The sequence below is a fragment of the Candoia aspera genome, chromosome 1 (assembly GCF_035149785.1).
Source record: "Candoia aspera isolate rCanAsp1 chromosome 1, rCanAsp1.hap2, whole genome shotgun sequence".
In the NCBI taxonomy this organism is placed as follows: domain Eukaryota; kingdom Metazoa; phylum Chordata; class Lepidosauria; order Squamata; family Boidae; genus Candoia; species Candoia aspera.
The window spans coordinates 96,922,665-97,211,022 of record NC_086153.1 but is presented as its reverse complement, the minus strand read 5'-3'; the positions used below and the strand labels follow the sequence as shown (position 1 = coordinate 97,211,022).

Sequence of the window (288,358 nt, the reverse complement as noted above, 5' to 3'; positions counted from 1 at the left end):
TTTAGAGGACTGGAAGGAATTGAAAATATCATTACAGCATAGGGTAAAAGACTGAATCAATTTCGTTGGAGACAGTTCCATTCCAAAATGATAATTATTTCCAGAGTGAGATATCTTTATGGGCCCTAGAAAATCTCCATGATAGGAATATATATTTGCTCAAAAAAAGTAGCATTTGATGGCTAAGCAAACATACTATCAGAAAGCCCACTGTGTCAAATGAAAAAAATAACCTGGCTGAAAGAAAAAAAAACATATCCCAGATTTTGATACCGAGGCAAATGTGTGGAATTCAAAAGGAACAGAATATAGCAATATCAATCTGAAAGCAAAATGACTTATAATTTTGTGTAGAAAAGTAGTGAAAGATCACAGAACTCTGTGTTAGCAATGTGCAGAGAGCTACAAGGGCAAACAATTGGAAGGCACTTGAGAGTAAATTGACATAGCGCAAATCTGCCTAAAAGTACAGTTATGAGCACTCCACTACCAGTGGGCTGATATGCATACTAAAAAGAGAAGTGTTGATGAGACAAGAGGTTCATAGTCAAGCACATTCCCTCTTGAGTAGCTAGAAAGATGCCTTTGACATCTTTGCAGTCAACATGTATAATTTGCTCTATGCCAGAAATCTGTTTAATTGCAGTTATCAGCAGTATTTTAAAAGGTCTTTGTACTTTCAAAGACTAAAAATCTCAGTTGTGCCAATCAGTATGTGTCTGCTTGAAATCTACTCTGCCATAAATGTACCTGCTAGTTTTAGGGTCAAGTCACATGGGATGACAAAGATTTGTGATTAATTTTTATGGTTGAATGACAGGGAAATGCAGAGGATACCTCAATGAAATTACAAGTTCTGATCTCTAATATTCCCCAATGTTCCACTAACTCTAGGCTGACCATACGTCCTGTTTTGAATGGGACAGTCCCGTTTTTTTTTAACATTTCCAGACCGTCCCGTTGTTTTAATATAAATGTCCATTTTGTCCCGTTTTCTTAAAAACCTTACTTAAAAATCTGAAAGTTTCCATGAACTAGTCAGAATGCAGTCTGACTCTGAGTGGAAGGAGGGGGAGCTCAGCAGAAATGGCAGGAAAAAAAGCCGCAGAGCTCAACCCAGTGGGAAACCTAAAAAGAAAAATAGGATCAGCTGATAGGCGGTGATCAAAGGGTGAGCCGATTGGCTTCTGCCTTGAAATGGCAGGAAGGAAAGAACGTAAAAGCACAGCCAGAGGAGGAACGGCTTGTGGGGGACAACCGTTCACTAGACTCTCCAGCCCAGCCTTGCCTCTCACAAACGAAGGAATCTGAAGATCCCCAGCCCGAGAAAACTGGAGAAGTACCTGCCTGCCGATCCAGCCCGTCGCCTAGCCCTGCCCCATTTTGCCATCCCAATGTCCTGTTTTTGTCTCAAGGAAATATGGTCAGCTTAACCAACTCATGCCTTCTAAAGCCATCTCATCTTCTCAAGACAATATAAAAGGGCATCAGAAAAATAGGAGAAAGGACAATGTGCGTATGTATATATGTATGTGTGCATGTATATATGTGTGTGCACAGAGACACAGAGACACACACCCCACTGCAATATTTCAAATGTGATCAGAACACTGGCCCTGGAAGAAAATGTACGAACTCTTTCCCGATCTAATTCTACCCCTCTTCAGCATTTGCCTCATGGGGAGGATAAGGTGTGCCAGTGCAATTATTTATAATAAGTATTCATCATAACTAAAAGGTAGGTTTTAAATTGTGGTGCTGAACAAAACTGTTGAGCATACCTTGAACCAAAAGGCAACCAAATCATTCAATGCTAAATGTAGTAAAACCAGATTGCTTACCAGAAGCGCTAATAATAAAGTTAACTCTTATTTTGGACAGATGATGGGAGCCCAGAATGATTGAATAAGTACCTGATGTATGGAAAGATTGAAGGTAATCAAAGAAAGGTTGACAGAAGACGTGTTGATCTGATACCATCACTGATGACACAAGTATGAGTTTATGAGAATGAGCTTAAAATTGTTACCGAGACAATCCAGGGTCATGAAGAAACAAAAGTGACTTAATGATAACAATATGTTAATTGTGGGGAAAGGAAAGGTAGAGTCTTGAAGATACTGTACAGTTAAACATTCTGGGAGTCTTCATGCCACAATTTAGAATGAGAATTTAAATACTCACTTGTCCTTATAAAGGCTTAGCTACTTTAGAAGTGCAATTTTGATTCAAAAAGCAGTGTTGGGAAGAAAGGCAAAATTTCTCTAGCCCTGCTAGTCTCTTCAATTTCATAGAATCCTGTTCTCGAGCTAAAAAGAAAATATGAATACTAGCTCTTCCTTATCAATGTGTGGTTTGGCCCTTAAATGAAACACTAATCTTCAGTCTCTGCCCTCTATCTCCAAAATAGGATTAAACAGTAAAAATGACTGACCTTTACATTGATCATGTAAAAATACTTTGAATTCTTGAAATATGCTGTATAATGTAAAATATTGTTATTATTCTTGGAGTGGTGTTGACACTGGATTACCCAAAGCCATATAAATTTTCCAAACTCAGTCTGCCTGCGTATGTCAACAAATCATTGTATGATGCCAATTTAGCCTAGACCATTTTTTCCAAATTTTACACCTTCCAAATGTTTGTGCAGATTGTGGGAGTTGCTGTCCCAGTACAACTAAAGGGTGCAAGGTTGGGGAACAGCTAGCCTAGAAGTTAGATAAATCAAGCAATACTAGCAACCTAAAGCTGAACTTGTAACTTGTCAAATAATAAACTATGAGATCAAACATAATCTCTGAAATCAGCAGTTTGCTACATTGCTATTCTTTGATGATGGAGCTTCTTAAACAAATTTAAAATAAGAAAATTGGATATATCTTGGCAACAATGTAATTATTACATTTATATAAAGTTGAGTTTATATAAATGTAATAATTGAATATCTGAGTTATAACATCAGTCTACTGAAACTTCCAAGATGGCGACCGCAGCGAAGAAGACACTGACCGCGGCTTTCTAGGAGGGTGAATTAGCCTCTGCGAGCCCCATAAACCCTGCCTTTGGCTTTTTGGCTCCTAGGCCAGCTGAGGGGGCTGAGGGGGGGATTGGTAGGTCCCCCAATTTAAACCGGGTTGGAATTGGAGACAAGTGGAATCCCCCCTGAATGATGCAGCGGGCTGTGGCAGCGGAGGTCTCCAGCGGCAGCAGCACACCTGGGTGGGCTTGCGCAGGCCTCCCATGGACCCTGGAGGACCCTGGTGGATCCCGGCAACCCCCTGTGATCCCCCAGTGGCCCCTGGATACCCCTGGATGGGCCAGGCGGCGGCCTGCAACGGACTGGGCAGCCCCTGTGATAGACTGGTGGCTGATGGCTTCAGTGAGGTGGTGGAGGACGGGCCTCGTGGACAGAGCCTCCAGGTTGGAGCTTGTGCTGGTGATGATGAGGGTAACTTTACAGCTGCGGAGATTCTGGGCAACCTCAGGGTCATCAAGGAGTCAGCGGAGAGACGGAGAGCACCAGGCTTGGGGTGACAATGGGCTCTGGAAGGCTCCCAGTGGTCCTCAGTGAGGGGCAGTGCCCTTTGAGGCTGTCATGCCTTTTGCTTGAGGCGGAGGGCCTGGGAGAAAAGAAGGAATACCAGCCAGACGCAACGGACTGAGGCCTAGTGGGGTGACAAACTTGGGGGGAAGTGTGAAGGACTGGGGGGTGAAGTGGCTTTGGGAGAAATCCCCTGGTTTTTAAGATCTTAGGAGATTCGGGGGGGAGAAGGGAATGGGAGGATTGCCCATTCCCATTATATTAGTCCCCTTTTCGGGAGAGATGGGCAGTGATAGAAATTTGAAATATAAATAAATAAATAAATATTAGGCTGCAGAGGGTTGGGGTCCCTTGGTGTGAGTGTGAGTGTGCTACTCCCCCGATGGGTGAGAGGCTCAGGAGCAGGTTAGGATTGGCTCTTGGTGTGGAAGTCTACCCACCCCTGAGTGAGAGACAGGTGGTGGCTAGGAACTGGTGCGCTGGGGTGATTTGCCACTGCCCAAGGCAGATGTTGTGGGAGAAGCTGGATGTGTGGGGAAAGGGACCCTTGGTTAAGCCCAGGAGTTCCGGAGGTCCAGGAGTGGAGGCTACTGGACTAGGAAACTCTGGGGGCTGTGGGGCGGGCTATTCGATCGAGGTGGTGATGGGCCAGGGATGTTATGATGGGACCCGGAGGGCAGGCCATCTTCAGGGAAGACACCTCTGGTGTTTATTACTGGTAGTGTGTTCTGGCCCTCCGTGGTCATACCCAGGCCCTGGACAGCAGATCCTCGCGAGCCCTGGTCTTCGGCTGCTGCTCCTTAATGCCAGGTCAGTGAACAACAAGTCCCACCTCATATGTGATTTAATCACAGAGGAGGGGGCAGACCTGGCATGTATCACCAAGACCTGGCTCGGCTCAGAAGGGGGAGTAGCCCTCTCTGAGTTGTGCCCAGCCGGGTTTCAAGTGTGGCACCAGCTGAGACACCAGGGCAGGGGAGGAGGGGTGGCAGTTGTCATCAGAGAATCTTTAGAGGCCTTCAGGGGCCCTGCTCCACAAGTGGCCAGTTGTGACACCCTGATTTTCAAACTGGGATCCCAAGAACAGTTGGGGGTGTTGCTACTGTACCAGCCTCCCTGCTGCGTAGCAACCTCCCTGCCCGAGCTGCTGGAGGCCGTCTTGGGGTTGGCAGTGGAGTTCCCCAGGCTTATGGTTCTGGGGGACTTCAATCTGCCATCCCTGGGATGTGCCTTGGAGATGGCTCAGGAGTTCATGGCTACCGTTGCAGCCATGGGCCTGTCCCAGATTATTCGTGATCCGACTTGAGACCGTGGTCACACCCCGGACTTGGTTTTCTTGTCGGAGCAGTGGCAATGTGATCTGAGGGGAGAGTTAGATCTGTCCCCATTGTCATGGTCAGACCACGCCCTGGTGACCCTGAGGTTCTATTGTGCCACCCCGCTCCGCAGGGAGGCAGGACCCATTCGATTGGTGCGCCCCCAGCAACTGATGGACCCAGTAGGGTTTCAGAAGGTGCTGGGGGTTGTTGCCGAGGACCTGCTGCATGGTCCAGCAGAGGTCCTAGCCACAGCCTGGAATAAGGCCACGGCCGGGGACTTGGACAGGATTGCGCCTGTGCAACCTCTCTTGCCTCGTTCGACCCATCACTCCCTGTGGTTTATGGAGGAGTTGAGGGTTTTGATGAGGGTTAAGAGATGTCTGGAGCACAGCTGGAAGAAGACGAAGACTGAATCTGACTGAACACAAGCTAGAGCCACTATTAAGGCCTACCTTGTGGCAGTAAGAGCGGCGAAACCTGAGTATTTCTCCACTCTTATTGCATCTGCAGAATGCCGCCCGACGGCCCTGTTTAAAATTGCTCAATCTCTTCTGGGTCAGGTAGATTCAGGGACCCACTTACAGGGCTGTTCAGAAGAGTTTTCACAGAATCTGCAGGATAAAATCGCTCAGATCCATTCTACACTGGACTCTAAGCATGAAGCGGAGTCTGGGGAAATGCCAGGGGAATGTACTTACCCTGTTATCTGGGAACAGCTTGATCCTGCTGGGCCTGAGGAAGTGGACAGGATTCTCCAGACTGTGAATGCAACCACGTCAGCTTGACCCATGCCCTTCCTGGCTGATAAAATCAGCCTGGGAAGTGACTTGTAGTTGGGTCCAGGCAATGGTTAATGCATCCTTGAGGGAGGGGGTATTTCCCGCTGCCTTTAAGGAGGCGCTGGTATACCCCCTCCTCAAGAAGCCATCCCTGGACCCTACTATACTGGGCAATTTTTGCCCTATCTCCCATCTTCCCTTTTTGAGAAAGGTGGTTGAGAAAGTGGTTGCGTTGCAGCTCCAGAGAATTCTGGAGGAAACGGATTATCTGGACCCCTTTCAGTCAGGTTTCAGGTCAGGATATGGGATGGAGACCGCATTGGTCGCACTTATGGATGAACTCTGGCAGGAGTGGGATGGAGGCAGTGCATCCATCCTTGCTCTCCTTGATCTCTCAGCGGCTTTCGATACCGTCAACCATGGTATCCTTTTGGGTCGGCTCAGGGAGTTGGGGTTGGGTGGCGTAGTCTTGCACTGGTTCACCTCTTTCCTCCAGGGCTGGTCCCAGTCGGTGGTGATAGAAGAGGAGAGATCTGGCCCTCGACCCCTCCATTGTGGGGTGCCGCAGGGTTCGGTACTCTCTTCTCTCGTATTCAACATCTACATGAAACTGCTTGGTGAGATCATCCATCACCATGGGATGAGGTATCATCAATATGCTGATGACACTCAGTTATATATCTCCACCCCAGATGAAGTAAGTGATGCAGTCTCCACCCTCTCCAAGTGCCTGGGGGCTGTGTGGGTCTGGATGGGGAACAACAGGCTTCAGCTGAACCCTGGTAAGACAGAGTCGCTGTGGATTGACGGCCCCTCGGGTTCCAGGAAGTTGTCTTCTTTGGTTATAGATGGGGTGGCACTTCCCCACTCGGAACCAGTGCGGAACCTGGGGGTCCTCCTGGACTCGCGACTCCTGCTCAAAGAGCAGGTGGCAGTTGCGGCCAGGAGGGCCTTTGCACATCTTCGGGTGGTGTGCCAGCTACACCCATTCCTGGACCAAGATGCCCTCCGAACAGTCACTCATGCCCTTGTCATCTCCCATATAGACTACTGCAATGCGCTCTACATGGGGTTACCCTTGAAGAGTATTCGGAAGCTTCAGCTGGTCCAGAATGTGGCTGCGTGGACAGTTACCGGTGCTGTAAAATCAGCCCATGTGACACCACTGTTACGCGAACTGCATTGGGTACCAGTTTGCTTCCGGGTCCAATTCAAGCTGTTGGTTATTACCTTTAAAGCCCTACATGGCATGGGATCAGGGTACCTGAGGGACTGTCTCATCCCCATAACATCGACCCGCCCCAGCCAGTCAGGCAGGGAGGGCATGCTACAGACCCCATCAGCAAAGGAATTTCATCTAGTGGGGTCCAGGAGGCGAGCCTTCTCTGCAGTGGCACCCTCCCTTTGGAATATCTTGCCCCCGGAGTTGAGACAGGTCTCCTCGCTCTTGGACTTCCGGAAGAAACCTAAGACCTGGTTCTGCCACCTTGCTTGGGAGTGGGAGAGCGACAGCTCCACCTGGGGATGGCTGGCACAATAGCACCCCTTAGTGATTGTGTTCCATCTCCATTTGGATTTTATATTCATTTTCTATTTATATTTTAATGGTAAATTAGGTGGATATGTTTTTAGTGTCATTTTATTGTAAACCGTCCAGAGTCCCCCATTGGGGGAGATGGGCGGTGACATAAATTTAATAAATAAATAAATAAAATTATAATGGATGATGTTAAATCTTCAAGCAGGAATAAACAGGGAAGAAGCAGGTTGAAATAAACTGGGAGATTTTCAGACCATGCAAATTATCTTATGACATCAAACAATCTAACACAAAATATGACGGTCAATTTATAGCAGCATAAAACATGAATCCTTCAGAACCAATGTATCCATGAAATCTCAGAATGACTTTGTAAAAATATATTTATTGTACAATTTGAGATTACAAAAGAAAGGTAGAACTGCATTCTAGTATAAACTGGATTATTCCAAAGATAAATTGATGCCAACCCACTCTGAGCCAATACAGTACATTGCATTTCCAATAAACGTTTCATTTTGGTATAAGTGGCAAGCCACTGGAGGTTTCAGTGCCTGAATTTCTTAATTAAGCAAATTAAATTTGCTTCTTAATTAAGCAAACTTCATTTGCTTAAATTTATCACTGCTTCTAATTATTATATAAGAAATTCGCTCTGTGGAACACATGCCATGGCACTTGCTCATATCATGAGTATGCTGACCTTAACATAATTATTCAACTAATTGTATATTTGCAGCAATATGCAACAGCTTTACTTACCTGGACCACATGGTAAAATTCTAATCATGGATGGATAATGACAATATTACATTGATATTATACTGATAAAGAAAATTAACACACACACACACACACATGCAAGTGAGTACCTGCATTTACAAAAGTAGTCCTAACTTTAGTCCTCATTTAGCAAACACAATTGGGACCGGCAACTTGGTCATTAAGCAAAGCGGTCACTAAGTAAAAATGCAACTGTGCTTATGATCTCACTTTAGCTTTCCTTTGCTTTACAGACTGCAAAGATTGTAAATACAAGGATTGGTAAATACAAGGATTTGATGAAAAAGTTACTTTTTCATCAGCGTCATAATTGCAAACAGTCACTGCACGAGGCAGTCACTAAACAGGAACTACTTGTATACTTTTATAAGAACACTTAATCATTGGGTCTAGGTTGGGAAAAGGTGAGAAAGGAAAGAGGACAAACTGTATTTAACTTGGTTTGTGAAATCAAATGACATTTTTGATTCTGAATATGACTATTCACATTTCCATGCTGCTTTGTGTTGTGATATTTAAATAAGTGTTTAGTTGGTGCTCCTGGCAAAACTCTATACAAAATTGTTTTCACTGGATTTTTTTTGGGGGGAGGGCTGTTTGGGAATATTCAGTGGCTGAAATACTAACATAACGACTACTGCATTCATATTTAAAATAATTAAATATAAAGGACACATTTTAAGAGATGCTGCCATCTCTCAACTTCCTATCATCAATTGTCTATCATCATTCAACAAAATTCAGTGAAACAATTTCATGTGGTTATTCAGAGTAATCAAAGATGGATTTCCAATTTGGTTAACTCTGGGGGCCTTCTCTACGCTAGGGAATTGTAATTAAATGTTGCAGCAACTGGATTTTAAATCACCTCTAAAACACATTTTCATCCTGATTTAAAATTAAGCTAAGGAACCACCCAGAGTCATTGTCATACAAGATGAGCAGGGAATAAATATGATAAATAAATAAATAAATAAACAATAGTGATTCTTTTAAAGTTAACTGGTATATGCCTCCATTCCATGCTTGCTATTTCCTTTTTTTTTTCTCCCAGGGAGGGCTACTGTAATTCTAGCATTTAAAATACAATTAACATGCAAGGCAGTATCAAGAACAGTATCTAGACACCAAGTTCACATACATTACAATGCAGATGCTTCTTTCATTTTGCTCCATGTAGTTTGTACCAACGCAGCATCAAGATGGAGATTCATAATCACTTCATCAACAAGGTTCATTCTTGTCACTGTGTGCTCCATTAACTTCATTTTGTTGCTCCATTTTCTTTCTTTTTTAAAGAGCTTTATTATTTTTCAAAATATAGTTAAAATACAAAATAGAAAGTATAGAAAAGATAGAGAATAGAACTAAAGAAAAAAGAACCTATAAAAGTGTCAATAGACAGAAAACAGAAACGGAAAGTGACTTCCGACTTTCTCCAATACAGATATAGATAAATTTACAAATATAATCTCTTATCATTAGTTAAACATTAGTAACATTATTTCTAATAAGACAAACCATTTAATCACTAAAACCCAAGAACAAAATTTCATTTTCTGTGCTTGCTATTTCTAATACATACAAAGCTTCTGTCTCAAAAGGCTGTTTTTCATCTTTTTCAGGTACAAGTCAGATCCTAAGTAAAATGGGTTATGTTTGCCAATCTGCCCACTCAGAACAAAAGTAGATGTAAAGTTAACTATCTGACTGGTCCTTGCCAGCCTGTTCTTTGTTATTAAATATCCCTGATAGGGATCTACAGCATCTACAGGGCTGTGCTGAGGAGTTTTCGGAGCATCTGCAGGATAAAATCGCTCGGATTCACTCTAAATTAGACTCCAAGCGTGAGACAGGGTCTGTGGAGATGCCTGGGGAATGTACTTACCCAGTTATCTGGGAACAATTTGATCCTGTTGGACCTGAGGAAGTGAACAAGATCCTCCAGACTGTAAATGCCACCACCTGTCAATTGGATCCATGCCCCTCCTGGCTGGTGAAGACAGCTCGGGAGGTGACGTGTGGTTGGGTCGTTGATGGTAAATACATCCTTGCAGGAGGGGGTGTTTCCAACGGTCACTAAGGAGGCGCTGGTGCGCCCCCTCCTCAAGAAGCCATCACTGGATCCTACTGTGCTGGATAATTTTCATCCAGTCTCCCACCTTCCTTTTATGGGGAAGGTGGTTGAGAAGGTGGTGGCACTGCAGCTCCAGAGGATCCTGGAGGAAGCGGATTATCTAGACCCCTTTCAGTCAGGTTTCAGGCCCAAATCCCAGCACTGGTCGCACTTATGATCTCTGGTGGCAGCGGGATGGAGGCAGTGCATCCGTCCTTGCTCTCCTTGACCTTTCAGCAGCTTTCGATACCATAGACCATGGTATCCTTTGGGGGCAGCTCAGGGAGTTGGGGGCGGGCAGCGTAGTGTCACCTCCTTCCTCCAGGGCCGGTCCCAGCTGGTGTTAATAGGGGAGGAGAGATTGGCCACACAGCCCCTCCTTTGTGGGGTGCCGCAGGGATCGGTACTCTCCCCACTCCTTTTTAATATCTACGTGAAACCGCTGGGTGAGATCATCCATCTCCATGGGATGAGGTATCATCAATATGCTGATGATACTCAGCTATACATCTCTATCCCAGGAGAAGTAAGTGATACTGGGACTGCCCTTTCCAGGTGCCTGGGGGCTGTTGAGGTCTGGATGGGGAACAACAGGCTTCAGCTGAACCCTGGTAAGACGGAGTGGCTGTGGGTTAATGGCCCCTCGGCTCCTAAGAATTTTCCATCTTTGGTTCTGGATGGGGTTGTACTGCCCCAGACAAGACCCAATGCATAACTTAGGGGTCCTCTTGGACTCACTACTCCTGCTTGAAGAGCAGATGGTAGTCGTGGCCAGGAGGGCCTTTGCGCAACTTCGTGTTATGCGCCAGTTATGCCCCTTCCTGGAGCGAGAGGCCCTTCGAACAGTCACTCACACCCTGGTCATCTCCCATATAGACAACTGTAATGCGCTGTACATGGGGCTACCCTTGAAGAGTATCCAGAAGCTACAGCTGGTCCAAAATGCAGCCACGCGGGCAGTTTTTGGTGCCTCAAAATCAGCACACATTACTCCCTTGCTCTGTGAGCTGCATTGGGTGCCAGTTTGCTTCCGGGTCCAATTCAAGGTGTTGGTTATCACCTTTAAAGCCCTACATGGCTTGAGGCCAGGTTACTCAAGGGACCATCTCATCCCCGTTACATCAACCTGTCCCACCCGGTCATGCAGAAAGGGCATGCTATGGACCCCGTCTGCAAGAGAATTCCATCTGGCGGGGTCCAGGAGGTGGGTCTTCTCTGCAGCAGCTCCCGCCCTTTGGAACATCCTTCCCCTGGAAGTGAGGTTGGCCTCCTCTCTTCTGGACTTCAGGAAACGGCTGAAGACCTGGTTTTGTCACCATGCCTGGAGTGCGGAGAGGAAGAGCCACTCTTGGGGCTGGTTGGTTCCCTAGTCCTGCCAGGACCGGTTCCGTTCCCCTTTGGGTGGAATTAGATCTGCCATCACTTGGATTTTATTATATTTTATATGTATATTTATTGATATTATTCTGATTTTGTTGTATTTTATATTGTTTTATTGTGAACCGCCCAGGGTCCCCCGAGTGGGGAAGATGGGGGGTAATAAAAATATGACATAAATAGATAGATAGATAGCTGATGCAAGAGGTTCACAATCACAGCAATGCCAGAAGAAAATTTTAAAACATTTCCTTCTCCTGTTGTTGTTGTTTATTCGTTTAGTCGCTTCCGACTCTTCGTGACTTCATGGACCAGCCCACGCCAGAGCTTCCTGTCGGTCGTCAACACCCCCAGCTCCCCCAGGGACGAGTCTGTCACCTCTAGAATATCATCCATCCATCTTGCCCTTGGTCGGCCCCTCTTCCTTTTGCCTTCCACTCTCCCTAGCATCAGCATCTTCTCCTACTGAGTGGAAATCCTCCTCCTCCTCCTCTTGCTATCTTTTTCAAATTTCAAATATCAAAAAAGAAAAGTTCAAACTAGGGTTTTGAATGCAGTTGGGCTAAAAAGTTGGAAATGAGGCTTTATGAATTATTTGCTGGGGTCCACCCAATCTGGTCTTTGCCTCTTTGTCCATTACAACTTCCACCTTGACTCTCATTTACAGCTTTATGCCTTTGGACAATTTCTTTCACTCTGGGACTCTGATCTTCCTTTACACAGCTAGGCTGGCTATTTTTAGGTTTTGTTTTTTTTTTAGGAAATTCCACAATGGTTTTCATGGTATCACCAGCCCTCAACTACTTCATTGTAACATTTTCTGCTCAACATACAGTATATCAAACTATATTCTCTGAAGATAAATCATTCCCTCTCAGGTTATTTGATGGTGTCATGGAGTTGACCTTTAGTAGGTTAGTGCTTCACAAGTTCACAAGCTTGTGTTCAGTCACATATGGCTCCTTTTTAGTTCTAATGAAAAAAAAATCCTTATAGGCATTTTAATTGAACTGAAAAGTACAAATATCTCTCTTGTTTACCATCAACCATATAAAGAATAATTTAACCCACTTTTTAATCTTATAAGACCACAAGGTGACTGACAAAACATAATAATAATGAAGAAAGTACCCTGTAAAAACCAAGATCAGATTAAAAAGTCATGTTACCCACCAAGAGAAAATAAAAAAATCAACAAAGATTCTCAACAAAATGTCTATTTATCAAATATTATCGCAGGTTTCCCCTGAAGTTAAATTGAACATCCACAGAATAATAGGGAGTGTGACAGATCATTCTAAGATGAGAAGTAATTACAGTTATTATTTTTAGTGGTAGTATGGGTGTTCATAGTACAATCAGAACAATAAATAAAAACAATAAAAATCACAACACAGCAGAGTTTAAACTGATATCAAAGGCATAATAATATAATAATCAATAGAAAAACATTTCAGGCTAGTAACCAGGCGACCATGAGTTCTAGTCCTCCCTTGGGCACAAAGCCAGCTGGGTGACCCTGGGCCAGTTACTTTATCTCAGCCCTAGGAAGAAGGCAATGGCAAACCACTTCTGAAAAACCTTGCCAAGAAAACTGCAGGCAGTCTCCAAGAATCAGACATGATTGAACGGATAAAAAAAGAAAAGAAAAAAGAAAAACATGTAATCCCAGCAGAACCTGAGTATTTTATACTCCCCCGAAAATAAAACTTTTTCCAGCTTTATACTTATAACACTCCCATTTCTTCCACTGCATTTTTCTTTATTTTTTTTCTTGCAAACAAAATTCTGTTAAAATAAATAAATAGATAACCATACTGTGCATTCTTATGGGAAGCAATAAAAGTCTTCCATCTCCAGAAATACCATGTATGATTTCTTGAGGAAAACTGCAAACATTATGCCATAAAAGACTAAACTATAGAATATGACAAATATACTGCACTAAACACTATGCAACTCTAACAATAGCATTATAGCTGATCTCAAAATGACATGTTCTATCAATTTTCCCTCCAGAACTTGATTTCAGCACTCTCTTCATGCATTCATTCATAGATCACTTCCTTCTGTCACTATACTGATTCACATCTTCATCTCATCCGATGAAGTGAGCAGCAGCTCACAAAAGCTTATACCTTATAATAAAATTTGTTAGTCTTCAAAGGTGTTACCAGACTCTTTCCGATTTTTGTCTATTATTGAGTAACACAGTTTTCCTCCTACAATGTCTACACTGATATACATTCTTCTGTAGAAGCAAAGATTTCCTGTCCATTTCTACATTGTTATACAAACATTTCAGATGGAAATAATTCCTTTTGGAATGCTGAAATCAGTTTGTATCACACACATTTGCATGGGGTTTATTTTAGTTTCTTACTCACGTTGATCTCCAATTATGGCAAGTAGATAATGTTTCTGAAATTCTACTTATAGAATTTCGTATGTTCTCAAGATTATACTAACTCCAATCTTATTTAAACTGTGGGCATAAAGATGAGTTATAGGTCAGCTACGGATATCATATCAGTCCTTACTTCTGTAGCTTAAATGTCAAGAGCCCACTTAAACCTAAAGATGATAGGGAGCAGAATCCTGTAGCAGTCCCTAGCAGTGACTTGGAAACTCCCTTTCTCCTCAGCATTGACAGATGACCATGAAACTGAATACTGGCAATTCTGTGCTCAGTCAGGCCTGTTATGATTCATTTCTCTAAATCACATGGGAATTTACAGTATTTATAGATCCATCATGCAATTCATATGCTATGTTTTATTATTTTGTATTGTTTCATTTTATTATACTGCTGTATTTTAACACTATCCCCCCTCACTGTGACAAGGGGTGTTCCTGGGAGAGATCAGCAAAGAACACTTAAGAGTATATGCCAAGAATATATTGTCCCCACAGGGTCACCCACGGCATGAAGGTCATCCCAGCCACCCAGCTAAAGCAAGCAGGCTCTTCTAATTGGGCAGCAGCTACAGGTTATAGGAATAATAGAAGAGAGTATCTATAGCTCAGGGTTGAACTGTGCAGTTCTTGATGCTCTCTGAGCTTGATGGTTTGCTTACAGACATTTCATTACCTGGCTAGGTAACATCATCTATGTGAGTGGGGGATTTGCTGCCTGTGTATATATAGTAGCTTGCCCTGCCAGTTTTGGTGGGGGTGTGGTTTCCTCCTTGGTGGTTCCTTGAGTAGAGTATTGTTTTCTGCCCAGTTGTTTGTCTGGTGCTGATCTGAATGTGGGCTGCTGGAGATGTGTTGTAGTCCTTTTGTTTCCTTCCTAGGTTTTATTGTCTATTTTGAATGGTGTGTAAATGTGGTTTATCTCTACAGTATATGTCTATTGATGGCTGATTTGTCTGAATGCCAAGCTTCCAGGAATTCCCTAGCATTTTGGGATTTAGCTTGGTCTAGGATGCTCACAGTTTCTCAGTTGAAACTATGATTGAGTCTGTCCATGTGTTGTGAGATTAAATTTTCATCATGTCTTCTGACTGCTAGTTGGTATTTGTGGACGTGCTCTGTTAGTCTTCTGCCTGTTTATCCTACATAGTGGCTGTTATAGTCTTTGCACTGTATGTTGTAGATGACTCCTGTTTTTTTCTTTTTGGGCTACTGGGTATTCTGGTTGGCTTAAGATGTTTTGGAGGGCTTTAGTTGTTTGTGTGCTACAGTGATACCAAGTGGTTGTTGTAGTCAGTTGGTTGCTTTGAGATGTTTTTGATGTATGGGATAATACATCCTTTCCATAGGTGGTACCAGTTATGCTGTAGCGAGTTGTGTGGAAGGCCAAAATGAGGAAACAGACCAAACCAACTAAAAATCCGAAGCTGCAAAAACTGAATTACAGTGGGAACATGGAATCTAAGAGGCATAAACATGGGAAGGCTTAACAAGATGAAATGAATTAATTACACAGTGACATCTTAGGCATCAACAAATGGTGTTGCTGTCATAGTCAAGAAGGATATAGCAAGAAGAGTACCTGGATAAAATGCAATCAATGACTGAATAATATCAGTTAGACTTTGCTGATAAACCTTTAATATGATGACTATCCAATTATTCAAGTTTATACTCCAATCACTGATGCAGAAAAAGAGGTGGTTGATGAGTTTTATGGTCAAGGTCAAGTTGTAATCAACAGAACATGCAAGCAAGATGCACTGCTTCTGGTTGGAGACTGGAATGCAAAACTTGGATATATTAAGGAGGGAAAAGTAGTTGGATTCTATGGCCCAGAAAATCAAAATGACACAGGAGAACAACAACAATTGCTGCCTATCCAATCACTTCTTCATTGCTAACTTAGCAACCAAAATGACACCATCACCAGATGGAATACAGTTTAGAAATCAAATTGACTATAGTATTTATACAAGTAGAAGAGCTCACTTATAACAGCAAATAAGAGCTCACCTGTAACAGGATTCATGATCATGAACACATCATGAACTGCTCATGTGCAAATGCCAAGTAGCAAAAATGAAAGAAGAAAGCCAACCAGTTTCCATGATATAATATTGAGCATATACCCACAATTTTTAAGGACAACATGAGGAATCACTCTGAAGTCCTGATCCTCATAGATAGGGAACCAAAGGACCTGTGGAATGAAATCAAAGATGTTAAGGATGAGTGTGAACAGAGATTGCCAGAGAGTAAGCAACAGATGAAAGCAAACTGGATGTCAGAATATACAATAGAAATAGTCAAGAAGAGAAGAGAAGCCAAAGCCCAGAAAGACAAAGATCTCAGGACAAAACTTAACGAAGAATTTCAGAGAGCTGTTAGAAGAGACAAGAAACAGTATTACAACAACATCTATAAAGTTATTCAGGATGTAAACAGATGTGGAAAAACACGAAAAGTCTTCTAAAAGATCTCTGAACTCAGAAGGAGTTTCCAGCCTTGAATAGGCATGCTATAGAACTACAGTGGACATATAGAAACTGATTCAAAGAAGATCAAATAAAGATGGAATATACTGAAATTCTGTACAGTAGAGATATCACAGAAGATATTCCCTACTTACAAGAACCTCTAATACTAGAAGATGAACTTAGATCAGCATTCTGGTGCTGATTATTCCTAAATCAGAAGGCTACAGAAATTGGAATATCTACAGCAACATGACAAGCACCAGAAGAATCTGCAAAGGTTGTAACCAAACTATGCCAGCAAAGCTGGAAAATTACAGAGGCCAACAGATTGGAAGAGGTCAGTCTACAGACCAATACCAAAGATAGGAGATTTAACAGTGTGTGCAAATTAATGCACAATATCCTTAATTTCACATGCTTGCAAAATAACGCTTAGGAACATCCAGTTGTCATGTTCACTGTTTCAATGTGCACTGTACATCGTAACGTTTCACATGCCATGGCGCTGATGCACGTTTCTGTTTGGGAGGGAGCTGCTGTGAAACCTTGTGCCAAGCTCTGTATCTATGTTCATTTCAATGGAATGTGTTTGGGTTATGTGCTCTGCTCAAGGACTTTTCCCGCGGACCATCAGAAGCCATTAGGAGCACCTGGGATTGTGAGCTTGGGAAGATTCCACGGGGGGAGGGATCTCATTTGTACCAAGGGTTTTTAGTTTGCATTTGGCGTGCTTTTTTCATTCTCAGATTTCTTTGTGACTCTGCATACTATTCTTTAATAAATCAGATATCTTTGTGATCCTGCTCATGAGTCTGATGGTGTTCTAGAATAGGCAATCATTACACCAGTGCAGATTAGAGCCCTGCATGGAAAGAGATGACATGTTCAAACTGGCTTTTAAAAAAAGCCAAGGAACAAGAGACATAAATGCCGATGCATGCTGGATAACTGAGAAAGCCAAAGTATACTAAAAATAAGTCAATATATGCTTCATTGATTTTAGAAAGGCCTCTGATTGCTTCAGTGATGTCAAGCTGTGGAATGTGGTTAGGAAAATGGAAATCTCAGAACATCTCATTGTTCTTATTCAAAATCTATAGACAGGTCAGGAAGCCACAGTCGGAAGAAACTGACTAGATGAAGGCTGACAAAGTAGCAAGACAATATATTTAGGGAATCTGGATTGAAAGAAGATGAGCATGGTTTTCAAACTGGAGGAAGAAACACAATAATCTGTGCAAAGTTGATGATGCTACTCTGATAGATGAAAATACAAATGAGCTGCTTCTCACCACTGCAGTCATGATGTTCAGATATAAACATTCAGTGTCAGCCCTTAAACAGCACACCAAGGATTTGAAACTCAATCGGACCTGGCTGCCATACCCAAAGATGTGTTCTTGGGTAGTCACTCACCCTTTTTTCAAGCCAGCTAGTTAATTAAGCCAAATGAGGCATCTCAAATTAAGAAGAACCCTGGCAAGATTTAATGTCCAACAGCTATTTTTGAAGGGAAATTATAGGGTATCCCATCTGAACAAAGACTTTGCCCCTGTAGTGAAGGAGTTCCTTAAACAATGTTGATACATTATCCTTATAAAAATTCCCGGTTGCAGGTAATTATCTCCCCATCTAGTCAGATTTCCAGATCCTATTTATTTATTTCTTCAACAAAGCATCATTACCTTGTCATGGTGCTGGAGCTTGAGCACCTCAATGATGCCATTAGCTAAACCGTGAAGGGCCACCCAAGACGGGAAGGTCATGACAGAGAGGTCAGACTAAATGCAATCCCTGGGGAAGGTAACGGCAACCCACCCCAGTATTCTTGCCGTGAAAACTAAATGGATGCTCGCTGGAGGGAATGATATTAAAGGCAAAACTGAAATACTTTGGCCACATAATGAGAAGACAGGACACCCTGGAGAAGATGCTGATGCTAGGGAGAGTGGAAGGCAAAAGGAAGAGGGGCCGACCAAGGGCAAGGTAGATGGATGATATTCTAGAGGTGACGGACCCGTCCCTGGGGGAGCCGGGGGTGTTGACGACCGACAGGAAGCTCTGGCGTGGGCTGGTCCATGAAGTCACAAAGAGTCAGAAGCGACTAAACGAATAAACAACAACAAAAGTTATTTATTTATCAAATTTAGCCACCACCCATCTCACTCAGAGAGCGACTCTGGGCGGTTTACATAAAACAGGAATAAAGTATTAGTTAAAATACAATAAAACACAATAAAGCAATACAATAAAAACAGTCTTCTTAATAAATAATATATTCCAAGAGCTGGATGGTAAAAAGTTCTTAATTAATTTATATTTGTTACTCTGATCAATTTCTCTAAATGCGACATTTTGTTTTGTTATTCGGAAAATGTGCTATACTTGGATCATATCAAATTTACAATTTTTAAGTTTTACTGTTTTTTACTTGTTGCCTTAGAATTTGTTCCCTTTTTGTTTTGGAATTGGTCAATGATCGTAATAAAGTTTATTGCTACTACTAGAAATGATATGCAAGCTCTGCTAATAGAAATAAAGGAGCACAATGAAAAAAATGGGACTAAGATTAAATATATTAAAGACCAAACTAATGACTACAGGTACAGCAACTAGCCTTAGAACTGACAGTGAACAAACTGAAGTAGTAGAGAACTTCTGCTTTTTAGGATCGATTTTCAAAAGTAAAAGTAAAAGATATTCAGATGCTGTAATGTGTCTATACCTACTGTAGAGAGTAAGGAAGATGACCTTGATGGAGATATGCAAGATCCATTGCTAGGGTGATGAGGGGTGAAAAATATTTTAAGTCCACAACAGAGAATATTAGGAAGTGGTTCAGACAGGTACCTCCCTAATTCACTGAACTGTAAGTAGCAGGAGGAAGTTCAGCATGATCAGGTTTACAGGACTGATGTCAGCCCCATTAATTTATTTATTTGAATTTATTAGCCACCCAACTCTCCACTAGGTAGACCAGACCAAGAAATCAACTCCACAGGAAGAATCTACCTCACTTGTGGACAGAAAACTATCTCTAGGCTTCCAGGCCAGTTATGTGAAATACTTACCTTGAAAGATCCAAGGTACGTGGCCATTGCTCCTAAATCACCACACATCATCTGCAACTTGAGGTAACCTCCACCGATTACTTTTGATTCTGCTTAGTTCCCTTTTAAGTATGAAGCATTTATCTGAACTGTGGCACACCATACTGTGCATGTTGAAAATGACTGGGAAGAAGTGCTTTAGACTTTGTAGAAGCACAGTACCCAACTGCTGAGCAGATTCTCTTTTTTCGGACTTCTCTGTAAGCCTGATAAAACAGTGTTTCTGCTTTATGGAACCAAATAGGTGTGATTCTTAAAACAGCAGCATCTTTGTTTTCAGCCCTGTGACGATGCCTGAAATAAAAGTAGCCTGCTTGTCAGAACAGCCAACACATGCCATGCTTGCACGAAATCAAAAGCACTTCTGAATCACTTTTGAAGCATGCACTCAGCCTTATAATTAGGTACCAATCGAAGCAAATTATAATTAGGTATCAGGGACAAGGAATTCTAATCTTACTTTCTCTTTGATAACAAGATACATTCTCAGATATATTTCGCATCAAAGAAGTATCACTCTAAGTCCCTGGCATTTCAGCTTGCTGGAGAAAATTAGTAAAAGACTAGATAGACCAATAATCCAACTAGTTTAAAGACAGCTTCATACATTCATATAAACTATGCCACCATTGGCATGTCTTCCATCATTATGTACCCACTACCTATTTCCACATAGATTTCACAAAATAGTTTTCAAATCAGCATAATCCTCAGGAATATTTTAAAACAGAATTACTGTTTATTATAAGATAAGGTAACTTTTTAGAAATAATAAAACTTTTCTTCCTTTTAATTGCATAATTTTTAGGCATTAGGCCTATCACAGATCTTTATTGACCTAACTTAAAATCTTAGGCAGAAGTTAATTATGACCGAACAGAAACTGGAACCAAGCAAGAAAACATAATAGATTCTGTCTAAAAGTTTGCACATGACATATTCCTATGAAATATCTGCTGCTCCATCTCCAGCACATGTTTACTTCATCTTCCCTCCTCTTGGGATATAAAATGGCTCAAATCCAAGTATTTAGGTTTTTGAATAAAGTCTACAATTAGGCTGCCATTCACAAGCACTCATTTTCCATTAATTTTAGTGGAATTTAAAGCCAAATCTTCACCATTTATATGAAAGTAGTTACCGTTTATTATAGTTTCCAAGTATATGTGTTTATTCTATGGCATTCTTCTTCTAAATCAGTAATGTACACCACATAACTCAATCCTAACCATGTTTTATTTACAAGCAATGTCCATTATTTCAGTGCCAAATAGAAGGGCTTAAGCATCTGGCCTTGATTCTTATATTCACAAAATGACAATAAACAAAAGTGACAAATCATTTAATCATTTATAATCAATAAAATCTAGTCTTAGAAATATTTCATAGGGTTAGTACAGTTTAGACAGTTTTAATATAAAGATGCTGTTTTGAAAATAAGCCAAACAATCAGGGAGATGATGGATAGGTGAAAAAAAAACTTGTTACAGTCTGAGAAGTATTGTCACTATGGCTTCTTCATGATATATAGTGCCTTCAGGAGTTCCTAACATCTCAAAGCTGTGTTATCACTAAGCATGGTTTTGAGATTTTCGGAACTCCAGAACACAACCACTGTTGCTAATCATTACTTTCCACTACAGGAATAGTAAAAATATTTTACTATTTTTTAGCTTGTTAACCCTCTCAAGTATGGACCAATAAACAATGTCACAGTAAATAGAGAAGAAATTAAAGTTGTCAACGATTTCATTCTACTCAGATCAACAATCAATGCCAAGGGAAGTAGTAATCAAGAAATCAAACAATGTATCATGCTGGGAAAATCTGCCATCAAGGACCTATCTGAAGTTTTCAGAAGACGTCAGTTTAAAAACAAAGGTGCATCTGACTCATGCCATGGTCTTCTCAATTGCCACATGTGCCTGTGAAAGTTGGACATTAAAAAAGGAAGACAGAAGAAGAATTGATGCATTCGAATTGTGGCATTGGTGAAGATTATTGAAAATACCATGGACTGCCAGAAGAACAGACAAACCAGTTTTAGAAGAAATACAACCAGAATGTTCCCTGGAGGCAAATATAACTAGGCTTAGACTGTCATACTTTGGGCACATCATCAGGAAAAACCAATCACTTGAAAAGGACATCATGTTTGGCAAAGTCGAGGCCCAGCGGAAAAGAGGAAGACCTTCAATGCGATGGATTGATATAATTACAGCAACAACGGATGCAAACATTGGAACGGTCAGGCATATGGCGCAAGACCGAACAGCATTTCATTCTGTTAAACACAGGGTCGCCAAGAGTTGTAAATGACTCCACGGCAACTAACAACAACAACAACAACCAAAACCCTCTCAGTAGCCTACTCAAGACAGGTCAAGACAGACACTATTCAGGTAAGGTGATAAAGGTGACAAATAATAACTGAACCAGTCTATTAATGGCAAGTAACAAATAGCTGTGGCAAAAATGATATCTGAATCTTAATCCTCCAGTTCTATTATATGTGCTTGAAATTAATCATTACAGAAATTAATAGGATTGGATTTCTAAATAAATTAATGATTAACATATTTTTAAAAAGGAAATCAGACTGCTTGTGCTATTTTGAACTTTTCAATCTTTAAAAGATTCCAAACAGCACAGTTAATTTTATTAATTTGAAGACATACTCAATTTGCTTTGAACAATCTACAAACTACAATAGAGAGAATATTATAGCAGTCAAAACAGTCTAAGGTAATGCACCTTTATAATATAATCCTACTAGTCCAGGCATCACCAGGAGTAAACAATGACTCAAAGGCATTATTTTTACACACACACACACCTGAACTTTATTTTGCAGAAGTCCCTCTGAATTGCTTACTCCTGAGTAAATCTGTTTGGGATGATAATAAAGCTTTAATAAACATTTTACACCTACTGGAATTCCAAAGGAAAAGAGAAGACTTTTAAAATGGGCCTTTGATTTATATTTCATTCTTTCAATGTCATTCTTTCTCTATAAATTCCCACCATATGTCCCAGAAAGGAAAAAAAAAAAAAGCAATGCTGTAGGAGAGTGTATATCCAGTTGCTAAACCAGCCCATTGTGGAGGATGTTTTGAAAAACCCTGAGAACTACTGCTTGTTTTTGCGGGGGGCGGGGCGGGGGTGGAGAGGGCTGCTTTTGTTGTGTCTGAGCAGAGGTGCACTTTTTAGTAACTCTGCAAACATCTGCATGAAAAGGATGTTCCTGTAGAGGCAATGAAGCATGAAATCCCACAGTGCCTTTACACAGTAACAACAGCCACATGAAAGAGCGACATGCAACATGTCACTATATATAATTACACAGCCCGGGGCGTTGATGAAAAAGAAACTTAGTAAGGCTTTATTTTCTAAAGTATAAGGGCACGCACTCGCACCCCTCCCCGATACGTTTCTCTCATTTAATTTATTGCACGCAAGCGCATTTTTTCAGGTTTTAATATTTTCGCAAGCGGTGTTTCTCACTTTTAATCACTTACACGCGCCGCCGCGAAGGCACATGAATTCTTAATTCATCCACCCAAAATTTCTCCTTGGAACCGTCGCGCTCCCTGCTATCGCCTGGTTCTTCCACATCAGCCTTACGGGACTTCTCACTTTACGCAGCTGGCAAATATGCAGCACCAGGCGCCCAATTCGCTCCTTCAAAAACGTATTCTCTAGCTCTTAAGCGTTGCTATTTTAAAAATGCTTTGTCTCACTCATTCCCACGCGCCCTAACCTCGATTTTAACTTTTTGCCCGCCTCCATGTACCTCCGGTTCCCTTTATTCAGATACATTTAGAATTGTTTCTTCTGGCTTCCCCGCGGGGTTCCTCCCGGCACGCGCCCCCATGCAAACACGGATGGGATTTGATCTGTTACCCTTTAAAGCTATTGCCGGCGTTGCCTCGCGCAGCCCCACCCCGCACCGTCCCAGAAGCCGCGGCGAGACCTCTTCCTTGCGCGACCGCTGCCCGAAAGGCGCTGAGAAGCGAGGCGTTTGTTTCGCCTCATTGCCTTTCGTCCCCGGAGGAATTCGTCCGTTCTCAGTTCTTTTTAGCAGTTGGGAAAGTTACTCCCAATTGGGGAAACTCTATGCAAGTTCCTACTGTGGGATCCAGTTTCCTGAAACACTTTTCATTTCCTTTGAATGAGATTTAATTTGGATTCAACTACCAAACTTTTCATTGTGAGTCTTTTGAGCTAATAGGACGTTTAAAAACGCTGATTTACATCCCATTCTCTAAAGCTAAAATGTGAATTACAGCAGATTGTTTGTAGATCCTATTTATGTTCTCTCTTCATCTTCCATCATCCAGGGAGGGGAATAGGTGGTAATTACATTTTATATTCTTACCGACTTTATAGGTAAGGTAAGAGGTAGGTTATGCTCGTGGACCAACAGACTATCTTACCAAATTTGGAAATGTTGGACTTAGTGCTAGTGAAATTTGATTGGACAACTAAAGTTTGATCCAGATTACCAGAACGTGGTGCCTATTTGAGCACGGAGTACCCCACTCCGTTACATTTTTAAAAATGATGTTCATCATATCTATACACTATATATAGTGCATATATATGTACGTGTGTGTAGGTATGTGTGTGAGTGTATAAAACATTTCAATCTATGCAATATATTTCAACTTTCTTATCAGCTTTGTGGAAAGGTGGAAAAAATGAATTTCCTACCAGCTCCCCAATTTCACTTAAAACACGTTTGATGTTTGCAGTGACTAATGGAGAAAGGCGAAGAATTCACCTGGGAGTCAAGTGGAAGGTGGCACTTTCCCCCCACACCACAGCCTTACGTCTAGCTGCTCTGGGGGCAAAAGACTTGAACAAAAGGCAGATTTTTCCATCCATTCAGTAGAAGGTTCGGGGCCTGTTCAGAAATGGTGGCCAAAGCTTGCGGTACGTTCCTGCCGCTTCTCCCTCCCAACTATGAGGCCTTCCAGCTTTCAAAGCTGCCGGCTTCTCAACGCCTTCATAAAGCCGGCTGCGCAACGCCTCTCAGGGCATCCAGGATCTCTTCACTGGTTATGCGTGAAAGCCGAGCAAGTGACATTGCCAGGGCTAGACGTTAGCGTGCAAAAAGAAGGTGGAGGAATCGACGCACAGGGCGAGAGGGGGATCGCCCCTTCGGAGGATAGGCCTGCTGGAAGACAGGCAGGCCGCCGAGCGGTAGTGCGGCGCAGGCTGCATTTCCAAAGCCAGCCAAACTGAGACGGGTCGGGTTTCTATTCACGCGGGGAGGCCGTCCTAGTGCCGAAAACGCGGACGAGAGATCCGCAACAAGCCCGGTGTCTCCCGCTTTTCCCAGCATGGGCTCTTCTCTTCACAGCGCCTGCATTTGGGTGCATTTCCCCGTCGCTCTTACTATTCCGTTTCACCTCTCCATTTAATCAACACCCGGGGCCCTTGACTTTCTTCCCTAGACGCAACCAGGGCCGCAACTAGGGTCTGTGTCACCCGGGGCAAACATGGATTCCACGCCCATTTTGGCGCCCCCCCAGCGCGGCGCCCCGACCACATGACCCGCTTGCCGCCGCCCCCCCCCCCAGTTGCGGCCCTGGACGCAACGTGTCCGTCCACTTCCTGCTTACTCTTTCGGGTCTTCTTTGCTCCTTTCTACTGTTGTTCCCTACCCGCCCTTCCTTCATTTGTTTTCTTCTTTTTTCCCTTGCCTCCTTTTCAAACGTACCTTTTAAAGCACCTTTTTCCCGTCTTCTCTCCGAAGAGCTCAAGGCGGGCGACCTCACCACTCATTTAAACAAGGAAAAGCATGGCCACCCAGTAGTCAGCTGTGATGGCGGTGAGCAACGGCACGAAATAATAGTACCCTGTCCATCCCCTTTGTTCTTCCTCCCCATGGCTTATCTCTGGCTTGCTCGTGTGAACGACTGCTACTTTGGGGGGGACCCACCTGACAGTGGTACCCAACCAGATCCCAGTTCAAAGCAGCCCGATTCCCAGCAGACATAGTGCCATTGACCGGATGAGGTGATCTTAAATGCAATTGGGATGAGCGTTACCCACCAAAAAGGAGTGCAAGCTGTGAGAAAGAATAGAAAGACGTCAGCAAGGTGACAAATGCTTCGGATGAAAGAAAGATCTGAAAAAAGTCACAGAGCCCAAGCATCTTTAAAGAAAGACGCGGGACTTAGGCGGAAATATTTTAAAACGCGGAAAGAATAAGCTAACACAGCTTGGCTTTCCTTACGTGATCCCTTTACTGTTTCTTAAGCACGCCTGCAAATAGACCCTACTTGTTTGGAAGAGGCAACTATATTATTTCTAGGTATTTACATCTGTCCGCTGGAGTGTTTTCTTTAGATAGCCATTCCCACTGCAAGATCCTGTAGAATCTTTCAAAGCCTCCGCACATTCCGAATTAAGTACTCCAAAAGTGACCTCACTGTTGCCTTCTCGCTGTAAGTTTTTTTCTGCTTCTGAGAAAGAATGGCCTTGAGGTTTTTTAAAAGTCACGCCATTCTCTTCTCTTTTCATACTTTGAGATGTGTGGTGCTTAGAATTCAGTGGGGGAAAGAAACGGTTGACCGAAATCACTCTGTAAAAGTCAAAAAGGGATGAGGAAGGGTAGACAAGCCAATCCCGTGTAGGGGGGGGTGTTCAGTGCCTCTCCGGAAATTTTGATTGCCATTTCTTGCTTTATGCTGTGCCTCCTGTGTAGAAAAAGATGTTCGCATATGAAAAGCTAGCTAGGTATTAAATGGTTCCTAGCCGGGCCACAGTTTATTTCCCATGCCACTTTTTTTTTCCTGGGGTTAGAGCTTAAAAGGTGCAGGCAGACATGCCAACCGTCTGCGCGGAACGACTTTTTAAAAATCTGTTTGCATTTTGCTTCGCCGAGTGCACGCTTCCTCTTTGCGCGTACGGGATCCGCGAGGCAGCCAGCAGGCACAATCACTTGGAGCAGTTCCTGCCCAAGCTGTCCCCGTCCAGCCAGGCTCTGCAGACCTGAAGGTGCCTCCCAGCCAGCGCCAGCCCGCCGTCCTCCCACCCCCTCTTCCCTCCCGTCTCCCTTGTGCGCGAGAGACGCTCGGGGCTTTCCCACGCTTCCAAGACACCCGGGAGAGCTTGGCGCTGCCACCGCTTCGGCGCATTCAGCCAATGAAGAAGGGAACAGAAGCGCTTGGCAAGGAGGCCTGTCACTCACTCCTCCGCTTCCTCAGTCCAGTGGCTCGCCCGGAGAGAGGGGGAGTGACTTCGCCGGCTGGGCGGGGCCTGGAGCTTGAGGCTGAGCTGCAGCGTGGGAAAGAGCTTCAGAAATCCGTTCTGTTTCTTGGCGCCGGCTTGGGGTGGGTGGGGGGTGGGGATAGGCGGGCTCAATCCAGAGACTGTCCAAAAAGGGGAAAAAAAGCCTATTCACAACCTCAAGTTCTTGCTATTTATCTCCTGATTTGGAAGCTGGACCGTCTCCTTTGGCTACGATGAAGCGACCTTGCGAGGACACTACCTCAGATAGTGATATGGACGAGACTATAGACGTAGGGAGCGAAAATAATTATTCTGGGTAAGGAAAGGATTTTTCTCTAAACATTAAGCCTGTGCCTCTTCTTTCCTGCAGCTCAAGAGGGAGGGGATTTAGGAATGCCAGTGCCTCAGGCTCAGCGTCATGGACCCTGGCTGTTCCCTGGAGCCCTGGATATTTGGGGCAGTAACCAAGAGCCATTCTTGCCTTCATCCCTTGGGCTGTATGTTGCTGTATCCTGACTTAATGGTTCCTAGATTAAGATATCCACTTTCCTCTTTATCCTTTGACTGACATTCTCACTTACTTTCTGGCCGCATGTTTCAGCTGGACTTCCAAATGCAGATGTTCATGAATACCTTGTGTAAGACTGTTGTTTGGGCAGAGGAAGAAGACGTGAGGTAGCAACCGGAGTTTTATCATAGCCAGCTCTATAATTATTAGAAAAAGAGGAAGATTTAGAATCTACTTGGGAGCATATTGAAGGGGAAAAGCAACAGGAAGAGGTAGCACTGGAAGGCAGTTAACATGTTCAGTAGTAGCAAGGGAAGAAGTAGATTCTACTGAAATGTGAAACTGCAAGATCCTGTAGTAAAGAGCAAGACTGTTCTTTCATGCAGTTAATAGATGATGTCAAAAAAAAAACCCTTTGCATTTGAATTTTTGTCTTCCAAACCTTAAGTGATGTGTATTGCTGGAATTTCTAGAAGTGGACTTGAGAAGTGAGAGGATGTATTAGAAACCACATTGCCAGGAGATGAAGATGCTTTCGAAGCAGGCTGTCTGGTTCATATAATGCTTCATGCAGTCCAGACTTTTATCTTCCATTTTTTAAGGCTCTTGTGTTTTTCAACTGCCTTTTCCATCTTTTTTTTGTGATGTATGTATCTTATCTATAAAGGATCCAGTGGATTGCTCCACAGTGCCTTTTGACTGAGAGAAGTTGGAGCCATATGCCTGGAAGCACTCTGGGTTCCTCTGCTAGAAAGGATGGGTGGTAAGACATTCAAGAGAAAAAAAGAGGTTCAGTTATTAGAGTGAGTTAGAATCTCAGTCTGATTCCATTTTGCTTCCAATGAGAGGGACGCTGTTTAGATAAGTGGAACAAGGCATGCTTCAGCTCATTTATCGCTGCGTGATGTTCTAGTGCTTGTCTAACAGTCCTTAGACTCTGAGAGATGTCTGTGATCCAGTGGTTGAAGAAAGGCACCCATTAAGGCACAGCAAGATATATTCACAAGAGTGCTGTCAGTCAACTTAAGAATTTTAGTTGGTTATTCAGCTGCAGACATTTAACTGTTACCAGTTCCCAGAAAAGAAAATGGGGTTATATGACCTTTATTTTCTGTTGAAGATAGTACAATTAAAAAGTATTGTACTTTGTGCAGGCAGTGCTGTAGAGTTTTTTTTTTCATATATTGTAATTAATAGAGAACTTCTGGGAACATATAGTAGCAAAATTACTTTTACAGTCAATTTATGAAATCAGCTATTTTTCTTTAACTGTCTTTTTTTCTTTAAATGTCTTTTTTCTGAGTTTGCTGAAATAGTAATGTTTCTTTCCACTTCTAGATCACTGTCTAACATTATATAGTTAATACAATTACCTTTAATAATGCATTTGAAATCAGTCTTTATTGATACCTTACTTCAAGGCATGTGGCATTTAATGTTAGCCGGTATAATTATATTTGCTGCACAGGTTGGTAACTCACACCTGATCACTTCAAACTAGCTAGTGCAGATTAACTGGACAATGACTGTAATCTTAATTAAGTTAACTTTGTGAAAGTCTTAAACCCACTTTAGAGTAGTCTTAAAGTCAGAAGGTAAATGTAAATGGATTAAGGAACTTTGTCCTAAGGGAAAATTTAATTCCAGTCAACATAACTGTTTGAATAAAGCCCAAAAAGGAGCTGTGCTAAATGTATGGGAGACAAATAATAAAGTGTGTATGTGTGACAAAGGCAGGCACAGCAGCCTGTACTATTCTCTAAATAGATAAGTTAAAAAAAGTTTACTGTTTGTCCATATTATATGCTTGTCATGCGTATGGTTATTGCCTCTTTACATTTTTCACTTTAAAAGTAAAATGTACTGTATTATCCATTCAAAGTGCTAACTTGCGTCCCAGCAGTCAGCCAGATAGATTGGAGATAGATGAATCAGTGTGGCTTACAAGTGAGTTCAGACAGACTGCATTAGATTCAATGCAGTGTACTCATATTAGTTGTTATTGGCTAAAAGAAGCAGTGCTCAAAATGGCGTTATTGACATTGATGGAGACAGCATCAAAAATGCCAGGTAGGTTGGATTTTTTTTTTTTTAAAAGGAATCATTTTGCTAAATGATGGGCATCAACAGTTCCTCAAACTACTATCTTCATCAATACAATGCAAAATTTATGCCTGAACATCTGTAAATTGAAAAGCAAGTTCCACAGATTTTCCTGAAATTCACACTTCTAAGTGAAGTCCTATTCTTAACCTTTTCATGAATATATGTGATTTCTGTCAAAAAAATGCCTTGTATTGATTATGTATTTATGTACTTAAAATGCTCAGTAAAATATACAGACTAGTACTCTTATCTTTTTGAGATCACAATTTCTGTATGTTTTGTAAATAATCATTATTTTTATTATTTCTGCCATACATGTGCCATTCATGAATGAAAGAAGGCACATGCATTTTGTATTCAAGTAATTGTATCCTAATACAAAAAGTATTGTCAGCAGCAGCCTTGAGTACTCTTATGATCAGAATTCTAATAGTAGTGTTATTTTGAAGATATGAGCATCAGTTTAATTATTATTTGAGGATATCTCCTAATCTTTGCCTGAAACAATTTATTTTTAAAAATACACTTTGTCGCTTGCTAGTCTAAAAGAAATGGTGAGGGGGAATTAGTTTTGTTTATATTGTTTTCAGCTTGGGTTAAAGGATCCATTTGAAGGGTGGGGAGAGATTAACTCTCTGTAAGAAACAATGCACCAATGGGATCCAGCACCTGACATACCTTTTCAATTGTTTCTTAGGCCCAGTGCCAGTTCTGTGATCCGGTCAAATTCTCCTACTACTACATCTCAGATTATGGCCAGGAAAAAAAGAAGAGGGGTAAGGAATTCCCTTCACTATGTTTGTAATGTAACATTTGCAGTTGTTGTGTTAATATTCGCTCTTCCTGTAGCTTTAGAGCTTATATGCATATGCTTTTTGTTTTTATTGGAAATAGATTATAGAGAAAAGGCGCCGTGATCGTATAAATAACAGCTTATCCGAACTGAGGCGACTTGTACCGACTGCCTTTGAAAAACAAGTAAGCATAATAAATAAACTATTCTGTATGTCATCTGGTCATGTTGGGTCTTTCACAGAGTTCATAAAAGACTGGATGTGCCCTGATCTGGCAGGGCAGGCATTTAAATAAAATGCTTTGTTGTGGCAAAACTATGAAAAGCAAAATCCTCCGCAAAGCTGAAAAATAGAGGAGTGTTTTTCCATTAATTTGCCAAGCTCAAGTAGCCCAATTAGTATTTTAAGAGAGTAATTATAATTGGCTGGATTTTTTAAAAAGGGCATAGAAAAAGAGTTCTGATGCAATATGTGTTACTCATTATAATTCTTTGAAATGACCCAGGAAACCAATATTTTAAATGGAAGTTTTTCAAAATGATCACATGAGGGAAAACTAGTATTCTACTTGCAGAATTGTCCCATCAGTAAAACGAAGGAAATATTTTGTTGTATTATATGAATTATGTGCTGTATTATGTGAATATGTTGATTTTAAAGACTCATAGCAGGATGGAAAATGTTAAAATGTTTAACTTATTTTGCATAGTTTTATCCCTACCTTTAACCATAAAAAACCCTAAAAACAATTAGTCCAGGGCATCTCACAGAAACTGATGCAGTCTGTAGAATCTCATTTTTAGCTATTAATTTCTGAACACCAATGAAATTGCATGTACTTTTCTTCAGAAATATTGCTAAATACACAATAAAAAATTATAACCATTCAGAATAAAGATTTTTACTAAATTCATAGGGTCATCATAAAAAAGGGATAAAATAACTGCATTTGCACAACTTTTATTCTCCCCCACCCCGCCATCCCACCCATTCACCACATAATTGGCCATTGGCCTACAAACAAACCCTACAAGCATGAAGAGGTGAGCAGCTGTTGTAGGGGTAGATGTGGAATCAGCTTAGGCAGTAGAAGCAATTTGTGCTACATATAGAAGAAAAAATAAAGAATTATTTCTTAAATATGGTAATCTTCAACAATAGCATAGGTTTTAGGATGTCTTTAGTACTTCATCCACTTCTGGTTATGTCTGAGGCCTCAGAAAATAGAGGTCTCTACATTCTTAGAGAAAAAGTTTTTCCTTCATCCTTAAGATGTAATAAATCAGCAGCTTCAACTTTGAGAGTTCTATCACTAGACAGTTTACAACACAAATGTCTGTAAATGTTTTTGAGTACATGTTTAATAATAGATTTGCTGCCTTTGCCCACAAAAAAGAAATGCTATGTCATACACAGTGATCAGCCTGCATGCAATCAACATCTGTTTGTTTGTTTATTTAATTTCTATAGCCACTCATCTCAACAAGTGACTCTGGGCGGCTTAATGGGTTTTTTTGGAACTGCAAAAAAATTGTTTGAAGGCATACTTCCCTTAGTTGGTGTTGTCCAGGTGTTTCATCTGCTATGCTAGGTAGAGATTATAGACTAGTATTCTGAGATATCTAGAAGGCAGTAGATTAGGGAAGGATATTCTAGGCTTTTATACCTTACCCTTTAAAGTTGCCAGGGTGTCTAGGAAAATATAAACTACCATTAGAAATATTTGTGTTTCAGTTCAGAACACTTACTTTAGTTTATTTCACTTAGTGGGTAAATATGAAGCTTAAGTCTATTAAGAAAATAGGAGGAGGAAGGAGTATTAGGTATGTTCGCCACCTTGAGTTATTTATAAAAAATTATTAAGGTGGGATAAAAATAAAATAAATTTTTAAAAAAGTCACTGAGTAACTCAGTATAAATAAGTTCTTATATCCTGCTTTTATGACAGTCAGTTCAGCCATGTGTTCAATATGCTCCATTCAGTTTCACCCCAACTCTGGTTTCCTAATTTTCTTTACCAATTAACTTTTAACATTTTGTACCTAATGAGCATCCTTTGTACTCGTTGTTCTTGGGCAGTTACATTTTCTTTTAGATTAGTGTTTATATCTGTTTTCATCGTACCTCTGGAAAGATTACAACCATTGTGAGACCTCCCCATTATTTTTCCAGTTTAGTTCAGTTACTGTTGGCATTCACCACCTCACTTTGTAAGGGAAATGATGCCCCATTAACAAAGTTGTACTGTTAAAAAATACAATAAATATTGTGGCTTAGGCCTCAGACCACTTACTCTCCATTCTTTAACCCAAGTAGAAAATGATGGCTTATTTTATGTTTAAAGAACAGATTATACACAGAACGTAGATGTAAGGTAGTATACTAATTATACAGTGATGTAAAAAAATAACAAATATGTAGAAATACATTCTTGGTGGCCACACTGTACCTTGAGCAATTTGCAAAGGGATCTGTTTTGCAGCCTTTGGCAGCAGGAGAAAATGGAGGTGTTTTTGGCCAGTCAAAGAAACTAGGACAAGTGTCAACAGTTGTTTGTCCCATTGCATTATTTACTTTTTGAAAACCACAAACTTTGTAAAACAAGCCTTCCAGAGCCCTTGGTAACTACTCAGGGACAAGTAACTATAATTCTGCACTATATGAAAAAGGTTAATACTGAGGACAGGACAAACTGTAGTTTGAGGGATATGGAGGAAAATAAATTTTAGAAAACAATTTAAGATAATTAAATACCAGCGTGTGCGCGCGCGCACACACACACAACTTTATAAAAGTACAGCTTAATGTAAAGAAGACCCTTTTGAAATCAATTTTCAGTTTCAAATAGCCATTTTTGGGGCTGGCTGGTTCCCTAGTCCTACCCGGGACCAGCCTTGCTGGCTTATGGACTGAATTAGATCTGCCATTACTTGGATTTGACTATATTTTATACACTTATTGATTATTGGTGGTATTTATGATTTTTATTGAATTTTAAATTGTTTTTGCTGTGAACTGCCCAGGGCCCCTCCTTGCAGGGGAGATGGGCAGTGATAAAAAATATGACAAATAAATAAATACATTTTCAAATAACTTGAAGCCAGGACATTATAACTGCTTCATCTTGGTCTAAAATGGCTGTTCTTAATTATTTTAACTGTATCACTGGAAAGTTGATATAATCTCACCCAAAGAAAAGTTGCATGTCCATTCTCTACTGGAGGTACTCCCTGAATATTCATTAGCAAACTTGTATGATTACATTTAGAAAAGAAAGTTACTAGTTCAGCTCAAACTTCGTGAAGTTGAACAGTAAAAGGAGACAACAAACGATATTGGATACTTAAGCAGAAAGAAAAAACTTTAAATGGCATCCTCGGCTCCATCACTAATGAGAATGAGTTATTCGGAACCAGTTCGTTAACTAATTTTACTACATTATTAATAATGTCCAAAACATTTCAGGTTAGAAAGTTCTTCAGTTATTGGTTCATTTAAGCAGGGAGGAAATGGTGATCTAAAGGCCTTTCCCATCTTGCACATGACCTCCAGAAAAACAGGACCTGACATCATCTTTCTTTCTGTCATTTTGTCCTATGAATGAGACTGGCTTAATTATGTTCCAGTGTTAAAATTGTGCCCCCTCCCCCATATTCCAACACTGTCTAAGGGCAGCCCAAGTATATAAAGCCTGTTCAGTTTTGTCACTTGTTAGCCATTATGGCAATGATTTTACTGGGAATGGGAATTGCGGTTTTCCCACCAATGTAGTTTTCTGCTGGCTCAGGGATAGGTGGATAACACTTCATATCAGCAGTGGGGAAAAGCCCAAAGATTATTCCCAAAAAATTGTTTCAGAGTATGGCTTTGACCTTGGCCTTTTCATCTCAGTACAGTATCCTACCTATTGCACTTTCACAGTTCATCATGATCTCTGTTTTCAGGGGGTGTTCTGCACTGATCATTTAATTGTGGACCAGATGCACTGTATGCTTAAAGTTCCAAATTCATTCTGTGACATTCCTAATTAAAAATATCAAATCACTGATGATTTGAAAGATAACTGCTACCAGGCAACCTAAGATGAATAAATAGCATTACTTCGTCCAAGGGAGCTTTTTGTATGATTAGATGTTTTGTAGCCATTAGTTAAATAATACATTCTTTTGCTTATATATCCCTGAATAGGAAGCAAGTATTAATAACCATGTGAATACATAAGTAATATAGATAAGTATTTTTAAGATTTTCAGCCAAACCTTCAAAGTCTTTTCCATCAACCTGAACCTTTTTATTTGAAGCAAACTTTGGTAGTGTTAGTAGAATTGAAACATCATGTAAGAAGTTCAGATTAGAACCGGGGGTTCTCCTTTGACTCATGGATGTGGCACAGATGAATATGTAAAGTAGCTACAGTACTTTTAAGTGAAGTGAGTTTAAATCAAAATCCTTTTTAAACTGCAAATGCAGGACCTTTTTCAAACTGAGGGCTACAACTCAGCCTATGAGTATATAATGCCAGGATCACACTCCAAAACTAGCAGTAGGAAAAACACAAATTTTAATTATCAAAAAGAAAATCAAGGATGATAGCCACAACTATGCAATCAGAGCCCCGCCCCTTTTTGTGTCTATTGCATGCAAAAAAAGTGCAGGACTTCAACCACACATGCCACTGTTAATCTGCCTTCACTCTTTCTCCCAGGGATGGTCGGCTAATATGGAAACAGGCTAAACAGAACTTTGGCCTGATTCTTTGCTCAAAAGGAAAACAGGACTATGCTAGAACTAAAACATGTAGTTTCACCTTAATATAGATTCATACGAATAGGCTTCCAATTCCTAAATTGCAAATACATTTTAAAAATAATAATGAATCAATAAAACTAGCCTTGGTATTGCTTTTCATAGAGCTGATGATCATCAAAGCTGATAGTTGGGCACTCTTTGGTATGGTGTTTTCCTGTACCAGGAAAGGTTGCCATGGTTTTCTGCAGTTTCCATTTGTTTTATTTGGTCACATGAAGAACCTTGTAGTGGATTTTGCAAATGTTTTCAGTGGGGTTGTATGCTGATTCTGCTGAGTTTGACGTTGAGCTATATAGCTCTACTCTATGTATTATCATTGTCTATGCTTTTCCATGCTCCGTGGAAGTGTAAGCATTGTTTATGTCACGTTATGCAGCATGATCTATAGTCCTTGTGTGTAATAGTAAAGTCTGGACTACAGATGCTCCGTAGAAGATTTAAACTGAGAATGCTCTAATGGTTGGGAAAATTGAAACCATAAGATGGAGCTCAAAAGGGAGGATACCAAATCAAAGCACACAGTACTTTTAAGCCTTTATTGTTTGTGCCTCTTATCTCAAAGGGATCTGCCAAATTGGAAAAAGCAGAAATCCTGCAAATGACAGTGGATCATTTGAAGATGCTCCAGGCGACTGGCGGGAAAGGTAAGGAACTGATTTTGATATGGCTTCTAATGTTAGCAAGGGAAACCTTTGCAAACCCTCCTGGCAGTTCTAGATTAAAGGAGTGGAAATTGGTGCTCAAGGCAGGGTTGAACTCGTGGGAAAGAACTCCTCAGACAAAAGGCGCCCTTGACCCTGGGCTTGTGTTGGCTTTCATAACACTGTGGGAAAGTAAAGACTCCATTCAGAGGCAGTCCAGGCCGAGATCTGTTTGGGGTTTCCAAAGAGCACTGAAATCGGCACAAGAGAGACAAAACAAATACCCCAAACATAAACACAGAGGGCTGCGGCCACTATTGTGAGGCATGAAACAAAACCAAATTTAAAATTCATTATGCAGTTGCTATACCACGGGAAGTGGATCCAGAGGAAACTTTCCGTATTGTTTATGCATTGCCCTTTGTTCTAGAAAGAATGTTTTCCATGCAGAATTAGACTGCGCTGTTCATAACCAGAACAACATCTAAGCTTGGATCTTCTGGGTGTGGGTGAGCTAAAGAGGAAACCCAATATTACTGGGAAAAAGGAAAAAAAGGTCCACCATAGGTGCTTATTTTGTGGGCTGACATGTTCCTCTTGTGGAATTGGGAATGTAGTATAGAATGTGGCTTAATAAGAGAATAAAGTAGGTGGCTTTCCTTGATTTAGAGAAGAGTTTTGGAAATGTTTTAAAAATTCCTAAAATTAAATATGTGAAGTGTTTTGAACACTCCACACAACATATTAATTATTATTATTTTTATTATTATTCATGGGTCAGCTTGTCCTCGTTAGCTAGGAAAGCACCAGCTTTTAGCTTTGATTGTTGCAATTTTGTCATATCTCTCTACCATGCAATCCTGTCTTGTTTTTGATTAAGAGTTAATCAAATCTTATGAAGAGTGAAAGCAAAACTATTACACAGAAAGGAGATATGCATAGTATATCCTTTTACAATTTGCATAAGGTACACAGTGTGAAGAATGTATCATCTCTATGCAATGTTTACTGTACTTCTAAAAATGGGTATTTTCAAGCTTATTGTATTTTCTTATGTAGCTTGTCTGTGAGGGAAGGGGATTTATGAATTTGATCAGTCTGAGCAGCAATCATTTTCATTGGGAATGACATTCTGGAAAATATGGCTGTTTGTCAACTGTTCATGTGGTTTCCATTCTTGCTAACATAAATGGTTGCAAAGATTTGTATTACTAGTTTCCATTTGCCATTTATGATCATATTTTCCCATGTTGGAAAAGGATAGCATGTGATAAGTATATTTGAAATTCCATTGGTCTTACTCCTGTGCAAGCTGCAAAGGACTGCATGTTTAGAATATAAAAACAGGAACATTTAAAAACAAGACATGAAAGTGCTGTATAATTGTGTACAAGTAAGAAATTGATTTGTTTTATTTATTTTTCTTTGTTGGTATTTCTGGGGAAACAAGCCTAAGGCTACAATTCTGTTTGGGGGTGGGGGGGGGGAATCTGTGATCTTCCAGACCATGTAAGTAAATTGAACACATAGTTCTAATCCAGGATAGTACATTGATTGCTGCTTTACATAAAAGGTGACTAGTAGCTAGTATAGAAAAATAGTATAGCTTGACAAAGGAAGGCAACTCAATTCATTTTCAGGAGTTTATATTTTGTTTAAAGGAAGCAATTGGGAACCATTTAAGTCCCAGTCTTTTAACATCAGGAATGTGTAATCACCTTTTTCAGAATTACTTGTTTTGCAGAACCATTGTAGTTTGAGATCTACCTCTCAATTTTATTGCTGTAATAAAAAATGTTGCTTTGCTTGGTTTTCTTCTTTTTTAATTTTTATTAGAAATTTTTTAAACAGTAAAAGACAAACATGAAAATAGAAAATGAAGTTAAGAAAGAGAAAAGATAAAGAAAAAAATGCAGTAAATAAGAGAAGAAAAAGAAATATTTAAAGAAATGACTTCCAATATTCCTTGAAGCAGTTACAAACAAACTTATTGTCACTCCTCCCCCATCAAGGTTACATCACATAGTTCACTTTTTTCCCATGTTCAGCCCTTTTCAGTTAGCAAATCTAGAAATCATCAAGTCATTTTTATCCATTTTCAGCAAAAAGTCCTTAAAGGGTTTCCAGTCTTTTATAAAAGTACTTATTGTTTTATCCTTGATCAAGCAGTTTGCTTTGCTTGTTTTGTTTTGATATTACCAAATCAATAATATTGCCCATGAGAATATTTTAGGTTGGGAAAGATACACTTATGAACATAAGAGCCATGCTAAATCAGATTAAAGACCTATATAGTTTCTAGGAGTTGGCATAGGTAAAGTTTTTGCAATTGTAAATGATTGCATTGTTTACTCTGAACTTTAAACTTCTTAGTGGGGAAGGTAAGCCACTCTCAGAGTCCTTTGGGGTTGGAGCAGCATACAAGCCCTTGTAAGTAAGCAAATAAATAAATATCATCGCCAGCAACCATTTGCTTCCTCATCCTTGAGTTTATCTTACCCCATTTTAAAGCCATCTGAGGTAGCTATCTCATCATGCTGTCCTATCAAATTCTAAAGCTATGAAAGTGGTCACCAAGACTGGGTTTACAACTGTATTTCCCCACAATTGCATAAATGAACAAATAATATGTTATGTGACCTTCAGTGAAGCAATTTCAATTAAAGTTGTTACATAACACATAAATGCCTTTTAGATGACAGTGATGATGATTGCAAAAATTGTATAATTGTAATATTAATATAATTTGTTATAGATTCAGTGCAAACATTTAATGCAAGGCCAATTAAAATGAGTAGAACTTGTGTAAAAGCGTTGATGTCTTCTGTTATGCTTTTCTAGAGGAATGTTCATTGAGGGAAGAGATAGAACCCCTAAAAGTCTATTACTTCTACTGGTGGTAGCATCAGCTTTGTATTTGCTGCTGATGCTATTATTATTATCAACATCATCATCATCATCATCATCATTAAACTTAAAGCCCAATGTTTCTTCAAGAGCACAAGGTACCATACTTAGCACTCCTCCCGCTATTTTCCCCAGTAACAACAATCCTGTGAGAATGGTCGTGTGACTCATCCAGTAGACTTCCAGGGCTACGGCCAAACCTGAACCTGGGTCGTCTTAGTCCTAGTCCAGCACCTTAACCAGTACAACTCAGTGCCTTCTAAATAGCCCAGTGACTTGAGTAGTATATCTGAACTATAGCTGAGTAAGCGTGGAGGGTTTGTTTTGTTTTTTGTATTTATTGCCTTTACATTCCACCTTTTCTCTGAGCACCCAAGGCAGCATACTAGGGATCTCCCCTCATTTGATCTTTAGAACAGCCCTGTGATATAAGGAGCAGGATTCTACAGCCAAACTTCTCAGTATTCAACTTAATAGTGTTCCTAAGTATTTGATGCAGACATAGGCTTTTGTCAGTAACAGGGTCAAAAGCATCATAGTAGAAGTTCAATTTTAAATAATCAAATAACTGTAAAGATTTTTTTAACACCTATCAGTGTGATGACAACTTTACCGAGTTAATTTACAAACCATCTTCACCAACTCGTTTCAAAGCTAAAATACGTATTCCAGGCTGTGCTTTACGAGAGAGACCAAAGAAGCATCCGATAGTTAAGGGTATTTTTCCTCTGTGTTCCAGGTTATTTTGACGCTCATGCTCTGGCCATGGACTTCATTAGCATTGGGTTTCGAGAATGTTTAACCGAAGTTGCAAGATACCTGAGCTCTGTGGAAGGTCTGGACACGGCGGACCCTCTACGGGTTAGACTCGTCTCCCATCTCAGCTCGTGTGCTTCTCAGAGGGAAGCGGCTGCAATGACCTCCTCCATGGCACATCATCACCATGCTCTGCACCCTCACCATTGGGCGGCTGCTTTCCATCATCTCCCCACAGCTTTATTGCAGCAGAATGGATTACATCCCTCTGACATCTCCCCCTGCAGACTCTCCACAGCCTCCGAAGTGCCTTCCCATGGCTCGGCTCTTCTCACCGCCACTTTCGCTCATGCTGATTCCACCCTTAGAGTGCCCTCGGTGGGCAGCATCGCTCCTTGCGTCCCACCACTTTCTACCTCTCTCCTCTCACTTTCCGCCACTGTGCATGCCGCAGCGGCGGCGGCAGCCCAGAGCTTCCCTCTATCTTTTGCTGGAGCGTTCCCGATGCTTCCCCCTAGTGCAGCAGCAGCAGCAGTGGCAGCTGCAACAGCAATTAGTCCCCCTTTGTCTGTTTCGGCAGCTGCTAACTCTCAGCAACCCAGCGGTAATGGAAACACGAAACCCTACCGGCCTTGGGGTACTGAAGTTGGAGCTTTCTAGCCTTTCCCTTCCCAAGACATTTCTGCAGGTAGAACTGAAAGTTCTTGTGCACAGCATAGGTGGTTAACAGCTCAAGGAGCCGGATGGATTCTCAAGACACAGAAGGGGAAGAGCAAGCAAATCTGCCATAAGATTGGTCAGAAGGGAGGTGTGTTTTTCTACTTTGTTTGAATCAGACCTCATCCTGGATGACGGTGGTCTTCAAATGATGTCCTGTGTGGCCATTAATCCTCTTGCTGTGCATTTTTGTTTGCCAGGGAGGTGATGGATTATAGCTCAGAAGGTCTTCCTGAAAGACAAACCCTGTCCAAAATGCTTAAGTGCCTGTCCTCTTCTGAATAGGCTGTGTATTTATATGTGTCTCTTTGCATCTTTTCTAAGCAAAACCACCATGCAAGCATGAAAATGATGCTGGAGGGAAAGAATAGAGATTTGGAATCACATAATGGGATCCAGAATAGGGATAAAATTTCTGAATAAACTGCACACAGTAAGGTGGTAGTGCTCTAGCATCAGTGGGGCCCCACCAAACTCTGTGCAGGGTTGAATTTTAAGAATGAAAGGTTGCTGAGGTTGTATATACTTAATCTCATCTCATTTACTTTCACTGTGCAGATCTATCAAATGTTTGTAATGTAATCTTGATAAAAGTGCTAAACTTTCAGTGTGGTTTAAGAAATTAGAAGCCTCCTGGCACTTTCTGTAAAACTGTTGGTGTCAAATTATACTCAAGTGAGCATAAGTTGACCATCAATTTTATACCAACACATTTTGTTAAAGTTACAGCTGATTTGTCTGATTCATCTTTGCAAGCTAGAAAACAGCTTCCTTCAGACAAGATGAAGTCCTTTTTTTTTGGTCACAGAAAGAGGTATGATTAAATAGCTATAATACTTTACCCTTCAGTCATACTTACCTGAAAAAATAGGGCAATTGTAGTCCAAGAGATCTGCAGGGAACCAGATTGCAACAGGCTGAGCTGTAATATCAGCAACAGGAACCTTTGGGTTGGTTTTTGTCACTGCCCTTTGTTTTTCTTTTTCTTTTTTTCTTTTTTGTACGGGTTCACTTCCCAACCCAGAGGATATAAGTTATGTTTTTTTAACTACCCATACAAGCAGTACTATAAAAATGTTTTGCTTTGTTGTTGTTATTATTATTACAGCAACATGAAATAACATAAGTATTTTAATTCATTGACTCAAGAGCTAGAGTTAATGTTGGGGGAGGGCAAGTTAAAAGCACAGCATGTATTATGCACTTCATTTCTCTGCTGTGTGGAGAAAGCAATAAACATTGAGAATGTTAAACATTATACAAATGTACTTTAAAAATATTTGTTTTAAAAATACTGTTCCTAGTTGGGAGGAGGGGCAAATTGTTCATTATTTTGTTAACCCTTTTTTCTATGCAAAAGTTTTTATGTATCACTAATTAAATGAAGTCCTTTTTTGACTGACTTCCAGATAACTGTTTTGATGTGACCACTGGAAGGGAAGAAATTGATTGTGTTAAAAGTTATTGCAAGCCCAAATGGTGGTAGCTTCCTGCAGAGGTTGGCACTGTGTTGCACAACTAAAAGTGTGCACAGTGTATTGTCTCATTTAAGGTTCTGTTCAATTTAGTTTCTTAAGTGTGTGGTGAAATTATGCTAAATACAAGTCAGTGTCCAAATCAAGACTAGCTTGGGGATAAATAAGCACACAGTCACCCACTGCATGTTTGCTGAATTGCTGATGTACGTGGAAGCTACGGTGATGCTGATCTGGACTGGGAAAGTCATGGTGTTGGGCTGTAACTTTTGTTCCTGTAATAGTCTACCCCAAGACTGCTTTTTGCCTCTTCTGAAGGAAAGCTGCTCTCACTGATAATAACAGTTTTCTTCTCCGAGCACATAGCAGCCGCCAGGTGCCTCATCTGGATTAAGGGTCTGGGAGGATTAGATCCAGTTTCCCTCTGCTACATAGTCCCTTGTCCTCATCTTCACTCCAGGGCTGCCCCACGATGAACATTTGATTTAGATCTTCTGCTTTTAAGCATCACTTCCAGTTTCTCTCTATATGGATTGAAATTGTTTGCTGATACTTACTTTTCATAGCTCAGTGGGGCAATCGCAGCTGCTCAGAATCTCTACATCAACATTACTACATCTGTGCCCAAAGGAGTAGCCATGCAAGGCAAAAACAAGTTTGTAGTGTTCACATTTGTGGTTCTCAATGGATGAGCCAATCAAAAAAGGAAAAAAAATCTTCCAATAGCCCAGGGCAGGGTTCTCAAGGAGTCTGAAAGCTATTAAAAAATGCTTCCTGCAACCTATAGGTATAAAAAATGTTACCTCCAACGTTAAGGGATTTTACTTGAAGTGATGGACTATATTTTTGCTTTTTAAGTCAGTTAAGGAACCCTGAGAGGGATCGGAGAAGAACTTCATTACACTGGGAAATCTTTATTTCATGGCTTTTTTGTGTTTGTCTTTTTCTGTCTTACTGTAGATAACATTAGGCATTTGCATCTTACTCTCATCTCAGTACTTTGCTGGTCAGTGACAGTAATAAAATCTGTCTATACTTTAAGTACAATAACAAAGTTCATCAAGAGACTATAATTTCAGTTATAGTTCATCCTGACTCCCAAACTACCTAACTTCACAGGAGCATGTGGGAAACTGCTGAATTTTAGGTCCCGGAATTGTTTACGATTGGTCATGCAGGTTGGAACTGTTGGGAATTGTTCTGGAACATATGAATGTACACATACATACGTGCACATTCTCCCCAAGGACTATTTGAGGTGGCTGGATGTGTGTTACGTTTGTGTCGAATCTGTGTGTTCTTGTGCACTGGGAAGTACAGGGTGGGCTGCGCGTGCTCCATATGACCAGGAAGGACGAGGAAAGGCGGCTTATAATGGAGGAGTTGGCAGCACTCTGAGCAGCTGCCCAATTCCCTCTCCCATAGGGATGCATTGGAATTCCATCTTCCTTTTGTTGGCTTCTCCCACCACACCAAATTTGCTGCTTGTTTATTTTTGGAGTTATCCTGCTGATGAATGGATGGACAGAGTCCAAGCCCTAAACATAATTTCTTTCCAACATATCATTTCCTAACATATCAATGTTAGGAAAAGCATGAAGAATGTGACTTCTGGAATTCTTTCAATCCCTTCAGCTGTGTCCATAGGAGGAGTCCATATTTTCTCCTGTGAAATGCACTGTGTGTGTGTGTGCGCGCACGTGCGCACACGTGCATTGGGAAGCACAGGGTGAGCTGCATATGCTCCATTCTGGGTCATATGGTGAGAGGGAGCTCAGAATGGAACAGTTCCAAGCTGCTGTTCAGTTGCCTGCCCATAGAGATGCATCGGAGGGGATTCTTTTGCTCTGCAGACTGGTCAGATTTGGACCATTTTCAAACTCAATCCTCCTCCTGATAGTTTCTTCACTCAGACCAAATGTTTTTCCATCCTGTTCAATTTTCAAAGTTTTATCCTGCTAACAGTTGGATGGTCTTGGGCCTGCTTGCATACTTCCTGACGTTCTGCTGGATTGGAACCAATAAAAATGGAAGATGTAATGATACCCAATACCAGCAATTCTTCTTAGGCCTTGTAGATAAATTATCCTATGCCAGCAAGAATTCAGTGTGTGTATATATTGATAAGAAAATTGTGAAAATTTGACTTGCATGATGAGGCTTGAACTTTTTTTGCAACACTCCAAAATTAAACAAACGGCCACAAATCCATCCCTCTCCCACACATAAAGGCTAGTTCTGTTGTTTGGTTACTTGTATTTCACCTGTATTGGAAGCAGTCCATAAAGCAGTCCATGGAGTTCTGGAACAAAGATGGCCAAGGTAACTGGGAATTTGGGAAGTTGTCCAACACAACTAAGCCACTAGAATGGAGAAGGCTAATTGATGATCACTACAATATTGAACTATTCATCACAATATGATCTATAAAAGAAAAAAAATTGTTTAGTTCCTTCTGTCCAGCAAATGCTGCATAGAAATCAGAAGCTAAAAATGTGTGCAAGCTTGTTAGATCCATATATTTTAATTGACTTTTACAACAGTTATATTGTAATTGTTTAACTGTTGTTAAGCCGTAATGAGTGAAAAAAAAACATTTTCATTTAAACATCTGTTTAAAAAAGAGCACAAATAAGATATGAATAAGATACCTTCTAAAAAAAATAAAATTGCAAACAAAATACTGCAGGCTGCAGCAAGCATGGAGGAAAAATATATTTGTTTACTCCAATTAACATGACCTTTAAATGTTTCTGTATTCCCTGCCAGGATCTGGTCAACCATACATGGATGAGTCATCTTAGTAAATCACTATTCACCCACAATGTACTTTTCTGAGAATATGAGGATTATGACACTCATTGCTTGGTGGCCGCTGACAATTATTTGAAGCAACCTTAGCAATAAACCCAAGCATTATCTTGCTCAACAATGACCAGTTCTCACATGATGTTGAAATCTAAGGATACCCAAAAACAAGTAGGAACTGTAAGAGGAAAAAATTTAATACTACTCTAGCAGAACAATGGAAAGCTTATTTTCCAAGCAATGCATTTTTATGGTGCAGACCATTTTATTTTGTATAAAAGAATTTACAGATTGAATGTCAGAAATATCGGTATTATCTAAGACTTGAACAAACATTAACTACTGTGCTGTAAAGTCCTCATAGTGAGAGAGATTTAAGCCCATGCTTAACTCAAACTTTGGGAAAAGGAAAAACACAACATGCTTAACTGTCTCTGGAAAAATACACAATGGGACTTGAAGGAGTTTGAATCAACTGGACATTGCCCAACATTCATCTGTAATATAAACACACTACAGCTTTGTTGATTTTGCATCTCCACTTTTCATGCCTACGCACAGTTAAAGACAAATGTGTGTTCATTTCTCAATACGCCTCTACATAGTTGAGCTTCTCACAAAAGAAAAGCAAATTAAAAAATCCTTGCAAGGGGATTTTCAAACTACTGCCAAGTCAGGTGATCTGGATTTGTAGATATCTAAGCAAATGGACATCAGGGAATCCTCCTAGGTAGCTAGGCTTCTCCATAGGCCCTCTTATGTGGTAACAGCACACAGTACAGAGCTGTTCAGAATTCAGAGTACATAGTAGAATTGCATCTGAATTTCCTACCAATATGTGAATTTTAGCAAGAAAGGAGCATTAACAAATGTACGGATGTATAGGTTGAAGGTTCCTCCATGCTACTGCATCCTGCAGAATACATCTGGCACCTGAAGGACCTTCTTCAGAGTGATGCTGAGCACTTGGCTGGAGGTAACAGCGTATCCTCCTTCACATATACAGTGAGCATGGAAGAATATTAATAAGAACAGTCTTTGTATTTTTGCTATATAAAAATATAGGTTATATAGATTTTTTTAAAGTGATATATTAAGAAGTTGATGGACATTTTTATAGCTAGACAATATGCTATGAAATAAGAACTAATGTATTACGATGACAGGTGGCTACCAGCTAAAAGTTCTCTGACTCCTATGGTGAAGGTTATAGTGATTGGATTTGGAATATAGGTGAAAAATGAAATGGAAATCTACATTTCTGCAGCTATATATAAGAAGAGGTTTGCAAGCATGAGAGATCCTATCATTGGATTGAGGGAGTAAAAGCAGTAATATTTGGTTTGAGGAGAAGTGATCATATTTTTCAAGCTAGCTTCATACTTAAACTTGCTCCTAGATAAACAGATAGTGCAAGGAGTCCGTGTCTCCAGTCCTAACTTTCCAAAGGAATATGTTCCAAGTGAAGAGCTCCAAGCCACAACAGTAGACAGAGCCATGTTGGCAGGACAGAAAGCCATCTCTGAAATCTATCCCAAAAGGTTCCACAGCATTTCCCAACAATGTATAAAATGCTAACGTTAAGCAGTTGTTACAACTATAAAAGGTACACCTTGATTACAATGGTAGGTATTTATAAAATATATAAAGGGTTTCATTAAAAATGTAGGGAGCTACTTTATAATAGCCTGGTCTACTTGTTCACTTAAAGTAGGATCCTCTACTAAGAACTTGTTAAGTGTATTCTAGTGACATCCAAGTACTGTTGTGCTGAAATAACAACGCAGACAGGTTTGCATCACCTCAACTATAGCTGCTGTAAATCATTTATCGGGGCACTTGCCCTAGTCTAGTATTGTTTACTGCAGCTGACTCCACAGTCCAGAACACTTTCTTATTGTCAGCCAACTGATCCCTTTAACTGGAGATGCCTGGATCAAGCCTATGATGTATTGCAATGAAATGTGGGCTCTAACCTTGAGCTCTGTTCCTAAAGCTTCAAAGTGATAATTTCCAAACATTCTTTCTGAGAAGAAAATTCCAACACAGAAAGAGATTGCCTTAACCTCTCAAATAGTGTTTAAGCAAATGAAGAAGCTTAGACTCATCAAAATACTCATCCTGGGGTTTCCAGTTGCATTTTTGCATCTTCTTAGATTTCCCGCTGCGCTGCTGAGCTTGCCGATCAGAAGGTCGGCGGTTCGAATCCGCGCGATGGGGTGAGCTCCCGTTGCTAGTCCCAGCTCCTGCTCACCTAGCAGTTCAAAAACATGCAAATGTGAGTAGATCAATAGGTACCGCTTCGGCGGGAAGGTAACGGCGTTCCGTGTCATCATGCTGGCCACATGACCATGGACGAGTCTACGGACAACGCTGGCTCTAACGGCTTAGAAACGGAGATGAGCACCGCCCCCTAGAGTCGGACATGACTGGACTTTACGTCAAGGGAAACCTTTACCTTTTACCTAGATTTCCAAAAGAGCTGGGACTAAGAATCTACCACTTTATTAACATGAAAATCTGCACCCATACTTCATTTGTAAAATGCAAGATTCTGTGGCACAAATCTATCTTAAAAGTTGTGTTATTTAAAAACCTCTTTCCCTGCCATGATTCTGGATATACAGAGACTAGTTGAGACTTTTTCCCATGTTTAAATGTAGTCCCTATTATTAATAAGTTCCAGACTTGGATTTGTGCCATATATAGCTTGAAATGTACCATCAATGCTTTGAATTGCCCTCTGAAATGCACTGGTACCTAGTTAAGTTCTCAAGCAGTGGCGTATGTTCAAGATTATCCATCACTGTAATTTAAAGAACCAGTTTTTATCTGACCAACTGTATTTTTTGAATAATTTTCAAAGTGGCAATTGTGTTAGTCTTTTACAGGAAAAAAAAAAACCCAAATGGCACCTTGAAGACTACTTTTCTGTTGAATTGTTACAATTCTCTTTATAGTTTTTAATAGTCTTCAGAGGGAGCTCTTATGGATCAAACCTATTCTTGATCTTACCAGGCATAGATAACTAATTGGTGAAGACATGATCTGCTTATTTCTAACCAGAGGTCTTTCTTTGTGCTGCACAGCAGCTGATCTCCAAGAAATCAGGATAAGATGGCCCTATTACTTTTAATAACCCCAGCTTGTGTACTGTTAATAAAATAGAGAGGTTCACTCTTCCTCACTGGAGGGATGGGAAGAGAATATATCTTAGGACCACTGCAGCCAAGCCAACATTTCCCTTACAGTTCATTAAAAAAAATACGTTCATTAATCACACAAATGTCTCATTGTTTTTATACAATATTTATTTTATAAAATGTTTTAAACATGAGTCAGGTAGGAAACTTGACTCCCTCCAAACCAAACCATTATTATGACGAATCCATGTGATTTGAAAGAAAAAATGAACAGATTTCTTTGAGGAGGCAACAGATCACAAGCTTGCAGTATGGGACTGGTGTGCCCCCTTCTGGAATATTCCAGTAATTTTTAACAGAGGCCCAGCAAATTGTTCCAAGAATACTGCCTTTGTGCTATCAAAGAAGAGAACAGGGAAAGAGCTCTGCCCCGGGCTTTGAAAGTAAAGTTATTATTGGTATAGTAAGAGCCATCATTGTTCATAATACTGTACAGCATACATGGTAACCAGGGATCTTAGAATCTAGCCTTTGCCAATCTAGCCTGTGTTATCAGGCCCTAAAAACTTCTGAGATTACTTTAATGTGCTCTGCAATGTGCACTTTTGAAAACAGTTTGAAAACCTCGGCTGGAACAAAAAGTGGTCATGGTGTGCTTATGAGTAAGTTAGCTCACTCCTGCTGCATGTGTATGAATGTACATTTGTGGGTGACTTGGACAAGTCAATTTCCTAATTCAAGTTGTTCTATAAATTTATTATTTATAAAGCTCTTAACAGCATGGACTCAGGAAACACAAAGGATAGGTGAGCATCATGACCTGCTAAAGATGCCAAACGTTTTCAGAGGCAGGATTGGGTGGACTGTGCATTTTCAAAAGGCTGCCCCTCTCTATTGCATTATTATGATACATACAGGTGAAGGCCTTTTAACGTCAAGTTTATTGGTGTTTTACTACTATATGCTGTGTATTTAATTTTTGTCTTGCTTACATACACTTTTTATTGCAATATATATATATGTTTAAAGTACACATAAATACAATAAAAACTTGAAAGCATGATGTTTCAGTTGTAAGCACTAGGGATGCCAATGTACTGAATGGCAGTGTGTGACTTACAGCTTAGCACAGAGAATAAAAATGGGAAAGCATAAAAGAGCAGGCATTGATTAAAAAAAAGTGTTACTTTTCTATCCGAATTAGCCCCATGCATATTTGACTCTAATCACCAACAACCACTGGCTTTTGCTGGTTCTCAGCTATAGTGCACTGTACATACAAAAGGTGCATCAATTCACAAAGGTAGGTTTTAATTCAATATCCATATGAAAACATGAAATAAAATATGTTGTCTGAACCATAACAATTACGTTCCAGTGAATCCAATAAGGATCTCTACTTCTCGTTCACAACTTTTGTCCCCTGGAAGCATAACAAATCTGGAGATTTTCTGATTAACCCCATGGAGAAAGTCATCATCTAGGATCTGATCATGGTTTCTGTTGGATATCATGCAAAAATCATGCAACATCAAGATGATGAAGATTTCACAGATAAGACTTTTATCCAGAATACTGTGTTTCAGGGTGTGGTTGTACATTGAAAGCTTTTTTGGGACTTAGAACTGGAGACAGAACTGCAGGTATTGTAATACAGCATTGCATTGCATTGCATGCATGCATGTATGCATGCATTCTAATCTTTATTTCTGCCTTTCTACAGCTACTTACGATAAAATATTGAACACACTTTTCCTGTGATGACTCTTGCACAAACTGCAGAATTTTGGCTGCAACGTTTTTGCTTGCTATTCCATTACTGAATAGGGAGGCTTAAAAATAAAAGTGAGCAGGCTGAAGACATAGTACCTTGCCTAGTTGTTAAGTTTCATGGCGGTGCTGAGAATAAACACAACAGAAACAAAAGGTGTGTTCTTTTCAAGAACTACAGGGGACTTTGAGCAGGAGGTAGTAAATTAACCCCAAAGGAAGACAGTCATGAATTTAAGACAAGATAGAAGATAGAAAAGGCCCATTTACCTTTCAATTATATTCTCAAAATGGGGGGACCCCTCCCAAAGATAACTCTTCCATTTTAAAAATTATATTGAGTGGGAACAGTAGTCTTCCTTTCAGTTAAATATAGTAGACATATAAATAAAAATATGATGCAACTTAATTTTCATCCCTTTTTCACTTTGTAAGAAAAAAAACCCATGCTACACATTATACACTACTGCCCAGAAAAGAAGGAAAAGAGGCATTTTTGTTTTCACTTTTATTAAGGAAGTTCTAAATTTAAAAACTTTATTTCCTGACCGGGAATCGAACCCGGGCCGCGGCGGTGAGAGCGCCGAATCCTAACCACTAGACCACCAGGGATCTTTGCGTCATAGTTCTTTTTTTTTCTTTAAATTAAGGTCCACTTAATTTGAATTCCTGAGTCAACCCAGAAGTTTTGTCTTGTTTTCTTATATAAGGACAGCTCTTAGTATAGTTTCCCGAACCTAATGACTTTCCAGTCGAAAAGGCCGTTTTGCATCAAGCTGACGAGGCTAATTCCGGCAACTGAACAACACATACTTGCTTTTGTTATTGGCTTGCCCATAAAAACGATCCGTCTAGAAAGACGACTTTGGGGACGGGGGGGGGGGGGGACCATCTATTTTTTCCGTCCTCTATCTGCTCTCGCTCATCTCCCGGGAATTGCATCTTGCCTTTAAAAAAAAGAAGAGGAGGACGGAGCCCATTCCTTGGCTGAGTTAAGGCTCAAACGGGAAACTGCGAAAAAATCTGCAATTCTGCTGAACTGACTGCGCTGCAGCCCAGAGAAATGCAAGTTTACCGGTCGGCGCTTCCCATCCACACCTGTTCCTCCAGTAGTACAGCCCTTGTTCGTTCAAGCTCAGCCCATGACTATTTTTAAAAAGACTTCAATCATTTTCAGAAAAAATCACCCTGCCAAGGGCTTCTGCAACTGTTAATATAGACTGTAACCCTAGAAAGCGAAAGTATTCATCTGCAGCAATGTAAATGAGGAAGCAGCTTATGGCATCTTCAAGCCTAAAATATGTAGAATTAATATGGCACAAACCTTTGTAGATTCCACCATAAATTTCTTGGAAGCCTCTTGTTTTCAATACAAATATATAATTTGAACTGTGCCTTTGAACTGCAAGTTGTAACTGGGCAACAGTGACTGCTCTGTAACTGTATATTAACACCCAAAACTTTATTCTGGTCATTAACACCCTAAAATAAGAACGAAGGAAACACCACTTGTCGGCAAGATCCAGTTAAAGCTCAGGCAGGCCTTAATAAGTTGCCACCAACCCAATTTCTGAAGAGTTATTTGACAGACACGAGAAGCATGACATTTGGCCACCAGGCAGAGTAAATAGTACATTAAAAAGGATATATGAAATGTGGAAGACGGAGCTGATTTATTAGTCAAAACTGAGGGACATGAATAGCAGAAATACTTGGAAACTGAGCTCAGAGGTTAAGGCCACAAGGACAACTATCCCAGGTGGGCTCTCATGGATATCACAAAATCACCACTAATTCCAGAAAACATTAAGGCATGGAAGCATGAAGAGCCTCTACGGTGGTTACATCAGCAAGAGATTCAAACCTCCTCCAGGAAAATGGAGGCTTTATGCCACATTTCAAATGCCACAAGACTGTTTACCCAGAAAGTTGTGCTCCACTGACTTGCACATTGTATCTGAATGCTTTCTGCATCTCTTAATCAGTTATGGAATTTCCTACAGTAGAGACTTTACATAAAGTCCTGTTTCTGCTAATCATTTTATGGAGGGTAAAGCACAATGCCACAACCTCCGTCTCAGGCAGGACAGGGAGGGAGAACATTTGGAACAAAAGTTTAGCCTGACAGTCTCTCTCTCTCCTCACAAAAAGATGAGGAACTGGGACTTAGCCAGGGCTCCCAGGGTATCTGGGCGCCTCCATGCGCTGAACAAGAGTATGACAAAATGCGAGCTTTTCTCAGCTGGATGGTTTTTGCCTGTATTCAGAGAGGAATTGGATGAACTGCTTAAGTGATGTTTTGGGTCCTGAATGTGCAGAGTGGGACACTTTGTGTAATAGTGAGAAGCCTTCCGTTACAAAGATAAGTTGAAGCAAGCAAGGAGGCAAGAAAGAACTGTGACTTTATTCCTTGCTGGGAACAAGCCACAGAGATCAACCTATGCAAATATATACAGTAAGTGCAAGGCCAGGTTTAGGCTGACACCGAGCAGGCACTGGCCTAGGGCACGGAAGCTTAGGGGGAGCCAACACCACCTCTTTTTCTGAATCATTTAAAAATGCACATCTTTGCATAGGTAGCACCATCAGTCAGTGTAGCCAAGGGACGCCATATACCCTTCAGCTGGCACTGTATATGTGCATATACAGACACCCATCACCCCAGACTATACGTGGCCCCTTCCTGAGGAACATGGGTGTGCTGAATGCCATCATGAAGTATCACACTGACTGGGCTCAAATTGAATAATATCTGCCCAGCCAATCTGATCTGGCAGGGTTGGCGCACTCCTAGCTCCTTCAGTTAAACAAAGCCACCTACTGGGATCCTAGAAGCGTGCCTTCTCTGTCGCAGTGCCAGCCCTCTGGAATGAGCCCCACCAAAGATCTGAACGGTACCCACCCTCCTGGTGTTTCGAAGGGTCCTGAAGATGTGGCTCTTTGTCCAGGCCTTTGGCAAGCATGATTTTCTTATTTTTCTTTGTCTACATCTGGGTTTGTTATCTCTGCCAACTTTGTTCTTTGTTTTGTATTGTTTTGCATTTTTTTTAATGTTTTTAACAATTTGTAAATCACCCAGAGTTGCTGGGGATCGGGCAGCATACAAATTTAATAAATTAGTATTGTTATTGTTGCTGTTATTATTATTATACCAGCTCATGATCAAGATGTCCTACGTGGGCATGATGGGAGTTGTAGTCCCATGTATCTGGACAGCATCATGTTGGGGAAGCCAGGCCTTGAAATTCAGTTTCTAGAATCATTGCCCTGTTGAGAATTTATTTCATCAGTCTTTGATATCATCCTGACTTTAGCACTGTCATGCAGTATCAGACAAAGGGAGCTTTTTATTTATTTTTTTTACTTATTCCCATTCTGGGCTAAGAGGTTGCTGTTGTTAAGGGGAATGAGTGGCCAAAATTGTTCCCTTATCTGGAATTATGTCTCATTATTATTATTAATTCAACCAGAGATGTTGGTATACCATCGGAAGATGAGACTCCCAGGTCAGAAGATGGTCAAAATGCTACTGGGGAGGAACAGAGGATGAGTTTAACTGGCCCCAGACGTGATGACGCAGCTAGCTCAAAGCCGAAAGGACGGCTAGCGGCCGACGGTGCTGGTGGTGAACGGTGAATCCGATGTTCTAAGGATCAACACACCATTGGAACCTGGAATGTAAGATCTATGAGCCAGGGCAAATGGGATGTGGTTATTGGTGAGATGTCAAGATTAAAGATAGACATTTTGGGCGTCAGTGAACTGAAATGGACTGGAATGGGCCACTTCACATCAAATGACCACCAGATCTACTACTGTGGACAAGAGGACCACAGAAGAAATGGAGTAGCCTTCATAATTAATAGTAAAGTGGCTAAAGCAGTGCTTGGATACAATCCAAAAAACGATAGAATGATCTCAATTTGAATTCAGGGCAAGCCATCTAACATCACAGTGATCCAAATATACGCCCCAACCACAGATGCTGAAGAAGCTGAAGTAGAGCAGTTCTATGAGGATCTGCAGCACCTACTGGACAACACGCCTAAAAGAGACGTTATTTTTATCACAGCAGACTGGAATGCTAAGGTGGGCAGTCAAATGACACCTGGAATTACAGGTAAGCATGGCCTGGGAGAACAGAATGAAGCAGGACATAGGCTGATAGAATTTTGCCAAGACAACTCACTCTGCATAACAAACACTCTCTTCCAACAACCTAAGAGACGGCTTTATACATGGACTTCACCAGATGGACAACACTGAAATCAGATTGACTACATCCTTTGCAGCCAAAGGTGGCGGACATCTATACAGTCGGTAAAAACAAGACCTGGAGCTGACTGTAGTTCAGATCACGAAGTTATTGCACAATTTAGGATCAGACTAAAGAGATTAGGGAAGACCCACAGATCAGCTAGATATGAGCTCACTAATATTCCTAAGGAATATGCCGTGGAGGTGAAGAATAGATTTAAGGGACTGGACTTAGTAGATAGGGTCCCGGAAGAACTATGGACAGAAGTTCACAACATTGTTCAGGAAGTGGCAACAAAATACATCCCAAAGAAAGAGAAAACCAAGAAGGCAAAATGGCTGTCTGCTGAGACACTAGAAGCAGCCCAAGAAAGAAGGAAAGCAAAAGGCAACAGTGATAGGGGGAGATATGCCCAATTAAATGCAGAATTCCAGAGGTTACCGAGAAGAGATAAGGAATTATTTTTAAACAAGCAATGCGCAGAAGTGGAAGAAGACAATAGAACAGGAAGGACAAGAGACCTCTTCCAGAAAATTAGAAACATTGGAGGTAAATTCTAGGCCAAAATGGGTATGATCAAAAACAAAGATGGCAAGGACCTAACAGAAGAAGAGATCAAGAAAAGGTGGCAAGAATATATGGAAGACCTGTATAGGAAGGATAACAATATCGGGGATAGCTTTGATGATGTGGTCAGTGAGTTAGAGCCAGACATCCCGAAGAGTGAGGTTGAATGGGCCTTGAGAAGCATTGCTAATAACAAGGCAGCAGGAGATGATGGTATCCCAGCTGAATTGCTCAAAATCTTGCGAGATGATGCTGTAAAGGTAATACATGCTATATGCCAGCAAATTTGGAAAACACAAGAATGGCCATCAGATTGGAAAAAATCAACTTATATCCCCATACCAAAAAAGGGAAACACTAAAGAATGTTCAAACTATCGAACAGTGGCACTCATTTCACATGCCAATAAGGTAATGCTCAAGATCCTGCAAGGTAGACTTCAGCAATTCATGGAGCGAGAATTGCCAGATGTACAAGCTGGGTTTAGAAAAGGCAGAGGAACTAGGGACCAAATTGCCAATATCCACTGGATAATGGAAAAAGCCAGGGAGTTTCAGAAAAACATCTATTTCTGTTTTATTGACTATTCTAAAGCCTTTGACTGTGTGGACCATAACAAATTGTGGCAAGTTCTTAGCAGTATGGGGATACCAAGTCACCTTGTATGCCTCCTGAAGAATCAGTATAACGACCAAGTAGCAACAGTAAGAACAGACCACAGAACTACAGACTGGTTTAAGATTGGGAAAGGAGTACGGCAGGGCTGTATACTCTCACCCTACTTATTCAACTTGTACGCAGAACACATCATGCGACATGCTGGGCTTGAGGAATCCAAGGCTGGAGTTAAAATCTCTGGAAGAAACATTAACAATCTCAGATACGCAGATGATACCACTTTGATGGCTGAAAGCGAAGAGGAACTGAGGAGCCTTATGATGAAGATGAAAGAAGAAAGTGCAAAAGCTGGCTTGCAGCTAAACCTCAAAAAACCCCACGATTATGGCAACCACCTTGATTGATAACTGGCAAATAGAGGGAGAAAACGTAGAGGCAGTGAAAGACTTTGTATTTCTAGATGCGAAGATTACTGCAGATGCTGACTGCAGTCAGGAAGTCAGAAGACGCTTAATCCTTGGGAGAAGAGCAATGACAAATCTCAATAAAATAGTTAAGAGCAGAGACATCACACTGACAACAAAGGTCCGCATAGTTAAAGCAATGGTGTTCCCCGTAGTAACATATGGCTGCGAGAGCTGGACCATAAGGAAGACTGAGAGAAGGAAGATCGATGCTTTCGAACTGTGGTGTTGGAGGAAAATTCTGAGAGTGCCTTGGACTGCAAGAAGATCAAACCAGTCCATACTCCAGGAAATCAAGCCAGACTGCTCATTTGAGGGAATGATATTAAAGGCAAAACTGAAATACTTTGGCCACATAATGAGAAGACAGGACACCCTGGAGAAGATGCTGATGCTAGGGAGAGTGGAGGGCAAAAGGAAGAGGGGCCGACCAAGGATGAGGTGGATGGATGATATTCTAGAGGTGACGGACTCGTCCCTGGGGGAGCTGGGGGTGTTGACGACCGACAGGAAGCTCTGGCGTGGGCTGGTCCATGAAGTCACGAAGAGTCGGAAGCGACTAAACGAATAAACAACAACAACAATTATTATTAGTTAGATTTATTACAGCCACCTACTGCAAAAGGCAGTCATTAAATTTAGTAGGATTTCCTTCGGTGCACATAGATAATGTACACATGAACCTACAGTTCTTTAAAAAGGCAAAAATATCCTATAGTATAAAATTTAAGGATTATATCATCATTATGGATTATAATGAGCCCTGAAGATCAATAAAAATGAAAATTGTTGCCTCATCTGTAATCCCCAATCTGATTTTTTCTACAGCTAAACTATAACAGGATAGTTTATACAACCAGAGGGTTTTTTTTTAAATTCTGCATTGCAAATACCAACTCATTTGTTAAATTTAAATTTAGTTGTTTTCCCCTAGCTGTGCTGCAAGCTGAGGAAAAATTAACGATGCTTTAAAGCAGTGTTTCTCTACCGCAACTTTAAGATGTGTGGACTTCAACTCCCAGAATTCCCCAGCCAGCAATGCTACTATAAACTATACTCCAACTAAAAAAGGAACGAATGACGGGCTTTGTTTGCAGAAAATAAATTGCAATGCTGGCTGGGGAATTCTGGGAGTTGAAGTCCACACATCTTAAAGTTGCTGAGGCTGAGAAACATTGCTTTTAGTAACAGAGACCCCTAAGGTAATATTGTTCTATAGTACTACTGAAAGGGAAATATAAAACAATTTTACGTGAACTCAGAATTTAGGGTGGTGGTTGTTTCCTGTTTATCAAAACAGACTTCTTAAGGCAGTTTGCAGTCCTCTGTATAAACCTTAAAATCTTAAACATGTCTAATAAATATCTAATAAATCTCATGGAGTTAATTATTTATTCTGGAAAACTGTAAAAGACTGTATTCCGGCAAGAGTTTGAAATCCAAACCTGAGGAGGACAAATTCATTCTTGAAAGTCTAGAGAACAGATTTGCAGGTAATAATGAAAATAACGTTGCAGGACAGAGATTGTTCATGTAGCCACTAATGAAACCGAGTTTGCATTACAATGAAACCTTACTTGTGTCACCAAGGAAAAATGAAAACAAAGCTTCCTCTCCTTGTTTTAAAAGACAAGGAGAACATCTTCAAACACCTTTCAGCGATTAGCTGGATTGATTGTGGATAGCCGGGGGGAAATAAAAAGCCTTTCCCTGACCGGGAATCGAACCCGGGCCGCGGCGGTGAGAGCGCCGAATCCTAACCACTAGACCACCAGGGAAGTTACGAAAGTTTCTCTTATATTTGTTATATGGCTCCAGATTTTTTTTTTAAAATTACAAGTCTGAAGATTCAGTAACCCTTTCTAAGTTCTAATGTAAGACTAGTTGCTCCTACTTTTTAATATATATATTTTGATTTATTCTGAAGAGGGAGCTCTATATACACCACCAGGAACTTTTGCATGAATGAAAGCTGGAATGCAAATCAATCAAATAAACAAGAATTGTATAGTAAAAGACTCTAATAAATTCACAATGCAAAGATTTATAACAGAAAAGTCCCTATAAAAATATAGGCTATTACCTTATTTATTAATTAGATGTATATTCTGCTTTTTGTCCAGGAGCTCAAGCTCCTCCCATTTTTCCCCACGATATCCACGTTGTGAATTAGGCTGAGTGGAGAGAAAGGAATGATCCAAAGTCACCTGTTGAGTTTCCGGAGAGGAGACGAGAGCCTGCCTTCCTGCATTCTACTCCAACCCTTTCACCACCCGCTCTTGGGGCTAAGTTACGCCCCTTCGACTACAAAAAGAACAACCTTTTACACCTAGTTTTAGTTTTGACCAGATCTTGCCATGTCTGTGTGTTTCTCCCCCTTCACATGGTGCTTCGGTGCCTAGAACCTACTCAACACCCCACTCAACCTAATACAAACGTAGGCTGCAGTCTAAACCAGTGTTTCTCAATTCAGTCACTTCAAGTCCCAGAATTCCTCAGCCAGCATTGCAATTTATATTCTACAAACTGGTGCCCATCATTCGTTCTTTTTTAGTTGAAGGAGTGTAACTTATAGTAGCATTGCTGGCCGAGGAATTCTGGGAGTTGAAGTCCACACATCTTAAAGTTGCTGAAGTTGAGAAACAAACGCTGGTCTAAACCCATACGTCATAAAATAAATTGCACTGATCCCAGTAGGGTTCTGTCTGTTTCTATCCATAGGACTGTATTGCTGGTTTAGAAAATCCCATCACTTTGGATAGAACTGACTTCAATGTCTTTGTCTCAATAATGCACTGGGAAAGCATAGGGGATTTTACAATGCAGGGCAAGGGATGTCATACTGTCTGACTTCACTGTGACTGCAGCCCATACCCTTGGTGCCTGTTAGGTCCCCCACCACCACCACCATCTTTCCTGACTGTTTGTTAAAACTGTAGCTTTAGGAATTTATTGGGTAATTCTCAGATAATTCTCAGCCCTAAATATCTCTGTAGACATTTTTAGAAAATAAAAAGGGCATGACTGAAGCCTGGTGGTTTTTTGCAACTGTGTCCCCCTACTTAAGGGGGGGGGGAAGTAAATCAGGGTGCTTAAAAGTGTTCTGGGAAGCTAGAGGCTGTGAGAGTTTCCTTTCTGAATATAAAACTTTTGTGACCAGCCTTGTCTCCCATTTATGAAGATTTGTAAGTTACTACCCCCAGAGTAGCCACAACATGCTTTCAAAATTCAAAAGATTCCTCTTCTGGAGTTACAAACATTATCAAAACCCCTTTAGTTCCTCTACAAGAGAGGCAGTGTGATAGTAGTTAAGGTGGAGGACTGAAATTACTATAGAGAAATTCAGGTTCAAGCCTTCCTTTGGCCATCATGCTTCACTGGGGGATTGGGGCCAGTCATTTTCTGTCAGCCCAACCTACTCCACAGAGTTATTTTTGGAAAAATGGGAGGAAGGAGGTGATGTTTTGAGTACCCGAATGGAAAGGTGGAATATAAATCTAATGAATAAATGTTAAGACAGATTTTTTTTCGAAGTGCCCATGAAACGGGAAGAAACATCCCAGCAAAATTACACCTGGTCAGTTATGGAATCAGTAAGGCTTACTCTGAAGTACTGATTTTATTTATTTATTTTCTATGCTGCCTTTATTATTTTTATAAATAACTCAAGATGGGGAACATACCTATTACTCCTTCCTCCTCCTATTTTCTCCACAACAACAACCCTGTGAGGTGAGTTGGGCTGAAAGAGAATGACTGGCCCAAGGTCACCCAGTTGACTTTCATGCCTAAGGCGGAACTAGAACTCACAGTCTCCTGGTTTCTAGCTATGCTGATGGACAATATAACTCTGCAGGAATTAATGTCAGTAGCTTCTCTACTATCCATAAGCTGTTTTCTTAAGAATTAGGTGTGAATGCTATACATCATTGCTTAATGTTGATATACCAAAAAGACACATACAAAAACAATACAAATCATTTGTCTTGAAACTACACTGCTTAACAATAATGCTAAGGTTTTGTGCTTTCTGCAGGTTGAAACTCACACTCACAGACAAAATACATACAGATGATGTGTGCTGGGATGATTTCTTCAGTCAGAGCCTCCAGACCAGGGAAAAATCATCTATGTAATTCTGCTTCTTCTTGTAATATATTGCTTTTAATTGTGTGTGTGTATCTCTGTAAACCATCTAGAAAACTTCTGTTATCCACAGATTAAAAATATAATACATAGTGCTAGAAGTATATTAATTAAAAACTTCATTATCACAGTTGTACAATGCTGGTTTACTCAGAAGTAAGTTTCAATGAATTCAGAACATCTTTCAACTAAGTAAGTTGGGATAACTTGCAGTTTAGTTTATAGAAACCTATTTCAGCCATGTAAGGAATGATAAGAGAGGAAGGTAAAACAATTGTATAATGGCTGAATTTGCACAATGGTGTATAGAATTTCTAGCAGGTGTGTTGAAGTGTAGTTCTAGTTTCATAGTTTTTGTTTCCTGTCTCAAAGATAAGCTGTACTTCCCAACCACATTCCTCATTCAGTTCTCTCTGAGGGAAAGATGAGGAAAATTGTTCTTGTTTCTGCCTGTTGGCCTGATTTTTTATTTTTTTTCCCCCAGGAGACAATTTAATGTATAAAAACAATACTTGTTGCAATGCTCAGTAAAGGAATGAAGCAAGGATGTCTAGAAAAAAAAACTGCAGTCTTCCTAAATTCTTGGCCTACTTTCTCAAGGTTTCTGATAAATCATCTGTCTTGTGGCTTACTATGACTGTTTCCTCTGATCCTGAATGGTGAATTAGGGTTTTTTTTTTTTTTTTAAGTACTGCTGTGCTTTGCAACAGAATATAAATGATTCCAGGTGTGGACCCGATTTTCAAGGCCAAGCCTCAGCTTTAGGGCATGTAAAAGACAGCTCCCCTGAGCATGTTGAGATACAACATCCCTAATTTTTCTCTGAACTCCCCACAACTGAGAATCTGCACTATTAATAACTAAACAAGCAGAAATCCAACAGATATCTTTTCTCCAGCAAAGTGATGGTGAAGAAAGCTACACCAATTGAATTCTTGCTCTTTTTTAAAAATTGCATTCCTTTAATATATGAAAAAGGAAATCACAATCATAATATTAGTATTGTGAATTTGGCATGCATGCTAGACTCAGATGTTTGACTTTGTCATGTACATACTCATGGTCAGATTACCCCAGCCCCTCCCTCTGCTGGACAGAGAAAAGTGTTTGTTATTTTAAAACAAAGGGTAGAGCTAAACAGAAGTTCATTGTGAGAGCCTGGGAAAGAATGGGATTTTCCATCTTCCGGGCAGCCTCCAATGAACATGATGGAAATTCCAAGAAACTGGAGAAGTTACAAGAATTGAAGCAGAAGAACATTTGCTTTAGGGGGTCTTCTATTTTTATAGAAATAAATAAAACATATAGCTAAGAATTTGCACTAGGATGTCATGCCCTAAGAGACAGAATCAGCCTCTGAGGAGGAGACACCAGGGGAATATGGTGTGGAGAACATTTAAGATGACCTGCTAGGTACCCTGAGCTTCCACAGGTTTAGGGGTAGCATTGCTGGGATCATCTTCCAGTACTATGGATGGTCCTGCAGCAGGCATTAATGCCAAGCTGTGTGGCAGACCACCCACCTTGGCAGAAAGACACCATGCCAAGCAGAGGCTGGTAACTCACAAGGCTAGAAGTACTTCCAGGACCTGACAGAGTTAACAGCCTCATTAGCAGCAACAGATTGGGTAGATTGTACAGCTGTGTGACTCTAGCTGGAATCAAGCCCCAGTTGATGGGAACAACTCTGGCATCCAGCTCCTAACCTAGAACAATTCTTGTTTGTTCCAGCCCTTGTTGTAGAGAACACCGCATCCAGTGCTCCACTGACTTTGGACTACATTACCACACTTCACTGCTCCCCCTTGACTCTAGAAGAACGTGGTATGCAAAGATACACACAATGGTCTTCCATCTTTCACTTGCTGTGCTGGCAATTCAGTGTGCAAGCACATATGCAACACTCACCTTAGTCCTGCTCTTTGTGCTGGCAACGTGCTGCACAAACAACCCCCATCCCCATTCTCACACCTTCATTGCTGGGCATTTCAACACCTTCTACAGTTTCCTGTGGCTGGACCATGAAAGCTTGCTTCTAGCTCCCCAAGGCCAGTTTAGTTACTCAGAATAGAGGTGTTGAACCACTAAAACTGACTAATGTGCAGACACAAATAAGCAGATTGGGAGCATCAATCTCACAATGACAAAAATGCTGAGTTCCTGTTTCAAAAAAGTCTGATGGGTATTCCAACCTATTCCCTGTATTTTTGGCTCAGTGCAACTTGTATATCAACCTACAATTGGAGGCTTTTCCTCAGACATCATAATAAGCCTTGTGACAAGTCCCACAGCCAAACGGCAGCTCCATATCTTGGGATGACTTTGTGGAGGAGTTTTGATGCGGAGTTGAAAACCTTACTAAAGTAGAAATTGCCAACAGGCAAATATGATTTCTGCACCAAGGGAAGAGCCCAATGGTGCAGTATGTGACCATCTCATACTCTGTCTTGAATATGGCATTTTCTTTTGGATTTTTTTTCTTTTTTAACCAATTTGTAAGCAGCTGTACAACTGTGATCTGGCAGCTCCATAATTATCTTCTTTCATATTGAATGTCTGCATTTTAATACTTAATAAAGAGGGTTTGTTTACATAATCTCATCATTTTTTAAAAAAAGTTTTTTTGCTTATCTGCCATGAGATTGGCTTAGCTCCTTGAAAGGGGCAAGAAAGGGCTGAATCTTCTAGTCACCCCACCTCTATATGGGCAGCAGATGGCATTGTAGAGATTATTTCAACTTTTGTATTTTGATGTTTAATCACCAGAATGGTAGCGCAGGGTTTGAGACCCCTATGTCTTTCACACACTAGGGGGAGGGTGGATATTATACAAGGTGCTCCCAGTAAGATGCCTTGTGGCATTTGCTATTCTATGTCGGGAGGTAGCACCAGGGTGTGAAGACCCAGACGACTTCTGGAAGTTTGTAGCCTCTAGCCTTTCACCTGCAGGCCTCAGTAATCTGCTACGATTACGTATCATAATGTTATATGGGAACAACTTCAGGAGACGGGGCAAAGAGACGCAGCCAAGGGAACAGTCAGATAAAAGGCAGCTTAGCCTGCAGCAGGAATAAGGGTGGGGCAAGCAGCTCAGGAGGGACTCTCCCTAGTTTTGTGGTCTGTAAAGGGAAGTGGGGAGTGGGAAATGTACTTTCACACTTGTAAGATTTTGTTAACGTAACTGTTGGCATTTCTTTGTTTTTGCTCAGACCAAGCCACTAGGTTACCATGGTAATTGAGCACTTTCTTAAGTATCGGCAGGGTGAAGAGGTAAAACTTAATTGTCCTCAGTTGGGGTGTTAATAGATGCATTGTCTGGGGGAGGGCAGCTTGCTGGGGCTTGTTTAGTTTCGCTTTTGCAGCCTCTCAGCTCAGTCCTCTCTGAGCACGTGTGAATGCATAAGCTTGTAAAATATGTGTTTGTGCTTTCTGTAAATATATTTGTTTTTATAGAAATGCCTGGTGTGTGATTTTTCTGATCTCTTGGGCCAAATGCTTTCCAGCACTCTGACAGGTTATGAGCCCAGTAAGCAGCCCAGTGAACCCCCAGAGAGAGCAGAGAAATCGGCTCCACACCTCATGCACATTTTAAAGGCAGGTAGCAAAGACCTGTGAACATTTTCTTTAGAGCCCCCTGGAGATTTTCCAGCTACTGCCAGTCTGCAGGACAAAGAAGCCAGCTGAGGTGACTTGCAAAAGAAGGAAGAAGCCATGGCTGCCTCCCAGCCCTCAGAGATGCCTCTTGAGCGTCTATCAGAGACCAACTGCTTGAATTGGGCCCTGAAGATGGAAATGTATCTTCGCAGACAGAATCTTTGGATGACAATTGGTGAGGAAACCCCCCAAAATCCCAGTGCTGAATGGCTTAGATAGGATGAGCAGGCTAGAACCACCATTATCCTGGGAGTTGAGGACAATCAGCTAGTGCACGTGCATGGGATGCAGTCTGCAAAGCAACTTCGGGACGCTTTAAGAGACTTGTACATAAAGGCAACAGCAGGGAGTAAAGTTACCCTGACAAAAAAGCCATACAAAGCCTACCTTGCAGAGGGAGATAGCCTTCCTGGGCACCTGCATCATATTCAGCAGCTGTTTGTTGAGTTGCAGGAGAGAGGAATGGAATTTATACCTCTCCCAAAATTGTATATCCTGCTGTCCTCATTGAATGAAATGTGGGACACGCTAATTTGTACTCTAGAGGCTATGCCTGAAGCAGACCTCACCCCATCGTGTGTAACACAGTGCTTACTCGCTGAATGGGAGAAGAGAGAGGAAAGATTGCCCCCCCCCATCCCTTCTGGAAAGCTGCAGCACCAGAAAACAAGAGGGAAAAAGGGAAAAGAAGCTGAGGCTACAGCACTAGCCAGCCAGCAATGCTTCAATTGTGGTTCAGCTGGACATTTGCAGAAAGACTGTGCCTTGAGACCCAAGAGTAGAAAGACAGAGAAGAAGAACACAAGGGCAACACAGAAGAAGGCTCTTCAGACAACCCAAATTGCACAGGTTGCTGAGAAGGGTAATTCTGATGTAAGGGTGTTAGATTCTGGGGCCAATTGTCATTTATGTAATTATAAAAGCTCTTTTGTGTCACTGTCAAAAACAGACAAAGTGTGTCTTTGGCTGATGGGTCTGTGACCAAAATTGTGGGACAAGGTGACATGTATTTATCCTGCTTGGGAGAAACTGTAAAAGGTGTGTTGTATGTGCCAAATTTACAGTCAAACCTTTTATCTGTGGCACAATTGGCTGCAACAGGGTATGTCATAACATTTAAGAAAAATGGTTGTGAGATACGTAAAAATGGGAAATTGTATGCTACTGGTATGTTAAAACACTCCTTGTACATTGTGCAAAATGCAAGGAAGCCAAGTTGCAAGGCTGCAATTGGCAACACTCCATATCATGACCAATGTGTACACCTGATGCACAGGAGATTTGGTCATGCTAATTTCAAGTATATAGCCCAAATGCCACAGCTGTGTGCTGACTTAAAGATAAAACCCTGTGACAAATACTTAGACTGTGTAGTTTGCAAAGAGTGCAAAACACAGAAAGCTCCTGTGAGTAAGCACAGTGACAGAGTTACAACTAGACCTCTAGAAATTGTTCACTCTTGACATTATTGGCCCTTTTGCTCCAAGTTTTAGACAAGCAAGGTATGCAATGACCATCACTAATGATTTCTCAAGATACACATTTATCTACATCTTAAAACATAGAGAGGAGGCATTTGAGAAATTTAAAAGTTTTGTGACATGGGCAAATGGAAAATTTCCAAGGCCTGTATCTGCACTCCAATGTGATAGAGGAGGAGAGTACCTTTCTCACAAATTCAAAAGGTTCCTAGCAGAAAAAGGGATAGAACAAATTCTTTCTAACCCTTACACCCCTCAGCAAAATGGTGTTGCTGAAAGAAAGGGCAGAACTTTGCAAGAATCAATGGAATGCATGCTTAAAGATTCGAAATTACCATTTAAATATTGGGCAGAAGGGATATCCACTGCCTGTTATGTGCAAAACAGATTATTATATAACTGTGATTCAGGACACTCCATTCCATTTGGAGATTAAATTCTAGCTCTCTAGTTGATCTAACTACAAGAGAACAGCAAGGGCTTGCTGAGAGTGATCTTTTTCCTGATGAGGACATTAAGGCAGAAAAGCAAACTGAAGATCTGTCTGATGAGGATGCTTCTCATGAAAGTGATAGGAGTCAAAATTTAAGCCCTGTATTACCTCACAGATCTCAAAGGAGTAATAAAGGCGTTCCTCTGTCACGTTTTCAGGCTGAAACAGTAAAGGCTTTTCACATCTTCACAGAACCTGAGTCCTTAGAACAAGTGAATGCTTTACCACCTGAGATTGCACAGAATTGGCATTCTGCCATGCAACAGGAGTTAGCATCCGTGAAAGAAAATAAAACATGGAAACTGGTAAATCTACCTCCCAATGAACGCTGTCTAGGTTGTAGGTGGGTTTTCAAACTGAAAAGGGATGCTGATGGCAAAATCCAAAAATATAAAGCACGGTTGGTTGCAAAAGGGTTCACTCAAAGGAAAGATTTAGACTTTGACAAGACTTTTGCACCAGTTACTAAAGGTGAATCAATTAGATTACTGTTAAAAATTGCTGCACTCAAAGGAGTGTCAGTTCACCACTATGACATTCAAACTGCATTTCTCTATGGTGATTTAGACCACAAATTATATATGCAGCAACCCCCTGGCTACGGAAAAGGGGAGAATCTGGTCTGTGAACTGCAGAAGTCAATCTATGGGTTAAAACAGGCTGCTAGATCCTGGAACCAAAAACTAGATGAAAAACTGCAGAATTTTGGTTTTGAAAAAGGAAAAGCAGATCCATGTGTACATGTGAAGAAAGACAAACAAGGCTGTATGTATCTGTGCATTTATGTTGATGAGTTACTACTGTTCACATCATCAGAAAAACAAAGGCCTGATTTAGAAGCCTGCATGAAAAGCCATTTCACATTAAAAAGCCTTGGAACAGTAACAAATTACCTAGGCTTAGAAATACAGAGAGAGAAGGATGGTAGCTTTCTGTTAAGCCAACGTAGTAAAATTCAAAAGCTCCTAGAGGACTTTAACATACAGAGTTGACAAAGAACATTGGTTTGTGTCTTACTCCTTAGCAAAACAAAGGGGAGTGTTGGCATTTCTTTGTTTTTGCTTGGACCAAGCCACTAGGTTACCATGGTAATTGAGTACTTTCTTAAGTATCGGCAGGGTGAAGAGGTCAAACTTAATTGTCCTCAGTTGGGGTGTTAATAGCTGCATTGCCTGGGGGAGGGCAGCTTGCCTGGGCTTGTTTAGTTTTGCTTTTGCAGTCTCTCAGCTCAGTCCTCTCTGAGCGCGTGTGAATGCACAACTTGTAAAATGTTTTTGTGCTTTCTGTAAATACATTTATTTTTACAGAAATGCCTGGTGTGTGATTTTTCTGATCTCTTGGGCCAAACGCTTTCCAGCACTCTGACAGTAACTTTACAATAAAGTCGAATTAGGTCATCTGGCTGTGTTTCCTGTCTGATCTACCTCACAAGGCTGACACATATAGGAAAGCATTCAACCTGTTTTTTTAAATACATCATTAAATCTTGACTACCACCCACTGTTGCTGGGAGTAAGAACTTACACTGATATAGGTTCTCTGTTGTTAAGGGGGAAGCTTCTGATGAGGAAATGGCAAACTGATGTCCTGCGGAGCAATGGGAGACATTACGGCCAAAAACGGTGGCTGGATGCTGGATCCAGGCTGCAGAAACGTCTCTGGAGAAAGGAAGGATCTTTGAGATCACCCATATCTACTCCAGAGAAGCTGTTTTGTGGGAATAGATGGCAGGAACTGAAGTTTTTGCAGCCACTTGCAATCAGCTGGGAGTTGTGGGATTTCACTGACCTCATAGCCATTAATGTAGCCTTCCACGGACCCAAGGTTTAACCAAATGTCACTTCTTAATCACTTTGGATTTTACTTTTTAAAGATTGCTTTTTAAAGATGGAGAACCTTCAGAATCACAAGTTTTATTGTATTCACTGAGGTTTTTTTTTCCTTCAATCTTTTAAGAAAGAAAATTACAAGTTTAAGGTTTTGTAAAAATTTTCTTTTTTGGAATATACAGCAAAAAAACATACGGTGTTGGTTTTAGAAAGTCGTAAAATAGATTAAAGGTTTAGATGGACTTTGAAGTTAATTAAAAGGATCTTCCTGTCCGGAAACTATGTTTACATTTGAAATCAAGTAACTGAAAAGATGACTTTGAAGGCTGGTCATTAGAGGGCACCAGAAGGAAATGAATATATCAGTGGATTCGTTGAGAGAGAGATATGACTTTTGGGCGCAAAAAATAATGTTAAATTTGTCTGCCATGATAGATAAACTGGATGGTGTTATGGAAGAGAAACAAGTTTTACTGAAGAAAGTTGAAATTGATCTAAATGCGAATTTAATGTATAAGCAGATCAAAAAGATGAAACAGTGGATACACAACAAGATGAGCTGTTGGATATACAAGTGAAACCAGCAGAAGTTTTAACAATTTAAAAAGACATACAAATACTAAACCAGAAGAGTGATGTGGGTAACCTTTTTATACGGGATTTACAAAAGGGATTTATTAAAGTTGTCAACGATTTTGTGAGAAGAAACAGTGAGAACATGAAGAGTGATGTGAATAACCTCTTTATACGGGATCTACAAAAGGGGCTTGTGAAAGTTGTCAACGATTTTGAGAAGAGACAAAGAGAGCATAAAAAGAAAACAGATGTTTGGGCATTATCTGAAGGGACTAAAGATTGTTATGAGAAAGGGGAAAGAATAGAGAGTCGGTTTATTCAATCAAGGTTAAAATAGATGGATTGTTATTTCCAGTAATGTTTAAAGGACTTATGTGGACTAGGACTGGATGACGATGTTTTAAAAGTTTCGTTGATTTGAAGAAATGAGATGGGATTTGTTTAAATAGAAAATTAGAAATAAAAAAATAGAAATAAATCCAACCTTAATTTTGTTTAACATAACATGGGACAGAGAGAAATTTGGATAGGCTTTCAAGATTCTGTTATTATACCCTATGCTAATAAAGTAGCATTCCTAGAATCTCTACAATGGCTGTTTCTTGACCTGGCCTACCTTGAAAGGCTGACAGTTGGTGATTCAAGATTGTAAATCTGGTGTTGCATTCTCTTTCCAAAAATGATGTAATTGTTTTTGCTGTTTTGCTGGATTGGTGAATCTATAATTCTTCATGAGGCAATACAAGCAGTCCTCACTTAACAACCATTCGTTTAGTGATGGTTCAGACTTACAACCAGTTCTCATACTTACGACCATTGCAGCATCCCTGCAGTCATGTGATCATGATTTGGGTGCTTGGCAACCGGTTCGCATTTATGACCATTGCAGCATCCTGTGGTCATGTGATCGCCATTTTTGACCTTCCTGCCTGGCTTCTGGCAAGCAAAATCAATGGGGAACCATGTGATTCATTTAATGACTACATGGTTCACTTAATGCCCACAGCGATCTGCTTAAGAACCACTGCAAAAAAGGGTGTAAAATCGGGTCAGTTTCGCTTAATGACTGCTTTGCTTAGCAACTAAAATTCCAGTCTCAATTGTGGTTGTTAAGTGAGGACTGCCTGTACATTCCAAGTTTCTGCTATACAGTACAGGTAGTCCTCGCTTACTGACCATTCATTCAGTGACCAAAGTTCTGATGGTTGATGGTACTGAATGACTACTTACAACTGCTCCTTGAAGTTCCAGCCTTTGCACCACCCCCGTGGTCATGTGACTGCAATTCAAGTTTGCATGTATGACAGTTGCAGTGCCCCATGGTCACATGATCACCATTTGCGACCTTCCCTGCCAGCTTCCCACAAGCTAAGTCAATGGGGAAGCCAGCAAGGAAGGTCGCAAATTGCTCTGGTAAGTCCCCTGGCCTCCCTGCACTCGCACAGCACTCTGCTTCCTCCAGCCTCCCTGTGCTCACATACAGCCTGCACCAGGCCTCCCAGGGCTTCCCCAACCCATCATGCTCCCCGATCAAATGTTCCCAGAACATCTGATTGGACTTGCAAACATGAATGAAGTCAACACGTGTCAGCCCTTGCGAGTCAGTAGAAGGGAAGGGGAACAGGCAGGAGTGAGAAGATATTATGTTTGGACTATCTTTCATGCCCAAGGCCAGCTGGCTGAGCCGCTGCAGACACCTGCAAGAGACTGGCATGAATTGAGGGAAAGGGGGGCTGCATACCAAAGAGAGGGAGGGGAATCTTGTACTCATTGGGCTGTTTAAGTTAGACAAAGCAAGGAAATATCCATTCGCAACTTTTTCGTTACACTGTATACTTCTTCCATTAAAAGTTTTCTACTGTATTTTCTTAGTGGTATAGGGATACCAAGTCATCTTGTATGCCTCCTGAAGAATCTGTATAACGACCAAGTAGCAACAGTAAGAACAGACCACGGAACAACGGACTGGTTTAAGATTGGGAAAGGAGTACGGCAGGGCTGTATCCTCTCACCCTACTTATTCAACTTGTATGCAGAACACATCATGCGACATGCTGGGCTTGAGGAATCCAAGGCTGGAGTTAAAATCGCTGGAAGAAACATTAACAATCTCAGATATGCAGATGATACCACTTTGATGGCTGAAAGCGAAGAGGAACTGAGGAGCCTTAGGATGAAGGTGAAAGAAGAAAGTGCAAAAGCTGGCTTGCAGCTAAACCTCAAAAAAACCCAAGATTATGGCAACCAGCTTGATTGATAACTGGCAAATAGAGGGAGAAAATGTAGAAGCAGTGAAAGACTTTGTATTTCTAGGTGCGAAGATTACTGCAGATGCTGACTGCAGTCAGGAAATCAGAAGACGTTTAATCCTTGGAAGAAGAGCAATGACAAATCTCGATAAAATAGTTAAGAGCAGAGACATCACACTGACAACAAAGGTCCGCATAGTTAAAGCAATGGTATTCCCAGTAGTAACATATGACTGCGAGAGCTGGACCATAAGGAAGGCTGAGAGAAGGAGGATAGATGCTTTGGAACTGTGGTGTTGGAGGAAAATTCTGAGAGTGCCTTGGACTGCAAGAAGATCAAACCAGTCCATCCTCCAGGAAATCAAGCCAGACTGCTCACTTGAGGGAATGATATTAAAGGCAAAACTGAAATACTTTGGCCACATAATGAGAAGACAGGACACCCTGGAGAAGGTGCTGATGCTAGGGAGAGTGGAGGGCAAAAGAAAGAGGGGCCAACCAAGGGCAAGGTGGATGGATATTCTAGAGGTGACGGACTCGTCCCTGGGGGAGCTGGGGGTGTTGACGACCGACAGGAAGCTCTGGCGTGGGCTGGTCCATGAAGTCACGAAGAGTCGGAAGCAACTGAACGAATGAACAACAACAACTGTATTTACATATGAATTGGATTTAAGGGTAATAGAGTGTTGCAGTCATCACAACCCCCCCAGCATGTCCACACTCCCTACCTGGGACTCCCACTGCTTCCTGCTTAATGATCCACATGTTTTAGGGTTACAGTGGCAACCCAGGCTGCCGGGATTGTCATCACTAAGCAATACGGTCACGTGATGTTGTGCTTTATGACTATATTGCTTAGTGACGGAAATCCATCCCAATTACCATCTTAACTTGAGGACTACCTGTATAACTGAAAGGTGCCTTCACATATTTAAACAGTACTGATCTTTGCAGCACTGTATGAATAAACCTGTATGTTTTACACCTACATGAGATAATAGTGTGACAAGGCAATAGTTTATAAGTGTTCCCTTATGTATGCTACACTTCCAATGTACAGTACTAAGGATCACAGTAAAGCTCTTTTAAACATTCTCTGTGATGTGTAGCAAAAGTGAAAAATAATATTTTATTGAGTTAAACTTAAGATCATACAAGAATGCATGAAGAATATTAAGTCCTCAACCTTTGATTTGTTAATATGGAGTATTCCAACTCTATTCCAAATATTTTGCAAATAACTAAGAACCATCTTAGTGATACTCTGTAACTGCTCATAAAAATAGTATTTTTTTTAATCTCAAACATTCTAGTACTGATAGTTTAGGTTTAGATACTGCAAATGCATCTAGTCCAGATTGTGAAATCAAGATTCAACTGATTACTGAATTTAACCCATTTTGCAATTTTAAGCAATTCTTGCAATAACAGATCTAAAATATCAATGCCCCTATTTCCTACACCTTTTCCCACCTCCACAAACCCCTTCAATTTTCAAATTGAGATTATACCAGGAGTCAGAATCTAAGTTTATCATATGAATAAATGTGAAAATCATACTTAAATTCTTGCACTATAATGAAAGGGGTGTGTATATTTCCCTGGGAACAATTTATAAAGTTATTAAATGAAATAAAGCGTTTGCTGCTTAAAAAAAATTATTCACCTAAGCTGCTACAATTACCGTGGTTAAGTCATGTGGCAGAGTTAAACATAAACAAGCCAATAATATTTTAGCTTAGTGATGATGGTGCAGTATCCACAAAATCGAGTTAGTTGAGTAAACCGTGAGGGTAACACAGGTGGCTATGTTACAGGAACAGCCATCTTAATTGCGAACAGCGTCTTGGGATCAGCACTTTGTGAAGCGAATTGTCAAGAGAATATCTCTCGTTATTTATCGGGTTAAACCAGCACCAAACAAACCTCGCTGAAAGCACTGCTTACGCCGAAAAGCATATTTGAAACAAACGAAAAGCAAGGCCACCGTTTTGGTTAAAACCTGTTGATAAGCTGCTAAGCCGTTGTCATTAATTCTCCAGACAATATTCTCTCTCCCGGTTCAGAGAGCAGAATCAGAACTGGTTGCCGCAGGGTGACAAAGGAAGGAAAGTTAGCGAGCGCATTCCTGCGGGTGAGGAAACGACTCCACGCTTCCTTCCCGAAAAATTTACATTTCTGTTTGCGAACAAGTCACACGGCCGCGCTGTAGGCGGAGCTCGGCTAAGAGGGAGGAAAGCAGAAGGGCAGTGCTGGCTCTCGCGAAGCGGATTCTGTGGGGACTTCTCGGCGGAACCAACCGCGGAAGGGAAGGGAGTGGAGTGTGCTGGGCTGGGTGCGCGCGCGCGCGCAGAGCAGCCGCCGGGGAGTTGCGTCTGCGTTCGCCGAGGGAACATGCTGCTGCAGTGGCTGCTGGCCTCGCGTTGCCAAACGGCGCCTGGAAGCCACACGCGGTGGACGGCTGGCTAAACCACAGCCCTTGGCGGCTGCTGGCCAGGGACCTTAGCGAGCGTTTCTCCTTTGGCGTAGCTTCCTTTCCTCCCTCCTCCCGCGGATGCTGTAGCTTCTCCGCCTCTTCCTGGGGATCATGGAGGGATCTCTCTTTGGCATCCTTGCGGAGAACCTGCCAAGCGGCAGCGGCGGCCAGGAACGTCCGATCCTGGGCTGAGGAGACGAAAGCTACCCTCCCACCTTCTAGCGGTGGGTATTTGCTACAGATGAGCCAGAGGCGCGCGCCTGTTTCCAGTGTGGGTGCATGAAGCAGTAAGGGGCGGGGGGAGAAGAGCGAAGCAGCCTCTCGGCTCATAGAAATGCTGCATCCATTCCTACTCCTTTTCCTTCCCCCCATTGGCATGGGGGGAGTGGGCACATACTCTAGAGTACGTCGGCGGGGGCAGGCAGAGCGCTTGAGGAGCACGCGCATTTGTTTGGCTGGCTTCAGCAAGCTCGTTTCCTCCGGCTTGGCGATCCGAGGCGACCAAGCCAGAGTTCAGGCAGGCGTTGAGGGTGCTGATTCAGGTAGGGGGTGTGGCCACTGCCCGTTCCTTACCGGGGCCGCTTAGTTCACTTCCCCGCCTGATGTGCTGACTCGCTAATTCTGTGCTTCACTAGCAAATCATACCTGCAAGAGGGTGTTTCAAGAGGTCACAGTCCTTTCCGGGGTCTGGCTAAAAGAGGAAGTTGGAATTGCCTGTACATTGCGTGTATTGGAGGAAAAGGTTCATCAATTACAGTGTACAGTTTGAACTGTCACCCCCCCCTTTTCAGGGTTTCTTTACATCTGTGTCCATGTGTTCTTGTAACACATTTATGACTGTCCTTTTTGGAACGAGTTTTGGAATTGTGAACTGTTAAAAATGGTTTCTGCTAGTGTTACTGCACTGGTGCATATGTTGTCTCTGTAGGTAGGAAATACTGTAGTATATTCACCAGAACTCAAGTCATTTAAAATTTAAAAGGGAAGACTGATTATTTCCATATCTGGCTATACACACACACACAGACTCTTCATGTCTACTTAGTGCATACGGATTTTCAGGTCTTAAAGAACAAATGGATAATTTTTGGATATTTTTAAAATTAGGATCTGTGAGGTTCTGTGCTCTGCTCTCTCCATTTATCATGTTAAAATGCACTATTGCTGACATGCACTATATTATGCATATAAATAGAAAGTGTTTGCATTACACTGGATTTTTCTACTTCCAGTTTAGAATCTCCATCTTTGGAGCTTCAGTAGGCATATTTGCAAGAGTTTGAATGAAAGGATGTATCTTTAATTAGTGCAAGTTTTTTTTCAAACAATATTTATTTATTTTCTATCCCACCTTTATTATTTTTATAAATAGCAATATTGTCCACTTTGAGCTAAATGTACAAATATGAAAAGCAGTGGAATGCATTACTCTTTTCTGTCTAAAGAAAATATACAATTCTTTCACTTTGGGAATAGTTATAGGTGCTGGTTATCACCTTTAAAGCCCTACATGGCTTGGGGCTAGGGTATTTGAAGGACTGCCTTTTCCCAGTTATATCTACCCGACCCACCAGATTGGGGAGGGGGGTATATGTTATAGTTGCCCCCCATTAAGGAGGTCCATCTGATGGGACAGAGAAGAAGGGCCTTTTCCGTGGTGGCTCCCTCCCTGTGGAACATCATCCCCGCAGATATAAGATTGGCCCCCACCTTAATACTCTTCTGAAAGGCCCTGAAGACATGGTTTTGCCAGCGGGCCTGGGGATCCCAGGTTGATGCAGAGCCCATCAAGTGGTTGTTTGAATGTATTGTTGCAGCCAGGGGCACGGGGTATGGTGAGTTTTGTATTTTTGGTTTTATTTTTATAGGCTGCCCAGAGTCACCATGAGTTGGGCGGCCATATAAATGTCTTTAATAAACACACACACACACACACACACACACCCATACCCATATATATGCGCACACACACACACCTAGTCCTGGTTCATCAGGGTGCTGATCATGTCAGACTTAATGGATCTAGTTCCAAAACAATGGGATAATTATATAACCTTTCCAGATGTTGTTGAACTACAATTCCTAGTTGCTTTAGCCAGCATGGCCAGCGGTGAAGACTTACTAGTTCATGAACGTCTGGAGGACAACTTTAACTGAAATACAGAGAGTTAAGGTTCAGCATTATATCTATTCCTCTCACACCAATCTTCATTACAAAATTATTAAGAGTCCACAGGTATTATTCAGCTAGCTCTACTATTTTTCTTCTAAATGATTTAATTAGTCCTACAGGGTTAAATCAAGTTCTGGTATGATTAGCTTATTCCAATTTTACCTACAGTATTACATTTTATTTTTGTTTCGGGTTTGCATTTTTTTCAGGGAAAGTGAAAAACAGGAATGGATAATAATAAGGGACAAAATGGATTACAAATATCAGAGATGTAATACTGGTTTAAAGTTACAACTCTGATATCCCTTTCTGTATTCCATTGATTTTAAAACTCTTAATCTTTTTTACCTTGATTTGATGCATATATCAGTGAGACTTCAGTGGGGCTTACCTGAAAACTGCTATGTGTAAGACTGTACCCTTAAGAAATTGCCATGTTTATTAGGACATTTTGGGGATAAGCTAGTATAATGCTAATCACCAACATTGGGAAACAGGTTGACATGTTCTTTATGATATATGTTGATAAATAATCACAGAACAAAAATATTTCAGCTAGCCTGTACCTGCACAGATTAATTTCATGTCCACTGCTTTTTAAATTTTTTCCTGCAACGTTCTATTGTGATTACAGAATTTGACATCTTTAGTGAAATTATAGATTTGATTGCTTGTGGTCTTATTCTTTCATTTTTTATTTTCTATTTGAGAAAATAGAGAGCTTTTTGAACTGTAGTAGTATTTATATCCAGCAATTAACTGTGATTTGGTTATATCTGTGTAATAGTTTTAAATAGCACATCTTTGTCAATAAATTGCTTTTTATTTGCTTTAAGTGTTTATGTTTATAGAGTTCAATAATACTTAAAGACATTTTGAGGTGGATCTTTTTGACTGTAAAGCAAGAGTAATATTCACATACTTTAAAATCAGCATGTGCAAAAAGACAACTCTAAATTGATTAGAAAATGAAACACACATTCATTTAAGGAAGCACACAGATGTGAGATTGAAATTAAATCAAAGTAAATATTTTCATGGATTTCAAAGTACTCTTATTCTTTCTTATAAGTTTTGAATGTGAAAAATCTTTGTAAAAATGTTGCTAAGAACTATGTGTGTAACCATGTTGACCTGGTGAGATAAGCAATAGCTAAAGTTAGTTCTAACCAAAGTTTATTGCCTTAATTCTTAATAATCCAACATGTACTTGGAAATATATTTTTTTTGGCTGGGGGCGGTGTGTGTTTCCCAAGTGGTATGTAAATATCCAATGACATTAGTAAAGAAGGAATCTATAGGAATACAGTACTAGGCACACTTGGAAATTTGAGAGTATAGTTATGAGCGCTTTCACAAAATGGTTACTATGATGGGTCACATACACCCACATACCAGAAAGGGAACAAAACGTTGGATTGTATCACCCATTGTATTCAACATAGCTGAAGAATACCAGATTGAAAAGACTGTATTTTGGGATGGGAGAAGATTAGGATTAGGGGAGCAGTGAAGAACCTGCCTTCTTTAAGATTACTATATGAGAGAATAATAATAAAAAGAGAATACCTCCTTTCTGTTCCACCACATAGCAATAAAGCACTTAATTTCTGGGCTGATAGCCAACAGCAGCACTGAGCTTTTAGCATTATAAGACAAAGACTCAGAATGGTGGAATAAGAAAACAAAATTAACACCACCCCCCTTCCTGAAACCTTCCTCAACTCCTCCATTATCCAAACAGTAGCCAGGTCCAATCATGCTTACTTTTTTCCAGGATTAGCTAGATGCTATAATCCATTCCTATTTCTAGCTGCAAAATGGTAAGTGGGTTCCAGCAGTGGCTGTGAGGTAAGAGGAAAAGGCATCTGTACGTGCCATGAAAAATAAACTAAAAGGTGGAAGTTGGTATATAGTTTTATTCATTTATATATCTCGTCATTTGGTTGCCTTCAACCCCCTATGCTTCATCTGTGAAATATGGATAATAACTTCTATATTAGTGATTTGTGGGGAAATGAATGAAGCAAAGCTGCTTTATAGGATCAATATGGGCAGTAGTTTTTGGGTGATTGAGTATGCAGTGGAGGAAAGAAGTAATAGCTTGGCATGTTTTTTGGAGGTGAATCTCTACTAGTCTATTAGATTTTCAGAGCTTACAGAAAAGAAAGGAGGATACAAGCATAGAAATGCTGCTGCAAATCAGTATCATCCTGGTCTTTGCTTTGTCATTTCTAGAATATGTTGGCCTGTGCTTCTCTAGCAAGTGCTTCATTAATCAAGTGGTAGTGACCTTGAGCCAGAAAGCAATTATGCTGCCATAAGGAAATTGACCTCATATCCTGGAAAAGCTCATAGTCAAAATGCTGAAGTGCTTAGACACTGGTTTTATCCTTTGAGGTTAGTGTTAGGCCATATTTCAATCTTCCATCTACTGAAGGCATGCATATATTACAGCTTTAATATTACTAAGGGCTAGTGAGATGAAGCTAAATGAACTATTTCCTGCTCTGGTGCTAGAAATAATACTACATGTGGCTCAGTAACATTTTCAGATGGGTTGAAATAGAATTGTGGCTAACCTATACATGCAAGATTGTCTTGCAGTATGCTGTATTTATATTATACCACACTATTTTATAGGTCTGTGCAGTGCTTCAGATTCAACTTGGACGAAGTGTTTCAGAACATTCAGAATAGTGCTGCGGCCATGCAATCATGAAAACTGATATGGCTGCTTTAATGAGTCAAAGATAAATGCTGTGTTGGTACTCCCTGCATATTTCAATTTTTTTCCCCAATCTGAATCTAAAGCAAACCACAGCCCTACTCTGTTACTTCCCCCCAACAACTATGACTAAACTCTTTTGTTAATAAGCCTGAAAAACACTCATCCTGTTGATTATCTCATTGTCAACCTTAATTTTTGAACTTTTTTCCCTACATAGTTTTAAAAAATTCATTAGTGGCTTGATATGAAATTGCTTGATATTTAGTTCATCAGGTTTACCCTACTGCTGTCCGTATATTGTGGATCTGTCTTCCACTCAGCCAGCAAAGGCAGTAGTCAAGGAAGTTGTGAACTGTGGTTGGAACAACACAGTTCAGGGCCACTGATCTAGTCCAACACTATCAATTTTGATAGGCACCTCTTCTGAGAATTCAGGATTGAGTTTTGGATTTTGATCATTTAAGGAATGTGTATGGTCTTTGTGCTATGGGCACTTCAAGACAAGATAACTAGTAACAGGATAGTGGGAAGGCACTGAAGAAAAAAGAAAGAAACTGGTCTGTTTAAACTCCTAGTTCAGCTTTTCCACTGTCATAATTTTGACAGTCCAGATGGGTTTGGAAATTCTGAGATTTGTAGCTGCAGTTCATCTGAAAGACAAAGGGCTGGAAGATTGGAATTGAGGACCCCATTTTCTGACTAACTCTATTATGTAAGGGCACAGCTGTAATTGTCATAGTAAGAACAAAGCCAGATAGTTACAGGCTCTTCCATGCTTCACTCCTTTGCCAAATCATGATTCATCAAACAGCTTTAATTTGTCATTATTTTAATTCTGTCACATGTATCTTTTGTATATGTTTTATATTTGTCTTACACTTTTTTGTGGTTTTTCAGTAATTAGTTATTTCATTTACCTTGAGAAATAGGAATTTCTTGGTGGAATGGATCTGGGAGAAAAGAACTTGCTTTTGTTGGTCCTTTAACTTTGGATAAAAGAGAAAAAGCAACAGTTAGGTTTGCACAACACACTAACAAAATCTGATCTGTTTCTAGCTTAGAATGTCATATGAATCCATTCACTGTGTTTGTAAATGGCAGTTCACTTATTAACCTAAGTGGATCCACTGGCATGTGGAAAGGAATTGGGAACTCATCTGTTCTATCTGGAGTTTGACTTGATGACTCTTCCCAATTCCATAATCCATGTGCTTAAGGAGAACTGTTCACAAAGCTGGGTTCACATCTCTTGCAAAGCCGTAACATCGCTTGCTTAACTTATTGTGTAAACCGAGGTCATGATTTGTAAATGGTGGCTTATAGCTTAGTGTATTATGCTGGTACAACTGGTTGTGGTTTATTTTATAACCATGGTTAAACCAATAATAGCTGGCTTCATATTACGCTAGACTGATGCTTCAGTCCAACTAGGGGCAGGGTCTATTTTGAAATGGTAATGCAGGTTTGGATTGTCAGGTAGATTGCTACTATCATGTGGAGGTATTCTTCAGGGCATGCCACAGTTATGCAGAATGATTGTGTAGTGCTAGCGATCATGCAAGAAAGTGCTGCAAGGGTTGCCGCTGTAGCTTAGACCCTTTGTGGCTCTGAGACTCTTTCCAGTGGCATGTGCAGGATGTGCTGGGTACAGTCTCCTTCAATGTTTGGCCTGTTCCTAATTCTTTTTTTCTAGCATTCCCTGATGCCAGGCTGAGGTTTGTGCCAAACAAAGCTGCATTGCAACAGCAGTGTGTAGTACAATAAGCGATTGTGAGTATCCTTTACAGTTATTGCCTTTATAAACTGAATGAGCTGAACCAAACATTGCCTTTCCTCTTGGGACCCAATTAGAACTAAAAGAAGGCCATACATAATTCTGGCCTAAACAATTTCTGTGCTTTCTTGATATGGTGCATTTTGGTAAGGAGGCACCCCATGTGTTTCCCTGTCCTCCAATTTATCTGTATTTAACTTACACCTATAATTGGGACAAGTTAATGTTACATGGATTTTGCACTGATGTGGTATCAACATAGTTGTGCTCATCCAAGGTGGTCTTCCTTGGACTGTTGGGCCAATCCTCTTTGGACTCATCCGCAGTGCAGCTTACTTTGCAAAACTTCTGTAGGGAGTGGAGATTCTTGCTCTTAGACATCTCCCATTGCCCTGCTTTCTCTAGTAGTTTTCACAGGCACTCCTTTCAGAAAACCTGATCTTATTCCATCAAGTCAATTTCACAATCCCAGTGAAAAACAAAACAGAACTACTATACCAAGCTTGATTTTCCCTGTTTGCATAAACAGCCTGTACCATACTCTTGCCTCATCCCACCGGCCAGCCTCTGGGGGTTAAGTGAGCTATCATTTTCCCCTTCCGGACACAGACAGGACCTACCCTGCATCCTACAATCATGGATTGAGCACCTGTTCACAAAACTGTGGTGACATGCCATCATCACAGCTTTCATTTGGAATTTGTGTGCAGCCAGATTGAAGTCTTGACAGCCTGGTGGCTTTTCTTTCATTCCAACTGTTCAGATTTTTTTAAATAGCCTGATAAACGCAAACAGCATATCCAGAAAATGGATTGCGTTTATGCAGCTATCTCCTTTTCACCTTCTCTGTGCAGAGTGAAGGCAAGGAGATTTTTCTTACTTCTGAAGCTGCTGTAGCTTGGAAAGTTGGGAGGGCTGATTTTTCCATTTCTGTTGGTCACCTGGAAGGAGCATTGATTGCCTTCTCATGTCTATAGGAGTGAAAACGATCACACAGCTGATGTCAAGACCCTTTGGAGAGATTGGATCAGTGGAAACAATGCCATCTGGAAGTGCTGTTACACAAAAAATGTTTTGAGAAATAGATTCTGAGAACTGCTTTCTATTCAGTGGGTTGCCAGTGGATAGCTCTGTGCTGATAAGCTGACAAAGATAACTTTTTACTTATGAAAATATTTATTGGCTTCTTTCTGGTTCTGAAATAACAAGATAATAATATAGAAAAGAATAAGATAAAACATTAAAGCAGCAAGAACAAGCAAGCTAAAAGCTTGTTCAAGTAAAAAAAAAACTCTGAAAAGAATGTCTAAAGTTTATGGATGGAATCTGTTAAATGTACCTAGGAAGGAATTTCTAGAAATGATGAGTCTCAACAAAACAGCCTGCTTGCTGCTGAATCCTGTGTTGTGTTATTTCTACTTGCCTTGAACAGAGTTGAGGGATCATCCACCATTCAAGAGCATCTTAGAGAGTAATGTTCCAAACTAGAACAAGTGCAATTGGCACAAACTGGAATAATTGAATCAATATAGCCTACATTTTGCGCCAACTGACTTCTTTTACTCTTTTCAAAAGCAGTGTCCAGTATTACAGTAATCAGATTTGAGTATGTGTGTTAGTGGCTGGATCTGCTTTATCTAGGGACAGTACAGGTGCAAAAGCTGAATGGAAAGAGAACTGTCTGGTGGATTTATTTGTTTTTTAACTTTTACTTTTGTTGCCTTCCTTAGTCCAGAGACTCTGGGTGGCATATGTCACAGTAAAAACATTAAGAACCCCCTCCCAAGATATCCAGGTTGAAAGCCCAGTGAAAAGAAGAGGAATAAGGTTATTTTTATTGATTAGGCAGAAGAATGTCAAACTCAAATCGAAATGTCACATCAAAAAGAATAAAACACGATCGATACAATTATTTCACCACATTAAAATACGTTTAACTAAGTTTATCACTTCTTCAAGCAATCCAATCTGTTCTAAAAAATGACCTCTCACTTGAGCAGCTTTAACAAGAAACTTGGTGGTGCTGCTAACTACATTTACATTTACGTCTTGAAGGAGGTAAGGCAATCTAATATGTCATGTTCACTGTTTCAATGTACAGTATACATCGTAACGTTTCACATGCCGTGGCGCTGACGCGTGTTTCTGTTGGGAGGGAGCTGCTGTGAGATCTTGTACCAAGCTCTGTATCTGTGTTCATTACAGTGGAATGTGTTTGGGTTATGTGCTCTGTTCAAGGACTTTTCCCACAGACCATCAGAAGCCGTTAGGAGCACCTGGGATTGTGAACTTGGGAAGATTCTACAGGGGGAGGGATCTCATTTGCACCGAGGGTTTTTAGTTTGCATTTGGTGCGCTTTTATCATTCTCAGCTTTCTCTGTGATCCTGCATACTATTCTTTAATAAATCAGATATCTTTGAATTCCTGCTCATGAGTCTGATAGTGTTTTAGAATAGGCACTCATTACATAAAGCTGAGAATCACCAAAGTTGTACTGTTAGCTCCTACCAAGATTAGTTTCTTGTGAGGGAAAATAGTTAACGATGGCCGAGTCCAAGCTCACGACCGGGGGACTTGAGGAGACGGCTAGCTTGATGCCCAAGTCGACAGTCAAGAGCAGAGAACTGAGCCTCACCCCAGAACCTTCAGATTTCCGGGAGGAATCAAGCTCCAGCCCTGAGGTGGAGGAATCTGACGATGGGGGAGAACCAGAGCAACCGGCACCCAGCGAATCGCCCTCAGAGTTGATCACCTGGGATGAAATGGGAGAACCCCAGCCAGGGACGTCCCAGGCGTCCTGGAAGTATCGGTTCCCGCTGACCCCAGACGTAGAATCTACCACGGTATCAACAGAGAGACAGCCTAACACGCGAGGGAGGGAGGAATCTCAAACTCCTGAAAGGCTAAGAGTGGTAGAGGCCAAAATAGAATTGATGGAGTACATGTTAAGAAACCTGTCTCTGTCATTGGGGGGACAGGGGAGGCACGGAGGGGATCCCAGCTTCACGCAACCATCCCCCATCCTCCCATCCGGACCGCCGGCGGAGCGGGGCCAGAGACGGCTCCGGGATGAATCTCCACCTCACAGGGCTCGACCACCAGTGTCCCCACCCCGAAGAGGGAGAACTACTGTAACCTGGGGCCCAACCACTCAGGCAGCCACCGATTCTGCTCCAACAGGAGTGGGGGTGAGAGACTTTTCTGTTAAGTTTGATGGGGATCCAACCAAGTTATCTTTCTTTCTAACTAATGCTAAAAGTTACATGAGGCAGTTTGGAGCATACTTCCCTTCTGAAGAGGCTAAGATAACTGCCATTGCCACCAAGTTGAAGGGTCGAGCGGCTGACTGGTATGTTCAATTAAGTGAGTCTGACTCCCCTGAACTTGAATATTTCGAGGACTTCATGTGGGCATTAAAGCCACATTTTGAGGATCCTCTGGCCAAGGCAAGAGCTAAGAAGGCGCTGAAGGATCTTACCCAGGGCCAACTGTCTGTAGCTGATTATGCCCTGGAGTTTAAGGCTTTAGCTGGGAAAATCCCTGACTGGTCTGAGTCAACCTTAATAGAACGGTTTAAAGAGGGACTCAACCGGGACGTCCTATGGTGGGCGTTGTGTAGGGACGACCCAGAGTCATTGTATGAATGGATCTGTCTAGCCGGCAAGGCTGAGCACACCCAGCATACCTTCATGCAAACCAGAAGACCTGAAAAACCACCAGCCACCATGAGGGGACCCCAAAGTGCTGCAACTGCTGCCTGGCCAGGCTATAGAGCCTGGGAAGGGGAGAGAGATCGGCGCTATGCGAGGGGTCAGTGTCTCCGATGTGGAAAGGAAGGGCATCGAGCAGCTGATTGCCCAAAAGCCAAGGCTGGAGATCGAGCGGGCAAGCTGCCGACCAAATTGCCCCCCCTCGCGGTGGATGACAGCAGCCAAGGGCGCAGCCGACACTGAGGAAGTATTCTACTTCTCGGGAGAGGCTGAAGATGACTCTAAGGAGCCGGCGGGAAACGCCAGCCACCTGCCATGAAGAGTGCCTGTGGGCAGGTGGAGGAGGATTGGCACGAGGATGCTATGGTGAGTGCTGACTGTCCCACTTTAGCAGTAACAGTGAAATTGGGCTCCCTCACAAAGACTATAGAAGTCTGGGCTTTAGTTGACTCTGGGTGTTCCAGGTGTCTAATTCACCCTGATCTGGTTGCTGCTTTGGACCTGCCTAGCTTCCCCCTCCAGCAGCCTTTGATCTTCACACAGTTGGATGGTTCAACAGCGGGGGGAGGGGGGCAGCAACCCATTTCACTGGAACTGTTGCAATGCAAATGGGCAGCCTCCGTGAGACTTTAAAATTCATAGTAGCACCTGTTGGCAATCCCTTGGTAATTCTGGGGATCCCCTGGTTGACCTATCAAAGCCCATATATAAACTGGAAACACAGAACTGTGACTTTTAAAGATGGGTTTTACCAAGCCCTTACAGTGGAGAGAGCTGCACGTGCGGGGGTTGGAAGGGCTGAGACCGCCACGCCACGCCCTATCTTGGCACATTTAGAAGGCCTGCCTGATTGATACCAAGACTTTGCAGACATTTTTGGGGAAATGGAAGCAGATCAGCTACCCTCCCATCGTAAAACTGACTGTGCAATAGAGTTGGTTCCCAATGCTCAATTGCCCAAGCCAAAAATTTATCCAATGACTCAGAAGGAACTTGAGGCATTATGGGACTTTATTGACAAAAATCTGTCAAGGGGATTTATTGAACCTGCAAATTCCCCAGTTGGGGCCCCTGTGCTATTCCGGGAAAAGAAAGATGGCACGCTTCGACTCTGTATGGACTATCGAGGGTTAAATTCCATCTCAATTTGCAACAAGTACCCTCTTCCGCTCATGAAGGACATGTTAGCTCATTTGTCTAAGGGCAAGATTTTCTCCAAGCTCCATCTTCGTGAAGCCTATTTCCACATCCGCATACGAGCTGGAGATGAGTGGAAAACCGCTTTTAATTGCCCACTGGGTTCATTTCAGTACAAAGTCCTCCGTTTTGGGTAGGCTGGGGTGCCTGGAGTCTTCATGCAATTGATTAATGAAGTATTACATGATCATTTGTTTAAAGGGGTCCTGGTTTATTTAGATGATGATCTCATTTACACTGAAACCGAGGAGGAACACGAACGCCTCCTCAAACAGGTGTTAAGCAAGCTTAGAAATGCCAAACTCTATGCCAGACTTTCCAAATGTGAGTTTCACAAAACCCAACTTGACTATCTGGGTGTCTGACAAGGGCATTGAAATGGACCCTGCAAAAATTCAGGCGATTTTAAGTTGGGAACGTCCCCGCACCCGGAGGCAATTGCAAAGTTTCCTCGGGTTCAGTAATTTCTATTGACAATTTATCCAGGGGTTCACTGAGATTGCTCTGCCCCTCACTGATTTACTCCGTACCAAGAGCTTGGGGGAGACACGCAAAGTAAAAAACCCTGGGGCAGTGCTGAATTGGACGCCTGAATGCCAGGCAGCATTTGAGAAGTTAAAAACCCTCTTCACTGCTGAGCCTATTCTACAGCACCCCGATCCTGAACGCCCCTTTGTGGTCCAAGTTGATGCTTCTGACTCCTCAGTTGGGGCTATATTGTTACAGAGAGATTCTGAAAATCACTTAAGACCCTGCACTTATCTGTCCAGAAAATTTTCTGAAACCGAACGCCAGTGGCATGTTTGGGAAAAGGAGGTGTTTGCTGTAAAAGCTGCTTTGGAAGCCTGGCGTCACCTCCTGGAAGGCGCTAAATGCCCTTTCGAGGTTTGGACCAATCACAGGAATTTGGAAGCCCTCCGCACCCCCCGGCGTCTCAGTCCTAAACAAATTCGCTGGGCTCAATTTTTCAGTCGCTTTAACTTCCAGTTAAAATTTATTCTGGGAAAGAAAAACTTTCTGGCCAATGCTTTGTCACGTTTACCTCAGGATCTTGACCAGGTGGCAGATGTGGTTGGGACTGTTCTCACTGAACCACAACTGGGCTTGGTTGCTATCACTCGGAGCCAGACCCGTGCGCAGGCAACCCCGCCCCCAGCCCAGTCTGGGAAGCAGAAAGTGCAAGTTCCTTGTCAGTTACAGAAAGACTTTCTCCAGGTGCTGAAATCTGACACTTGGTTGCTAGCTAATAGAGACAATGTTTCTTTTGAAGACGGTCTTGCTTGGGTGGAACACCGCCTTTATGTACCCGAAACTTTAAGAGCTGATGTTTTACAGCGTTCCCATGATGATAAACTTGCTGGGCATTTTGGTTTTGTTAAAACATTACATTTGGTTCATCGTCAATTCTGGTGGCCTACCTTGAGACGCGATGTAAAAGACTATGTGGCTTCCTGTCCTGTTTGTGCCATGTCCAAACATAAAGGGGGGAAATCACAAGGGCTTCTACAGCCAGTGGCCAGACCGTCCCGTCCCTGGGACAAGATTTCTATGGATTTTATTGTGGATCTTCCTCCCAGTCAGAAGAAAACTCATTTGGGTTGTAAAAGATTTTTTTTTTCCAAACAGGCACATTTCATTCCATGTGCATCCATCCCGTCCGCTCCGCAATTGGCGCACCTATTTCTCATCCACATCTACCGTCTCCATAGTAGCCCCTCCCGTTTGGTCAGCGACCGCGGGACACAATTTACTTCCCAGTTTTAGAAATCATTTTTAAAATTGATTGGCACCAAACAAGCACTGTCCACCTCTTCCCATCCTGAGACTGATGGATCTACTGAGATTTTAAACTCCACTCTTGAACAATTTCTTAGAGTGTACATTAACTACCATCAGGACAATTGGGTAGAGTTACTGCCTTTTGCTGACGTGGCTTACAACAATGCTGTCCATCAAAGTACCGGGCAAACCCCTTTTCGTGTGGTTTCTGGTCACGACTTTGTTCCCATCCCTGAACTGCCACAACCCCCTTCCCAAACATGTTCTGCCTCTGACTGGGCTGTTAAGCTGGCTGATTCCTGGCTGGTGATTCAACAGGCTTTGGCTGATGCCCAGACTGCTTATAAGTTTCAAGCCGATAAGCATCGTTCCTTGCAACACAGCTTCAAGATTGGGGATCAGGTGTATCTATCTACTAAATTTATCAAATCACCACAGCCCTCTAAAAAACTTGCTCCCAAGTTCATTGGTCCTTTCTCTATTGTTGGTCTTATCAATCCAGTTACTGTTAAACTGGACCTGCCTCACAATTTGAAACGCTTGCACCCTGTTTTCCATTGTAGCTTGCTCAAGCCTGTCCACCACTCCTCCCGCTGGCATCCCCAACCTCCTCCTCCTACTCCGATCATGATTGACGGCCAACAGCACTTTGAGGTCAAGGAGGTCGTTGATTCTCACAAGCTTCAAGGCACCCTCCAGTATCTGGTCCGATGGAAATACTTTCCTCATCCTGAATGGGTGTCTGCTCACCACGTTAATGCTCCTGATTTAGTTCACCATTTCCACTTGGCTTACCCTTTGAAGCCTGCTGCTTAGTGTTTTCTTTTTTGGGGGGGGGGCAATATGTCATGTTCACTGTTTCAATGTACAGTATACATCGTAACGTTTCACATGCCATGGCGCTGACGCGTGTTTCTGTTGGGAGGGAGCTGCTGTGAAACCTTGTACCAAGCTCTGTATCTGTGTTCATTACAGTGGAATGTGTTCGGGTTATGTTCTCTGTTCAAGGACTTTTCCCACAGACATCAGAAGCCGTTAGGAGCACCTGGGATTGTGAACTTGGGAAGATTCTACAGGGGGAGGGATCTCATTTGCACCGAGGGTTTTTAGTTTGCATTTGGCACGCTTTTATCATTCTCAGCTTTCTCTGTGATCCTGCATACTATTCTTTAATAAATCAGATATCTTTGAATTCCTGCTCATGAGTCTGATAGTGTTTTAGAATAGGCACTCATTACAAATATTAGGGTCCCAATGAACTGTTTTAAGTTGTAATGAATATAGATACCAGGCCTTTGCTAAGACATAAATATATGTGCAATCTCTTTAATAGCTGGTGTGCCACATATGTACTTCCTTTCCCATTATGGTATTTTCTAGAATTGCCTGTATTTTACCATGGAGTCCAGCAGTTTGAATCTTGCCCTGGAAAAGGCCATTCTTTGTCCCTGTATCAGGCCAATAATCAAGTACTTTTCTGTTTGAAATAACCTTTTGTTCTGGGCCAATAGTTTTAGAGATTTAGTGCTTATAAATGACTCTTTGTCAGTTCGAGCACTGACATCCAGGACTCTCGGCTTGAAGATTTGCTTGGCTTGTTGTCCAACTGAAAATACATGTGATAGACCATGCAGCTGGTTTGGTCAGAAACATGCTTAGCTATTCTTTTAGGCAAAGTTGGGGTAACCTACAAGGATCCATTTGTAGGGTCTTCCACCAATAATGAAAGGCTTTGAATAGACTGCATGCCTAATTCAGCTCTGACCACAGAGGCTGAAGTGTTCTTATCAGTCCCCAAGATAGGTCTTAAGAAATAGCTCTGTATGAGTAGGAAGGGGTTTAGTAGGCCCCACAGTTCTGCCCCATAGGTTAGTACTGGATGATTTTGGCCTTATGTGCCTTTAGTACAGGAGTTGGAATGCCAGGATGTTTATACTTGAGCATTTTCAATAGCATATTAGAGTTTACTTTAGCCCTGGCTGCACATCTTTTGAAGCGGTCTACCACTTTGGCCTTATTAATTTTCAACAAATTCAAAACACAATAGATAGTTTTCAGAGAAGAATTCTCATGCCAACTTGAGAATATGTCATCAGAACAATGTTATCAATGTATTAAAAGAATTAATAGGTTTGTTAGAAATCTTAGGCATATATACATCAGGGGAAAAATGAAATCCTAGCATGTCATTGACATAGAGATTGAAGAACATTGGTGCCAAGATGCATCCTTGTCTTATGACTTTGTGGGTGGGTATATTCTGTGTTAGGGCACCATCTGTCTGTCTCTGTACACTCTTTTAGGTAGGAGTTTGTATAAAGGGCCTTAACCAGATATAGGAGTCTAGACTTCATGTTTAGCCTGGTCAATTTCTTCCAGAGGATCATTTATTGAATCAAATGCGAAATTGATATCAATGAAGGATGCAAAGCGTTGTTGGTCTTTAGATTCATACTTGGTTATAAGATGATATAGTGTGAAACCATTATCTGTAGTCAAACATGCAGGCCTGACCCAGCATGTTCTTTCACTAATAAGCTTCTTCTCAATGAACCAGTCCTCTAACTTGTTTGGGAGTTGTTTGGTATACATCTTGGCCACTAAGTCAATGCAGCTTATGGGCTTATAGTTTTGGAGATCCTCCTTGTTGCCTTTTTTTATATATTTGCACTATGATGGAGAGTTTCCATCCTGCTGGAGTACAACCAGCAGAGTGTCTCACCAAGTCCCTAAAGAGTTCTGTTGGGAGAAGATCTTCCCTAGGGGCCTTGTTCAGTTTCAGAGTCTGGATGATACATTTAATTTCCACTACAGAAACTGGTGACCAGCAAGGGAGATAGTCAGAAGTCTGGACCTCAGTGGTCTGCAGCATGGTGATCTCTGGTTGGGATTCAGTGGAATGAAGATGTTTTGGCCATCTAGGGTTATATGATGATAACTGATGTGATTTTGCAGCCAACAGATCAAGGTGGAACCAACTTTCCTCTGGTGGTAATCTGGTGGGTACAGCATACCAGTGGTGGAACCACTAAGTCTGGAACTTAGTGGGCAGAGCTGAACCAGAAGGGAGGAGGATTGTCTGACTGCTGTGTATGACACCCTCTTATTCCCTCCTTATGCCCCTTCTCTATCTCCCCCCCTCGTCTTCACCCAGCAGGCTTTCTGGGAAGTAAAAGATTGTTTTTACCAGATGTCTGAATTGATCGTTTGCAGATGGCTTTTGAAATTTGGCTGAGAGCCGCATGTGGCCATCCTTGGTACGCTTCCTGATGTCACCCTGTCCCAGGATAAATGGTTAAAGTTCAACATTACTAGTCATGCATTAGGCTTTGTTGTTCAACTGTTTTTTGATTAGAGCCAGTGGGATTAGATTCCTGCAATTCAAGCTGAATGTTGGCAACTGTTGCTTGATGCTTTTTTGTTATAGGCAGTTTTTAAGCTGCAGTTTTTTCTGTAGCTGCAAGTGAATCATGTAGCCAGGGTTGAATGCCAGTGTTCCTGGAGGCTGGAGTGCTGTTTAAATGCTGGTCAGAGTCCTGTTCTGCTATTCTTCTTGGATGCTTATTTCAGAAGTGTGCATGTTTTGAGTTATCTGGTTGTTAGAAGTTTGTTATAATTCAGCATTAAGTTGCTATACATTTTGCTCTTCCTTCTCAAGCCAAATAGGCTTCAAAACACATCACAAATATTGGTTTGTTAAACAAGCTACAGTAATTGAGTTAAAACCTGATGCTAAGCCATAACCTAAAGTATGGCTGAATTTGCATGTCACAGTAAGCCACAGGTTGGTTTGCATGAGATGGAAGGCCAAAAAAACTCCTGCTTAATGATTACATGCTGCACTTAATCACAAATCTTGGGTCCTTATTAAGGCTGAAAAACTGTATGTGATTGGTGATAAGATACCTCAATGTGCTTATTAAATGGCCTTTTTAGACTTACTTTGTTATGACTTAAGAGTATGCTATGAACTCAGCTCGTATAGATTGTAAACCATGGTTTATGTTTTGGCATTTTTTATGAGCATAGCTAATTGTGGTTTATTCAACAATGAATGGTTGAGCAATCTATGATTTACCACATCAGAAGAAACTGATGATTTTTTCTTTTAAAATTGGAGCATTTTAATCAGCCTTCCTCAGTCTGTGCTTGTTTCATATGCTGTCACTAACTCCCACAGTCACCAACCAGCATGGCTTGATAACAAATAAAATATCACTTCTTTTCAAAACATTAAACAGGTTGAGATGTGCAGTATAGAAGCTTGTGGGATTTTGAAGATAGATGTCTGGAACCCATAAAGCATCTGGTATGTTAAGATTATATTGACAAGGCTGGGTGCCCAGCAGTGGCAGTTTGGCTAAGGAGTGTAATCAAGAAAACAAATGAATCAACTGGAGTTCATTTGACTTGTCAATAATTCTTTCTGCTATTAAAAATAAGATTAGGCTAGAGTACAATTGATTGTGGAATTCACTTGTACTGTGTGTGGTTCATCTGGAATGTAAACAAGGCCTTGTGTGTATATCAAGGGCAGAGGCTGTTGGCCTGAGAGAAGCTATCTCCTCTGACACAGGATTTCAAGAATTTCAGCTGAATTCCTTTGCTGTAATGCATGGCACGAGGCAAGCCTTTTTAGTGTTCTCCAATGTGCTGGAAAGGTGGAATTGCAGAGGAAGGATGGTAGGAATCACAAGACAGCTGACAGGATATTTGAACTATGCCTTAACCAGCCTTAACCATTTTGCTGTCCTCTAAATATGTTGAACTTCAAGTCTCCAAGTTTATCAGCCAATATGGCCAAATTATGGGAGGTGAGATCCGATACATCTGCAGAGCACTAGGCTGGAGAAAGCAACCTAGAGACTCTCTTCTTGCATGACCTTGTAAACCTGTTTTGCTCATTTGCTGTGTTGTGATAACTTAAAAAAGGAGTGCTGCTCATGCTGAATTTCTTATATTTATTGAATTGCCTTTTGCCTTGTAAGGTTATTGATCTTACTGAGGGAAGTGTATGTAATAGCAACATATTGTATGCTATTTTATGCTTTTTTCTCTTAGGGGAATTCAGTTTCTGCCTTGGGAAGCTTACTTATGTCTATAAAAGTTTTCTCTCAGAATGAAAAGTCTGATAGATAGGGTTCCTAATTTTTGGGGGCCAGTGGCTACATTTGAAAAGTTGAGTCCATGATATAGGCACTATCACAGTTGTCATGTATTGCTCACGATTTTACTCTCCCAGGATGGTGTTTTTTTTACCTTTAGCTTTTTCTTGGTAGATAGTCATATTTCCAAACAAAGTGCTGACCTGCAACCAGCCAACCATATTCTTTTCTAAGAATGCTTCTTGGTCTACTTGGATTGAAGTGGTATTATTAGTGATGTAGATTAGGCTTGAAGCTGGTGCTTTGCTTTGTACCATGGTAATTTTTCATTTTTTTAATTAGAAGAATCATAAAAAATTAGAATCAGATGGGGCAAGAAACCTGTTGGGCACCAGGGGAGGTCTTTGCTGGTACTGTGGTGCCCAAATTAGAGATCCAAGTTGTATGGGCCTCATAGAGCTAACAGTTGTCTATCTCCTAAAAACAGTGGGAAGGCTTGAAAAAAGATAAATAATGGCCCAGCTAGACAGTGATCCAAACTAGGGGTTTTCAAACTTTCAGGCTGCAGAATCTGTAGTTAAAAAAAAAATTCCTGGAAGTCTAATCAAGAGGCAAAGCTCTAGTAATAAAAATTGGTTGCATTTGAGTGAATAACCCCATGAAGCTTGAAAATCCCTGATCTAAACAGCAGTTCCAGATGTTACTAGACTACAGTTCTGTCTAACCATACCTGAGGGATAATGATTGTAAATTGTGAAATAGTGTTGTTGCAAGGAGGGTGACAGTTGCATATTAAATGAGCTACAGTAGTGTGTGTGCTCCTAGAGCTGAATAAAGCTACCTACACAAAACTACAGATTAGTGCATTGAGGAGGTTGTAAGGAACTTATTATTAGAAATGCAAAATGAGTATTTTTGTAGCTATCCTGAACTTTCTCAAGTTCCACTATATTTAGTATTTTGTTTTGTCTTCATATTGGGTTTCAGTACACTGTGCACAATATGTTGCAGTTAAAGTTGCTATAGAAACTGTACCTTTGGCTTTATAAGTTTATAATCTTTGTGATTATAGCTTTTTCTGTGCACTGCTTCTTTTCTCTTCCCCCTTCTTTTTGGCATACATATTGCCCCATGTGGTAGATACCTTTGTGATATTTTATTGTCAAGTATTGTAGGTGTTCTTGCAATTTTTTTCTTTTGAAATTCATTCAAAACTCCCTAAAGTTTTCACAGAGGTATATAAGAATTATTTGAAAATGGCTTGGTGTCACTTCCTCTCAGAGTTCATAACACTGACAAGGGATGCATTTCAGATTAAATGGTTTTCCTATAGCCCCATCGTATGCTGTGGGTTATGTAGAGTTGAGTTTTAAGAAATGTGTACCATATACAAAAAAATCATTTGGAGTAGAGGGGTTCTTATCTAGTTGCTTTTTTTAAAAAAAAGATAGGATGTTATAAAATCATTAGTGATTATTATTTTTTAAAAAACTTAGATTTATATCAAAATCATGCTTCTCCATCTTTTTAAACAAAACACTTTAAAAAAACATTTTGTCTTGCCAATGTGGCTCAAAGTTAATATATACTGACATCCTCAAGTCAATAAATATTGCTGCTGCCAAAAGCTTAGCTTGGGTCTCATCTTTTTCTCTGATGTTTTAAATTTTAGTTAGGAAGTTATACGGTAACACTATTATGTTTCAAGTTTTTCAACATAAGCAACAGTCAACTTCATTGTAAAATATATGAAATATGGCTAGATTAGCTTCTGTGGGAAAAAGAAATTTCCATATTGCAAACAGTATTTGGTTTTGATAAGTATTAGCGGAGAGAGACAGATCTGGCTGTGATTTACCTTTGGTGTCTTGGAATGAATTCTTGCATTTTGACCGGAACCAAAAGAACCGATATGAAGCTAATTACACGCACTCAGAGAGGACTGAGCTGAGAGACTGCAAAAGCAAAACTAAACAAGCCCAGGCAAGCTGCCCTCCCCCAGGCAATGCAGCTATTAACACCCCAACTGAGGACAATTAAGTTTGACCTCTTCACCCTGCCGATACTTAAGAAAGTACTCAATTACCATGGTAACCTAGTGGCTTGGTCCAAGCAAAAACAAAGAAATGCCAACACTCCCCTTTGTTTTGCTAAGGAGTAAGACACAAATCAATTTTCTTTGTCAACTCTGTATGTTAAAATCCTCTAGGAGCTTTTGAATTTTACTACGTTGGCTTAACAGAAAGCTACCATCCTTCTCTTTCTGTATTTCTAAGCCTAGGTAATTTGTTACTGTTCCAAGGCTTTTTAATGTGAAATGGCTTTTCATTCAGGCTTCTAAATCAAGCCTTTGTTTTTCTGTTGATGTGAACGGTAGTAAATCATCAACATAAATGCACAGATACATACAGCCTTGTTTGTCTTTCTTCACATGTACACATGGATCTGCTTTTCCTTTTTCAAAACCAAAATTCTGCAGTTTTTCATCTAGTTTTTGGTTCCAGGATCTAGCAGCCTGTTTTAACCCATAGATTGACTTCTGCAGTTCACAGACCAGATTCTCCCCTTTTCCATAGCCAGGGGGTCGCTGCATATATAATTTGTGGTCTAAATCACCATAGAGAAATGCAGTTTGAATGTCATAGTGGTGAACTGACACTCCTTTGAGTGCAGCAATTTTTAACAGTAATCTAATTGATTCACCTTTAGTAACTGGTGCAAAAGTCTTGTCAAAGTCTAAATCTTTCCTTTGAGTGAACCCTTTTGCAACCAACCGTGCTTTATATTTTTGGATTTTGCCATCAGCATCCCTTTTCAGTTTGAAAACCCACCTACAACCTAGACAGCGTTCATTGGGAGGTAGATTTACCAGTTTCCATGTTTTATTTTCTTTCACGGATGCTAACTCCTGTTGCATGGCAGAATGCCAATTCTGTGCAATCTCAGGTGGTAAAGCATTCACTTGTTCTAAGGACTCAGGTTCTGTGAAGATGTGAAAAGCCTTTACTGTTTCAGCCTGAAAACGTGACAGAGGAACGCCTTTATTACTCCTTTGAGATCTGTGAGGTAATACAGGGCTTAAATTTTGACTCCTATCACTTTCATGAGAAGCATCCTCATCAGACAGATCTTCAGTTTGCTTTTCTGCCTTAATGTCCTCATCAGGAAAAAGATCACTCTCAGCAAGCCCTTGCTGTTCTCTTGTAGTTAGATCAACTGGAGAGCTAGAATTTAATCTCCCCCAGTTTTGCTCAGCAAAAGAAGCGCTTTTGCTAATTATTAATTTCTCTCCCACTATGAACCTGTAGCTCCTTTGGCTTTGTTCATAGCCAACAAAGATGGCTTTCTTTGTTGTGGGGCCTCTTTACCTTCTCTGCTGTTTTGGAATATGAATCCATGCAGTGCTACCAAACACTCTGAGATGGTTTACCTTTGGTTTCACACCATAAAACAAATGGAATGGAGTGTCCTGAATCACAGTTATATAATCTGTTTTGCACATAACAGGCAGTGGATATCCCTTCTGCCCAATATTTAAATGGTAATTTTGAATCTTTAAGCATGCATTCCATTGATTCTTGCAAAGTTCTGTCCTTTCTTTCAGCAACACCATTTTGCTGAGGGGTGTAAGGGTTAGAAAGAATTTGTTCTATCCCATTTTCTGCTAGGAACCTTTTGAATTTGTGAGAAAGGTATTCTCCTCCTCTATCACATTGGAGTGCAGATACAGGCCTTGGAAATTTTCCATTTGCCCATGTCACAAAACTTTTAAATTTCTCAAATGCCTCCTGTCTATGTTTTAAGATGTGATAAATGTGTATCTTGAGAAATCATCAGTGATGGTCATTGCATACCTTGCTTGTCTAAAACTTGGAGCAAAAGCACCAATAATGTCTGAGTGAACAATTTCTAGGTCTAGTTGTAACTCTGTCACTGTGCTTACTCACAGGAGCTTTAACACACCAGTAGCATACAATTTCCCATTTTTACGTATCTCACAACCATTTTTCTTAAATGTTATGACATACCCTGTTGCAGCTAATTCTGCCACAGATAAAAGGTTTGACTGTAGATTTGGCACATACAACACACCTTTTACAGTTTCTCCCAAGCAGGATAAATACATGTCACCTTGTCCCACAATTTTGGTCACAGATCCATCAGCTAAAGATACACTTTGTCAGTTTTAGACAGTGACACAAAAGAGCTTTTACAATTACATAAATGACAATTGGCCCCAGAATCTAACACCCATACATTCTCAGCAACCTGTGCAATTTGGGTTGTCTGAAGAGCCTTCTTCTGTGTTGTCCTTGTGTTGTTCTTCTCTGTCTTTCTACTCTTGGGTCTCAAGGCACAGTCTTTCTGCAAATGTCCAGCTGAACCATAATTGAAGCATCGCTGGCTGGCTAGTGCTGTTGCCTCAGCTTCTTTTCCCTTCCCCCCCTTGTTTTCTGATGCTGTAGCTTTCCAGAAGAGATGGGGGGGGGAATCTTTCTTCACTCTTCTCCCATTCAGCAAGTAAGCACGGTGTTACATACGATGGGGCAAGTCCTGCTTCAGGCATAGCCTCTAGGGTACAAATCAGCGTGTCCCATGTTTCATTTAATGAGGACAGCAGGATATAGGATTTTGTGAGAGGTGTAAATTCCATACCTCTCTCCTGCAACTCAACAAACAGCTGCTGAATATAATGTAGGTGCTCAGGAAGGATATCTCCTTCTGCAAGGTAGGCTTTGTACAGCTTTTTTGTCAGGGTAACTTTACTCCATGCTGTTGCCTTTACATACAAGTCTCTCAAAGCACCCCAAAGTTACTTTGCAGACTGCATCCCATGCACGTGCACTAGCTGATTGTCCTCAACTCCCAGGATAATGGTGGTTCTAGCCTGCTCATCCTGTCTAAGCCATTCAGCACTGGGATTTTGGGGGGTTTCCTCACCAGTTGGCATCCAAAGATTCTGTCTGCGAAGATACATTTCCATCTTCAGGGCCCAATTCAAGTAGTTGGTCTCTGATAGACACTCAAGAGGCATCTCTGAGGGCTGGGAGGCAGCCATGGCTTCTTCCTTCTTTTGCAGGTCACCTCAGCTGGCTTCTTTGTCCTGCAGACCGGCAGTGGCTGGAAAATCTCCAGGTGGCTCCAAAGAAAATGTTCACAGGTGTTTGTTACCTGCCTTTAAAATGTCCATGAGATGTGGAGCTGATCTCTCTGCTCTCTCTGCGGGTTTACTGGGCTCATAACCTGTCAGAGATTGCTGGAAATGGTTTGGCCCAAGAGATCAGAAAAATCACACACCAGGCATTTCTATAAAAATAAATGTATTTACAGAAAGCACAAAAACATATTTTATAAGCTTATGCATTCACATGCGCTCAGAGAGGACTGGGAAGAAGGCAGGTAGAAAGGAAACTGAAACTAGTCCAGGCAAGCTTCCTCTAGGCAAATCAGGAGCTTTACCTTATATGGTCATGCCTTTTTACCCCCAAAACTGAGGATACTTAAGTCTGACCTGTTCACCCTGCCAGAGTGATTTGTTACCATAGTAACATAGTGGCTTGGTCCTTGCAAAACAATCAAGGAAATGCCTACAATCTGTATATCAGTGCAAATGTGATAGATGTGATATTACTATTTATAGTGATATGCACTATAGTGATATAGTGATAACGTGGATGCTTGCTTTTCATGCCACATTCTGCCTACTAACTACAAGTGATTGTGTTTAGAAAATACAGAAAGTACAGCCTAGGGGTATTTCATTGTCCAAGGAAATAGGGATTGCTTAACAATACACAGTTATGACATTATAAACCAGTGTCACCTTCTTGAAGATCTGTAATGGTTTAACTTGTGTGTCTGCTATTCACCTTGTGTGAAGCCACTGATTTAAGCTTTAGGTCTATAAAACACCCAAGGATATCTGTAATGCATCTGGAGGCAGGAGAGGATGAGCTGTGCAGTTATGCCAGTGATAGGTTTGGAAGAGAAATAGGGATGAAAAGAGTAAGACAGCTTGCCACAATCTGATGTATTCTGGGTGCAATGGACTAAAACTCCATTGTCAGCAGAGAGCAGAATTTCAGTCCCATTTGGTAGCAGAACCTATATTTGGCTAATGATAAGAGATATCTCTCTTTCACATACACACACACGCGCACATCACACATACATGTACACACCCACTCACACCCACACACACCCACACAGAAAATAAAAAAAACAGTATGACAATGAGTTAGTTACCTTTTGGCCTGAAAGCAGATGCTTCCTTGATCATTCCCCAACCTGATGTCCTCCAGGTACCTATTTTTGTCCTGCCTTTTTGTCCTTTGGTGTAATTGTACTGTATCTTCACTGGGAAAAGAGAAGGTAGTTCTTGTTTCCCATGGCCTGACATCTTGGAAGGGTAAAAGCAAATGCATGCTTCCTCTCAGTAGATAGATTTTTAAATTTGGAAGTACTTTTTCTGTTAAAAAGAAAAAGAAGGAAACTGTACTATGGATCATGCCTTCCTGCTTAGTTATTTTAACAAAATTGTTGTTATATCCCCTTTATGGTTGATTTAGAATGATGTTAATTTGTTTCCATGTTATTTTTTGTGGCCATGCTTTGTAAATTTAAGTTAATGTTGGTGAGGAAAAGGCAGCGTATTAGTTTTTAAAACTAAAAATAAAGAAGAAAAAATAAATAATAGAACATAAAACCTAGAACATAAAACTGTTTTGTTTACATATATGAATTGTGCACACTTAATTGAATTAGGATTTACCCACCAAGACTTACTGCAAAAAAAATGCTAGCAGGAGAACAGATTCCTGCTTTGTATAGGTTGACTTTTTAGATAAGCTAATCAAGTATGCTCAGGGGAGCTCTTTAATTGGGGTGGGGGCTCAGTCTAGTAATTTCTTTTGTGGCTCTGTCTGTTTATAGAAGCTGTTTGTATCCTTGAGTTTTTCTTACCTTCAAGACAAATTATCTTAATTGTAGCATTGAGAAATAGCACCATTCTTGTCTTTTCTCAAAGTAGTTGTCTAACAAACACATTGTAAGGTGTCCAGGCTATTCTTACTCCTTGACTTCTCATTAGCCTAGCAGTTTCTCATGAGCATCCAGTCTTAGTTAGGTGATTGCATTCTGTGTGAAGGAAGAAATCAGCCAGCTATGGCATACTCTGTTGCTGGTGACTGAGCATTTCTCTTCTTCTTTCATTTGGAGACAACTATTACATTTTTCTTAAACTGCAGGCTAATAACAACATAGATTTGCTCAGTTGAAACTGATGTCATTACTTTTCTGATTGGGTGAATCACAAGGGACCGTAAGAATTTATGCAGTTTATGCAGTCAGCTACTGAATTTGCAGAAGTAGAATTGAAATGTTTGGGGATGCTAATACAAGTATTTAACAGATACTGCAATGTATTTTCATGCTGCTACCAGAACCATCAGTCACTGGGGTGCAGTGTCTGAGGGTCCTTCCTTGTGAAGTTAATGCTTGTTCTTCAACTACATATGTGGGATTTGGGGCAGAAACCAGCTGTGTCCCAGTTTTCAGAATCTGAAGTTCTATTTGAAATAAAGGCCTGTTTTTCTGTATTCCAGCTTTGGAAATAATAATACTGAGATTAGTCTTCTAGTCTATTTTTAATTGTTCTTCTACCAATCCTGCAGCTTCCAGATATCAAACCTTCAAATCTGCATTTTGGGCTACCAGGAACCTGCGCTAGTTGTAGCCAAGAAAGTAAAGCCACAAGCGTACCTGTGCTTTTTATTTTTTAAATCTGAATGTATACCCACGTGTGTTAAACCTACATACTTCCCAATGTATCTGCCTTTGACTCCCATCCCAATGTGGCAGTTTTACAGTGTTCAGACATCCCTGGAAATGCAGAAGTAAATCCATAATGAGGAAATACTTCTATTAAGCCAGCAGAGGGTTTATAAAGTAGTGTGTGAGTTTGCTGAGCTTCTGAGAATTCTCCATTCGGCAAGGTGGTTAAGTATAGTTGAAACACTTTACGATGTTTAAGCTATTTTGTAAAATAGCAGTTGGTCTAATGAAGATAGTGCCTTAAAATAAATGTTGGATCCTTTCCTTCCAGTCAATGTAGCAGCTCTTGCTTTTTCAGATTGAGGGAGTTACATCCTGTTTTTGTTTTTGTTTTTTAGTTTAGTGTGATAATGACTGGAATCACAAAGGATCCAGCAGGAAGAGCAGACCTTTTCCATTACAACATTTAATAGAAAAATTGTTTCTATCCCATGGAAAGAAGTGTATTTGAATTCAGAAGTTTTGAATGCTTTGTGTCTATTCATTTTTTTTTTTTGGCAAGTGTCGAAATACAATAGGCAGACAAAAACTTCAAAATCCCACAACTCTTTGCAAGCATTTGCTCTTTCCAGACCTCTTGTCTTACACAAGTTGTCAGACTGACAGATTATACTGTATGAATTTAAGACTAAACTCCATTTAGTGTTGGTTACATGTTCCTGAGAACGATTAGCTGTAGAGTACCTAATAAATTGTCAAGATAAATAAGCTTAAAGAATAACCATGCTGTGTATTCAGGTAATTGTAGTGGGACTTGGAATGAATCCCTTGTAAAGTAACTTTAGTTTATAAGCCTTTCAATCATTTGATAGCAGATTTGCTTTCATAAAACCAACTCCCAGGTATCACTTGTGCTTATAAGGAACTGAGACAGAACATTTGTTTCCATACAGTGAATTGAGCCCTGACAGCTGTTTTTCTTCTACTTTTTTCTTTTTTTGTTTTGGGTACAATAAGCTCTTTGACATGTGACTGGCTTTCCCGAGTTAAAATGTACTGGTTGTGAGACTGTGTGCTGTAACTTTGCAAATAAAGTCAGATGTTGCCAACAGATTAGTTTATGGACTTTTCCTTTTTCTTCCCCTCAATCATATGTGCAGGGACTCTGTACGGAGATGAGGCACTAACTGGAAGGCTTTGCCCCTTTGCCTTGTACTTTTTACTGGTTGCTATGGAGACCAAGGAAGAAAAAAAAGAACGAAAGCAAAGCTACTTTGCCCGGTAAGGACACAATATTATTTCAGTTGACTATAAGTGCAAATGTGCATTTTTTCCCTTCTGCTGTCATGACATTTTAACTTGGGTTGCTGGAGAAAATCTCATGGTAGGCTCAGTCTGTGATTCCTTTTGTCTATACAGTATAAAGCACGCTGAAGTTTCTTGCCTTTAATGTATCTGGCCTATAGGGATCTCCCACTGAACGTAGATTCAATTTGCTCTGAATTTATTTTATTTTACTAGAAGCATGATGCATCTGCTAATAACCCCGATCGATTCAAAACTGCATTAACAGTATATTCTATCACTTCTCTGAAGTTCCATTAGGTTCACTGAGGTTTACTCTCAGGTAAGTGGGCATGTAATTGCAGCCTAGTAGTACAAAGCACAGATCGTCTGTACAATTTTTTAAAATTGTGCAACACACAAGGCAAATTATTGTTTAGTTCCAAAACCCTTTATCAGTGACTAACATGATTTTGAAAGAGATATATATCTGTTTTATCAACAGAAATGGTCACGCTTGAAGTAAAATATTTTAATCCTATAAGTTCTATTTTAGAGTAACTCAGATACTATATTATTATAATCACTATTATTATTACTACTACTATTGTTATTACTCCATATTAAAACATTCAGAAACTAAAATCACTGTCTTTGTGGATAATATTTTCACAAGATTTAGAATATTCATAGAATATTAATTTGCATCATTAGAGATGCAAAATTAGCTGAGTAAGAAAAGCCTTTATTATTCATATCAGTGGGTGAAATATTTTATTAAAACATTAGTTTCTATGCCTGCATGCTTATCATTGTGATTTTGCTAAATATGCTTAGAACTGCACTGCTGTGTACACAGTAAACATCCTATATCAAATTCCATTTGGAGGAAATATGAATGCTTGAATTTTCATTGTTTTTAACCCACTTTTGTAATTCATGAACAATGAGTTCCAGTGTTACTTTTTCCTTCAGAAATACCAAAAAGTGATATTCAGAAATTTGGTACATTAAACTATATTTATGTTTAGATATGATTAATAAGCAAAAATGTATTAGTTGAAGAATATCAACAGATAGCTCTGACAACTATGGTTCATTCTGCTTTCTCAGTGGCCATGTTGTAGAATGAATTGCCACTGGGGTTAAAAAGTTCCCTTCTTATTACAGTTTAGGAAAAAACTCAAACATCCCTGTTTTTCAAGGCCTTTTAATTGGTTCAGTTGTTTTACCTGTTTTGGGATTTTAGTTGTTCTAAAATATATTGGCTTGTTGTTTTAATGATTGTTTTAATTGTATTTCTGCTTTTTTATTAGAAAAAAGCAAAAATTTATTAGATTTCATTAGATCTCTATAGGCTGTCCAAAGGTGTTAAAGGAATGGGTGCCATACAAATACCCTATGTATATAATAAAAATCTGCTTTTCCCTTTAAACAGATTGTTTTCTTTTCAATTGCTTTAGCATAAATAGGAAAGATATGCAATAGAGATCTGCACCATCTTCAGGTTATATGTCATGTATTTCTGCAAGCTATTTAATTGCAGGATATTGGTAGAAACGGTAGGGAAATCTATGGTTAATCTTCCTGAAAGGAAATAATGGCATTGCATGTAAAACACAAAATAATACATACATTGAAAGGGAACAGTAGTGATGAACATTAAAAAAACTTATCCTTGAAAAATTTAAAATACAAAATACTTATAGATGTGGCAGGAGTTTTAGACATAATGAGCAGTAAATAATGGACTCCATCCTCTTCCTTCTATCCTTCTTCCCCCATGCAGACTGCAAATATGGTCTGAGGACTGGGAAGATCCTCTGGAGCACCTGGTAGAATGCAGGAAGATGAAAGTGAGAGGTGGTCACACAACATGAAGTCCACTGGAATAACACTAAATGTAGCCCATTGCAAATTAAGAAATTATTTTCATGTAACTATATCAGTTAGTTTCAACAGTAGTCTTATGGAGACTTACTTGGCAGGTTGCTAATTTTCCAGAATTAGTCAAGTATTACTAAGACATCAGGATCTACCTCTATATTAAGCTGTTATATTAAGCTATATTAAGTTGTTATATTAAGCTATATTAAGCTCATGGTGCTCCAGAATGTAGTCTGAGATACAACCTTTTAAACAGTAACTCATAAATGCAGTGTTAATCTTCATTATGAATGGAAGCATATATAAATAAACAAGGACTGGAAAAACTTTGATTTGAAACTACATTTATTTCTTTTAATGCATTTGTCCTGGAGGCCACGGTTCACTTTACCTCCACAGTAGGGAGTTCCTACAGATTTTATCTGTCATCCAGTACTCTGTCACCAGATGGGCCATATTCAGAATGCCCTTACATAAATCTGTATGTTTTGCTTTATTGCATGACGTTAATTTCTGTCCTACCACCAATTAAAGACTTTTGGTGGCATATAACAACAATGCAAAAAAAAAATCTGTAGTATATGCATAAAAACATTCATGATGTTGATGATCATAATAATATTCAGAATAAAATCATCCCTAAAATCAACCAGTGGTAACAACCAGTGCTTGTGATAGTGCCTACACATCAAAGTAAAAAGACTGTCTGGAACAGCTCTGTCTTTAACCTCTTCCAAAAGATAATTTAAGTTGTGACAAGTCTAATCTCTAAGGGAAGGCTGTTCCATACCATGGAAATAACTGCTGGAAACTCCACCTCAGCTCCCTTACTTTGTGCATGTAGGGGATCACTTATTTATAAGTGACTATACTTTGAATTTGGGCCGACCAAGGGAAAGGTGGATGGATGATATTCTAGAGGTGACGGACTCGTCCCTGGGGGAGCTGGGGGTGTTGATGACCGACAGGAAGCTCTGGCGTGGGCTGGTCCATGAAGTCACGAAGAGTTGGAAGCGACTAAACAAATAAACAACAACAACAATACTTTGAATACTGTGTGCACTTCTGATTATTGTCCTTAAAACAAACAAACAAACAAAATACTGTAGAGCTGGAGTGATGCAGTGCTTCAGAAAAGGTGTTTTGGAACATGTAGGAGTACGAGTGCATTCTTGCTGAAAGTTAATGCAAATAGCTACATCTTTTTTTCCAGATTTGTGTGGGCTGCTTTGGGGTGGTGGTGGTCCTGTTACAGCAGTCATGGAAACAGATGTAGCTGCTTTAATGAGTCACAGTCAGGTATCCTCATGCATTTTGAAATACCTCTTCCACTGTGAATCCAATCCATTACACAGCTGCAGTAAAATAATACCAGGGATAGGATACTAATATTCTTATCCTTGCTATTTTACAGTTTCTGGAATGAGTGATGCTGGCATAAGAATCACATGGTAGGGCCTCAAATGTGAAGTAGTTTTTCGGTATTATCAAGTATAAGGAAGGAGGACATACAGCAGAACAATTAGAAGATGTGAGAACCAATTAGGGATGGAATTGCATCATCAAGAGCTATGTTTATGTAATAATGGATAATCTACAAGAATTAAGTTGTAATTATTCAACTGTTACCTTTATCCCACTGTTCTTTCTTGCATGCTAAGTGCCTGTATTTCTTCCTTTTTTTCTCTAGTTTGAAAAAGAAGAAGCTTGGTAAACAAAATGCAGATATGCCACCTCCAAACACCTGTGGAATTCATACGTGTAAAACTCAGACTGGAAAAGGTGATGGGGGCAAAATCATTTTAGAACAAACAAACAGTTCTCAAGAAAACTACAAGCATTCTGCAGAAAAGGAGGATCATGAGAAAAAAAAGAAAAAGAGCAGTCAACCAAAAGATATTAGGCGCACTGATCTTAAACGATACTACAGCATTGGTGAGTTTAATGGAAGAACTGTGGGCTCATCTGCACTGCTGCTTTGCCATGATTTCCTGCTGTCTCAGAGCAGGGAGGAAATTGTATTGGCATTAATTGAGCTGGCCCCCAGCATGACCTTAATGCATCTCCAGAACAGGGCTATGCAGCTTATTTATTTATTTGTCATATTTTTATCACTGCCCATCTCCCCCACAAGGAGGGACCCTGTGCGGTTCACAATAAAAGCAATTTAAAATTCAATAAAAATAATAAATAATACCAATAATCAATTAATATATAAAACATAGTCAAATCCAAGTAACGGCAGATCTAATTCAGCCCATAAGCTGGTAAGGCCACTCCTGGAGAGGACTAGGGAACCAGCCATCCCCAAGAATGGCATTCTTCTCTCCACTCCAGGCATGATGGCAAAACTAGGTCTTCAATTTTTTTCTGAAGTCCAGGAGAGAGGGGGCTAACCTCACTTCTGGGGGAAGGATACTCCAAAGGGCGGGAGCTGCTGCAGAGAAGGCTCTTTTCCTCCTTTGTTATTTGTAAGGGTAATGATTGGCATTTTTACTGGCTGAAATTCAAATGTCACCAACTGTGGGAAAAGCCACCCCAGTTGCCATAAAGAATGGGGTGATGTTTGTAAGGACCAAACATTTTTTTCCTATTTTTTCTCCAACAGACAGTCTACCTAATGACCACTAGATGGCAGCAAATAGTCTCTCTCTCCCCCCTGCCCATATGGTCACCTGGTTTTGTGCAGCCCAGATGCAAATATCTCATAAGTGTTCTTGAAGCCAGACTTGAAAAAAGAGGAGTCTTGAAATCTGTGAGAGACTCGTTCAGCTCTGGGGTGCTCTTTGGTAGATCCACATATAGACCAGTCAGCCTACCGATATATTAACTAGTATGCGGCAGTGGCGAGTACTAGTTTTGTCCCTCTTGGCTGCCATCGAGTGGTCCTCTGAATTTGTGTGGCCAAGGTGCAGCCACTGGATAACTGTTGTTGAGCTGGAATCTGGAGAATAATTTTACTGATTCTTGTGTCCAAAAGGGTAGAAGAGGAAAAAACATAGATAAAGGTTGAAGCCATAGCTGTACCAGATTGCATTCTATTAGGGAGGGGAGTTTTTAAAAGAACCTCCCTTAAGAAGAGGAACTGAGGCATCAAGGCTTCTCCAAGAGCAGGGCTGCTGAGATACAAGTTTTCTGCTGCAGTGCAAGAGCTGAATCCCTCAGTTACTGTACATGCATTAAGCTGGAGACAGGCTAGTCAATTTCAGGGTGGCTGGGGAAGGCAGGGTTCCAGTCTCCCTCAGAGTCCAAACAGCAAAACTATGAAATGGGCACAAAGGCCAGGGACCAAACAGAAGTGGTGGTCCCACAGCAGACCTGCCAGGCCAGTTGTAAACAAGCCGAGCACCACTCTTGACTGCATCACTTCAGGCTGCCTTCTCCATGTGCCATGGATCGTTTGGATGGGAGGTGGCCATTACTTTCTTGCCAGAACACCTTAGAGGGCTGCCTATGGAATGAGGCTTGGCTGTGAGGACATGTCTTCAAAAAATGGAAGGGGAGGTGTCTTCGTGCCAAGTAAGCAGGCTGTGTGGATGAGCCCTATGTCCCTTTTAAATACCCTTTGACTCTTGTGACCTGAACTTCGTGGTTATTGTTTTGCTTTCATCTAGATTTATAAGCTTCTCTTTATGTTTCAATAATGTTAAAAAGGTTTATTACTATACTGATCTTGACAAGGACTGTTTGAGGACATGAACTCTAATTTGTGGGTGTACATTTGTTTTAAAGTATTGGATATGTTTATACACATAGATTCATACACACATACTTGTGTAGCGTTAACAAATTACCCTGCTTTTGTAATAGATGCTACATTTCTTTTATGAATGTAATAGCAGTTCAGAAAGCTCTAAGCCTGTTTTGTCCAATGGTCCCTTCTTAGAGTGGCGTCTAATTGCCTAGAAGAAACTCACTAGCATGACATGTGTTTAATAGCATTTTACCTGATTGTATTCTCCCGCAGCTGGTTTTCAGAGGTACAGTGCTTTCAATCCTGCAGCAAATATCTTGCCAACATGACCAATAATCAGCCCTCCATGAGTTTACCTAATGCCCTTTTAAAACCATCCAAGCTAAATTTTGTGATATTGAATTCCACAAGTTATTGAAGTGCTGTGTGAAAAAAAAACAATTCCCTTTTGTCTATCCTAAATCCATTATCATTCAATTTCATTGGGTGACTGTGAACTCTACTATTATATAAGAAGGAGGATGACCCCCCATTTCTAATATTTTGGTTTGTTCTCTATTTAAGACTTCCTTGTGATCAATTTGACAGCTCTACATTTTATAAGATTACCATTATGGCTTGTGAATAATGCATAGAACACATAAATAAAATCAGTTTCTGAGAATAGCACTTGGGAATTTTAATACAGTAAATCATAAGAGGGAACATTGTTTGTCATAGTATATATTACTGTTTTTGAGAATATTCTGTTATTCATATAAATGTTTTATATAAAAATATGCACTATTAAGAGATCCAGAGCTAGTAAATGGATGTTTTTGAACGTGGGCCTAAGTACATGAATGTTAAGACCCTAAGAAGACCCTGCTAGGCTAATTAGGTACTACAGCAAGCCTACCAAACAGTCCTTGAGGATGTAGGCTTTTTCTCCTTTTGTATACCAGCTGATGCTGTTCCATGGCTGAAGGTAGACTTCAATCTGGGTCTCCCCAGTCCTAACTCAGAATGTTAACCATTACACAATAGTGGCTCTCCTCATATATATCTGTCTTTCATATCTGACATACTGTTCATTCCCTCAGCCAGCCCAGCTAGAAAGCCACACTTTCCCTTTTTTTTGCAGACTAGCATATGTAGTCATTTTACTGATGTCCTGAGCTTAGCTAGGTGATAGCATGTAGCTGACCTTAGCTAGTCTCGAAGAGCTAAGTGAGATCAGTCCTGGTTATTAGGTAAAGGTAAAGGTTTCCCTTGACATTAAGTCTAGTTGTGTCTGACTCTAGGGGGCGGTGCTCATCTCCATTTCAAAGCCGAAGAGCCGGCGTTTGTCCATAAACACTTCTGTGATCATGTGGCTGGTATGACTAAATGGAACTATGTTACCTGCCTGCCGAAGCGGTACCCATTAATCTACTCAATTTGCATGTTTTCAAACTGCTAGGTTGGCAGGAGCTGGGACTAGCAACGGGAGCTCACCCTGTCACGTGGATTCAAACCGCCGACCTTCCGATCGGCAAGCTCAGAAGCTCAGTGGTTTAACCTGCAGCGCCACCACGTCCCAGTGTCCTGGTTATTAGTTGTCTGAAAAAACACCAGGAAATCCTGGTTTGACTGAGAAGTCAGATCCATCCATCCATTCATCCCAAAATAACAGAATGGCATTTTGTTGCCAAGAAAATGGCACCAAGAGTCAAGCTCAACGTGAAGAAAAATTTTACTTACTTCTAAAGGGCAAAGAGACTTTGTAAGGATAACTCCATCTTTTGGCCAGGCATCAACAAGGACAATGGGTTTGGAGATGGCTGTCTGAGTTGTTTGGAGAAGTTTCAAAAGAATGTAATTTAGACCATGTAATTTGCTACTGGAATTATATAGCAGTTTGCTAGCATGATTAATATGCTGCAGCACTACTGTTTGAACCTTCAAAAGCCTCCTGTATCTGTGATACAAGCAGGTTGAATGTGATGATGCAGATGATGATATTTCTGCATATGACCTCACAGGGTTGTTATTGTGGGGAACATAGGAGGAGGAAGGAGTATTAGGTATGTTCGCTGCCTGGAGTTATTTATAAAAATAATAAAGGCAGGACAGAAAATAAATAAAATAAAAATAAATAACTGTGAGCAGCTGACAGAAAAACAGTAAATTTATGAATGTTATTTTTATATTTTTATTTTTTAAAAAAATGATGTTTACGTTTGTGACTAAAGCAACAGAGGTCTGTTGTTGGAACAGAGAAACATGTAATGTTTTGTGGATTAGATGCTGCTTGATGGATATCTGTTTTATCCATAGCTGGTCTCTTATCAGATGCACTGATCTTCTGCATGGGCAAGAATCTGGAGTAGATGAGTTGTAGTAGATAGAAATTGAATCCAGACAAGTCTGAGGATTTGGGGGAGCCTTCCAACAATCTGAGGAGGCATTTCCTATCCCAGATGGATGTATTCTCCTCAGGTCTGCACTTTAGTGGGTGCTTCTAGAACCTGTACTGTCCCTGAGTGTTTAGGTGTAATGATTGCCTACTCTAATAGACTCAGACTCACAAGCAGGAACTTAATGATATCTGATTTATTGAAGAATAGTATGCAAATACAGAGAAAGCTGAGAATGAGCAAGAGCGCGCCAGATACAAACTAAAAACCCTCAGCTCAAACGTAATCCCTCCCCTCGCCCTGCCGTTGCAAACTCCCCCCCCCCCCCCCAGGTGCTGGTAACCTGGGACATTCTGCTGATGTCCTGGGAAAGGAACCTTGAACACACAGGATAACCCAAACACACTCCAATCCAGCTGCTAACATATAACAATCCCACGAGATGGAATCCTCCTCCCCTCCCAGACGAAACACGCATCAGCCAAATGACATGCGAAACGTTACGATGTAATGGTAACATTGGAACGGTGAAGATGACATTAGGTCAGCATGGAGGCTAGGCATGCTTGCTTCCATCTGTGGATAATTTACCGACTGCACCCTGTCTTGATGAAAGCTGATCTGGCTACTGTTATGCATGTACTGTAATCTCCCAGTTGGACTGTTGTAATGAGCTCTATGTGGTATTCCCTTAAAGGCTGTCCAAAAATTGCAGGGTGTCTAAAGTGTAGCAGTCAGCCTTCTCCCATGGTTGCATATAACAACTGGTTAAGCTGCACTGGTTCCCAGTTGCCTTCCAAACCAAATTCCATCAGAAGCCTTTTTTGCATCAAGAAAGGTCATAGCTGTTTTCTTGTTCTAATTTACCTTGTCAATAACATTCAAAATACAGTATGTCTGATATTCTTTCTCATGTATTTCTTTGGAACAAATCCCGTCTGATCAGAATGTAACATTTCAGTTAAAAATATTATTTTCTTTGCAAGTGTAATCCACGTTCAGTAAAGATATAGGTTAGTATAGGCAAGTTGAATCTTTCCCTTTTTTGTAAATTAAAGAAATACAGGCTTCTTTCCATGATGAAGGAAATTCTTTGCATTCCTGAATCTCATTCATTATTTGAGTTAAAGGTTAACTAGAATTTCTTGGAATGGCTTAACGTTGTTTTTGTGTGTGTGTGTGTGTGTGTGTATCAGAAGCATCTACCAAGGTGCTTCTGTATTGAAAGGATTTGCTGGTGATGTCACTGTTGCCTGGGGGATGCCAGAGGGGGCTCCTTTCATGTCCCTGTTATTTTCCCACCAAAGTGGAACCTATTAATCTACTTGCATTTTGCATGCTGGGACAAATTGACGGGAGCTCACTCTGCCATGCGGCTCACGCTCTCGGATTTTGAACTGCCAAGCTGCCGACCTTAATGCTCCTCTGACTCAGCATCTTAACCACTGAGCCACTGCAGCCCCTTTTGCTTCAAGTATTGAAGAAATAACATTAGGTCTTGGAGTTTTATTCAATTTCATTTTTTCATTGCCTGTTTAGTTATGTCTTCCGGTATAGGTTGATTAAAAACTTATTTTTGTTGATCTGCAAATTTTGCAATGAATATTTTATTCAAACATTTGTCAGTCTTTTCCTGATCAGATGTCTGTTTACTATATAACCCAGAATAATAGTTAACAAATCGCTATATCATTTCTTTCGTCATAGAAACATGTTTGGTTCCCTCACGAATAGAAATAATAGTTATTTTATCCTGTTCCATATGCAATTGATAGTCAGCAATTGATCTGATTTATTGGCTTTTTCAAACTATGTTTGGTAAAATTCAACTTCTTGTAGGTCCAGTAAATGTAGTTGATTCCACATTGCTTTTATCCTTTGTTCTAAATCTGAAATTGGGTTAAGTTTATGCCTTGATTCTAATTGTTTCAGATCATTCAGTAACATATCCTTCTGTTTTTGTGTGGCTTTATTTCTGTTTGATGCAAGTGAGATAAAACTTTCATAAATGCTTTAGTAGCATCCCACAGGGAGACTTTTTTTAAAATATCAATTTTATTGAAGAAAATTTCTTACAAAGTTAAAAGCTGCAGAAAAATAGAATATAGAAAAGCAAAAAGATATAAAAAGAAAGATAAAGATAGAAGAAAAAGTGAACGAAAATATAGATCCAGAAAAAAGAAACAAAAAAATAAGAAAGAAATATTTAATATTCTGATCTTTTCAGCAGTTACAAACATAGTTAATACTGTTTCCACCCTCCCAAATTACATAATAGATAAGGAGACATTAGAGGTTAAGTTGATTTGGAAAAAGCTCTTTAATTCCTAGCAATACTTCAGTTTAATAGTTATAATAGTATTATAACGTAGTAGTGATGTACTCCTGGAGTATATCATTGTTGTGCTAATTTAACAATGGCTGCAGAGCAGGTTTCTGCTGAGTCTGTTAGATTTTGTACTAATTTAGTACTGGGTGATCTAGAATTAAGAAAAGGCTTGGCTGCAGTCATTCTCAAAAGATACCAAAAGCTTAGAGCAGCAGGTGGAGAATAAATAGCTGCACCACCATCTGATGTTGCTGAAAGAGCTGATTGTGATCTATTCCAGCTTGCAAACTGTTCAAATGCAGTCAGTCCTAAAATAAACAAATATGCAGCATAAGTGAAATCCAGCTTTTACAGATGACTTTTGGTGCTGCTTGTTGTAGAGCTTGGCATTATTTGGGCACACAGGTCTTTCCAGTAATAGGCAAAGCTTGAAGATAGGGTTTTGTAAAGCCTAACCAGATGTCTCCTATTGTTTCAGTGATTTACAAAGTAATAGTATACGGATAATATAGATAATATAGTATGTAGATAATATAGATAATATATATGAATTTGTGTTTTTTTCCCTCTGGACTCTAAAATATTGAAGTGATTATGTTCTTCTACTGCTGCCTCAGCAGAAGAAAATAGGGAAGGGATAGGTTTACATCTCTTTCTCTCTCCTAAATTTCTCACATTTGGATAAAATGAGCCAGTTTTATTCTGAAAAGTTCAATTCTACTTTTATAAGGCTTATTTTAATTTTTCTGTGAATCTGGCTTGCTTTGACTCAGGCCAGGACGACCTGGCAAGAGACTTGGCAAAAATCTAGTTGAAAGCTATCCTATCCTATCCTATCCTATCCTATCCTATCCTATCCTATCCTATCCTATCCTATCCTATCCTATCCTATCCTATCCTATGCATTATTATTATGGGTGGTTGCATAGTCAGCCAGATGTTTAGATTGGATTTCGCATTTTTGTCCACCTATCAAGTCCTTCCCAAGGACCAGGATGGGCAGATGTTGTTTAATAATATTAAAGGTCTCGTCGCAGGATGTAAGCTGTTCCAGATAAAGCTGCCTTTTGCAAGTGACTGATGGTGATTTTGTCAGTGGCAGTGGTGTTCAAGTGGTGCTCCAGATGTTTTGGGATTGCACCCAAGGCGCCTGTTACTATTGGTACTATCTTTGCTTTCTTTTGCCACAGTCGTTCTATTTCTAGTTGCAGGTCTTTGTATTTTCTGATTTTCTCCAGTTCTTTCTCTTTTATTCTGTTCTCTCCAGGTATTGCAATGTCCACTATCCAGACTTTTTTGTCTTTCTTATCACCAATTGTTAAGTCTGGGGTGTTCTGTGCCAGATGTGTGTCTGTCTGAATTCTAAAGTCCCACAGCACTTTAGCTTCTTTTCTTTTTCTTTTTCTCTTTCATTTTCTATTATTGTCCTGTCCTGTCCTGTCCTGTCCTGTCCTGTCCTGTCCTGTCCTGTCATTATTTACCTATAGTGTGCTGGCATTCCTCTGCCTACAAATCATGTTTCTGTGGAGTGCAAGAATTCTGCAAGAGCTGTCTGTATCCGCTGACACAGATCTGTGGAATGGGTGGAATCACTGTTGTCTTAAGCTTCAGCCCTTACTATGACTCTCTGCTAGAAGCTGCAACTAGTGATTGCAGCAGCATTATAATGGCAAAGAAGCTACTCAAGGCTATGCACAACTTTTCAGCTGCATAACAGTTCTCCTGATCATTGGATTACAGGCAGCCTTACCAGGTGTTAGGTATGCAACAATCACCCAAATTCCTGTCTTCTGTTTATTGCACAGGGCAAATACAGTGTGACACTGGGAGAGTAGATTGGAAAACCTGCAGACTGGACAGAGTAAAGGGGATTTGGAAGTCTTTTGATGATTTAGTGAAAGATTTCTGTACATAATATTTTGAACAGAAAAACAATTCTTGCGTGCAGTATATAATACAATTGTTGTTGTTTATTCGTTCAGTCGCTTCCGACTCTTCGTGACTTCATGGATCTCCCCACGCCAGAGCTTCCTATCAGTTGTCGCCACCCCCAGCTCCCCCAAGGTCGAATCCATCACCTATTAATACAACACCATTTAATATAAATACCCTCTGCTGATTTTGAAATGTATGTTTCAAATAGGAAGGGAAATTATTGGGAATTATTGGGAATTATTGGAAAGTTAACCTTAGAATTGGATTGCTTAATAAAAGACAAGGCTTTTATCATATACTCATTCTGCTTGATGGGGTTTTTTAATCTGTCTTCCATTTATAATTCTCCCCTGGCTTACCATCTCTTCTTTCATCTTTTCTTACCACAGAAAGTCTGTTAAAAAGACAGAACAGACAGTATATTTTGATTAGTGGTATTATAAACCTTCCACTTGGATAGAAATTCAACAACAGTGCTCTGTTGTTCAGTATTTATTTATTTATTTATTTATTTGATTTATCAAATTTTTATCACCGCCCATCTCCCCCAGGCGGGAGATGTACAGCCATATACTGAGGGGCCTCCTGGGAGCCATGCTACAAAGAGTATGTGAGGCCAGGACAAAATGTTTGATTTCATTCCGTTCCATTTCAGTTCAATTGAATTAAAATGAATGTATATTTATTTCTTCCTTCTGTACCATTAAAAATTAGAATTCAGCAGCAATTTTGGGCCACACCCAAGACTTCTAGGGGCCTTAGATGGATGCCTCTATCCTAGCCTCTTCACTGATTCTTCGGAAGGAATCCTGTCTGAAACTCCAGAAACTTACTGCCAGGGAAGACCAATAATACTGAGCAAGATGAATCAAGAAGTCTGAGCAACTTTCCTATGGACATAACTGCACAGATATTTTATGTCTTTCTTTCTCCTCCCCCTTCCCCTAGTCCTCCTCCTTTGCCTGGAATAAATGTTATATCCCATCCTTTATCCTGCTGCTTTTACCTCAGTGCAGTTTATGATACGCAGAGAAGATAGACTGATATGTCCTTTGGTCTTGGCTGTGGTAGAAATAGCTGGGTAAAGATTATATGGTACCTGCCTAAAATATTCAGAGGAAGAAACTTTGCTACACAGGATATGCTTTGTGTATAGGTTTAGAATAGGGGTGGGTCTGTGGCTCACACAGGCAGCCTGAGTTCCACCCAACCCATTTTTGCGACTGCTAGATTGTTGTAACTTCAGCAGTACTTTTTCCTCCCCTGCTTTTGGAAGACAAAATAAGGGGCAAAATAGATATGTAAAGATTCTGCAAAACTCACTGTCTCTTAACTTCACCAAACCCACCTTCTTTCCAAAGGATCACTGGCTACACACCCAGCAACCATTAATCAAAATAATTTAAAAATGCAGTGCAGTCCTTGGGTCAAAAAGATAGTATGCTTCTTCACTAAGTCTTCAGGAAGCAGGATTGGAAAACACTTTTACCAAGAGCTAAACCAGTCAGCATAAACAATAGTTGTGGTCTGGCTTAGTATAATCAGTTTCTCCACCTATTTATTCTCATATCTCTATCTTAGCAGGGATTTTCTTACCGCTGACATTATTGTTAGGATGATTTTATTTATGCCTTTTCTACCTCATATGAAATGAGTTTAACAATTCCAGATTATAGTGGTGTAGAATTAACTGAGCATGTATCTGCCTTCAGAAAGCTTCCAGCATAAAGGAGCAAGTAGCATGTAATTTTTTTTAAAAAAATAAATATTGTTGAGGATCAGTTTCTACTTGAATGTTTCTGATTTTGCAGAAATCAGAATGTCTGCTCATGAATGACTGGTTGAGTGTCATAGCCCAAGGCAAAACAAAAATTCTAGGAGACAGGAAAGTGTATATGAGACATGCTGACATCATTGGAAAGCAGTATGCAGTGAATCCTTGTTTAACTTGCAAATGTTTGTCTAATTTTCTTTGCCATGTTGTTAGTTGTATCTCTGATTTCTATCACACTATGATGGCCTCAAATGGGGAGAGATTTTTTTCCATAGTGGACTATGACCTTTTCTGACCTAGGACTTTTAATGTTAACTTACGCAAATAAATCTTCTTGTATTTTTATTTTTATTTTTTTCTTTCTTAGGGCATGATCAATTTGTTGGTACCAATAAATTTGTGGAAGGCCAATGATAAACCGCAAAATGCTTACATGTCATTTGTTGCAGAAAATGTCACAAGGATATCTGGTCTTAAATTGTACCATTCTGGATTGTCACTGCTCTGATTACATTTAGAACTGGAGTTTTATATTCCATTTTTAATTGAGGAAAAACATTCAGAGTGGACCCTGCTAAAACTCTTATTAAGTGTCCAATATTGTAGGAGTTCTTCAGGTGGCTTAATTTGCTCAATTGTTCCATTTTATTTTGATTTTCAAAAAATTGACTTGTAGCTATACAGTTTCTTCACACATGTATAAATAGTATAGCCTCATACATAAATATGGTTTATTGAAGAAGTATGCTTTACGATAAAGATCTTTATTCAAAAAACATTAAGTACATAGGAATGACTGGTGCTTCCTTGTTCTTTCTCTAAAAAGATGTGCTAAAAAATAAATATGCTGGCCTACCTGATAGATAAGTAGCCTTTCTACAGCTGAGGTTCTTCCAATCAAAACTCTCCAATGTGTCCATTGGGTTACAACAAATTAATCCAGCTTGCCAATGCACCAAATGCATATTGGTGTACCTTATTGAAAGCCATTCTTACCTATACTGTCCAAGAGGCAATCCTTTTCATGGGAGAGTAGGCAAGTAGATTTTAAAATCCTGATTTAATTACATTGAACAAAAATATGTGTGAAATGCTTCAAGGCTTCTAGAAATAGTTGTGGAGGTGCCACTCTGAACTGAAGGCAGATTTGATGAAAAGTATGGCTGTAGTTGGGCTTCCTCTTTCAATGGATTAATGAATGTATGAAAGGGAGACAGGGCTGTGTTTGTCAACCTCACCCCCACCTTCCATTTCTTTCAGTTCCGTTTCTGAGGAGGTTTATCTGAAGAGAGGAAGCTGTTCTATGTGTGTTGGTCCCCTAGCTGTTTAAGACCATGATCGGGCAGGCTTCAAAATCACAGGAGCATGTCTGTACTTCTAGTCCCTCCCCTACAGATATATTCCCCCCATCCCATTCCGTGTATTCTTGGCAGAATAAGAGGCCTCAAAAGTACAATTCAACCCAGGTAGCTTCAATTACATGAGGCAATAACCAGGCAGTACACTTCTACTTTTATTATTTTATTTGTATCTTGAGTGTCTTCAAAAGCGCTCAAGCCTGAATAGAAACATTTGTGGTGCTTTTATGCCACAGTGTTATGAAGGGTTTAGGGATCACCTGTTGCTCACTAGTAGAACAGAGGCTCTTTGTGCAACAGGTCTTGGGTTCAATCCCTTGCATCTAGAAGGCTGGACATATTCCTGTCAGAGCCACTGCCAGCTACTGTCAACAGTACCAGGCTCAATGGAGCCAATATACTGACTTCGTATGAGGCATTCTTGTGGCCCTGTCATGGTGATCCTAGGGGGAAAAAAAGGAAGAAATTAGAGCCTTCTCCACATCACTATTTTGCTGGGCTTCTGTCCTGTTGCAGAGCTGGCAGGAAATACACTTCTCTAAATCTTGCTGTCCTTGCAGCATACCTTTACAGTGCATCTAGGACAGCTCTGTGCAGTACTGCTGTCCATGCAGCATTAACATGCAACGTTCTAGGGGCCATGATTGATGGTTTCCTGGGCTGAAATTTAAAACCTGCCCAACATCATCCATCACATTAAACACCTCCTCCAGTTGGCATGCATAACACACTGGTTACTCCATCCACTACAATGCTTTATTTTTTTCTTTTCCTTCCCACTGTGAATTGCTTGAACTCTATTATTACTATTGTTTGACCTACCAACCATTAGGTTGCAGCAAAGACACTTTCTTCTATCTCTTGTCTGTCATCTAGTGGTTGTCTGTTTTCGAGCGGTTGTTGGATAAGTGCTGTGGAAGAGCTGGCATTTGAGAAAGGAGTTTAGCTATAGGGATTGTGTGGATGCTGTAAACTATCCTAAGAACATTATGTGAGGAGAGGAAATGAGGGCCCAGACTCCTAGGAGCAGCTGTCACTGGGAAGAGAATTCCCTGCCAGGCAGGCTATAGAAATGCAAGATACAAACTCTTTCAAGTATATTTCTAATTACATAGATTAAGGCAGAGTCAGGCTAATCTCCACCAATTGACTGGTTGACCAGGGTGATGGAATGTGAGGGTGACCTTGGAGAGCAGAGGGAAGAGATGCTGCCTAGGGAACGATCAGATAAAAGGAAAGGAAGTCCAAGAGAGGGTAGTAGTCTAAAGAAGAAACTTAGGAAAGCCCTGACCTGACTACTGAAGCAATAAATAGGGAGGGCGGGAGATTTGTACCTTCAGACTTGCAAGATTCTGTTAATGTAGCCTTACAATAAAGTAGAATTAGTTCATCTAGTTGGGTTTCCTGTCTGGTTTACCTGGAATGGCTGACAACCAGCCAGCCCATTAAAAAAGACAAAGGAGTAGCTGCAGAAGCTGGAGTTCTTCTCTTCTGCATAACCAAAAGAGGATTGAAGGACAGGAGGATAGGTCAGGAGTGGATGAAAGGGGATATTTGCACAAGAAACTGGCAGAACCAATTGGAGCCACAAGTTTGCTGATTTCAGATCACCTTCCCCATGTGCATCAATGCATCCTACATTGTCTATATATCTGGTTAAGAGGGAAAATATTATTTCCATAGTGCAGCACCCAAGGCCATCCTGTGTGAGCTGTGGTGGACGATGAGATACAAGCAGTGGCATATGGACATGACCACTGGAAATGACTAGTGGGCTGTCCTTGTTCAGGGCCAAGGAAGCTGTATAGATCTGCCCTAAGTAAAAATCCATCTCGGTTAGAAGATAGACACACAATTCAATTTGCAGAACTCATTACTCAAGGAAGTGAGAATGTACCTTCTACATTTTCCAGCTACATAACACATGGGCTTTTGATTGTTTGGGATAAGCCTGATTTAATTGTTTGGAATAAGCCCAATTATGCTAGTAACATATTGAATATTTAGATGTAGATAGTACATTTGCAGGGATAGCGGACAATTACAATGACTCACATAGTCAGGATTTCTATTCATCCATTGTTTTTGCTATACGGTGTAATTGCTGTATGTGAATTAATTTCAGGTAGTGCTGATAGTGATATATGTACTGTAGATTTGTTTTAGAACAAAAATGCCAAATATTTCTCCAAAAGCATATGTATTATAAGAATTATAATAATGATTCGCACCCCACCTTTCCTCCAAAAGATCAAGTTGATATATATTATGTTCCTTCCACTAGTTTTATTTACACAATAATACCATTGTAAAACATTTGGGCTGGAACAGAGCTGTCTGACCTAGTTTCTATATAACAAACAAGAAAGGCCTTTTCTCAGTGTGTTAACCTACACTTTCCAGTTTAAAATTCATGGTTAGGACTTGTGTTGTCATATAAGGCCAATTTGTCACCAAAAAATGTGGTACAACATTGGTAACTGTTGTCCTGGTTTCTGTTTCAGATGATAATCAAACCAAAACCAATGAGAAGAAAGAAAAAAAAAAGGTCTCTCAGAAACCCCATGGTACAATTGAATACACGGTAAGACTTGATTGGGAATTTTTGGACGTGGGAGTTGTAGGAATGCCCACTCCTTCACTAATCTGTATACCTGAAATGTCACTAAATTGCTTACAGGTAGTCCCATTTAACAACCACAATTGGGACCAGAATTTTGGTAGCTAAGCGAAGTGGTCATTAAGCAGTCTTATGACTTTTTTTGTGGTGGCCGTTAAGCAAATCACTGCAGGCATTAGGCAAACCATGCGGTTTCCCATTGATTTTGCTTGCCAGAAGCCAGCTGAGAGGGTCAAAAATGGTGATCATATGACCATGGGATGCTGTGATGGTCATAAATGTGAACTGGTTGCCAAGCACCCAAATTGTGAACTCATGACCATGGGGATGCTGTGATGTTAGTAAGCGTGAGGACTGGTCGTAAGTTGGTTTTTTCAGCACCATCATAAGTCTGAACCATCACTAAATGAGTGGTTGTTAAGTGAGGACTGCCTGTACGTAATAGCTTCACCTTAACTGCTTATCAGGTTATATGCTAATAAGAGGACAAAATCTTTTTCTCTCACTGTAACTGGAGCATCTGAAAGCAAAGGAACTTAGCATCTGATGCGTCATTTCTTGAGTACGCAAATCCATGTGTGATTTCCCCTGACAGGTTTTAGCCTCTGTAAAGAGGTCTAGCTTTTTTTCTATTTGTGCCATTTTCCTACTAGAAATCTCCACTTTGCCAACTCCTGCTTGCTATTCCAGTTTAGTGGCACTTTCTGGGCCAAATAACAACTGAAGGAGAGCATTTTTCATGGGAGACTTAACATATTTTTTCATGTATTGGCCCTTCAGGGTCATTGATGATCTTCCCCAAATACCATCCATGGTGTTTTGGCAATAGTTCGTAATGCTGTGCTTTGGTCTTCTTTAAATGGGTTGATTTAATCCCTCTTTAAAATGCAGGTTGATGTATTTGGGTCAGTATTAAAATCCTGATGATTCCATTCCATGGGTCATATGGATGCACTGAGAAATCTTGGGGATAAGCCTATGTCCATTCATACCTCATTTTTCTATGTTCTCTGAACATGGACACATTTTGATAGATCTGTTCTCATGTGATGAATTAAAAATACTGTTGCCTTGGGCTAGCTGTAGATCCTTCCTTTAGAAGCTAAGAGAAATTTCTTGGAAGGTATTTCTAGGAAGAGTATTCTGCTTGTTATTGGCAATGGCTGAAAGGCTGGATAATCTAACCATGCAGTGGCTCTTTTTTCACATTTTTCTTTAGAATGGGGGTGGATGGGAGTTCCTGCTAGTGGGAAACCACCTGTCCTGTATCCCCAGAGGAAATGCTGCAAAACAGGAAGTTACTCAGCTTGCAGAGGTCCCCGTTAGTCCCACAGGGTCATAGAAACACAGGAGTATGGCAGTTGGTGAATCTTTGTGTGTAGGCTGAATTTGCAAATGAGGTGCTGTAGCTATCTTATGTGATGGCTGTTTTGAAGGGGAGAGGCTATCCTATTCAAGCTCACAAATATTTTCCATAAATAATTTTTGAATTGGGGGTGTCTCTGTGTCTTAACCCCCTCTGATTGTTAGCATAATACTTATTTATTTACTTACAAGGATTGTTCTTTTGTTATCCCCCAAAATTTCATTGTAAAAATATATCTTTGTTTATGTATTTATCTAGAGATAAGGAGGATAATAATAAAGTTCATTGTATCTAGTTCTAGTGGGACTGTGTAGCAGATGTGCTTTGTCTTTTACAGTGTTTGTTTGTTTGTTTATTTATATCTCAAACTTGTACTACTGCCCATCTCCCCCCGAGGAGGGACTCTGAGGCATTTACAATAAATTAATCAATTAAAACATCAAAACAATAATCATAATGTAACATAAAATATAATACAGTACAACATAAAATTAAAAAATAGAATAGAAATCCAGATGGCTGTAAAAGATCATAAATATGAGGGGAGCACTCTAAGATGCCAGCCACCCCCAAGAATGACTCCCCCGCTCCCCATCCCAACTATGGTGGCAAAGCCAAGTCTTCAGGGACTTCCTGAAGGTCAAAAGGAATGGGGCTTGCCTGACCTCCGGTGGCAGGATGTTCCAGAGGGCGGGTGCCACTGCAGAGAAGGCTTGTTTCCTGGACCCCGCCAGATGGAATTCTCTTACATACAGGGTCTGCAACATGCCCTCTCTGCATGACTGGGTGGGTCATTATTTAAACGGTTAAATAGTTGATTTTGTGATACAGAGCACTAAAAAAAAAAATCCCCACTTTAATTTAGATTTTTTAAACATTAGAATTATTTTTTCCACTAAGTACTACAGAGATTAGATACATTTACAGTATGTGCCAGTATACCAGAACTATTCTTGGCAGTTTTGAAAGGACAAATATAAGACTAGAGAATATTATCTATGAGATTTCAGGATTGCTGGATTAGAATGGGTGTTAGATTATTCACAGTTGTTTTTTCATCTCTTTATGATACTGGTGCATATAACCCAGTACTGGATCAAATCTGCATTGAACTAGAAAGCCACTGAGTCCTGCAGCTTCACCAACACTGTTCAACATCTGTTTCTAGAGGGATAGCCACATTAGTCTATTGCACCACAACATAGTAAGAATCCCACTGTATCTCAGGGATTAAGGTTTAGAGTATAAATTTGTTATTTTGGGCCATAAATGTAACTCGGAAGGTGTTTTTGGCTATACATGGGCACACATACATTTCCACACAAAAACCTTTCCTCAGCAAGGATTTCCCTAGTGTGATCAAGTTTCTGTGGTTTGACCAATCTGCTCCTGGTTGGTTGTGGAGCAGCATCCTCAGTTGAAAGTGAGGCATAAGGAGTCATTCTCATGTTGACAATTCAAAATGATTGCCTCTTCATACAGTCTGCTAATCAGTAATTGTTGGGACCAGGACAGAGGGGACCAAAGGTCATCCACCAGTGACCACACAGATAACCAGTCACTGGGTTGTGGGTTGGAAATTTCTGATGTCATTATTTTGTGGACTCAACATCAGAAATAATAAGTTGTTATTCTGTGTCCCAAGACATTTGTGCAGTAGTTTCTAAATCTAGACCAATTTTTTGTTTTAAAGAGGCATGATTGATTAAAATATATTCTGAAATTTAAACTTACTTTTTTCTTCCCATCTCAGGCTGGAATCCAAGACACCTTAAACAGTATAGCCCTGAAGTTTAACATCACTCCAAATAAACTTGTGGAACTCAATAAGCTTTTCACACACACAATTGTTCCAGGCCAGGTAATTGTGACAAATCTCACTTTAAAAGATTTGAATTGTGCTAAAGAACTTTTGATGATATAAGTGATAAGCTTAAATATATGGCTGGTGGAGGGCAACAGCTTTCAGTTTACCTCTACTATGAAAACTCTGATTTGTCATTATGGTCTCCGTGATTTCCTCTGACTTGCTTTATATGCCTGCTCTGAATTTGCTTGGAGCCTTCTAAAGCTTAAGGAATTTCTTAACAGGATCCTCCCTGTGAATAGCACACATGATTAAGCATGCATCCTGTTTGTTTTTGGCCACTTCAGTGATAGCATGCTTGTTTGGGGACTCATCATGTTTTCCTTCTTGCCTACTTTACTCTTGTCCCTTTCCTTTCCTTTCCTTTCTTTTCCTTTCCTTTCCTTTCCTTTCCTTTCCTTTCCTTTCCTTTCCTTTCCTTTCCTTTCCTTTCCTTTCCTTTCCTTTCCTTTCCTTTCCCTGTTTCCTTTCCCTTCCCTGTTTTGCATATGAAGGATTTTAGAATTTATTTATTTTATTTATTATTCAAATTTCTATTACCACCCATCTCCCCACAAAGACGGGAGGAAGAAAGAAAGATGCTCCCCCCCCCCCCCATTCATGTGTCTTCTGGCCTTAGAGACCCAATTCTGCAAGTGCCATTTTTGCAGCAGCAAACATCTCCCCATGCATGGACACAACCTTTGTCTAGTGTACCTTGGGAAAAGCCAAACATAATCACTGGTAATGCTTACAGATTAGGGACAACACAATTACTCCTCCTATTTGTGGTCTGCTCTTTGGAGTTAAAGGACCTCTCATGCTCATAAAAACGTTTGAGCTTTCCATCATTTTTTGGGAATCTTCAAGATTCTGACATTCTACGGCTGGCACGGGGAAGATCACTTGGTAAGTGACCAAAATCTTACGAAAGATCTATCCTGGTCAGTGCTGAGTGGCTCAATGAACTTCTTAAGGTCTGTCTCAGGAATTAAGGGGAGCCACACCTAGTCATGCATGCTATGCACAAGGTAGGGATCCCACCAAAACATTCTTTAAGCTCTAGAAGAAACTCTCATAACCCATCTGTGAACTCACAGATGACTCCTTGAAAATTTTTAGCGACACGTAAGTAACTAGTTCTTTTCTGATAAACACTGGTACATCTAGCCTCTGCTTGTGTTAATATATAATTTTAAAATACACAGGTTAATACACACACCCTAGCTTATTCCTGCTTGCATTTGGATGACTGAGGAAATCAATCAAATAGCCATAGAGTCCTACTGCTTCCCATTATCTGTGAATGTTGGTAAAGCTACACCCTGATTTTATGCATGCTGTTTCTAATCATTATAGTAATGCTTGCATGTGTGGCCTTTTAAGTTAAAAAAATCCCTTAGTGTGAATAGACATCAAATTTGTGTTGGTTCATCATTTTGAACATTCTGTCTGTTTCTTACATCTGGTAGCCTTGAAAGATAAGTAACCATCTTGATACTCGAACTGCTCAAAAGTTTTATATTCCTGTTATTCTGAAGCAGTTGGATTTATGGAGAGTGCTTCCAGATGAATAGCATCTACCATAAGCAAGAAAAGGCATTCTGCATTTACTGTTTTTCCCTTTTTAATAGATTTTTTTGTGATAACAAATGACATAGCAAATGAGACAGGGCAATTTCACAATAGAAATCTTATTTGCAAGCACAAATTTTGGCTGTTTCCATAAAAGGAAGAAGTGCCAGATCACACCAAGTTCACTGAATATATACTGTATACTGAGAGACCACATTGGAGTTTTGAAGGAATTATCTCAACAGAACGTAATTATTTACCCTGAGAAAGTGATCGGGTTCTGAAAATTTTTAGCAAGCTTGCTAGGTAGTACTCTCCATTTGAGCCTTCCTGTCACTCTGCATCAGTTGAAGGCACCCTGTATGATATAGCCAAATTCCTCTAATAACTTGGAATAGTAGGAATAGCAGTGGTAGGGAAAGAATGTCCCTGTGGCTCTCACTTTCCCTGACAAGTCCTGAATTACTTTTTAAATAATTTCATAGTTCACTGGAACACAATTTAACAAGTGTTGTTTTGCATCATAAAACAAATGAGAGCCAGAAATGTCCATTTCCATGTTTCAGTTCTTTGTGATTTAAACTGCAGGGAATTTCCTCGTCATGTTCATTTTATTGAAAGCTGTAGGCTTTTTCATATTTTGTGTGAATATTTTTAAAACTGAAATTAAATCATTCTCTGTGTCTGGTGTATCTTGTTCCAAGGCCATCTTTTATCATATGTAAAGGCTAAGAATCTGTGCTTATGCAGAATACAGTAGTTAATGCACAGATTGGTTAAATAGGTGATGGTTTCAGAAATTATATTTAATTTATGGTGTATATCTCACCTTAGGCACAATTGGTTTTTTAAATAGGAAATATTTCTCTACTGTTAATCAGCTGTGAACACTGACAAAAAAATCAATTAATTTGGACCTTGCAGAAGTTGGAAAAGTCCTTCCCTTTTAGAAAGATATTTGTTGTGTGACTTTACTTTGTTATTTTTACAATGTCTCTTTAAATATTTTGATTATAATTGTATTGTTTTTTGCTGCTGCTCATTTATATTTAGCAATTAAAATGGTGCTTTTAGTTGCCATTTTTAAATTTATCGTTGTAGTTGTTGGCCACTGTGAGATATCAGGAGAACCCTTTTCAATAAATACGTAAGTGACCTGACCTTACCTGATCAGGACCAGGCAAGCAAGCAAGACATGGATGCCAACTTCTTTGGGCAGATAAAATCTTTACCCTAATAATCTAAACATGGTTATGCTTGCAATTTGTTCAAGGACCAGATAATTTATATTCTAGGAGCGTCTTCTATCTAGCAACTCACTAGCTATCAGAAGAAGCAATTGTTGCTTCTTCTGTTTTGATTAGACCAAAAGTATAGTATTCTTCTCTGGGATGAATGTAAGAGATTGGAAGCTTCTATGAGCCCATCAGTATTTGAGGTATCTCTATGCTTGTCAGTTCATACTAGACCTGCTAGAGGTTTGGAATGGGTATATCCATCACAGATAAAATCGTTCGACACTGAAGAGCCTGTTTCTCCTAAAATACGGAGTGACATCACCAGAGATGGATCTTATCCTAAGGTGATGTGGGATCATGCTATTGCTTAAGTCATTAGATTGGTATCAGCATTAGGAATACAGACTTCTCAGAATAGGATTTTAAACTGCCAGGAGTCTTTGGATTCTGGCAGTATATAATGAAATAAATCAAATGAACAAACAAATATCTAACCACAATTAAAATAACGATCTAGAATAGTGTAGAAATTTACTAAAACAAATCAGAGACCAGAGCCAACAAACTTTTATCAAGACTATATTTTAGTTTAAGAGATGTTTAACAGTACAGAGCTGCCTCTTGGGATATCAACGTCATTGTGGCTCAGAGTAATTGTTTTAATGTCATTTGGGTTTTTTTATTGTTTGTCTTTCATCTGAGGATGTTTGTCAAGGAAAAGAAAAACCACAATCAGTACGAAATTGTCTCCATAAACTTTACAAGGCTTGACAAGCTATATAAACATTTATTTTTAACTCTTAAAAAAACTTATTCTGCAATAATTTCCACATAAAAATGAAGCTTAGTTATGGTGTGGCTTGGAAGGGTGAAGTTAAGTTGGTCAACTAATCCTTTGAGACTTTCAAGTTTAAAAAGCAACATATAATTTATATTTTTCAATAGAAGAGAATATCTATAGCTCAAGGTTGAACTGTGGAGTCCTTTGTGCTCTCTGAGCTTGGATGTTTGCTTGCAGACATTTCATTACCCAACTGGGCAATGTGTATTGATGTAGATAGAACTGTGTTATAATCCTATGTCCAATTATTTAAGATCAAGGAGATAATCCTATACAGTATTCAAGTTTTAGTGAACAACCCTGAAAATAAACAGAACTTATTTCTAAATAAATATAGAAAAAAGTTCCTGTAATTCCCATGCTAGTTATGGATTGAAGTCTAATGCATCTGGAGAAAACTAGATTGCGGGTGGCTGAAGAGAATGATAAAATACAGTAACAAATTATTTGTAGATGGTGCTTTGAAATAACTCCCTACTATTTTTATTTAATCTTAATAGTTGTCATTATAAGTACAGTGATAATGTTCCACTTTTTTTTTTCTTTGCCTAGGTGCTGTATGTGCCAGGTACTACAAAAGTAACTTCCTCAACTTCTGGTACTCCTGTTTCACCTTCATCATCAGATGCAGAATATGATAAGCTTCTGGTAAGATTTCCAGAAGGTTTGAATTGAGGTTAACTTTTAGAGTCAAAATACGTTGCAGTAAAACTTTCGTAGTTGTGTGCCTCTTTGTGTGTGTGCATGTGCATATATGAATGATACAAGCCTTTGTGAAAGGAAACTCTATGAAAGCTTATGCTATAATATATATGTTAGCATGATATGATGTTTCTCCAGAAAGACTTAATGGGGTTTTAAGAGATTTACTAAAATTGATTAAGCACATAAGCTGCCTTTGGAAACTGTCCATTTTACTGTTTCCTAAAAGTAGTGGAGTTCATTAACAAAATTGCAGTGGCATTGGGATTACTTTACGTTGAGGCATACATTCTTTTCTGGCTAGATGGCCTGTCAGGGCCTGCATATATGGTACACATCTGGGCATGCACATGTGTACAAAATTTCTCCCCCAAGCAGTCCTGGCTATATTGAGATTGATGCCTTTCCTCAATACAGTGATTTGATACAGCTATGATCTCTGGGGAGGGAAAACTAAAGCTATACCACCACTCTGCTCTCTTGTTCTTTCTTAATTTCCCTGTGCAGTTGCCACTTCCATCACCATCAGTTTTCTGAAAGGTCAGTACAGAAACTAAGGTGTCATCATAATCATTATAATTTTCTGCTAGCATTGTGCCAGTTCCCAAGAGTGACAATGCTGGAATTAAAAAAAAAAAGGTGCAGTTCCTCCGTAGCCTTAGCTTTCCAATGTTATCCAGCAGTAGAGGGAAAAAAGCCACGCTGCAGTGGTGTCCTTCTATGTAAAGGCAAAGTTGATATAAAAACAAGTTTATAGATATCATGCTGTTGGTCTGTTTCTGGCAATGACTAATGCACTTTCAAGTTGCACAACAAACAGAAGATGAGTTCTGTGTCATTGGAGGACTGTATTTTCAGAAAGTATACATAATATAACAGTAATAACTATTATGGATACTGGTTTGGAACCTAATTTTCCTTGCATGGAGAGAACAGGCTTCTGTTTAGGGAGTGGGGCTTTTTTACAACCCCCTCAATGGTGGAAACTCTCTACTCAAGCATTTTCTCAGGCCTTGGAAATGGTATCAAATATGTGATGAGCATTCATGATTTTTGCAGAGGGACGGATTAGTAAAGATTGCATTCACCTGCACGAATGAAAGTGTAACTTAAGATCCAAGCCATTTCTTTGACTAATTTTATTTTTGAAGGATGCTGATTTAGCAAGAAGGGCTTGCAGGCCACTTCAGAGAGTTATGTCGTCCACCTCAGAGGAAGATGAACCGATGTATAAGTTTTTAAAAATGAACTGTCGTTACTTCACAGATGGCAAGGTAAAGAATTTGGATAATTTATTTTCCAACAGATTTGCTTCCTTTGTGAAAGACCAATTACAAGGTATAATACCAAATGGTATACTAATCTGGAAATATGATCACCAGATGGTAAAAGGGACCAGACCTTTAATGAGGTAAACAGGCATCTTAGTAATGCATCTGTCTTGCAAAAAGATTCAAAAGATTATCATGGTAACCAAGTCAGGCTATGCTATAGGTCCCTAATATAAATAGCACTAACTGGTAATCTAGTTTGATTGCACCATTAAAATTGTTCATTGAATAATTTAGGAAACCCCACTCACTTGCTTCTTATTTTATCAGCAAGGAATAGCTCATTTCAGATAGGGTAGGTTGGATTACAGAATTCATATTCTAATCCTAACATCTTGATTGAGATGGGAAAGCAAAGGCTTAACTGGTCTCCTGAATCCCAGGAGGGAGGGATGCTCCAAAGCATAGAGTCAAGAAACAAATGCTTGTTTCCTAGGTCCTGTTAGATGGCATTCTCAAGTAAATGGGGCCTGGAGAGAGTTGACCTTATTCAGTGTGATTGCATGGGCAGAAGAGATGCCTTTGGAAGGCAAGCTACTGTCATTCTCATTTTTACCACCCCCACCCCAGCCCATAATTTGCTCCAAAATGGCAATTTTGGAGCTATTTGGAGTGAGTTTTAAGGGTTGAGATGACAGTAAAAGGCCTCTCTGTTTATGTACTAGTTGGTGTTGACCCTTAGTGACCATGTAGCTAGATTTTCTCCCTGGTGGTCTGTTCCCCAACCTTGTCCTTAAGGTCTTCCAGTGGTACACCCATCAACACTGTACTTGTTGATTCATCACCGTACTGATGGTGGCCCTCTTCTTCTCTTTCCTTCTACCTTTCCCAGCATTAGAGCCTTCTCCAGGGAGGTAGGTCTTCACATAATGTGTCTGAAGTAGGATAATCTGAGCCTGATCATTTGTGCCTCAAGTGAGAATTCTGGGTTGATTTGTTTGATGATCCATTTATTTGCTCTCTTTGCTGTCCATGGTATTCTCAGGAGTGTTCTCCAATGCCGAATTTCAAAATTGTCAATACTCTTTCTATTCTGCTTCTTCAGAGTCCAAGTTTCACTTCCATAGTTTGTTACAGGGAAAACCATTGCCTGCATGATTCTGATCTTTGTAGGTATAGGCACAGCCCTGTATCTGAACATCCTTTCCAAGGCCTTCATGGTTACTCTACCAAGTGCTACTCTGTGGTGTATTTCTTAAATGCTGATTCCTTTACTTTATAATTGATCCTAAAAAGCAGAAACTATCCACCACTTTACTATCTTAATTGTCAATTTTAAGACTGGTTGGTGTACTTGTTGTCATTAGTTTGGTTGTGTTTATATTTAATCTTAGTCCCATTTTTTCACTGTGCTCCTTGACTTCCATCATTAGAGCTTGCAGATCATTTGCATTTTCAGCTGTCAGAGTAGTGTCATTAGTAGTGCAGGTTACTGATGTTTCTTCCTCCAGTTTTCAAACCATGGTCATCATCTTCCAATCCAGTTTCCCTTAGTATATATTCAGCATATAAGTTGAATAAATAAGGGGAGTATGTACAATGTTGTCTCACTCCTTTGCCAACCAGGGGCCAGTCTGTTTCACCATGTTCTGTCCATACTATGGCTTCCTGACCTGGGAGTAGGTTTCGCACAAGGACGAGATGTTCTTGGATTCCCATTTTTCTAAGTAGATTCCACAGCTTGACGTGATCAACGCAGTGGAAGGCCCTTCTGTAATCAGTGAAGCACATACTGACTTCTTTTTGGTATTCTTTGGCTTTCTCAATCAATATTAATAATTAATACTCTTAGTACCCCCCCCCAAAAAAGGGCCAAAATATTTCAATCTTTCCTCTTGGGGTGATGCTACCACTTTACCATCTCTTGCAGCCCTTTGGAAATCAGGAGCTGAACTGTGGCCTCCGGTGTTGCTGTTTTAATAGATTCTTACTAATTAATTGAAGTCTTTATATAATAAATGTAGCATTTTAATTGATATCATTGATTTAATCTTTATAGAAAACTTGTATTCCAAGCCTTCTGTGACTATTCTGAGCTTCGTTGGTAAAATTGTTGATAAAGAACAGCTAGGCTGAAATTGTTTTGGGAGAGGAACCTTCAAATATTTTCTTTGAGGTGATTAAGATTCCTAAAAGTATTTGCCATCTTGGTTATCTCAACCCATTCTTTGTATATGCATGTAAACGAAGGGAAACCTAAGTGTTCTGAAAGCTGCTGTGAAGAGAAGAGAGTGTTCAGTTTTCTCGTAATCTGTTCCATCTATATTCTCACACTGTACTCTAAACACATTCTCTATGGCTTTTTTCTCTCTGAGTATATATGTGATTTGTAGTTAAGCTCTACAATAGAACCATTTAAATTGCTTCTCTATCCTAGAACCATTCAAATTTCCTGTTGGGAATTCTAGGTTTTAGAACTAAAGTCAATTAAAGCTGGGGCTTGCAGCCAAAATCAGAAAATGTTTTGGGCTGTCTTGTGAATCTCCCTTTTGACTCTAGTTAATTAACAAGCTGTAGCTCCTCTTTCACTGCAACCAAGGATGAAAGTTAAATACCTTGATCCCTTTTTATAACTCAGTCCTTGTCTGCTGAAGATAGATATGTTTTGAAAATCTTTTATCTTGGCTCAATTTCAATGAGATTTTTTTCCCTAAAAAAAGCACTAGAGAAGAAAACAGGATTCCATTAGAGAGGAAAGGGAGTATAAAAAGCCACAGAGGGTACATTGTGTCAAGATGTTGTGACACTTTTAAGTACTAACTGTTCACTTATTTTTATTTTGTTTTTCAAGGGAGTAGTTGGAGGGGTCATGTTAGTCACTCCCAACACCATCATGTTTGACCCTCATAAGTCAGACCCTGTCGTCATTGAGAACGGCTGTGAAGAGTATGGGCTCACATGTCCCATGGAGGAGGTAGTTTCAATTGCCCTGTACAACGACATCTCTCACATGAAGATTAAAGATGCCCTTCCATCGTAAGAAGTGTTTTCTTTGTTGATTGTGTTTGATCATTATCAGGTGGATAATAGAGTTCAACCAGCTGGCAAGGGAAAGGAGAACCTTGAAGAATTGTGTAGCAAAACACCATCTGACAAGAAAAGAGTGTCGACTGACAATGCAAACCTAGGTCCAAATATTATTTTTTGACAGATAACTTTATAAAATGAGTGTTTATGCTTTGTGAACGGCATAATTGTTCCCTAATAAGTTGTTTATGTTTTGCTAATGGTGTACCTGTTGACTTGTTTTACGAAATACTTTATCTGTGTAAAACCAGGAGGTAAAATATCCTGTGTCAGAACTTTATTACTCCCCCAAAAGGACATGAAAACTGAGCAATTAAGAGTTCTAAAGAGAATCAAAGCTGCAAAATAGCAGGAAACCAAGAAATGACAAAGACATTCCAAAGTTCTAGCAAGCTGATGGCACAGAATATAGATTTAGTAGGCTAATTTCTGCATGTTATTGTATCTTGAGTGACCCATAGTATTAATTAAACTGCAGGTTCTTTGTTAAGGGCTGTGAGGAGATGTATGATGGATCCTCCGGTCAGAAAGCAGATCCTGAAATCACTTCCTATGAACGGGAGTAGTTTCCTGCTATTGCTTCATTGGAAATACACTGATAAGCAGAAACAAGGAATCCAGGATATCTTTATGACCTGCAGTGCTAGGAATAAATTGTTTTGAAATTCTGGGAAATAAGCACGACCACCCCCCAAAACCCCCGTGCTCTTTGAATAGGTCTTCCTATTTGCACTTCCTAGTTCTTGCATATGAAAATTATATAAAAAGGTGATTTTAATTATTCCCTTACCTTTCCCCTTAATGATTCTTTTAATTATCTTTTTGGTGTGATTCCTTAAATAGAAGCACCAACCTGTCTTCATTAATTGCTTCATCCCACTAAATTTTTAGCATAAGACAACAGGAAATAAACAGACAAATCAGCCATCTAAATTTTTTTCCTTTGCTATTGCAGAAGTTAACTTCTAGCACTGGAGGTAGAGAAGGGACATCAAGAAAGAGCTATAATCAAGTAATTATTTCCACTAGAGAAAAAGTTCATAACTTTTTAGAACATTTACCAAGAAGCATGGCTGTTGAGGAAGCAGAAGGGTTTTCCCTCTGGTTGAAGTTTTTATCGTTATTAATTCTTAGGTGGCTTTGATTATTTGATTCTAGTAAAATTGGGCAGTTAACCTGATTTAAAATTCCAGACTTTTTAATAAAACTTATTTATATGTGCTTACTGTAGTAGTTGCTACATTTCAGATTTTATGATTGGGTCACATATCAATTCTGCTGCCATATAAATCGATAATTAAATTTTAGTTTTAATTATTTTATTACAATTGTAAACATTTGGATCTTTTATGCCTGCTGCTGATTTTCTCCAGTGTTGTGAACTAAGTAAAAGATTCAGCTGATGAGATGAAGATTGTTTGCTTCCCTTGCTCCTCTTGTCTTTTGTCCCTTCTTCTTTTAAAGTATCTATAAGCTACCTCAGGATAGGTTGATTTCCCTACTTCTACAACGTACCCTTCATCAAAGTTATTTCAACTTTATAATTACTTTATTTCAGTTGGCTTGCATTTTATTTTGAAGGAAGTCATTGGCTTAATTCATGTTATTTCCAAGTTGTTTTGGTGCATTTCAGTTGATGTCTTCTTTGTTGCCATATTTGAATTTATTTAATTATTTTAAATATTTAAGTTTATTTAAGTGTTTTTTACATTCTCATTTGTTTTCATTTTGTTCCCCATTTTTAATATTCCATATACATTCTACCATCTGTCCTGGCAGCGACATTCCAAAGGATCTTTGTCCTTTGTACAGGCCTGGTGAATGGGAAGATCTTGCTTCTGAGAAGGACATCAATCCTTTCAGTAAATTTAAGAACAAAGAAAAGAAGCAACAGAAAATAGACAGCTTTGTTGCTCTGAATTCCAGACCAATAAAATACACAGACAAAGAGAAGTCTTCAGATTTTGAAGTCCTGAAGTCTTCAGCAAGTCCTTCCCTAGTGACATCCAGATCAGTAGAAACATCAAAGGACTCTGTTACGCCTGAATCTTTAGAACAGATAACTTTGAAAACTTATACTGCAGAAAGTTCTGTAGCAAATGTGGACTTAACCAAAGACAATTCTCTTCTGGAGGAAGATGGCTTTATTGAGCTAGACAAGGCTTCATTGCAGATTGATAGCAAAATAGATTGTAGAGATGCCAGATCAGTTGATCTTCACAGGGATCACTGCAAAATAAAAAAGGAGGTTCAGTTGCAAGCAAGTAACAAAGACAATTATAAGCAACCAGTGTTAGATTCATCTGGGGCAAAGCATAACGTTTCTGTGGATGATCTCGATCTAGAGTCCTGTGAGAAGCTAGATGCGATGCCTGAAATGAACAAGGGTGGAAGTTCACCAACCAATAAGATAAAGATGACCTTGGATGCAAACAAAGAGTTGAATAAAGACAAGCTTATTGAATTTTATTTCAGTAATGATAAAGATGAATCACAGTCTATTGATTACTTGCCTAAGGATGAAATCAAGGAAGAAAAGAACAATGTGCCTGTGGGCTTAGACATCACACTTAGCTCTTCAAAATCCCAATCCACTGAAGTTCTTGCTGTCAAAAAGGCAGGACTTGAATCCTGCTCTGTTGCAAGAAATGAGCCTTTGCTGGAAGCTGGCTCAGTAGCAGCAGAGAAAAAATCATGTGAAGGATCAGATACTCCTTTTCTGACATCTCATCTAGATAAGAACTCTGAAATCAGACTGTGGCTGCTGCAGAGAATCCAAGTGCCCATTGAAGGTAAGCCTGTTTGCCATACCTAATTTTTTTTAACCTAACTCCCCGTTTTAACCTTGTCCACCTTCCTTCTAAAGTGAATCATTTCCAATTCAGCCTGGGATCCATCCCGTACATGTAAATCTTGTGCTGCATTAGTAATTGATTATAATTGGGCCTGGGGAAGATTCAACACAGAACTTGTTTAGCTTCTAAACAATAGGGGGAATACAACTTCCATCTTCTGATTAAGTTTTTCCTAGGTTAACCTCTAGTCCTCTCTGTTGCTAAGAACTGACCAGACACCCAAAAGTAAAGGTAACCTTTCAGTCACTCAGGCTTGTACATGTTTCTTCTGTTCCACTGTTGGTTGATATCATACCTTTCTTGTTAGACCTATTGATAATGACCAAGATAGTTGCTGAATGTGTTAAGTCTGTGTGTGGTGGTACTGTACTTCTTGCTGACTTCACTGTCTCTGGCAGTTGTATGCAGAGCAGGTAGCCCTCACTTAATAGCCATTCGTTTAATGATGGTTCAGACTTATGACGGTGCTGGAAGAACCAATTTGCGACAGGTCCTCACATGACCATCACAGTGTCCCCGTGGTCACGTGATCACAATTTGGGCACTTGGCAACTAGTTCACATTTATGACCGTCACAGCATCCCATGGTCATGTGTTCACCATTTTCAACCTTCCCTGGCCAGCTTCTGGCAAGCAAAACCAACAGGGAACCGTGTGATTCACTTATTGACCACATGGTTCACTTAACAACCATGGTGATTCGTTTAACAACTGCTGCAAAAAAGGTTGTAGAATCAGGTCAGATTAGTTTAATGACCACTTCGTTTAACAACCAAAATTCCGGTCCCAATTGTGGTCGTTAAGCAAGGACTACCCGTATTAGCAACTATTCTACCATGATGAGTTCTTAGTGCTGTAATTTCTAGGATTGTCATGACAATAGCTTTTTCCAAGGTCTTGCTGGGAACCGATAGATAGATAGACAGACAGACTGACCGACCGACCAAAAGACGGACAGGATAAAAATCTAATAATAATAAGTTTTGCTGGGAGTGTGTGTGTGTTGTGTGTTTGTGTTTGTGTAGGTGGCATAAAAATCTAATAATAATTGTTCAGATAGAATTGCTGAAGAAAAAACACCAACCTCTGACATGCATCAAGATGCAGGCATAACCTTTGCAACAGGTGTAATGTTTGTGAACTATTTGTAAAGCTTGAGTTTCAAGGAAGATGTCTAATTAAATTCTGCAGCTGTCTGGAAGCCCATGGAATGAGTGCTTCAGCACTTGCTCATTATTTTTTCTCAGAAAACTCAGCTTTCCTGGCTGAGCAACCACTATCTACTTAGAACATTTCCCATTCTTTTGCTTATGCTATAGATGAATTGATATGCTAAATTTGTGTTTGTGTTATAAAGTAATTAATTTCATTGATTTTGTAAGGCCTGTGTCATAGAAAAGCAGTAGCATTTTGTTTTAAGGTGCTGTTTTGTTTTTTTAACTTATTTGATTATTGAAATAATGGAATTATTTAATTCTTGAAATAATAGAATCACAGGCTGACCAAACGTTGCTGTCAAAGTCCTGACCCAGTGCCTGGAGGCTGTGTGGGCCTGGATGGGGAGGAATGGACTCAGGCCCAGTCCTGACAAGACCAGGTGGCTTTGTTTCACCCCTCTGGTTCCAGGGATGCTCCATCTTTAGTCTTCAGTGGGTTGCACCTCCCCATGCAAGACTGGTGCACAATCTGGGGATCCTCTTGGACTTACAGCTCCTGCTTGAAGAGAAGGGAGCAGATGTGGCTAAGAGGGCCTTTGCGCAAGCTCACATTATGCACCAATTGCGCCTGTTCCTGGACCAGGAGCGTCTTCACAGTCACATCTTGGTCATGTCTCAATTGTATTACTGTAATGTGCTGGACATGAGCCTTGAAGACCACTCAGAAGCTACAGCTGGTTCAGAATGCAGCAGTGTAGTAGTGATGGGTGTGTGATGGTATGTGCACATGTCCCTGCTGCTTTGTGAGCTGCATTGGTTGCCAGTTGGCTTCTGGCAATTCCAGGTGCTGGTTATCACCTATAAAGCCATGCATAGCATAGGGCGTGGTTACTTGAGGGACTGCCTGTCTCCTTGTTTTTGCCTGTCTGATCAGTCAGCTAGAGTGGGCATGCTCCAGGTCCCGTCAATTATGCAGTGTCATCTAGTGGGCCCTAGGAAATGTGCCTTCTTGGTGATGGCTCCCACCCTGTGGAACATTATCCTCCCGGAGATTCACGCTGCTCCCACCCCTCTGACTGTCTGCAAATTACTGGTTGTTCTCCCAGGCCCTGGGCTAGAATGGAGGTTTAGTTCCTTTGGCTGGTTTTTTTTGCTGCTTAGCATTTTGGATTTTCGTCTCCAGTCAGCTGTCTTCTTCTAACTTTTTAAACAATAGAATGACAACCACATTAAAAGTTGTAAAATAAAACATGATCAGTAAGAAATAAAAAGTAGCATACAGCAGATTAAAGCTTAACAAATTAATCTAACTGGCACAAAAGTTTGTTTAAATATAAGAAGCTTTGATAATGAAAGGATAATAGAGATGGAGCTCAACAGATGTTTCTTAACTGGGGGAGTCTAAAACTTAAGAAGTAGCTATTGATATAGGCATCTCCCATTTTTCACCAAAATTCCTCCAGTTGCTGTGGAGCAAAGAGAAGAATCCATTTATATTTTCTATGATTTTTTTAATTTTAAAAGTTCTGCAATTTTTATTGATTAGTGACATAATAATTACAATAAATGAACTAGGTGAGATGAACTATCAAATTTATAGATACAGTATGTCTGTGTAAGTGTTTGTTACATTATTAATCTGTTGTGTTGGTTATTTGGTGACCGGATGATCTCTTGAATTCAGATATGCTTCCTTCAAAAGAGGAAAAAAGCAAGACCCCACCAATGTTTCTGTGCATTAAAGTGGGCACACCTATGAGGAAGACTTTCATTTCCCAGCCAGCTGTGATGGATCAACATTATCATAAAAGACAGAAGCAACCAGAGTACTGGTTTGCTGTCCCTCGAGAAAGGTAAGTTCCAGGTCTTCGTGAAATGTTTCTTGGGTGTTTTCCGAAGTAAGTGTGTACGCGCTTGTGTTTTCCCAAAATCTCAGTGGCCATCTATCAAAAGGAATGCTTCTGTTGAAAGGGTACTTACTGTCAGCTAAAATGAACTTGAAGAATAGTCATTTGTCCCTGAAAAAATGTGATGATTTTTCCCTTCTTGAGAGCATTCAGTTTATTAAAATTTTCTGTATGGATTGTACAAGTTTATTTGTACTTGATGATTTCACAAGTATCGTCAGGTAATGTTGACTGTTGCCTATTTTTTATTGATGTCTCATTGGTTTTCTCCATTTTTCCCTTCTCTTAATCTCTCTTAATACATTTTCATTTTTATATTATTATTATTATTATTAATCTGCTGCCCAACTCCCAGTGATATTGCGTGGTTATATTGCAGAATCAATTACTAAACTAAAACTGAAACCCACAGTTTGGTCTAGTGGTTAAGGTGCTGGGCTAGAAACCAGGAGACTGTGAGTTCTAGTCCCGCCTTAGGCATGAAAGCCGGCTGGGTGACCTTGGACCAGTCCCTCTCTCTCAGCCCAACTCACCTCACAGGATTGTTGTTGTGGGGAAAATAGGAGGAGGAAGGAGTATTAGGTATGCTCACCGCCTTGAGTTATTTATAAAAATAATAAAGGCGGGATAAAAATTAATTAATTAAATAAATAATACAATTTTTAAAAACAATTTCTTTCTGTTTTATTTTAGAGTAGGAATATGGTAATTTAATTTAATTTAATTATTTCATTTGTATTCAGCCAAATAGTTCAAGGGGATATTTGGTATATCAAGTATAGGGGATATTTCTTCTCCCATCTTAATCTTGTAGTCCTGTAAGGCAGGTTACGCTGACAGCGGTAACTAACCCAAAGTGACTGGTGAGCCTCACGGTTATATCAAGATTTGAATCTTAATATTTACCGCCAAGTAGATACTGATGAATTCTGGAGAAGATTCTGGATATTTCACAGTCATTTGCTACTCTGATTGCAGTAATATGTTTAGTATTGTGACTAATTTGGGCTTAAAACAGGTTGACAGCGCTGTTATAAGTAAACAGGCCTCAGTCAACAAATGGCAAAGATGATGCCAAAGTTAAATCAGAAAAGGTGAGACTTGCTTGCCAATCAGCTCAATCAATTTGGGTATAATAGTTGGAGGCTTTTCGGTGGTAGCTCCGTAAATATTTTAGAATATCGCTTCCAATTGGTCTCTCTCTTGTAATGGGCATTAAGAATGAAGATGCTGATGCTGCTTATACATTGTGCTCCAAATTCTATATTTAACCCTTTATATTCATCATTAATATTTTTATTTTAATGCTGCTGGTATTTTAGTTAAGTGCGTGTGTATGTGGTATTAGTAATGTTATGTGTATGCATATATAATGGTATTGTAATCCATGTTGAAAAGATGTTATTTTCCTTTAAAGGCAGTATAAAAATACTTCAAAGAAAATAAATACATCCAGAAAAAACTTTCGCAGAAAAAAGGACAGTATTTAAGAAATAACTGACTGATACAGCAGCAAAGTATTTATAAAGAGCCCCAGCTGTAGCTCCTCCAGCATTTCCATTGATGTGTGTGTGTTTCATATTTCATTTGTCATCTTAGAATTGTTCAAAAATGTTCTTTATTATTATATGTCATCTCTCAACATGTGTTATATTTTCTATTTCTTGTGTTACATGTCAGATCTCTCATTATTACAGTTTAATGTTAAAGAGATTTTAAGAATCCTTACAAAAGAATGATGCCACTGGATGAAATCTTGCAAGTGGACTCTGCTCAATGAAAGTTTGGCTAAAGTTTGTTAATCTTTAACAAACTTGTTTTGTTAAATAAGTTTGTTAAAGACAAATTCCTGAGTGTTGTTATTTTCTGCTTCAAAATAACATGCACTCTGGAAATGATATCAAGTAGCTGACAGGTTTGCTGACTGATCACATAGTTGTTTAGATGACTTACTTTGCAATAACGTGTAATATGTCCTAACTGCAGTTGTTGACTTCTGCTGGACCTTTTTGCCCTCTCTGTGACTTTAGACATGTAGCAGAAGGCTCCCAAATTGTACTACATCAGCTCAGACAATATGGATTAATCAGTGGCTTGACTACTCTTGTCTTGTGATTGAGAAATAGGTATCCTCCTTAAGGAATGCTCCTTATCTTTTGCACGTACCTTAAGGAGCAGTACTCATTAAAGGCTTGTGCTTTATAAGGATTTTTGTTCAAATGTTCCTGTTGACAATTGTATCCGGTTATACAATTGCTTCTGACCTAGCTGACTGAAGGTCCTTCTTTGTGTTTCTTGCAATGGGGAATGTTAATAATATTGCAGAGTAAGTATAAATATATTGCTTTATGTTACATTTATATAGGCTTGCTGTAAAGGAAGGTGGGTGGTTTATAGCTGTGTTTAGTTATCACTCTTTATGAAGCTTTAAGAATATTGAAACATAGGTACTGCTACAAAGGATTTTAAGGCTGAAGTAATATTTATTTTTGTGCCTTCAAGCCAGTCTTGACACCTGGTGACTGCCTAGACAAGTACCTGCAGTTTCCTTGGCAATATTTCAGAAGTGGTTTGCTATTGCCTGCTTCTTCCTAGGGCTGAGAGAGAGAGACTGGCCCAAGGTCACCCAACTGACTTTGTGCCTAAGGTGGGACTAGAACTCAGGGTCTTCCGGTTTCTAGCCTGGTGCCTTTACCACCACACCAAACTGGGCCCTGAAGTAAAATTAGGGAGCCTGGAATGAAGAACTGGACATGGATTAATGGCATAAATTTTATTTCAGAGATGACCTGAAGTGCTACAATTCATTTAAAAGTTGCAGTTTTCAGCCTTTGCCAATTTGCTGTCCATCCATGCAGTTCATATATCTGCCAGGATACTCTGCAAGAATAACAGTCTTTCCTTCCTCTTAAGCTTCTGGTTCAGCTTTAGAACATTCAGTCCAAGTGGGGGGACAATGTGCATAGATGTAACCTTTGGTAAGAATACTATGGAACAGCGCAGGCTAAACTGCACGATTCCTTTAATGTAATGCTCTGTGAGGACCTGATATGGTTTAATTTGCAGGTTCTTTTAAAGTCATTGATAATATCAGGGCATTTTTAAAGTACACATGTGCAGTTGTGCATTAAACATGAGTCTAGGAGAAAAGATTTATCAGAACACCCTTAGTCTGATCAATTTTTATTATTTTCTTTATAGCCTCTCAACAATTACAACAGCTAATGGGAATTAAAACAACTATAAAATACAATAAAACTCTGATAACTAGTTACAGAAACCGCACAACAAAAACAGAGGCATCTGTCAAAATAAAAGGCTGCCAGTTCAGCAAAACACCATAATAGAAAAGAGCAGTAGTTAATAAGATAATATTGAGGAATGGCTTAGTAGCAGTACTATAAGCTGCATTCTTATCCTCCTCATCCTTCTGGCTATTACCTGCAGAAGTCAGACTAACTTCTCCTAAACATTGAAACTCAATCCATATTTTTGGGAGATGACTCCTTGCTGACAGTTTCATGCAAGGGTGATACCCTGCTGTGCTTCAGTTGGCTACCTTGTGTTGCTGGGCAAAACAGAGATTTGTGTTTTGGGGCCCTGTGCTTTTTTTTTTTACATTTTTTTATCCCGCCTTTATTATTTTTATAAATTATTCAAGGCGGGGAACATACCTAATACTCCTTCCTCTTACTATTTTCCCCTCAACAACACTATGAGGTGAGTTGGGCTTTGTCATTGCCCAGGATAAGCCTTGGTGTAGCTTATTTGTACAAATATTAGTGTTAGGAGACGGACTGTGTAAAGGTTGGCAGTCCAGGTCATTTGGTTGTTTTGATTGGTGTTGCCTCTGTGTGCTTAGCATTTCAAACCTGAAAGCCCTCGATCATGGTAACAGGTTAAGCTTTGGAAACAGACAATAAGAGATAAGGCTTCATAATGGGCCAATATAAACCACCCTGTCATTCCGTTATAAAGCTTTAATATAAGGAGAAACTGGCATTTGTATTTCTATTTGCCCTCATGTAGGATTTCATCTCTTCCTGTTCACTGCTATCAAATGTAGTCAGAAGTGCAGGTAGGGCTGCATAGACTTACAATATTTGTACTTTGTCAACTTTTATGGGCTCTTTCCCACAGTCTCTGTAGGCTGGTAGCCTTCTTCTTCTGAGATCTGTCCTTTAACAGGCTGATCACTGTCTGCCAAATTTAACAAGTTATTCATTCTTTATATAATATAGTGGTCTTTCTGCAGAGTTGGCTCAGCAGAACTGAGTGGCTTTAGCTGATGAAGAAGTTAGTAGGTCCACACTGTCAGACTACATTGGTCTACTTGTGATACACTAATATGACACTCTACTACTGTTGTTTCTGTAGAAGATATATTCTGCTCTTTATGACAGTTCATAAGTGGTTGTTCTAATTCACACCAACACATATGCACAACTCCCAGCCTTGAGTAACCACTAGTTACTGTTGATAGCAGAGACCAAAGTGTGCTTGGAGGAGGGAAGAGAAAGGTGCTTGCTTGTTGGCTGACAGCTGGGACTAGGATAATCTTTCCTTGGCATGATCTCATCTTGTGCTGCAAGAAAGGAGGGGTGCCATTTCCTAGCAGCTTTTGGTCCCCAGCCAATAGCAAAGATCAGCTCTAAAGGTCCTGGATAAAATGCCACAATGATGGCTCTGCTGGTACAGTATACTTGAGCAAACCCTTCTTTACACAGATGCTAAACTTTATTAGCAATTGAGTGAATTTGCATCTTCCAATTTATTGTTCTTAGAGCTCTTAACATTTTTGTTTGTTTGATTGACAGGGTAGATCATCTGTATACCTTTTTTGTACAATGGTCACCAGATGTATATGGCAAAGATGCTAAGGAACAAGGTTTTGTGGTGGTAGAAAAGGAGGAGCTTGACATGATAGACAATTTCTTCAGTGAACCCTCAACAAAAAGCTGGGAGGTGAGTGTTTTGTGTTTTGAAATTGGAATTATCTGAGGCTGTATAGTAGACTGTAATGAACAGTTTTCTGCTTCATGTTCTTAGCCTCTGGATTGTTTCTTTTCTGTCCAGTTTATAGTTCTTGTGTTTGCCAACTGGCAACTTAAAAACAAAGGACAGTGTCAAGCATAGGGGTAGAGACCATACAAATGGATCTGACTTTCAGCTTCTCTATGCTGCTTGACTATTGACTCTTAAACTACTTTCTTGCAATTGTGCATCTCAGAGATTATGTTTAAATAAGACTAATAAGTACCTTCTTAACCGAGTTTTATACCAAGTACCATCCAACTAGCTGTAAGTCAATTAAAGCCACTTCTCTGTTGCAATGATCAAAATGTTAATTAATATTCATCTTATAAGATTTAGGATCACTGAAGCATATTTTTGCTTAGTGAACGAACACTCCCAGAGCCAAAAATAAAGTTCCCTATCACATATTGTTCAATTTCAAGATAGAAGTTTAATCAAATAAATTTCAGTCAAATTAGTATTGATTTTCAGTTGGGAAAATGCCCCCTCCCCAAAATTTGATCAATTTCCTTTCAATTTTATTCTTCTTCTTTGATCAGTTACATTTCAGTCTCATTCTTAATATGTTTTTGTAGCTCCAAGACTATTATTTGGTTCACTTTTTATTATATAAATCTGTAAGTCAGTATATTGAAAAACCAAACAAATTCCTGTATCCTAGTCATATAGCATAGGTATATCTAAGGCTGGAAACCTAGTCCCCTCTTTCCTTTCCTTATTAAAAAGCTTTATATGAAAGCTTTCATTGACCAAAGCATGATAGATGGCAGAGGAAAATATCTATGAGCACATCTGGTGATAGCAATGCTGTATGAAAGACTGTAACTTATGAATAGTAGACAGCATAAATTAACAAATGAAAGAAAAATAGGTATCTCTTGAACTGGTGAACATAAGAGTAAGGGAAAAGATATAATAGATCTCAGTGAAGGTTTCCTGATTTGTGGAGTGAAGATGATCAGTACATGTATGGAAGTGAAGGTGTAGGTTTAATTATGAGTAATGGGGCTAGAATGCATGTCAGAAAGTGTGAATTGGTGTTACCTAGATTGCTGTATATGCTTATGAAAATAGCATAGTTAGTTATAGTTGCATGCTATGCTCCAATGAATGGTAATATCGGGGGGGAAAAACAGGGATGAGTTTTGGAAAAAAAATGTGCAACTTTCTTAATAAATGTGATCTGAGAGAGAAAAAAAATTGTTAGATGACATGAATTGATGGGTGAGAAAGAGATGAGAGAGTACAGAAAAAGTTACTGGGCCATTCAGAAACTGAAAAATGAATGCAAATGGTGATTATTTTCAGTTATCTGTTTGAAAAAGAGATTGCTTTAACTGTGTGGTATATCCACAAGCCTATTCATGTGACACTTGGCAAAGGAATGAATATAAATGTACAAGACCAGTTTTGGGAATGTCAAGAATGGATCTGGGGAAAAACGGACATGGAAGAAAAAGTTGTGGAAGAAATGACAGTGAAGTAGAACAATTGTAGGAAGAGAAGGTACAGGTCTTCTCGGAAAAAGTAGTAGAAGATAATCTACCAACTAAATTAATGAAAAATGAAGATAAGGAAATTGTATATGAAAGCTGCTTGGAACAAAGTGAAGCAAATTATATTACAGAATGCCACAGAAGTGCTGTGAAGTTACTTTAACAGATACGAAAAAGGATGCTTGGTAGAATGATGAAGTGAAAGAGACTCTGTATGAGAAAAAATGTTTGCAGGAGAGTGCTGCAAAAAAGAAGATAAGAGATAAGTACTGTATAATGTGTATTGTAAGGAAAAAATATCTGCAAATGGAGTACCTAGCCGAAGAGAACAGGGAACAGTTAATATCTTTGTTTTAAAAGGCAGAGAAAATGCTGAGCAATTTTAATGGAAGGTGGTTAAAAAGGACTAAACAAGGAACTTCCAGTAGAATGAATGGAATTTAGAATTATAGAGTTTAAATTATTTGGGATAAAACTGAAGTGAGGAATAGCTGAAAAGAGTATTTTAGAGATTTGCATGGGAATGATGGTAGCACAGTGAAGAGTGAAATTAGAATTTATGCTATAAATGTTGGTGTCCAAAAAATGATGAAAAGGAAGTCATAAATGTGACAGTATTTAAACATAATAACACTGTTGGTGTAGGTTGTGTAACTGGTGAAATGTTAAAATATGAAATAGCTGTGTTAGTTGTTTCATATATGAGTGGCGACTGCATCTATGCTTGATGATTATAATAATGTTATTGTTCCCTTACACAATGAAGAAAAATAGGAAGTACAGTACATCTTTATGCTAGGCAGGGGATGTGCAGATAAGATAGTTGCTGTTCAGCAGGTAATCGACAGATGAATGAATGTGAGAAAGTTTATTCCATATGTGTTCATTTAAAAAGCATATAATAAGGCTTGAATTAGGGAATGTTTGCCCAGATATGGAATTAAAGGTTTGTTGATGAATGCTATAAGAGCAATATATTGGGAAAATTAAGCACACATGAAAATAAATGGAATGCTTGGCAAATGCTTATGGCAACATTACAGGTGTGTTGGATGGTCATGTGAATGTAATTGTTATATGCAGATGATGCCTTCTTGTTAGTTGAGAATCTGAATGATTGCAGTGAACATTAGATTGCATGATGCAGTAGGGAGAATGGATCTGAAAATTAATGTATCAACCAAGGTAGTTGTTTTTGAGGTAATGATATGAATGATTGCAAATCAGATATAAATGGCAAAACCTGTCCTGTTCAGACTATGCAACTAGGCGGAGTAATATCAAAATACTCTTTATGAAATAACTATTTACAGTAATTAAGTCCTTGAAGCACAAATAACTGGATTCAATCAAGCCCAACTGGGCCACAATAAGACAGCGGAGCAGGACTCTCTAATGGGAACCGGAAGGCTGGAAGAGACTGGAACACAAGATGCTACTGAAGCTGAGGACCACAGGTCTCGAACTGGAACAGTACTTGAGTTGCTCTGGTGCTGGAACACTGGGCAGGGCTGATGATCCCTGCTGGACTGGAAGCCAGTAACTGGAGTATTGAAGCAAGACTAAGAACTGGAGACAAGGCTGGACTCAACTAGAAGCTCTGGACTAGGCTGGAGTCTCTGAAGTGGAGACTTGGAGCAAGACTGGAACTCGGAGCGGGGCTAGACTCGTCTGGAAACCGTGGACTAGGCTGGATTCTCTGGACTGGAGACTTGGAGCAAGGCTGGAAACAAGGAGCAAGACTAGACTCGGCTGGAAGCCCTGGACTGGTTGGGATCCTCTGGACTGGAGACTTGGAGCAAAACTGGAAACTCAGAGCAAGACTAGATATGGGTTCACAACAAGATAGGTGTGAAATTCCTATCTTGGCTGAGCAAGGCTGAGCACCCCGAGCACGGTTGGACTGAACCAAAGGCACTCTGCGGGACTGAGAATCAAAGGCTCAAAGAAGCTGGTGGATTATCGCGGAGTTCCGAGGCTGGATGCAAGGCTGAGTTCTCTGGGCACGGCGGATACAGAATCCTCAATGGCAGCAGAGGCAGGATTTGAGTCCTCTTCAGTTTGGAGCAAAGACGCTGATTCCTCTTCAGCAACAGACGCTGACTCTGATGCAGGTAGGGACTCTTCCGCTGAAGCTGCAGGCTGGGAGGATCGGTTGTCTCCGGCAGCTCGCTCTTCACATGTCTGCCTTTTATCTCGACCCTTTGTGCGCCTGGACCCTTCTGCAGCCAATCGGGCTGCCTTCTCTTTCGCACGTTTTTCTGCCCATTGTTGGTGCGTGCTGATTGGAGGATTCGAATCCTCCCCCGAATCCTGGCCAATCAGTGCCTTGGACTCTTCCCGCGCTGCTGGCTCATCCTCTGGTTTCGTTTTCCCAATTTCAGCCTGGTAAGTTTCCATTTCCTCCTCTGACTCAGAAAGAGTTTCACTTTCTGAGTCAGTGGCAGGCTTGACTCTGACACACCTAGAGCAAATAGATTAGTTTGTGTATCTTGATAGAATGGTTGCTGAAAATGAATAATATATGGTCTGTTGCAAGGAATGAAAGTTTGCAAGAAAAATGACATTTTTTTTAAAAGAGTGGCTGACTTTATTATATGAAAGTGAGTGTTGCTTACATTAGGAGAAACATAGATAGGGTGAGTGAACTGGGAATGAGGTATTTAAGGAAAAATTATGGTTGAAACAGGAATTGATAGAGTTAAGAGTTAATGGGTATTGGATTAATATAAACTGAATGATCAGTATGAAAGAAGTACATTGAAGTGATTAGGTTATATGGAGTGAATGAGTGTGTATTGAATTACAAAACAAATGTGTAATTGAAAAGTGAAAAAGTTGATAAGAGAGGAAGGAGATAAAAGTCACTCCAGTGACTTGCTTAAATAAATGTAAGCAACTTCCTGTAATTTCAGAATAACCTTTAAAAGAATGAGTTAATACATTAATAAAGATGATTGACTTTGTTTTTTTTAAAAAAAGTTGAAGAAATCACACTAATAAATATATTAGATTTATAAACAGTCTGTTTTATGTCTTCAGAATATTTTCTTATGCATTTACATGTTGTTTTTTCTGGCTTCAAGGGAAGCAGGCTTTAGACAACAGTAATTTTTTTTTTCTTGAAAAGTTGCTAAGCCATCTCCTCTGCTCATTCTGTTGGATAAAGTTAAGTCATCTGTTGGTAGCACAACTTCGATCTGTCATTCTGTGTTTGCATAAATCATTACCAGAGTCCAGGCAGACTCTATTTTTTCATGGTGTATAATTCTCCTCTGACTTGGTGTTGTTTTAGCCTAAGTTATTAGAACTTACTTCCTTTTCCTAAGAATAGATGGGGTTAGTTTTGCCTGGGGATGCTCTGGGCAAGAGTCATAGTAGTTACAGAAGATGGGCAAGTGCCAGTAACTGTGAAAAGCAGAACCTTTTCAAGTGCCCTCCAGATGTGTTGGACTACAACCCCCAACCAGCATCTCCAACCAGCAAATATATTTTAAGGTAGATGGTATAACTGTCAACAAGTGTAAAAAGCTGAGACTTACAACAAGTTTCTCCTTCACCTTCCAGACTCATAAAAGAAAGCATAGAGGGTTTTTCTCTCAATAAACTATTACAAACAAACAAGGTATAATGCACCTCTCACCAAGATGGAGCCCAACAATCAAAGTTAGCAAATACAAAATAAACAGTTAAAATTACACAAAGCAATATATGCCGTAATATATTTACAGTTACAACAAACATAACACCTACAGAGTTATACAATCCTAAACCTGGAAACTTGATATCCCTGCTATCTAACTTTGCTAATAAGATTTATGATAAAACAACCATTGTCTTTTAACTTTACTATCTGCCATTCTAAACATCTGCTCACAACCACTTCTGTTATTGTTGCCAAGGAAAGCATGTAGATTTATCCATGAAGTTACCCAAAGTTGAGCTTGACTCAAAGGAAAATTGACTAAAAAAAAAAAATTACTCAAATGGGTTGTTCTCATGTAAGAGCTCCAACTGATCACCTGTGTCTTAGGTATGATGGGAAGAAGATTTTAGAAGGTCTTCAGCCTTATAAAATCTGTAACTTCCTGATAAATGTTTGAGCCGGATACTGATTGTTGGATTATTGATCACAACTACAATGAGAAGACAGGACACCCTGGAGAAGATGATGATACTAGGGAAAGTGGAAGGCAAAAGGAACAGACCAAGGGCAAGATGGGTAGATGATATTCTAGAGGTGACTGTCTCATCCTTGGGGGAGCTGAGGGTGGTGATGACCAACAGGAAGCTCTGGCGTGGGCTGGTCCATGAAGTCACAAAGAGTCCGAAGCGACTGAATGAATAAACAACAACACCGTTTGCTGGAACAAGGCCAGTTCTTGAAAAAACCCTGACGTAATGTATATGAGAGACAAATGTTGAGAACTTAGTACAATCTCTATTATTGTTTCATATTATTTTATTATTGTTTCATATAGAAGTTGTTGCTTAAAGGTAGCAGAGAAGTGCCATCTGATTTTACATTAGTTAATTTAAAGCCAGATATTTTACCCAGAATAAAGTTTGTGGAATAATTTTCCACCTTTCCCACGTGGGCGCCATTTAGTACATCTTTGAGCAGTTTAAACAAGCCTGAAGATAGCATGATTTGTGAACCAGAAACGTTGGTTTGATTCTCTCCAAACAAGCCCGTCTCAGCTGAAGAAACCATGGCTTCTAATTCTGGCCTGTTAAATAACAAATTAGTGTATTCATAATAATAAATCACAGATGGGGCTGTTCAGGATTGATTAACTGCGGTTTGTAGGAAAGAGCCAAGTAAAACAATTGAGCAGCTTATAGCAGCATGCTGTTTGTTTATAATTAAGTTTATTTACTTTGATGCCTGAATACAACCTACAATTTGGTAGGCATTTTTATAATTGTGTGTTGTTTTCTTTCCTAAATGAGATCAGGAACATTTCTGTAGGTGTCAGGAAAATAATTTCTCTTAAATAATGCAAAGTTTCCTTGAAGGTAGCTAAATTTTGTTATACTGTAACATTAGGCAGACTTTTATTATCCACTGACGAACCCACCACCAATTGTAATATTTTAAAAATAAAATAAAATAATATTTCATTTTTATTTTTAATGTATTTTTGTTTGCAATTCTGGTCAGTGAGCATAGTAAAAATATTCATATTCAATAATGCTAATTAATGCCTGTTCTATCAGTTGGGTTGGAGTAATACCAGTAATAAGTCAATGAGACAGAATCATATTACATGTTCTCATTACAGCTTCCTGGAATGGGAATAAGTAAGCCTGGTCCTCACAAATCAGCGAATGAGAATTAATTCAAAATGATAACCAGGATATGATCTGTAAATTAGCTGCTGCAGCTGCTTAAGTACATTTCTGTGGCAGTTGCTCTGATTTGTTTAATGTTGCTAGGCTAGTCTTTGTCATATAAAATGAAAGTGCAGTCTTCAAGGAAGCAGAGACTATATGCTTTGACTGCTTAAAACGAAAGTGAATTCTTCAAGGAAGCAGAGACTATATGCTTTGACTGCTTGTCTAGGCAGCAGCAGATTCTTTTTGTGAGTAAACTGGCAGAAAAACATGAAGTTGGGAAAGGAACAAGGCTAAAAGATGAGAGTTAAGCAAATGGCCTTGAATTTTCAAATCCTGTACTGTGCTAGGTCTGTGGAGGAACAGGAACCTTTTGTGCAGGTATGGAAAGCTGTTGAAATCTCTTGACTTTTCCCCCAGTTCTTTTGTTCTTTAGCAACGAACAAAACACCCAACCGAACAGTGTGTATTATAAAAGGCACGTGGAAGAGTTGATAGACCACATGCAGAAGGGAAATGCAGCTTTAGAAGAAACTGAAGTTCTTAAATCTGTTTAGCATGTAAATGAGAATGTAAGCTGAATTGTTAAGATAATTTGCATGTCCATTTTTTTCAGGAAAGGCAGGTTATTTGGGATCATGCTACTGATTCTGTATTTATTCTTTTGTATGGCTGATTTCAAATCAGTCCTCTTGGGATTAGTAGGACTTACAGTTAGGTCACTGAGTATATACAACTGCAGCCTCAAATATATTCCTGATCCTGATTATTTTCATTCTCTTTTGTTTTCCTATTTTTTCTATTAGGGAGTATTTTTCATGTATGTTCTTTTGATTGTTATGAAGGTTTTATTTTTAGTTGAGGGCTAGAATTACCTTTAACCCAAAATCTATTCTGTATTTGAAATGCGATTCCTTAAAATTGGTTTATATTTTCTTTCCAAATCAGAAAATATATTGGCCTTCTCTTTGTTCTTACATCCTGCTTTTCTGATTATTTTATATTAATGTTTGGATTAATAACTTTATTATTCATGTAACTTATCTTGAACACTTTACAGAAATTGAAAGTCCACTAAATAATTAAATACACTACAATTCTCTAATGTTGAGAAACGTTAATGGTAAACTAAATCAATTGATTTAAAAAATGCCAATTTATGTTTCAAACATGAAATGAAATTTAGATGTAGGATTACAGCAGGGTTTCTCAACCAGGGTTCTGTGTAGGGTTCCATGAGAGGTCAGTAGGGGTTCCTTGGGAAATCACGATTTATTTAAAAAATTACTTCAAATTTGGGCAACTTCACATTAAAGATGTATGTTTCATTCTTTATTTTTAGTTTAAAAACACTGTTACTGCATATATACAGGCCTACACATGAAACAAATATAATGATTTTGTAACTTCTGGGCTATATTTGAGCCTGACGTACAGGGTTCCCCAAGGCCTGAAAAATATTTTAAGGATTCCTCCAGGGTCAAAAGGTTGAGAAAGGCTGGATTACAATATAAAATGTAGGATTACAGTATAAAATAAATTAGCACCTGATGTAATTATATGAATGGCCATTTTGAAGAATAGATACTAGTATTGTATGAAAAAAATGGTAGAAAATAAATTCTGGTCATAATAATAATCACTCTCAAACAAAAGTCTTATTATAGAACATTTCCATGGAATACATATTTACAAATACCACAGTTTTAACTTTTAAGGCATCTTATTCTAGTAGTGAATTAGTCTCATCTAGTAGTTCAAAGAAGCTTTATAGGTTTAAGTCAAAATGCCAGTCAAATGCTCACTTATCAATTGATTGACAATATTTGGTGATGTTATAGAGTGTCATTATTTAGAACACAGCCTACCTTTTGTAATCTTATCATTGTATTCAGTGGCAAGAATTGTCCTAGGCTAATAATGATTTGCTTAAATGTTCTTAATTCAGGAATGGCGCCTGAATGTTCTGTTCCGCAGCCACATTTGAAATTAAGTATTTTAAATGGCATGTGCATAATCTTATCAATGTAGATTTATATTATATTATATTATATTATATTATATTATATTATATTATATTATATTATATTATATTATATTATATTATATTATATTATATTATATTATATTCAGATATAAAAAGGAATCTGTCATAGTTTTGTAGAAGACATATTTTTCTATTTATATAGAATACATGTAAAGGTACTTGACTTTTTGTTAATAGTATAAAACTTTCTCTTTGCTAGAGTTAAAACTTTTCTATTTAAGTTGTAAGTAAATTGTCATTTAATGCCTGTTGTCAGTAAATAGAACAAGTAAATTGTCATTTAAACAGTTATTTAAGTTATAAGATAACTCATTTCCCCCATTCACAGGATTACTTGTGTCACTCTTCACATGATTGGTTATTTCAAATAGCATTTTAATGCTGCTGTTGCTTAAAAAAAAAAAGTCTAAGAAGTCTTAGAAGAGCAATTTAATTTAAATGATTTTATAGAAGATTTGTTATGTTTAATTCTATCATATGAGCAGATTTAAAGACGTGAAAATTCAGTTATTTCCTTCCCTTAGCTCAAAGCTTTTGAAATTTGCAGGCTTCCTGACCTCCTTTATATCTTTATACAACTACTTTGTAGTGCAATGCGGTTGGCGAGCCATTGTGCAAACTGCTTGCCAATTTGTTACAGCTTCATTAAAGTCTGCCACACTTTATTTGCACAAGTTTGTTATGAGCTCTGTCAGCACCTCTACAACAAAACAATCCCTTGTGTTTCTGTTAGTGGCACATTTGAGGTTACTTATTATTGTTATGCTTCCTTAACCCTGTATAGGGTACATTTTCCCATTAAAAAGATTATCAACTTTTCATCTACTATTATGAAAGATACAAAGACATTTTTATCTGTCTAGATTATAACTGTGGAAGAGGCAAAACGCCGACAGAGCATCTGCAGCTACTGTGAAGATGATGGTGATGATGATGCTTTGCCTACCTTAAAAAACCAAAGTGCGCTTTTAGAAAACATGCATGTGGAGCAGGTAAATGCTGATATGATTTCTTTTTAACTTACTGCTCATACTTGAGGACTTGCCACTATCTTTCTCACAGTTCTTCCAAATTCAGGATGGGTAGCTATGTTAGTTTGTTGCTACAAGAGTCTTCTGGTACTTTAAAAACAACTCATTTATTATGGCACATGCTTTTGAGGAATATGGCCTTCAATAAAGTGGAATATAGCCCACAAATAACACATTTGTTAGCCTTAAAATGCCACCAGGTTCTTTGTTTCAAAGTAGAGCTTGCACACTATAATTTTTGCTGGCCCAACACTGTCCCTGTAATTCTGCTTTGAATCCAGGGTGCACATCCAGGTCACCTCAAGAGATAAAAAAAGTCATTTTATTCACAGGAAGACAGCCAAACCCACACAGCAACTAAGACACAGAAAATAACAATAACCATCTCTGAAAGGGATACCATCAATATATAACAAATTACATTAATTATGGGTAGCTATCTAACGGATATCTGCTAACTAACCGCTCCCCTTAAAGGTAAAAAACAACAACAATATTCCACATCCTCCCCTCAGTGCCTTACTGTACAGGAACTAGATGAGCTGTCTGATCTTGAAATGGACTTTTTACATGCTGTGTGCCTTAGCCCAAATTTTGGAGGACTTCTGTTCTAATTTCAGGAGATGTAACCATCTCTGTAATCTTAGTCACTGCTGTAGCCCTATCTCACCTAAGATTCCTCCAGGTTTTTCTGCCCTGTTGAGACTCTACTGCATAAGACCAAGGTTCCTTTCTGTTTTGAATAACAGCGACTGGCATTCTGTTCCAAGGATAATGGGATAGCCAGTTTTTCTAAATTCATGATTACCTTTTGTTTGAAAATGCAGAATCAAATCCAAGGAGCCACACTTTAAATGAAAAGAATTGGACTTTCTATCTCCAGTAGGAAAACCATACAGGTAGCCCTTGCTTACTGACTGCCTCATTCAGTGACCATTCGAAGTTACATCGATGCTGTCCCTCAGTCTTGTGATTGCCATTATAGTCAGCACACATTGTCCTGTGCCTGACTTGTTGGTGTTCTTTTTTTCCCCCCTTGCAGAGTGTAGAGATTGGAGAAAAAGGGATTACAAGAGAGTAAGCAGGCACACAATGGGGAATACACATCAAAAGTAATGTGTTGGCAGCCGTTAGCGAGCTATACAGGCAGCCCAGTGTATTTCCCATTGTGTGCCTGCTTACTCTCCTGTAATCCCTTCTTCTCCATTGAATGTAAATACAAACATCAATTCCCTTCTTGTTAATTATACCAGCACCAGGATGAGCGTTCCAAAGGGTGAGGGAGTGGTTAGGAGGCAAACAAAAGCCAAAGATGTGAAACTGATTAGTCTTGACAGTGTTGAGACAGAAAGCACAGTTGCAGTCACGTGATTTCCCACTTAACAACTGTTTTGCTTAGCAGCAGAGTTGCCAGTCCCAATTGTCACTAAATGAGGACCACATGTACATGGTAGATTAATGCTAGTTATAAGTGTGGGGGCTCAGCTTGTGGATCTCTGTCCATTCTGTGCTGCCTTAGACATCCAAGGGTGAAAAATGCTTTCTTCATTAGCTTTTTCATCCTCATCACTTTTGCCTTTTATGCTGTAAATTATACTTTATAAGTGATCAGTAATAAATCCAGCTTTTTATACTACAACATTGCTTACAGATTGATGCTCTGTTGTACAAAAATGAATCTTGAGGTGAGACAGTTCAAGTCTCTTAATAAACAATATATTTTCTTTGCCCAAAAGTAATTTGTCTCTGAATTTAAGATGAGAGTAGACAAAGAGTAGACAGAAATAGATTAACTTAGACAAAAATCCTATGCAATGCCTAGTTTTAACCTAAATGTGCCAACTCTAGTTAAAATTGGTGTTGGAGTTTTTCTCCTTCCCAATATATGTGCTAATGTTTTCACTTGTACTTGCATATATTTCTATATGCATATACATTTGCCAATAGCACCCTTAAAAATGAGCAGAAAAACATATACAAATTAAATTAATAAGCACTGATTATGTTAATTGTCTCTAAAGAAAGTCTATTTATAAAATTAACTCACTCCCATATGTATGTGCTAACTAATCTTTTCTACAGAAACATTTTCCTTTTCCAAGCACAAATAGCAAAAAATAAGAAAACAGGAGTGAGATGGGATGAGTGGCTCTCCTGGGAAGGGAAGGGAAAGACAAGAGAAATGGCAAGGAACAAAACCACATAGAAATGAAACCAGAGAAAGAGCTAGCAGGACAGGGAAGAAAGAAAGAAAAGAAAGAAAGAAAGAAAGAAAAAGAAAGAAAGAAAGAAAAGAGAGGTATTTGAAATGGGTTAAATTCACTAGGCAAGCAGCACTGTTAATCTTCAGAGGCATCCATGCTTTTCAGCAGTGACATCTACAGTCATTAGCATTTTCTGCCCTTTTTTAAGTTACTTCATACCAGTGAATATAAGACAAACCTCTTCAACTGTTGAGTAAATACTGCAAATTTACTCATAACACCTGTCAAAAGGAACACGTTGCCTTTTCAAGAACAGCATCCTCTTTTCTCTTCTAGCTTGCTCAGTCCCTGCCAGCACGAGTGCAGGGATATCCATGGAAACTTATCTACAGTACACAAGAACATGGAACCAGCTTGAAAACTCTGTATCGTAAATCAGCTTCTCTTGATAGTCCAGTTTTATTAGTCATCAAAGACATGGAGAATCAGGTTTGCTCCCTTTCCCTCTCCCCAGAATTTTCTTTTGTATCTGTGCATCTCTTTCTCTCTAGTTTTAGGTATGTCAGATTTTGAATTTTTTTTAAAAAAAAGATTTAGGTTAATAGAAGGCTGGATCAGATACTTTCTTATGTACAAATGTTCTGAGTTTCTCACTGTAAAAACTATTTACAGTACATTGGTTTAGGCTTCTTTTACTACAGCCTTCTCCAACCTGGTACCATACTCCTATGCTGATTGGGAATGATCGAGTGCAAAAAGTTGCCAAGTCCTCATGTACAAGATGGCATGAAAAACTCTTAATATATTTGGCTTGTTTTATATATGAATATGGGGAGATGAAGCTGAGGAATTACAAGCTCTTGTTTCCTGATAATTCAGTATTCATATCTCCACCTCCACCTGTAAACTACAGTCAGGTTATATACAGAACATTTTTCATTTGTACACTTAGTAGATTGGCCATAAATATGTTTTTATCTCAACATTAAAATTATATCTGTTTTACATACTATTTTGACAGATATTTGGGGCATATGCAACTCATGCTTTCAGACTTAGTGACCACTATTATGGCACTGGAGAAACTTTTCTGTACACATTCAATCCTATTTTCAAGGTATGTTTCTGGATATAATTCAAAACTTTTATATGGAGAACAATGTGATTTTTGAAAGTTTTTGAAAAATGCCTTGAAGGTGGTTTTTTTTTTAGTTTTGGTTTTGGTTTAGCATGCTGTTTGAATGTAATGATACTAATTTGTGAGCCATGAGTGATGGGATAATTCAGGATTAGTCAAACTTTTGGATTAGAGTCACAAAGATAGTGCATGAGAGATGCATTCAAAAAATCTTGCCTCTTCACAAAATGATTGCCATGAAATGTATTACAGGGAATAAAACAACTATTTATCAAAACATGAAGTAGCTTTCGAGAGGAACCTTTGTGGGCCCAAATATATTTTTTTCTAAATAAATATTTTCTGCTTTGCAGCATGCCTGATTTCTATTTACTTTTCTATTAAAAGAACCTTTTAAAAATGTCATCAAATGAAACCAGATGGCAGGAGAAACAACCAGTAAGATTGCAAAATGTTAGTATATTAAAAACAATTCCTAGGAGCATAAAGATACAAGATGGGATCAATAAAAGCTGTAGAAACTCCAGGAACAAAGCAGAAAGTCAGTGGCTCAAAAGGAAGCACTAGTTTCTCTTGCTACAGGTTTTTTAAAACTAGGATTAATTAAGTGACCTGAAGTACAAATATTGTGCCAAGCATTTTAGTCAGAAGCATCACATTAAATACTTATTTGATCAACATTTTGTCTGAAACACATTTAGAACCATGTTATTATGCAGCCATCTTTTTGTTTCCTTTTCATTTCAACATGAACTGACTTGTCTCCAGTCAAAGGCAGGTGGCTAAAAGTGTACAGGTAGCCCACAGGGTACAATGGCAATTGGGACCAGAATTTCTGTTGCCAAGTGATATGGTTGTAAAGCACGATGTCATGTGACTGCATTGCTTAGTAACAGCGATCCCTGCAGTCCCAGATGCCGTCGTAACCCCAGGACCACATGGGTCGTTAAGTGGGAAGAGGCAGGAGTCCCAGGCAAGGCGTGCAGGGGTGTGTGCAGGTGTCATGGACAGGCGCTATGGTGCTCAGGTGGGCCAGTGGAGGCTATGAGTGGGTGCTAGGGAGTGAGGAGGGTCAGTGATGGGCAGGGGCTGTGGGTGGGCATTATGGAGCATGGATGGATTGGCAGGGGCTGCGGGCAGGCGCTACGGAATATGAGCAAGCTGGGTTGGGTTGGCGTGGGCTGTGGTGGGTGGGGAGTGCACATGCTACAGAGTGCAGGTGGGTGGGGGAGTGCTATAGAATAAGAGATCCCTGGGATCTCGTACTCCATTGTGGGGCTTCTTTGGAGAAAATGCAGTGGGAGCGATTTATGGGAGTGACTTGTAACCTTCCCTTCCCTATTGACTTTGCTTCTGAGAAGCCGGCAGGGTAGGTTGCAAATGATGATTGTGAGCCGCCCAGGGTCCCCTGTGTGAGGGAGATGGGTGGTGATAAAAATCTGATAAATAAATACATAAATGATCATGTGACCATGGGATGCTGCAACTGTCGTGTGAGCTGGTTGCCAAGCAGTCAAATTTCATTCGTGACTGCAGGGGTGCTGTAATAGCTGGAAATTTGATAGGACTAGTTGTAAGTACCCCTTGTTCAGCACTGTCGTAACTTTGAGTGGTCACCAAACAAGTGGTCATAACCTGAGGACTATGTGTAGCTCTCTAGTTTACTAGTATATATCTTTTGTTTCTCCTAACAAATTACTATATAATGATACACACACACACTGATTATATATATATATATATATATGAGAGAGAGACAATGTGCATGTAGCTTTGCTAGCATGATATCTTTCTTATTAATGTTAATGCCTTATTTCCCATAGGTTTTTAAGTGGAGCGGAGAAAACACCTACTTTATTAATGGAGATGTTACCTCCTTAGAACTTGGTGGTGGTGGGTAAGTTAGTTACATTTCTGAAATTATTAATTGTATTGGTGAGAACTGTGTACTTCCAGCCTACCATGCTTCAAAAGAACGTTTCTCTCTTAACTCTCTAGAACCACCACAGTGAGTAAAGCTTTGATTGGGTGTTTACAGGTAGTCCTTGGTTAACAATGGTAATTGGGACTGGAATTTCTGTTGCTAAGCAATGCGGCCATAAAGCACGATCTCACATGATCGCATCGCTTAGCGATGGCAATCCTGGCAGTCCCTGTTGCCATTGTTAACCAAATTCCACCAGTTGTTAGACGAGGACTCACCCTGATCCAAGACATTCCTGGCTTGGTCCCTCCCAGCCCCGAGCCTCAGTAAGGTAAGGGATGCCCCCTCTGCCTCCTCTTGAACTCCCCCCACCTGCCTATCTACCCTCCCCACATTTCTGCTCTTTTGGCCCTGCACAGCGGCACTCCTCGGTGGTGGTGCTGGGGCTGAAGTAGAGGCCTGGGGCTTTCAGCGGTCTTAGGTGGCTACCACCACCACCACCAAGCCTCTACTTCAGCCTCAGCGCCGCTGCCACCAAGGAGTGCCGCCTCAAGCCCCATGTCACAGCCAGCCATCCTAGCACAAAGCCCCAGCTACCCCCACTGCCCTGCACTCTGCAGGCCTTGCTGTGCCCAGTTAACCTTCACCTTCTTCCTCTTGCTGCTGACGAGGCACGCCTGGCCAGGCCCTATGCGAAGCAGCTGCTAGCTACACCAGGCCTTCTTCCTGAGGCTGTGCCCGCTGTTCTCACGATGCTTTGGAAAGGCTTAAGAAAGCCTTCGGAAAGCTGCTGAGGCCTTCTGAAGCATCGTGAGTGGGAAGAAGATGGCAAAGGTTAGCTGAGCGCGGCAGGGCCTGCGGAGTGCAGGGCAGTAGAGGCTGGTGGGGCTTTGCACTGGGGTGGCTGGCTGCGGAGCAGGGCTTGAAGTGACACTCCACAGCAGCAGTGCTGGGGCTGAAATAGAGCCTCGTGGCAGTGGTGGCTGGTTGAGACTGATGAAGGCCCTGAGGCCTCTACTTCAGCTCCAGTGCTACCGCCAAGTGCTGCTACTGTGCAGGGCGGACAAAAAACCAGAGATGGGGGGAAAGGGGGGGAGTTGAAGTGCCCCTGCAGTTGTAACTGTGGGCAGGCTGCCAAGCACCCAGAATTTGACCATGTGACCGTGGGAGTGCTGCAACAGCCGTAACTTTGGGGAACTGGTGAGTACCGTTTGTTCAGCACTGCTGTAACTTTGAATGGTCACTAAACATATGGTTGTTAAGCGAGGACTACCTGTAGTTCCTGGTTTTCATGGACATGTAAATGCACCATGGATAAAGAAACTGTACTTTTGATTAAATAGTCCAGACCATTAAATAAAGAAATCGAATGTTGCCTCATTCTGTTGACATTAGAAGCCTATACGGCTTATTGGTATGGTTCCATATATTTATTTTATTTTTATTTATTTTATTTTCTATCCCGCCTTTATTATTTTTATAAATAACTCAAGGCGGCGATCATACCTAACACTCCTTCCTTCTCCTATTTTCCCCACAACAACAACCCTGTAAGGTGGGTTGGGCTGAGAGAGAGAGACTGGCCCAAGGTCACCCAGCCGGCTTTCAGGCCTAAGGTGGACTGGAATTTAAATACAGAACCATATTTTAAAGTGTACATATTCTTCCTTTTTTTAAAACAATGATTGCTATAGGGAATACTTGTTTCTGGTTATAACTTAACAGCAGAATTCATCCAATTGTATTAAGTTGTATTTATTCCACTTGAACAAAAGTGTTTATTGATCTTCCTATTGAAATAAATAGAATACTAAAATGCAAAAAAACCCCATTTTGCTGGATTTTCAAACATTTTTGCTTACAACTGAACAAATGAAACCTTCTACATAATTTTCTTTTCTTGGCAGTGGCAAGTTTGGTTTATGGTTAGATGCTGATTTGTATCATGGTCGGAGCAACTCTTGCAGCACATTCAACAATGATATCCTCTCCAAAAAAGAAGACTTTGTTGTACAGGATGTGGAAGTATGGACTTTTGAGTGATGTCCTTGTTGCCTTAAACAAATGGACTTTGGTTTACTGAGCACTCAGTGGATGTTGAAAATTGCAATGTAATTGCTTCACAGTAGAATAGCCCTGGAAGACAGGCTGTTCCATGGTTTCACAGGATTTTAAGGCAAAAATGGGAAAGACTGGTTTATATTTAAAAAAAAAGGCAACTTAGTTAATACCTTACTCTTGTCCTGCCATCATTCCTGCAATATGAATGCAAGATGTTTATGGAAGACAGTTGTGATGTGTGTGTGTGTATGTATGTATATATATATACATATATATAAGCTTGTTTAAAACAGTATCATTTTTTGTAATTGTGAAAGAATACTGTGGAAAAACATAGAGCTGTATAGTACATTCTCTGCGTATTTTTATTCAGTGAAAGTGAAAACCAAAAAGAGGGAGTAGTTGCATTACCAAATTCTACAGCTTAAAGTGGTAGTTTACTTGACAAAGTAGTAATTATGTATACAGCACTTAAAGAGATTTTTTTAAGTATATTTATTGTTTGTAAAGTATATTACTAGGCTGGTTTTCCTTTTAATATTTCAGATGTCAGAATTTCCTAGGAAGATTTATCATTTGAAGTAATATCTTAAACAGTGGTGAAAAATAATTTGATTTCTTAAGAGTTTTTATATTTTGTTTTTTAATTTTGTAAAAACATTTAGTCATTTGTTCCAATTAGTTCTGGGATCTTGTTTTTCGGCAGAACACATTCTGGATTATTTCATACAGGTGCATAGCTAGTGCCCTTTATTATTTGTTCAGTTGGATGATATGCTCAGAGAGAGAGATCCTGTTTTTAATCGGTTATCAAGGTAGAAATGCCTTTGGAAAGAGAAGCTATGTAGTTTGAAGCAGAAAATGGACTTTTAAAGTAATTCCCTATAAAAACCTTTGCTAGAAAAAAAATATTAGCATCATGTTAAATACCTGTAGCCCTTTCTTTTCTTACCTTTTCAAATAAAAAGTTGGATTACCTGAATAAGATTTTCAACCAGGTGTTAATTCTTACTTCTTTAGCAAAATACTTCTTTCGGAGGTAATAAAAAACTATTTGAATAACATTTACATGTAGCCAAAGATTTAGTGGGAGCTGTAATTGAGAATATTTGTTCATTTGGTATGAATAGGGCTACAAATTAATTTAAGCCAAAATGTTTTTTTCTGTTTTTTGCTTCTCTCTGTGATAAACTCTATTCCTAATGTTTATATCAAAATATTTGGGGCCCTTGACATTTCTTTTAAAAAAATCAAATTAAATTGACATGTGAGTAGTGATTTTTTAAAGTGTACTTCTGTGCAAGTGTTGATCCTACTCTTTGTCTGCCATGTTTTAGGTACCTTCACTAAGCATCTGTGCAAAATCCACCTAGTCGGTGAGCTAGTTATATAAGCATGGTTCTTTTCAGCAATGTGTCCCATTCATGATGACATTTTCAGCTAACAAGGGAATAATCAGGAGTAGACATAATACATTAGGATCAGTCTAATGTTGATGAAATTGTGTTTTCATTCTTTCACTCCATATGGACTGGTTAGATTGCAAAATTAATTGTACTTTTCAATTACCTTTTATGTGCAGAAATAAAAGGGAATTTAACAGTTGTATCTTAACTTCATCATGTAAGTTACTACTTGATACAGTGAAGTGTTTACAAAACTTTGTGTACACAATCTTATAGGGCAAACACACATGTTTTGGGATATGTACTTGCAATGGGAAATATGGTGGTAATTGAAGCTTGCTGCAGCATGTACATAAAACAAAGTAAAATGTATCTATCCCATGTACTGTACAAACTTAATTCCAGCACAGAAGTAATAGTCTTGGTCTTTAGCCTTAAGGTACCTGCTAAGACCTGGGACATTAGCTTTTTGCATTTCTTTCCAATAGGTATTCTGACCATCTGTGCTACTCTGATAGATCGCAACTGTCACAATGAGCTGCTATTACCTAACACACTGAAACACTTTGGGGACTCTGAGAGATAGTTTTACTGAATGATGGGACATTTGCAAATTTCAAGCAAAAGATTTTTAGTATCTGAAATGTATCAGTCCTGTTACCTGCAATTGATTCATTATAGTTGTCAGAAACATGTGTTATATATTCCAAACAGTGTTGTCCTATCAAAATTCTACGATCCTTCAAAAACTGTGGATATTGAATATATGTAATGCAGTGCTACCGCAACATTTTCAAATAAAGGAATTAAGCATTCCTGTGTATTATCTTGAATTTCTTTTTTCTCCTCTCCCTACATATTTAAAATTTTTCACAAAGTCCCACATTCTGTCTTGTTTCCTCCAAGAGACAGATTGGGGGTGTTTTGTGGATGTAAGCTGCAAGGAATGTGAGAGTTGGGGGTGGAATAGTTTCTTTCCATGACTTATTCATAAGCATTGCAGCGATGTAGAGCTTAGGCTTCCGGGGATCCAGGGGATCTTTGGTGCGCCAGCATTTGTGACCAGGCTACAGCAGTTGATTCAGTGCGGCTGTGTGGCTTCCATCTGGCAAGACAGGTCTGGCACTGCTCCTGTGTGAGATTGCCAGGCTGTGTGCGGGTGACTTCAGTTTGACACTGGTAATGGATGGTAAAGTGGCCTTATCAATACAGGTCTGTGTGTATGTAGCATATGAATTACATCAAAGTTAGTTTTGGTGGATCTGGAGGTACACTTTTGACTGTTTAGGATCTTACAAGCTATCGCTTTCCTTGACCCTCCTTGGTACCCTAGCTGGCTGACTAAATCCTGGTCTACATGTTATAATGAGTGGTTAATTTGAGGGTGCTGACTGGCTGATAAATAAGCTAAGAACATGTATTTCCCAAGATAAAGCCATTTCTCTTATGTCAAAGTCACTTGGGTGCAGATATTTACCAATGATGATCAAGGCTACAGTGATATGGTCACTTGAACATACCAAGACCTTGTATTCTTTTCTTACATTTCTCCTCAGAGCAAAAGTGGGAAAAGTCCATTTAAATCTTGGACTGGAGAGGATGCGAATGGGAGGATGCAATGAAACTCGTATTACAAGGTTACAATATTGTATTCAGCTATTTCTGTAAATCGCAAATGAGAACAGGCGATTCCCGGAACTGCCTCTCCAGCTTTTTACTTTCCTCATATTGTTCGATATGTTTAAATCCGAACCCTGGAATATTTACTAACCCAGGTATCAGCATTCGAGGATCAGACCCCCTTTCATCAGCTGCGGGAAGCGTTAGCCCAATGAAAATAAAACGTCATTGAGAATCGTCATGGGAGTACTCGAGGTACTTGATCGCTTTTGCAGCGGCTGCACCAGGTAGCAAAATATAAATCGAGGCCAGGAAGTTGGGTGCGGAAGAATTATGGACTGTTTCCGCCCATTTGGAAATGAAGATGAAATCCTGCACGCACCTTCCTTCTTCGCCCAACTCCAATGGACTTGGGAAGAAGTCAGACGGGGGGCTGTTTTTGATCGGTTCTATCAAAGTGGAGCTCCCCGCTTGAGCTCCAGTCGCCGCGTTTTCTCTACTTAAGCGAAGCGTGGCGTTTGATCGCCACCTGGCTGCCAGGTCCAATCAAGCGCCGCCTCGAGAGGCCGCCTCTTTGCCTTCACTCCATAGGCCAGCGAGCTGAGCGCGGTGAGAAAGGGCGGAGGCAGGGAGCTGGGTTTGCTGCTGACCGGCGGCGGGCTCTGCCAGGCCCTCCCGCTTCCTGGGCCGCTGAGCGAGCGGGGGGCCTGCTCGAAATAAGGGCCCCGATGGCCGGCAAGCAAGGAGGGAGCTCGGGCTCATCCCCCGCTGTGACCCCAATAGCCAGCGCTGGCGGGGCGGGAGAAGAGGACGGCGGCTACGACAGCAAGTGCATTTTCTGCCGAATCACTCACGGGGAGGAGACGGGCACTGAGCTGCTGCCTTGTGAGGTGAGGAGAACCAGCCCAGCCGTCCGAGGAAGCGGCTCGAAGCCCCTTTGCCCGGCTTGAGCCAGGCTCATGCCCCCAGCCCGTATCTCCCCTTGGTGTTCACAGGACGAGTGGTTTTGGGGATCGGCTCCCTTTTGACTGCCTGATGCCGAAAGGTCACCTTGTCCTAAGGAGGGGCGGTGAGGGGGCTCTTAATGCCGCCGGCTCTCTTTGGAAAGCAAAACCCCACCCAGGAGGAGCAGCCGAATAGGGCATCCTGATGTCCCTCTTGGCTTTGCCCTGCAACAGAGGCTGAAAAAAGGCAGGGGAGAGTGATAGCCTCCCCACCACCCCCGACACACACACAAATTAGGAAACCGCTGGAAAACCCTTCTCCCTGCAGTAGCACTCCCGGTGGAAAACTCCTCTTTGCAGGAGATAAGACAATGGATGCGTCTGCCATCGCCTCCTGGGCTGGATGCCGTGGTGGGAAATTGGGTAGTCTTGAGCGGAGTTAAGATGGAATTCGCTGCCTGCAGTTGTGGCATTGGCAGCTAGGCTGAATGGTTTTAAAAGGGACTAGGGAGGGTTAAACTATCAGTGGCTACTACTATGATGCCTGTTGGCTATTCCCTGATCCATAGGAAGCATGCCTTAAATCCTAGCTGGTGGGAAACAGCAGCAGAAGAGGGTGCTGCCTTCCAGCCTGAGCATTTGTGAGCTTCCCAAATGTGTCCTGCTGATTACTGTGGGACACCGAAGATTGAACCAGATGGACCAGTGGCCTGATCCAGTTGGGAGTTTTGCTCTGCTCTGCCTGCTTGCTCTCTCTTGCTGGATAGTGCAGCAATTAGAGAATTAGTCATAGAAAGCACATTACATTCTCTCCTTGCTCCAGACATAAACACTTTTTAGGGCAGAGGGATACTTATTTGATAGCATGTCATTGATGCTCTCACAAAATAATTATCAGCATAGGCATGGCCAGTCAAAAAACATTTGTTTTCCAGAAGACAAAACTCTTAAGGCTGCTCCTTGCTGCTAGGATTCTCCCTCCCTTCTTACCCGTTGTCTTTTTTTCTGGCAAGTGGGCAGACTGCTGAGCAAAGCATCTTGTAGGGCCAAAGCGAGGCTTAGGGTTTCTGGAATAGAAAAGAAGATAGTGAACGGTAGTCACTTCTCCAGTCAAGCTCAATTCCTGGTATCCTCATTGTCAGCACCTGATCATTCGAGCATTCACACAATCACAGTCAGGAGGCTGGAATTTCTTTAACTGTTTTAATGAAGCGCAATGAATGGTACAGAAGGCAAGCTGTGAATAAAGATTTCCCGCTCAAACCTAACTTAAAAACTACATTCACTTAGTTAGTCCCCTTTCCCATGAAACCATGTCACTCCCCCTCCTATCCAGATGGTATTCCTGGCATATCTCAACCCCGTGTCCTTGATGTCCTCCATAGCCATAATAAACCACTTCACACTCCAACTTCACACCCCCTCCCACCTGGCAACATGGATTCCGTTCCTTGGAGAAGGAAATGATGGGAGATGCTCCGATAAGGGTTTCTGTGAAACCTTTGATCGGGGGTATCTGACGCTCATGGATATTCATATGGTGTTATCTGCACCCCGTGGCCAGATCCGACCCATTTCTGAACTCGATTTTTGCTGTAGTTAGCTTCTCCTATTATACTTCATTTGCTCTTGTTCTGTTTTTAAAGAGTTATTTTATTTATTTGTTCAATTTATATTGCTGCCCAGCTGCAATTAGTGACTCTGGGTGCCTAACAACAATAAAAACAGTCATAATATAAAACAATAGAAACAGTAACAAAAATTAAATATAAATATAAATACAGCAGAGCGATCTAAAAGCCATGGTGTTAACCATGAAACGGGGCCCTTCCCACACTTGGGACCCCAGGCCTGGGCACATAGCCAGGTCTTCAAGGCCTTCCGAAAAGCCAACAGGGTCAGGGCCATTCTAATATCAGGAGGGAGGATGTTCCAGAGGGCAGGTGCCACAGCAGAAAAGGCACACTTACTGGTGATGGGCAGACAATATTCCAAGCTTCTTTACAAACATTATTTTCAGTGTTCTGTTGGGTTGGAAAGAATAAAAAGTACTTCTGTAGAAAGTCTGGTAGAGCAGAGAGCATGATTTTCAGATATTACTTATTATAAGGCCTGCCTCATTCCTAGCAGCTACTTCTAAACTGAGATTCCGTTGAACACTTGTGGCTGATAAACCACCACTCTAAGTGCATGTGCAAATTTGACCCCTTTTAATGCCATCAGAGATTATTTTCTTAGCGAATGGAATTCTACAATGTAGACCTGTGTATCCTCCTCACTACAACATTCAACTATGTTAGTGAGGTTTATTCCTATGTAAGAGTAAGTAACACTCCCTCCTCCAGTTTTTCCCCACATGATCATCCTGCAAAGTAGGTTGGGCTGCGAAATTAACTAGTTGAAAGTCCCTCCCTAGAAGTGAATATAGGAGGTTTATGAAGATGCTGTTGTTTGAATCCCAACAAAATTCCACAAAGGAGCAGGATGATTATACAATAAAAGCCTAATTTGGAAGCACCCAGCATCTCTTAGCTTTCATCAATAGCCCAAATCCAGCTGTGGATTTTACATTTTTCTATCGCAGTACATACATATGTACTATATATGTATATATAGAGAGACAGAGATTAATAGCACTGAATGTTAGTGCTTATTTATATTACAGTTTCACACAGTATCTGGTATATAGTAGTTAATGTCCTCAAAGAGGTGAAATTTAGGAGTGAAAACATGATTCATTTGTGCTAACAAATTTCTGCCTCTGTCTTATCATTTCTTCCTATTTTTTCACATCAGCTGACTCACAATTTAAGAATGCGTTGTCCTCATTCCCTTAAATTTCTTAATGCGGCCAACTGTCAATCATTTTGACTTCTGCCTTTTTTGCCTGTCTGCTGATCTAGGGTGAATGGATATTAATGACCAAGTCAGACTTGTGGATGCTGTTGAAACATGTCATGATGCAGCTCAAAATATAAGCCTTTAGTGGAGGTTTTGATGCTCTCTGAGCTTGTTTGCTTGCAGACATCTCATTACCCAACTAGGTAGCATCATCAGTTCCTCCTTGCAAGTTGTGGATGAAATTACACCCCCACCAAGATGTTGTGGATGAAATTACACCCCCACCAAAACTGGCAGGGCAAGCTACTGCATATAAACTGGCAGCAAACCCCACACTCACTCACACTGACTAGATGTTATCTAGTTGGGTAATTGAGTTCAACCCTGTGCTATAGATACTCTCTTCTATATGTTGTCAGTTGTTGCTGTGCTGTTGATACAGTTTAAATTATAAAACAGTTGTATCCAAATAGGAGTGCCAGTGCTATGCTAAAACCCTAGCCGTCTGTTTGCTTGAGAACCAATTTAAGGAAAAATATTTCATGAATATTGCAAATGGGAAATAGGACAAAGTATATATTTGATCAACATCTGCAGCTTCTCAGGAGCAACGATATCTTGACTTCTGGTGGGAACATGGCAGATTGTACAGCTGTGCCCGTGGGCTCAGTGGGCGGAGCTAACAACACCACAGTTTTTTCAGGCTCAGGCAGGTTTTCCTGAAGTCCAGGAGTGTTCTCCGGAAAAAGGAAAACACCCGGAATCACCCCATCTGTCCTCTGGATGGCTGCTTGTAGCCAGAAGATCACAAACAGCGTTCACATTTGACTGGCAAGAGCTAGCTGGGAGGCGAGGACGTCACCATTTTCCAAGCTGCGCTGTGGCCTTAAAGGGTAACTAAGACTGGCCACCCCATTTCTAAATCACCCAATTTATATATTTATATTTATATTTATTTATTTATTTATATATATATATATATATATATATATATATATATACATACATACATACATACATACATACATACATACATATTTTAAGTATGCATATCCTAAGAGAGGCTTTCTATAGCAAGGGGCTCTCTTGGTGCTTATTGTTATCTCTGGGATTTTTAAAAAATTCTTTTTCAGTTTTGGACTTCATTCTCCTTCCAAATATAAAGGAGGATTGAAAATAAATAATGGTCTCCCTGTTATTATTTTTGTACTAAATTTGAAGATATTAGCATTTTCCTATACATTGAATCAGTTGTTTTCACCTTTCAGTTTTCTGCTTCTACTTTCCCTGGGGAACAGTCTCTTATCTCACTTTTACTTGTGTAAACACATTCTAAATTATTTCATATCTTCGACTTTCCCTGGTTAAGCTCCTAGGGGGCATCATAATCTACTGCTTGAGACCTGGAGGAGCTTAAGCAGACTTTTTTTTGACTTTCACCGAGATTTTAAACAGATTCTTTCTGACTCCTACCAAGTTTTTATGCAAGACATTCAGGACATTGTGGAAAATATGAAGTCCAAAATGTGTCATCTGGTTGGGGATGTTGGGGATGAAATTGAGGAATTCAACAGTGATTTGTGGAAAATAGGAAGTCCAAAATGTGTCATCTGGTTGGGGATGTTGTGGATGAAACTGAGGAATTCAACAGTGATAGAAAAGTTTCTTCTAAGTGAGATCGGGATTTCTATTGAGATGCTGGATGAAGATCGTATAGTAGCATTGGAGAAATTTAAGGAAGAGAGAAATTTGCAAGCCACAAGTGAAATTTATCTTCTGGAGGAATGCCATGGGAAAAAAAGGGGTTATTATGTATGAGAGGTTTTCTGAAGAGAAGTTGGAGTTTTTGAAGGGGGCAGCTGGGCTGTTTGATCTTTTTTTTAAAAAAGCTGTGTACATTGTGGGAATATGTAAATGCTCTGGTTTATTCTGAAGTGGGATAAGTGTTAAAGAATATTTATCTGAATTACTTTTAAGGTTTGGCTGATTTCATTTATCTTTAATGATCTGGATTAAGATTAATAAAGTATAAAGAAAAGTCTACTTGGATGGTTTTGGGATTATTAAGATCATTAAAATTGTCGTATTAAGTACAATGGCAGACAATTTATGTGCTTTTTAGTTTGATTTTTATTATAGTAGACAGTAATGTATAGAATAGTATGAAGGGAATAATTAAATAGATGTTATCTTTGGGGAGGGGGAAGTTGTTTAGAAGGTTTATATGTATTTTTCTTTTCTTTTTTTTCTTTTAATATAAGAGGAGGGAGTAACTGTACTTAGTGATTTTTATAATGTGCCAGTGTGGAGTGATTTATAGAAATAATGTGGTTTTGGTCTAACGTAGAGTAAGGGATTATGGAAATTTTTTGTATATCCTTGCTGTTAAAAGTCAGAAGTCACATCTTTCTGTAACTTTGAAAAAATTTTCTCTTGTGTTTTCACACCTTGGTTTTTTTCTTTTTGTAGTTTTTTGTTTTTTCGTAGCTTTTATCTTTGCTTGAAATTTAATAAAATTCTTATTTAAAAAAAAGGAGCAATGATATCTCCAATAGCTGCCAATGAAGCTGTTTCTTTCATGACTTGCCGTTTGTCAGTAAGGCAATTTCAATAACACATTCTTTTTCAAATATTCCATTAGCATGAAGACTTGGTATGCTTCCGAGATATCAGACCAGGAGCTCCTCATCATTATTTAGTGGTACCAAAGAACCACATTGGAAATTGCAAGACTCTTAAGAGTGAGCATATACCATTAGGTAAGTGGACAGTTGCCTCTCTTAATATTGGCATGGAGGAAGGAGAAAATCGATGTGGTAGCTAAGAATCAACACTGGTGTAAGGATTGCCTATTCTAATGGATATCAGACTCATAAGCAGGGTTTCAAAGATATCTGATTTACTGAAGAATAGTATGCAGGATCGCAAAGAAAGCTGAGAATGATGAAAGCGCGGCAAATTCAAACTAAAAACCCTCGGTGCAAACGAAATCCCTCCCCCCTTAGAATCTTCCCAAGTCCACAATCCCAGGTGCTTCTAACGGTTTCTGATGGTCTGCGGGAAAAGGCCTTGAACAGATAACATAACCCAAACACATTCCATTGTCTTGATTTCACATACAGAGCTTGGTACAAGGTCTCACAGCAGCTCCCTCCCAAACAGAAACGCACGTCAGCGCCATGGCATGTGAAACATTACGATGTATAAACTACATTGAAACAGTGAACATGACAACTGGCTTGATAGTACATAACCAGTCTAAAACTGTTGTTATTGGTTTATAGCTCTGTACATATATGGATGGGTTAAGGACAAGATTAAGTATCAGTATCAGGAGAATTCGGAGCTGAATGTTTTCCCAAGTATTAACAATTGTCCCCTTGTAATTGCTAACCAAGACCCCCTGCCCCAGCAAAATGGGTGGTGTGTTTGCTAGTATTTAATTTTTAGGGATTGAGGAGAACCCTTTTGAAGCTAGAGACATGTTTGGATTGATGGGAGCATAAAGTAGTTTCACTCATAGAATTGCTGCCATGAGGGGCATGGCAAATCACAAAATACTCATTTATTAGGAGCTAAAATTATTTCTCTAGATATTCTCCACCATATCATTGAGACCGTTGTGAGGCCCAAAGACATCCATGTAAATATATGTATAGTGCTAAAGGCAAGTAATTTGCAGAATGCTGCCTTTCTACTCAGTTCTTAAATTAAAAGAATCTTTGAAAATACAAGGTCAGATGGGACAGGAAGCCTGGATGGCACCAATGGAGTATGTTGTGGCCCACCATATGCCCACCTCCTCTGTAGTGTTTGGCTGGACTCACATGTTAGTAAATCATCTCTTGTTGAATAATATCTGGGTGCACATAATGTTTTTAAAAGTATGGGGGTTTTTTGGTGGGTACCCACATTTAAGCATGCTTCCCACACTCACCCCAAGGACAAATTAATGTTGCCCCTGCACTTTTTCAATGCCTAGTTAAAGATACATTTCGTTTCAAACTTTAATTTCCTTTTATTCTGCTTAACTGGGTTTCAGGATTCTGTTGTTTCTTTTTATAATAGATATGTGTGTGCATGAACAGTTTTATTTAAACTTTTATAAACTTCTCAAGAATCCTTTAAATAGCAGTTGATTAATGCGTACTTGGGTTCAAATACACATATAAACAAAATAATTTGTGATATGTTAAAAACATAGTTCCATTATTTTTGGTGTCCTCAGAATCTAAGTCGGGTTTATTTAAGAATAAGTCCCAGGGAAGTTAAACATGATTTAACAGTGCAGATCTTTAGCACTGAGTTGCTGAACTTCACAGATCTGATTTTCCTTCCTTTTTTCCTCTGACCCATTTTGACAGTGGAAAGAATGATGGCAGCTGGAAAAGCTATCCTTCAATGGAGTAAGTGCACTAACTTGGATGATATAAGGTATGTTTCCAGAAAGAAAAAAAAATGTAATACTCATTACTATGCTGTTCAGAAGTAGCAAGATAAGTATATGCTGTATGATTGCATTATAGGAACTACTATTGGAGCTCTTTTGAATTTGGCTTTAGGAGAGTACACAGACATGCCCCATGGTAATTCAAAAGGCAAATGTTTTACATCTTTAGATGCTTTCAAAAGCCTTGCTAGAAAGCATCATTGAAAACATTTTTTAAGAAAAACGAGCATTAATTGAATATCTTGTCCCAGAAGTCAAATTCAGTAAGAAGTCAACTCCTTTACGGAATTGTGTTTAAGCATCCACCAGGTAGCCATGGCAACTCATGAAGTAACAAGAGGAGCAACATACTTCATGATCCCTCTTCTCTATCCAGCGTGGAAACTAATAGAGGGGTCAGATAAAGGATGCTCTTTTCTGCTTGCCAAAATAGATATGCGTCAGGGTGCCCTGACTGTTCTTGCCAAGCTGTAGTCTTGTCTTCACTGACCTTTGGTCAGTACAAGAAAACACCAGCATTCCTGCGTGAGTCCAAATGAAAAGAAATTGCAGCAAATATTAGTATGAATAATTGGTGCTATAGACTACAAAAAGTTAGGAAAGGGCTAGTTTGTTGCATGGAACAGGGTAAACAATTTAGCCCTCATGAAAAACATGAGTGGCTAAATAGAATTTCCTGCTGAAGGTGTCAAGTTGCTGCAAAGGTTCAAATCTTTATGGATCAATGTGCCTTGATCATAGGATCCTGGACCCTTGCTTGATGTATCTGAATCATTGCTGCCACTTCTCTTTTTCTAGGATGGGCTTTCACTGGCCTCCATTCTGCTCCATATCTCACTTGCACCTTCATGTCCTGGCTCCAGCTAGTCAGCTGGGATTCTTGTCCCGAATGATATACCGAATCAATTCCTACTGGTTTATAACAGTAAGTATTTCACTATTCATTTAATGACTTTTACTGCAGCTGTGGATGGATGATATTCTAGAGGTGACGGAATCATCCCTGAGGGAGCTGGGGGTGTTGACGACCGACAGGAAGCTCTGGCGTGGGCTGGTCCATGAAGTCACGAAGAGTCGGAAGCGACTAAACGAATAAACAACAACAACAACTGCAGCTGTTAGAAAAAGCTGTCAAAGGGTTTCATTATAATTCTGCAGTTTTACCCCCCACCTTGTTCATTAATGGATACTTGAAGGTAATGCTGCATGAAATATTTCATTTACAGTTCTCATTGGAACTGAATTGCCTGAACTGAATTGCCATACAGTTCTCAACTGAACTGAATTGCCATCCTTTATGAACCCACTATGCCTATGCTATTCCAGATTTATGCTCCTGAGGAATATTGTTATTCCTATTCTTGTACCTAATTATTAGGGCTGTGGATTGTTTTGAAGGGGAAAATGTATTTTGAAGTGTGCAGTGTTTGTGTAGCTGTTCTCTTGCTATGTCTTTTCCTGAGATAACATGACTACTGTCCATAGTTTATAGCCTGATCTTAGAAAAGAGCTGCGGACAAATGCAACGTGTGTACCATGAAGCACCTTTCCCCCTTCAATTCTAAACACTGTAGAGTCCTGCTAATTATAATTCCATTTGACTTAGTACTTCCCATTGAATTACATCTGAAGTATCCCCATCAGTTTATCAATTGCAATTTGATAATTGTGTATATTTTAGCAGCGGATTTTTAACCACAGTTCAAAATTAAGTCCAGGTAACCATGGATAAAGTTGCAACCTACATTTAATCCATTTGTTTAGGTGCTTTTCTTTAACAAGGTAGATGTATGTAAGAGACACATGGCCTATGCACGTTAGCTCTGCCTCACTCTCCCCAATTTTCTCATGTTAAGCAGCAAACTCTGAAAAAGGTTTATACAGTAAAATCTTAATGGAGCATTAAATTATATCATTTGCATCAATTTACAACATTTGTGTAATTATGTAATTGATGCAAATGGAATCATTTGGAGAAAACCTTGATTTAATAACCACTAATCCATTAAATGGGGAGGGGGGGTAGAATCTGGACAAAAGGTCTGTTGCATCCACAGACCTTTGAACTGAGAATTTACTGAATTTGGCATTGAAATTACCCTCATCCTTCTTTCAGACCCTGTTGTTCATTGTAACTGAGGCAGTACCAGAATATACCTGACTCTGTGAGGTTAAGCCAATGTGCTCAATTTTGTACCCTTAATTCATATTTAAATATCCTATTCCAGCCAAATATAAGTTAGAGTCCTAGCAGGAAATAAAGATATGAATTATTAACAAATGACTGTTTTTACGTAAAACAAAAGTTTTACATAAAAATAAATCTTGATTGGTTTGATGAAGCATGCTGAAATTGTAACCTAACAGACAGAGTAATGGGAAGTAATCTATTCGACTTGGGGTGTTTAAGGCCAAAATGGTAATTCATATAGCTGAATGCTAAATTATTTTCTCTAAAATATTGTGATATTGCTGGAAATAAAAGCTTTTAGTTTATTTCAGTAGGAGTAAATCAAACACATGATAACTTAGTTCAGAAGAATTTGTTTAAAAACCGAAATAATGAAAGGAAAATAAAGTCTCACAAGGCATGACTGTCAAGGAAAAACAGTTATTGTCAAGAAAAAAAAGTTACTGCATCCAAAATAGCTCTACTGCTTTAGAGAAGTTAAATTTTTCAAAATAAATAAGGCTTTCAAATGTAAAATTTAAAGCAAAAGGAACACTGTCATAGCATACCAGCATTCTACAAAATGTAGTTCTAAAATGTACCAGCATTGAACTTGATCAGCTATTTATCAGCTATTTATTAGCTATCTGTGGTTCTTACTGAAGAAGTCTCATTTAGAAAAATGTATTACCCTAAAAACTTGAAGGAAGAAACATGTTCTTTTAGATCCATACTTGTTTCCATCAAACAAAAGAGCAAATTTCATTTGCAAAAGCTTTTGATTCAGTAGAAAATTTTCATCAGTGAATTAGGGAAAATGTGCTGTTTCCCAGTCCCACAAGTGCTCTTCTGTGTCTTCCTTTAGAAGGGTGGCTTCTAGAAGAGCACAGGAAATGCTTCTAGGTCAGTGTTTCTGAACCTTGGTAACTTTAAAATGTGTGGACTTCAACTACCAGAATTCCCCAGCCAGCATGGCAATGGAGAGGACAATGTAATCAGCTATCTTTTTGATAGTCAGGGCAGCAGAATCCACACTGAGTGCTTCCAGTAGCAGAACTAAATTCTGGCTTTAACCCTTTCACTCATGTGGAGTCCACACTATTTCTCATCTACCCTAGAAATTGAAAAAATTCCTAATTTCATTAAGTTCTTGCAAGTTCTTTCAGAGAACATTTGCAAGAATGTAATGAAATTAGGTTTCATTAGTTCTTAATAAAGTAAGAACTTTATAAACATTACTGCCCAGTTGTACGTGAGATGGACGGTAAATAAATATGACAAACAAACATTTGGGTGTTGCGGCAAATCTGTAACCTGATTCCCTTTAGCAAGGTTAATGTAATACATGTGAATACATTCTCCAAAAATGGACTCTTGAAAAATACCAAGGTTAAATGTTTTTTAAAGGCAAAATTTGCAAGATCACCAACTCTTTCGATTTTGTCTGAAATTCCAAGATTCAGTGATCTCATAAGGAACCCTTGACTAAGCAAGTGAGGAGACAAGGCCTGAAAAGGGTTGGTGACCCCTTCATCCATTGTGTAGGAATCTGGATTAAGCCCAGTGGGTTCTGCTTATTTATATAAATTACTCCATTCCTGGTTGCCTCAATAGATTTTCTGCTTTGTAAATGTGTTTTGGAACAATCTTATGGCCTTCAAAATGATACTGTATAATTTCTGGAAGGTACTAATAAGCCATGTGCATTTCCTCTTACACAGGCCGAACAGCTGATGGAACGGCTGAGGGCTGAAAGCACTACAAGCTGAGAGAAGCCTGCTCTAAACTGTACCATCTTTCTGACCTCTTTCTGATTAGAGGGTTGGATGTAGTTGATAACACGTTAGACTTTGTAAAACAACTACTGAATTTGCTGCTATATAGTGTTTGAACTAGTTGTTAGCAAACACTGTACATTAAATTTCTCAGGCAAATATCTGAATGCAAGAACGTATAAGATCTCAAGTATCTATCTGTTCAAATGCAAATAACCTTGAAATGTATGAGATGCCATTGAATTTTAGTAACTGTATCAGACTTTTGACTGTTTTTGTCTTAACACAAGGTTTGTGCCTATACAATACATTCCCAATCTTTTTAGTATTGTCTTGGTGCTATATCATATCACTTAAGTGTACATGATTACAGGCACAGAGTGGCTAACAAGCCATTGTCCAGAGTATGACTTACATCTGTACTTTCAATGTGACTTTAGTTGGTACATTGAACTAGAGTAAGAATGTGTGCTTGAATATGAACAGTTTTAAATAATTTTTGGTATGTAAATGCATGTATTGAAGTAGTTAGGGAGTAATATAACAGTTTAAAGTAACCCAATAGTTTGTTTAGACCTAGGGTCTGGCATAAAATATCAAATTACACAATATGGGTCTTGGATTAAAATTTATAGTTTAATCATCAAGGATGCAGAAACTGTAGACTCTGTCAAACTTGGCATGAAATGACTTTCACAACCTTACTTTTTAAACTACATATGCAGGCATTCACACAGATCTCTTACATGATTTCAAGCAAGCACTTACTGACATTGTGTGTTTTAGCATGCAGTAGACTAGTACTCAGAGTATGCCAAAAGTAACCCATGTTCTGTTCTTTATGGATTTAAAACCTGAATTCTAGTTATTCAAAATTTAGCACGTATTTTAATACGACTGCTTTTAAGTTATCTAAAAAGATTCATTCGATTTAGCATTAAGGGTGTGGGAAAACCTGTCTTTTAATCATGTTCAAATGTTAATGTGCTAAAATATAAAGAGACTGCTCTGATACTTTATGTGATGGAACTGTGAAACGTACTATAGCTTAATAGTGTTATGAAAAGGAAACCTTTAATAAAAGTGTTACCCATAGAACTCTTGAATATTCTTTGATACAGCTGAATTTGGAAATATTGACTACTAAGTTACTAGATTTTTTTCAACATGAGGGCAAGTTGCCATTTTGTCAAACACCAGGGTCATAGTCAAATTTATAATCTGAATTCTAGTATACTACTAAAACAAAGGCTTTTCCTTAGCATATAAATTTGAAGGTACCAGCTCTTAAATATGAAATTTGTAATGTAGCAGAAAGTATTATTACTAATTTCAAACAAGTCGATCACCCTCTTACACACATCTGTGATAGATTATCACTTCTAACTTAGCATTTGTAATTTGAATACTATGTCTCATGAAACGTATTCAGTTGTTTTCAACCATACATGTTTCTGGCTTATATGTTCACTGAAGTCCTTTAGTAAGTATGTATTTCTTGCTGCACAGGCATAAATTAACGACCAAGTCTTTTAAAACTTGTTTTCAGTTTATGACAATTGCTTCTTTATATCCTAAGCCAGGCAGCCATCTTGATGTTTTGAGGGCTTTAACACACTTCTGAATTAATCATGCAATAGTTGAATAATCTTTATCTTATTCAAGCAAAGTGATAACTATATTATCATCTTTTCCTTGCCAAAGCATTTCACCTTCAAAGTCAACCAGGCCATGCTTCCTTGCTCTTAAGAGGACACCCACTAGTTTATTGGAGATAGTCACATATCTATCAAAGAGCTGTTTAAATGTTACTCTCACTTGCCCATCTTGCCCCCTCTTTCCAATGCTACGTATAACCAAGCATAGTTCTTCCACTTCTTTGCCTATGTGTGCATGTGCGTGTTTTCCTCTCTGCTCAGTTTTGGAGCCTTCAGGTGGTCTCCCATAAGTGGGATCCCCTCTCTCGGTGCGTAAGGTTACAGGGTTGTCACTGCTAAATGGGTTTCGTTGCTGATAATCCACATGATCCTTGGACCAGCTCTGCCAACTTCTTGCAAGTTCTCCAACAGTGCCGTGACAACTTCTTGCCGCTTTGGTATTCTGTGTTTTGCTTTCCTCCATGCCATAAACAGGCTTGGTGGCATATAACGGAGAGGAGGGGTCTGGATTTGAAAATGTGAAGACAAGAAAAATAATTACAGTAGAAACCACCAAAACTATATTGCATGATATTCTCTGAAAATAAAACAAGTTAATCTTTCAGGAGCCCTAACTTTTTTTTTCTCCCTGTTCAATCATGTCTGATTCTCAGAGACTGCCTGGACAAGTCCCTGTAGTTTTCTTGGCAAGGTTTTTCAGAAGTGGTTTGCCCTTGCCCTTTTCCTAGGGCTGAGAGAAAATGACTGGCCTAAGGTCACCCAGCTGGCTTTGTGCCTCACGCAGGACTAGAACTCAGGGTCTCCCGGTTTCTAGCCGGTGCAATAACCATTACACCAAACTGGCTCTCTATAAAATTTTACTTATGTTAAATCTAAGGTATCACAGATAATTTCAGATCACAAAGAATATCATTCGTGCCAGATTACGCACAATGTCTCTCAACCCCCCCGCCCCCCAAAATCTGGCAACATAATCTGAAATGAATAGAACTTGCGCCAGTCTACAAAGGGATCCTGCTTTTCAGGTGTGTAAAGTCAAATCACCTACCCATTGATCTTGCCTTCTGGTGACTTCATAGACATGTCCATGCAGATGGGTAGCTACTTATTTATTGGTTATATTTTCTTCCATTTTGTTCAGAGGCTCAAGGCAGCATCCTTCCACCTTTTTTCCACAACAAAACTATGAGATAGGTTGGGCTGAGAAAGCATGGCTGAGGTTAGACTTGAACCTGTGACTTTCCCATCCAAGTCCAACACCTTAGCCACCATGTGTCCACATAGTGTTTTTTGCCTGCAGTACAGAAATGGGTTGCAAGTGTCTTCCAGGATGTTTTTTGCCTTTCCAGTCTAGGATTTGGGGGGGGGGGAAGGGTCTCCCATCCAAATCCACCGCTGCTTAGGTTTTTGAGACTAAGGCTGGCTAGATGCTGCCGGACTTTTGTGGTGGCTGATGAGCCATATTACTTCTTTTTAAAGGGGACTTAAAACAGCATCTAGCTTCATCATCCCTGGGACTCCATTTCTAGCCTTTCCTCATTTCAGGCACAGCTTTAACCCAAATAAGTGAAAAACAGCTAAACCCTAAATTGTAAAATCAGTTCTATGGAAGTGACATTATACATGTTAAATGAGCGCAAGAGTGCCTCAATTTTCTGAAGTACATATACTGTTTATATTTATTTCCGCACACAACGCCTAGTCGTGAGCAAGGTGATCAAAGCATAATTAACACTAGAATGAAGTTTGTGCTTCCTTGTACTCACTTATCCCGCGGGCTGAATGTCTCTGCCAGAAGGCGTCAGATCTTGCCTTTGAAGCACGGCAATATTTTGCCTTTAGCGGGTATCACGCTAAAAACGTCCGGCTTGGACTGAAAATAGCTGACCAATCCCCATAAGCCTCGCTAAAGGGTGGCGCTTCCATCTCACTGCCGAACACTTCCTTAAGGTGGAGCGATCGTTCAAAATATTATTTGTGGTTTCCGGTTACTTTCATACAAAAGCAAATGATATTTTGAATCTTTCTGCTCTGATGCTGACCGCCAGCAACTCTAAGCGCTCAGATCTGCTTAGTGGATCCCGTCTACCGTGAACCGATCCACTCATCCCGAAGTACAAATTCAAGGGACCACCGAGTCGTTATGTTTCTCAGCAACCTGTGGCTCTCCGTTAACAATAAATATTGCAGATCAAACCCCGCAAAGAACGTTATGAGCCTCGCCGGACTCAACTCTTCCCACCGGCTTTTTTTTTACTCGTCCTACAGCCGAACTACTGAAAAATTACAATTGATTACCCCAAGTTGCATGGCCCAAGGGTCCGTAAGGATGTGCCATGCAACTATCCGAGCAAAGGCGATGACCTCACGGTCATCGCCTTTGCTCGGATAGTAGCCACCACCTTCTCCCCGGCCAGCTATTCATATCAGTAACAGTAATAACAACCCTTCCCTCGCAAGTCCCGGCGCTCCACTCTTTCCCCTGCGGGCCCTGTTTCCTCCTTTCCCCAGCACTGACCCCGCCTCTCCTGCTCCACGCGCGCGCGTACGGGCGCTTCCAGAGCGCGAGCCGGGACTATGGCGTTGTCGAAAATGGGCTACAGGCAGTACTTGCTGCTGCTAGCGCAGCAGAACGTAGAATTCCGGCTGCCGGTGAGTCTTAGGTGCGCGCGGCCTTTGCCGCTTGGAAGTTCCCAGGGGCTGAGCGCGCGCGGCCGGTGTTTGCGTCTGCGGGTCACTAGCAACTGCGCATTGGTTCCGCACCGTATTCTTTGCTTATCCCGGCGCAGCACTGCAGAAGGGCGTCAGAAGTCCTCTAACGTTGGGTTTTTGCAGACGAATGAAATGGGTCCTTTAGGCCTTTGTTCATCCTACGATGGCATGACGACGCTCCAGGCAGCGGGTGCCTTGTGTGCTGATAGGAGCCTTGGAGCGTTTCCCCAAGCTGGAAAAATAACTTCAAAGAAGAACAGCCTCTAAGGGGAGGAGGGTGGAAGGGAGATTTTCATGAGATTTTCTCTTTGTTCAAGGTATACTTATGTAGCACATGGCATTTGAGCATAGTTTCAGAATATTAAGTGCTTTTTATTATTATTATGTGCCATCAAGTTGTTGCCGATTCTTAGTGACCACATAGATGATGATCTGTCCCTAATCTGGTCTTTCAGGTCTTATTAGGTGGGGTGACTATAGGATAACATATCATCAAGGAAGTTGATTGCTGTACAGTTTATAGCAGGAGAGAAAGGGTTGGGCAGAATTTAAGGATCCTCAAATCTTGGAAGTGTTCTTTACAGCTCCTTTATGCTGATTTCTATTGAAGATTCTCCAGTCCATCAACATGACTACAAGCACCTTCCTTGACACCCATCCAACTCACTTTTCTATCTGATGTTAAGTAAGAGCTAATCTACACTTCCAGTTTGCCCCTGCATAAGATTGGGCCACCTACCATATTGGGAGGCGAGAATGGATGAAGAAATGTAAATGTGACCTGTGGGGAAGGCAACCTCCTCCTGAGTGTTCTTGCTCTGCATTAGCCGTGTATTTCCCCATCCACAGTGCACGCACGGCATTCTGCTCCATCTGCTGCACTTCATTCTCTCTCTCAAATGCTTCTCTTCCAATTGGGTAGCATGTGTTCTCCCCCCCCCCCCATTTCTTTGATCTGGTGTTAGATTCAGCACAGGAAACTGAAATGCAGCCTTGACTTCTCTTCTTTTTCCTGGGTGAAATAGTTGAGTCCTGCCAAGTTACCTCTACTAACCCAAGTGGTTGGGAGAATTGTAATTCTGTTGTTGTTTTCACCTGTCCTCAAAAGTCATGCTCTCAGAAGGGAAAGCAACCATCTATTTTGCCTCTTTGTGTTTGTACTTGCCTGAGGGTAACACATAAAGTATTGAGGGGTCTTCTTTATTCCCATTCTATTGCAGGGAGGTAATCGTTGGCTGTACCCACTCTGGGAGGGAGGGGAGGAGGGGGCTATTGCAGCAACTAGCATGCTGGGTTGTCCAGTATGACTTGTAGAGTGAAAGCATACTCAGCTTTGGATTATTCACTACTGATTATTACTATTTTATTGTGCCTTCGAGTCAGTTTTTGATTCCAGTTTTCTTGGCAAGATTTCAGAAGTGGTTTGCCATTGCCTGTTTCCTATGGCTGAGAGAGAACGACTGACCCAGGGTCACCCAGCTGGCTGTGTGCCTCAGGCAGGACTAGAACTCAGGGTCTCCTGGTTTCTAGCTTAGTGCCTTAACCACTACACCAAACTGGCTCCCACCTTTGAGTCAATGTTGACTCCTGATGACTGGCTGGACAAGTCCCCACAGTTTTCTTGGCATGATTTCAGAAGAGGTTTTCCCTTGCCTTCTTCCCAGGGCTGAGAGAGAGTGACTGGCCCAGGGTCACCCAGCTGGCTTCGTGCCCAAGGCGGAACTAGAACTCACAATCTCCTGGTTTCTAGCCTGATGCATTAACTACTACACCAAACTGGCTCTCGTGAAGTCACATTTAAAGAAGTCAGCCATAAATTGTATTTTTTTTTTAAGGATCAACAGTAATAATGCAATAATGGAGCTAGCTAATGTTTTGGGATGTTTGTTAAAATAATTTATCTTATCATACTTTCTTCTAGGAAATAAAGTCTTTGCTTTCCCTCTGTGATGGAAGATTCAGCAGTTCACAGGAACTGAGATTAAAGGTAAGAATTAGATATAGGATAAAAAAATCTTTTCATGAGATTGTTCTGTGAAATGCATCTTTTACAGCCAAGCTTTAATCTTAATCATGATAAAAGTCTTTATTCAGACCATGAAGGAATTGTATTGTAATTACATTCGTACAATGTTTTATTTGCATAAAATGATTTGAAAAGTGTAATGTGGGAACAAAAGTGTTTCCCTGAAAATGTTGACAGTTGTTCAGTGCCATGAAAAAGCAGGTTAGGTCGGTAAAAAGGTATGCGCTTGGACTGGGCCCTTTTTTGGATCTGAGGTTTTTCTGGCCACATGTCTGAACTTTGCGAATTGATACCTCAGCCTTAAGGGACAGAGTTGGGTGACAGAATATCCCTTATCCTTGGCAGCTGGCCCTGTCCTGGCAGTCCCGTGAGTAACCCTGGAAGTCTGGAGGACATCATCTTCCCTCGAGACTTCCTTTGAGGAGCAGGTAGGCCAAGAAAGGCAGCTACAGAGAGTAGTATTGCCTTGCCAGTGAACCATGCTTCTGAGCAGAGGCTGGAACAATCTGGGAACATATAAGCCCTGAACTCCAGAATTCTATAATTGCTGAGCAGAATATATAGATGGATTCATTCCCTGGAATGAAAATGAGCCATTTGCTCTCTCATCCTGGCATTTATGCGACCATGCTTCATCTCCTGCAAAATACCTCTGTGCCTCTATTATGGGAGTAAGCAATCTGTGGTCTGCATTTCCCAGCCTGCATTTTGTTGGGTCCTGGGGCACCCTTAAGTGGGTGAGGTAAAAATGTGGGCCTCTTTTTCTTTCCAGTTTTTGGTGGAGTTTCAGGGACCACCTGTTTCAAATCTGGTGCAGTTTTGGGTGGGTTGGAGAATATTAAAGTCTTAAGTGTGAAAGGTCCCTTCAGCCTTAAGGGACAGAGTTGGGTGACAGAATATCCCTTATCCTTGGCAGCTGGCCTTGTCCTGGCAGTCCCGTGAGTAACCCTGGAAGTCTGGAGGACATCATCATTCCAGGGAATGAATCCCCTGTGCAAGCACTGAGTCATGTCTGACCCTTTGGGGGGACACTGCTTTTGCGACGTTTTCTTGGCAGACTGTAGCAGGGTGGTTTGCCATTGCCTTCCCCAGTCGTCACCTTCCCCAGCAACCTGGGGACTCATTTTACCAACTTCAGAAAGATGGAAGGCTGAGTTGACCGGAGTCGGCTACCCGAGAATCCAGCTTCCGCTGGGATTGAACTCGGGTTGTGGGGAGAGTTTTGGTTGCAATACTGCCGCCTACCACTCTGCGCCACAGGAGGCCCAAAGTCTTAAGTACTTCACTAAAATATTTTATGAATTGGCTTTCTGCAACCTATTAACTAAAACAAAAGGGAAAAAAAGCAAGCAAGAAAAAAGCATTTTGTTTCCAATGTGCACTGGAAGTATATTTTGCTATATTTCATCTTCCTAACACATTTTTCAACATGTCCCCCAAACCCCACTTGTTTCCTCTAATTTGTATCTTGACAACTGCTGCCAATATATCTTGCTGTGAGATTTAAATAGAATTTTCCCACAAAGCATAGTGCATCATCTGTGCTAATTCTACTCCAGGGCCTTGCTGTCCTTAGTAGTATTGGTTCAGGCCTGATAGGACAGAGTTAGTAATTAAAGGAAGAGCACCAAATTGGTATTGTGAACGGCAAGATTTAAATCCTCCTGTGGCAGAAGCCAGAAACAGTGTAATCTGTCCCCTTCTTCACAAACGGAAGGTACTAATGAATGTGTAGATCTGCTTTGTCTTTCTCTTCTCACGTTCAGCTGCTTCTGCCCCATCCAGATCAGTGGGAGACAATGAGGAAAACATAAATGGAAACATAAGAGGAGAAGTTAGGTGGGTGGCATAAGGGCAACCATTCAGAGGGGAGAGGGATAAAATTGGTAGGTTAAAATGGCAGTCTGTCACTTTGGTTGTGAAGGTGCATGCACAGAACTGCATCTCTCTGGTGGAGCCCATTCATCTTCAAGGCTCTGCTCTCTGGATATTTACGTTTGCACACAGTTGCAAACTTTTTGGTGGTGCATTCATGAATAAAGTTCAGTATGCTTTGTAATACTGAATATTATTAATGCCACACGGCAAGCATAATGTAATGGAAGAAAATGTAGGAGTGGTTTGAAAGGCCCCATATGCTTTATCATATTGTGTTCATAATGGGAGCAGAAAGAAGTTTAATTCTTCCATCTCAGGAACTACAGGAATATTTTGTTGTTGTTGTTGAAGTTTGCTGACCACTGGTACAACTGAGCAAGAATACAGGCTTTAAAAATAAAAAAGGTGGTGAAGTTATTCACAGCTGTGTAGCTTTGTTGGTGCATAGTGAAAATTAGCATTAAGAAGTCTGATCAACTGCCCCTGTTGTCAAAAGGGGGAAGATAAAGGATAACCACAGATTTTCATGCCCCAGTTTAGAGGTGAAAATGGGGAAAATATTGCAGAATGGATTCCCTAGCTTTAACAAAATTTTTATATCACCTATCATATAGACTCTGCCCGGCCCATCCAAGGACACAGAGAACACTGATTGAGATGTGCAGCGGGAGGCAGCCCAAACACAATTTATACCCCCCGCCACCACCATAGGTAGCTTCCACTCTCCTGGCCTTCTGGAACCTCATTAGAACTTGGTTGTTTCAAAAGGCCTTTGGGACTTGAATGCTATAGGGTGCCTGCTGTCTGGATAATTATATTATTTATAATGCTTACTGTAATTATATGTTGTATTACTGTTGTTATTATTATTGCATTGGCTGTGGCTGCTCCTTTGCAGTACCATTTATAGTCGTTTTGATGGAAGCAGTTTATAAATGCTATAAGACCTTCCTTCCTAGGAGGGAGAGAGGGAGGGAGGGAGGGAGGAAGGAGGGAGGAGGGTTGTAGCTACCTAAATAATGAAGTCATTGATTGCAGTGCCCATTCCTTGGAATAACTGTTTTATGTTTCCTGACTTCAGAGCCCATTTTGGATTCTTGACTTGCCTTCTGAAGAGATAGCTAGAGGACTAATGAAACGAACAGTATGTGCAAAGTAAGGATTGATGTTTGTTAAAAAAAAATAGTAAGAGAGAGAGAGAGAGAGAGAGAGTGTTCCTGCTTCCCTTCTGTATTAAGGTTCCCTTTAAGTTTTCTCATCCCTTTTCTCCAGCACAGGAACAAATCTTTTCCTTTTTGCTGCCAGTGCTAGTTGAGCTTTGACTAGCTTATGAGCTGCAGTGCTGGAGGGTCCTGCTTGATTTAATTGCCCCGTCTAAGATGCTGTTACAGCTGTATCAAAAAAGAGGCAAAATATCCATCTGTTATTGTTTCTATGCATGAGGCTAAGTGACTTCAGGTTTGTTTTCTGCTGGTGTGATGTGAGATAATCTACGCAAGGAATTTTTGTCTTACATGCTTTATTTGTATCCCTTTGTACAAATACCATTAAATGACTTGGAAGTTGTACAGAAGCAGTGTTGGAGATTGAACCAAGAAAATTAGAGAGCAGTTGATATGCCTCCAGGGAGAGCCTGCTAGCTCGTTTCTTTTCTTGACTTCCCTAACACAGGAGAGCATTTGAAAAACAAGATTCAATGTGATCCTATTGGCAGTGTCATTGGATAGATTTTGAAATATCCTCTGTAAACAAAAGTGTTTGCCCCCGTGGACCAGGAGTAATAGAAAACAATGGCCATTTATTATGGTTTTTTATACTGTAGAGATTTGTGCACCAAGTTCATTATATCCTTCCTGTTGCATTTTACTAGTCAGAGCAATTTTATGTTCACCGCTCTCCAAGAAAAACAACATTCATTCATTCATTCATTCATTCATTCATTCATTCAATTTATATTGCCGTCCATCTCAAACCAGTGACTCTGGGCGGCTAACAACAATAAAAACGATCATACTATAAAACAATAAAAACAATAACAAAAATTAAATAGAAATACAAATACAGCCAAGAGATCTTAAAAGCCATTGGTGTTAACATAACCATGAAATGGGGCCATTGCCACACTCGGGCACAAAGCCAGGTCTTCAAGGCCTTACGAAAGGCCAACAGGGTTGGGGCCATCCTAATCTCAGGAGGGAGGATGTTCCAGAGGGCAGGCGCCACAGCAGAAAAGGCACGTCTCCTGGTCCCTGCCAGCCAACTTTCTTTGGCTGACGGGACCCGGAGCATGCCCCTCCTGCTGGACCGGATTGGATGGGTAGAAGCAACTGGGAAAAGACGGTCCCTCAGGTAACCTAGTCCCGAGCCATGAAGGGCTTTAAAGGTGACAACCAGCACCTTGAATTGCACCTGGAAACACACTGGCAACTAATGCATCTCCCGAAGCAGAGGTGTCACATGTGCCGCGTAGCTGACACTATTTACATCCTGGGCAGCTGCATTCTGTACCAGCTGAAGCTTCTTCTGAATGCTCTTCAAGGGGAGCCCCATGTACAGCACATTGCAATAGTCCAAACAGGAGGTCACGAGGGCATGAGTTTCAGTGAGTAGCGCCTCCTGGTCCAGGAATGGATACATAACATGATAACGTTTAGAGTCTAGCGTGAGATAACATCTAGCCCACCACTTTTGTGATCTTTTAGATTGTCAGCTGATCTCAACTTTAACTTTATTTTGCCCATCTTGGCACAGTGTTAAACAGTGAACGTATATACGTGCATGTAATGTATATACGTGCATGGATCTGTCTGTCTGTCTGTCTATCTAATTCACTGCTGTTGTATTATTGCATAGTATTATAAAAAATTCTACTTGACAGGCCTTTGGCTATAATGAAATGTTATCTGCATATCTATTAAAGTAAACTTATAAGTTCCATTTGAAATAACTACATTTGTAGAGCATGTGGAAGTTTTTAAGCAAAATAGGATAAAAATATTCTTGAATGTCTGTATTTATTTGCTTTCAGATCAATATTTGAGTTGTGGGGTCATGGGAAATCTGTAGAAGAACTGCATTCTTCACTGAAGAGTTATCCAGTAGAGAAAATGGTTGGTATAAAACAAAATTCTTGAGCTTTTTTGTTTAGTATATATTACACAGCATATGCACTACATGCTAATCAAAACTGTCTTGCTTTGTTTTAGGCCCCATATTTACAGTCCAACTTCACCTACAAAATAATAGTCTATGCTTTTAACAAAACACTAACACAAACACAGAAGATTGAAAGAATGGATGTAAGTAATATTTAAGTTCTTTAATTGCTTAAATGTCTCTTCTTTCTAATATAACAATAACACAAGTGCATACATTGCAATGTCGATTAATTAAAGCTTTGGAGAGTTACCATTCTTTTGTCATCTTTTAGACATAAACCACAGTTACTGTCCTCTAATGCCAGATGAGTAGCCAGGTTGTCTTTGTTCAGCAATGTAGTGGTATCACATTGCAAAGCCTTCATATGCTCAAGAATTCATTTCATGCTCCCAAATGTATTCCAAGGGCTATAATCAAGCCTCAGACTGAGCTTCACGAAGTCCTCTTGATATATTCACATTTGTCCCTCATGAATTAACTGTGAATGGCACAGGTACCTGTAACTAGAATTTAAGAAATTAATAATTAAAGAATTATGCACTTTTGTCCAGTATTTTTTGGCTTTCTTGGCTTTTAATTGTTTATTTGATATGTTTACTTTATATGTTTATTTTATTTATTTTTAATTGTTTTTAGATTGTTATGGAGTTTTTAACTGTTGTTGTGTTGTACACTACCCAGAGTAACGTGTTTGTGAGATAGGCGGCTACACACACACACACACACACACACACACACACACACACACACAGTATATATATCTTTCCCATTTTAGTTGGGGCAGGATACATAGTCTATCTTTAATCAGGTAGAGAGTTTTAATTCTCTACATTACTACCTACCTGTTGGTTTCCTATTAAAATTTAATTAGTTTTAAAGTCTTCTTACCCTGGGGCTTAGAATTCTTCAAGAAGAGTCAGTCTTCCACTAATTTTTTCAAATCATTGAGGAGGGCATTGTTGGCTCTGTGTCTCATCTTTTTTCAGACTATGTTACATTAGGTCATAAGGTACATCAGAGATGAATGACCTGTGGGTCTCATGCAGCTGCCCAGCACTCCATTTGTACACTCTGTAATTGCCCTGATAAAATTTTGTGAGAATATGGCCAAATTTCTGTGTCAGAATTTTGCATGTTTTTTTCTTAAGGATGGGCATGAGACTTTTAAACCCTCTGATGATCCCAAATCACGATTTTTTCAGGTTTGGAGGATTTGCTTCTTGGCAGTTTCCTGCTCCCATTACTACCCTTAAAACTTAATATAGAACAAAAAAGAGTTGAAGAATTTCAACCCTCTCCAGTCCAGGGAGATCACTGGATGTCCTCCTGCAACTTTCTGGAAGGTTGCAAAGCTTTGCTTTAGCCTCCCGCCTTTGCACACCTATGAAATCATTTCTTCATGAAGCCTGTCAACATTCTTGATTTCTTGCCACTTTTTGAAGAGTTTAAAAATAGCCTTAATAGCCAGTTTGGTCTAGTGGTTAAGGCAATGGGCTAGAAACCAGGAGGCAGAGAGTTCTAGTCCTCCCTTAGGCATGAAAGCCGGCTGGGTGACCTTGGGCCAATCACTCTCTCTCAGCCCACCTCACCTCACAGGGTTGTTGTTGTGGGGAAAATAGGAGGAGGAAGGTGTATTAGGCATGTTCGAAGCCTTGAGTTATTTATAAAAATAATAAAGGCAGGATAGAAAATATTTTTTTTAAAAAATAAGGTGGTTTGGATGCACAATTGTCTTAGACATGCAATATTCAGGGTGGGCAACCACAGCTATCCACCATCTTTATGTTTTGCAACTCCCATTCCTCCATCACACCTTCAAAATTCAGCAGGACAATTTTTCAGATTTGTTTAAGGAAATAATTTTATAGAAATAGTACTGTATTGTAGTTCAAAATGTAAAAAAAAAAGTCCAAGTAGTTGGCCAAGAGTTAGAAGCTAAGTACCACTTTGTAATTTAAGTCATAATTGAAATTGATAGTAAGAGGGACAGAATCCAGCAAATAAAAAAGAAGGCAAGATCTGGAATTTGAAGATGATGGGAATGGTGCTCTTAAATAGCATTCTGCCAGTGCAACAGTGCAGCCCCATTACTCCGGGGACTGTTGAACTGGCTATAGGTGATATCTGGGGTCTCTAACCTTTTGTCTAGGAGGTCTGATAAAAGAAAGTTTCTGGCTTTTGTCCTTGCATACCCAGATGTCAGGCTCAAGGGTCCTGACAGAAAAAGCAAATTAGGTGTATTAACCCTCTACAGTTTTGTTTTTGTTTTTTAAACACACACACGACTCAAAGCAAAAGCAACTCTGCCCGACGATCCTCAAAAGATGAAAAAAAATAATTTTTAAAAAGAGTATCTTCCATCAGGAATATATAACACAGTCAGTACGTTTTAGTTTTAGTAGATCATCAGTGTTATATTTTTTATTTCTGTGCTGCCTTATTAACTTCTTTAATCCTTTTGGTGGAAGAGTAGTACACATTTTATGTTTTGCTGGTGCTATATTCGATTATTTGTAGTACACCTAGTGTAATAAAAGTAAAGAGGAAAACAATATTCGCCATATCATACATATAGTATTGTTTAATGCATTGTCTCCAACTCCTCTTTCCTTCCCCGTCCCCCATGCAGTCTTTACAGTTTTTACCATTTAAAGGACGTGTAGATTTAAAGAATCCAGACCATATATTTTGGTTTCTAGAAGATCATGGAAATAATCTAGGCAACAGCACAGAACAACCTATTGGCTTGTACTTTGGGAGATGGGTGAGTAATGTATTATATTAATAATGAAATTACCAGCTTTTAAAATACCAATACAACCATGACAGATTGCAACTTGGAATGTGAGACTTTAGTATGACTTTACAGATGAAATAAAAGAAACAAAAATAGATATATTGTGTGTCGGTGAAACTAGGAGAAGTGAGAAAGATACAAGAGATCTAATTGAAGGAGGTCTGATCTTGTGGAATGGTTGATGAACACCCAGGCAGGAAAGTGAAGGTGTAAGTTTAATTATGAATCAAAGGACTAAAACATATGTCAGACGGTATAAATTGGTGTCATCTTGGTTCTTGTGGATACATATGAAAGTAGGGATCCATAGGTTGTTGATAGTTTCACATAATGCTCCAGTCAATGGTGATAATGAAAGAAACAGAAATTAACTTTGGGAAAAAACAAACAACATTCTGAATATATACGATCTGGGGTTGGGGGGATTACTCTGTTAGGTGACATGAATGAATAAGTGGAAATGAGATGAGAGAGAACAGAAAAAGTGATTTGGAGGCCAAGAATAAATGAGAATGGTGAATCATGAGTATCTGCTTAGAAGGACTGTTACTTTAAGGTGTTTTATGTAAGCATACATTTATTCTGTACACATGGCAGAAGAATGAATCTAAATGTAAAAGCATGACTGTGTTTATTTTTTGTGATGAATGTTTGAGAGAATTAGTTTGGAACAAAGTGAAAAGAATTATATTAAAGAATGCCATAGACAAATGTGGAATTATGTGAACGGGAAGTATGAAAAAGGGTGTTTGATGGTATGATGAAGTGAAAGATGCTATGGATGAGAAACACATGACAGTGATTGCTCCAGAAAATGAGAGGGAGAAAAAGATACTGTATACAATATATATAGAGAAAAAGATAGTTGCAAAGAATGTAGTCAGACCAAGGAATAGTTAAGATTAAAACAGACAAAGAAAAGGCAGAGCAGTGATAAGGTCAAGAATGTATGGACACTGAATGAATGTGAACTAAATATAAGAGTGAATAATCACTATGAAATAAGTATTTGAAAGTGTTTTGATCACATAGAGGGAATGAATGAGGACTGGATAGAAAAAAAGATACATGAAGAATGAATGAATGGGTCAAGAGGAAGACCAAAAAAGTCATGATTGGATAGAGTTGATGAGGTCTTCAGAAATAAAGCAGTGAGAAGTTTAAAGAATAACAGGCAATGTATAAAGTGGTATGTGAACTTGGTGGAAGCCTTATAAGGATATAGAGGTATGGAGAGGAATAGTAAAATACGTTGGTGTAAACTAGATTTAGCTATATTTCCTTTCCTTCTCTTATGTTCTGCCTTTAATTTCTTTGGATTAATATTTCTCATTCCCTTTTTGTGCTTTGCATAACTTTCCTGCAAGGGAGTGCTGTAGTGTTGGGCATGTTGCAGCATGAGAGTAAACAAATAGTTTAGTGTAAGGTGGCAGAATTTCCTCAAATGTTATTCACTGATCTTTTGAGGCAGAAAATAAACATATATGCAGTGTTCCTTTATCATTTCCAAACCAAGACTGAGGTTTAATGGTATCCAAATTCATTATGAGCAAGGAGGGACTTGCGGTCATAATTGGCTAAACCACCTTTTGCAGTTGCTGAGAGCATTGAAACAGTGACCTTCTTATGATCCAGTAAAGCATTTTTGGTATTCTTAAGGAAGTATGTCCCATCAGGATCACTTAATATAATTTATTTATATCAAGAGAGCCAGTTTAGTGTAATGGTTAAAGGCAGCAGACAAGAAACCAGGAGACCATGAGTTCTGGTCATGCCTCAGGCACAAAGCCTGCTCCGTGATTTTGGGCCAGTCACTTTCTCTTAGCCCAGGAAGAAGCACGGGCAAACCACTTCTGAAAATGTTGCATGGACTTGTCCAGGCACTCACCAGCAGTCAAAACTGACAAAGGCACACTCCAACGCACACAAAATTGTATTGGAATTGTTAAAGCTTAGATATGTGCCCTCTTTCATAATTTTCAACATAGTAGTTGGACTTGATTGTTTTTAAAAGAAAAATAATATTCTGGTCTGGAAGGCATATTAAGGGTGCTGCTTTTTTAATGTGCTCAGCATGATAACCTGATAAAACATATGCATTTATGTTTTTTAAAAAATCATTTTGTTTTTGTTTGAGTATTTTAGAAGTGCTCGGTAACCAAAATAAATAATTCTTTTTTTCTTTTCTTTCACTGCCTCCCCAACCATATATTCCACAGATTGCCAATGGACAAAGGGACCTTATTGAATCCTACAGTGTTAAAAAAAGACATTTTATTGGGAACACAAGCATGCATTCCGGCTTGGCTTTTATCATGGCAAACCATGGAAAAATAAAACCAAACAACATTGTGTTTGATCCTTTTGTGGGAACAGGTATCTTCTCTCTCTCTCTTTTCCAACCTTTTTCAAGGAAAAAGAAATGAAGCGTTTTATATTTATAATCTGCTCGTATTTCCTGTTATTTCACTAAACTGGCCATCTCACAAGTTTTTAGTTAGAACAATTTGCATTTGGGAATATGCTATTTGTACAAACCTTTGGCACTCCAGATGTTACTGAACAACAATTCCCCAGCAGCCCCAGCCAGTATGGAAATGGGAAGGTTATTGAGAGTAGGAGTTAAGCAACACTGGGGATGGGTGCTTGGGCACAGGTTTCCCTCCCTGCTAGAAAACAAAGTTACCCAGATGCAGTATGTGTTACCCAGATGTAATTATGCATTATGCCCATCGGGGGAGATGGGCAGTGATATAAATTTAATTAAATAAATTTTAAAAATTCTCAGTAATCCAAATGTGATTTGTTCCCTAGGCCCATGCTTTCCTTATAACAACTCTAGCATCTTTAGCTCTGTGGCTTCTTTATAACACCACCAGTCCCACCAGACGTTTTACTGCTTAGGCATTTACAGCTACCAAAAAATCTTCAACTCAGTTCTTTTCCGCATGCAGTTCCTGTTGCAACTGATGTCAGCAGTCATTGGCTTTGAAGAGACAGTGCAACATTACCATTCTCAGTCACATATTCTGGAAGTAGTTCAAGAATACCTGCTTGATGATTAAAATCTCAGCAGTGATTCATCTGGAAGAAAAAAAAAAACCAAGGATAGCTTACAGCCATGCCTGAGCCCCATCATGGTCCATTCTAGTGGAAACTCTCAGATTTCCCATTCACTTGGATTGAAGAAAACTAGTTTATAGAATGTTCTGGGGAGGAATAGAGTTTGGGACTCAGGAGGCTTTGTATAAAGGAATTTGAAGATGACCCTGAGGAAGATAAGAAAAAGATGTTAAAGGGTGAATGAAGGAATGGGCCATTAAGGAGGGACTTGGAAAAGGGATTGCACAGTCCAAAGATTAAAGCAAGCGTGAGAAAGAAACTCAAGGCAACCTTGCCTTGATTTTGTTTGTTATAAGATGAGACAAAGAAAAAACTTGGAGGGGCTTTCAAGATTGATTTCAGCCCTTCGAGTTCAAGAAACAGATGCTGCTGGGATTCCAGAAATGCTAGTCTGTTGTTGTAGGGCATAAAAATTGATTCTTGAAAGCCTGTCCAAATTTCTCTCTGCCCATCCTGTATTAAACAAAATCAAGGCGGGATCATCTTGAGTTTCTCACACTTGCTTCAATTTCTGGATTGTGTAATTGCTTCTCCAAGCCCCTCCTTAATCGTTTGTGTCTTCCTTCCTGCTTTTAATGGCTCTTTCGTACCTTCCCCAAGGTCATTTTTAGATTCCTTTACAGCCTGTAATGCTATGGCATTTTATCTTTCTTTTCTCTGCAATCTATCCATTGCACTAAGGTATATGAAAAATGTCCCCTCAGGATTTGTATGACCAAGGAAGCTACCCGGGTGTCATTTACTCTGGACAAATTTTCAGATTTTATGTTGGAGTTAATCATACATCAGTTTCTTTTAAAAATGTGCTGTGTTGTCTAAGCAGTGCTACTACTTATGTGACTCCAGAGATTATCTTCCTTCAGTTAGTTGTTTTTCTTGAACAAAACAGTAGGGGGTGCTTGTGTCACATGTTGTACCAGCACTTTTTGTATGAGATAAATCAGTTCAAATACACCAAGTAGTAATAGACCAACTTTGCTATAAAGACAATTTAAATATTAATATTTAAAAGAATTTGCACTAGTGGGAGGAGGTAAGACATCTGGCAGAAGAGATAAACATTCGTGGTCTGAGGGTTGCTTAAAACAGTTGTCAGAAAATCTTTGTTTCTCTGTGATGATGACAGTAACCTAGTCTATGCTACACAAATAAGACAAAAAAAATCATGCACTCCAAGTATGTTGGGAATATTTTTATGAAATCATGCTCCACCCTGTTGTGGAATATTTGATGAATTATAAGAGCATATTTTGTTTCTTTTCTTTGGCTTGCAGGTGGACTTCTTATAGCTTCTGCACACTTTGGAGCATATGTCTGTGGCACAGATATAGATTATAACATAGTACATGGGTTGGGTATGTCCTTTTTATTATTTACTACAGTAGTACAAATTAATTAACTTTGTAAGATATAGTAGCAATTTTAGTTAGTTCCAAAACAGCTCCTTAACCCAGGAAATTTATCAGAGACAGTAGCAGTTACTCAGCAGCCTCACATAGTCTTTCTTACAGTGAGCCATGATCAACCATCAGTTTTACTGTCGAAAGAAAATACAGTTTGAATTTACTCCTGATCATTCAAGCGAGAGAACTGCCTTTCTTCAGATTAATCTTTCAGTCATATTGGAATTTAAGTGTCTGCTTCTGCAAAATGAAATGATGGGTGACTATCGAAAAACCTAGGGGACATAATCAACATGTTGGGTATGCATAAAATCCCAGCCATAATTTCAAAGTGATGGGTTGATTTCCTTATAATGTGTTGATTTGGGTAGTTATAATTAGTTGCCCTTTCCAGCAATGATACTGAGTTTTTCACATAAGATACAATAAAAGAAAATTAATTATTCGTGATTTCTCTGCGCATGTTGTAGAATTTCCTTTTTGTGTGATTCTGTCATCTTGTGCTAAGAAAGACTCTTATACTTTCTGCCTGATGTGTTATGTTGCCTCCATACACACACACAGCTCTACAGAAGGTTAGGTGGAGATCTGTGTAGCACGTGTCCATCTCATCAGGGGGAGAAGAGATGACTTCTAGTTTTGCATATTATCCAGAAACCATGCAAAGAGGACATAGAAGTTATCCTCCCTTTTTTACTTAGTCAGATGTTTCAAGCCATCCAAAGTATAGTAGCAGCTTTAAGGGTTCTTTCATTCCAAATGGAATACATAGAATATACTACCATGCAGGTCTTTGTTTCCTTCTAATACCTACTGAACAGTTGTGACCATTTTATTGTGAATTAGGTGGGACCATAATTGGCATTCACTTGTGATCAATTTAAGGTACAGAGAAATATTCTTACCAAACATTATTTAGTTGAATGGAATATGAATGAATTGCAGTAACAGAGGAAACACTGGGGATTATTTTAATGCCACCTGAAATGAAATTGATTGTTTTTTCCTCTTCATTGCTCTAAGGCAAGGCTAGTAGAAAGAATCAAAAGTGGAGAGGACCTGATGAAAATATTAGAGCCAACCTTCGCCAGTATGGTTTGGAGAAGTACTACCTTGACGTATTTGTTTCTGATGCATCAAAACCCATATGGAGGAAGGGAGTGCAGTTTGATGCAATCATTACAGACCGTAAGTTAAGATGCAAAACCTAAAATATCTATGATTCATGAATACAGCCCATGGGGATGATGATAAAATGGAAATATCTATAGGCTTATTATAGAGTTTTCTGTATATGGTGGAACATGAGAATAGGAATATCTGGACTTTTAAAAATATGCTAGTAGGTTTCAGGACTATTGGACTCAGATATGCTTTATTTTGTGTAATAGTAAATCTAGCAGGAGCGTGCCTCAATATTTTGGAAACATTACTAGCATACAAGCTTTTTTCTGCGAATGAGTAAATGAGCATTTTCTCTAATTATTTCCCCCCTTCAATGAAAGTAAAGTTATTTTTATTTTTTTATTTATTATTCAAATTTTGCTACCGCCCATCTCCTCCAAAAGAGAGACTCTGGGCGATAGTACATCTGAAGTACCTTAATTTCAAATGTAATGCTTGTGTCTTGAATTTCCATAAGCAAGCAGATAGGAATCCTAGGTGTGCACTGCAGAATATGATGGTTTCTCCTTGATCATTTCCAAGTATCCAATGAGTATAAATTATTAATGTATGATATGGACAGCTGTATTGTTTATTCATATGATATATGGTGTTCGTTGTCTCCCCATCTGGGAATACCTTTGTTTCTGGAGTGGCACCATATGCACTTTGAAGCTGGTTCTGGTCAATTTTCAAGAAGCCAAAGCCTTCTTGCCATTGCTTACTGGACTTGATTTTTTTTTTATGGGGGTTAGTTAGAAAAATGCCAGTAATATGCTAAATATTTTAAATGCCTCTTTGCTATGTATGATTATGTAATCTAGGAAATGTGAATTGGTCAGAAAAGTCACACACAATTTAATACCAGCTGAATATCTACCTGGACTTAATATTGTAAAATTAGGACTTCCTTTGTTTTAGTTTAAATTGAACCTCCTTTAACTCTGTATTAGTTGTTGAGGTAGTGAAGCATTGTGAATTTCATAAAAGTAACAAAATCCCATTTTAAATGTTTACTTTGAATCCATACCTTTTATGGAGCAATATTTAAAAGGTATGAGTCATATCACTATTTGGAGGAAAGGGTCAGTTTTTTCCCCTGAGCAAAAGTGGAAATTAATGCTTTAATACTGACTGCAGAGTGAATCCTCTTTCTCATTAATCACTTCCAAATATATTCTCCATAGAATCATAGGAAAGCCTAAAGTATCTTTCAACAAAATGTATTAATGATTGCCTAGTACTTTTATATATAATACCTTAGAGTTTTGAGATGTGAACAGTTAAAATAGTGCTGTTTCAATGATGAATCAAATGTAAGTTAAAAAGCAGCACAGAGACAACTGCTGTGAGGAACAAAAGACTGGTGAGTAGACTGGTCCTTCAGAATCTCTCTGGAGAAGGGAGAGAACGGGAGATTGCTCACATGTGCTCTGAATGGCAGCTCCTCACAGGGGGACTGTAAAACAGTGGTCTCTTGCACCAGGAGCCGAGGGAGATAACTCCTTTGCTCTCAGCAGTGACAGAGCCTTTAATAAGGACACTAAGCCAGCTAAACTCACTTTGTAATCACATTCGGAAATGTTCAATTTAACTACTTTATGGATACTAGAGACTTTCAAAACAGTGAGCTTAATTTGACACCTGGTGAGTTTTATCTTCTTATTTGGATTTAAGGAATTTTAAACAGAGACTTGAGAGTTTAAAATAATATATAATTGGCAAAAAGCAAAAAAAAAAAATTTTGATTAAGGAAAGTTTTAAACCAACTGGGAGACCAAAGAGATTTGGAATATTGGTTATTTTTGCTATAAGATTTGAAAAACAAGTATATAATTAAATAATATACCCATGGGAAATGACAAATGGAACTTAAACCCTATTAGGAATCGAGGCTTGATAAAGGTTTCAAATGGACACTAGAGGGAACTAAAGGACAGGCAGAAAAGAGATAAAATGGCTAATCTGGCTATTACTTTTTTTTTTAATCTTAAAGAGTTTTTGATAACTGGACTGAGATATAACTAATATCTCAGAAAGGATACAGATTTCAATGGATAAATGTTTAAAAGATGATGACAAAAACTTTAAAAAAACTTTTACCTGACATAGACATTATAGAGTTTGAAGGCATGGAAGACAACAAAATTGAGATTACAACAATGGGAATACAAAAGACAAATCAAGAAAAAGATCTGAACATGGAACAGCTGCGACAAGAAATCCTGGACAATGCCTCGTTATGGGATTTATGAAGCAGACTGGTGAAAGCTTTGAAGACTCCTCTTGAATGCCAGAGATTGATGAAAGATCAAATCCTGTGATGCCATTGGAATGATTTAAAGGTTAAGATTGTGTAGAGCAAAAAAGAAGGAATATAAAGTTGAACTACTTGATCAGGGATAAACTGTTTGATATTTCTGGAAACTCCTAATGGACTTTTTGCTGAACCAGGACTGAAAAGATGACAATTTCTGGATTGTGTATAGATAAAAGTTAGGCTATGGGGAGAAGTGGGTTTTTTTTTTATTTGTAACTTTAAAACAGGGTGAAAAGTTATTATATTCGCTTATGCTCTGTGTGATGAAGGTTGGAAGTCACTTCTTTATTACTGTCTATGTTGCCTTTTTCTTCTTCTTTTCTCCTTTTCTCCTTTTCTTCTTCTTTTTTCTGCATGTTCTGAACCTTTCTCTTATTTTCCTTTTTTCTTCTAGTTTAGATTGCATTAATTTTTACTATGTTTTATAGCAACTTCAATAAAATTATATAAACAGTACAGATTAAATGCTGAATCAAATGTAAGTTAAAAAGCAGTGCCTACTGGTTCTTGATTCAGTGGAGCTTTTTATAATATTTCAGTGGTTTCAGTTTGGGGTTTGTTGAGATTAATGGAACATTTGTAAGCACTCCCATATATTATCCACCTCAAAAGAATCACATCAAAGTTCTGCAGCATGTTTAACAAGACTTTAAACTTGATGCATGAACAAGAGAGCAGTCCTTCCTAAAGAGTGGGAGGAGCACGGTGGCAGACTACCCATCGCTTCCAAATTCTGGTGGATCTTAATGGTGAGGAAATTAATTAAAGCAATTAGCTCAAGAGAGCTTAGGGTCTGGATACCAGCAGATGAGGTGCCTCCTCTATGTTCTAACCTCTGTGGAAAGCAGTCACAAAGAAGGATTGCTTGTAGATTATCACAATATTATCACTAGAAGTACTTGCATCCTGTTTCCCATTCCCTTGAGATGCCCAAAGCAAATGGCAAGAGGCAGAATAAAGGGCCATTCAGGCCGCAGCTGGCTGAAATAACTTCTTTTTAAAAAATGGATTTGGATTGTGTTCAGATACAACCAGCATAGATGGCAGTGAAGCAGGATCAAATTCAGTTAGCTGGATGTTGATTTGGAGAAAGACGTCTTTAGCTACGAGTTTTGTGCTGTGTTAAAAGATTAGCTAATTTATTGCAGCACAGACTGTCTGTGGGTTAGTTCATCAGTGAAGGCTTTATCAGTGACCAGATACAGGGTAGAACATTGGAATGGATGGGCCAATCCCTGTGGGAGCACCTGGTTATTTAACTATCCAGCCCTCAGGCAATAGGGCTTTAAATGCAACAGCCCTCCTTTGTTGTCCCCAAATGAACCTGGAGTCAGTGCAGTTGGTTCAACAATTGGGTTGCAGGCTCCAAAGGTATGTATATATGTTTGTATATTAACGCTACAGAGAAAATACTTGCTGTTATGTTATAAAGCAGCAGAAGCTGAAATATGTGTCATGCATTTTTTTTCTTTGTAGCACCATATGGCATTCGGGAAGCCACCAGAAAAATTGGTTCACTAAGGGAAACAGTGAAAATGACTGAAAAAAGGTAGGTAAAGCTTGAATTGTGAATGCAGAAATCTGAACAGAAAGCTAGCTGTGGCTTTGGAAGCATTTGTTGAATGCTGTAATCTTCTGCCAAAGTACTAACCAATTCAACCATGATGTTTTTAATTAGAGTTTTTACATAGCATTCGCCTGGTCTGTGTATCTCTTACACTCCTCCGATGAACTTTGGGATTAGGAATTTATCTAAACTATTGCTCCCACATGGAAAATGGTGGTGCGTTTTGGCGTAATCTCTGGAGAATAGATAAAATTGGCAGAAAAGGCTATTCACTAATGTTAATTAGAGTTCTTCATCTGAATCTTACAAGATGTCATTGCGATTTTGAAGATCTGCAATAGTAGATATTAACAAGCTCCCTACATGGAACAGCTGGTTTTCATGTCTGAAATGTGTTTTGGATGTTTTGGTTCTTACACAGAACAAAACAGCCCCATCTTGTTCCTGATGTGGAACAAAACGTAGTTGTCTGGACAAGAGTGGCTGTGGGAGGTGAGAGCAGAAAAAATCTTGATATGGGTGGCTAAGGAAAGGCAGGGAAAGTAAGGCCATGATAGGGCAAGACAGTGGGATCATGCTGGGGCAACAGCAGTGGCTCGGAGGGCAGAGGGAGAAGGATCAAGCAGACATACAGGCCGTGTGGAGGAAGAGGGGGCAGAGGGGGTGATGCACACCAGTCTTGCCATATTCAGCCCTTTAATTCATTCTGGGATTCTGTGGGTTTTATTTTGGCGAAGACCCAAAAATATTACAGGTTTTGTTTAGCCAAACCATGGCTGATCTGAAATGGTTTGGCTGAACTTTTGCAGTGCAGTTGATTATTTGGCGTTCAAAGCAAAATGTATGTTCTGTTTCGTCCACACGCCTATACATAACAGGGTTTGTAAAGCCAATTCCGTATTGTACATTTGTTTTGCATCTTAGTAAGGCTATACTTTAAAGTGTTGACCAGAAATCCTCTATTAGAAACCTGCACCAAGTATAATGTTGTATCATTTCCTGGTTCCAGTTACCCTTTTGCTTAGGAATATAGTTCCTCTCCCACCCCATCTCCCACAAACATTTACGAAGTTTATCTTTAACATATTTTGTTTTCCAGATCCTTTCTGTTTTAATTTCTACAGTACTGGTACAATTTTACTTCTCTTATAGTGCATATTAATTTTTCTTAAATTCAAATTTTATCTGAGAAACTCTATTCAAATTTATTGTTTGTTAGACTGAACAGACTAGACAGATTAGTGCATTTTTTAAGGCTAGGAGAAAACTTTACAATTCCTGTGATAGATAATAAATGTTTATTTTTTGTTCTTATTATGAAACATTCAAGTAACACTAGCTGTTACCAACTAATTACTTTTCAAAATATCTCCTAGCACTGAAAATCACAACCTAGTTTCTTCAAATTATCAACTGAGTGATATAATCTTTGACCTGTTAAAATTTGCGGCGGATTATCTGGTGCGTGGAGGAAGATTGGTCTACTGGCTGCCTGTGTACAAACCAGAGTATGTCTTCTCCAAAAAGCCTCTTGAACATCAGTAAAGTTGAATATTCTGCATTACAGTAGTTCTTAGAGTTTAATATATGCAACAGGAGAGAATAGAGTCTGAAATTGGTGGGGATATTTTCCCTTTTTGTATATTACTTTGCTACAAGCTTTTGGCTGGAAAAGAAATCAGTGAGCACTAAAAAAATTGGATATTTGCTAGATTTTATTGTAAATGAAATCATTTGGATTTATTGGTAAAGAGTTTGCAGCTTAGGAAATAGGTATTAATTACATATGTAACTTATCCTTGTTCTAATAAGCTCAGGATGGCAGAAACATATTTGTTAGATTTAGAAAAACAGCTTAGCATTGTATGAACAGGGTCTTTTTTCAAATACTTCTATCAGACAGATTTTCATAATTTGTTTAAATGACTGTTGTAGGGAAAATCCATATGGTATATATATTCATCCTGTTTACAACCAAACTTTCACCTGCATCTTTTGATTCCATCTCTTTCTTTCTTTCTTTCTTTCTTTCTTTCTTTCTTTCTTTCTTTCTTTCTTTCTTTCTTTCTTTCTTCTCTCATTCTGCATTCTGTCTACTGTACAAATAACTATGGATTCTGAAAGCAATTAGCACACATTGTTTCTGGAAAATTTAATAAGGCTATGAAGCATGTGGAAGTGTATAGTCTAATTCAGTTTGAATCAACCCCTCTGGCAGTTCTGTTTCAGATTCACATATTATCGTTCATAAGCTCTTTGACTGTTTATTCCTTCCAGATATACAGAAGAGATTATACCTCAGCACCCTTGCCTGAAACTCGTTAGCAACTGTGAGCAGACGCTTTCCAACCACACATCAAGATACCTGATAACCATGGAAAAGGTGAAAGAATTTGAGGTAATTGTTTGGATGGGCTTTCATGCAAGGAAGGAGCTGTCAGCTTTGCCATGGGCTTTTCTACTGCACTGTTGTAAGGCGTTTACCATGCCAAGCTATAGTTTTAAAGCAAGTTTAGAAAGTTTCTGAATTCTTATAAATATCAAAACAGAAAGCCAAAACATTTAATGAACTTGAACACAGTCCAGGAAGGGAATGTTTAGTTTCATTTCATTCTTTCTGAAGAATCTCTGATGATTTTTTTTAAAGATTCTTAATGAAGTGGATAAGTCTTTTTTCCCCTTTGTTTTGTTTTATTCATTTTAGTTTAATTTTATTCATTTTGCTTGTTTTAGTTTAGCATGGCACATTGACTTCACTTAAAAGGTTATGAATTTCCTCATTTCTCTGAAAGAGAGGACAGTTATCACAATTATTGAAACATTTTGTGTCAGGGTTTCTCTTTGTTTGGATGCACAGACCAGATCTGAGTCTGATATTTGTCTGAATTTCTGTTCTTCCCTCACCCATTTTAAAAGCATGCAAGTCATCTAAAGGCAGCCTCTAGATACAGTTCCCGGGGCTGCTATATTAATGTGAATGTGACCTGGTTTCTGCTCATACAATGAAACTTCAAAGAGAACAGAGGGGAAGGGAAGATATCATCCTTCTGGTGGATGTATTAGATTCATACAGCCCTCAGCCTGCACGATTCATATGGGGAACATCATATGGAGACGTCATTACTAGATGTTGATTATTACCAGCTTTCAGATTTCTTTTTCATATCTAATGTGTTACTAAAAAGACCAAAAATTAATCAGAGTAAGAAACAATAAAAATCCAGTTAAGACAAGTGAGAAACTATTTACATTAATCCATTTTGAATTATTCATCGCTGAGTAATCTAATTTCAGTAGACAAAGTAAAGCATTTTATTATTTTTATGACAGCGTAGTCCTCTCCATGTCTTCTCAAAAATTAGTTCCCCTGAGTTCATTGTGAACGATTTGGCAGCAGTTAGATTTCTTTATTGGGACTCCTGACATAAAATTTAAAAACTTTACCATAACTTGGTAAAATTATGGCATTCTTCATGTTGTGATCAGTATCAAGGCTCTTTAATAGAACATTGAAAATACACACAAACACACACACACTCAGTACTGTATTATACAGTCCTGTATTAACAATAGCATTTGTTGGATTTTTTTCCTTTTTAGTGTACCAAAATTTTAAGGAGCTTCTCCAGTTCTAGCCATTTGGAGGGGGTGGGAGTACCATAATTTTACATTGGTACAAATACTGTAAATATAGATACATTGACAAATCTATTCTAAGTATGATGTGGAAAATTACCTGAAGAACTATCAGTTAACATAAAATAGCAAATGGCTTAAAAGAACTGGAACTATTGTTTTTAATCCTTTATTCTCTGAACTGAGTGTCTTGTTTGAAGTGATCTTTCCTATTTCTAGTATAATAACGTGTTAGATGAATGGTGTGCTGTTATATTTCATAAGTCACCTCTCAGGGCCCAATTTTAAATAAATGGAATTCTGTACCATTAAATTAGTTTTGGTCATTTGGTATTTAATTGGGTTGCATTGCTGACAAGAAAACACTCTACTGTCACTGTCTTAAGAGAACAGGAGAGACTATTTGAAGCATTTCACTCCGCATTAAATGGCTTTGCACGCTCAAGTAGGGCTTTATGGTAGCAGTGAATAGAAGATTCACAGGAGATCTGCAAATAGCCAGATGTGTGCCTTATCTTTGCAATTGCTAATGGCAATATTTTCTTTAAATTATTGGTTTGAACTGGAAAAGGAAATGCTGTATAACATATTTTCATGCCCTAACAATGTACATGAAAACATTATTGTTGCATATCTCTAATATGGTAGGACCATATTAGTCGCACTGTGGAGCTTTCTCATCCCGGCATAGCATCTTAATAAAAACCCATTAAAAACTTGAAAATCCATCTTCTGTTGCATTTTGAAACTGCAGTTGGAATGTTCCATGAGTTCAAAAGAGTGTTCTTAGCCATAATAGGATGTATAGGGATATAAAACAGATAATCTATGCACATTTTCCATTGGTTATTTTGATGTGTTATTTCAAGTTGCAAACCATTCACAGTGCAGAAATTAATAATTTGAGATTAATATTCTTTGTCTTCTGGTGGATAAAAATAGCATTAAACTTGACAGGTCTCAAGGCAGTAAATCCAGGGAACAATATCACATCATAACATTTTAGTTTTGCTGTGATAACGGCGTCATCTAAACATCTTCTGTATGTTGATGCATCCCCACGTACCCTCTTATTACACTGGGCCAGCATATCAGCTTGTAACCTTGTGTTATTGATATAGGCTAAACATTTCTGTTTGTTAGATAGTGTTGGAAGTATTACTATTATAATCTCAGTATACATTGAGATAATTTATATTTTAAGCAAACTGATGTTGAAAATGTTATTCATGCTGATACTGTTCAGATTAATGGGCACAAGAGCTTATTATTAAGGGAGCAAATGCTTTAAAGTCTCTTAAGATCGTTTGTTGGGTAGGTTGAATTCCCTTTATGCCTTGCATTCTCTCAAAGATATACCCACATAATCTTCATTCTGCTAACTCTAACTTCTCAACATATGAGATCTTTCAGAAATTGAATTCCTCAGCATCTGGAAAGTAAAGTGTACAATTGCAGCTTTGGCTGCAACTATGAGCTTTGTGTTTGCAGAATGAACAGTAAAATGAATGCTAAAAAGACCTATTTGTTAATTCACTTTTATTCCAAAAAGGACTGTTATCTCGAGCAATCTTGCTTGTATAAAATTCTGTTATATTAATTATTTTCCAGTTTTAATCTCTTTTTAAAAATAGTTTGTATTATTCTGATGAAATCTGTACAGCGTTATAACTGTGCATCTATTAAAGGTATGCATGGTTTCTTAGTTTTGTTTGTTTTTTGTACCTTTGAGTGAATGTTGACTCCTGGCGACGGCCTGGACAAATCCCTGCAGCATTCTTGGCAAGATTTTGGAAGTGGCTTGCCATTGCCTTCTTCCTAGGGCTATGCATGTATACATATCTACATTTAAAAAAAAAGGTAGTTAAATTTAAATTATTGGCAAATGCTATGACATTTATATAACAGTTTTTTTAAATCAGTCTGGAATCTAAATATTTATTCATTAGCATAATATCCCACTTTTCAGATAATTGGATCTGGTTAATATTTGGAAGGAAGCCACCAGGAAATAACCAGAGCTATAAGATAGACTAGGAAAAGTAATCAATTGAAGAAACATCCTGGAAGAAGACAGTAGCAACCCACTTCATGGGTCCATGAAGTTTTCAGACATCAAGCTCAATTCAAAAGAGATTACTTTTTCTGCAGGAACTCAAAGCCCATAGCATTCCCTCCAGCCTTTTAGCACATCAACAACCTTGTGAGGCACTGGGCTAAGGTTTGGTGACAGGCTCTAAGTCACCCAGTGCGCTTCAGATGCTAATGCTGGATTTGAATCTGGTTCTCCCTGGTCCTAGTTCAGCACCTAAACTTTCACTGCTTTGGCAAATAGTCTGTTGCAAAGTATTTAGAATAGTGTCCAAAGGTTGTCATTTTGCTGATGGAAGGCATCACTTGCAGAACATGGGATACATTTGCAACAGCATCTCTTTTGCCCCCCCCCCAACATCTGAAGCAGTGCTGAGTAATACACAGTGGCTGCAGGAGGGAAGATAATTGCTGAAAATCCCCCATTCCACTGTTGAATATTTTCTGTCACTTAAGGGATCATTTTACCATTTCTCCCCAAACAATGCCAAGTATAAAGATGAGGCTTGCATCTTGTAAGGCAGAAGTGTACAACTTTCTTGGGCTGAGGATCCCACCTAGGAATCACCAAGATTGTTTGCTGTCTTTAAAACTGAGTTATTTCTGACCTGTCCAGCAGCCTTGTTTCATGTGAATTTTTTCTCAGCTGCTATGTGTTTAATTTTTTGTGTATGTAGTCTTATTATTTTTAATACTGTTAGCTGCCCAGATTCATGTATTTGGGATGTGCAGCCATGTAAATCCAATGAACGAATGGGTCTTTTTTCTGTCTTTCTCTTTCTTTTTTCCTTGTTTTCCTATTACTTTTCTGTTTGCATGTTGAAGTTCAAAAAAAAGGGTTTCTAAAGGAGTGAGTATATAAACTTGAGGCTCACCTAGATCTGAACTTTAAACAATAATTTATTAAATTGAGGCAAGTGTCTTCAGGTATGCAATGCTCTCAACATAACATTATAAGCCTCCACCAAAAATTTGGGTTGGAGCAGTGCTTCATACTAACGGGCACTTACATTTTCATTATGTACTATATTTACCGATAGAATTAATTCTGTCTTGCATTTTGGCTCTCACCAAAGACTGTCAACAGCGACAAACAATGCATAAAATAAGGTAAATCCTATCAATAGGATATTAAAACAAATGCTCTAGCATGTAAAACACAGGAAGTATCATAGGGACCCCTCTGAAAATTATGAAGTCATTTAAACTGCTCTTGGAAAGGTATGGTACAGCGGGGTGTCAATTAAGATGAATTTCACATCCAACTCATATATATCTTGAAACATCACACAAGTCTTGAGAGCGATTGGCAGGTAAGCTCACGCAGTAGGACCCAATCCATTGTGGTGGTGGTGTTACTCTCGTCATCCAATCTCTGAAGGAATCAGCGACCCAATATTATAGAAAAATGCAGGGCAGGGTGAGGCTACCTTCATTTTTTTAACAATAAAGTACTAGTATTGTTGCTCTTGTTTAGCAGTTTCAGCTCTTCTAGCATCTCAAGACATAGCAATGCGTGCTTCATGTCTTCACAGTGTCTTTTAATTCCATATAGGAGGAAGATCATAATTCTCACACATTGGATAGCCAGTATCTGCTATACAAATGTCATGATTCCTTTCGTGAGAAATATTTCAGTGGAGTGACGAAGAGGATTGCCAAGGGAAAAAAAGACAGCCAAAAGTAATCTATTTGGAAAGGAAAAAACGAAAGCAAAGAACGCACAAGGCTTGTATTTGACTATTAAAACATCTGGACCTCAACATTATATAGAAGCTTCAGAGAACAAATACTGTTTTTAATTTTTTTTTAAACTCAAAGCAAAAACCACAACATAAGTGAAGGACAGTTCTTTTTCATTAACTTTGTTTATACCAGATTATTGCACAAGGATTTTTTTTACCTTTATTTAATTTATTTTAGGACTTCAAGTTCTAATGATAATTGATTACAACCTTTATCGCTGTTAGCTTTTTAGTCTATTACCTCTAGCAAAAATAAAAACTATTGTTTGGCTTCTTAAGCTGTGAACATCTGGAAATCTTAGGGATAATGCAATGGTATTTTGGCTTAAAAATTTTTTTTACTGTTGTGAAGATCAATTTCAGTTCCCTTTATTCGTTTGTAACTGATATACAATAAATGCAGAAAAGTTTGTTCTGAATTTTAAAATTATGTTGTCTGTCACAGCAATTATCATTTCTTACTGCCATTTCTAGAGCCAATACACTCTCATCCTTCCAGCCAAGGATCCAGAGCAGCTATTATACATCTGAAGCTCATCTGTATCTTGGATCTACCATCACTTTTAAACAAGCCCTGGTGCTGCTGCTTTTGATATTTATGGTGCTATTTTTAAAATTATTTGTATGGATGTTCCTTTTATCTCTTGCTTGTTAGTCGATTTTATGTCACGATAACTAACTATTCGAAATAATGAAGCATCCCCTCTACTAACTGGTTTATGCCAAATCTGTTGCCTTAGTCTGTTCTTTCTTAAGATAGCAATAACTGGCACCTGTCCTTATTTGCATAACTCCTAGCTTGGATTTTTAGATATTCAGAAGCCATGTTTGGGAATTCTACATTTGTGGTGGTTTTAAGCTTGTTTAAGGATTTTTGTTTTTAGTAATGGATGGTGTGACAATCCTATAATATTGTTTTTAAGCTTCTCAGGAAATGATGTAAATTAAAAAATAGTTACTTTCAGCATACAAAACACAAATACTGGCCACAATGGAAATAGGCAGGGATAAAAGATGGGAGGGAAAAAGACACATTCTGTTGCTGACATATGCCTGGCGAATAAAATGGTTGAATAGCTGTCCTAAAATTAAATAATGAGGAGACTGCCATTTGAGGGTTTTTCCCAAAACAGCAGCACCACTGCAGAGAAAATCTCCCCGCCCCCACCTCTCTCTGCATACAATTTGTTTCTGAAACCAGCAGATACCTGAGACAAGGCTGTCCCTTTGCAAGTTCTCTGTGACCTCTTGTCTCTCTCAAAGATGGATTGGCTTTTTCCCTGCCAGAAATGGGTCATTTGCTCTGGCAGCAAAAGGTTTTGGCTCCTAACAGCCAAGCTGACTCCAGGCTGTGTTAAATTCCAGTCTCTTGCCCCTGGCAGAGACAGTTGATTCAGAAGCCTGTTCTGATTGTTCTTTAGTGTGCTCTGAAGATTTTTCCAGTGTTTAAGACATTATTTTGGACTATTATTTCCTTTCATGCCACTTATTTCATTGCCACAGTAGGCAAGAAGAAAAAAAACCCCAGATTTTTGTTTTGCTTTTAACAAGGCAACATATATACCACTTCTTGACTGGTATGAAATTACTGTTAGATACCTGGGTGCTTTACCCTCCCCCATCCATTAGCCATTACCTTTGAAGATGGACCTCATGGATCTGCAGGTGTCCCTGCTGTATTCTCAGGCATAGGCACTCCCCTCTAGAACACAAACCTTTCCAGTGCTGAAAAGACAGGTGGAAGAAGAAAACCAGCTGTTTATGGTGCTGATTTGCATCCCCATGGCCAATTTTATGTAGTAACCCCCAGCATCCCGATCCTGAATTTTTCAGTTTTAAAAAATAAGATGATTCGTATCAACGGTGATGTATTACATTGCATTTTCATATGACGGGCAGTTTGCATCTTCCAATAGCTGGGAAGGGAAGGCTTGTGATGCCTTTTATAAAGCAAAGTGGAGGCTGTATCAACTGCATTTCAGGAATATGCATTTTCATTATACCCTTCTTTGTCTGCATTTCAGAAGTTTCCATAGAAACTGTTTCATCAGCTTCCCCTAATTTCTTTGACTTCAAGAGATAGTTTCAAACTATCTCTTGAAACTAAACAGAAACTTACTGCTTGAGAAGCAGATGTAGAAGTGCTAAAGTTCTGGGTTTGACTAACCTCGCTATGGACTAAAAAATTCCATTTATACCTACAAATGCGTTTATCATGCTATTCCTTTCTAGGAAAGGAACATTATACAAAGTATAATGTACTAAGTGAAATATATTAAAGGAATATAACAGAAAAACAAAGAAAAATAACCAAATCTAGTTTATACCAACACCATTAACTTTGTCTTTCCATAGTTTTCTATCTTTGTCAACCATCCTTGCTTTAGCATGTTCATGCAGATTTTTATTTTCAGATCCATATTCCTTGTTGCATCAAACACATTTACTGAATGCAAAAGTGTCCACATATTAAATCTCCCAAATCAATACACTTCTAGTGCCACACATTACTTTACTCTCATATAATACCCATCAGCAGTACATGTCATCTAATAGAATATTTTTCTCTGCATTACGTTTATGCAGCATTCTGCACAATTTCATTGGAATGTAACATGCAATTATCACTAACTTACAGATTCCTATTTTCATACACCTTACTTTGACACCAATTTATACATTTTAGCTCTTCCATTCATTATTAAACCTATAACTTCACTTCCTTGAATGAATTCATCAGTTCCATAAAATCATACCACTTTCATCGAGATCGATTATATCCTTCCCTTTTTGTTAGTGTTACAAACACACAAGACATCATTTCATCTATTCATGTTTTTTACTATTTAGTCCTCTTACTTTCCAAATTGTGATATTATACATGGCCCAGTCGAAACCAGTTGGGCTCATAGATGTTAACCTCATCGGCCACTTATCATTGCTTTGGTCTATCAAGCTTTTCACAAATTTCACAAGGTTTTCATTTCAGTAAGATGGAGAAAAAGTCAACTGGGTTAATGGTCTTAATGGTATGGTACACTTGCTGGTAGCAAGGACACAATACTAATCATTTTGGCCCCTCTTTGGCCAAGGTGTCACAAGCACAGTCAAAAGACAGTCTTACCGAAACATGCTTACTCTATGCAAGTTTGGATCTAATCTAAAGACTAACCTGCAAGCCATGATGCTACTGTTTATATCCCACCAAGTAGGAAGCAAGTGCATTGTACTGACGTGCTCACTTCTCTTTATGATTTTTAAAAAATGGTTCAGAAGAATTTTTGGGAGATGCCTGGTAAAAGGAACACTAACATTTTCACACAGTTTAGCTGCTTAATAGCAACACATTAGTCCTGGAGAAGAACCCCCCACCCACTGTTTTTGTCCTTAACGTATTACATTTAACTGAAAAGCCCTCTACTGAAATACACAAACACACATATGTATGTATGTATGTATATAAAATTCACTTCTAGTACCTTTTGTGGATAAAATGGAGTAATCTCAGGACTAGTGTTGGAGAAATTATGATGCATTATCCATATTTATTTATTATTTATTAAATTTATATGGCTACCCGACTCTCAGTGACTCCGTGTGACTTACAAAATTAAAATCCACAATATAAAAACCCATCAACCCTCCACCCTCTGCGGCGGCAACAACACAATCAAATCAACCAATTGATCAGCTCTGTTTCAGTCTGGGATCCCTAGGCCCGCTGACAGAACCATGTCTTTAGACCTTTCAGAAAAGCATCAAGGTGGGGGCCAATCTAATCTCTGGGGGAATGATGTTCCACAGGGAGGGAGCCACCACAGAGAAGGCCCTCTTTCGTGGTCCCACTAGATGAACTTCCCTCATAGAAGGGACCTGTAACATACCCTGCCTCCCTGCTCTGGTGGGCTGGGTAGATGTGACTGGGAAAGGTGGTCCTTCAAATAACCAGGATAACATTGATAATATATTATCAATATATGTCCTGCCTCCTCCTCACACAAAATAGTCCATTTTGCCCTAAAGAGCAGAGAAAAAGTACAGTAAGTTGAGTGCTGTCCACTCAACTCATGTACAGCAGTGGTCCCTCTCTCTCAACTGCTACTAAAACAGGTTCTGAAGCATAATTTTGCCATTAAGGTATGGGAGAAGAAGAATGAGGTCAAATTCAAGAAAAAGAATAGAAGGAATAACACAGAAGAACATGAGGCCAGCTGAGTGACCTGGGGCCAGTCCCTCTCTCAGCTGTAGGAAGGAGCCAAGAAAACTTGCCAAGAAAACTGCAGGGACTTGTCCGGGCAGTCTCTGAGAATCAACACTGACTGGAAGACACACAAACAAACAAACAGCTCACTTACTGTATCTACAGGCTTAGGAATGCTACCATCTTCTCTCCTTAAAACTTCCTTGCCCAGTTATCCAGCATCTGAACCATGTGGGGTTTGCTCTGCCACTGTTTAATGCAGGGTTTTTCAACCTTAGCAACTTTAAGATGTGTGAACTTCAATTCCCAGAATTCCCAGCCAGCCTTGGGTAACATCTTTCTGTTTCAGGGCACCTTCATCCTTTCACACTTTGCCAAACAAAGAATAGACCAAAAAGGCAGAGAAAGAAATGGGAAGCAAACCTGAGAACAAACCACCAGCCTCACATTTTCAACCTCCCCCCGGCCTCCACTTCCCTTCTATTCTCATATGGCTTGTATTTTTTAGAGCAGGGAACAGTTTGGACAACAACCACCACAATCGTTTGTTATTCGTTGTGCTAGCTGGGACCAATGCGGGTTAAAGGCCCGTACATCTGAAGGGCACCAGTTGGTCTATCTCTGAAACGACAAGCCCAAGAGCATGAGTTATGTAATTACTGGTTTTCACTCTGGCAGTATGTTCCAGCAGAAGAACAGTAAAACATGCTTTAAATACACATACACATAACACATACATGTATTAAAAAAAACAGACCTATGAATAGGAAAGAGAAAATGAGCAGCAAAGGTGAACAGATGAAGATGAGGAAATACACCTGTTCTTCATAGAAGTATTCAGACTTTGGGCCTGAGGACTAAATGGTGAATCTGTAAAGTTAGAGAATGAGAGAGAGGAGAGAGAGAGATGTAGCACTGCTTACAGGAGCAGTAAGAAAAATTAGCTGGGGTCATTAAGACAGCAGAAGCTTCAGGATGCTCTGCATGATACTGCTGGAGTGTAAGTTGTGGGCCACAATGGTTAAAACCTGTAGCAACAGTGCTAATTCTCCCATGTGACATTGCCCTTAGGGCATTTTTAGAATAAGATGGAGAGAAAATATTCTACAACCCACTGCTGAAGTAAAGTCAAAAGAGAGGGGCCTTTAATGTTGACTGGGAGGCACCACTGAACAAACCTATATCTAAATAGCTTGACAATAATCCCCAGGTGAACCAGATTAAAGTGTATGAAGCCAAAGTCTACTTGATCAAATATGTTGAAAATGAGAAGTTATCCTCAAGGCAAGGTGCTTTCAAGTAGACATCAGTTGAGTAGCACAATATTTCTTCAATTTTAAATATGAACATTTCTACAGTATTCCTAGATATGGAATCAGTAAGGGTTGATTATTCATTAGATTAGACATTTAGAATTTTCCTAATATATTTGCAGGATATTGGTGCTTTCCAGAATTATTGCAACCAATTTCAGTTTGAGCTTTTTTAACTGCACCAGTTTTGATCAGGGAATGACCTGCCAAAAACTTAAAGGCAGTTGGATTGATAAAATGCTATTACACAATAAAAAAGGGCAAGTATTCATTTTTTAAAAGAGGGTGGGGGGAACTTAATGATATTTTCACCAGTGTATGAAAATTATGGAATAGACAAAAAAATGGAATGTTTCATAATTAAGTCAGGATTTCAAATCAGTTTTTTAAAAAAGAACCTGCTATTAATGCCAAGAGCCTTCTGCTGTCTCTTATTTTTAACACTTGTATTTCTTATATTTGGCAAAGTGACGACAAAAATCATTCCAGCTGTGACTTGGCCCAACTGCTTTTCTGAAATTCCTACTAATTTGGATTAGAGGTGATGTTTGAAAGCCTCAGACTGCAATGCTGGCAAGCAAACTGCTGAGGCCCCACTATTCTTCCAAAGCTCTTATCTGCTGAAGCATTTAAATTGGCCCAAGAGAATGGCAGAATCTAGCTAGTCTCTCTCCACGGACAGGCAGCTGCCATTAGCAGACTAGAATTAGTTGGTGGAGCTCAATTTTTAATCATTCCACTACTACCTTGGGTTCCCATGCTTCCCTCCCAAACTGTTCCAGAAGGTTGGGAGAATTCTCTTCCTTTTGGAATTCTACATAAAGATAAAAAAAAAAGAACTGAACCTGCACTTTTATTATTTATTTAAGACTGATTTGCCAAAAAGCATGTACATTTATCATCTATTATAAACATCTACACTTCAAAAGCTCTGAGATAGGTATAGCCCCTTACATTGTCTCTTTGCAATGAAAAAATATTTTCAAAACTTTGCATCTAGAGAGACAATAGTTAATGTCACTGTTGGTTTCATGCAAGAATTTATTTGGGACTTTGCAGGGCAGATTCTCCCTCTCAAATTGGCTGCCTCCATTTCTGCTGTGGAAGCAGGAAAAAGAAAGAAGCAGCTGTAAACTTTCCTAATCCAGCAGCAAAATAAATTATTCAGGCAATAATTGACCTCTGGTGAGTAGTATTTTTCATTTCAGCAAAGGAGTTTGCAGGAACAGCCTAAAATGATTTCAGTTTTGCCTCTTACCCATTTGGTGGTGAAGAATCCCATTCCACATCTTGAAATTAAAAAATGTCTATGTTCCTTTTGAGTGGGTAACAGTTGCCATGCCAAAGGATTGTTCATCTCTGCATGCTGAATGAGTTGCTTGGTCGGACAACTGTTTTTTTATGCCTTGTTTATATTAAGAAAAGATAGAAAAAGTCGGCCTGAGGTCCTGGAGGACAAAAGCCAAGTAGCTATCTCCATGCCTCAGTTCTTTATCTGTACATAAACACTGACATTCAAAGATCTGCCAGGGTTTTTTCACCTTTCCTTTCAATGCTTGAGCTTCCATGCCATATCATAAATGGCTTTGGAAACTCTCCTTTTCAACAGAAGGATGGCCCATGGTACATCAGGCTGAAGTTTTAAATTAAAACAAAACTAAAGAGTCGCCTTAAGTTGTCAGAACCAATTGTCTTTTTAAAAAGAGAGAAGCCAGAAAAAGAAATACCAAACTTTCTTGAAGAGAAAAAGTATGAATTGTAACTCCTTCACTTATTTCAGCAGCTCTGTAGATTCTAATTATGCCTTCATTTTAGGCTCTATACTCCAAAAGGTAAACAAAAATGTTCACACTGTTTGTTTAATACTCTGGAATTGTGTGTTCATAATTGTGAATTCTGGTTTAGCTTGCTTTGATCCTTCTTTAATCTTGAATTACAGTTGGGCTGAAGTATGTAGACATCAGATTTCTTTGCATGTAGGACTATGCACTCATGACTGCCTATCCTGATATATCCCGTTTCCTGTCTTACATTAACTTCCAAGCCTTTTCACCACCAAGACAGCTCCAAGTCAGCCACACTGAGAACAGCTGGTTCTGCATGGAAGCAAGTGGTCAAAGTGGTGTTCAGGCACAAACATGACATCTGTAGGTTGGAGAGCATCCTAAGGCCACAATGCCGTAATGATGTCAAGAGACCTAGCCTTTAATAGGGATGCTAGAGATGCTGGCAAGTTTGATACAAACTGACCTTATCTTTGCTTTCCAACAGACTAAGCATTTCCTGATGGTTCCCTTTACGTTCTTGCTTATATAATTTGAGAGGTAAACATTGTGGGAGTACAAAATATTTTTGGATTAAAAAATCTGGTACAAAGAAAAAGTCTGTGGTGGTTGTCCACAGCAACACCCCAATATTCCAAAATGGAAAAGGTGCTGTGTTAATAGAGAAACAAGCCTGTGTAAGAATCTGGCCATCAGCCAATTCCCCAACTGCTGGTTGAATTACAGTGATCCTGGGACTGGTTGGGGTTAGCTGCTTCCCATTGGTTCTGACCTGAGGGAGTACAGAAAGTTAAACTGTTCTCAGGTAGAAGTCAAATCAAAATCAAAAACTGGAAATGTTTATTCTTCTGTCAGTATGGTTCTGGAATTCATTAGGTACTCTGATATCAGAAGTTTTTATAAATGAACGTGGGATTGCTCTGCCCAATATGTGTATTTGGAGATTAAAAATATGTTTTGAATTACATTTTAAATGTTGATTCAACTGTTGTGCTATTTTTAAAAATTAAAACACACAATTAAATGTAGAAGCAGGATGGGATAAACGTATAGGTGAATACATGTCAATTGACGGGAGCCCGAACTATTTGTTATGGAATAAGATGCATGAAGGGACCATGGGTATGTGTGTGTTGGACCCATCTCTGACAAGAAAAACCAGAAGACATGCTGTAACTATGTTCATGTGAGTATAGCTAAAACCCCTACAGCAGGGGAAGAAAATGCTTTTCAGCCTGCATATTGTATGTTTTAAAATTACTGTTATTCTTTTGGTCTCTGATGTCTGGAGGAGGTGTGTCCAGTAATGCATTTGTCTCATCAGGGGCAGCAAAATTTCAGCCTTTCCTTCCTTTCTTGGGCAGTTAGAATACAAATAGGTATGCTAAAACTTGCAGAGGCTCAGCACACATATTTTGCCCTTTTTTTCACACAGAAAAGCTGGGAAATTCTACTGAAAATTAAAAGTGTTGATGCTGAATTTCAGCTGTGTAAACTGTAGCTAGTACAGGAGCTAGAGGTCATTGCCTTATAGAAGTAATACTACACAATCAGGATTCCTAATCAACCACGAGCTTATAACTATATTTATATTAATGTGATAGATAGATGGTGGATGGATGGTTGATAGATAAGTAATAGATTTTATTTATTTTATTTTTATCCCACCTTTATTATTTTTTATAAAAAACTCAAGGCAGCAAACATACCTAATACTCCTTCCTCCTCCTATTTTCCCCACAACAACAACCCTGTGAGGTGAGTTAGGCTGAGAGAGAGTGACTGGCCCAAGGTCACCCAGCCGGCTTTCATGCCTGAGGCAGGACTTGAACTCTCTGCCTCCTGGTTTCTAGCCCATTGCCTTAACCGATAGATAGATAGATAGATAGATAGATAGATAGATAGATAGATGATAGAGAGATAGATATACTGTAGATAGATAGAAAAACAAAACTGCTGTAACAGGTCAGTTGTTGCACTGATCCTTTTTTTAAAGTCAGATCTTAGCACTTCATTCTACAAATGCAATAATACTCTGAGAGGTTTTTACATAGTTTTATTTATTTATTTATTTATTTATTTAGATATTCTTTACTTAGTGAGTGATTTTAGAATGGTAACTTTTTTATTTCACTTTCAGGTGTATTTGGCCAAACTGAAAATCTAGAGTAGTGTTGACACTTTGCTTTTGTAAAAGAATAGGCCCTTCAAAGCTAGTTTTGTCTTTCAGCAGAACTCTGACAAGGTGTAGAGAAAAAGCCCACAACATCTCAGAAGGCCTGAGATAATTTTCTTCACCAAATCCACTGCCAGTGTGTAAAAATGGCAGGTGAAGAATGGAATCCCTGCAGCATATGCAGGGCATATTGATTTCAAAGTTTCCTTTTTTATTTGTTCTTCAGAAAATAATTCCCCCTCTATGATGAGTAATACTGTTTGCTAAAGGTGAGAGGTAAGACAATATTGTATTTCTGACTTACTGTATTGTCTGCCATGAAAGCAAATATTTTGTTTTCAAGCTGATATTAAATTTCTAGATTGCCATATATAGTAAATAATTGGAATAACATTATTTATGAAAAGGGACTTACTTTAATTATTTAAAGAAATAATTCAATTCAAAATCCTCTCCCCTCCCACAGCTGCTTATATATTGTGCAGTATGGCTGTGCAATGCTTCTGTTCAAAGATTCAGTTAGAACCTGATTTGATCAAATTACTCTTTAAATTAATTGATTTGTGGCCCTGTTTCCTGGAGAGTATTTGGGGCAGGAGAGTACTGGCAAGGCTTCAACACATAATTAGCCCTCTTCCATTGGCCAGGCCCAGGGGCATCCACAGTGACAATCACCAATTTCAAAATGGCGGGCATCTCCCCATTTTAATAAGCATCACATGCATTACATGCACATTAAAAGGGATAAGGCTTCAATCACCTGGTTGTGCCCACCATTTTGAAGCCAGTGACCACCACTGCAGATCTCCCTGGCCAGAAAGGACAGCTCTGGGTAGAGAACAGAAAGGAAGAGGGGAAAAAAATAGATATATGAGGACAAGGAAAAAAAGCCTCAACATCATTCCAAACACTCATCCCAAGCAAAAGCTACAGCCTCTACCCTAACCTGAGATGCCCTCATTTCAAGCCAGTCCCCCCCACTTATCCTGTTCATGTCCCTCAGCCTTGCCCAGGGCTATCCTCTTGACCAACACTGCACCAATCAAACCAGCTTCTGATTTTTTTTCCGTGTCAGAAGCACCTACCAAGGCGCTTCTGTATTGAAAGGATTTGCCGGTGACATCACTGTTGCCTGGGGGACGCCCAAGGGGACTGCTTTCATGTCCCTGTTATTTTCTCACCGAAGTGGTACCTATTTATCTACTTGCATTTGCATGCTTTTGAACTGCTAGGTTAGCAGGAGCTGGGTCAAGTTGACGGGAGCTCACTCTGTCACGCGGCTCGCACTCTCGGGTTTCGAACTGCCGAGCTGCCAACCTTAATGGTTCTCTGACTCAGCATCTTAACCACTGAGCCACCATGGCCCCACCAGCTTCTGATGATGTTAGCTAGTCGGGTAATGAAACGTCTGCAAGCAAACAACCAAGCTCGGAGAGCACCAAGGACTCCACAGTTCAGCCCTAAGCTACATACATTCTCTTCTTTTGAAACCAGCTTCTCCCAAATGGCCCATGAGAAACACAGACAAAGACGCTTTGCAAAGAAAACAAAGTCTTCAGTAAGGGAGAAAAGAAAGAAAGTGCAAAGGAGGCAACCATCCCTAAGTATAGCATTCCCAGCAGAGGGATTTGTGCCATCCAGGAGTACGGGAAAGGAAGGCAAAAGGATCAAGTACAAATAATGCAGGGCACAGCTCTAGAGTCTTATGAGTTGGTGGCATATTGTATGTATGTAGTATATATGTATTTGCCTGCCTCTCCCCCCCCCCACCTCTCCCAAATAGAAAGCTAGGACTGTTGGGCCCTAATAAAATGGGCAGCAGACATGCTTCCTCATCATCTATGCTTGGCAGACAGTTCCTAGAGAGTAGTGCACACGTAAATTATAATCTGCAAAGATGCATGCTTACAAAGGCTTTAAACTGTATCTTGAGTGCAGAAAAAATGCCCTTTGCAAGGCAGGTTTAAAAATTAAGCCACATGCAGAGGGGGGACATTACCTTGCCTTGTGTAATGGTAAATAATCCTTTCTCTCACTTACTAAGGAATGTAGCTAGAATATTTAACTTAAAAATGCTAAGGCAAAAAATATCTTGCTTGCTTATTTTGATGCTTGGCTGTTGAAGAAAAGGATAAAAGATTCTGAAGTGGAGTCTTGCACTGAATGCCTCCAAGAGGTTCAGAACTTGTAAATACACTGAAAAACAAGCAAACAAATAAACATTTAACATTTTAATAAAATAAGTAATAAAAGAAGAAAGACTTAATTAAAATGTTGGCCTATTTGAATAAGATGGTGGGGTACAATTAGGGGGATTCTATTTGTTTTATAATTAATTTTTATTACCATAATTAACCGTGTTTTTATTTTTTTTTAACTATCTCCTGCTGATCTGTATTAAAAACAAACAAACCTCACAAATTACTCGTTACAGTTCAGTTCCAAAGTAGCTTTTTGCAACAAGAGCCAGCAATGACTGTTGTGTCGGTGCAGATGAACATTAAACACCATGCTCAAATTAATTTTCTCTGCCTTTTTAAAACCTAAGGCAGAGTGGAATATTTCTCACCTGAAGACAACAAAGTGCAGCAGAGGGCAATTCCACACTGCAGCCCAAGCTGCTTGTCTCCTACGCAGCCCCCAGCAGTTTCTTAAGCCAACTTCAGAAATTCCAGCCTGGGTTGCAGTGGGTTAGCAGCGGGGCCAGGCTGGAGCTCAGTCTAGACCAGTGTTTCTCAACCTTGGCAACTTTAAGACGTTGGACTTCAACTCCCAGAATTCTGGGAGTTGAAGTTCACACATCTTAAAGTTGCCAAGGTTGAGAAACACTGGTCTGGACTATGGCCACCACAAGACCTGAGTGGTCATTCCCTGCTTCTTGCTCTTCTCATCCATGCAGGGAAGGCAAACCTCACTGGCTGGCTCCTCTGTGGGCTCATCTCCCAGTGCTTTCTTTTTCCTTTTAGGCATTGTTTCCTCCTCACTGGTCCCCGTGCCTTTCCTTTGCTTTCCTAGATGTCTGCATACATGGAAGCCTTCACATATCCCTCCCCACATATCTCCTTTGATAATAATGCACACCCTTCCTTTTTTTTTTTTTGCCATTATGGTACCATCACAGCTTCTATACTAGAATAATCACATCAATATGGAAAAAGTTTTTCTTTCATCCCTGTGTTCCTTTGTAGTTCCATGGAAATATTTTAGCAAGGAAGAACTGATAGTTCAGCTTCATGCTCCCATAGTGCAACTTAAATTGTTTTTAAAAGATGGGAAGGGAAGGGAAGGGAAACCTTGCAGTACTGGGGGAAGGGGTAAGAAAGCAAGGGAAACGTGCTTCACCCAGCCTGGGCAGCATTCAAAAATATGCCCATTGGGAGATGTAAGGGTTGAATGGAAGGCGAGCTTCTTGCATTTGCTAGTTCATTGACTTAGTGGGCCATTGTTGGCTCAATTGCAAGATTATTAAAATAAACAACAACTGCCAACCAGCAGAGGACATAGCAGCCCAGCAGTCCAGGACAAAATGGCTGCTATATAAGATGCTGACTTACAATTCAAGTAGTTCCCACTCTGAATCTTGTATCTTTTATGAACTTGCTGAATTTCCTTGGCAAAGAATGTTACTTGGCAAAATAAAAATTTGTGAAGGCTGCCAGAGTCTTCCTGGCATTGGGCAGCCTTAATGAACCCAATAAGTACAATTAAATAAGTAAAAATAACATACAAACTTATTTATATTATATTATATTATATTATATTATATTATATTATATTATATTATATTATATTATATTATATTATATTAATTATTGTGAGGATGATGCTGATGCTGAGAAGCAATGAGAGAAGAAACGATGTATTGGTGAACCTCCTGCTGTCTATAGTTAGAATAAGTCTATGTCCCGATTCAGATGTGCTGCTGTTTTTGCCCAACAGAATATTTTCATTTTTTAAAAACACAGTTCTTACTATTTTACACACACACACACACACACACACACACAAACATATATATGAGATTTTTTTAAAAAAAGTAAAAACTAATGCAAACTAATATAAAGTGAGAAAAAGAAAAGAAGAAGAAAGAGATTGAAGAGAAAGCTAAAAGCACAGGAAAGGAAAAAAGTAAAAAAAATATAGAAAAGATAGAAAAAAGATAAAAGATAAAAGAAGTAGCTTCCAATCTTCTTTACAGCAGTTATAAGTACAATTATACATTTACCTCTTACTGTATGGTTACATCATAGCTCTCTTCTTTCTATAATCTATTCTGTCTAACCATCAAAACCAGAAATCGTAAGTTCATTTTTTTCTGTTTCATGCAAAAAGCCTTTAAAGGGTTTCCAGTCAGCAATAAACATAGATATTGTCTTTTCTCTAATCAAAGAAGTCAATTTAGCTATTTTACAGTGTTTTATGACACTAGGCTCCATGCTAGGTGGTGTGGTTAGTTTGACTGGTGCCGTTGCGGTTGGCAACCATAAAAAGAAGTCACCCACTGTGTTTTAGAACTGATTCCAATAAAAAGACTGGAGGGTTCTTTGGATTCTGCTTTTCACATCACACCAGGCTAATGTTCCTAATAAATGGCATTAGAAATAAAACAAATCATTGCTAAAGCTTAATCTTGTGAAGCTGACAGTTACTAGTTTATGCTGAACTCCTGGACAACTTTCAAGAAAATCATGATGCACAGCATGATTCTTAGCACTGTGAACATCACACCTGTCAGCAACTTTTTAAAGAAGTACAACTGCAGGAAAAGAAATATTTGGTTTAAGAAGGTGCCGATAGGTGCAATGTGTGCTCTGCAGCACTTTTCCCCTTTGAATTGCAGTCCTAAACACAACATGCAATAGTCTTCCACTTGTTTATACAACCTTCTCTTCTTTTCCCTCCCAACTTCTCCGAATACACAATTTCCTTTGTGTGTCTTTCCATATCACTTCTCTTCTTGTTTCAACCTTGTATATTATCAAACCAGTTTTCCATAAGTCCTTGAAAATATTTAGCAGCAGCTCAATACATATATTCTTTTTGTCTAGCCACAGTGGATAGCAACGCAAATTCTGAAATAATACATTGCTGCTGACTCAGTGGTACCTTCTAATGGGAAATTGATCTTTCCCAGAACTAAGATAGGTTTATCATTATAGAGAGATCTACTAGAGTAAGGAATTCAAAGTGAGATAGACATGGCTTCTGGAATTCTGTCCAAATTCCAACTCCTTTTACCAGCAGTGGCCATAGGAGGCACCTGTAGTTTCTTTTGTGCAACAAATTAACATGTTGCATTTGGTAGTGTGCTTCTACTTCTCCACATGTTGCATCTACATGCTTTGTGTATATGAGTGTGTGCACTGGGAAGCATAGGGTGGGCTGCACACACATTGCTGTGGCTTGCACGACCAGGACAAAAAGGATTTAGAATGGAGCAGTCACCAACTGCCCAATTACCTCCCTCAGAGGAATGCAAATTTCAGGAGATTTTCCCCATGGCCCCCTCTTGGATCTGACCCATTTTTGAACCCCATCTTTCTTTTGCCAACTTCTCCCCACTGCACACCAAATTTGGTCTTGTTTGTTCAGTTTTTGGAGAGTTACTATGATGACAACAGACGAAGAGAGTCTTGAGCCCCTTAATATAATTTCTTTTCAACGTTCTGTTGAGTTGGAAAGAATAAAAATGTGCTTTTAGAAAACTAAAGCAATTGGAATTATAATGGCAAAATTAGTGCTTTATCTATTATCCTATTCTAATCAATAATCTTCAAGAAAGGTAGGATTATGCTCTGTCATTGCCATATCCTTCCCACAGTTGTAGTGAGCTGCAATAGGAATTGAATTCCTCTTCCTCTCTTTCCATGCACCTTCTTTTAAAACAAACAAACAAACAAACAAATGGCCACCTATCTCACATAATAATCCTAGATGGCTCATAACAACCAATAAAAACAACAATATAAAAACAGATCATACCCTTCCCACCAGGCACCAGAGAAACCACACCGTTGATCTCCTAATTCAACCCCAACCTAGCCCAATGCTTGGGGGAAGAGCCAGGTCTTCACAGTCAAGAGCATTCATTTGCCAGAGGGACTAATTAAATACATGTGAGTGTGAAAGAGAGAATCTAAAGATAAGTATTCTACTCTGTATAAAGAAATAATTAACATCACCATTATTGTTCCTAGTCATAAAATTATCATCTTATGGGGCTAAATAATAATAATTAAATGCTAGGCTTCTACCTAGTTCTAAATATGTACCTGTCTGCAATATGACAGTAATATCCAATTTTATTAAAAGAATAAGATTTGTAATTTTATGCAAGCACTCTGGATTTTATGTACTTCATTACTGAAATATAACTTTAGGAACTGAATGTTAATGTGATTATTACAAAATTTGTTATTGTTTTATTTTTATTTATTTTTTAATTAACTGTAAACTGCCTAGGGTCTCTCCATATTGTGGGAGGATACATTCTGTAAATAAATAAATAATCAGTTATTTATTTATTTATTTATTTATTTAATAAATTTATTCACTGCCCATCTCTCCCCTACGGGGGGACTCTGGGCGGCTGAGATATACAAGGTGAACTAATTAATTATGCTGCTGTTGTTAATGATCAACTGTAACTTTTTGTTATCTTTTCCCCAAGATTAGAGTAGTTTTCTGAAGTCTAGGCCCAACCAAAACTGTAGCCAGTAATGTCAGAAAACCCAATAAATAGAACACTTCTGTCCTTGAGTTGGGTATCACTTAGCAACAAGGCAGATTTTAATAATGCCAGACAGAACATATTTAGGTAACATTTAACCATTCGAAGTACTTAACAATGCAAATCATGTAACAGTATTTTAAAACAGTTTTCTTTTAATAGCTGCAGAAATTATAGGTATTCAAGGTATAAGTAGGCAACCTGGTGCGCTGCAGATAGTTTGAACTACAGTTGCCCAACACTAAGCATGGATCCTGTTTGTTGGGCATATGGGAGTCCAAAACATATGTAGGGTTCATACAGGTTGTCTAATGTTGTGTTTGCTAATATTATAAGAAATATGGTGGACTTCTTTCTGAGTTGAGTTAATATTTTTGGGCTATTGTGGCTACTTCACTGAAGGCCACAATAGCCCAAAAATATTAACCCAACTCAGAAAGAAGCCCACCATATTTCTTATAACTTCATTGGTGTATGAGATCCAAAGCATTTACTTTCAATTTAATCAATTTAATTTCAAATATTAATTTAGTTAATATTCAATCTATCAATATTTGTAAAGGCACACACAGTGTCCCCTCCACATTCCAGATGTGTTCACCAGCCCCAAAAGATTTGTTCACTGTAAAATTGGTTCTGGAATAACTGGGGAGATTCCAAAGAACGACATCCTGAAATGACTAAAAACAACCAGGAACCAGGCTGTTGCTATCATCTGGAAGGATGCCCAGGTCTGACGCCTACAGAGCTCTGAAATCTACGGCTTGCAAATGACCTCCAGTCCAAATGCCAAAGCAGCATCACCACTTGTGGAAGAGCTCCTGCTAGAAGCCTTCAAGGATTGCTGCCAGTAGCAAGCTTTGTAGATGGGAATCCAACTGACTCGGCTTCTCACATGTATTTGTGACTTGCTGGGAGACTCCTGGGTCCAAATTCAAGTGGCAAATTTGTTGCACAGTTTGGGCTTTTGAAGTAATTCCTCCAGACTCTTTGGATTTCCCTCCAAAGAAAAGCCAGTGTTGTTCTCTGTTAGCTGGTAGAAACATTTTTGATGCAGCTTTGCTGCTTTTGTTGCTGAATTTGTTTCTAATGTGGTTAGTGCTTTCAGTGTTACTGAGTTCAGACTGATGTGTTTTATTTGATGAGTTTTAATTATGGTGTTGTTACTTTATTGTTTCTTGCTCTGAGCGCCATTTGTGCATATTGTGCATATACTGAGCACCGCGTTTGACATATGGCTACCATAGTGGTTTTAAACTTACTTTAAAAAAGATTTTTCAGGAAACTGAACTCTACACTTGTGCTGATCTAGAGGACACAAATCTGCTAAAGGATTATGAATAGTGATACATGTTGGTAGAAGTAAGCAAGCAAGTATTGAATGTACCTAGAATGAACATAGTCTAAAAGTTATGACACTCAGGCCACTTTCCCTAATCTGGTTAATGCCCAACTATTCTTGAAAGGTTCTTTTTCAAACACTAGGCAGAGGACTAGTAGTTGGGTGATGCAGGGAAACTTCATCTTGCAGAGAACACACAAAAATCCCTAATTTCCTTTCCAACCTCACATATTACATGCATAGTATTCCCGATTTAGAAACTTAATAGACTGCATTGAAAAATATATCTAGTTACAAGATACGTTTCATTTACTAAGTTGTTAAGATAAACTACAAGCTGACAACATCCTGAGAACTATTTATGTATTTATTTATTTATTTATCAAATTTCTCTGCCACCCATCTCATATACGATGACTCTGGGCGGCTAGAACTAGAGTTTTTGCTTGCAATGATTCACCAGTTTGTATATCTGTGGTTTTGAGAAGCACTTCATTTGGTGTGTTTAATAAACTTTCTTGATGGGGAAATTGTTGTCAGGAAAAGAAACCTATTATATTTCCAGAGCAATTTTACATTCATAGCTTCTTTTCGTTGACTTATAAATGCAGAGAAATAAGAATATAAGCATAAGAACATAAGCCCATATAATCCAGCAGGCACAGTTGCCAACCAACTGCACAAAGAAGCCCACTAGTCTCCCAGCAGAGATGGCCTCCAGAGACAGTCACACTGCCATCAAGGCTAACAGCCATTGATCTCCATGACTTTCATGAATTGGTCCAACCCTTTAGTGAGGCCAGCCAAGGTGGTAGCCTGTACCCCATCTCATGGTAGTGAGAATGGTTACTAGTTTCTGAAGTCTCACACAGATTTAGAGTATTCCTCTCACCGATAAATTTAGGAATGAGGAAGGAGATATCCAGCATCTGGTCAAGCAACAGGGACAAGATTCTCAGGAGAAGCCTTTGCACAAAGGGAACGTGACTGCAGGCTTGCCAGTGTGAACACTGAGCAAATACTTTGCAAATACTGAATATTTAAATTGCATTATGCTCAGTTGCTAGTTTGTACTTGGGTAAAAATGAAATTCTTTTTTGTGCGCAGTGGCAGGTTTCACGTCTAGACATGCTTGCACATATATTAATATAAGCAACTTATTAATGTTGCTCATATTAATATATAATATTAATATATATTAATATATGTATTATCATATTAATATACTATATTGATATTATAGCAGGAACAGCAGTTGAATAGAGATATTTAAAAAGCTTGTTCTATCAAACCAAAGACTCTACTGATTCAACATTCTGCTTTCTACCATGGCTAACCAGATGTCTCTGAGAAGTTTATAAGGATTTAAGATGTTCTGTGGCAGTTGTTCTGAGCATCTGGACCTGTGCCTCTGAGCCTAGATCAAGATGGATATCTGTGGTCCTTTAGAAGTTGCTGAACCACAGTCTGTAGAATGCCTCACAGTTGGTCAGCCTGGGATTGTGGGAAGTTGTTGCTTTGGTATGAGATCATCAAAATCTAGTGACATTTGATGATCTTATAAGGTTTTAACTATTTAAAATGCCTACATCATTTACATTTTAATGGTGGAGGGGTTTACAGGCAACAGACAGTTGGAGTAGTTACAGTCTACTGTAGTGTATTGTTAGTAACTGACCATGACTGTAGCTGGATTGGAATCAATATAGGTATTCTTATATTAAAAGATCCATTTAAAAATGGGGGAACTTATGCAGAATCCTACCATTCTGCTGTATAAAGTCAATTTCTGAGTGGTAAAATCCATTTTACTTTGAGTTTTAGCCGACGCAGTGACTTAATGGTGGAATCCCAAAATTTCTGGTTTTGAATCTCCATGATCATTTGCTAATCACATTGGGAATAAACCAGCTGATACAGAATGGAATGTAGGTTAGAGAGGGAACTTGTTCTGGCTTATATTAATGGAAAACTCGGGAGACCAGTGGTAGCAATTAGTTAATTTCTTTCTCATGCAAAAGCAATTAGGATGCAGCAGTCATTCACTGAAAATAAGTCTTTAATTTATCTCCTTTAATTATCACTCATCTTTCTGACATATGGTTCCAATTTTGTATGAGAAAGTTTGCATGTTTGAATCATTTTTGACTAGTGTTTCATTTGTTCTTTCTACTGAAGAAAGGGTTCAGGTTTCTAGTGGAAAAGGGTTCGCATAGTTTTTTTACACAACTCCTAATAAATCAAGCAAAGATTCTAACTGTTGGGTCATTATTACCATGTAGTCGCACCCAGTTACAAATCTTACAGACTGGTTTGTGACCCTACTGGCAGGTAGGCATTGTGAAGGGAACACTCTTTCCTGATCTTCTGAGAGACAGAAAACTATGAGTAGGTGTAAATCCTTATGCAAGTCTCCCAATTTTAGGTATCCAGTCTGAGATGTATTACAAGGGGACAGAATTATAGAAGATATCTATGAAAAACCACTGAAGTCTAACCTGCTTCTAGTCCTGCCAAATTAATTTTGTCAGAAGCTTCATAAAGAAACAATTATGGTATAAAGAGATGGTCCAGCTTAACATGTTTATAATTTTCAAAGTATTAAACATCTGCCCATGCTTTTTCTCTAACATGATCTTTGCCTGCAAGCTGTACTTTTACAAGAGCAGTTTGGCGATCATTTCTATTTGAATGTTTCTTATGCTCATGAGAAGATCTCAGGTCTATCCAGTCCAGTGTCTATAAAAGTGTCTTAAAATAAAAAATAATAATCCTAGAGTTGTATTTACTATAATAATTAAGTAAGTAAGTAAAATAGAATATAACTTTATTGATTAGTCAATTGACCATATCAGAAAGTTGGGCATCAGCCACTATAAGATATAGAATATAAAATATAATACCATAAAACATATAAAATACAGTAAGATAAGATGAAATATACTATGGTAAGATAAAATACAATAAAATACAGTAGGGTAAAATAGAGATAAAATAGTAAGATAAAAATGCAAGATAAAATAAAACGAGTAATAAAATACAAAAACAATGTGAATTTAGATGAATTCATCACCTTTACATGCCACCCCAATGTGTTCTATAAATTGTGTTCTCAACTGGACAGCCCTAACTATAAACTTAACAGTTCTATTGACCACATATGTATTTATGCCCTGAAGGAAGTAACATAGTCTTTTGTTACAGTCCCAGAATGTGGTTCTGTCAAGTAATGTCTGAAGGTACTGAGCCCTTGCTGGGGCATATAGTTGGCAGTTAAATAGGACATGTGTGGATGCTCCACAAACACATGTTCTCTCAAGGTAAGGCACTTGGTGGAATCGTCGATATTTGACCATAGAATCTAGTTGCTCAAATCTTGCTCTAGTAAGAGCTATCCTATGGTATTGAGTCAGGCCCATTGTCAGGTATTTTTCTATTTGAAAGGATAGTTTATTCTTAGCCAGCCATTTCAATGACCTAATGTGTGCAAGTGACTCAATGTCAGTTTGGGCATTAACATCCAAGACTCTTTGTTTGAATATTGCCTTGGCCTGATCTCCGGCTGAAAGTAAATATTGTGGTGAAAAGCCGAGGTATGCAATAGTTTGGAGAAGTTGATTGATCCATGTGGTGGATTGAGGTGTGCCCATCTGTTCTTCAAGGCACATTTTTGGTAGTCTATCATGTTCCATTGGGAGAATCCTCCACCAGTAGTTGAAGACTTTGGTTACTGCTAGACTATAAATGGAATGGGTGCCTGTTTCAGCTCTTATTGCTGCTGTGGGTGTATTTCTGTCGGTTCCCAGAATGGTTCTTAAAAAGCGTGCTTGATTTTGTTCAAGTAAGGGGGCCTTTGATAGGTCCCACAATTTGGCTCCATATGTTAGCACGGGTACAACTTTTGCCTTGTGGACCTTCAGAATGGAAAGCAGAGAGCAAGGGTGGTTGTAGCTAAGTAGTTTGATTACTGTTTTAGAACTTGCTGTGGCCTTTGTAGAACTTTGCTTGTAATGATTGACCCAGGGCCCTGTGTTTGTAAAAACCACCCCTAAATATGAGAAAGAATCTATTTGTTTTATAGGCTCCCCATCCAAGTGCCAATTGTATTTGGCCTGTCTTTTCCCAAAAATCACCACTTTGGATTTGGACTTGTTAATATTCAAAAAGTTTGAAGTGCAGTAAGCACCAAATTTCCCCATCAATCTTCTCAGGCCAAGTAAGTAAGTAAAAGGGCTTATAGGCTGTTCCAATCTACCAACTCTGAGTAGATACAGCTCCCCAGTAAGTAATTGGGATTAAAAACATATTATCAGTTTAACAATAACAAGGAACTAGAATCACAAATAAAAGCATCCACAGTAATAATAAAGAAGATAATCTCATGACCCAAGAGGAAAGTACTGTTCAAATTCAATGCCCTTGGCTTGGTTGAACAGCCAGGTTTTCACCAGTTTCCTAAAAGTAAGGAGGGAAGGGACTGAATATAGTGGGAATGCTATTGAAAAGCCACATTTACATGAGCCCTGGATCTTGTTTAGTCTGATGACTTCCTTCTTATTGATGACAATTCTGGGAGTGTGCACTCCCAACTATATGCCTCATAATATCATTGGGATGTGCAGATTCCTTCATCACTTCAGTGTAATGGTCTGTGAAGGGACACATTTACCTGGGAATGAATATTGGGCCAAATGTTTGTGGCTCTACTACTGTATATCATCTGATATTCTTTCCATAATGGTTAGATGGAGTTGGGGGGTGAAGCCCAAGTCTGGTCTTAGTTGTATCATTTGCCATGATCAAGCTTATTGCTATCATTTTTGAGAATGATATAACTTTCTAATGTTTTGTAGTAAGCTAAAGGCACCCTATATGGGTGCAAAAATCCAGCTGAACTCTTCTATGTCTCTTTTCTGCCACCTAGTAGTAGTCTGGATGTTTCAGCAGAAATATGGTAGCCTGTTATTTATTTATTTAAGTTTATATTTGCTTCATTTCTCCACTACTGCTGTTTTGCTGAATGAAAAGGAGATCCTAGGAATTGTAATTCAGATTTAAAATGCATTCTTGTCTCCTCCATACAAGAAAACAAAATTGAAAAAGACAAGTTCATTTTTTACTCATAATTACCTTGACATTGAAATATATTTTGTTCACCTTTATTTGCTAGCAAATTATATTCAGTAAAAACCCTGGTAAGCAGTTTAAAGGCATAAATCCTCCCCATGTTGAAAAGGCTTACAAATTAACAATGCAAAGATGAGCATTTCATAATCAGAGCCACATTCTATACATGAAATATTTTAATGATACCGAATTTACAGCTTTCAGGAAGCTTTTTTTATTATTCCAGCTGAGATTCTTTGAATGAAACAGCATTTGTAAACACGTATTTCTTAAGCACACATGTGGAATCCTATAGAAATTCAGAATACTACCACACTTCAAATTTCTGTCTCAAAACCAAATTACGATAAATCCTAATGAAATACTTGTAGCTTATGGAGAAAATGCACATTGCCACTTTAAATAAATTTGTTTTTCCCCTTAGAGAATGCATTTTGCAAGGAACCCTGTGACTTTGCCTTCTTTGAATTGTTGCCTTTAAGTAAGAATGCCAGAATGGAAACCCGTGTGAAATAAAATAGGCTATTCTTTCATGGTTTCTAAAGTAGGCAGGAGTTACTTTTGGTAAATGGCAAACTTTGATCTCTTGATTACGAGATGACATGTCATTTACATTCATATTACAGTCCATTTGCAGTCTTGCAATGCAATCCTCCATGTGTCTACTCAGAAGCAAGCCCCCTGGGTTCAAAGGAATCCTTTCCTAGAACCGCAACATTAAGGAGTTTCATTTATGCCAAGTCTCTGTTTGAAAATGGACAGCATCCCTTTGAGAAGAGCGCTTGGGCGTTTTCTATGCAATGGTTGGAACAAACACTAAGGCAAGCAGAGAGCTTGAAAAGGCCTGAACGGCTGTCTTTCGGAAGAGAATCCCTCTCTTTCTAATAGAATCCAGGAGTGGAAAACAGAGCCTCACTGGCAACTGGGACTTGTCAATTAGGAAGAAAACATCAACACAGAGAGAAGGGTGACCAGTTTTCCAAAATTAATCTGACATCCATTAGTTTATATACATTTGCATATTTATTAATGCGAATCCATAACCTCAAGTACTCCCACAGATGCAGACAATTCTAACACTTTGTTTCCTCTAGTGGCTGCCCAGATTCTTTACAGCCCACGAATAATAAGTGGCAAAGACAGAAGTTTTTCCTATGCTGGAATTTGTGTGAGTTTGTGGCTCTTCGTGTTGCTGCTCCTGACTGGCTAGGATGGGCTCCTGGAAACTGGGATATATTTCTGCATTTCAGGAATGTGTCTGGCACCTTAAAAAAATTTCTCCCTATAACCAGGACTGTCCTGGGCAAACTAGGAAACCTGATTATCCTGACAGAAAGAAAAGTGATTTCATATAGGCCTGTCCTTCCTACACGCATGCTTTTAGCCACTGAATAAAGTCAGTTCCACTTGTGAAATTTATTGTGTCCCTATAATGCACCTTTACATGAGAAGTGTCTGCAGTTGTAAATTGTATTACCAAACTCTGAAAAATACAGGTTTTAGCCTGCATCTTTAGATTCAGAAAGGGCAATATGGCTGAGATGGGATAAAGTGCAGATGAAACAAATTTGTTTCCATCCTTGCTTCCCATACAGCCATGTTCCTAAAACATTCAAAAGCATGGGTCTTGGTGATCCAGCCTAATGCATATAAAAGGTACTCCATGTCAACTGATGCCCCCCATTTAAAACATTTTGCTTCTCATTCTTATTTACCTTTAGTTCTCTGTATACTTTCCCTCTGTAACTGAAACCCCTCTGATTTTCTAAAAAGAAAAGCAACTCAAATGATTGAAGCAGCATTAAGGCTTCAGCCATCTAAAAACGAGCAAAGAATGCTTAAGCCCATTGGTTTTCTTGAAGATGACAGCTGGAGACTGAACTTGTAGGACTATACCAGTAATAATAAAATATAGTAAAACTACCCTTTGATATCATAAGTGCCACAAAGACTTAATTAAACTAGAGACCAAAAGGAAAGATTATCAAAACAATACTCTGAGGCACTTACATTATTTGTCTATTACAAGTAGACAAGATGTACAGGACTAAGAACTGCATGTGCTGGCTGGAATGTTTGTGGTTATTAAAAATAAATTCCGTACTTTGCAAGTTGTAAGTCTTCAAACATTTTTAAGCGTTATCATCGCTAGAAAAATTATAGGTTATAATAGAGGAGAAGGGTAATATATTTGTGTCTTGGATCATTCATATCTTTTCTACAAAAAAACAAGCAGGTCCTCCAAGATATTATTCCCAGAGGCAGAGGCCTTTGCCACAAGATCATGATGTGATGACAGCAGCACTGAAAGAACTGAGTTCACCCAGTGCCTTCAGAAACTGACTTTTTTTTAAATCGCTCCAAATTTCTCATGTACCAGGAAATGAGGCAAATTCAGACATATTCTTGTAGTATATATGGCGTGCACACACACACACATATATACATATACATACATACAGACAGACAGACTTATTCAGCAGTTCCCTACACAAAGTCTGTAGTGTAGATTTAGCATGAAGGTATTCCAGCACACTCATTAGAGAACTGAATTTATAATTTGTTAATTATTCAACCAAAGCTCTTCCAGGCAATCTTAAGCAAATTCTCTCCCACATAACGATGGTACCCATCTTCTACATAATAATTTAAGATTAAAACTGTAATTTAATACTGTAATAATTTAAAATTATAAATGTGACCCTAAATCCTTTGTATATTTACTCAGAAATTCATCATTGCCCTAAGGGCTACTCCCAGATGAGTGTATGCAGGATTAAAGACTTTCACTGCAATCCTATTCAGACTAACCTGAGAGTACCCTTGTTCTCCGTCAACATGCATAAGACTGCATTTTAGTTCATGAGTCAGTAAGCCTGCTGAAAACACTCAATGGCTGAACAGCCCTCAAGGTCAGCATCTGATTGGTTCAGTTCTCAGCTAGACAGAAGGAAATAACTTCCTTGAAAGTGGTGAACAGATGCAGATTCAGCCAGCCAGCCCTAGTTGTCTTTTATTACTTGTTGGTTGGCTGCACTGACATCCTGCCATATTTTATACATGTTTCCAGCAGTTTATATCTGTAAAGGCATATAACTCAGATGTTACAGTGACAGAAATAAAATATAAAAAGGATTATTCATGAATATGAGAATAATAAACAAGTACAAATGGCAACCAAGCTTCAATCACCATCTGAAACAACTCTGATTTTGTCAGAGATTGCTGGAAAGCATTTAGCCCAAGAGATCAGAAAAATCACACGCCAGGCATTTCTATAAAAATAAATGTATTTACAGAAAGCACAAAAACATTTTTTTTACAAGCTGTGCATTCACATGCACTCAGAGAGGACTGAGCTGAGAGGCTGCATGTAGAAAGGAAACAGAAACTGAAACAAGTCCAGGCAAGGTTCTTCCCCTAGGCAATGCAGCTTTTAACACTCAAATTGAGGACAACCAGGTTTGACCTATTCACCCTGCCGATACTTAAGGAAGTACTCAATTACCATGGTAACATTAATTTCTGTAGCAGAAAACAATATACCAACAGATTTCACCAATTTTTGGAAGGTCAGTAATGAGGATGCTAACCCAGTTTTGAGAAAGAGGCTATTCCAAAGTATAGGGGCCATGAGTAGCAACTCTGTGAGCCTTGGCCTTCTTTGCTTCATGAAACTGGGGGACTGCCAAAGTGTATGCACTGGGCAAGCCAGATGGATTATATTCTACACAGGGAAGGTGGCCTGCATGTACCTAGGAGTCAAGCCATTTGGGCATTATCAATTTTAACCAGCACTTGGAATATTACCCAGTACCCTACTGATCACCAATGTTACAGCCACATTATAATGTCACATGATTATGGTGAACCTGGTTTGCCAAGACACAAGCCGCTGCATTTTGAACCGGTTTCCAACTATTCTTTGAAGACCTGATGAATGGTGATCAGCGTATGAATTAATGTTACCACCATTATGACTTGTCAACTAGGTCAATAGTATCACCACCTATCTGGGAGGGTGCTGGATGCAACTCCTTGTTGTAAAATTCTAAAAACTCCAGTACTTGTACTGCTATTATTAAGATGGAACAGAAATGTTGTAACTAGTTTTAATGGCATTGTTCTGGTTTAACATTGTTATCAATTGCTATGTCATTTTTAACCAAAGAATAACAGAAGCAATTAAGTTGTTCAAGTTAAAGTATTCCTGACAGATCTGTGTCACACCCAGTGAAAGGAAGCTCATCATGGGGACTGTACTTGCTTCAAGATGATTAGGAAGAACTGCCTTCAAAAGTGTTAGAAAGTAAGGGTAACACCTTTTGCTTTTGAAATAAGATCCTGCTGCTTTAAGGAGTCAACTTATTAAAAGAGCAACATGTTTTATACAACTTGAAGCATATACAGTCATATCCATCACCTCCTTCAATAATGCTTTATAGTCACTAGATTTGTATGTTACCATGTATTTATGACGTTGCATTGTTTTATCATACATACTATATCAAGTTGTTTTTGTTTTTTTTGAGCTGTGACCTTGGAACCTTATCAGAATTCCTCTTACAGTGTAAGGTTGAATAGAGTTATTCAGAAGTCTCTGTTCAACTTATCTATGAATATAGGATGATTGTATGAATTTCTGAACCTCAGTTAGAAACTTCTTTCAATAATGCAAGTCCCCTTGGCTTGCTTTAAAAAAAAACTGTGTTTGGTGTGCCAGTCTGTAAATCTTTTGCAATTTTGCCGTGGTTCTCCTCTTTCCTCAGTGGCCGATTCCAGGCAGTGTTGTTGAGGGGCATAAATCAAGCCCTAGGCCCTTGCAGTGTGGGGTGCCTCAGGGCTCAAGTCTCTTGCCTCTCCATATCAACATGAGACAGCTGGGAGAGGCCATCCGGTGGCACAAGGTACAATATCATCAATACCCTGTTGATACTCAGCTACACATCTCCATCCTAGCTAACCAAGTGATGCTGTCCCAGTCTTGGCCTAGTGCCTGGAGACTGAAAGGGTTTGGATGGGGTGGAACTAGCTTTGACTCAACCTTAGCAAGATGGAGTGGCTCTGGGTTTTGTGTCCTCCTGGGTCTATTGATATGTCGTATTTGACTCTTGCCTGCATAGCATACCCTGGACAGAGCTGGTATACAAGTTGAAGGTCTTCCCAGATTCACAGCTTCTGCTTGAGAAGCAGGTGGCAGCTGTAGCTCGGAGGGCCTTTGCACAAATCCATCTGGTGTTCCAACTGCATCCATTCCTGAACTGAGAGGTCTTGCTCACATGCCCTGCTCACTCCCTGGTTGGATTACTGTAATTTTCTCTATATGGGGCTGCCCTTGAAGACCATCTGGAAATTACAGCTGGTCCAGAATGCAGTGGCATGTGCAGTACTGGGTGCTACATGGTTTGCCCATATTACACTGCTGCTGTGCAAGCTGAACTGACTTTTAGTTTCTTTCCAGGTAAATTCAAAGTGCTGGTTATCATCTGTAAAGCCCTAAATGGCATGGGACCAGTTTACTTGCAAGAGTCCCAGAAGGTATCTGCCCATCCCACCATGTTAGATAGGGTGGAAATGCTCCAGGCCCCTTCTCTTAAATGCTGTCATCTAGTAGGGTCTTAGGAAGCCCACCTTCTCTGTATCTGTCCCTGCCCTGTGGAACCCCTTCCCCCCACAAACATTAGGGTTGGATAACCCTGGAGCCCAGCAAGATGGTACAGTATGCCATGACTTTTTTACTGAGTTTTTATTTTGATTGTTGCGGTGGTGGGGGAGATGTTTGCTGTTTTTATTGTTTTGTGGGCTGCCCAAGGTTGTGGTTATAATATGGGTAGCTATGTAAGTCTTTTAAATAAATAAATAATTTGTGTTAAAAGGCAGATTGCCTGTGTTGAGCCATGTGGGAATTGGTGTTCATGTCCTTCTATGGAAAACTGCACCAGATAAAAGAGGAAAGGTCCCTGTTTCAACTTAGTTAGGTCCATTCAATGTTATTGCTATTTGCTACAGACTGTTGGAGAAAATATCATCAAAACAAAATCAACAATGGTAACATATATGAATATTTGTAGCAATCACTTAACAGCATAACTGTATAAAATCGTTTTTCTTCCACTAGAGAAGAATCTTATTAAAACAAGAATATAAAGAAGATGCTAGAGCTGCTGAACACTGTGAATAATACAGTTCAGGCTCTGTTCGTGACTAATGCAAAGCATGCTAGTCTGCATATTACTCTTCAGTCCTTCCCAAATATTAATATTAGCCATAAATGTACTACTAGAGAAAGGATTGGGCTGGTCACATGGGAGGGGGAAACAGCCGTCTAAATTTCCTCCTCCTCCTCAGCAGTCCTGCTGAAGACCTCCAGTTTCCTACTATCATTGGCAAAAGGAAACTAGTGTCTTGGGTGAGGTCACTAGATAGGAGATGCTATGAAGCTTCTTCCTCTCTGCCACAGATCCTACAGTATTTAAGATGGATGGTTTTCAATAACTGCCAGTAACAGTGGGAAATTGCAATCCCAGGATTGTTGGGAGGGAAGAGAAGAGACAAGGTTTCTCTTTCCTATCAACCCTACTTAAAACTGCTGCCAGCAGCAATGGAGAAACCATTATTTGTCTGCAACAGCCAATTGATGAGCAATCAGCTGAGGAAAAGGAGGTGGGCACTGGCAGACTCTGAAGATTTCATCATGTAGCATACAGGTTACAGCTTTCCTACCCATGGATGGTTTTGGAGGTCCATGAGAAACAGTCTGCCTGACAAAAATGAGACTTCTTGAGCTTTCCTTGCCTTTTGGTATAAGATGCAGTGGAAAATACAAAGACATGAATCGCCACTATTTCCACTTGCAACTGAGAACTTTAGAGCACAACCCAAACCAGGATAATAATGTCCTTCCAGAATACCAGAAGACATAATTTAGATACAAAGTGCTGTGTAAGCTTTCCCCAAGTTAAAAGGGTCAAAAGGTAAAATAATTTTCTCAATTATAAGTCTTAAAATGACAACAGCACAGAGAAGAAAGTTCATTTTTGAATCTCAGCCAGATGAGACTGAATTTCAATGTCATGAGTCTAATCAGAAGCAAAGATTTAGCACTATCCTTTGCTCCTGATGTCAGCAGGCTAGACTGCTGTAAATAAAGGGGGAAGGAGGAACCAGATATAACATTGCTTAACTCAAACCAAGACTATTTTAAGAGACATTTCTTAGAAAATCTGATTTTTCGGGACAAAAGGATTTCTCTGAAGTGAATGAATAAGGAGCAAAATGACCTTGACAAGCTTGAACACTGGGCCAAATCAAACAGGATGATGTTCATTGGTGATAAATGTAAGGTACAAAACATATCAAATACATAGTTACAGGACTTGGGAGACCTGTATCTGAGAAGGTCCTAGGAGTCCTAGTGGACCACCAGCTGAATATAAGCAAATAGTGTGATGCAGTTGCTAAAACGACCGATATGTGCCTGGGCTGCAATAATGGAAGCATCAAAAGCAAAGAATTTTGGGAGACGATACTGGAAGAAACAAAGCAAATCTTTTAGAGCTAACAAGCAGACCCAACTTCATACTTACTAATGGTGCCAAAATTCTGCAGAACCTCTCCACAATTTGACATCATAGAGTACTGGAAACAACCACAAAGCAAAACAGGTGCTACACTCTTCCTGTAGAAACATAATACTGGTGATAGCCTGAAAAGAAGGCAATGTGTGTTACAGTCTGAAGATACAATGGATGTTACAGGCACAAAATTGTCTTGATCTGGGGACCTGAAACCTTAATGGAAGAATCAACACTTTTTAACCTTAGGTAGTTGTAGCTCTAGTAGCTTAACAGTCTGAGGTCTTTTCTGAGCTTCTGGTTTGTTTGCTTTTTTAATTCTGAGCAGGGTTCAATGGGTGGTCCATGCACATTTTTCTCATTGCATCTTGCTGGCATCTTCTTTGGATGGCCAAGCCAATTTCCTGCTGGCCCAGGTCAGGTGACAAAATCTTGGCTGCCCAATATCTTGCTCAGATTAGTGATCTGAGACTCTTGCACTTCATTGTATTGGGGGTGGCCAGCTCCCCCATTGGTTGGCATTCCTGGTAATGCTGACTCCCGGGTCATGGGCTGTTCCCACTCCCCTGGAGAAGAAAATGTCAATCCACTCCAGGATTCTGCCAAGAAAACCAAATGGATATTCACAATGTCAATATCTATGATTCTGGATGAGCCCCTCACCAAAGACCAGAAAGCAAATGAGAGTAGCACTGGTATTTATGATGTCATTAGATTAAAGCCAAAAGGACATCCAGTTGATGAGGTCGCCAAGAGGCAAAAGGCAAGTTTGATACTACAAAGATATGTATACCATTAGTAATGGAATGTCGGAACCATAAACCAAGGCAGACTTGATGAGGTCACAGCAGAAATGTGAATACTAATATTCCTTGAACTGAAATGGACAATCCTTGAACTGAAATGGACTGCAACAAGCCATTTCACATCTGAGGAGCACCACTTTTATAGTGGACAAGAAAACAGTAGAAGAAATGGAGTAGCTACCATTATTAAGAGAAAAATACTAAAGTCAGTTCTCAGATACAACCTTCAAAAAGACAGGGTGATCTCAATTTTTGTGCAAGCTTTGCAGTATAATGGCTACTACCACAGGTGCAGGGGAAACTGATAGTGAGCAGTTTTGTGCTGATTTGCAACAACTTTTCAATATAGCACCCAAAAAAGACATTATACACATTACAGGTGACTGGAATGTTAAAATTAGAAGTAAAATAGTATTAGAAATAATGGGAAAATTTGGCCTTGGTATATGAATTGAAACGAGTTATGCCAGGATGATTCAATCATCATAGCAAATACCATTTTTCAACAACCTAAAAGTTGATGGAAACAGTTCAATGGATAACATTAAAATTTACTATATACAGCCCTTTATAAGCAAAGATGGAGGAGATGCTGAATATAGCTCAGATCATAAACTATGATTTTGATTTAAGTGCCACAAAGTTGGTGTGACTTAACCTGGCCTTTAGGTCTCTCACAGTGCATTTCCTGCTGTTATAATCTTGACCATCCCCCTTGTTGATCACCCTCTTCTTCTATTCCCTTCCCTTTTTCCAAGCATTATGGGCTTCTCACGGGAGCTGGATCTTCGCATAATATGTCCAAAATATGATTCATTTGTGCCTTGAGTGAAAATTAGGGATCAATTTGTACTATGACCTATTTGTTTATTTTCCTGGCTGTTTATGGTATTTTCAAGGGTCTTTTCCAACACCAAAAGCATCAAAGCTTTTTCTTTCCTGCTGCTTCAAAGTCCAACCTTCACATCTATAGACTATACAGGGAAAAATGTTGTTTGCATGATTCTAACCTTTTTTAAGTTATCATGGCATCTGGATATCTTTTCCAAGGCCTTCATTACTATCTAACCAAGTGCTGCTTTGTTGCATATTTCTTGATTGCTAATTTATTCATTCTTGATAGAATGAATACCTGTTATTCCTTGTACCTGTTATTAGTCTGATCTTCTTTACATCTAATCACAGTTCCATTTTTTTTACTCCTTGATTTTCATGACAAGAGCTTGCAGATTGCTCGCCTTTTCAGCTGTCAGAGTAATGTCATCAGTAAAGCACAGGTTATTGATATTTCTTTCTCCACTTTTAAAACTACACTCACTTTTTTCCAAACCAGCTTTCCTCAATATATATTCAGAATATAGTTTGAATAAATAAGGGGAGAGTATATAGCCTTGTCCCACTCCTTTGACAACCAAAAGCCAGCCTTTTTCACCATAGACCAGACTGTGGCTTCCCACCCTGTGTGTTATATTTGTTCGTTCATTCATTCATTCTACATGGCTGCCAATCTCAAACATATGACTCTGGTGAGCTAACAGGAAATAAAAACAAGATAAAAAACATCATAGCAAAACAATAAATAACAAACATAGGAGCCAAAATGAAACCAAACAACACAATCAACATAACCAAGATATACTGTAGGCTCAACCACACACCCTGGATCCCAAGTTCAGAAACAAAATCAGGTCTTTAGGGCCATATGGAGGGTCAGTAGGGTTGGGGCAAGTCTAATCTCCAGGAGAATGACGTTTCAGAGAGTGGGCATCATGACAGAAAAGGTTTTCCTCTGGGAACCCACCAGATAGCACTTGCTAATGGATGGGGCCCGAAACATGCCTTTCCGGGTAGTTCTCACAGGATGGATAGATACGACTGGGGAGACAGCCCTACAAGATTCTGCATGAGAATAATGAGATAATGATAACAATAATAGTCTGCAATTTCCATTTTCCTAATGATATCCCATAGCTTGACATAATCAACACAATCAGTCAATGGAGTACATACTGGTTACGTTTTTGTATTCTTTGGCCTTCTCAATTATCCAGCGGGCATAAACAATAATGTTTCTTGTTCCTCAGTTTTTTCTAAAGCCAGCTGGAACATCTGGTATCTCCCTTTCCATGCAGGGCTCTACTCTGCATTGGATGATCCTAAGCATTATTTTGGTAGCATGTGAAATTAAGAATATTGTGTGATAGTTTGCACAAACTGTTAAGACTCCTTTCTTTGGTATTGGTATGCAGACTGATCTCTTCCTATATGTTTGGTACAGTGTGGTTCTCCAGATTTGATGTACTTTGGTTAAAACTTTTACTGATTCTTCTTCTGTTGCTTGCCATATTTCTACAGATATTTCATCAATTTCTAAAGCCTTCTGACTTGGTAATGACTGGGGTGCTGATCTAACTTCATCTTCTCATCCAAGAGATTCTTGTACATAGGGAATATCTTCTAAGGTATCCTAGATGTTGACATTCCTTTGTTACAGAATTTCAGTTTAGTCCTTCTATCTCTATTTGATAATAGTAGTAATAATGTGGTAATAATGAAGCTGAAGCTTAAATATTTTGGAGCCGTAAGAAAGGGACAAGAGAAAATCAAAGTCAGTAGATACTATCACTGATACCATGAGAAACAATCGTTGATAGATAGCCCTGGAGAACTGTCACCCATCAGATCATGAGGGGGCAGAACCAGCTGAATGAATGAATGAACAACAACAAAGCTAGTTTAGTCCAATAGGACTGTTACTACTCACCACAGAATCTTTTTTTTTTTGGTCAGGGCCCACATTGGAAGGTTGATCATGCACATAATTACAAAAATTACTTCTGTTGTTTTTATTTGAAGAAGATATTATTATTTCCACAACAAAATGATGTTCATTCACATATGATGTACATGATTATTTAATTAAGACCATTGTCTAGTGTTTAAAACAACCAATTATGCCATTGATTATGGCTTTTCTATTTTCAGAGGCAATGTAAGTATAAAATGGGTCTAGAATGAGCCTGCTTTACTCAGTGGACTTAATTTTATATATACTTTTTTCATCAGGGTAGAATCCAAGGCCCTTCTCAGCTCTGCTACTTAACATTTCTTGTGTGACATTTAGGAGTAGACATTTCTCTCTCCATGCTAATCTCACCCAAAAAAAGACTGAAGCAAAGTTGGATTTTAGCTTCCCTCCTTTTCAACTTCTATATTAATACTATAATCCAAACTTAGAAAAACTGAATTGTAGGCTAAAAAATTGGCTAATAAATTGATCTGGATCCTTCTTTATGCTGACGATGCAGCCACCCTTTCCACAACACAAGTAGGCTTAAAGGGGAACCTTATTGCCTTATCTTACGGTAAGACACGTACATTATTCTCAGCCCTAAGGAGTGGCCTTTACCTGAAGACTTGCTAGCCACATTTACTATAGGAAAATAAGAAATACATCCATAGAACACACAAAGGCCTTTAAGTAGCTGATAATTATTTTTCAATCTTCTTATAAGTGTACCGACTGATTGGTCAATGAGTATAACAGTCCCCATATTTAAAAACAAGGGCAACCCAGCCAACTGCGCCAATTACCACCCAATTCGCCTCTTGTCCCATACTATGAAGATCTTGGAAAAAAATTTGGACCAGCGCATTCGCAACATCGTCCAGCTTGCTGTCAATGTGGCTTCATCAAAGGATGTGGGACTACCAATGCCATTTTTGGAGCTCGCCAGCTTATAGAGAAACACTGAGAGAAGACCCAACCATTGCACATGGCATTCCTAGACTTGGAAAAGGCTTTTGACTATGTTTCATGCCAACTGATTTGGTATACCCTCCGTGATCACGGGGTGCCTGAATTACTAATCGACTGGGTCAAAATGCTACACAAGAACACTAGTAGCCTTGTGTGATGCTCAGCTGGCCTCTCTGACAGTTTTCTGGTGATGGTCAGAGTACACCAAGGGTCCGCGCTGTTGCCGCTCCTATTTATATTAGTCATGGATACCATCACATGAGACCTGCAGCGAAATGCACCCTGGACCATACTCTACACTGATGATGTCATGCTTGCTTCTACTGTAGTGGCAAATACAGGCATGGAATGACCGCCTCAGCCATTCTGGACTCCACCTGAACATAAAGAAAACTGAGTACCTAGAGACTGTAACCACCTATGGGATGCTCCAAATAAATGGAGAAAATTTAAAGAAGGTACCTTGGCTTCCATCTCCAAGGTGACAGTGGCATCAGCGGTGATGTGCGAGCGAGGGTGAATGCAGCCTGGTTGCACTGGCGAGAACTCACCAGTGTGCTTTGTGACAAACAAATACCAACCCGTCTCAAATCTAAGATGTATAAGACGATTTTTCGCCCTGTGGCACTGTATGGAACCGAGTGTTGGGCAGCAACAAAGGATATAGACAGCTGCTTCCATGTTGCAGAAATGCATATGCTCTGTTGGATATCGGGCATCTCCCTGCTCGATCACATCACAAATGATGCCATCCAACAACAACTAGGCATGTCATTAATTACAGAGAAGATGAGAGAAAGCCGGCTTCGTTGGTGTGGACATGTCCTTAGAGCGGAACCTTCCACTGTCGGCAAATATGTGAGTGACCAAAACAGAGATGGCCAGACTCCATCAACAAGGACATGCACATTGAGGGTCTGCACCCTGAGGATGCAGATGATCAGGCAAAGTGGCATTTCAGGATCTGAAAAGCAGACCCCGCAATAGTGGGAAAATGCTAGGAAGAAGAAGAATTATTTTTCAATCTTCTGCCTGGAGGAACAAATAAAAGCTTTCAGGCTAATACAATTCTCTGTTTCACCAGCAGCAGGGATTATGTACCTGCTGCTATAAATATCTATACAAACATGAGCAGCCTTTTGTTTTATGGCTCCCAGAGTTGCATTTACTCAGCTCATACAATACCCACTGAAGCAGTCCAATCCACATGTTTAAGCTCTCTACTTGCAGTGTAAAAACTCAGCACAGAGGAAATAGTTCAGCTATATGAAGGTGAGCTATTCCACAGAAAGGCGAGGGGGGAGGAACCACTAAGAGGGCCCAATTCCCACCAGTGAAGAGGCCCAGTCCCCTTAGCTGAACATACTTTCCCTTCAGACTATGGCCTTCAGGGAAAAGATCCTTAGAGGAGCCAGGGGTGAGGAAGCTGAGAGTGGAGCCTGTGTGCAGATCTTCATCCCATCAAATTTTAACTGTGGCAAGTGTGGGCTGAACCAGGGCTACCAAATCCAGGCTGCAAAAAATCCAGATGACCACCAGATGGCAGCAGAGAGTAGCACAACACTCTAAGCAGAGCATCTGAAAACAGCTAGTGGTTACTGTGAAAAACAAATGGTCCAGATGCTTTAAACTTCCTTCATGCCCCTCAGCCTTTGGACTTGTTAGTATTTGGGGACATTTTTTTTCTTTTCTTTTATGAAGATGAAGAAAGCATTATAAAGAATTGTCGCAAAATTCTTTATGAGAGCCCCAGAGTGCATAAGCTCACATCACACATGTAGGCAGGACAGGATTTGTGTGTGTGTGTTTGTGTGTAAATGGGTGGGTATTTATGTAATTAACTACTTCCCAATTTTATAGAAAGAGTAATAATGGAATATAAGAGATTAAAGTGATTAAAGGCACCAGGCTAGAATTTGGGAGACTGGGTTCTAGTTCCACCTTAGGCACAAAGCCAGCTGGGTGATCTTGGGCCAGTCACTCTCTCTCAGCCCCAGGAAGGAGGCAATGGCAAGCCACTTCTGAAAAACTTTGCCAAGAAAACTTCAGGGACTTGTAGTCACCAGGAGCCAAGACTGACTTAAAGGCATAAAAGGTAAAGGTAAAGGTTTCCCTTGACATGAAGTCCAGTTGTGTCCGACTCTAGGGGGTGGTGCTCATCTCCGTTTCAAAGCCAAAGAGCCGGCGTTTGTCCGCAGACACTTCTGTGGTCATGTGGCCAGCATGACTAAACGGAACGCCATTACCTGCCTGCCGAAGTGGCACCTATTAATCTACTCACACTGGCATGTTTTCGAACTGCTAGGTTGGCAGGAGCTGGGACTAGCAATGGGAGCTCACCCCATCACGTGGATTTGAACCGCCGACCTTCCGATCGGCAAGCTCGGCAGCTCAGCGGTTTAACCTGCAGTGCCACCGCGTCCCCTCTTAAAGGCATACACACAAACAAAAATGGATATGGAGAAGGGTGTTATGAAGTCAGCTTGAAACTCCGCATATGAATATAAATTTAAAAGACAAATTATAGAGATGTAGAAATAAACTGAATCAGACCACTGGGGTTGTAAACTATTAATGATTATATTCACTTACACCTGCCAGTTGGTGTTCAGTCTGTTTTTAGAACATCTCACTAGTATTTCATAATTGTTATAGTTGTTTTCCTCTTTCTAATATTGTTGGCCATTTTTCAACAAACTAAATTACTTAAACACCAACAGATAATATTCCTAGATTATTTATACATATACCACTTATTTTCCATTCCAGTTTTGGAGGAAAGAAACAGGAGTATATTTCCACATGTATTGATAATAATAAATTGAGAAATATATCATTAGAAATATATCATTAGAATTCAGGTAGATGTTTTCAGGATGAGAGACAGATTCTAGTCCATCCTCAGCTATGGAAGTTCACAGGCCAGTCACTCACTCTACAATGAAGCTATCTCACAAGGCTATGTTGTGAGGAAAAGTAAGAGGAGAGAGTGCTATACTGTATATACTGCCTTGAGTTCCTGAATGAAAGGTGGGATATAAATCAAATAAGTACACAAATTAGAAAGACATGGCATATGTAAATTGGAGAAGATAATTGTCATGAGGAAGGAGGGTGAGCAGGGGGCTCCCTTCCAGACTGTTAAGTGCATGCGTAGCACTGAGGAATTGGTGAGCCATTCCAAGAGGCACAGATTGGGACCGCCTTAACCTGCGGGGTTTATATGGCTGGGTTTTCCCACGCTTGTTCAGTTTGTTAGGATTACTGTTATGTATTAGCAATAAAACATTAGAGACCAGTTTCCTGTCTCAGAGTGTTTCCTGGGAGTCAGGACATCAATCCTAACAAACTCCTACTCCCATCGAAAGAGGGAGGAACATGAAATTAAGGAGAGATTTTTAGAAATGTCTGCAGAAAACCAAGAAATGCGGCTCGCCATCCAGCAATCGGCAGCAGCCCTACAACAACACCAACAAGTAGATCTCCAGATCAACACATTACAAGCTGCCATGCTACAGCAGTTACAACAACCAGCTCCGATTAACCCACAACCAGCACCAGCAGCATCAGCAGCAGCAGCTCCACCAGTAATGTTGAGATCCCAGGGCAGTCTACCAGAGAAATTTGGAGGAGAAGCAGGACAGCTGAGAATCTTTCTCACACAGTGTACTATGTTCTTCGACAGCAGACTCGCAGAGTTTCCCACAGACAGAACCAGAGTCACTTTCATCCTAGGCCTGCTAAAGGGACCAGCTGCCAAATGGGCTATTCCCATGGTGGAGAACAACGACCCGATTCTCAACGACTACCAGAACATTTTGGCAGGGTTCCGCGCACACTTTGACGACCCGATCAGAGAAGCCACGGCCAGCTGGGAAATTCGGAAGCTCAAGCAAGGTAACAAGAGGGTGGGAATCTACATTGCGGATTTCAAGTTATTAGCAGGAGATCTGGACTGGAATGAGAGTGCATTAAAAGACCAATTCAAACAGGGGCTGGATGAAGAGATTAAGAATGAATTAGTGCGCCAGGGAAGACCAGCTACGCTAGAAGCCCTATATCAGTTATCGGTGGTCATAGATGCCAGACTAGAGGAGCTTAGGCAGATGCAACCGGGGAGAAACAGAACCCTCAGAGCGTTTTCAGGATTTCCAACTCTCCCCGTAGCAGCCGCTCACTCAGCACAAGAGGAGCCAATGCAGATTGGGGCAAGCAGGAGACTGATTTCCGAAGCTGAGAGGCAGAGAAGGAGAGAGAGAGCCCTTTGTTTCTACTGCGGAGCCCAGGGGCACATGGTGAGAGCTTGCCCAGCGAGAGGCCAAGCAGCCTTAGTAAGACCCCCAGGGCAGGCAGCTGAAACAAGACCCATCCCCACCTCTGTTTTCCAATCAGGGAAACTCCATCGGTCTCCCTCCACAGAGCTCAGCAGGGAGACCATCAATCAATTAAGAAGGGCTCATTCCGAGGATTCCAGACAAGCCTTTTACTACTTACCAGTAATAATCCATGTCAACCCAGAGCACCAGGTCAAGCTAGAGGCCCTCGTGGATTCTGGAGCTTCAACTAATTTTATTGATGCGCAGACTGTACAAGACTGCAACATCCCGACCAGAGAATTACCATGTCCCATAGAAGTGGAGACCATTGACGGCCAGCCCCTCAAGGCAGGGCCGATTAGAAGGCTCACAGAACCGGTGCAACTGACAACGGGAGACCACACTGAGTGGATCCAGCTTTATGTTACTGTATCGCTTAATGTGCCGGTAATCCTAGGCACGCCTTGGCTGAGGATCCACAACCCCTTGCTGAACTGGAATACAGGAGCAATCTCCTTCCCAGCTGAGAAATGCCAGCACCACAAGATTCAAGCCGCCCCACGCTCTCCAGCAACCAACACAGTCACGGAAGCAGGGGGGGTCCAGTTGCCAGCCAAGTATGCGGATTTTGCAGACGTTTTCAGCGAACAGGAGGCCACAGCACTACCCCCCCATAGGGACTGTGACTGTACCATTGAGTTACTACCAGGAGCCAAAGTTCCAGCAAAGAAACAATATTCCATGTCTCCCAGGGAACTCGCTACCTTAAAGGATTACTTAGACTCCAATCTCCAAAAGGGATTTATCCGACCATCTACGTCCCCAGCGTCTGCTCCGACCTTCTTCGTACCAAAGAAGCCTGACCCGTTGGCACCTGCACCCCAGGAGACACCCATGAGAGTAGTACACGATTTCAGTCCCCTCAATAAGGTAATAAAAAGAGAATCCTATCCTCTGCCATTAATCTCGGATCTGCTAGATCGCTTACAGAGGGCACGCATTTTTACCAAGTTGGATCTCAGGAGTGCGTACAATCTCATCTGGGTGAAAGAGGGCCATGAATACCTGACTGCCTTCGACACCAGGTTTGGCAAATTTGAGTACCTTGTTATGCCCTTTGGCTTGTCTAATGCAGGAGCTATATTTTCCAGATTTATGAATCACGTTTTTGCTGATTTATTAGATAAGTATCTGGTCGTTTATCTAGATGACATATTAATTTTCTCTGAGGATGCCACAACTCACGTAACCCATGTACGTAATGTTTTGCAAAGACTGAGAGAGAACAGGTTGTTCGCCAAGCTAGAGAAGTGTGCCTTTGATTTAACTGAAGTACATTTCCTGGGCTATATAGTATCAACAGAAGGCATATCCATGGATCCTGCTAAGGTCCAGGCAATTCTCTCTTGGCCACCTCCCTGAAATGTTAAAGAGGTACAAAGGTAGTTAGGATTTTGTAATTTTTATCACCGTTTTATAAAAAATTACAGTGACCGTACTAGACCCCTCACACAGCTTTTGAAGAAAGGCTCAAAATTCATCTGGGGGGAGAGACAGCAAGCAGCCTTCCAGGAATTTAAGCAGCTCTTTGCATCCCAGCCGCTCTTAAGGCACCCTGACCCCACGAAGCCATTCATAATGTATTCAGATGCTTTAGATATTGCCATTGGGGCAGTGTTATTGCAATATACAAACAAAGCCGAGAATACATTGCTGCCTTGTGCCTTTTTTTCACGCCTGCTCTTACCAGCAGAGAGAAACTATGATGTTTTCAACAAGGAGTTGCTGGCAATTAAAGCAGCATTCCAAGAGTGGAGGCACTGGCTCGAAGGGGCGACCTTTCCTGTGAAAGTTTGTACTGATCACAAAAATTTACAGCTTCTACAAAACACCAGATCCCTCACCCCACGCCAAATCAGATGGAGCCAGTTTTTCTCCCGTTTCAATTTTGTTATTTCTTATGTGCCCGGGGCGCAAAACTGCTTGGCAGACACCCTGTCTCGATCCTTTCAGGCAAGCCCCACTGCTCACCAGGAGGTACAGGCTACTATATTACAACCTCACAACTTTGATCAGTATGAGGGGGAGCCAGACAGAGATTTTAGCAGCAGGTAGACAAGCAGAGGACCTATTTACAAGAGCCAGAGCTCAGCAGCAACAGGACCCATACGCCAGGGCCCGGATGGATGACCTCCAGAGGACCCCGCAAGACAATGCCTCACCATTCAATGTGGAGGCAGGAATACTCTGGCATAGTGGGCGGTTGTATATCCCCCCCTCATTAAGGGAAGAAGTACTGAGACTTTGCCATGACCACCAAACGGCCGGCCATGGAGGCATTTTCAAGACTCTCCATAGAGCTCTGAGAGACTACTGGTGGCCCAAGATGGTTGCAGACATAAAGGGTTATGTTGCCTCTTGTCACACTTGCAGACGAGCCAAACCTCTCTCAGGGAGGCCCACAGGCCTGTTGCAACCCCTACCCACCCCCAGTCAGCCTTGGGATACTGTCTCCATGGATTTCATCACTGATTTACCACCTGTCCAAGGGCTGACTTCCATACTGGTGGTAGTGGACCTTTTCACAAAGATGGCACATTTTATTCCTTGCAAGGGCCTCCCGTCTGCACCAGCCACAGCACAGTTGTTTATGGACCATGTCTTCAGGTATAGAGGCATGGTTAATCATGTGGTGAGCGACCAAGGCCCACAGTTCTCTTCCAGGCTCTGGAGGGGTCCAGTCATTAGGGGTCCAGATCCACCTGTCATCAGCGCATCATCCTGCCAGTAATGGGCAAGCAGAGAAAATTAACCAATGGTTACAGCAGTATCTCAGGTGTTACACCACTTATCAGCAAGACAATTGGCCAGCCCTGCTACCCATGGCAGAATTTACTGATAACAACTCTGTACAGTCATCTACCCAGATGTCTCCGTTCCAAGCACTCTATGGGGTTAACCTTCAGGTGTTGCCCACCTCCTCCCAGCAGGGAACTGTCCCAGCTGCGGCTGATTTTCTTAAAGAGCAACAAGCCGCACAGGAGTTGTTAAAGGAGCAGCTGAACAGGGCAAAGAGTGTTTACAAGAGAGCTGCAGATGCTCACAGACAGGAAGGGCCAGCGATTGCAGTAGGAGACAGAGTGTGGCTCTCTACCAAGTTTTTGAACTCTACCAGACCCTCCAAGAAATTGGACTCTAAGTTTGTGGGCCCTTTCACTGTGGTACAGCAGATAAATCCAGTGGCTTATCGTTTACAGCTGCCAGCATCCATGAAAGTCCATCCAGTCTTTCACAGATCATTGCTAGCCAAGGACCCTCCCCCAAGTGCCTTACGATCGCAACTGCCCCCCCCCCTGCCAGTAATTGTGCAGGGGGAGGAAGAATACGAGGTTGAGGACATTCTGGACTCTAGGAGGAGGGGAAGGGGCATCCAGTATTTCATACACTGGAAAGGGTACCCCGAGGAAGAGCGCACGTGGGAGAATGCCAGGGATGTACATACTCCAGCACTGGTTCATCGTTTTCATCAGCTTTTCCCTCACAAACCCAAGCCTCGCATTTTACCCGAGATTCCTCTTTCGGCTGAGCAGGCCAAAGAAGCCCAAGCTGAGGAGTTTGTAAGTGTGTACCCCCCCCCCGCCTGAAGCCTTGACTCCAGTTACAGAGGAGGTGGGGGAACCACAGCCCTCCACCTCGGGATTACAGTTCCCAGGGGGGAGGGGGGCTGACTTTTCTAACTCTCTAGATGTTTTCCAGCAGCAGCCACCTGGCCCAGAGGCGTTATCTGACTTGGAGAACAGTACTGCTTCGTCTTTGGAGGAGTTTTCCTTTGAAGACTTTCCATCATTGCCCAGTTCCCATGGGACCTTAGAAGCAGACAGCGAATCTTATCAAGACTCTGGAGGGGAGGGAGCTGAAATGGAATGTGAATCTGGAGGGGAGGGTGATGTCATGAGTAAGGAGGGCGAGCAGGGGGCTCCCTTCCAGACTGTTAAGTGCATGCGTAGCACTGAGGAATTGGTGAGCCATTCCAAGAGGCACAGATTGGGACCGCCTTAACCTGCGGGGTTATATGGCTGGGTTTTCCCACGTTTGTTCAGTTTGTTAGGATTACTGTTATGTATTAGCAATAAAACATTAGAGACCAGTTCCCTGTCTCAGAGTGTTTCCTGGGAGTCAGGACAATAATAATATAATTAATATAATATAATATAATATAATATAATATAATATAATATCAGATGGAATCCAGTACTGTATGAGGACTTTACCTCCACTGGGGTCTCCATCTCTCTCTCTCTCTCTCTCTCTCTCTCTCTCACACACACACACACACACACCCATCTGCACAAAGAATCCTTCAAGTCTTTGAGCAAATATGGGGAGGGTGCATCAGGGCCACAACTGGGGGGGGCAAGCGGGGCATGTGCCCCGGGTGCCGTGCTGGGGGGGTGCCAAAATGAGCGCTGGGGGGTACCAAAATGGGCGTGGAATCCATGTTTGCCCAGGGTGACACAGACCCTAGTTGCGGCCCTGGGGTGCATAGTCAATTGCAGAATTAGGGAAAAAGTGCTGTTCAAAATTCTGACAACTGCTGTTCAAGAGAAGACACTAGGCGCATAATTATCCAAGCCTGTCCCTTGGGTAAGGACAACTGAACGTTTGGTTACGTCACGATTAGCAAAGAGCAGTTGCTTAAATGAAGCTGAAGGAATTATATTTAATACCGTTAATAGGGATGTGTAAAATATGTGAATAATGTGCTTCTCAATGAGTGAATGTGTGCATGAAGCAACTTTTTCCAAATATTTAAGCAGCTACATCTTTTGCAAGGCTCACATGGATGGTTTTAACTGTGTCTATATGGGATTCAGCTGGAGGTGTTTTTGCGTGCACTCCTGCATATTGTGAAGCACCTCTTCTGAATGGCTTGCATAGATCTGTTAATATATCATAAAGTCAATAATTTTCTGAATTTCGTGCTGCAATTTTGCAAGTAAAATTTTGTACAAAGAACATACATTGGGGAAAGTGGATTCAGAAACGAATCTACAGAAAATTAGATAAATACATTACATTGAGAAAATTGCTCACAGAAAAGTATAAATGAGTACATTTTTATGTCAACTTCAATAATTTTCAAAACTGGTACAAAAACTGGATGAAATAAATTTAATGTTAAAATGATAAGAAACTGTTTGCAGTGAAATATTTGATTTCATTGTTTTAAATTTGATGTGAAGATGAGAAGCAGCACAGTATTTCACTCAGTTAGCAACCAACCTGGTAGGAACACCCAGAGTGCATCACATCTTAAATCAGGCAGTTCAGAAATCTGATGGAGCAGTTTTTGTGATCAAAGGACTTGCTTAAGGCTAAGCAACATGTCACGCTGCCGTTAGTATTATGCTCTTTTGCTTAAGGCATGTTGATGAATTCAAATGAAAGTCAACTCTCAAGTATAGTACTCATGCCATATGCTAAAAACATCACAACAAATTTGCTGACCATATTAAGGAGAAGAAGTCACATATGGGAACAATAATTTCCCTTTGAAAATCACATAACCATGTTAATCTAAAGCCACCCTGCTCTATTAATAATGCACCCATTTTGTAAAAAGACACCATCGATGTGAAGAAAGGGCCAAAAGGGATTAGAACATTTTAGAAATGTGAAATATTGAAATATGCCCATTGACAAGTTCTCTCCTTCTCTCCCTGAGAACTTAGGCCAGATTTTAGCTCTGAAGAAAATGTCTATGGTAGCAAAATTGTAGGTCAGTTAAAGTATGGCATTACCTATCAAGCCAAGAAGTTCACAGAAGAAGTATTTAGTATTATATGATTTAATGTTGAGCTTTTTTTTAAGCGTAAATTCATTTTCTTCTTTTCCTCATAATTACTGTTGCTATAAAAATAATTATAATCAGCTGGACTATGCCTAGGGTGGGCAATGTCCAACCTTTCAACACTGCAGTTAAAAAGTTGCTTCCTTTTTTTTAAAATATACAAAGTAACTGAGGGAATTTTTAATTTTTCCAGATTTTTAAAAAACCTGTAAAAAGGCCAGTGCATTTATCATAGGGCTGAGCTCTTTGAAGAAAGTTTGCTTTAGCACTTCCTTGACTGACTGTCTGAGGAAGGATGGAAGCTTCTCTGCAAAGAGTTCAACAATGCTATTGAGTAAAGCATTTATCTGCACATCCCTTTTGTCTGGCAAAATAGGCAATCCAATGGCAGCAGATTGCCTATTTACACTGAACAATTGTGTAGGTAAAGAGTCCAATTCTACCCATATTTTTGACGTCAGAAGATACTTCCCTGGATTTAGCCTAGGTTGCTTGCTTCTGATGCTGCTGAAAGACTAGTGTCACTACTTGAAGGGCTGCCTGGCCATTTATGAAACTGATCAGATCTTCAAGAGAAGCTCTTCTGAGCATGAATCTGTTGTTACAGACTTGTCCAACTGGTATGTAGGACAGAGCTTTCTCCTGCGTTGCTCTGCAATCCCTTGATGGGAGTATTTGGCCTCCCATCTCTCATCTTTAATAAAAACTATGAGGATGGCCTCTTTTCTCATTTTTTTGTTAACTGATTTCACTATTCAAGTTCAGTTCTTAACTTTTCCTGCTTTGTTTTGTAATGTTGTCACCCGTTTGAGAAGAAAGATGGGATTTAATGTTAGATTAAAAGCAAATAATAATGTATCAACCTAATCATTGTGGTATGTAAACTGTGTTGGGGACTTAATGTTAAGTACAGATCAGGTCACTATCACTTGTTAAAAACATGCTTAAAAGAAACAATAGCTTAATGACATGTGTTAACAACCATGTGATAAATGTTCCTCTGGTTGGTCTGATTTATGAAAGTAAACAGAGCTATGCTTTGCTCCATTTTTTAATGTGTTCTTTAAAAGAACCTTCAGCAATCATAAGTGTTCTTTCTCCCTATCTTTTCCCCCAGTGAGCAAAGCCTGGTGTTTCTCAGAAATATGGTCATGTTTGTACAAAATGCTAGTTTATCATGAGGTTCTCCCTCCTGTGTAATCCTAAAAGGTTTCAAACCTTTATCTCTCTACTCTTGGCATGGTATCTTTTTCTGTTTTTTCTGTATCTTAGAATTTTCTGCAGGGATAGAGATTAGAGAAGGGCAGAAAGGGACCTCAGTGTGAAGGCTTTCTTTTTTAAAGCTGCTAATCTGAATTAGATTACTCAACCCTGCAACCCTGCACTGCTTTACCTGGGGCCAGTGTCTGTGAAATCAATAGAACTGACTTCTGAGTATATCTAAATGGGACTGTGCTATTAATCTTCTTTTAGCCAAGTAATAATAGTGTGTAGAGCTGGGAGAATAAAATGGATTGACTCTTCACCAAGGAATCAACTCCTTTTAGAGCTGATAAGAAACTGCTTTTGAAGCCACAGGGGCACGTTGCAGTAAGAGTAAACATGTTGAGATAATCCGCATCCTCCATCTCCCAGAAAAGATTTTTTAAAAATTGAGAGTTTAATGACAGATAAGGTGATGCTCAGAAATATATTAGTATGTTTAACCAGCACTAAGACATCTAGCTAGGAAAAATCTTAAAAGGGGCTGCTTCCATGGCCTGGGCCTATTTCATTTGCCACAATGTTGTACTTCAGACATTCTTCCAAGAGCCTTAAGTTCTCCTTCAAGTGATTACTTTATTGCATCCTCACAGTCCCAGTGAGATGGGCTTGGCGTGCACATAGAAGTGCCCAAACTGTGTTCCCAGAGCCAATGCAGACCACAAAAGACCTCCGAAGTCAGCATGTGGTTCCCAGAAACCTACAAAAATTGTTAACAAATTGTCAGTTTAACTTGACAAGAAAAGGAAATGAGTAAAATATAACTGGAGTGTAATCATATTAACTATAATTTTAATAAAATGGAAATGGAAATGATTATGTGTGTGGGCTTGTGTGTGTTTGTGTACATAGTTACACACTTAGGAGAGCCAGTGTGGTATAGTGGTTATGTTGGTGTAAGAGTGGGAGACACAGGTTCTAATTCTCCCTTAGCATGGAAGCCAGCTGGGTGACTTTGGACCGGTCACTCTCTCTCAGGCCTAGACTCAGCCAAGACTGGTAAGTTGAAAACATCTATCAGCCATCTACACTGGACCAGCATGGTGGATTACGATCCATAACCTTCAATGAAGAGGCCTTCATCCTTCAGTGGGTTGATTCAGGCTGGTTATATATGCTTATTTCTGGCTGCACATTTTTTGGAGGATCTGATCCCCAGTGTATTTTTCAAAGGCCAGGTGTCTGCACCTCTGTTTTAACCTCTACTTAATGAGTGCTTACCCTGAGTTTCCTTTTCTTCTCAAGGAGTAGTCATTAAAGTTTAATGGCGAATAGGAAATCTCATTTAAAAGTCACATGTAAGAAATGTCACATGTCTTGTTTTAAAAATAGAAAGAAATGCACACTCTCATCGGGACTGTGTCCTTGGAAAAGTCCAAGGCTAGCACCCACCATTTCCACCACACATTTCTAACTCCCTACTTGCCAGTTTGCCCACTTTGGCTGGGTCAGTCATGGTTTGGGAATATTTATCCTACCTGAAAACCTGCCTGAGGAAATCCTTGATTTTGCAGGGAGGGAGGAAGTGGCTGCTGCTACAGAAGACTTCACTGGAAAGAAAACCATCAGCAAGGACATCTTAATGAAATACTATGCCTACATATAAATCTAGGCAGAAACATCTTGAAAGTATATTCATTCTGCAGAGGACAGGAGTTTCTAAAATGGTCCAGAAATCATCAGCATTTTTGAGGAGGGGTAGGGATAAGGGATGGCAAGTGGTGAAATATAGATCATGATGTCATGATGTTTTAAATGGTTCCCTAGCCTTTTCCAGCAGATTTTTAAGGGCATAAGCAGCTCCAAAGAAAGAGGGAAAGAAAGAATATTGCATCTTCTCTTCCCAGTGGATTCATCTAATTCATGGATTTCTCTGCAGTTCTGAAGCCAACCCATTGACCTGATCTGTCTTTGTACACATATTATCGGCCCAAAAGTGTCTTTTGTGGTTTTAGAACTGAGCTCTGAATTCATATGACTTGTAATTTTCAGTTTGATTTAATTAAGACCTTTCCCTGAAAGCACACCTGAAAACAAATTCCAGTATTAGAGAATATTAAAACTCCTGTCCTATTTTAACAGGTTTGTTAAAAATGTGCTGGCATGAATAAAGTCAACAACATTATATTTTGGATCAGATTTTTTTCGTATTTGAACTAACCAAGAGAAGAAAAATTCAAGGGTTAATGCAGGAAATACATGCCTGCTCCTCATTTTTCTTTTAGAAGTATTTTATAATTAATTTCATACAGAGGCATAAAATTGTAATGGCATTGTATGTAGCATTATTCATTTCCCCATTTGTTGTGCATGTTGTGTGCATAAAAGGAAACGAAAGCCATTCTGTATAAAAGAGGAAAATCCAAATTGGGTTACAAAATTGTCCAGCTGTGTCTAAACAGAACCATATTTCAGAATGAGAATGAGAAAGAAAACCAGAACACTGAAATAGAGTGGAATCTTGAAGGAATAACTGTGTAGTTTAGGGATACGTAGAAAACAAAAGCACTCACATAGAAAAAAAAATCCCTAACTTAATTTCGTATGTTCCTGAAAATGTTTAAGTTGGACAAAATATGTAGGAGGTAATTTAATAATTTGTAAAAAGACTAGCAAGGGAAATACTTCAGCATATTATATGCACAGATATTGAAGACTGATCAGAGATTTTAGTGTGAGTTGAAAAAAGGGAATAATTTAATGTTGCCAGTATAAACTTACAAAATAATTCACTGTCAACATACTTATTCAGTAGCACCATGAAGTTATGAATGTGTGCGTGCGTGCATGCATATGTGTGTCTTTGTATGTACATCTGGATTTATTTTTCCAAGTACCGCCACACCCAGAAAATCATGGCTTCCATTGTATTTTCTTAAGCTGAGCTGAAATTTCTCAGACATTTTTTTTATGACATTTTCCCCTAAATGTCACTTTGCAGAATTCTCTCCAGACATTCTGCACTCTCTTCCTCACCCAATAATGCCCAAGAACAACATACCGTGGAAGATGACAACTAATGGCAAGCCTGTCAGAACAGTAACTGCTGCTGTCATTTTGCACATCAAGAGGTGGGGGGGGGGAGAGGACCTTAGAAAATAGAAAGAAGTTACTCTACTGCTAGTGGTGAATCCTATCCTGTGAAAGGAAATTGAATAAAATCAAATGGCATTTTAATTTTCTCTGTCCATAAAGAGGTAACTTTACCCATTTCACTTTTCCCTAAGATTTTATTTTAGATGAATTTCTAGATACGTTTCCTGTCTACAGAAGAAAAATTACACTGAAGTCTATTTTAGCAGATCTGGAAATACTGTATTTGCCATGGTGTAAAATGCACCCCCTTGTTCACAATCTCTACAGTGTTCTCCAATGTTTTCAACTGATACATATAAGATTGTATGTATCAAAAAAATTGGACTGATGAAGAACTTTTGACCATGGACATGAATACTCAACAACCCAGAGAAATGTTAGTGGAGATAGCAGGCAGTTATTTGCAAAATAATTTGTTTCCAGTCACTTTTACCAAAATAAACTACACCTTCATTTCTGCATGAGTTTATGTAATGGTGTAATTAAGGCAATCACGTGGAGAAGATACAAGTGTGATTGTGTGTGTGTGTGCAGGTAGGGTAGAATCCTAGACTTGTTTCTTCAGATGCACGTCCCTTTACTAAGCATTTGTGACTCTCATAAGTTGAAGTAACTGCCTTATCACTCTCACTACTGGAAGCTACAATTGTGCATCTCCAATGTTTTCTAGAAACTACATGGCGTAGTATCCATAAAGAATTTCTGAAGTATGTCCAAATATGTAAATATGTAGAGTCCAGAATACCATAAATAAACAGAGCAAATTCAAATCGGCATAAATTTTCATCAAGCGGAACTTTGCTACGCAGAGATAACACAGTTCCAATTTTCCTCTCTCTACTGTTCTAAGCAGGCCATTATGCAAAAAGCTCACGTGTACTTTTTATGTGCAAAATGGCCCCTGTGATCTGTTCTATAAGATAATACTATTAGCCACCAGAGTTATTCATGGTTGCAGTGGTTGTGGACAGAGCTCTCAATTAAATCAATCCCTCTGTTTTTTATCTGGTTTATTTCTCTGGAGAAAAATGTTGTGTGTTATTCTATAATCTCATTTAAAGGTGGGGTCTAGACTGGAATGTCATTCTCCAACCATTTGTTTCCCTTCCCAAATCCCACCTCCTCATTTTATTGATCTGAATTAACTGGAACTTGAGTCAAACCGCTCTCAACTTATTTTTGTTTTTTGAGAGCCAAACCTGAATGATGAGGTTTGGCAGAACTAAAACTCAAACAGCTCCATTATCCGTGCCTATTAAAATGATGTAACTAAGCCCCAAGTCTTTTATCTCAAACCTCCATCCTCTACTGGACATTTGTGGTTGGAAACTGGAGGGAAGTCATTCCTGATAATGGATTTTTCAAAATTACAACCTGATTCCTGTAGGAATCCAAACCAAAACTATGTTTTCTTCTGTCTCCACTAATTCATGGGGCTGGAAATGCAACACTCATTGTACATGGTATTCACAGTAACCCAGAAGTAAGCTCATACTGTTCAGGTGACAGCTGCAGCCTAAGAATCCAGAATCTATTGATAGCTCTTCTGATATTTAATTTCTCAAGATGAATTAACATGTGACTAAAGATACCAAAAAGAAAATCAGTTTGTTATAATGAGATTCAGTTGGCTCCCTAAAAGAAAATATAAAATTCTCATCCTAAAGTAATTGTAAATATTGGAAACTTGTTAGACATGGAAAAATATTAATTGCTTTCACACTTGTTCGCCAGTTGGTCCTAAACATTTTCTAGTGATTTTCTCCTTGAAAATTTATTTTTTGCCTTGTACTATATCCCTAAATCCAAAGCTTAGTTCCTACTGTATTGAAAAAAACAGAAGCCTCTTGTGTTAACTCATCTCCAGCACCTTACTGTATTAAAGCACTGTAATGGTTGCCTACTCCAATATACTCAGTCTCACAAGCCCGAGCTTTAAGATAACTGATTTATTAAAGGAATAGTGTGCAGATACAGACAAAGCTGAGAATAAACCAAAAGCGCGCGAAATACAAATCAAATACTGTTGCTTCAGGCCAACTCCGCCCCGTGCCTCATCGTAGCAACCACCCCATCCCAGATGTCAACCATCGTCATACACCGGCCTGGGAAAGTAACCTTGAATAGAGTTACCAACTCAAACATGCATTGCAGAGATTACAGCCTCGCAGGGCTGGAAATTTCCAACAGGGAAACACGGATTAGAAGAGTGACATGTGAAACGTTACGATGTATACAGGACATTGAAACGGAGAACATGACAAGCACGAATAATGCCACACAGCACCTTAACATGCAGGCAGCTGCTGGTGTAAGGGTTCTTGCAACTGGAACACTACTGCTTCCAGAAGTCCTGGTTATGTGAATGTGAGCACAGTGTGTGTCTGCTTTACACACAGTAGGCTGTTGGAACCAGGCTAAACATGCAGCTATAATCTTGCTTCAAAGCAGTAAGACCCTACAAAGTGTGATGCACGGATAGGATTCCTGCTACTTCTCCATGAGCGACTCATCCTGGATTCTGAACAATCCAGCAGTAACTCAGATATGGAAATGTTGGTTATTAGTAAATTTACACTCCTACTTTCCTCTAGGAACTCAAGATAGTGGAGACTGTTTTCTTTGATCTTCTGTTCATAATGAGAATTCTGTGTGATAGCTGGGCTGAAATTGACTGGCTGTAAATCATCTTAAGGGCTCCATAGGTCCAGTGTAGTTATTTCATTATGGTTATTTCCGATTTGTTGTTTATGATTGTGTAAGCACTCATACTTCAGCAAAGGATCGTTACTTCAGCAAAGGATCGTTACCTTGTTATGGTGCTGGAGCTTGAGCACCTCAATGATGCCATGAGCTAAACCGTGAAGGGCCACCCAAGACGGGAAGGTCATGACAGAGAGGTCAGACTAAATGCGATCCCTGGGGAAGGCAATGGCAACCCACCTCAGTATTCTTGCCGTGAAAACTAAATGGATCAGTACAACCAGAGATATGTTGGTATACCATCGGAAGATGAGACCCCCCAGGTCGGAAGATGGTCAAAATGTTGCTGGGGAGGAACAGAGGATGAGTTCAACTAGCCCCAGACGTGATGACGCAGCTAGCTCAAAGCCGAAAGGACGGCTAGCGGCTGATGGTGCTGGTGGTGAATGGCGAACCCGATGTTCTAAGGATCAACATACCATTGGAACCTGGAATGTAAGATCTATGAGCCAGGGCAAATTGGATGTGGTTATTGGTGAGATGTCAAGATTAAAGATCAACATTTTGGGCGTCAGTGAACTGAAATGGACTGGAATGGGCCACTTCACATCAAATGACCACCAGATCTACTACTGTGGACAAGAGGACCACAGAAGAAATGGAGTAGCCTTCATAATTAATAGTGAAGTGGCTAAAGCAGTGCTTGGATACAATCCAAAAAATGATAGAATGATCTCAATTCGAATTCAGGGCAAGCCATCTAGCAGCACAGTGATCCAAATATACACCCCAACCACAGATGCTGAAAAAGCTGAAGTAGAGCAGTTCTATGAGGATCTGCAGCACCGACTGGACAACACGCCTAAAAGATGTTATTTTCATCACAGGAGACTGGAATGCTAAGGTGGGCAGTCAAATGACACCTGGAATTACAGGTAAGCATGGCCTGGGAGAACAAAACAAAGCAGGACATAGGCTGATAGAATTTTGCCAAGACAACTCACTCTGCATAACAAACACTCTCTTCCAACCACCTAAGAGACGGCTTTATACATGGACTTCCCCAGATGGACAACACCGAAATCAGATTGACTACATCCTTTGCAGCCAAAGGTGGCAGACATCTGTACAGCCGGTAAAAACAAGACCTGGACCTGACTGTAGTTCAGATCACGAACTTCTTCTTGCACAATTTAGGATCAGACTCAAGAGATTAGGGAAGACCCACAGATCAGCTAGATATGAGCTCAGTAATATTCCTAAGGAATATGCAGTGGAGGTGAAGAATAGATTTAAGGGACTGGACTTAGTAGATAGGGTCCCGGAAGAACTCTGGACAGAAGTTCGCAACATTGTTCAGGAGGCGGCAACAAAATACATCCCAAAGAAAGAGAAAACCAAGAAGGCAAAATGGCTGTCTGCTGAGACACTAGAAGTAGCCCAAGAAAGAAGGAAAGCAAAAGGCAACCCTGATAGGGGGAGATATGCCCAATTAAATGCAAAATTCCAGAGGTTAGCCAGAAGAGATAAGGAATTATTTTTAAACAAGCAATGCGCGGAAGTGGAAGAAGACAATAGAATAGGAAGGACAAGAGACCTCTTCCAGAAAATTAGAAACATTGGAGGTAAATTCCAGGCAAAAATGGGTATGATCAAAAACAAAGATGACAAGGACCTAACAGAAGAAGAAGAAATCAAGAAAAGATGGCAAGAATATATGGAAGACCTGTATAGGAAGGATAACAATATCGGGGATAGCTTTGATGGTGTGGTCAGTGAGCTAGAGCCAGACATCCTGAAGAGGGAGGTTGAATGGGCCTTAAGAAGCATTGCTAATAACAAGGCAGCAGGAGACAACGGCATCCCAGCTGAACTGTTCAAAATCTTGCAAGATGATGCTGTCAAGGTAATGCATGCTATATGCCAGCAAATTTGGAAAACACAAGAATGGCCATCAGACTGGAAAAAATCAACTTATATCCCCATACCAAAAAAGGGAAACACTAAAGAATGTTCAAACTATCGAACAGTGGCACTCATTTCACATGCCAGTAAGGTAATGCTCAAGATCCTGCAAGGTAAACTTCAGCAGTTCATGGAGCGAGAATTGCCAGATGTACAAGCTGGGTTTAGAAAAGGCAGAGGAACTAGAGACCAAATTGCCAAATTATCCACTGGATAATGGAAAAAGCCAGGGAGTTTCAGAAAAACATCTATTTCTGTTTTATTGACTATTCTAAAGCCTTTGACTGTGTGGACCATAACAAATTGTGGCAAGTTCTTAGCGGTATGGGGATACCAAATCATCTTATCTGCCTCCTGAAGAATCTGTATAACCAAGTAGCAACAGTAAGAACAGACCATGGAACAACGGACTGGTTTAAGATTGGGAAAGGAGTATGGCAGGGCTGTATCCTCTCACCCTACCTATTCAACTTGTATGCAGAACACATCATGCGACATGCTGGGCTTGAGGAATCCAAGGCTGGAGTTAAAATCACTGGAAGAAACATTAACAATCTCAGATATGCAGATGATACCACTTCGATGGCTGAAAGCGAAGAGGAACTGAGGAACCTTATGATGAAGGTGAAAGAAGAAAGTGCAAAAGCTGGTTTGCAGCTAAACCTCAAAAAAACCAAGATTATGGCAACCAGCTTGATTGATAACTGGCAAATAGAGGGAGAAAATGTAGAAGCAGTGAAAGACTTTGTATTTCTAGGTGCGAAGATTACTGCAGATGCTGACTGCAGTCAGGAAATCAGAAGACGCTTAATCCTTGGGAGAAGAGCAATGACAAATCTCGATAAAATAGTTAAGAGCAGAGACATCACACTGACAACAAAGGTCCACATAGTTAAAGCAATGGTGCTCCCCATAGTAACATATGGCTGCGAGAGCTGGACCATAAGGAAGACTGAGAGAAGGAAGATCGATGCTTTTGAACTGTGGTGTTGGAGGAAAATTCTGAGAGTGCCTTGGACTGCAAGAAGATCAAACCAGTCCATCCTCCAGGAAATAAAGCCAGACTGCTCACTTGAGGGAATGGTATTAAAGGCAAAACTGAAATACTTTGGCCACATAATGAGAAGACAGGACACCCTGGAGAAGGTGCTGATGCTAGGGAGAGTGGAGGACAAAAGGAAGAGGGGCCGACCAAGGGCAAGGTGGATGGATGATATTCTAGAGGTGACAGACTCGTCCCTGGGGGAGCTGGGGGTGTTGACGACCAACAGGAAGCTCTGGCGTGGGCTGGTCCATGAAGTCACGAAGAGTCAGAAGTGACTAAACAAATAAACAACAAAAAGCACTCATAAACAACATGTTTATGAGTGCTTACACAACATGTGAATGTTAGAGTATATCTAATTTGTAAATTGTTAAGCTCACAAACTAAGAAAATTACAGTAAGTGTACTAATTCTGCATCCGATTGTGAATTGGAATATTTTATAGGGAACAATTGATGGAATATTAAGGGGTATAGGGTGTTACAGAGTAGGACAAAAGAAATAAGACATGGGAATCATTACATGTACCAGCACATACATTAGGATTTGCCATTCATTTCCAGGCTTTAGAAATACTACATCTTCTATTCCTATGAAAAATTGTAATGTGCATCCATATGTATTCTGTTTCCTTGCCTAGTGTAGAACTCTCAGAGAATGGGTTTGTAATCTGTGGTACTAGCAGATTTTTTACCCAAACATATCCTTGAACTTAATGAACATCTTTTTTTAGAAACCTTTATTATGCCCAATACTTTCTCTTGGGTATTTTGTAACTTTTGTACGTAGTATTTGTTGAAAAGAGGTCGATGTATAACATTACCTTTGGTCCCTAATCTATAATTCATTATATGAATCACAACTCCATTAGTCTTAACATCAAATCCTTTCTCTTTTTAAGTGAACCTTGAAATTCTCTAAAGCTGAAAGAATATAAGGGTGATTGCTGATAAATACTTAGCAATGTGCATCAATTCGGGTCAATTCCACTCCTGCCTAAATTATACAGTTGGATTGCATTAGGCCATTTATTTCTCAAATGCATTCCTTTTGAGAACAAATAGCTCTATTTCTATTCCATAACTTGGAAGATCAAGTATCTTGTCTACAGCAGAATGTTCGGGCGGAACCCACTTGACTTATAAAGTTACTAACATGTCCATAAATAAGTGGATTATCATCAAACATATAAATGACTTTCTTAAGATATTTATTGTAAGAGGCCAAGCTGAAGTTGTGTAATGGATTTTCCTTTAAAACTAAAGTTTTTGGGGGCTAATAAAATGCACAATATGAAAGCTGGATACCAGATGTTCCACATCTTTGAGAAATAAAAGGTGTTTCCCATTGTCTCACAAGTTTAACTGTACAATATACTGGCCTATACTGTGTAAAATCATTTGTATTTTCAAGGAGTCAATTTGTACCAGCCAGTGATAATTCATAGTTTCCTAATCATATAACCTGGTTATCTTGCTTAATCCAAGTTGAATGGATTGCCAATCATGTTTTAATAACAGATGAAATTAGACTTTCTTCTAAGTGTCTTTCATCTTATTGTCTTAACCATTTAAAAGAACACCTGTTGTAAATTTAGATGACCTCAGTAAAGTTAATCTTAACAGTAGAACATAAAAGCAATCTTTTAAAGATACTGAAGTGATAAAACAGCAGAAATGGTTCACAGGGCTCTCTTCCTTCAGGAAAAAAAATGAGTTGTGAGATGGAGATTAATCACTGGCTGCCTTCTGGATATTTAGATGTTTCCAGGATGTTCATGAGTTATTTAAGAAGAATAATGGGAGAGTGTTATGGAGAAAGGGTGGCCCTAATCAAATGAGAGTGAAAAACTATCTTGCTAACATTGTTTATATAGGAAAAGGATCTAGTAAACAAATGTTAGCATCAGAGAAAACAGATGAATATTCGTTTATTTATTTTAAAAAACATTTGTATACCACTTCACATTAAAAAAACTCAGAGTACTTTGCAATAAAATATATAATAATTTTATTGAATTTATTACATATTGGAAAACAAGTTTCAGAAAACAAGTTTCATACGGACCCTTAATTGTCCATATTAGAATTGGAAATGGGATATAATTTTAAATCATGCCTCAGATATTTATAATATTCTTTTAAATTTTATTTCTTATTCCCTTCCCTTTTTTCTTTCTTCTTAGTTGCTTCTTTGTAAATAGAAATGTAATTAAAATAATCAAGAAAGGTTATAATCACTTATTTTTTGGAAGGCAATTTGAGTGAAAAGTAACACTATAACTGATGGTTACTGCTTTACACCATGACATCTAGACTGTGACATAAACCTGGCTACACAATTTAGATCTCAGCCGTAGAATCATGTGATATGGGGCAAGTTGCTTCCTATTTGTACCATTGGCAGCCTTGAATCCAGGGCCCATGTTTAAGTCACCTCAAGTGGTAAAGAAGGCCTTTTTTTCCACAGAAAGAAGCCAAGCCCACACAGAAGAAACGATAGTGAGAATTATCCCTGAAAGGGACTCCAGCACACTACACACACTAAGGGCAGCTGTCTTGTCAATGATTTCATTCTATTCGGATCAACAATCAATGCCAAGGGAAGTAGTAATCAAGAAATCAAACGACGTATCGCATTGGGAAAATCTGCCATCAAAGACCTATCTAAAGTTTTCAGAAGTAAAGACATCAGTTTAAAAACAAAGGTGTATCTGACTAATGCCATGGTCTTCTCAATTGCCACATATGCCTGTGGAAGTTGGACATTAAAAAAGGAAGATAGAAGAAGAATTGATGCATTCGAATTGTGGTGTTGGTGAAGATTATTGAAAATACCATGGACTGCCAGAAGAACAAACAAACCAGTTTTAGAAGAAATACAAGCAGAATGTTCCCTAGAGATGAAGATAACTAGGCTTAGACTCTCATATTTTGGGCACATTGCCAGCAAAGACCGATTGCTTGAAAAGGACATCATGTTTGGTAAAGTCAAGGGCCAGCAGAAAAGAGGAAGACCTTCAATGCGATGGATTGATACAATCACAGCAACAATGGATGCAAACATTGGAACAGTCAGGCATATGGTGCAAGACGGAACAGCATTTCATTCTGTTATACACAGGGTCGCCAAGAGTTGTAAACGACTCCATGGCAACTAACAACAACAAATACCTACATGTCAGTCTTAAAAGTCCCTAGCTTAAAGACCAGAGATATACAGGTGGTTGCTGCAAAGCGCTCATATTAAAAAAGAAACCATGTAACCTGTCAATTAAGAATACAAAGAAACCCAGTAACATACAATTATGATTTCAAATAAGTTTTTCTCCTGCTAATCCTGAACAAGTCACAAAAAGAACTTAAAGTGAAGTAAATGTTTTACCCTACTAGCCTTTTGAAAGACCCTGAAAACATGGTGTTGCCAACAGGCATGTGGACCAAGGAATGTGGCACAGCTGGCACAGGGGCTGTATTGCATATTACTGTTAGACGTGATTATCTCAGATATTGTTTTTATGAATTTTAAAATTATATTTATATAAAATATAAATGCTTTTTTTGTTTTTTAAATTGTTGCATTGTTCTTTGTTGTTTTTTATACTAGTTTTAACTGTTTGTCAGCCACTCAAGTCATATATGTGAGAGGAGCAGCTATACAAATTTGAAAAATAAATAAATGATTGGGGATTCAGTCATTTTTCAAGAAAGATTAGTTTTGAAAGGCAAAAAGTCAATGACACTGTCTTACTGGCAGGGTTAAAAATCCACTTTCAGTGTCATACAAATTGCAACAACAAAGAAAAATTAATAGGAGTTTGGTAAGAAAATACTGAAAGTATGGCAGCATATATAACTTGATGTTAAATTTATATTTCTGCCAGGAAGAATTTCAACAATGTAATACCTGTAATTATTTTTGAGTACATATGCAAAGAGTTAAATAAAAATGCATCTGCTTTGATATAAAAGCTATAAGCTTACTTCCTGATAGTTATTTCTTTGGTTTTCAAATAAAGATGTCTACATATGGCTATTTATGGCCAGCTGTTCCAGGATAGCCTTCAATATAGGTAAGATAACTTATCTGGGAAAAAGCAAAACATGATTTCATTTATTTATTTGAAGTGGAAAACAAATTTGATGCAATAATATTGGATGGAATTATGTGACTTTAGGTGTATGATTTTGCAGCTTCTTCAATATATCATCATTCTGGTTCTGTGTGCATATCTGTCATGCAAACATATGTGTCAACAACATAACTTGCTGAGTTTGTGGATGGGGAAGAAACATGATATATGTTGGACCTATTCGCAAGCTGTCCTGCTAATGCCATTCAGGATCATGAGAATGCAAAAATTCTCTGAGGATAAAAGAGTCAAGTGCATCTGTATCTCTTGGCTTCCAGTGAGAATGGTGGACTGAACAGCTGTGCCAGCTGTTTTGGTGGGTGGAGCAGACAGAGTGGCGGCTTTTTTCAGGCTCAGGCAGGCTTTCCTGAAGCCCAGCAATGTTCTCCGGATCAAGGAGAATACTTCGAATTATACTATTTGTCCTCCAGAATGGTGGCTTGCATCCAGGAGATCACAAACAGTGTTTTGCAGTTGACGGTAAGAGCACCTGGGAAGCAGGGGCATCACCATTTCCAAGCCATGCTGTAGCCTTAAAGAGACACTAAGACTGGCCACGGCATATCTAAATCACCAATTTGTTTTTGTTTTTAAGTATATGTACCCCAAGAGAGGCTTTCTACAGCAAGGAGAAGCTGGTTCTCTTGGTGCTTAACGTTATTTTTGGGATTACCTTTTAATTTTTTTTTTAAGTTTTGTATTTCATTTTCCTTCCAAAGGAATTTCAAAGATTGAGTAAATAATTGTCTTCCTGTTATTATTTTTGTAATAAATTTGAAGATATTAGCATTTTCCTACACGTTGAATCTGCTGATTTGAACCTTCAGCTTTCTGTCTTCACTTTCCCTTGAGAACGGTCTGCTATTCACTCTCACTCTGTGTAAACAACTTTTAATCTTTTCCATATCTTTGACTTTTGCTGAATAAGTTCCTAGGGGGCACCATAAGCTACTGTGTGAGACATAGAGGATTTCAAACAGATTCTTTCTGACCTTCACCAGGACTTCAAACAGATATCTCCTTTTATCAAACCTTTACGCAAGATATCCAGGACATTGGGGAAAATATGAGAGCTAAAATGTGCCATCAGGTTGGGGATGTGGTGGATGAAATTGAGGAATCTAAGAGCGATAGAAAGGTTTCTTTTGAGACTGAGATTGGGATTTTTGTCAAGATGCTGGACAAAGATTGGATAATGGAGTTGGAGAAATCTAAGGGAGAGAGTGATCTGCAAGCAATAAGTAGGGTTGATCTCCTGGTGGAATGCCATGAAAAGAACCTGGCATTTTGGATGGGGCAGCTGGGCTGTTTGATTTTCTTAAGGAGAAAGCTCTGTGCATATCTTGTGAATATGTAACTGCTCTGGTTTATTTTGAAGTGGGATAAGGGTTGAAGATGTTTATTTGGTTTGCTTTAAGGATTTGACTGATGCTAGTTGCCTTTAAAGATCTGGATTTACTGCTTTGAATTGGCTTTGTTTTTTGAGTTTATTAAGATTTTGGGTTTATTAAGATTGGGATTATTAAAATTGTTATACCATGAAGTATAATAGCTGACAACTTATGTGCCTTTCAACTTGATTTTTATTGTAGTAGACAGAAATGTATAGAATAGTGGTAGGAAGGGAATAATTAAATACGTTTTATCTTTTGGAGGGGAGAAAGATGTTTAGGAGGTTTATGTGAATTTCCTCCCCTTTATTTTAATATAAGGGGGAGGAGTAACTGTACTTAATAATTTTTATTATGTGTTAAAGGGGAATGATTTATAGAAATAATGTGGTGTTTTGGTTTAATATAGAGTAAGAGATTGATTATGGAAATTTTTTATATCCTTGCTGTTAAAATTCGGAAGCCACATCTCCTATAATTTTTTTTCTTCTTCTCTTGTGTTTCTGCACTTTTTTAGTTTTTTTCTTTTTTTGTAGTTTTTTGTTCTTATTGTAGTTTTTATTTTTTCTTTGAAACTTTAGTTCTTTGAAAATTTAGTATAAAAAATTTAGTATAAAAAAAAGTGTATCTGTATCTCTTAAGAGTTGAGCCAGGTCAGGTAGAATAATAATAGTAACAACAACAACAACAACAAATTTATAAGGCCACCTAATCAGAAATTATTCAAGATGATTGAAAACATTATAAGAAACAAAAGAACCAAATGCAGCACTAGCAGGACATGGGGGAAATACATGAAACACAGTCAGCATGACTGATGGTAACTAACTCTTCATAAAAGATATGCAGTTTGGCTAGAAGATGCAAAACTATTATTGCCCATTAAAATATATTCATTTCTTGCTGTTCTTGGCTGACTCCCATGCCCTCCCACCTTTTGGAGAAAACTGCATAATTTTCTGATCTTTGATTGTTTCTATGTAGAAATGCAGCATGCAGGAATGTTCCTAAGTAGACAATGGCCATGATATCCATCTATGCTAGTGTTGGTTTACCCTGTAATATTTTTGCTTCTTTGGTTATAGTTACAACTAGTTCTGTTCATTAATTATTATAAAAAGAAAGGCATGGGGGATTCAAAACATATGCTATTAAGATCAATGGCCAAACTCACAATTAAGATACAAGGATTACGTTAATTGTCTCTAGTTTTCCAAAATGCCTGTTTAAAGTTTCCCCTAATGAAACAGAACTTTCAGGTTTATTATAAATTATTATATGCAGCCTCAGTCTACAAATAGTTTAATTTTAACAGACCCTATCTTTTAACAAACTGAACCATCTTTTACATTTCCCTATGTGAAAAAATGGGTTTGCATATGTTAATTTTGGATATTATTGTCATTTCTGTGACACAATCACTCCTTATTATTAGCATTTGTCATGAATCTTTGCAGATAATTAGGTACATACCTGAAGCATTGTTGCTTCTTTGACTGTCATTTGTTCCCAGACAAACAGCATTGACACAAATTGAAATCTTTGTATCAGTACCAGAGCCTGCAGGGGCCCAAAAACAAGCAAAGTTGTTCTTTGCCTCTGTGCTGAGGTGAAAATAAGCCTTTTTATGGGCAGGGAGTAGTTGCTGCTGACAGCACATACTGGCAGGAAGCAACAAGATATTTGAGTGGATAATTGTCTGTTACTTGGCGTGTCCTTCAACCTGAAGCAAGCCTGTTGCCTTCAAAATGAACTCATCTGGAAATAGGAGGTCCAGAAGGTTTCTGATCTTTCTCGCTGACAGTTTCATATTTTGGAAGGTCAAAAAAGAAACAACGGGGTCAACTATCCTAGATTTAATCCTGACCAAAGGAGAGGAATTGTCAAGAGACTGAAGTCAGTCACAGAAGTCAGTCTGGACTTCAGGAAGGCAGAGTTTTTAAAAAATCAGATGAAATTAGGCAGTATATGATAGCTAAAAATCCTGAAGTATAAACAAACCCAAGTGAGATGGGAAATTCTAAAAAATAAGCAACTAGAAACCACAGGCACAAATCATACCCAAGAGAAGGAAACAAGGGAAAAGCTTCAAAGAGGCCTGTATGAATAAATAAGGAGCTCACTGACAAACTGAAAAATAAAAATAAAAACAAAAGGTAATAACCAATAGCCAACTATAAATACTAAACAGTAATAAATAACCAATAACAAATGGAAGCAGGAGCTAATAACTAAGGAGCAATGTAGGGATAGAGTCAGGAAGGCTAAAACTGGGGATGGGATCAGGCAGGTAAGGTAAGCAAAATATAATAAGGGTTTTCTGGGGTATGGCTAGAACAAAAGTCAAGGAGGCTATTGGTCTGTTGTGCAGGGAAGGTAGTAATGAAGAAGGCAGAGCTGCTTAGCACTTGTTTTCCTCCTGCCTTCTCTCAGTAGAGAGAGTCCAGCCTAATATGATTGAGGAAATAGCTCAGGCTTGATAAAAGTATAAGGATCACCTTGCTGTCTGAAATTAATTCAAGTCTCCAGGGCCATACAAATGACATCCCAGAGCTTTGAAGGAGCTGGCAGAAGTGATTTCAGAATTGCAAACTACAGTCTTTCAAAAACTCTGGAGAACTGATGAGGTGACAGAAGACTGAAGAAAAGCAAACATGAGCCCAGGAAGCTATAAAGCAATTCGTTTAATATTTGTACTGAGAAGAATACGAGGAAGATAATTAGCCATCATGTCTGTGAACATTTAAAAGGGAGTGTTACCATTAACAGTAGCCAGCATGGATTTGTCAAGAAGTCATGTCAGACTCACCTGCTCTATTTTTACAAATGGAAATTCCTGTGACTGTTGTATATATTGATCTTAATAAAGCATTTGATGTGATATCTGTGTTGACAGGAAGAATAAATGTGAGCTAAAGAGAATTATGGTCTGGTAGATTTGAAGCTGGTTAAACAACTGCAACCAAAGAGTGGTTGTAAATTGTTGTGCATCCACCTGGAGCTAAATTGTGAGTGGCTCCCCCATCTGAGACTCCAACAGATGCTATTCAACATCTATAAAATATGTTTTAAAGGATGAAAAGAAAGAGATATTTTTCAAATGTCAGTGGAGAAATTAGGGATTTAAAATGCTTAAACACTGGCCAAATCCAATATGACAGTGTTAATTGGTGAAAAATATAAGGTGTAGCATCTGGGTAGGAAAAATGAAATCCATTGGTACACGATTGGGGAAATCTGGCTTGGCAGCATGGCGCATGAGAAAGATTCGGAAATCTTAGTGGGACAACAAGTTGAGCAGGAGCAAGCAGTGTTATGCAGCTGCTAAAATGCCAATGCCACTTTGGGCTGCATTAACAGAAGCATTGTGGCCAGATCACAAGAGGCAATAGTTCCACTGTTCTCTGTGGTGGTTAGATTGCACTTGGAAAACTGGGTCAAGTTTTGGGTACTACACTTTAAAGGAGACGTAGAGAAACTGGAATGGATTCAGAGGATTGCTATTAGGTGATAAGGATCTGGAGACTAAGGCCCATGAGAAACACTTAAAGGAGTTAAACTGGTTTAACTTTCAAAAAAGCAAGAGGAGGGAGATAATACCAAATATCATTGCCAAGAAAAGGTAGAGTTGCTCTCTGTTGAAACAGAGGGCATAACTGGGATCAATGTGTTAAGTTTAAAAGAAAAGAAATTCTGACTCAATATTAGGAGGAATATCCTGGACCGTTAAACAATGGAGCAGTCTTATCTAGAACAATGGTGGACTCTCTTGCTGGAAATTTTCCAGTGGGATGTATGGCCAGTGTTAGAAATGATTCCTCCACTGAGCAGGTAATTGGTCCAGATGATCCATGAAGTCCCATCCAACTCATACATTTTATGATTCCAAGTATCTGGAGAAGGCTGTCACATTGAAACAAGATTTACCTGCCAGCCTAGTGAGTTTTTGCATCTTTAATAAGAGAAGGCATTGTCTCGTTTGTCACCCCAGGGAACAGAAAATCTTGTTTGTCTTATGAATAGAAAAGAACCTAGGTAGTACCCAACTGGGTCATTCTGCCAGTAAAATGATAGTTGTTAGCAAACTGAATTTTCCTAAATTTGCTCTGGATGGTTGGGGGAACCTTTGGCACTTTAGTTATGGGAATAGAGTTCAGCTTATATAATTTGAATTAAATGATTAGCAAATGCATTACAGTTCCTGAAATTCATTGTGAGCCACCAAGAGTCATTGTCTGAGATAGGCGGCCATATAAGTCCTGTAAATAAATAAATGGATTTGAAGGACTGTTGGCTTGATAAATGTTTTCTGAGCTTCTATTAGATCTAGAAATGTCATTTTCCTTCACAGTGTTCTACAAGCATGCAGGCTTTTAAATAACATAAAACCCTGCTGACTAGTGAGAGAAGCTGAGGGGGGGGGCACAGTGTGTGAGTGTGTGAGTGTGGGCAGTGGTTGGGCCAAGAGTGTGAGCTGGTGCACTGGGGGGCCCTCCATCACTGTGTGATTGAGTTGAAGTGTGGTTGTGTGAACGAATGGAGGGGTCCCTATCCTTAACCAGTGATCTCAGGAGTCCAGGAGTGGGGGCTAATGGATCTCGAGATTCTGGGGGTTGTAGGGAGGGGCAGGTGATTGAGGTGGTGACGGATAGGGGACAATATGATGGGAGCTAGAGGGTGGGTAATCATAGAGGAAGACGCCCCCGGTGCTTGTTACGACCCTCTGTGCTCGAATCCTGGTCCTGGACAGCAGACTCATGGTTGTTCTGACTTTTGGCTGCTGCTTTGTAATGCCAGGTCAATAAACAACAAGGCCCCCCTCATATGTGACTTAATCACAGAAGAGGGGGCAGACCTGGCATGTATTACTGAAACCTGGCTGGGCATGGAAGGAGGTGTTGCTCTTTCGGAGATATGCCTGGCTGGGTTTCGAGTATGGCACCAGCCGCGACCTCAGGGCAGGGGAGGAGGGGTGGCTGTTGTCATCTGAGAATCCCTAGTGGCCATCAGGGGTCCTGCTCCACAAGTGGCTGGGTGTGAGACCCTGTTCTTCAAGCTGGGTTCCTGAGAACAGTTGGGAGTGTTGCTATTGTATCAGCCTCCCTGCTGCGTAGCAACCTCCCTGCCTGAGCTGCTGGAGGCTGTCTCAGGTTTGGCAGTGGAGTTCCCCAGGCTTATGGTATTGGGGGACTTCAATCTGCCATCCCTGGGGCGGGCCTTGGAAGCAGCCAGGGAGTTCATGGCTACCATGGCAGCCATGGGCCTGTTCCAGATTATTCAGGACCCGACTAGAGACAGTGGCCGCACCCCAGACCTAGTTTGCTTGTTGGAGCAGTGGCAAGATGATCTGAGGGGAGAATTACATCTTTCCCTTTTGTCATGGTCAGATCATGCCCTGGTGGCCTTGAGATTCTCTTGTGCTGCCCCCCTCCGCAGGGAGGCAGAACCCATTCAATTGGTCCACCCCTGGCAACTGATGGACCTGGCTGGGTTTTAGAGGGAGCTGGAGGTTATACCAGAGTATCTGCTGCACAGTCCAGCGGAGGCCCTGGCTGCTGCCTGGAATAGGGAGGCGGCCAGAGCCTTGGACAGGATCACACCTGTGCGGCCTCTCTTGCCCACCCAAACCTGGCATTACCCATGGTTTACGGAGGAGCTGAGGGTTTTGAAGAGGGTTAAGAGATGCCTAGAGCGCTGCTGGAGGAAGACAAAAACCAAACCCGACCGAACACAATCTAGAGCCGCGATTAAGGCCTACCTTGTGGTGATTAGAGTGGTGAAGCGCCAGTACTTCTCCGCTCTTATTGCATCCACAGAATGCCACCCGGTGCCCTGTTTAAGATTACCCGATCCCTTTTGGGGAAAGGGGAGTCAGAAATCCATCTGCAGGGCCGTGCTGAGGAATTTTCAGGGCATCTGCAGGATAAAATTGCTCAGATCCGGACTGAGTTGGACTCCGAGAGTGAGACAGAGTTGGAGGAGATACCCAGGGAACGTACTTACCAGGTTATCTGGGACCAGTTCGATCCTATTGAAGTGGACAGGATCCTCCAGACTGTAATTGCTACTTGCCAATTAGATCCATGCCCCTCCTGGCTGGTGAAAGCAGCTCGGGACGTGACATGTGGCTGGGTCCAGGCAATGGTAAATACATCCTTGAGAGAGGGGGTGTTCCCAGCAGCCTTTAAGGAAGCGCTGGTGCACCCCCTCCTCAAGAAACCATTGCTGGACCCTACTATATTGGACAATTTTCGTCCAGTCTCCCACCTCCCCTTTTTGGGGAAAGTGGTTGAGAAAGTAGTGGCTTTGCAGCTCCAGAGGATTCTGGATGAAACAGATTATCTAGACCCCTTTCAGTCAGGTTTCAGGCCCAGTTATGGGACAGAAACTGCATTGGTCGCACTTATGGATGACCTCTGGTGGGAGTGGAATGGAGGCAGTGCATCCATCCTTGCTCTCCTTGACCTCTCATCGGCTTTCAATACCATCGACCATGGTATCCTTCTGGACCAACTTAGGGAGTTGAGGGTGGGCGGCATGCTTCTGCGCTGGTTCACCTCCTTCTTCCAGGGTTGGTCCCAGTCGGTGTTGATAGGGAGCGAGAGGTCTGGCCCACGGACCCTACTTTGTGGGGTGCCGCAGGGTTCGGTACTCTCTCCGCTCCTTTTTAACATCTACATGAAACCACTGGGTGAGATCATCCGTCACTACGGGGTGAGGTATCATCAATATGCAGATGATATCCAATTATACATCTCCATCCCAGGTGAAGTAAGTGATGCTGTGCCACCCTTTCCGAGTGCCTGGGGTCTGTGGGGGGCCTGGATGGGGGACAACAGGTTGGGGCTGAACCCGGGGAAGATGGAATAGCTGTGGATTAATGGCTCCTTGATTTCTGGGAAATTGTCATCTTTAGTTCTGGATGGGGTTGCGCTGCCCCAGAGAGACCCGGTGTGTAACTTGGGGGTCCTCCTGGACTCACGGCTCCTGCTTGAAGAGCAGGTGGCAGCCATGGCTAAGAGAGCCTTTGTGCAACTTCACATTGTGTGCCAGTTACGCCCTTCCTGGAGCGAGAGGCCCTTCGAATGGTCACTCATGCCCTGGTTATCTCCCATATAGACTACTGCAATGCACTCTACATGGGGCTACCATTGAAGATTATCCGGAAGCTACAGCTGGTGCAAAATGCAGCCATGCGGGCAATCTTAGGTATCTCAAGATCAGCACATGTCACCCCTTTGCTCCATGAGCTGCATTGGTTGCCAGTATGCTTTCGGGTCCAATTCAAGGTGTTGGTTATCACATTTAAAGCCCTACATGGCACGGGTCCAGGCTACCTAAGGGACGGTCTCATCCCCATCATATCAACCTGTCCCTCCCGGTCATGCAGAGGGCATGCTACGGACCCTGTCTGTAAGAGAACTCCATCTGGTGGGATCCAGGAGGCAAGCCTTCTCTGCAATAGCACTTCCCCTGGAAGTGAGATTGGCTCCCTCCCTCCTGGACTTTAGGAAACAACTAAAGACCTGGTTCTGTCATCATGCCTGGGGCGGGAGAGAGAGTAGTCATTCCTGGGGATGGCTAGTCTCTTAGAAGGACCATTAGAAGGACCCTTGCAAATCACAGAGAACTTCAGCCATTGGGGTTTTTATCATACTTATTTCATTATGTATTATATTATTTTTACAGTTTTATATTTTTCTTATTTATGTTTTATTGTAAACCGCCCAGAGTCCCTTTTGGGAGATGGGCAGTGATAAATTTGATAAATAAATAAATAAATAAATAAAAACAGATAAGTCAGATTTCTTAAAATGGAGAGTACAGTGAACACTCAAATCATGGTCCAAATAATAATTGGAAGCCATTATAAAAACATGAATGATCCTAATGAATGGACACCTTAGGGAATATGGAACAATAAAAAAAAGAGGCCATCACTCAGTATGCAAAAGGCAAACTTTAGATTCAAAGGACCCAGGTTCAGTGGTGGCAGAATTAGGAAAATCTCTTCCTTAAGCCTTATTCAGATGATATCAATCAAAAAAAGAAAAGACCGCGTTCAAATGGGCCAATGGCATAACACAGAATATGGCAGGTTTATATTTAGTTAATTTCTCTTTGCTTCCTATTCATAGCCCCCTCCCTCAATATACTCTACAGAGCAGGAAGTCCTTTTCTTTAATCTAAAGAATAGGCATTTGTCTTTTTCATATTTAATAAGAAAAGCTGCAGGAATGGAAACTTTGAAAGCCAACTTCAGTCACTGAAAAGATTAAACCCTTTTTGTGGATGGACAGAGGAAATACATTAAACTTTATTATATATAAAGTTTAGGAGGAATGCATGTCATCTTGGGTTAGCTTCAAAACTATTGATATCAAAATATTATGGATGTTCCAGGGAAAGATTAGGGATTATTGGCTTCAACTGTAAAGATTGCCAGAAGATCAGTACAGGAGACATGCATGAAATTTAAGGATTAAAAGGTTAACAACAATATGACATTTTCCTTTCCTTTTTATGACTGGCTGTTTTTACAAAAGAAGAAAATCATCCCTCTTGAGGGAGGGTTTTTGCATTTATACAGCTTTAGGAATATTTTCATCCACTTTCTGTTGGGTTAGTTTTGAAATGGTTGAGTTCTTTCACATTGGAGTGTATGTGATTGTTTCCATTCCAACAGGAAGCGTGTGAGCTGGATTCTTGAATTCCCATCCATTTCTTGTAGTTTCATAAAGTTATTGGTATTACATAACACTGACACTGTGAGGAAAGCAGAAGGTTTATCTGAGGATCCTATCTTCATGGAAGGAAGTAGAATGTGGAGAAACCGACCATAATTACTTGTTGAGATGGACAGCTATAGAAATTAGTTAATTAATTAATTAAATATACCATAATTATACATTATACATAATTATACATAATTATACAATAAACTCCCAGCCTTTAAACCATTCATGAGTTTTTAAACCATTTGTGAATTTCAGTAAATTTGCCCTATATAATCTAAAGATTATAACACTGTTATCTGAAAACAAGTTTCAGCAAAGTTGTCTTATCTAAAACCTTACTACGTGTTTATTTGATTAAACTTACTATGGCTAGAATCTGTTAGTAAAAGATTGGTCAGCTATAGTTCTGGCTGATGAATCGGAAGGAGTTAGCTTAATGGAATAGAAGAACTTTTAATGGGCTACCATGTGACTTAAGAGCACAATTGTTTTCATTTGAGTGAATTAACTATTACTGAGTATAAGTTAAAAAAATCCTTGTCTTTGAAGATTCTGCTCATGTATGTATGTAGGTGTGTTTTTTAAAGGATGAATGAGAAAAAAGACTATCAAAGATCAAGAAACAGAATAAACTCAGAATGAGGTTCCAACCTCAAAATGATATGCTAAAGGACACCAATGGACAGAGAGTAACTGATTCCAAGAAGATCAAAAAGATGGAAGGAGTACATGGAAATTCTGTACAGAAGAGATATTCAAGATACTTACATGAAGCTCTAGTACTAGAAGATGAAGTTAGACCATTACTCTAGTCATTACTGAGTCAGAAGACTACAGAATTAATGAAATATCTACAAAAGTATGGCAAGCAACAGAAGAATCAGAAAGCTTCTATGTCTGGAGAATGACATAGTAGCCAACAGATAGGAACAGATCAGTCTACATATCAATATTAAAGAACAGAGACTTAACAGTGTTGCAAACTATCACACAATATGCTTAATTTCACATGCTAGCAAAGTAATGATTAGGATCGTCCAAAGCAGCTTAGAGCCCTGCATAGAAAGGGAGATGCCAAATGTTCAAGCTGCCTTTAGAAAAGGCTGAGGAACAAGAATCATTATTGCTAATGCATGCTGGATAACTGAGAAGGCCAAAGAATACCAAAAAGAAATCAAAGGTGCTTCATTGACTGATTGTGTTGATCATGTCAAGCTATGGGATATCGTTAGGAAAATGGAAATTGTAGACTATTACTGTTATTGTTATTATCATCGTCCTCATGCAAAATCTGTACATAGGATGGGAAGCCACAGTCTGGACTACAGTGAAACAGACTGGTTCTTGGTTGAGACAAGGCTGTATACTCTCCCCTTATTTATTCAACCTATATGATGAATATATACTGAAGGAAGCTGGTTTGGAAAAGATGAGTGTGATCTTAAAACTGGAGGAAGAATATCAATAACCTGCACTTTACACTACTCTGATAGCTGAAAATACAAATGATCTCCAAGCTGTAGCAGTGAAAGTCAAGGAACACAGGGAAAAAATGGGACTACAATGAAATATAAAGAAAACCAAACTAATGTCAGCAAATACATCCTTAGAATTTACAATGAAGATACTGCCAAGTGGTGGATAGCTTCTGGCTTTTAGGCTCAGCTATCAACAGTAATGGAATTAGCAGTCAAGAAATATGCCACAGACCAGCACTTGATAGGGTAACAATGAGGGCTGTGGGGGAAAAAAAAATCAGATGCTGTGATGTGTCTATACCTATTAAGATCAGTATTGTGCAGACAGTGGTTTTTCACTGTGAAAACTCCATGGAAGTGAAAGTTGGGCTTTAATAGAAAGAATATTGATGCTTTTGAACTTCAGCAGTAGAGAAGATTACTGAAAATACCATGGATATTCAAGAAAACTAACAAATGGATTATATAACAAATCAATCCAGAGTTCTCATTCAAGGCATAAATGACCAGGTTCAAAATATTATATTTGGACATATTATGTAAAGACATAGTTCTCCTGAGAAGTCTGTGATGCTGGAAAAGGTGGAAGGAAAGAGAAAAAGAGTAAGACCGGAAAGATGGATAGATTTAATTATACTGGTGGTGGGTGCTCCATTGGAAGATCTGAAGGACCAGGTTGGGCACATATCATCCTGGAAAAAGTGTATCTCTATGGTTGCTAGGAGTCAACATTGACTTGTTGGCACATAATCAATCAGTACAACTCATCAATTAGAATAGGCTGTATTGGGGAATTATGGAAATATTACAGACACCTCATCCTCACTTCCACTCATAATCTGGAACAGGGTTACATATTCTACTTTCATTAAAACCCTATTTGCGTGTTTTTCCTGCCATTCATTGCATGAATAATCTTCATTTGAATAGAGATGGGATGACCCATTGGCTTTGCCCCCTGTAGTTAGCCACTGTTCTTGCTTTTCACATGTTAGGAAACCAAGTGCCTTTGTCAGGCAGTGTTCTGTATGCTGATCAGAATTCTAATCTTAGAGGAGTAAAAAACAGGGTGGTTGCATCACATATTTACTTTCTCAGCATGTGGAAGGTCATGAGAATGTGACAGAGCAAATTGCTTGAAGGGCATCCCTCCTGAATGCAAAGTCAATCATGTGTGAATTGAGCCTTAAATGGAGTTGAACAGATAACAAACATAGATTCTTATAACAAAATTTGAACCCAGGTTTTTCTAATGGACATCCAATTACTAGAAAATCAAGGACTGAATAAAATGATTCAGCAAAGGAAGGAAAAATAGTTAATGATGGCTTAGCCTGCATATTTCTTTAAAGTCTTTCTTTAAAAAAAAGTTAATAGGAAAATTGCTTCCATTTGCAGGATTATGTTTTCCTGTCCTGGAGCCAAGGGCAGAATGATGTGATCCATATTATCTTTAATTGGAAAGTTTGTGGCACACAGCTGGAACACAGGACTGTAGCTTCTGTGGAAAATGAATGGGAATTATGCCATTGACTTCAATGTGGGGTTGAATTTTGGCCAGTGTCAGAAAGATTCCTCCATTGAGCAGGTGATTAGTCCAGATGATCTCTAAAGTCCCTTCCAACTCATATATTTTATGATTATTCTGTTTGCATATGTAAATGCATGCACTTTACCCTTTCCCTTGATTAAAAAAACAAACCCTATTTATTTTATTTTGTTCATAATCTGGGCCCTAAGAAAACTATTCAACCAGGTGACTCCCCAAGCTAAATAAATAAAATGTAATCTTTCCATCTTGTCTTAATGGTCCTGCTAGCCCATTTCCCTGTTCTAATTTTTCTTCTTTAAAAAATATAGGAGTGTTCACAACTGAATAAGGATGACAGAATAATTCCGTTTCCACTAGAGAGAGCCTTCTGAATTGCTCAGAATTGCTCCATTTCAAATCCCATTATCCTAAACACAGCACAATGGCATTATCACATGGATGCACATATTAATATAATTGGCCAGTATAAATAGCCTCCACCCTTCCTCTCCAACCATGATTAATTATCTTTCTTGGCCAGCTGTACAATCCATGGACTGCTTACTGATTCTTTTCCTACATTTCCTCAAGTTTGACCAACTAAACTGGCCTTCTTCCAGTCAGTTACAGGAATAAGGCCTCTTTTGTAGGTCATTTAATCTTCAAAGGATGTAATTTTCCTTATTTAGCCCATCCTGAGTAGCTTAAAGCTGCTTTAGATGTATGACATGCAACTGTTCCTTCAAAAACCCAGAAGAGAGGTTCCTGGGGTGGATGCAGGTTCTCATTTAGCCCTGTTATTCTAACTAGAGAAGAGGAGAGAAGCGTGATATGAGTTTGATATTTCCCTCTAGAATGCCCCAGAAGAACAGCATTCTCTACTTGGGTCCTAGAACGGAGAAGCAAGTTGAAGGCTGCTGGCTTCTCTGCTTTGCCTTCTTCCTTGCTCCTCTCAGGAAATGCTTCTTTCACCAACAGTTGCTCCTTCCTGTTTCTCTTTAGTCACAACTGAAGTGGTCATGATGGGCAGGTAGATTTGATGCTAATTTTAGATATGAAGGCTTCTTGTATTCCTGTAATCTTTTCTTAGAATGTTTACCTACCAGCTGTGGAGACAGGGTGGGCCCCCCAGCCTAGAGCATAGCTCTCTAGCAGCACTTCACTCTGTTGATTAAAAGTAAAGTTAAAGGATTTGTGCTTCAGCAAAAGTAGAAACCTACAGCTGGAATCAATTATTTTGATTTCTGCAGGATGTTTTTCAGAAGCCTGACTGAGCCATGAGCTTGTCAGCATTATTGGTGATCCGTGGACAGTATTGTTAGCTTATCACCTTTAAAAATCATTTTATCACTCATGTTGGATTGATTAGTACCAGAGACTACGGTACCTTGCTGCTACAGTGGCTTCCAATCTCTTCTACTCCATGACCACATGTTACAGTAGTAACAAGATTCTGGCACCAACTTCTGCAGTCTAAAGAAACTTCATGGCCTTTTCCTGTCTAGACATAAAGGAAGGGTGGTCTCCTGGATCTTTCTGTGGCTATCACAAGGGACAGGCAATCCAACCAAAAAGAACCTGTGTCCTGTTCGTAAAATTCCAGAGAAGGGATAAATGACAAACAAGGATGATGATGTGAATTTAATTTACATCTTCATTACAGGAATGCTTTTCCACTCTGATCCACAATATTCTTGCTTGGAGGGGGAAGTCCAACTGAAATCAATATTTTTGCTTTTACATATTCATATGGGCTGATCAAGGCACATGTGCTTACTCTGAATTAACTGATTGCATTTAATGGGGCTTGATGGATGGATGATATTCTAGAGGTGATGGACTCATCCCTGGGGGAGCTGGGGGTGTTGACAACCGACAGGAAGTTCTGGCGTGGGCTGGTCCATGAAGTCACGAAGAGTCGGAAGCGACTGAACGAATAAACAACAACAATTTAATGGGGCTTATTCCCAATTCCTGCAGATGTTTGTTTCACACCCATCCCATGTTGCACTGTGCCAGCTTTTACCAACTCAGTGCTCTCAGGATGTGTTGGACTATTAATATCATAATCTGAGATGTCATCCTATAATCTGCTAGCTGGGGTCGATGAGATCTGCTGCCCCATGTGGCTGGAGAGTGACAGGTTGGAAAAAGCTGCTGTTTGCAATGGGAATGGCAAATTGACGTAGGTGGAAGCAATTAGAGCCTTCAGAGGAAAAATAGGTCCTTCATTTCTTCTCCAATTTATCATGTAAGATTGTTCAGAGTTGACATTACAGTGGGAAGTTCCTATCCTGCCCTAGGCAAGCTGAATTTTTTGCCTAGGCCTTTAGATGGCAGGATATCAACTATCAACCATCCAAGTTACAAAGATTACTTTTCACACTGTACAAACAATACCAAGATGTAGGTGGCCATAACAGATGCAGGGAGATTAATTCAAAACTGGGAAGAATATTTACATAGATTATGCAAATCTGTTCAGCGATTAACTGAGCGAGGGCTGTGCACATTCACTCTTGCTGCAGAACTTTCCCTAACCACTCAACCTATCTTCTCAGTTCTAAGCCATGCCATGTTAAGTGGCAATGTCTTATCCAAGGGTCTACTGTATTTCCTTTGGCCTGAACGTGAGCATGGCCCTCAGTGTAACTGGGAAGCAGGGTCTCCAATCATCCAGAGAGTTCTGATTACCTTCAGTGAACACAGGGAAACATGCATAGATCGGTGTGCCCAAGTTTGCTGGGTTAGGAGCTACATGTACGTGGCCCCATTCCTTCTGAGTTTAACTTGTCTAGAGGAGGTCTTTTAAGAATTTAAAAAATGCAGTGTGAAAACTGGCATAATGCAAAGCAAACCGCTAGCCGCTAGCACAATCTTTACACTTCAGTAACTTGTTTTCAGAAAGAACTACCGTCCTTGTCTCTTCTAGCAATCAGATGACCCTCTTCCAGCACTGGGAACAGCCTTTCTAGGAAATCCGGGATTTCCTGGGAAGAGGACAGAGCATTTCCACACAGGTGTAATGGCTCATTCTGCACTTAATAGGGCATTTTCATAAATGCTATTCACCCCGCCACCCCCCAATATTCTATGCCTCCTTGATATACTTTTCCTCTTCCTCTAGGATGTGTCTAGGATACAGTAACCATATTTTCTGGGAAAAAATAAGAGACAAACCTGAAAAAGGAGCAAATCTGAAAGAAGTTCATGAGGATAAAAAAATGTCATTGCTTATGTTTATAACTGTTTTACAAGGGAAGATTCAAGAGCAAAACCAAGGAAAACTTTACAAAAATGCATATTCTAATAAAAATATTTAAAATCAAACTGTATATGTGCATTTATTTTTAAAACAATTCAATTTCCATGCTTTTCACATAAATGTAAAAGATTGTGCATTAAGTGGCACTCCTTGTACGGTAAAAGCTAAACGATCAAAATAAAGGACAAAAGTGAGTTTTTGAAAAATAAATAAATCTAAAGGACAGCTTTCTGAAATAAAGAACCATCCTTTATGATAAAGGATGTATGGTCACTGTAGTCTAGGATAGCATGAAATTCCATTGGAGCATCATTGCTTGCAATGATAACAGAATTAGAACTTTTGCAATATATTTTAAATGTATACAGTATGTTTGTATATACATATCCACCAAAGACATTTGTTATGTTAGATGGAAAATGGAGAGAGAAAATTCCAATCAACTTACTTTCTTGAATTACAAGGCATGTAATATATTGTTATTGAGGCTACCCCTTTTTAAAGGAGAAATAGAAATAAATTATTAGAAAATCAAAAGATACTAGGAATATGTTTGCAAGGGAATGGCTTAAGCCTGTTCCTAACACACTGGAAATGTGATTGAAAAGATTGAGGGATTTTTTGAAATGTCTTGTCCTACTGTAATCCTGGTTAGTGGTGAGCAAATGCTATCAATATGCTGATGCCTGTTTCATTCGCATTTGAAAGGAATTCGGTGATTTCAATCCAGTGTTATATAAATAAATCCTTCCATGTGATAATCCACCAGGAGAAGTGGCTGCACAGATTCCAAATAACTTAGTGCAAAGTATTTTGGCAAGCAATATCTGTGTATGTATGTGCAAATGGGGATAAGTGGATGTTAAGAAAACATTAACTATTGATGTTAACCAAGACCTGTTATGTTGTTCCCAAGAACTGTCAAATGTACTTGCTTCCCTTTTAAAGAATAACTGGGAACAAACGAAAGACTTTCAGCTATCATCAAGTCACACAAGTAAATCCAGTTGAATGCAGCAGAATTTTATTCCAAATAAATATGCATACAATGGCATTGCTTCGGTCAGCATTGGTCTGTTTCATGGGATTCCCTCTGTTGAAGGGCATGCATTAGTCTTTTGGAGGCCTTTGCATAGATATGTATTCTAACAGTCTCTTTGCTGCTGTTGAGGGGTCACTTGGATTTTTGCAGCCCAGAACTGCTAGCTCTAATAGTCTCTCATGCTCTCCCTTACTTGCTCCCTCCCTCTATTCTTAACATTCTCAAGATGGGGGGCAGGGGAAGGCAGTGGTGTCCAGAGGAACTTGTCAGAATGTCAAAAGCAGCATTGGGATGTCTTGCAAGCTTTGGCCTTTGGGGGCATGCGGCATTGTGATGCATGTAGAGAAGAGACAGGGCTGGTATTCTCATGCTGCAGTGCTCCTCCCCCCGCTTCTCCGCCCGATACTACTTTATGTGTGTGTGAGGGAGAGAGTTTAACCTTGTCTCTTTCCCAGTGACACCAATGCTGAGAAGTTTTTCCCCTTCTAATATCTTGCTCAAGATCACTGTGGAAAGGCACCGCCCACCCCCCAGTGACCCTGATACAACTTGTGTTGAAGAAAAAGTACAAAAGCGAGTCATGACCCCACCCATGCTATCTTCCTTAACCTACTCCTAGGAGCAGGACATGGAAAAGGGAGAAATTCAGAAGATTCTAGTGGTGGAATTCAGTGGGAGAACAGCTGCATATGTGCATCACTGCAGTCCACCCATTCTCCAAGGTGCTGCCAGTTTATATGCTTTACCATGTGGGACGTTCAGGTAGTCCCCATTGAACAACCCTCGTTCAGCGGCCATTCAAAGTTATGACAGTGCTAAACGAGGAGGACTTACGACAGGTCCTTGTAGTTGTGGCCATTGCAGTGTCTCCGCGGCCACGTGATTGCGATTCGGGTGCTTGGAAACCAGCTCACAATTATGACCTTCACTGCTGGCTTCTGAAAGGCAAAGTTAGTAAATGGTGATCACCTGACCAAGGGATGCTGTGACCACATGGAATCTGCCTAACAATGGCAACTGGGACTGCCCCAACTGCCATTGTAAGTCGGTATGGTAATGTGATGTCATGCTTTAGGACCATGTCACTTAGCAACGGAGTTGCTGGTCCCAATTACCATTGTTAAGCATGGGCTACCTGTAATAGTATTAACTGTATTACTTAAAACAAATGCAATTTTAATTATATTTGGATTATTCTTTGGTGGGCTTTTGGTCTAGAAAAGCTTGTGTGCATCTGTGAATGAGCAGTCAAACCAAGTGGGGAATTTTTGCAAGTGTCTCTGGCTGAATGTTCACAACACCTTTACTAGAAAAGCCTCACAAAATTATTCTCAGGGCTATGCACTTTGCCCAAACTTCTGTGAGCACAGAAATGGCCACTTCATATCCTTGTAGCCTCTCCTGGGTTGATTTTTGCCAAAATCTTTGTGTGTGCTACACAGGCACACTGAAAAGAGTCTCTCTGCAGGTGTAGCAAGGAGGCAATTTCAGGAAATATTATTTTCCTGCTTTGTGGGATCCATGTCACAGACATTGCCTCCAACATGGCACTTCATCAGGCAGCTAACAACTGGACTGGACTTTGTATTGTCTGTTGAAGCTTGGCTACTGATTCAAATTACGTGTGTGCAGCAGGAGCAGGTTTATTATCTGAGTTCTCTGCAGCAACCTGGCAAGACTTTAAAAGGTAGTTTTTTTTATGCCAAGAGAGGGAGAAAGAGTCCAGTGCCTAGGTTGAATTTCAGAGCACTACACGAGTGACCGTATGTTGCATTTCTAATTTCAGTCCCATTCATTAATTCAATACTGAAATAGTATACACAGTAACTTCAAAATTCACCTCCAGATTGACTCAGAATCCAACTGAAATGCAAGCAGCCCTGTTCCTAGGTGAAAACTCCCAATTGTTGCTCTTCTTCAGCAAAGTGTATGAATGTACCGGGCAACCTATACTTTGTCATGTGGTGTTGCAATGCAGTCATGTTACCTACAGTACAGAAGTCAGTAAAGGTCCTGTTTGAAGAACTTGCATAAAAGTTGAAGAACCATATCGAAAGGGGAACAGCAGAATGCACATCAACAATTAGACACACCAACATGGCAGATAGAATGTATTTTACTCCCCTCTGTATAAATTTTACCTGTGCAGGAAGGTCATCTTGTCTTTACCTGTCATAATAAAATAAGGCCAACATATGTGCACATATAGGCAAGACCCTGACCAAGATTCTCATCCCCTCTTTCTTTCTCTGTCTTTGCACTTCAAAAACTGCACATCAATTTCCATTTATTTGAGACTACATGAAGATTCCAGGACTAAAACATTAACCTATCCACAAAAAGGGCAGAATACTATGCTGCCAATTCTCAGCGTATTGCTGCTAAAGTTCAACAGTGTAGTTGGAGAGGATTCAGACCCAGATACTGGCGTGGGGGTTCTCTATTTCTTGCAGACTAGGAATAGTCTGGGAAAACATTCCTACACATCAGGAATATTGATGTGTATTGAAGCATATTGAGTGGGTGCAGTAGTGCTGGTTTTGTTATTGGCAGCATATTACTATTCTTTATCATGGCAAGTAGTAGCTATATTTTCAAAAGGAAATAAATATGTAAATGAAAGTGCCAAACAGGTTACGCTGAGCAATTTCATTTGACCTTGGCCTAGCTATTCATTCACTGGGATTAAAATTAGCAAATACCATTGACTCAAGTTTGGATTTTTATATGAATGCCAGAATAAAGCCACCAACTCCCCTCTCCCCCAATTTCTGAATTAATATTAAGATTCCAGGATTAAGATTAGCAAAAAAACATTCAATAATTATTTGGATTTTTTTGTATGAATGCCAAGACATAACTACCAACACATTTTTACCAGTTCCCAAATGAAAATAGAAATAAAACATTCTGTTTAAAACTGTTCTCTGAAATGAATTCTTCTTTGCAGTCATTATCACCATCCTCTCATATTTCTTTCAGCGAGGACCACCCTCTGCCATTGTCATTATCTCTACTAACACAGGGAATGCCCTTTTTTCTAGGATATCGCAGTGCAATGATGGATGTCAACTCCATGGAACTATTGAATTCTGGCTGTTCTTGTGGCTGGCAAGATACAAGATCTGTCCCTCCCTTCACCTGCCTCTAAGAGCCGAGAGATTGGCCGGTACTAGGGAGAAGGCACATAACTTCAAGACTTCAGAAAATTTCTCAAGACTCAGGTGTTATTCCATGGCTTTCTCTTCAGTCTTCTCCATGGTTTCCAAACTTTCTACATTTGGGGATGTTTTATTATTAACACTGACTTGTATCACTTTGATCTTTATCGTGTCATCTCTGAGAGGGTTTTGTATCTGAAACAAAAATAGTAAATATTTAAATTTTCAAAGAAAACCTTTGGGATTTGACTTTAGATTTGGCTCTGGTATGAAAAAAGGCCAAATCTGAAACATTTTGCTTTAAAATTGTAGCATTTTAGAATCACTTTAACAACTATATGCTTTAAATTGTTTACTACATTCTTCCCTGATCCAGAAGGAAATGCTACTTGATGTTTTAAAAATTGTGTGCATGTGCCTGCATGGATGCATACATGCACACATACTTCAGGCAGATTTGTTCTGCATCCCATAAGGATGCAGTTAATCACTTAAACCGTATATTTATTGTGGTGACTAATTAAATAGAAATATTAGAAAGCATATTCCTTTTATAAAGAAGTGTACTGTAAATTAAATACAAACTTTAAAAAAAGATTTATTACATGCAACATTACCCTTGATACTAATAATAGCAGTGCAACATAGGAATAGACGACTAACTTTACTGACCACTTGGGGGAGATAGTGTTTTGTCTAGATCATATAAGCTATTTGTACCAAGTGTTTCTTTTCTAAATGGAAAATAAGAATGTAAGTTTGCTGTGGATATTAGTACTCCAAGATTCGTGGTGGTCATACTCCCCCCTCCTTTTAATGTCAATTTCTATTATAGAAATTAAGAAACAAGCCTGGGTATTTATTTGGTTTCTCTGTCCCTGTAAGAACACATCCTCATAGCTGCTCCTGGTTCAGTAGCTACTGCATGTACTGAATGATACTGATGGTGTGCACAGATTGATTATGTGCCATCAAGTTGGTGCTGACTCTTAGCAACCACTTAGGTCGATTTTCTCCAGGATGATCTGTCCCTAAGGTCTTCCAATGGTGCCCCCGGGTTGTGATAATTCACCTTGCCGCTGGTCAGCCTCTTCTCTTTCCTTCCAATGTGTAGACACACAGATACACACAGATAGTTTGTCTTTTAGTGCAGTGCTCTTCTAGCAGTTATCAATTCATACACACATGCTGAGATCTGGGAAACAAAAGAATTATGTGATCCCCCCCACCCGCCGAAATGCATTTTAACAAGCCATGCTTTCTGTACTGAGAATGGCAAGCAATTCACTGGAACGTATTTTGCCTAAACTTCCAGTTATATTTGGGTAAGTTAAACATCTAGATTCAGGCTGCTAAAAGAGAGAACAGATTCTGATTGAGCATTTTAAAACAAGCATATTAAAAATATTAAATAGTTAGGAAAAATCTACTAATAAATGTGTATATCCAGATTAAGCTTTTGGCATATTTTACAGGTTTTTGTTAAAGGAGGTTATAGATTTTGCAGAAGATAAAAACATTGTAACTGGAATGGTTTACATAAACAGTCCAAAAATAGTGCAATGATCAGGTCTGAAAATCCAACTGATTTATTGCAGAGGAGTTTTTAACTTAGTACACTTATATCAGATTTGCCCAATGAACAGAGATAACGAAAAACTTCAGCATGTCAATTACATTATTCAATAATTGATGTGAATTCTTTTTCTAAAGTCTGGAACACAGAGCCGCAACTAGGGTCTGTGGCACCCGGGGCAAACATGGATTCCACGCCCATTTTGGCGCCCCCCCCCAGCACTCATTTTGGCACCCCACCTGCGCGGTGCACATGCCCCGGTTGCCCCCCCCCCCTAGTTGCAGCCCTGCTGGAACAGATAGGCTGGTCTAGTGAAAGACAACAGCTGCTTTGCTGGCTGATTTAAGTTGTTTTCAGATGAGACAATTATTACAAAACTTGTAGCTATCATCCTTCCATGTTTTCTGTCCACCTTCCTATTTTTTCCTTCTCATAAAATATCCTTTGAGAGAAAAAAGTTAACAGTTGCACAGTGCTTCTTGATTAGTGCTATTAAGAGCCTTCTGTTTAGAAGCTCTAGAACCCTAAACTTGTTGCTGTTTCTAAACCAGCTAGAAGAAACAAGGTAGAAATCGACCTCATTCTTCTTCTCACCTCAGACCTTTTGGAGACAGCTACTCAAGAAGACTGTTCCCTGGTCATTGGCTTTCACAACTGGCATTTAAATGTATTTGCTGTGTATTTGATGCAAGAATTATGGCAGTTGATGGAAGAATTACAGTTGTTGCTGCTGTTAAATTTGGAGAAACTATTCGTTTAGGTATCCAATTTGCAATGCAAAATGCAAAGTTTTGTTATTTGCTCATCTGCTTAAAGGGCATTGGTTTTGAAACCTCTCATTTTTTCTTTGTCCTGCGTATTATTTAAAAATATGTGACCTGTTTCCCCTGATGTGAATAGGTCTTTAGGTTTCTCTGTAAATGGGTGTGGTGGTGCGGAAATCCTAGCACACATTCACTAAAGCCAAAGTAGCTCTTACACTGATAATGGGGAATCCAATATCTAGTGGAGGCAATTCAACAGACTGCTACTGCTAAGGGAAATCAGAACTGGCAGTGGTTCTCCTTCTGAGTGCCCTGACAGCTTTCAGGTTCTTGTTGCAATTACACATGGGATCCATCTGTACTTCTTTGTAATGCCAGGTCAGCACAGAGTAAAGCTGTAGTCATCCATAATCTGCTAGTGGATGAAGAAGCCAGCCTACCTTGGGAGACCTGGTTAGGGGAGGTAAGTTGACTACTTGGGTCCAGCTTCTGGGGATACTTTATTGTGGAGTATGAAAGAATAAGTGGGACACTGAACCATAGGAATGATGCCTCTTCTTACTTAGTGTCAGGATTTATAGCAAAGAACCACACTGAGACCAGAAGATCAAGCTCTAGTGTTTATTGTTCTACTCTACAAGACAAAATCCTGTTAAACTGAAAAGGCATGAGGAAATCCTACTATAAAACCCCAGAAAGTTAAGGCGGTTCTCTTCTGGTCCTCTTGATTGGAAACTGAAGAGATTCTGTACTGCGGTACGCTTTTCCTCTTGGAGAGGGCTCCCCCTCCTTTTCACCAGCAATCTCTGTAACACTCAGATCCATTTGAGAAAAATGGATCTCAATTTCATCTTCAACAACAGATCGGGTATTGTGTTGGCACACCAATCATTCTGTTGCCTAAAAGTCCCCAACTAGCAAGCTGATACTGAATATACCAAGGGTTTTGGTGCTGAATGGTTTCAGTATTTACTTTGGAAGTAGATATAGCCCATCAGATGTGGCTCAGGAATTCACAGCAGTTCAATCAACTGTATTCTATTCAGTACAACACATTTTGCTGGTTGCACATTTGATTCAGCCTTTTGCTCTGACCAGGTGTTCTGTGGAACAGTTACTGTGTTCTACTCATAGAAGCTGCTCTGTTGGCAGGCATAATTAACTGGATACCAGCCAACATCCTCAGTATTGTAGCAAACTTTTTTTCAGAGAATTACAACCCCAAAGTTATTAGTTACACATACTGTAAGTTTATTATAACACTGTTCTCCTCAACTTGAGTATTCAAGGTAGCTAACAGTAAGTACAAGGTGAGATACAGAAGGCAAAAAGATAAATTAAACCAGCACAGATATCAGTTAACAAAGTTAGTTGAGAATACCTTGTTGTTGGAGAGAGAGAGAGAGGGAGAAACTATTCAGAAATTGGAGGATGTTCAATTGTCATGTTACTACCATATGTTACATTGGAATCCATATGACTGTTACCATGGCTTTTTTAGACTGATTATTGTATGTCAAGGATGCATATGCTGTTGGCTATATCCCCAGCATATGGAATCTATCAAGCCATCAAGTGCTATAGACTTTTCCTGCATGGTGAATGGCAAACGTAATAATAATTATTAGCATGCATCAAGTGTTGGTTTATGTAGCTATTTAGACAATTTATAGGGCTGCCCATCTTAAATACATATACCTGGGTAGTTCACAACAAATCACAAATGATGCATACCCACCCACCCCGAATCTTGTAAGCCCATACTCTGCATCCAAGACAACTATATTATGGGTATTTATTTTCTTTTTTCAGCGAGACCCTCTGCTACTTAATTAGTATTATTTTAGCCTTTGGCTTATGCTCAGGAGTACATCTTTAAACAAGGACTTCTGCTGAAGTCAGTTCTCCAACCAGTGGTGTCCCTGGGGGAGTAATCAAAATGACAAGGTGGTGGATGAAGCATTGTGATACAAGGCCTGGCATCTTTTGAATTTCTGTGTAATATTGATGCATATACAAAAGGGGAGTGGCTTGCATCACAATGGTCCATCTGCCCTCTTGCTGATTTTGACACTATTGGAGATGCTACTATAAATACATGTTCAATAAATGCAAGAAGAATCTTAATTTCATAATATAAATACACCACCGCTATAGATTTTTTAAAATT

The 288,358-nt window shown here is 39.7% G+C and overlaps 5 protein-coding genes, 2 non-coding genes and 1 pseudogene across 14 annotated transcripts; 5 read left to right on the top strand and 3 right to left on the bottom strand.

Annotated features, from left to right (window-relative positions):
- Window positions 1-26,826: 26,826 nt before the first annotated feature.
- Window positions 26,827-41,345, top strand: HEY2 (hes related family bHLH transcription factor with YRPW motif 2). Its single transcript, XM_063310410.1, has 5 exons — window positions 26,827-27,021; window positions 30,017-30,095; window positions 30,214-30,297; window positions 35,485-35,566; window positions 39,210-41,345. The coding sequence occupies exons 1-5, from the start codon at window positions 26,939-26,941 to the stop codon at window positions 39,884-39,886; spliced, it is 1,005 nt and encodes a 334-aa protein (XP_063166480.1). The 5' UTR covers window positions 26,827-26,938; the 3' UTR covers window positions 39,887-41,345.
- An 8,334-nt stretch (window positions 41,346-49,679) lies between these two features.
- Window positions 49,680-49,751, bottom strand: TRNAE-CUC (transfer RNA glutamic acid (anticodon CUC)). The gene has a single exon. It is a non-coding gene; the product is annotated as a tRNA-Glu (tRNA).
- Window positions 49,752-56,752: 7,001 nt separating this feature from the next.
- Window positions 56,753-56,824, bottom strand: TRNAE-CUC (transfer RNA glutamic acid (anticodon CUC)). Its single transcript has one exon. It is a non-coding gene; the product is annotated as a tRNA-Glu (tRNA).
- A 14,999-nt stretch (window positions 56,825-71,823) lies between these two features.
- On the top strand, window positions 71,824-159,794 carry NCOA7 (nuclear receptor coactivator 7). Of its 3 annotated transcripts, none has more exons than XM_063310367.1 (16): window positions 71,824-72,174; window positions 99,355-99,475; window positions 103,056-103,300; window positions 117,338-117,417; window positions 120,573-120,680; window positions 124,872-124,967; window positions 126,173-126,295; window positions 129,144-129,328; window positions 131,192-132,171; window positions 135,076-135,244; window positions 140,116-140,263; window positions 150,079-150,207; window positions 152,787-152,939; window positions 153,472-153,567; window positions 155,412-155,485; window positions 157,420-159,794. In XM_063310367.1, exons 2-16 carry the CDS (start codon window positions 99,426-99,428, stop codon window positions 157,553-157,555), a joined length of 2,772 nt encoding a protein of 923 aa, XP_063166437.1. In that variant the 5' UTR covers window positions 71,824-72,174; window positions 99,355-99,425; the 3' UTR covers window positions 157,556-159,794. The 3 variants fall into 3 exon arrangements, with proteins under 3 accessions (XP_063166437.1, XP_063166429.1, XP_063166445.1); XM_063310359.1 differs by having other exon boundaries at window positions 131,159-132,171; XM_063310375.1 differs by lacking the exons at window positions 71,824-72,174; window positions 99,355-99,475; window positions 103,056-103,300; ... (6 more) ...; window positions 135,076-135,244; window positions 140,116-140,263 and adding an exon at window positions 147,358-147,549.
- Window positions 159,795-161,222: 1,428 nt separating this feature from the next.
- HINT3 (histidine triad nucleotide binding protein 3) lies at window positions 161,223-173,877 on the top strand. Its single transcript, XM_063310388.1, has 5 exons — window positions 161,223-161,489; window positions 167,026-167,143; window positions 168,749-168,818; window positions 169,633-169,759; window positions 172,726-173,877. The coding sequence occupies exons 1-5, from the start codon at window positions 161,328-161,330 to the stop codon at window positions 172,771-172,773; spliced, it is 525 nt and encodes a 174-aa protein (XP_063166458.1). The 5' UTR covers window positions 161,223-161,327; the 3' UTR covers window positions 172,774-173,877.
- On the bottom strand, window positions 173,835-175,606 carry LOC134502189 (actin-binding Rho-activating protein-like). Its single transcript, XM_063310399.1, has 2 exons — window positions 175,486-175,606; window positions 173,835-174,941 (listed from the first exon to the last, which is right to left on the bottom strand). The coding sequence occupies exons 1-2, from the start codon at window positions 175,487-175,489 to the stop codon at window positions 174,436-174,438; spliced, it is 510 nt and encodes a 169-aa protein (XP_063166469.1). The 5' UTR covers window positions 175,490-175,606; the 3' UTR covers window positions 173,835-174,435.
- Window positions 175,607-176,993: 1,387 nt separating this feature from the next.
- TRMT11 (tRNA methyltransferase 11 homolog) lies at window positions 176,994-204,488 on the top strand. 6 transcript variants are annotated; one of them, XM_063310333.1, is made up of 15 exons: window positions 177,039-177,089; window positions 179,071-179,136; window positions 179,521-179,603; window positions 180,942-181,014; window positions 182,135-182,208; window positions 184,082-184,163; window positions 184,260-184,352; window positions 186,842-186,976; window positions 189,229-189,385; window positions 191,407-191,487; window positions 192,559-192,723; window positions 196,496-196,568; window positions 197,963-198,094; window positions 198,864-198,984; window positions 203,869-204,488. In XM_063310333.1, the coding sequence occupies exons 5-15, from the start codon at window positions 182,186-182,188 to the stop codon at window positions 203,998-204,000; spliced, it is 1,194 nt and encodes a 397-aa protein (XP_063166403.1). In that variant the 5' UTR covers window positions 177,039-177,089; window positions 179,071-179,136; window positions 179,521-179,603; window positions 180,942-181,014; window positions 182,135-182,185; the 3' UTR covers window positions 204,001-204,488. The 6 variants fall into 6 exon arrangements, with proteins under 6 accessions (XP_063166379.1, XP_063166403.1, XP_063166387.1 ...); XM_063310317.1 differs by lacking the exon at window positions 177,039-177,089 and adding an exon at window positions 177,734-177,834; XM_063310340.1 differs by lacking the exons at window positions 177,039-177,089; window positions 179,521-179,603 and adding an exon at window positions 177,734-177,834.
- Window positions 204,489-238,645: 34,157 nt separating this feature from the next.
- Window positions 238,646-239,878, top strand: LOC134491808 (uncharacterized; annotated as a pseudogene).
- Window positions 239,879-288,358: the final 48,480 nt, after the last annotated feature.

Excerpts from the sequence above, each read along its gene's own strand:
- HEY2 (XM_063310410.1), top strand. The coding sequence starts at position 26,939 with ATGAAGCGACCTTGCGAGGACACTACCTCAGATAGTGATATGGACGAG. Across the intron at positions 30,096-30,213 it reads CCAGGAAAAAAAGAAGAGGG|ATTATAGAGAAAAGGCGCCG; the intron begins GTAAGGAATTCC and ends TATTGGAAATAG. Across the intron at positions 30,298-35,484 it reads CGACTGCCTTTGAAAAACAA|GGATCTGCCAAATTGGAAAA; the intron begins GTAAGCATAATA and ends CTTATCTCAAAG.
- HINT3 (XM_063310388.1), top strand. The coding sequence starts at position 161,328 with ATGGCCGGCAAGCAAGGAGGGAGCTCGGGCTCATCCCCCGCTGTGACC. Across the intron at positions 167,144-168,748 it reads GAGTGAGCATATACCATTAG|TGGAAAGAATGATGGCAGCT; the intron begins GTAAGTGGACAG and ends CCATTTTGACAG. Across the intron at positions 169,760-172,725 it reads ATTCCTACTGGTTTATAACA|GCCGAACAGCTGATGGAACG; the intron begins GTAAGTATTTCA and ends CCTCTTACACAG.
- TRMT11 (XM_063310309.1), top strand. The coding sequence starts at position 177,015 with ATGGCGTTGTCGAAAATGGGCTACAGGCAGTACTTGCTGCTGCTAGCG. Across the intron at positions 191,488-192,558 it reads TAACATAGTACATGGGTTGG|GCAAGGCTAGTAGAAAGAAT; the intron begins GTATGTCCTTTT and ends CATTGCTCTAAG. Across the intron at positions 196,569-197,962 it reads GTGAAAATGACTGAAAAAAG|CACTGAAAATCACAACCTAG; the intron begins GTAGGTAAAGCT and ends AATATCTCCTAG.
- NCOA7 (XM_063310359.1), top strand. The coding sequence starts at position 99,426 with ATGGAGACCAAGGAAGAAAAAAAAGAACGAAAGCAAAGCTACTTTGCC. Across the intron at positions 124,968-126,172 it reads CAGAATATGATAAGCTTCTG|GATGCTGATTTAGCAAGAAG; the intron begins GTAAGATTTCCA and ends TTATTTTTGAAG. Across the intron at positions 126,296-129,143 it reads GTTACTTCACAGATGGCAAG|GGAGTAGTTGGAGGGGTCAT; the intron begins GTAAAGAATTTG and ends TTGTTTTTCAAG.